At 35.9% G+C, this 287,678-nt stretch overlaps 27 protein-coding genes, 1 long non-coding RNA gene, 5 other non-coding genes and 1 pseudogene across 38 annotated transcripts in view; 19 read left to right on the top strand and 15 right to left on the bottom strand.

Annotated features, from left to right (window-relative positions):
- The window catches only part of LOC111792731 (presequence protease 1, chloroplastic/mitochondrial), an 18,516-nt gene extending 11,185 nt beyond the window's left edge, over positions 1–7,331 (top strand). The window contains exons 8-19 of the mRNA XM_023674296.2: positions 1–433; positions 531–695; positions 777–995; positions 1,089–1,216; positions 2,657–2,846; positions 3,042–3,125; positions 3,209–3,306; positions 3,444–3,708; positions 3,779–3,941; positions 4,021–4,201; positions 4,960–5,031; positions 6,851–7,331. The exon at positions 1–433 is cut by the window's left edge and continues 88 nt beyond it. Of these exons, the coding sequence (XP_023530064.2) occupies positions 1–433; positions 531–695; positions 777–995; positions 1,089–1,216; positions 2,657–2,846; positions 3,042–3,125; positions 3,209–3,306; positions 3,444–3,708; positions 3,779–3,941; positions 4,021–4,201; positions 4,960–5,031; positions 6,851–6,992 (2,140 nt within the window). The 3' untranslated portion in view covers positions 6,993–7,331. The remainder of the gene's footprint in view (positions 434–530; positions 696–776; positions 996–1,088; positions 1,217–2,656; positions 2,847–3,041; positions 3,126–3,208; positions 3,307–3,443; positions 3,709–3,778; positions 3,942–4,020; positions 4,202–4,959; positions 5,032–6,850) is intronic.
- Positions 7,332–9,596: 2,265 nt separating this feature from the next.
- On the top strand, positions 9,597–11,564 carry LOC111792780 (cyclin-dependent kinase inhibitor 7). Its single transcript, XM_023674365.2, has 4 exons — positions 9,597–10,237; positions 10,650–10,702; positions 10,830–11,009; positions 11,139–11,564. Exons 1-4 carry the CDS (start codon positions 9,917–9,919, stop codon positions 11,206–11,208), a joined length of 624 nt encoding a protein of 207 aa, XP_023530133.2. The 5' UTR covers positions 9,597–9,916; the 3' UTR covers positions 11,209–11,564.
- Positions 11,565–17,470: 5,906 nt separating this feature from the next.
- On the top strand, positions 17,471–25,778 carry LOC111792770 (B3 domain-containing protein At3g19184). The gene is made up of 7 exons (XM_023674352.2): positions 17,471–17,777; positions 17,877–17,978; positions 18,148–18,188; positions 18,277–18,439; positions 18,596–18,802; positions 25,011–25,227; positions 25,388–25,778. The coding sequence occupies exons 1-7, from the start codon at positions 17,646–17,648 to the stop codon at positions 25,396–25,398; spliced, it is 873 nt and encodes a 290-aa protein (XP_023530120.2). The 5' UTR covers positions 17,471–17,645; the 3' UTR covers positions 25,399–25,778.
- A 1,841-nt stretch (positions 25,779–27,619) lies between these two features.
- LOC111792740 (pentatricopeptide repeat-containing protein At2g15690, mitochondrial pseudogene) lies at positions 27,620–29,820 on the top strand (annotated as a pseudogene).
- Positions 29,821–31,787: 1,967 nt separating this feature from the next.
- CML30 (Calcium-binding EF-hand family protein) lies at positions 31,788–32,525 on the bottom strand. Its single transcript, XM_023674368.2, has one exon. The coding sequence runs from the start codon at positions 32,418–32,420 to the stop codon at positions 31,866–31,868; it is 555 nt and encodes a 184-aa protein (XP_023530136.1). The 5' UTR covers positions 32,421–32,525; the 3' UTR covers positions 31,788–31,865.
- Positions 32,526–41,086: 8,561 nt separating this feature from the next.
- Positions 41,087–42,104, bottom strand: LOC111792775 (ethylene-responsive transcription factor ERF109-like). Its single transcript, XM_023674358.2, has one exon. The coding sequence runs from the start codon at positions 42,036–42,038 to the stop codon at positions 41,241–41,243; it is 798 nt and encodes a 265-aa protein (XP_023530126.2). The 5' UTR covers positions 42,039–42,104; the 3' UTR covers positions 41,087–41,240.
- Positions 42,105–50,969: 8,865 nt separating this feature from the next.
- Positions 50,970–57,406, bottom strand: LOC111792771 (ceramide synthase LOH2). Of its 2 annotated transcripts, XR_002814846.2 has the most exons (7): positions 57,022–57,406; positions 55,056–55,264; positions 54,545–54,700; positions 52,708–52,893; positions 52,436–52,614; positions 51,971–52,045; positions 50,970–51,223 (listed from the first exon to the last, which is right to left on the bottom strand). XR_002814846.2 is itself a non-coding variant. In XM_023674353.2 (6 exons), exons 1-6 carry the CDS (start codon positions 57,136–57,138, stop codon positions 52,026–52,028), a joined length of 867 nt encoding a protein of 288 aa, XP_023530121.1. In that variant the 5' UTR covers positions 57,139–57,406; the 3' UTR covers positions 51,454–52,025. The 2 variants fall into 2 exon arrangements, 1 of the variants encoding a protein (XP_023530121.1); XM_023674353.2 differs by lacking the exon at positions 50,970–51,223 and having other exon boundaries at positions 51,454–52,045.
- Positions 57,407–60,629: 3,223 nt separating this feature from the next.
- Positions 60,630–60,701, bottom strand: TRNAP-UGG (transfer RNA proline (anticodon UGG)). Its single transcript has one exon. It is a non-coding gene; the product is annotated as a tRNA-Pro (tRNA).
- Positions 60,702–77,116: 16,415 nt separating this feature from the next.
- TRNAP-AGG (transfer RNA proline (anticodon AGG)) lies at positions 77,117–77,188 on the top strand. The gene has a single exon. It is a non-coding gene; the product is annotated as a tRNA-Pro (tRNA).
- Positions 77,189–80,807: 3,619 nt separating this feature from the next.
- On the bottom strand, positions 80,808–83,485 carry LOC111792754 (abscisic acid 8'-hydroxylase 4). Its single transcript, XM_023674330.2, has 9 exons — positions 83,145–83,485; positions 82,693–83,017; positions 82,456–82,605; positions 82,089–82,337; positions 81,918–82,007; positions 81,758–81,836; positions 81,548–81,654; positions 81,346–81,464; positions 80,808–81,189 (listed from the first exon to the last, which is right to left on the bottom strand). Exons 1-9 carry the CDS (start codon positions 83,345–83,347, stop codon positions 81,084–81,086), a joined length of 1,428 nt encoding a protein of 475 aa, XP_023530098.2. The 5' UTR covers positions 83,348–83,485; the 3' UTR covers positions 80,808–81,083.
- A 21,028-nt stretch (positions 83,486–104,513) lies between these two features.
- On the bottom strand, positions 104,514–106,063 carry CCOAOMT1 (S-adenosyl-L-methionine-dependent methyltransferases superfamily protein). Its single transcript, XM_023674359.2, has 5 exons — positions 105,880–106,063; positions 105,706–105,785; positions 105,469–105,613; positions 105,092–105,223; positions 104,514–104,890 (listed from the first exon to the last, which is right to left on the bottom strand). Exons 1-5 carry the CDS (start codon positions 105,976–105,978, stop codon positions 104,597–104,599), a joined length of 750 nt encoding a protein of 249 aa, XP_023530127.2. The 5' UTR covers positions 105,979–106,063; the 3' UTR covers positions 104,514–104,596.
- A 5,821-nt stretch (positions 106,064–111,884) lies between these two features.
- LOC147792799 (secreted RxLR effector protein 161-like) lies at positions 111,885–113,398 on the top strand. Its single transcript, XM_087123131.1, has 2 exons — positions 111,885–112,421; positions 113,390–113,398. The coding sequence occupies exons 1-2, from the start codon at positions 111,885–111,887 to the stop codon at positions 113,396–113,398; spliced, it is 546 nt and encodes a 181-aa protein (XP_086979257.1).
- Positions 113,399–117,650: 4,252 nt separating this feature from the next.
- On the top strand, positions 117,651–119,480 carry LOC111792112 (uncharacterized). Of its 2 annotated transcripts, XR_002814733.2 has the most exons (4): positions 117,651–117,857; positions 117,937–118,168; positions 118,254–118,332; positions 119,284–119,480. It is a non-coding gene; the product is annotated as an uncharacterized LOC111792112 (long non-coding RNA). The 2 variants fall into 2 exon arrangements; XR_015420818.1 differs by having other exon boundaries at positions 117,937–118,332.
- A 1,808-nt stretch (positions 119,481–121,288) lies between these two features.
- LOC111794160 (small nucleolar RNA R71) lies at positions 121,289–121,394 on the bottom strand. The gene has a single exon (XR_002815051.2). It is a non-coding gene; the product is annotated as a small nucleolar RNA R71 (small nucleolar RNA).
- A 10,138-nt stretch (positions 121,395–131,532) lies between these two features.
- On the top strand, positions 131,533–133,850 carry LOC111793866 (transcription factor bHLH95-like). The gene is made up of 3 exons (XM_023675930.2): positions 131,533–131,890; positions 132,570–133,052; positions 133,438–133,850. Exons 1-3 carry the CDS (start codon positions 131,591–131,593, stop codon positions 133,531–133,533), a joined length of 879 nt encoding a protein of 292 aa, XP_023531698.2. The 5' UTR covers positions 131,533–131,590; the 3' UTR covers positions 133,534–133,850.
- A 4,492-nt stretch (positions 133,851–138,342) lies between these two features.
- LOC111792349 (cold-regulated protein 27) lies at positions 138,343–142,826 on the bottom strand. Of its 2 annotated transcripts, none has more exons than XM_023673748.2 (5): positions 142,478–142,826; positions 141,536–141,694; positions 141,157–141,439; positions 139,149–139,258; positions 138,343–139,046 (listed from the first exon to the last, which is right to left on the bottom strand). In XM_023673748.2, the coding sequence occupies exons 1-5, from the start codon at positions 142,664–142,666 to the stop codon at positions 139,011–139,013; spliced, it is 777 nt and encodes a 258-aa protein (XP_023529516.2). In that variant the 5' UTR covers positions 142,667–142,826; the 3' UTR covers positions 138,343–139,010. The 2 variants fall into 2 exon arrangements, with proteins under 2 accessions (XP_023529516.2, XP_023529517.2); XM_023673749.2 differs by having other exon boundaries at positions 141,157–141,312; positions 141,505–141,694; positions 142,478–142,824.
- A 3,348-nt stretch (positions 142,827–146,174) lies between these two features.
- On the bottom strand, positions 146,175–148,901 carry LOC111793969 (thioredoxin M3, chloroplastic). The gene is made up of 2 exons (XM_023676062.2): positions 148,602–148,901; positions 146,175–146,922 (listed from the first exon to the last, which is right to left on the bottom strand). The coding sequence occupies exons 1-2, from the start codon at positions 148,777–148,779 to the stop codon at positions 146,603–146,605; spliced, it is 498 nt and encodes a 165-aa protein (XP_023531830.1). The 5' UTR covers positions 148,780–148,901; the 3' UTR covers positions 146,175–146,602.
- Positions 148,902–150,308: 1,407 nt separating this feature from the next.
- TRNAR-UCU (transfer RNA arginine (anticodon UCU)) lies at positions 150,309–150,381 on the bottom strand. Its single transcript has one exon. It is a non-coding gene; the product is annotated as a tRNA-Arg (tRNA).
- Positions 150,382–150,689: 308 nt separating this feature from the next.
- Positions 150,690–157,001, bottom strand: MCCB (3-methylcrotonyl-CoA carboxylase). Its single transcript, XM_023673603.2, has 10 exons — positions 156,694–157,001; positions 156,489–156,608; positions 155,924–156,358; positions 155,699–155,789; positions 155,171–155,412; positions 154,914–155,078; positions 153,697–153,771; positions 152,635–152,766; positions 151,123–151,179; positions 150,690–151,038 (listed from the first exon to the last, which is right to left on the bottom strand). The coding sequence occupies exons 1-10, from the start codon at positions 156,907–156,909 to the stop codon at positions 150,835–150,837; spliced, it is 1,737 nt and encodes a 578-aa protein (XP_023529371.2). The 5' UTR covers positions 156,910–157,001; the 3' UTR covers positions 150,690–150,834.
- A 109-nt stretch (positions 157,002–157,110) lies between these two features.
- DJ1C (Class I glutamine amidotransferase-like superfamily protein) lies at positions 157,111–161,740 on the top strand. Of its 2 annotated transcripts, XR_015420571.1 has the most exons (9): positions 157,111–157,410; positions 157,578–157,778; positions 159,081–159,230; positions 159,325–159,504; positions 159,765–159,842; positions 160,327–160,527; positions 160,888–161,025; positions 161,100–161,554; positions 161,623–161,740. XR_015420571.1 is itself a non-coding variant. In XM_023673604.2 (8 exons), the coding sequence occupies exons 1-8, from the start codon at positions 157,177–157,179 to the stop codon at positions 161,310–161,312; spliced, it is 1,395 nt and encodes a 464-aa protein (XP_023529372.2). In that variant the 5' UTR covers positions 157,111–157,176; the 3' UTR covers positions 161,313–161,740. The 2 variants fall into 2 exon arrangements, 1 of the variants encoding a protein (XP_023529372.2); XM_023673604.2 differs by having other exon boundaries at positions 161,100–161,740.
- A 216-nt stretch (positions 161,741–161,956) lies between these two features.
- Positions 161,957–165,342, bottom strand: LOC111792249 (ABSCISIC ACID-INSENSITIVE 5-like protein 6). Of its 2 annotated transcripts, XM_023673605.2 has the most exons (5): positions 165,185–165,342; positions 163,479–164,605; positions 162,458–162,529; positions 162,337–162,366; positions 161,957–162,262 (listed from the first exon to the last, which is right to left on the bottom strand). In XM_023673605.2, the coding sequence occupies exons 2-5, from the start codon at positions 164,502–164,504 to the stop codon at positions 162,188–162,190; spliced, it is 1,203 nt and encodes a 400-aa protein (XP_023529373.2). In that variant the 5' UTR covers positions 164,505–164,605; positions 165,185–165,342; the 3' UTR covers positions 161,957–162,187. The 2 variants fall into 2 exon arrangements, with proteins under 2 accessions (XP_023529373.2, XP_086979125.1); XM_087122999.1 differs by lacking the exon at positions 165,185–165,342 and having other exon boundaries at positions 163,479–165,169.
- A 5,192-nt stretch (positions 165,343–170,534) lies between these two features.
- On the bottom strand, positions 170,535–171,197 carry LOC111792123 (small ribosomal subunit protein uS9). Its single transcript, XM_023673458.2, has one exon. It carries the CDS (start codon positions 171,106–171,108, stop codon positions 170,674–170,676), a length of 435 nt encoding a protein of 144 aa, XP_023529226.2. The 5' UTR covers positions 171,109–171,197; the 3' UTR covers positions 170,535–170,673.
- Positions 171,198–176,911: 5,714 nt separating this feature from the next.
- Positions 176,912–179,895, top strand: LOC111794036 (wax ester synthase/diacylglycerol acyltransferase 5). Its single transcript, XM_023676148.2, has 6 exons — positions 176,912–177,904; positions 178,784–178,856; positions 178,971–179,038; positions 179,120–179,332; positions 179,429–179,566; positions 179,643–179,895. The coding sequence occupies exons 1-6, from the start codon at positions 177,143–177,145 to the stop codon at positions 179,796–179,798; spliced, it is 1,410 nt and encodes a 469-aa protein (XP_023531916.2). The 5' UTR covers positions 176,912–177,142; the 3' UTR covers positions 179,799–179,895.
- A 9,811-nt stretch (positions 179,896–189,706) lies between these two features.
- On the top strand, positions 189,707–195,096 carry CER9 (RING/U-box superfamily protein). The gene is made up of 9 exons (XM_023674825.2): positions 189,707–190,145; positions 190,899–191,588; positions 191,854–192,618; positions 192,703–192,914; positions 193,024–193,386; positions 193,668–193,828; positions 193,922–194,085; positions 194,195–194,341; positions 194,436–195,096. The coding sequence occupies exons 1-9, from the start codon at positions 189,849–189,851 to the stop codon at positions 194,910–194,912; spliced, it is 3,276 nt and encodes a 1,091-aa protein (XP_023530593.2). The 5' UTR covers positions 189,707–189,848; the 3' UTR covers positions 194,913–195,096.
- A 1,355-nt stretch (positions 195,097–196,451) lies between these two features.
- Positions 196,452–200,448, bottom strand: PAB2 (poly(A) binding protein 2). Its single transcript, XM_023674676.2, has 9 exons — positions 199,792–200,448; positions 199,121–199,239; positions 198,374–199,030; positions 198,213–198,290; positions 198,005–198,094; positions 197,720–197,860; positions 197,393–197,566; positions 197,091–197,294; positions 196,452–196,951 (listed from the first exon to the last, which is right to left on the bottom strand). Exons 1-9 carry the CDS (start codon positions 200,021–200,023, stop codon positions 196,709–196,711), a joined length of 1,938 nt encoding a protein of 645 aa, XP_023530444.2. The 5' UTR covers positions 200,024–200,448; the 3' UTR covers positions 196,452–196,708.
- Positions 200,449–202,029: 1,581 nt separating this feature from the next.
- On the top strand, positions 202,030–204,579 carry LEJ1 (Cystathionine beta-synthase (CBS) family protein). The gene is made up of 8 exons (XM_023675867.2): positions 202,030–202,221; positions 202,310–202,382; positions 203,308–203,372; positions 203,462–203,510; positions 203,607–203,659; positions 204,035–204,150; positions 204,222–204,279; positions 204,372–204,579. The coding sequence occupies exons 1-8, from the start codon at positions 202,045–202,047 to the stop codon at positions 204,438–204,440; spliced, it is 660 nt and encodes a 219-aa protein (XP_023531635.2). The 5' UTR covers positions 202,030–202,044; the 3' UTR covers positions 204,441–204,579.
- A 7,751-nt stretch (positions 204,580–212,330) lies between these two features.
- LOC111792610 (protein IRX15-LIKE) lies at positions 212,331–213,487 on the top strand. Its single transcript, XM_023674119.2, has one exon. It carries the CDS (start codon positions 212,391–212,393, stop codon positions 213,300–213,302), a length of 912 nt encoding a protein of 303 aa, XP_023529887.2. The 5' UTR covers positions 212,331–212,390; the 3' UTR covers positions 213,303–213,487.
- Positions 213,488–217,400: 3,913 nt separating this feature from the next.
- Positions 217,401–219,816, top strand: LOC111792803 (uncharacterized protein At4g06744-like). The gene is made up of 2 exons (XM_023674390.2): positions 217,401–218,133; positions 219,035–219,816. The coding sequence occupies exons 1-2, from the start codon at positions 217,409–217,411 to the stop codon at positions 219,627–219,629; spliced, it is 1,320 nt and encodes a 439-aa protein (XP_023530158.2). The 5' UTR covers positions 217,401–217,408; the 3' UTR covers positions 219,630–219,816.
- A 6,605-nt stretch (positions 219,817–226,421) lies between these two features.
- Positions 226,422–226,561, bottom strand: LOC147792798 (small nucleolar RNA Z247). The gene has a single exon (XR_015420939.1). It is a non-coding gene; the product is annotated as a small nucleolar RNA Z247 (small nucleolar RNA).
- Positions 226,562–228,790: 2,229 nt separating this feature from the next.
- Positions 228,791–229,198, top strand: LOC111794018 (uncharacterized). The gene has a single exon (XM_023676120.2). It carries the CDS (start codon positions 228,791–228,793, stop codon positions 229,196–229,198), a length of 408 nt encoding a protein of 135 aa, XP_023531888.2.
- A 1,592-nt stretch (positions 229,199–230,790) lies between these two features.
- LOC147792797 (protein RALF-like 4) lies at positions 230,791–231,159 on the top strand. Its single transcript, XM_087123129.1, has one exon. It carries the CDS (start codon positions 230,791–230,793, stop codon positions 231,157–231,159), a length of 369 nt encoding a protein of 122 aa, XP_086979255.1.
- A 7,717-nt stretch (positions 231,160–238,876) lies between these two features.
- On the top strand, positions 238,877–239,251 carry LOC111793966 (protein RALF-like 31). The gene has a single exon (XM_023676059.2). It carries the CDS (start codon positions 238,877–238,879, stop codon positions 239,249–239,251), a length of 375 nt encoding a protein of 124 aa, XP_023531827.2.
- A 7,983-nt stretch (positions 239,252–247,234) lies between these two features.
- LOC147792796 (protein RALF-like 31) lies at positions 247,235–247,609 on the top strand. Its single transcript, XM_087123128.1, has one exon. It carries the CDS (start codon positions 247,235–247,237, stop codon positions 247,607–247,609), a length of 375 nt encoding a protein of 124 aa, XP_086979254.1.
- Positions 247,610–255,603: 7,994 nt separating this feature from the next.
- LOC147792795 (protein RALF-like 31) lies at positions 255,604–255,978 on the top strand. The gene has a single exon (XM_087123126.1). The coding sequence runs from the start codon at positions 255,604–255,606 to the stop codon at positions 255,976–255,978; it is 375 nt and encodes a 124-aa protein (XP_086979252.1).
- The last annotated feature ends 31,700 nt before the right edge of the window (positions 255,979–287,678 follow it).

The following is a 287,678-nucleotide window of genomic DNA, read 5'->3' as shown; positions in this document are numbered from 1 at the left end:
TGAGAAGTATCCTTCTGGTGATGGAGGTGATTTGAAGAAAATGCATATGGTCTGCGTTAATTGGTTACTTTCCGAAAAGTCCTTGGACTTGGAAACTGAGCTTGCCCTTGGGTTTTTGGACCATCTTATGCTGGGAACTCCTGCTTCTCCCATGAGGAAAATCTTACTGGAGAGTGGTCTAGGAGATGCCATTGTTGGTGGTGGGATTGAAGATGAGCTCTTACAACCACAGTTTAGTCTTGGATTGAAGGGTGTTTTGGATGATGACATTCCAAAAGTAGAAGAATTAATTCTAAGTACCTTTAAGAAATTAGCAGAGGAAGGTTTCGACAATGATGCAGTAGAGGCTTCCATGAATACCATTGAGTTTTCCCTGCGGGAAAATAATACTGGATCTTTCCCTCGAGGCTTGTCACTTATGCTTCGATCCGTTGTAAGCTTATAACCATCTCTGTTTATTTCCTATTTTAATCATCAAATTCATTTTTGAAGTTTGTTGGTTTATAATTCTTTTAAACTAAAATTAACAGGGTAAATGGATATATGATATGGATCCGTTTGAACCATTGAAGTACGAAGAACCTCTGAAGGCCTTGAAAGCCAGAATAGCTGTGGAAGGACCCCAAGCGGTTTTTTCTCCGTTGATAGAGAAATTCATCTTGAACAATGCTCATCGAGTAACTATTGAGATGCAGGTAAAATCTACTCGATTTTTTCCCTCAGAATTTAATTCACTATATTGTTACATTTGATTTTATTAGTTTATTATTTGACAGCCTGATCCAGAGAAAACTTCTCGTGACGAAGCAGCTGAAAAAGAAATCTTGCAGAAAGTTAAAGAAAGCATGACTGAGGAAGATCTTGTTGAACTGGCACGTGCTACACAGGAATTACGGCTGAAGCAGGAAACACCGGATCCACCGGAAGCTTTAAAATGTGTTCCATGCCTTTGCCTTGAAGATATTCCTAAAGAACCTATTCGTGTTCCAACTGAGGTGACCACATCAATCCATATTTGAGTTCAGTGGATACTCTGCATTATGGTTTAGTTTCTAATCTCTCTGTCTTTAATATAATCTTACCTGTAGATTGGGAATGTCAATGGAGTAACCGTTTTACAACATGAACTCTTCACAAATGACGTTCTTTATTCTGAAGCTGTTTTTGATATGAGTTCACTGAAGCAGGAGCTTCTTCCTTTGGTACCTTTATTTTGGTAAGCGGTGGAACTTCATTAGTTTGTTTGTCATTGCTGATAGCTTAAATTTTCGAGCATGAGGAAAGTAATCAGTGTCTTATCTATTAAATTATGCTCGAATTGACCAATAACTTTTCATTTGCATTTCTAAATTTGAATCTCACAAAAGGTCAATGACTAAAGAGTTCGAGGGTGCATCCTCAAAGTTGCTATTATTAATTTATGAGATCACTTCAGGGAATTCAAAGGGCAGATGTGAGAAACATTATTTAGGCCTTTTTAGGGCATTTTGCTAGAAGATGCTGCACAAAGAGATCACCCAAAGTTTGTGTAGCAAGTATAAATGATCTTGCTCATCTTTCTTAATTTTCAAAGAGGTACAAATGCTTTTTATAATAAAGAAAGGCTAACTAAATCCCTAGGTATTAGGTAACAATATAGATATAATTAAGGCTAGGATTTACATAGATACAAGGTCATTCCTTCAACACTCCCCCCAAGCTGCGAAATAGATATCATCCATTCCCAACTTGGACTGGATAGGATTATGTGCAATATTGATCCCACGACTTCAACGTCGAGACACGACTTCAATGGTAGCTATGTAGGCTCTAAATAAATTTTGTTAAGGTGGAAGATCAGTAGTTATGAAGGCTCTGAATAAATTTTATTAAGGTGGAAGATCAGTAATGATGAAGGCTCTGAATAAATTTGGTCAAGGTGGAAGATCGGTAGCTACGAAGGCTACACCGATTAATCACACCTCCCAAAATAGAATGACTCTGATACTATGTTGTTAGTATAAATTATCTTGCTCACACTTTTTGATTTTTAGAGAGATACATGTGCCTTTTATAATAAAGAAAGACTAATTAAATCCCTAGATATTAGGTAACAATATAGATATAACCAAGTCTAGGTTTTACATAGATATCAACAATTTGAACTTCAAATCTTGTAAGCTAGTCCAACATAGGGAGGAGTTTTACAGGCAATGAAAGGTCATAAGAACCCAATGCAGAACCGTTGCAAGGATCAAAGGAAAATATAAGAGAACTTCAAATTTAGATACTGCAGGTTTCTCCTCAAAATAGAGCTTCATATAAATATTGCAATTGTAGCAAGAGGTTCAAAATCAAAGCCCAGGATAAAAGAATTTTCATCTTTGAGCTTATGACTTTGGGAAACACATTATATTTATATCAATAAGAGGGAAATAATTATTTAATTGCTGTCACGAAGAAATTATAAACAGAGCACTCTGTTTGTCCTCCATTAATGTTAAAATATATATAAATGTTTTAAACTAGCGCCTCGCTGCTTTCGGTTGTCAATTGTCTAATAGATGATATCAATCATTTAAGTATAGCTGGTCTTGAGCACTTGTTAGAATTTTGGAGTGGTTTAATCCGAATCACAACGTTCCTTTGTTTTTGACCTCCAAATGTTCTTTGTCAGTCAATCATTGTTAGAGATGGGCACAAAAGACTTGAGTTTTGTGCAACTTAATCAGTTAATTGGAAGAAAAACTGGTGGGATATCAGTTTATCCATTTACATCATCTATACGTGGCGAGGACAAGGCATGTACTCATATGATTGTCAGAGGCAAGGCTATGTCAGGGTGTGCTGAAGACTTATTCAACCTGGTATGTTAATATGACTTCAAAACATGTGTGGAATGGCATCTGCAAACAAATTTGTTCTTTTATTTTACATTTCAACAGTGTGCAGTTTTTTACTATGTTGGAGTTGAGCCATTTTTCTTTAGTATTGATTTTTAATTTACAATTCAAGGTGAGCTGCTTCCTGATATAATGAGTTCATTTCTTTCTATGCTGTAGATGAACTGCATTCTTCAAGAAGTACAGTTTACAGATCAGCAACGTTTTAAACAGTTTGTATCTCAGAGCAAATCTGAAATGGAGGTACATTAAATAAATGAATGATTAAAATGCCCATACCGACAATTGTGAAATGTAAAGTATAATGTATATATGATATCTATCAGAATCGGTTAAGAGGTAGCGGTCATGCAATTGCTGCTGCTAGGATGAATGCAAAATTGACCAGTGCAGGGTGGATCTCTGAACAAATGGCTGGTCTCAGGTTTGGATTTTTTTATATTTTCATGGGGGGGGTTTTTTTTTCGTCTTTTTTGGTGATATATGGTTGAAATGGCTGTCTCTCGTGCGTAAAGCTAAATGATTTCAACCTCCTGTTCTTGTTTTGTTCATTGTATATAGTTATCTGGAATTCCTACAAACTCTTGAAGAGAAAGTTGATCAAAACTGGGCTGAAATTTCTTCATCACTTGAGGAAATCCGCCAATCCTTACTTTCAAGGAAAAATTGCCTCGTCAACATTACTGCTGATGGAAAAAATCTCATGAAATCGGAGAAGTTCATTGGAAAATTTCTTGATTTGCTTCCTAACCAGCCTCTCATTCAAAGAAGCACTTGGAATGCCCGGCTTTCTTCAGATAATGAAGCCATTGTGGTACCGACTCAGGTTAGAGCACGCTTATATCAATTTTTGCACATTTTATTCCTCACTATTTCTTAATAGCTACCTCCTCCAGGTTAATTATGTTGGAAAAGCAGCTAACATATATGAAACGGGCTATGAACTTAATGGAAGTGCCTATGTTATAACAAAGTTCATTAGTAATACTTGGCTGTGGGATCGTGTTAGAGTAAGTGGAGGTGCTTATGGAGGGTTTTGTGATTTTGATACTCATTCAGGTACAGGATTGTGCTACCCTCTTTTGCCATTTCATTAAATACCAATTGATAATCTTCCCTATTTGAATTGCATTGGCAGGAGTGTTCTCCTTTTTATCTTATCGTGACCCGAATTTGTTAAAGACGCTTGATGTATATGATGGAACTGTCGATTTTCTACGTGAATTGGAATTGGATGGAGATACTCTAGCAAAAACCATAATTGGAACCATTGGAGATGTTGATTCATACCAGCTTCCTGATGCTAAAGGTTACAGTAGGTATGGTGCACCCCCTACCTATTTCTTCTCATTCTACAATCAGCCTGTTCTTTGCAATGCATCGTTTAGTTAATTCTAAATGTCCTTGGCTAAGTTTTCGCCTTCAAACCTCGCATCCAAGATTTTGTTATATTTAGATAACAAGAACTTATATTTTAAAAAAAATATCATAAGAGAAAAGATGGAACTTGCGAAAAATAGAAAGAAATGTTCCTTTTTGTCTCTCTCTCTGTAACGGCACTAGTAGATATTGTCCTCTTTGGGCTTTTCCTTTCGGGCTTCCCCTCAAGGTTTAAAACGCATCTGCTAGGGAAAGGTTTCCACACCCTTATAAAGGGTGTTTCGCTCTCCTCCCCAACCAAAGTGGGATATCACAATCCACCCCCCTTCAGGGGCCAGCTTCCTCGCTGGCACTCGTTCCTTTCTCCAATCAATGTGGGACCATCACAAAATCCACCCCCTTCGAGGCCCAACGTTTTTTACTGGCACACTGCCTCATGTCTACCCCCCTTCGAGGAACAGCCTCTTCGCTGGCACATCGCTTGGTGTTTGGCTTTGATACCATTTGTAACGGTCCAGGCCCACCACTAGCAAATATTGTCCTCTTTGGACTTTCCTTTTCGGGCTTCCCCTCAAGGCTTTAAAACGCGTCTACTAGGGAAAGGTTTTCACACTCTCTTTTATATGATCATTCTGTTCGAATTATATTTACCGTCTTTATTTTTTTTTTTCTTTTTTTCTTTTTTATTTCTCTTCAGCTTGTTGCGGCATTTATTGGGAATTACGGAAGAAGAAAGGCAAAGGAGAAGGGAAGAGATTTTATCAACCAGGTAAAAAATGACTCTACTGTCTAATGTTCATTTTAGGAAGTAAGGTGTTAAAGTCAGAAACACTGATTGGCTGTGCTGAAGTATGATGAGTTTGGCATTATTTTGACTTCGAAATTCTTTTAATTTGTCGTGCCAATGAAGATAGTCGATCTTTAGCCAAGCTGCGAGTTAGAGCTTTTTACAACTCTTGTTTGTCAACCGGAATTTGCGAGTCATAAATAGTCTAGGACTAAACGTTGAATACCTCTAGGACTAAACGTTTTCTCTTTTATATATTTATTAATGATCGTTTCTTTTTGGATCCATTTTTTTGAGGAATTTCTGTTAAATTATATTGTTAAAATTGAGTTTAGGACAGAAAATAGAATCCTTGTCGTTGGAATCAAATAAGGGGTGTGGAATTTTCCATCAAGTGCGTTAGTCCTCTAAAGTCTAAGCAAGTCTACTGCCCAAATATACTCATGTAGGTCACATTCTTCAAGGGGCGTTTGAGGAGCAAGTACGTCTTCTTAATTTCTAGGAATCTTAATATGAGATCTCACATCGGTTGGAGAGGGAAACGAAGCATTCTTTACAAGGTTGTGGAAACCTCTCCCTAGTAGACACGTTTTAAAAGCTTTGAGAAGCCCGAAAGAAAGCCTAAAAAAGACAATATCTGCTAGCGGTGGACTTGAGTTGTATTGAGGACTTATATAGCCTGAGTTTACTTTTAATCGGAGAGGATGCTAGTAGAAAAATTGTTGCTCACAAACTGAATCTGCCATTTAGTTTAGAAGAGTGTGTAAGGCTCCCTTGTTCAAAGGGGAGACCTTTCCAAGTTCTTTGAATTATCTTTCAATACTGTTTCTGGGTTTTATTATCTGATTATTTCTATTAAAAAATTAACGACAAGGGGTAGAATAGTCACATACAAACTAAGATCCAATGCAAATAAATTTGGTAACTAAAATGGAAGATTAAAGTCGATACATCTTATGTAACAGCCCAAGCCCACCACTAGCAGATACTGGACTCTTTGGGCTTTCCTTTTCGGGCTTCCCTTCAAGGTTTTTAAAATGCATCTGCTAGGGAGAGGTTTCCACACCCTTATAAAGAATGCTTCGTTTTCCTCCACAACCGATATGGGATCTTGCAATCCACCCCCCTTCGGAGCCTAGCGTCCTCACTGGTACTCGTTCCCTTCTCCGATCGATGTGGGACCTGCCTTCGAGGCCCAACGTCCTTGCTGGCACACTGCCCGTGTCCACCCCCCCTTCAGGGCTCAACCTCCTCGCTGGCACATCGCCCGATGTCTAGCTCTAATACCGTTTGTTACAGCTCAAGCCCACCGCTAGTAGATATTTTCCTCTTTGGATTTTCCCTTTCGGGCTTCCTCTCAAGGTTTTTAAAATGCGTCTGCTAGGGAGAGACTTCCACACCCTTATAAATAATGTTCCGTTCTCCTCCCTAACCATGAGATCTCACATCTTATCCATCGTAAGTCGGTCCATTGACAAGCATAGTAGAATAAGTATTAAAAAAAATGTAGACGGAAATACGACTTTGAACCAAATTTTACTATAACATAGAAGCTTTCAAATTGTAATACAAAGGATTCGTGCGTACACATTGTTTAACTTCATGTTTTTTGAAGTTACTAGATGGTTGCTTCATCCATTATTTACCATAAGAAAGATGGTCTTGAGAGCATAGTTAAATGACAGAATTAATGAATGCAATTACTTTGTATATGTCAGATATCTTGTATTCAATTACACGGACTGATTCTGTACTCTTTTGCAATACTCGTGACAATTTATGTCCATATCTCTTCTAACAGCTTGAAGGACTTCAAGAACTTTGCTGACGCGCTCGAGGCAGTCAGAAACAAAGGCGTGGTAGTTTCTGTTGCATCTCCCGAAGATGTCAAAGTTGCACGCGACGAACGCCCGAGCTTTTTCCAGGTGAAGAAAGCCCTCTAAGATACCCTCCAAGCTGCATTGCAGCAAAACCCCACTTCCAAAATCTACCAACAAAGAGGAGAAACAAAACAGATTCAGAGAAGGAGAGAAAAAAAAATAGGTACCCAGCCATATTGATATCATTTTTCCAATACTGGTTGGCATGAACAACAAAACTTTACACTATTTCAGTAAAAATTGAATAGGAGATAAAAAAGTTAATATTTGAGCAGCGGGAAGTAATTTTTGTGTACGGAAATGGGGATTTGATGGTTGAAAAGGGTTAATTTTTTGTAGTCTTAAATGTTGCGTTAGCAGAAGAAATGGTGATGTATTTAATTCTTGCGTCTTCTCCATTCACTTGCTCTCATTGTTTATCTGGTTTTCTCTGCTCTCATTTAAATCTTTTGAGTTTTTGTTCTCAAACAATTTAGCCATCGAGTAGTCCGAATCGTCGCTAAGTACTAGCGGAAGGTTGACGATTGTGTTTATTAAAAAAAAATATATTTTTTTTCGTTGTCTCCCTCGTCTTTCGTATCTTTCTTGTCGTTGCATTGTCCCCTCTTTTGGTAGACCACATCAACCGTCAGTAACGGGCGACAACAAACATGGCTTGCACACCCATGCATTATGAACTCATGACTTCGTAAACGAGAGGGGTGAAGGTGCTCGATTGTAAAGGAGGGGATACTGAAAACTTCCCTAGGTGCTGCTTTCGAATGTAGTTTGGGTGTATGACATAAGATAGTCAAGAACTAAAAAATGAGTTCAAGAGCCTGAATCTAAGAGTTTTTTTTTTTTTTTTTTTTGGGCAACGACACTCTTCCACTTGCCTAGGTAGGCACTGAAACTCGGATAAATTTAAATAGAATTGTTGTCTTGTGAACCCTTATCCGACAATAATAAGATTTGATGAAGCAACCATTATTCTACCCGACAATAATAAGATTTGATGAAGCAACCATTATTGAAGTGGATAAGTTATTTGTGATTACACTCCGTTTAACCACCATTAGGTTAGTTATGAAAATCATCTTTAGTTATGAAAATCATCTTAATGATTAATGATTTAGAAGTGAAGTTAAATATACTGTGACTTCCTAGATTCCTTCCTATGTTGTCATGTTGGAATTAAGGTTGTCATGTTGGAATTATTTTATTGGAATTAAGGTTGGGAATAGAAAATAAAATTGTAATTTAAATATATTTTAACTATTTGATTAAGGAGTGCTTTTTATATACATGCAATCATATGACATTTATGTGTGAGTTTTTACATTGTATGATGTTTATTTTTTTTTATTGTACTATTAATATCGAAGATTAATTTGATTAAGTGGTATCTTAAATAGAATTTATTTTCTTTAAAACAATATGTATATTGATTTAGATAGTTGTTTGTACATCTTTTTTAAGGATGTACCCTCGATCATGTTTATTACATTAATGAAGGAGCTGAGTTCTAAAAGCTTGAGAGAAATTCATTCAAATGCTAATGGTCATGACTTTTTTAATGACTTGGACATTCTAAAATCTGTCACTATACGTATGTTGCTTAGAACTCATCGACTTGTTTAACTCAATACCAAAATCTATATATGAGAAAGGAGTGAAAGGAGCACTGTCGATGGTGCGATCTAGATAAGGTGCGGACATGATAGATGATGTTGTGTTGACCTGTAATGAGATGATTAGAGAAGGAGCCGCTTTCCTCAAATCGCTAGAGTGTGGACGAATGATGTTGTTGTGCTTGTTGGAGGTCGTTGTCGTTGGTGCAATAGACGTCGGCCAAAGGGAGCTAAACATGAGGTGTGCACGAGGAGGGAGGTGAGTAGTAAGAGAGGAAAACATCGAGAGTGAGAGTCAATAAGAAGTGGGTACGACTAATGTATGAGAGTGAAGATGCGAAAATAGAATTTTGAGAGAGAGGGCAGAATAATTTATAATTTTAAAAGAATAAAGGAATAGATTGTATATTACAATATATTTAATATAAATTTTTTAGGAATTTTACCGTTAAATGTGGTCAACCATTATACCAATTTTATTGTAATTACATAAAGAATCAAAATTTCTGACATGAATAATTGTTACCGTATTCGTATCAAAGAGATGCAACAAACTGTCTGAATCAGGTGAACCTCTCCTCACCTTGTGGTCAAGATGAGGTAGATGCCTCCCAACCATTTCATTACAAGTCTTTCGACACGTACCAAGAAGCTTATCGAGGAATAGAAAAGAAGAACAGGTTAGTTCGAGGACCCAAATTCATAAGTCGTCACTCCAACCAATCATATCCTTAAAATAATCAAATACAAAATAATTTATTTACATTCACAAAATTTCTCTTTCGTTAACAAAGGTCTAAACGCATAAATCACTGTATTACAGGTCGATTAGTCTGATTATTCTGAATGACACTTCAACCACCCATAAAAGCAACTAATTATAAGATAATTAGATAAGACTTTTGATTTATTCTTGCCTTGTAAGCTAAAATTAACATTTATTATTATTTTTTTTACTTAAAAAACAAACCAAATGGATAGAAAATAATTTTTTTATTAAAATAATAATAATAATAAATAAATAAATAAAAGGGTTGAAATTGTTATGATTATGAAGAAGTTGGAGGATTCGTATTTCCAAAAGCTGCCCAAAATCTTCGCAACGACTTCGTTAGAAGCAATAAACAAACTAGAAATCGCGCTTCGACGATTGACGAATCTCAACCGTTCAAACAACATTGCCGTCTCTCCGTCACCGTCGCCGTCGCCGGTTACCTTCGTAAGCGGCAACTACCTTTTCCCTTCTTCCTCACGGATCACTCATCCATGAGACTTCTCTCGCTCTAGTTTTTTTTCTCTCTCTAGAGATGGTTTGGGAGCGGCAATGAAAGCAGAGTTTGAGGTGGAGGTGGAGGTGGAGGTGGAGGTGGAGAGGCGATGGGTGATTGTAAGCGAGTTATGGTGAGGACGGCGGCGAGTAATGCTGGTTGGATGTCTAAGAGGAGGAGAATTGCCGGTTCGCCGGAGAAGTTGAGGCCGTCGACGTCTCAGTCTGACTTAAGCGACGGTTGTTTGTGGTTGGAGAATGCGACGACGTCTGTCTCGCGCTTGGAGAAGAGGAATTCTGTTGGCGTTGTCGCCGGAGGTGAGATGAGTGATGGTTTTTCAGCGGATGAGTTTCCTGTTTCTTGTAGCCCCGGTAACGACTGCGGCAAGGCTACCGGCCTGAAGGACGCCGTGAAATTCGAAGATCTGGAGGTTAATTCCGAATTCTTGGTTGAGGAGTGTACTTCTCTCTTTGCTTTTAGTTGGTTCTTTGTTTTTTTAGTTTGGAATTTAATTTCGAGTTCCTCTGTTTTGGATTGCGAGAAAATGGAGTAGAACAAGAAAATGATTATTAGATTTAACCGGTTCATCAGTCTTGCATTCTAAAATTTCCGTTGAAAATGAATTCAGATGAATTTGTTCTTCATATAACCCTGACTCTTTCCTGCAATTTTTTTCCTGTAATGAACAGTTCGTGATTTTTTCGTTCCTTCGTTGTTCTATTCAATTCTATTTTACTCCTTTTAAACTAACGACTGTTTCTACGAAATGTCTGTTTAGATTTTGAATTTGTATGTATTTTGAATCGTATTTATTGACATTTATGTTCAATGCGCCATTGCAGCCGACCAAGAGCTTCGAAACCGTAGAGTCGACTCGCGTTAACGGCATTCAAAGGTTCATTGCACTTCTATCTTCCTTCAAATTCCCCTAACGAAACGGATTCCTAAACTCTTAGTCTTCTCTTTCGCTATTTCTCACTCTGTTTGATATTTAATGTCCGTTTTAATCTGAATCTCTTCAGAGAAAGCACTCCAACGAGCGATCTCCACGGAGAATCCGACGTAATGGACACACTAGCGAAGAGCTTCTTGACTGAGAAACAGAAGCGAACTGATCGTCCGATGAAGACGCCGCCGATTTTTGAGATTGAAGATTTCTTCGCCGAGGCGGAGAAGTACGAGCAGAAGCGCTTCTCAGAGAAGTGAGTACAATTTTTCCATGCGCATGATAACCATCTCTGATTCGGCGAATTAAGTCGAATCAAAACCTAATTGAACTTGTTCTTCTTCTTCTTTAATTGATTTTACCTTTTGGCCTTCATCTTGTGCAGGTACAACTTCGATATAGTGATGGATGTGCCATTGGAAGGACGATACCAGTGGATTCGTCTGAAGCCATGAAAAACCAGCTAACTTCATGCTAAGACACGCCGGGATCTGGATTATCTCGGATTTCATGGAACTCTATCCTTTTGGAAAACTCTGTTAGTTTCTTCTTTTTGTACAGCTTCCAACTCCACAAAAGAAGCTCCGGAACTAAATCTTTTCAGTAAATGCACACTGCACACACACACACACACACCCATAGAAAGGAAACCGCCGCCGCCGCCGCCGCCGCCGTCCTTTTATCATTTTCTTTCATGAACTCAAAGCTGTGTTGTGTCGTGCATCCATAATTGAGCACAGATTTCTGTAATTCTCACTTCGAATTCACGACAAATGTTGGCCATGTTAAATCACACTTCGTTCTTTTGTCACTTTTTGAGGTTGCGTTTTGTGTAAGAAAAGTGTTTTTTGTTTGAATGTTCATTTTTCTGTGAAGAAAAAAAAGGAAACGTGTAATCTCCTTTTGCATATTTCTGAATTTTGTGTTACGGAATGATGTGCTGTTAAGATCTGAGATCTGTTTGTGGAATATTCTTCAGAGTAAAAACAGGATATGATTCTCAGCGTGGAAGGGGAAAAAAAGATGAACATCAAGAACAAAAGGAACCAATTCCCGGGGACCATCAACACTTTCAACTATTCCAGACGGTTAATTTGGATTCACCCTTCAACAGAAATGTTCTAAGGTAAACAATTCTCTGTCCTTCCACAATTTTTCTATTTGAGGTTAGACAATTTCTGTTCTTTGGAACCAAAATTTTCACTGGAACCTCTTTTGTCACCTGTGATAATGTTCCATTTGTGGAGTTTTGTTACATTTAAGATTGATTACATGCATGATTTAATATGTTCTCATCATATATTATTCTCTGTCGTACTTTTTCCAAATTTCCAAGAATATCTGTTCACTAGTTTTCATATTTCATAATGACCCAAAAGTTCCTATGATTCATAATATTTGTTGTTAGTGTCCATTCTTTTTCATATCAAATGGGTAAAAAGAATATCATTTTTACCCATTGCATTAATTTTGTAGTGGCAAGGAAGGTGTATGCATGTGAGGTGTAAAAAGTGAATATTTTTAAGAAATGCCTTGCATTAACACCTTAGAGGTCAATGAAGGTTCAGAGTAGCGTAGCTAGAGCCCACCTACATGAAACCGTGAGTGAGTTCCCTTTTAACCTAACATGGGAGGTGGACACCTCTCCCTAGAAGTCCGATTTAAAAGCCTTGAGGGAAAATTCGAAAGAGAGATCTCAAAGAGAACAATATCTGCTAGCAATAGGCTTGGACCCTTACCGTTGGTATCAGAGTCAGACAATGGGTGATGTGCCAACGAGGAGGCTAATTTCTGAAGGGGGTGGATTGGAGGACCCATAGGTAGGTGGATTGTGAGATCCCACATCGATTTCGTTGGAGAGGAGAACGAATCATTCTTTGTAAGGGGGTGGATTGTGAGATCTCACATCGATTCGGTTGAAGAGGATTAATGAAAAAGAAAAAATAAAAAGATAAGGTCATTCCATTTCCACAAAAGACCCACACCCAAGTTCCATAGCTTTGGGTCCGCTATCCCGATCATGATTTTCCTACCCCCAGAGAGGGAAAAGTCCTTCCCTTTTTAGCCCGTTGTGAATGAGGAGGGATTTGAACCCCGACACCATGGTTTGTAGCCACATGCTCTAATCCCCTGAGTTACAGGTCCCACCCCGTCTCCACTGTGAGATCATTATATTCGGTTGGAGAGAAGTACGAATCATTGTATATTAGGGTGAGGAAACATCTCTCTAATGGACCATTTTTAAAATGAGGAGTTCGAAAGGAAAAGTCCAATGAGACAATATTTACTAGCGGTAAGCTTGGACTATTACATTATCTTATTAGAATTGATAATTTAGAAGATATTTGTGTGATAAACCTAAGATTTAAGAGGCTAAGTTTTTTGAATTTCCATTTAATTGTTGAGCAAAGGCACAGCTTAGCTTAGGTTACAGGGTGAGTGGATAATGAAATTGGCAGAATAGAATTGGGTTGAGGTGCTACAAATGTCAAAAATCATAAACAAACTAAGAAAACATTTGTTCACTTGTTTCTTTCATTGATTCAAGGTCAAAACTCTCTCTCTCTCTCTCTCTCTCTCTCTCTCTACTGTGAAATCAGATAATTTCTTTTACTTGTGTGAATGTGTCTTTATGGTCATTAAATATTACTGTTCTGTTGTATATATTAATTTCATTGCAGCAGCCATCATATGATCCTGTCTGATCCACAAATATTTTTGTTTAAACCTTACTTCAATTTCAGTAATTTATATAACTCATTCATCTATATACATACATGTTTTCTTTTTTTTAAACATCTCGTAATAAAATTATTTCTTCAAATAGCTCTCATATCTATATCTACCTATATACATATATATTCGTACGTATTTCTTTGTTGCATTTTTATAGCATAATTAAACATACGTAAGCAACATCTTATTGTATATTATTTTATTCCATTATTTTTTTTTTCTCATTTTAAAAATATTACAAAAGTCAAAAAAATATTTTTTTCAATTTAGTTAATTTTTAATTTCATCGATTTATATTGATTGATGTAAATTTAATTATTTTTGAAGTCATTAGAATGTTCCCAATTCTTTTAATTTATCCGAAAGACCAATTTCAAGAAAAAGAAATATTTATTTATTTATTTATTTTGCCTCCAAAATTTGTAAAAAAAAAACTTTAGGAAATAGTTTTAAAATTGGATAGAGAAGGGGAAGGGAATGATGCAGGGAAGAGGTCTGCACGTGGAGTGGTGGTCTTCCCGGCGTTCTTTGCTTTGGATCTGCGGCCACACCTTCCTTCTCCAATTATTATTCCTAAATTCTTTTAATTAAAAAAAAAAAATAAAAAGTTTTTTTCAAATAAATTCTTTTGAATTAATTTAATTAGATTGGTGACTAAACTAACCCAACAAAATTTACCGTTCAAAAGTCAATTCAATTTTTATTGTTTGAGTTGAATAAGCAAAATGGATTGGGTTCTCGATGGGATGAGTACTATTAGAAATCACAAAACTCTACATTAGTTGGTATGATATTGTTCAGCTCTTGAAGTTTGTTTTTCGTACCAATGAAAATGTATTCCTTATCTATAAATTCATAATTAAATCAACATTAGACCCTAATAAATACCCGTTTCAATTTTGTTTCAATTTTGAATTTAATGTCTATTCGGGCGCGATCACATTGGCCTTTTTCATGTTTCATCATTGTGATTCCAAGGCAGGTCATTGAAGGTTTATTCTGTTGAACACAATTTACAAAAAGAAACGGTTCCTTGGGATTTCTTGCTAAAATTTCTCGTTTTTCATCTAAATCATTTACTTAAATTTATTCTTAAAATTTCTAAATTATTTTTTTAAATCTATTCCTAAAATTCTAAATCATTTTCTTATAGTCCCTCATAAAAATGGTTGGACTTAACCTATTGGATTAATGATGATATTTTAACCTCTACTCCAGCCGTTGATGATAGCAAAATATGAACAAGCATTGAAGCATATCTGAAGCTTTTGAGTTTGAATTCTGTAGTTCACCGGAAGTTCAGTGGGTGCTGCTTCACCGGAGGAGATGAAGAAGAACAACTTTTTGAAAGCTATCCTGTTTAATTTGTTGCTTTGTGACGAAGGGAGTTCCTAAAAAAATTTCTACCTTTCTTTTTTCTCACTCTTTCACCAAACTTTAAATTACAACTCTCCACCAAACCCACTAACTATATCTCTTTTTTCTCACTCTCACTCCTAAAAAATTCCTACCCTCCAGACATAAGAATCGAGAGAGGTAGGAATTTTTTCGAATAAAATTGGAGGCATAGCATGAATCTACTAGGCAGGCTCGTATATGTAACTCTAGACATAAGAATTACCAACGGAAAGAAAGGAGTGCATATTGTATTGTAACGTACACATTTGTACGTTTATGCTTGTGACATACAGCATGTATGAGATCTTGCATCTTAATCATGGTACATGGCTCGTTATAAACCTTACACTTTGGTATATTATTTATACTCATTGTTAAGGATATTTAGTGCTAAATTATACTTTACGATTTAGAATGTTTGATTAATCCACCACACCTAAATGGTGGGAAAGTAGTTATATTATTTATAATCAAATAAATGAAAGGATATGGAAAGACTAAAAAATGGAAATAACAATAAATGTAAAAATACCCGTAAGAAAACAAATATCTATATTTGCCTTGTAATAAAATATCAAATATGATATATATGATAAACTATAATTTAGTACTAAATATCCTTACATTCATTGGGGTGTCTCACATGGCACTATATAATCATATTACCATAACAAACATGAATCAATAAATAGGAAGTATATGTATCCTCAAGGTCTATTAGCATATTGATGTGGGATTTTACAATCTAGTCCTTCGAGGCCCAGCATCCTCGTCTAGTTTCTCTCTCTTATCGTTATCGATGTGAGATCTCAGAGTTGATCTCTGATGTGAGATTTTCAAGTTGGAAATTAATTGGTGGGAGCGAGATACTTGGTTTTGGGTCAGAATTGATTACGGTAATATATTAATTTATTGCAGAATTGATAGGATTTTATGCACAGGTTGGTTGGCCTTTTTTCGGACATTTAGAACCTAATTTACTGAGGTGTGCAAGACCGTGACGAGAAGAGACTTTTAGTTGTCATGAGAGACTATCGTCGTGTTTTGATCATACTTCTATCCATTTATTTACTCTAAAATGTCATAGGCCTCTTCATTTATTTACAAACTCGAGATATTTGTTATTTGGATTTAAATTTATAGTTTTCGAAAATGATTTAAAAAGTACTCCCACAAAATTATTTATACTCTCTAATTTTTTTTAGTTTTTAGTTTGTTTTCACCTTACAAATTATTATATTAAAAAGTGAATCATTACATTTAAGTTTTAAACTTTAAATAAATTCAATTATGTTGTTTGAGTTTAAATTTTATTTATTAGTTATATCATTAATGTTATGGGTAGAATAATGATATGACATGCCTATTAAATAAATATTTTCAGATGAGTTGGCAATATAGTAAACCTATAATATTAATTTACTAATTAATTTTTATATCTTTTATTAAAATAAAGAATTGGGGTTTGTAACGATGTCACCCATTTTGTTGTCAACCAATGCTCTTGTCTCAACCCCTCCAAATTACTTGGTTTTATCGTATTATAATTCAAATTCAAATATATTAAAATACTATTGATTTCTCATGTTTTATTTTATTTGCTTTAAATTCAAAAACATTACCAAATAACATGTGAGAAAAGCATACAAATTCGATAAAAAAATTTGTTCGGTAAACCGGGACAGAACATTGATTTAATGGATTTTAAGTACGACATCAAGACATTAATGCTGTCATTTCCTTCTCTTGGATCATGCTTTTCGGTTTCATTGAGATTTTGACTCTCATATGCTATTGAGCATTCTGACTTGATCTCTCACACATCAAAGTAGTAGAAAATATTTCATTATCGATAGAATAGAATTATAGTCAAGAAGATTGACCACAGTTTGAGCAGGGTTGGGATCGTGAAACTATCACTCAAGAAGTAACTAAGTTAGTTCTTGTTTGGTCGATAATGGTTTTTATTAGATCTTGCATAACTAAGCAAAAACATTCATTTAAAACGACCTCATAAAACAATGTCATAGACTTACATGTTTGAGAAAAGGTCTTAAAACAGTACAAAAGAAATATTAAAATAAACACAGGTAAATATAAAAATAACAATGCTCTATACAAGTACCCTATACAAGTTCTATGTTCTTTAATTGCGATGCCGACATCATGAGTACAGAGGTGTCTTGTCTTTGCTTGAAACATAGGAGTAGCATATGCTTTGAGTATTTTAAAAAATATTCAATAAATGACTCCACTGTTGAGGTTAGGGAATGTAAACACATGCGATCATTATTAGAGACCTATCGTAACACATCTAATTCGAGTAAAGAGGCGATGACGGGTGCTAACCCGGTCACCGAACCTAGGTCGGGCCGAAATAAAATGAAGAATAAAATTTGGTCAACCATGAGCACCCCTCCAATTTCAGTTCGAACTATCAATCCCATGGGCTTTCCAAATTAGCCCAAAAGGCCTTGGATAGTAGATGGGCTTAGTGTAGCAATCTGCAGAGCCCATTGTGACCAGGTCCAGGCCCAATCCACTTCTTCATCTCCTCTGTTCATTGCTCATACAGCTGAGCCTGAACCAGAACAAGCTTGGTTTGAATTCGAATTAGCGCCAGAGCTTTCCATGTTGGCGCTCACCGGAGAATCGAAGGGAACAAACTTCAGTTCACTGAGGCATCTCTAGAACGGTCAGATTCTGGTTCTCTTTGCATTAAGGGATTGAAGGATTGTGCTGTTTGGATTCCAGGAAAATGGTGGAATCGAACCTGACTTACGAGGAATGCCGACGCCAGAGGTTGGAGGAGAATAAGAAGAGGATGGAAGAGCTTAATATCAACAAGCTTGCCGATGCTCTGAAATCTTCCAGCACTAAATCCTCTCCGGTAGGTTTCCGTTGTTCAAAATGCTTCATAATCCAATGTATATTCCAACATGATAATGAATTTGAAGCATGTTCTCTCTCTTTGTATGGATTCTGATAGACGAAACAGCTAAAGCGTCCTCGCCAACCACACGATATCTCGTCCTTCAGTGTTAGAAGGTCCAGCCGATTTGCGGATAAACCCCCTCCGAACTATAAGGAGGTAGACTTTGAGTTCTTCATTTTGAGTTTTACGCCCTTTCTGATTGAACAGTTCCTAATTTAAGCATTTAGATTCATTATTTTGGAATTACCTGTTTTGGATTATTCGTTTCTTTCTTGGTGGGCTTTCACAATGTAGCTTAATGTTCATATCTTATTGGCCTCTGCAGGTGCCCATTGAACCACTTCCAGGTAACAGAAGTTATAGAAGGTATGCAAGAAAATGTGGTTTCAAATTACTTTTACTTGGAACTTTTAGTTCTTTTAACTTAAGAAAGCGAAAATGATTGGCATAACAGGACATATCAACGGAGAGATTTGTTGAATCGGGTTTATGCTTCACATGAAGAAAGGCAATATGCTATTGACAGAGCACGAGACCTTCAATCTAGCCTGGATTCTAGATACCCAAGTTTTGTGAAGCCAATGCTTCAATCACATGTCACCGGGGGATTTTGGCTGGTCAGTTCATGATATTTCTGATCAAACTGCTTTGCTTTTTGTAGATCATTTTACTGAATTTTGTGAGCTTTGATTCATTTTTAAAGCTTATGATTTGACAAAGTATGTATATTAGGCACTTATTGCACTGATGTTGTCTTAAGAAGTTTCTTATAGGGTCTTCCAGTTCAATTTTGCAAGCAACACCTTCCCCGTGAGGATGAAATGGTTACTCTGCTGGACGAGGATGGAAATGAGTTCCAAACAAAATACCTTGCCGAGAAAACAGGTCTTAGTGGTGGTTGGAGAGGGTTTGCCATTGATCACCAGTTAGTAGATGGGGATGCTTTGGTGTTTCACTTAACTAAGCCAACTGAATTCAAGGTGATTGTCTAGAAAATTAATTCATTGCCTAGTTTCAAATATTCTGAATTGGCCAAGCATCTTTTCATATGACTGAGTTTTATGGGTCTATGCACATTTAATCTAGCACATTTAGTTTGAGGTTTACGGCATGGTTGGTTAGAAACCACGACCTCCACTATAGTATGATATTGTCCACTTTGAGCATAGACTCTCATGGTTTTGTTTTTGGTTTCCCCAAAAGGTCTCGTACCAATGGAGATAGTGTTCCTTATTTATAAACTCATGATCTTCTTCTTAATTAGCCAAAGTGGGACTACTCCTCAACAATCTTCCCCTCGAACAAAATACACCATAGAGCCTCTCCTTGAGGCTTCTTTCTCTAGAGCCCTTGAACAAAGTACACCTTTTATTCAACACTTGAGTCGCCTTTGACCATATTTTCAAGACTCACAACTTCTTTGTTTGACATTTGAGAATTCTATTGGCATGACTAAGCTAAGGGCATATCTTTGATACCATGTTAGAAACTATGAAGGCTTGTTGGTTATAAACTTGTTGGTTATAAACTTGTTTTTATTATTTATTTAGTTTTTGGTTAAAAATAGTTATTAGTATTTATTTTATTTTATTTTGTTGTTTATTTCTCTATAAAAAAAAGCTGAGGATATCGTTAAACGAAGGGTGTAAGTAGTGGAAGAGGGGAACTAATTTGTAGGGAGTGGAATTAACGAAGGGTGTAAGTAGTGGAAGAGGGGAACTAATTTGTAGGGAGTGGAATTAGGGGAAAGAGTGGTAGCTGATTTGTAGCGAGAAATGTGTTATTATTTTTTTTTTATTATATAAGAAAAATGGTGTCAAGTTAGTATAAAACCACAAAAAGAAGATAAAATTAATTTGTGTGTCTGCCCCTTCTTCCCTTCAGTTATTTTCTTTCATTTGCTATCAGAGCTACAAGCTTAAGGTCGGTTTTCAATCATGTCTCATCTAGAGATTGAGCGGTCAAGAAGGGAGAGAGAAAAAAAATGAGATAGGAATCGAGTGACAGGAGCCAAAGCATCGGTGCGATAGAAGATGATGCCTCAAACGAAGTGAGTGTACGGATTCAAGAAAAGGAGGGATCTGTCACACTCAAATACCCGATGTTGACAAAATGCAACTATACAGCTTGGTCGATTAAGATGGAGGTATTTATGATGGCACAAGGTGTTTGGGAGGCAATTGCATCACCCAAAATAGTAGATAGCCGCAAAGATAAGATGACTTTAGCAGCTATTTATCAAAGTATTGGAGAAGATACGTTACTACAGTTGAGTGCTAAGAAAACGGCCAAAGAAGCCTGGATCATGTTGAAAAATATGAATCTAGGTGCGGAAAGAGTGCAAGAAGTTAGAACGCAGATTCTCTGGCGGGAGTTTGAAGGGTTGAGGATGGGTGATTCAGAAAGTATTGATGAGTATTATGGAAAACTCACCATTATTGTTAACAAATTGAGAGACCTCGACAATGCTGTGGATGATATCCAAGTAGTTAAGAAACTTCTACGATCCACCTCTGCAAATTTTCTTCAAACACTTCAACAATTGAGGAGTTCAATGATCTCAAAACAAAATCCGTTGATGAGATTATTGGATCACTCAAGGCACATGAAGAAAGGTTGCAAAGGTTTGGAGAAAAAGATGAAACCGTTCTCCTTACTCGTGCAGAATGGAAGGGACGAGAGAATGCAAAATCCTCAAAGAAAGAAGGGAAGGATCAAGGCAGTTCTAGAGGAGGCAGGGGACGGGGTCGTGGAAGATGGAGAGGCTGTATGAGAAGTAACTGGCATCGAGGAGATGAAAGAGAGTCACAAACTCAGAAGAAGAAGTTCGACAGAAGTAAAATTAAATGTTACGGGTGTCAGCAGATGGGACACTTCGCATCAAAGTGTTCCACGAAAGATGAACAACTCAACTTGATAGAGATGCAAAAGGATGAAGAGTCTTCATTGCTGATGATAGAGGTGTGTGAAATTAAAACCACACGTGACAAAGAGCCTGATTTTGTGATGTTGAATGAAACTATAGTGCTGCCACCAGCCAATATTGGAGCTGAAAATTCCTGGTACCTAGATATTGGAGCAAGCAACCACATGTTAGGAGAAAGGAGGGTGTTTCGTGAGCTCGACAGATCTGTTGTTGGAAAGGTACGTTTCGGTGATAACTCTGTAATAGACATTTGCGGTCGAGGAATAGTGCTCTTCAAATGCAAAATTGATGAGCACTTGATCTTATCGCAAGTCTATTACATACCCAAACTCAAAAGCAATATAATAAGTTTGGGACAACTGGACGAGAGTGGAAATAAAATTGTCATAGAGGACAGTGTGATGAAGATATATGATAGGGTCAGGAGCTTGATTATTATGGTGACTAGAAAATCCAACAGATTGTATGTAGCAAAGCTAAAGCTTGTGGATCTGGTATGTAATGGCAAATATCAGTAACGATGGTTGGCTTTAGCACGCAAGGTATGGACACCTGAATTTTCACTCTTTAAAGCAATTTCATGACAAAAGAATGGTTGAAGGGTTGCCGAAAATCACCTAGGTCAATCAATTTTGTGATGGGTGTTTAATTGGAAAGCAGCATAGGACTTCTTTTCCGCAAACAACAACATATCGTGCGAAGGAGTCTCTGGATCTCGTCCATGGAGATCTATGTGGACCTATTTCGCCAATGACTTATGGAGGTAACAAATATTTTATGTTATTGGTGGATGATTTTTCACGATTTATGTGGGTGTTTTTGTTGAAACACTGGTGGTATTTAAGAAGTTCAAGATCAGTATGGAGGTAGAGAAATGCAAGAAGATTAAGGACGTTAGAACGGACTGTGGAGGAGAGTTTGTACCTACTGCTTTTAAAGACTATTGCGAGAAAGGAGGCATGAAGAGATTTCTTACTGCACCATTTTCATCACAGCAAAATAACGTAGTAGAAAGGCGTAATCGAACGGTTGTAGAGATGGTCAGATGTATGTTAAAAGAGCAAAGAGATGCTTGAAAATTTTTGGGGAGAAGCTGTCAAAACTGTCGTGTATATTCTGAACAGATTGCCAACAAAAGGAGTTGCAGATGGTACATCGTATCAAGCTTGGTTTGACAAGATATCGAAGGTTCATCACTTTAAAATCTTCGAGTGTCTTGCTCATGCCAAGAATATATATTCACACCTCCCCGAACTTGCTGATAGGAGTGTGAAGACAATTATGTTGGGATATGAAGATGGAACCAAAGCTTACCGACTATTTGATCCACAAAAGAACAGAATTATGGTGAGCAGGGATGTGTTGTTTGAAGAGGAGAAAAAGTGGTGTTGGGAAGAAATCGCAAACGGTGATGATGAACAAAAAGGAACTTTCACTGTTCAAATTTTAGAAAAATAGGGTAGGATAGAGGAGAGGAATATTGAACAAATCGAAGTTGATCCAGATGAAAGGCAAAGAGAAAATTTGTCCTCAACTTTATCAACACCAGATAATACCTCAAATGCATCATTATCAAGCTCGTCGACGCCGAAAAAGTTCAGGTCTCTAGAAGAAATTTATAGAGAACTGAATGAAGCAGAGGAGGAAGCAGTGGACCTTTGTTTTCTTTCTATAGAGGAGCCAACCTCATACGAGGAAACTGCTAAGAATGAAAACTGGAGGAATGCCATGAAGTTTGAAATTCTCTCCATTGAAAAGAACAGAACGTGGGAACTCACAGATTTGTCGAAGAATCATAAAGCAATCGGCATCAAATGGATTTTCAAATTAAAGAAAAATCCAAATGGAGAAATCATGAAACATAAAGCAAGACTCGTGGCAAAGGGATATGCACAGCAGTTTAGGATTACAGTGAAGTCGCACCAGTGGCCAGGTTAGAAACAGTGAGATTAATTCTTGCCTATGCAGCCATTAAGAACTGGGAAGTACATCACATGGATGTGAAGACAGCTTTTCTGAATGGCGAGTTAGAAGATGAGGTGTATGTTGTTCAACTAGAAGAGTTCGTTGACAAGGAAAATCCAAACATGGTATTAAAACAATGTAAAGCCTTGTAGGGATTAAAACAGGCTCCGAGGGCTTGGAACTTTAAACTTGATCAATGTTTGCAGTCACTTGAGATGTCCACAGGAATATGCTCTCTACAAGAAAATTAATGGAGTTGAAGCAATGATAATTGGCACATATGTGGATGACTTAATCATAGCCAGTTCAAACAAACAAGTTATAGCTCAGTTCAAGGAAGAGATGCACCAGAAATTTGAGATGAACGATCTTGTACTTTTGAGCTATTACTTGGGTATTGAGGTACGACAAAGCAGTGAATCAATCACTTTATGTCAGGCCGGATATGCAAGAAAAATCCTAAAGAAGCTAGGAATGGGAGAGTGCAATCCTTGTTCGATTCTCATGGAACTAAGAATGAAGATGAGCAAACATGGGAATGGAGAACCTGCGGTTGACAAAACACTTTACAGAAGTGTTATTGGAAGCTTACGCTATCTTGTTAATACCCAGCCCGACATAGCCTACTCAGTTGGTGTGATGAGTAGATACATGGAGGCACCAACAACTTCACATCTCACAGCAGTAAAACAAATATCGATGTATGTGAAAGGTACTCTAAGTTTTTGGTTGTGTTTATAAGAAGCTATCGAATGTGGAGCTCGTAGGATTTAGCGACAATGATATGGCTGGGGATATTGATGATAAGAAGAGTACAACTGGAGTGTTTTACTATTTGGGAGTAAATCCAATAACCTGAGTATTGCAGAAGCAGAAGGTGGTGGCTTTGTCGTCATGCGAGGTTGAGTATGTAGCCGTAATTGCTGGAACGTGTCAAGGAGTATGGTTGGACGGGATTTTGAGTAGCATCAGTCAACTGCAAGTAAAACCCAAGCTTTATGTTGACAACAAATCAGCTATAGCGTTGGCGAAAAATCATGTTTACCATGATCGAAGTAAGCCCATTGATACCAGATTCCATTTTATTCGCCAATGTGTGCAAACTGAAGCTATTGAACTGGAATATGTGAACACAGATGAACAATTGATGGATATTCTGACAAAGCCGTTAGCAAGACAACGGTTCCTGGAGTTAAGAGAGAAAATTGACTTGAAGAAAGTCTCATTCTAGTTAAACAAGTTTAGAGGAGGGATGGTTGGTTATAAACTTGTTTTTTATTATTTATTTATTTTGTTTAGTTTTTGGTTAAAAACAGCTGTTAATATTTATTTTATTGTGTTTTTATTTCTCCATAAAAAAAGTCCGGATATGTGAAAGGAAGGGTGGAAGTAGTGAAACTGATTTTTAAGGGTGGAATTAGTGAAAGGAGTGGTAGCTGATTTGCAGCAAGAAATGTTTTTTTTTTTTTTTTTTTTTTTTTTTTTTTTTTTATATTAATAACAAAAAAATGGTGTCAAGTTAGTATAACACCACAAAAAAGGAGATAAAATTAATTTGTGTGTCTGTCCCTTCTCCATTTCTTTCAAGGTTCTTGAGGCTTTATTTTTGGTTTCCTCAAAAGGCCTCGTAGCAAGAGAGACAATGTTCCTTACTTATAAATAAACCCATGATCTTTCTCTTAATTAGCCAATGTGAGACTACTCTCAATAATTCTCGACATGTATAAATACAAGAGGAACAGCTTCTTCAAAACATTCAAAACTCTCTGTTGCCATGAGCAGCGCCTAGTTACAAGAGGAAGTACATTTTGGTAGTGTGGGGGTGGCAGGATGGGATACTCAAGACGGTTCATGCAGATTCTTGAGTGTTGGATGATGAAAGTCTCACATCACATCGGCTAATTTAGGAAATGATGATCGGTTTATAATCAAAGAATAATCTCTCTAATGCTGTGAGGCCTTTTGGGGAAGCCCAAAGCAAAGCCACGAGAGCTTATGCTCAAAGTGGACAATATCATACCATTGTGGAGAGTCGTGTTCATCAATGTAACTCACTTTTTTCTTCCTCGTGATATCATTATGGAATTGACTTAGCATTGTAACTCACATTTCAAGATTTCACCATTCATTTTTCAAGCGCAGGCTTTAGGTTGAGATGAATCTTCAGTTCTCAATCTTGGAATCTCACATAAATGACACGAAAAATGTCTTCCCCTTTGAAGTTGTTAACATCACTGCTCGAATCCTGTCTGAAATTTGAGTAAATATTAGTAATGAGCTTAACCTTGCATTCATAGGTATATATCATCAGGGCGTACAATTTGGAAGACAAAGAAGATACCAATGAGGATTCCGATGATACCCAATCGGAAAAAAGTGGGCAAAGAAGTACCAGATCATCAGGGCACAAAATCATGGCAGACAATTCTGAAGATAAATCAGATAAATGCGAGGATTCCGAGGTCTCCCAACTCGAAAAGAGTGGCAAAAGAAGTACTAGATCAGCAAGTAAAGGTTTGGTTTTCGTATACGTTTTTTAGTGTTGCTGTTCACATGTTTTTGAATGGTAATGGATGCCTGAAAAGAGGGTCAAACAATTACTGAGTTTACAAGTAATCAGCAATCAATTTTGATGTCTCGTATTCACGGGTAATTTGTTCATTTTTTCTGGCAGGGAAGAAGTAACTCGGACATTGGCTTTGCCACATTGTTTATTAGAAGTATCCATGGCATTTTGACTAAGGAAAAACAAGGGAGCTTTCAGGTAATTGTCAGTCTTAGCTCTCTCTCTCTCTGGACTGTTGTAATTGTAATATCAGGGAAATGACCCTGTTTTTGATGATCTGGAGCAACACCTCTCTCGAGTTTCTGGAAATGAAATGATGCTGTTAGATACCTCTCTCCGTTCTAACCCATTGAGCTAATCGCTTTGATAAAATTGGCTCCTCCGCAATGATATACCACCGGTAGATTAAACCTTGTTCTGATACTATTTGATGGAGCAATTTGCTGAAATTGTCTAAGGAAAATCAGCTGGAACAAGAAAAAAAAAAAAAAAAACACAAGAGAGACGATATTTAAAATTTTGTGTTTAATACAGATGATCTGTTTCTCATTCAAGAGACTATTTAAGATTTTGTGCTGAATACTGATGATCTATTCCTCATTCAATTGGCATATTTAAATAACAATTATATATTAAAAATGGAGAGAAGTAGCAACTTCATTAAATCATTCCACTTAGAAAATAGAAATGATTTTAACATAAAAACAGGGATTTATTTAACAAGTCTGATGTATATCTATCTTATTATTTGAAGTTCGATCGATTTTAACATAAAAATAGGGATTTATCTAACAAGTAGTATGTATATCTACCTTATTATTTGAAGTTCGATCTTCAAGTGAAGTACTTCAAATTTCACCCGCGATAGAGATTTGGTGAAAATGTCTCCAAGCTATCCCTCTGTTCGGATGAAATCAATATTGAGCCCCCTATCTACATATTCATAAATGTAGTGGAATCTGATTTCTATGTGCTAGATCATCTACGTGCTAGATCCAGTAGTGCGAAATTGGATTTTTTATCTGTTTTGTTGTCCACGTCTATCATGTGTGGATCGTGTTCTCCATTGAAGTCATTCCTGTCTCCATACTTGAGACTTTTAACCTAAAAGTGGTGTAACAATCTCCTCCTAAAGTCGTAAGGTCGTGGGTTATCTATCTACCTTATTGTTTTTAGTCCGACAATTTCCTTACGGCAAATTGCTCAATTAGATGCTAGAAAATTGTAGGTTAGCAGGTTAGCCAAAGAAAAAGAAAATTCTTTTCGCCCCTATGGTTTTTAAGTGCTTACAAATAACTTTTAAATGTTAAAGACGGTTTGTTTTTACAAAAAATAAAATTCTTAAATTAATCAAAAAGACATATAAGAAATGAAATGAACTACCCTTAGCATTGGTTTGATGGTCTTCACACATCGTCTACGTCATTTGTATCGTGGTGTCTTGCATTTACTTGAAAGGTAAGAATAACAAATGGCTTGAGTATTTTTTAAATTACTCAATAAGTGATCTCACTATTGTCAACATGGTGGGACATATGATTTAAAACATTATTTCATTCTCTTAGGCGACTTTCCAGTTCGAGCTAAATTGAATGCATAGTATTCTCTATATACGACTCATACATGCGAACGTGGATCCAGTAGGCGGGCTCGCACACCCCATGTGCCTGCTGGTCGGGCTAGCACTAGCTAACGGATTGTTGCTGAACACTTGGAAGGAATATCGACTATCATATCACCATGACAAATATACTTGTCATACTTAGTCTCATAGTGTATGTGTCCATGTTCATCAAAATGGGCGAAATATCTTGATACACGTGAACACACAGTTATGCATGAAGTTCATATACTTTCCATCACGACATAATAAATTATGCAAGACAAACCTTATATCTGATAATTACTCGAAAACAAAGCACATTTAACCTTGGAGTTCATATGATTGAGCCACTGGAAAGGAAACGTGCACCTTATTGGTATAGGTAGTGACTTTCAATTATTTTAAACATTTTTAACCATCCTATCCTAAGAATGAGTCACATTCGAACGTAGTTTCGGTTCATTCATGTATCCCTTTTTGACTCGGGTGTCACATATACATGGTGAAATTTAACGGATTGAAAAGAACCAAACAACATTAAAAATTCATGAGAAGGAAAACAATGTAAAGTTACGATTTGGCTCAATTGGCACTAGCTTGATAATTAGTCCTTATAAAATGATAATTTGTCAAAATTAAACATATTGGGCCTCTTTTAAAATTGGGCCTTGATCTAAGCCCACATCTGAGCCCAATGCAAATTGAAAACTCTCCTCCTTAAGCTGGAAGTAATGGCTGAGGTTTCATTCAACCTTTTCTTAGGGTTTAGGCCATTTCCGATCAGAAATGGCGTCTCTCATGGCGGTCCGGCGTGCTCGAACCCCCATTCTTATCTCCTTCTTCTTCAAGGTACGGTCTTCTCTCCCTTCTCGTTTTACCTTTTCTTGCGGAAACCAGACAGAGACTCTAATCAAATCCCTATGCACCTCGGCAACCCCTAATGATTTCTCAAATTTCCCTCCACCGCCGCAACAACGTTCTTCATCCGATCCTCGATTTCTTCAGGGCCAATGGGGCTCACCGAACCAAGTTCATTCTCGGAGTGGGAATTTTAATAATCAGTCGTTCTCGGAGTTTCAGAATCGCGACTATGTTCCACAGGGAAGCTCTAATAATCAAATGAATTATCGGAGTGAGAACCAGAGCTCTCACCCGAATCCTGGATTTTCCCGGCAGGGTCAGGGCTATTCTCAAGCCGGTAACCCTAATTCGTGGAATCCTCCGAATCAGAGCTACCCGCAGTATCAAAATCCACCGCAGCCGAACGCTCAACATTTCAATTATCAGCAACAAAGAGGCCCCAACCAATGGAACAATCAAAATCAGGGATACCCACAATTTGGAAGGCCTGGGCAGGGGAACCCACAAGTAGAGAATTCTTATCAGTTGAATAATCAAGCTGGGGTTCAAGGGCATGGTTCTCAAAATCAAGCACTAATTCCGTCTGTATCTCCTACTGATGAACTACGGCGCTTTTGTGAAGAGGGAAAGATTAAAGAAGCTGTTGAGTTGTTGAAAGAGGGTGTTAAAGCTGATGCTGATTGTTTCCTTGTGTTGTTTGATCTGTGTGGGAAATCAAATTCATTCGACAATGCTAAAGTAGTTCATGATTACTTTTTACAGTCAACTTATAGAAGCGATTTGCAATTGAATAATAAAGTTCTTGAGATGTATGGGAAATGTGGAAGCATGAGTGATGCACGGAGGGTGTTCGACCATATGCCTGACAGGAATATTGACTCTTGGCATTTGATGATAAAAGGATATGCAGAGAATGGATTGGGTGATGAGGGTCTGGAGTTATTTGAGAGTATGAAGAAGCTGGGATTGCAACCCAATTCACAAACATTTCTTTATGTAATGCGAGCTTGTGCTAGTGCGAGTGCTATAGAAGAAGGATTTATGTACTTTGAGTCAATGAAAAGTGATTATCAAATCAACCCAGATCTGGATCATTATTTGGGGCTCTTGGGTGTCCTTGGAGAACCTGGGCACATGAACGAAGCTTTCGAGTACGTCGAAAAACTGCCCATGGAGCCGACGGTTGAGATATGGGAGACTTTGAAAAACTATGCTAGAATTCATGGAGATGTTGATCTTGAAGACTATGCAGAGGAGCTAATTGTGGATCTGGGCCCGACGAAAGCTGCCTCGAGTAAGAAGATACCTACACCACCTCCCAAAAGGCGGTCTGCAATTAGCATGCTTGATGGGAAGAACAGGATTAGTGAATTCAGAAATCCAACTCTCTACAAAGATGACGAGAAGTTGAAGGCTTTAAAGGCAATGAAAGAACAAGGGTATGTTCCTGATACTCGATACGTTCTTCACGATATCGATCAGGAGGCCAAAGAACAGGCATTGCTATATCATAGTGAACGATTGGCAATCGCATACGGGTTGATCAGTACTCCGGCACGAACACCTCTTAGGATTATTAAGAACTTAAGGATATGTGGTGACTGTCACAACGCCATCAAAATCATGTCTAGAATTGTTGGGAGAGAGTTAATTGTGAGGGACAACAAACGGTTCCATCATTTCAAGGATGGTAAATGTTCTTGTGGGGATTACTGGTAAACCCATCATCATTCTACAACACCCCACAACAGGTACCCGATGAGTTTATCATCCCAATAGCAGCAGCTCGATGTAAAGTGTTGAACCATCAAAATGATTATCCAAACCCAGGAACGAGGTACCGATCGGAGATGAGCTAGCCCGCCTCGCACGGTATGCTTATCCTCATGCCTAATCATTCGTCTTATCATCATGTTTTTTAATCTTCTTTTGCTACCGTTCCTTGTTGAACTGAATTAGAAAGGAGTTATGAAGTATTATAGCAAAAGGAAACATGGGAGTGGCATACCATACCTTGAATTCTTTGTTAAAGCTTTCCTGATTTCAAACATTTTAAGAGAGACATGGTTTGGAAGCATAGTAGTTTTATTGTTACTTCATTACAGTTCTAAACAGCATCAACAATACTCTCTTGTATGATGCAAATTTGATAGGATTGCAAAGGAAAATAACAGTATCAAATAGTTTAATTTTTTTTTATCAAAAGTTTAGGAGTTAAATTTGATATTTTTTCCTTTCAAATATATTAAATATGCTAAATTGATGTAATAATGCATTTATTGAAACTATTAGTAAATGAGTAATATATTAAATATCTTTAATTAATTCAAATAATTTAATATAAGAATTTAACTTTTTACAATTTTTATTCAATTAAAATTATACCAACTAATTTATGTCTCATAATTATATAAAAACAGTCTATAATTTCCACCAATCAGAAACCTTTAGGGACATTTTAGTCCATTTTATCACAAAACTATTATTATTATTTATTATTATTATTTAATTAAAAACCTAATCTCCAACTTCATGTAATTAGAAATTAACCTAAGATTTGGAGGAATTAATTGAGATTGTGTGAGGAACAGGAGTTTTTATTTATTTATTTATTTTTAATTTTAGGATTAAATAATTAAAATAATTCTCAAAATTAAGGACACAAAAATGTAATCTTTAAATTTATGAACAAAAATGTGATTTTATGAAAATGATATTAGAGCATGTAAGGAAGATACCCGATCATAAACGTTGACTTGTTTATAAAGTAGAGTTTTTTTTTTTTTTTTTTTTTTTTTTTTTTGTAGATTTTTTTAAAATTTAATAATATATAAGGATGAAGATTCGAACGTTTGACTTTTTAATTTATCTTAAACGTTTGAATAAAATTATTTAAAATGATTAACGTGTATATCAAAATCTTGATCTGATTGGAATTTGATTCTTTGAGGTATGGCTCAAACTTTTTAATTCTTTTTTAGAATATTATTAAGTGTAAAAAGGAATAATTGTATAATAATATTAGAGCATCTAATGACAATGCCAAATACTAAAATTTGACTTCAAACCCTAAACCCTTCAAAATTGTACCCAATATATTTATTTCTTTATTCATTATATACTTAAAATGCTAAATTAATAATAATAATAATAATAATAAAAAGTTCCCGAACTTTGTATTTTGTGTCAAAAATATTTTTGAGCTTTACAAATTTTCAACTTTCAAACCCTATTTGTCCACTTCTAATTTAGTTCGCAAGTTGATATTTTTTTGATCAGGTCAATTCGACCAATCCGAAAATAAGATTGCAACTCAATCCAACCCTCCAACCCTACCATACTTTTAAGATTAGTACGAAAATTAAAAATATTTCACTTTATAACCGATGTTAGTGATAACAAACCAACTACCCAACCTATTCCAATTGGGTTGAGTTGTGAAATGTATGTAGGTTGCTCACGTTATCATTTTTACCATGTTAAGAATCACGACTCTCTACAATGGTATGATATTGTCTACTTTAAGCATAAGCTCTCATGATTTTGTTTTGGGCTTCCCCAAAAGGTTTCGTACCAATGAAGATAGTATTCCTCACTTATAAACCCATGATGTTACAATAAATTAACCAATGTGGGACTCACTACCAATAATCCTCAACACTTACCAGCACCCGAGGTTTACTAACCAATGAACCCCTCAAACCTTCTTTCTTTTCTGATAAAATCAACCAAGCCTAACCGGTCACGACATGTTGTTGATATTGATTGAGTTGAACTTTCATTGACTAAATCCATCCATAAACCTAGACCCCGCCAACCTACGTAACCAAAAAGGTCATTTTTAGATTCTGAAGTCGGTGAGCAAGGAGGAGCACGTAGGAATGCCGACCACTACATAAATAAGTCGCTTGTGGCCGAGAGAAAGCTAGCCGCACCTTGTACTAGCTAGCCTTTTTATTAATTTAGCCCCCAAATATTTTAAATTAAAGTGGAAGTATAATTATGATGGAACGAAAGTAGCTGTAAATTCAAATTAAGACGAAATAAAATTTAAATTAAACACTTCCATAAAAGAAAAGAGTCGTTGAAGTTCAAAGTTCAAACACATCCCTTAAACATTAATTACATCACAGAGCGAGTCATCATAGTCATGAACTCATCAATGTCCACCATACCGTCGCCGTCGCTGTCCACCGCCCTCACCATCCGCCGGCAATCCTCAATGCTACACTTTTCCCCTAATCCCCTCAACACTCTCATAATTTCCTCTGCACTAATCTTCCGATCCCCATTCAAATCAAACGTCTTAAAAGCAAATTCCACATCTCTCGCCTGAACTCCGTCCCCACTCTGGTGAACCTCCATGAACTCCTTCAAGTTTATGTACCCATCGCCGTCGGTATCCACCGCCCTGAAAATCTTCTGCACCTCCTCCATCGAGTTCCCTCTCCCCAGCGCCTTAAGAACTCCCCTGTATTCGTGCTTTGAGATCAGCCCATCTCTGTTCGTGTCGAACTTGTTGAAGATCTGCTTGATCTCCTCCGTGCTCGGTTGCAGAGCCCGCCGGACGCCGGAGCTCTGCCGGTCCTTGAAGGAGAACAGTCGGGAGGGCTCCCGGAGGAACTTTTTCTTGGAGACTCTGTATTGCAGGTCGAGGAGATTTGGGTTCATCGGCATTTTTTGTTGGTGGGGTTGCTCTGTTTTTTGTGGTTGAAACAGAGGAAGATTGGGTTTGAAATTTTGAAGATGATCTGAGATGAATTTGATGGGTTTAAATACTGAAAAATGGGGTTTTTATTGGCTGAAAACTTGTGGTGATCGGCGAAGAAAAGTGGAAGCTTTGGAGTCTGTGCGTAAAGGAACAACAGAATACGTATAAAGTAAGAGACCTAAAAGAACAGAGTAGAACAAAGGAAAGAATATGATTCTCTTTTAAATATTTCTTTTCTATTTTAAAAATATATATTTTAATTATCCCCGATAGTTATATGCTGTAAGCCGTTGTTGTTGTCTTTTTGGTTGACATCTCTCAAATTTTGCTTTCAAAACTCTCTGCTCGTTTTCTAATCTTGAACCTAGGGCCAGCGACTTGAGCATACACCTCTGTAATTCTTCTTCAACCGTCTGATACGGCGGCCGATGGTAGTGGTGGTGGGAGGAGGGGTTGAATAGTAAGTTTGCTATCGATTGTGACAATGCTTAAATTGATCATCAAATTTAATTTTTCTTCGGTTTATGTCGTGAAATTAATATTCGTAATGATAAGGAATATTTGGAAGTATAGTTTTTTTTTTTTTTTAGTGAGGAGGGTTGGAGAATAAAAATATTTGTGTGGCTATCATTTGTGTTATGCACCAACAAGGAGGAATGTTTTTTTTCCTTTTCTTTTTCTTTTTGGACTTTGGTTAGATGGATGAATTTAATGAGAACAAATCGATCACTTCAGATGAAGATCGGGTACATGATTGAGATGCTTGAAATACACGAATGGAGCTTAAAGTTAAAGTTAGTAAATGCTTCGTTTTAAATGATATCGAATGTGTTCTTTTGGTTTAAAGAGAATAATAGTGGAATATATGTTTGTGGTTCATGAAATTTATAAAACAATTATATGATGTAACTTAATTATTTGTTTGGATTTATGTTCTAAAATCTCGTAATTCATTATTTAATTTTAATAATTATTTTGATTATTTTATTTATAATTTAATATTATGTATTGTATAAAAAATTTAAGGTTATTTATGTAATTTTAAACCGTACCTGAGTGGCATATAAGAGAATCATATTCAAGTAATAATCTACTGGATTTATACTGTATGTTTTAGGTTGGGTGTTTTATCATAATAACACGATTGATATGATCTGCTTTGTAATTGTTATCAAAATCATTTATGTAGAAAAAATGAGTGGGATATCATACATAATGAGTTTGCCTACTCAAACGCTGCCCACACTTCAATCGCTCCTCACATAACCCATCTGCAAGAAAAAAAATGGAGTGAGAACAGAGAGAGAGAGAGAGGTAAAGAGAAGACAAACGAGTTTTCCTTAGAATGCAACGTTGGCAACCTCGATCTCGTTTCCCTTACGATAACGGAGAACTCACTCACGCCACAGAAAGGATAAGCAACGAGTCTCAGTCTTTCGGTGGTAAGTACATCATGTATTTGGGACGCAATACCACTTAAGGTGTCGCCGGCGAGGATGGGTTTAAGAAAAGTCGTAATGTCGACTATCACATTTTTTTAGGTATATGAATGCATTATAACATCGTTGATGAAGAGAAAGCGACCAGAGGAGCAATGTATACCTCCGATCCAGAATGGCGACGACGAGAAGTCCACCGAGTTATGTTAATATAAATGGTTTAAGCTATTAAGAATCACTCTTCTCCACAATAGTATGATATTGTCCACTTTGAGCATAAGCTCTCGTGGCTTTGCTCTCGTGGCTTCTACTGGTTACTCATTATAAATTTTGTTGGACCACATTTATAATAATTAAATAAAAAAAAAAAAAAAAAAAGGAGAAAATATAAAATTACCAAACAAGGTTCTTGGATGTGAAACTATATTGCATCTTGTACTTTCTATAAATATCTTTTCTTAATAGCAAAATGAGCTGATAATATGATTCGCATTTGTGTTAGCATGAACGTGAATTAGATTCTATTTGTCTTTTTTATTCTTAAGAAAACTCCCCACCCGAACTATTCTTAAGATCACCAAATCCTCTCGAATGAGTTCGACTTGCAATAATTATTGCAGAATTTCTGTTTATTACGAACCCCTCTTATCTTTAAATTTCAATCTAAGCTCTCTATACATTTTACGACCTAATAATCAACAAAATTGAAGATCATTAGTTAAAACGGTATATAATAGAAGCATTTGTTCATGGAGCTAAACTTTAAGAACTCGAATCAATTTTCTTGCTCGAACTATGTGCCTCGCCTATGCCGTGCTCCGAGAGCTTTCGACTTCAGATTGTCACTTGGAGAATAGTTTGTAGTTATTAACTTGTGGTGCAAACTTAGGAAATAGGTAAAGTGATTTTTTTGTAAGAGATATGACAATGATAAAGAGCGGAAAGGAGGGGAGTGTAACACTCCGGTATCCGTTACTCACAAAAAGTAACTATGTAGCATGGTCAATAAAGATGTGAGTTAATTTAAAGGCACAGGGCATGTGGGACGCCATCAAACATGGTGATAATGTCGAGGAGCGTAAGGATAGGATGACTCTTCCTGTTATCTACTAAGTAGTCCAGGAGGATGTCTTTCTCATGTTGGCAGAGAAGGACTTAGCAAAGGTAGCGTGAGAGACGCTACAAACAATGTATATGGGTGCGGAATTGGTCAAGGAAGCAAAGATGCAGACTTGAAGTGTTAAGTTTGAGACTATCCACATGAAGGACGGTGAGTCGACAGATAAATTTGCCATGAAGTTGACAACTATCGTCACCAACATCCGTTTGTTAGGCGACAAGGTGGAAGAGATCTTTGTCGCTAAGAAGTTTCTTCGAGTCGTCCCCCGAGATTCATACAGATTATTACCTCTATCAAGCAGTTCGATGACCTCAAGAACATATCAGTTGAGGAGGTCACGGGTCGTTTCAAGGCCCATGAGATAACAGAGAGGAGAAAAAGCACCTCTTGGTCACACACAAGGAGCGACTCACACAGATTAAAAAAAATGCGGCTGATTCTTCTTTTTCAGGTAGAGAGGGACGTGACAGACACAACAAGAAAAGTAGAGGTCGAGGGCATGACCTCGATCGTGGTCGCAAATGTAGCGGTAGAGGAGGCCGCAACAATACCTCAAAAACCCATGGTGATGCCAACCCCCTAGAAGGATACGAGCATGATCAAGTGTTACTCTTGTGGTAACTATAGACATTATGTGGTAGAGTGTCGCAACAAGAAGTAAATTGAGAAGGCAAACCTCACATTCACTCATGACAAGGAGCCCACACTAATGTTGGCCAAGAAGATGTCCAACCTCTTGATGCTCAATAAAGAGAAGGTTATGAAAAACCTCCTTGTAAGTGAAGAAGACCGAGTGCAGATCAACATGTGATACTTCGACAAAGAAACGAGCAACCACATGACTAGGGATCGAGCAAAATTCAAGGAGTTTCATGAGAAGCTCATTGGATACGTGGTGTTTGGTGGTGGACCAATTGTATATATCAAGGAAAATGATCCATCTTTCTCCAATGCAAGAATGGTGATCAACGTCTACTTATCGAAGTATTTAACATCCCAATCTTAAAGAGTAATACTATAATTTTGATCAAATGATAGAAGAAGACATCAAAGTGGAGTTATTTAGCTCGTTGTTCAAGATGATCGTAATAACTCATCCAAACTGTGACTCGAGATTTTTAAGGAGGTTTCTACATCTCACTACTTCCAAAACTCAACTTCCGTTAAGGGCACTTGTGCCATTCACAATATAGTATCTCAACATTTATGGTGTTAACTCATAAAAAAAAAAATTGTCTGTACCGATATTTTAACTTCATATTTACATACTTCGTAGTGACGAAATTTTCTTTCGACACTACCACTTTTAATATCTATAGCAAACTATAAGACATTGTCGTCTATCAAGTTTTCTTAGTCATTTCATTTAAAACTACTCACTCGTTAGTATATGTTGGTACATTCCCTTCCATCTCTATGGTCATACACTACGTTTTTTTTTTTTTTTTTTAACTATGTTCAAGACTCATATCATGTGCTATATCATAGTAAACATAGAACTCAGTAGAAAAATAATACAGTCAATAGTTACAAATTCAATCATGAGCTACCTTCGATAATGATCAAGCAATAGTGGCATTTACCCAAATCTTTTTCTTATCTTATGCATGACATACATGACGGTGACGAAGCATCGACAGTGGGATTATAGAACATGTCAAGTCTACCTTGTAGGATAGTCTACATAATTTATAACCTAAAGCTCTGATAAACTTTAACAACCCTAGATTTTTAACTATCTTAAAGTTGCTGCCATTTTCATAACATCATCTCTTATGCGGAAGTAATCTTTTAAAACATCATCGTAAAACATTGCTATAAACTTACATGTTTCAAAAAGTCTTTAAAGAGACATACAAAATATTAAATAAAATAAATAAATCTTAAAATTGAAAAATATCCTATACTAACATGTGGTATAAGAATTAAAATAAAACTATCATATGCATGTGTTATGGTCTTTATTTACGATGTCATCGTCAGTTGTATAGGGGTGCCTTGCCTTTACCTAACAAAATAGAAGTAGCACAAGACTTCAGTATTTTAAGAAATGGTCAGTAAGTGACCCTATTATTGGGGTCAAGGGATGTAAACACATGCAACTCATGTTAAGGATCTATCGTTAAAATTGTCATAGAGGTGGCCTCCAGTTCGGACAAAATTGGATGTGTAGCACTTTCTTACACACGACCAACATATGCGAACGTGAGTCCTCAGGTGGTTTGCACCCCCTCCCACCCTAGACCCATCATAGTCGAGCTAGTTGTCCATAGTCGGACGTCTAGAGATCAACAAAGCCCTGAGTATCATGCAAGGTATGATGATGATTGTACGCATCCGTACTCATCATCATAAATGGTGAAATAACTCGATGTATATGAACACACAATATGCATAAGGTCTCTATAATTTTCACCTTTAAATCATTCTTATGACACAATCCTATACATCATTCATACATTACTATAGGTAACTTGCATACATTGGCCTTGATACGTTCATCGTCATTAACATCAATTAGGGTTGAATCTTAGAAAAACTCGTTGTCATAATGCATCATGACATTTAGTACATGCACATTATCTTAATATGGAATACCATCATATTAAGTCTAACATCATCACGTCATCATATAACATCACACCATCATATAACATCATCACATTATCATATCATCACATAACATAAAGCATAAATGACACGTGACGTTATACATAAGGCAAGTCTTCCGATCGAGCCAATAGTAAGATCACTTGGTTGGCCCTAGCCAAAGTTCTATCTAGCTCCAAATTTACTTACTTTCGTTCTTCGAATTCGTTCTCACTTAGGTCGAGACTTCACCTATTTTTAATATTCACTTAATTGTCTCAGTAAAAATCAAATTTCATGTTTTCATTGTTTCTAAAAAAAAAAAAAAAATTTGTAGTAAAACTTAAATTAAAAAAATATGTTAGTATTATTTCATGTTGGAGCAGTCAATTTAAAAAAAAGACAGTTTAACCATCTTCCGTTTTCCCTTTTCTTTCTCTATCTATTTACTTTTATCTTCTTTTTTCAACGACTGTCTAATCCTGACATGATTTCTTGAACTTATATAAAATTATTGACATTTAATTTATAACTCAAACCTAAATAATTGCAACTAAATTAAGGAAGATCTTAGATATAATTTATTGTGATTTCCAAAAATAAAGGTGTTTTTGGAGGAGGGTGTGAGACATTGGTGGAGAAATGGACTACCGATTATTAATATTCTTTTACCGTTATTACATAAACTATAATTTTATTAGATACGAGTTGTTTTGAATGGAGCTATACAAGTCACTTATCGTATGCTAAATGGATTCTTGTCTCATCTTTATCAAGCTACACCAAATTAATTGAGCTATGACTTACTTCTTTATGTCACTTATCGTATGACCCACTTGGTAGTCTCTAATCTCACTCGATCAATTTAGTCCACTCATTCTCATTCGTGAAGTTGCAATCCATCTCTATTTTGTCACGTTGTACTTAATAACTAAGTAGCACATGGTGCCACTTAGTTGAGTTACGGTTCACTAACACAATAACAAATTATTTTTATTTTTATTTTTATTTCGAGATCTATCCTTCTATCTTCCTTACTTTTAAAGTAAATAATTTTTCAAGAAGTGTTAGTATTTATCAACCAAACCCGAACCCAACTTGAAAATAAAGGGTTGAGTTGTGAAACATTTCGGGTTGAGTTGAGTTACCAATCCAATACACCCGAACTTTTAAGTTGGTCGAAAAAATTCTATCGATCAACTCAACTCAACCAACCCCTTACCCCCTACAAATAACTAACGTAAATAATTTTTAATTTTAAAAATGTCATAAATTGAAAAATATATAAAATTTACTAAAATTAGGATTAAAAGAATACCTAATAATTAGATTTTAATTTTAATTTTTTGTTTATTTAAAGTAGTTTGAAAGAATCAAGGCAGGGATTGTTGTTTGAAGAGTCCAAGGAATAAATGATGATACGACAGCTCACGTATCGAAGCCGAACCTCAAACAGCCTTTGTCCTTAGACCGGACCGCGTGGCGCGTACCGTCCATTGATTTTCAACGTCACCGTGTACGGTACACTTCCAAGAATCTTACTAATTTAATAATTTTATTCATTTTATTATAAATTATCATTTTAATTTATATGGTTCTCATTATTATTATTATTATTTTATAAATAATCGTAAAGCTATTTAAGAAGGTCTTATTAAATTATAGGAATAAATATTATATATAAACTAATTCTAACCTTTTAAATAATAAATACTAAATTCTAATTTTATATTAAATGTAAGAAAAAATTTTAAATTTCAATTTTATTAAATCCAATCCTAATGATAAAATTATTATATTTAGAAAAAATGGACAAATGAATAATCAGCACAAAATTGAGTGAGTAAATGCCAAAAATAACCCTAAATTGTAAAGAATGAAGTGAAATTTTCGGACTAAATGTGGAAACTAACTTTATCATAATTGTCCATAGCCTTTGTAACAATCATTGTGAAACGTCTAAGATTTTCTTTTCGTTACCTAAAAAAATATAGAAAAATGGTGAATATTTAAAAATACGTAGTAAGTGACATCACTATTGGAGCGGAAAATTGCAAACACAAACAACTATCTATAACTATCACAATTTGTGGGATCTAATTCCATGATTCATCTTGAGCTTCACATTCTTTTCTGAGTAAAATTGGACGTGCATTTACTTCACTACACAGGGCTCGTGTACATTCATATGGACCCACTAGATGAATTTCAATTTTTCATGAATCTGATTATGGGCATTTGTATGTTCATACATATCGGAACCGTAAAAAAGAAGATGCAAAATAAAGTGCTTAAACATAATACATGTTACACAACATGCCTAAGACCCCACAATATAAGAAAAAACATGGTTCAATGACCTCAATGATCTCATGCAATATAGTGTGAAATCATACATAATGATGATTGATATCCCATGTGACTGACATTTATACCATCTATCATTAATTCATTCATACTTGACGATATCTCATCAAACCTATGACTGATCATAACATGTAACTTGATCAGAGTGTTGTCCATTTTCGGTTTCATAAAACACAGGACTAATTACCATAGTAGCATATGTTATTCACATCTCATATAACATTTGGTCTCAGTAACTCACAACTACCATCATATTGACACATGTTATAACAGTCCAAACCTACCGCTAGAAGATATTGTCTTCTTGAGATTTTTCCTTTCGAACCTCTCCTAAAGGTTTTTATGACACATATGCTAGAAAGAAGTTTTCATACTATTATAAAGAATGTTTTGTTCCCCTCTTCAACCGAGAAGAAGTCTGAAAGAAAAAGCCCAAAAAGAACAATAATTGCTAGTGGTGTGCTCAATTCTACAGGATGACAAACGTCTTATCACCGACTCTTTTCCTTTCTGTAGCCACATCTTGTCTCACTGAGCCAACTTATATTCAAATTGATAAGCGCAGTCTCATATAATAAGGAATATGACTCATCTAATATCTATGGTTGATTCTATAGATATAAAAATAGAAATAGAAATATTGGTTTCATTTTATTGTCCCGTCAAAAAATTTTAAAAAGAAAAAAAAAGAAAAAAAAGAAGGATGATAAGTGGAGTGGCGTATCAAAGATTTGTGAGCTTGGAGCGCGTAACTGCCGAAGCAGTTCAACGGGACCGAGTATAAGAAGCCTCCCAGAAAATCCTCGTCACTTCCTTTATTTGACCAATAATTTCTAAATATAAAATCATTTTCTCTCTCTTATTTCACCATTCAGGTGCTTTCCGTTTTTAATTAAATCCCAAACCTCCTTTTAATATATATATATATATTCATTTAATTTAAGCACGAGATAAATATGGCTCAATTTTTTAATTATTAAAATTAAAAAATTAGAATTAAATTTTTTTTTTCTTCTCTCTCTCCTCAAGCAATCTCTCATAGTTTGAGGGATGATTTTTTTTAAAAAAAATTAAAACATTTTTTAATTGCAACTTTGTTTAATAATTAAAGAAAATATTATGAACCAAATGTAATTTTTATTTCTTTTATTCCATTTGGATTTGACTATTGTAGAATTTCTAAACAAATAATTTGACCAAAAAATGAATTCTTTCCCTAATTTAAAAAATAGTTGAAAGAATTTTCACAATATTTAAATTTAATTTTGATTTCAACGGCTCCGGGATTGACCGGCGAAATCCATAATCAAACTCTTAATGTCGTCGTCGTCTTCGAATATTTCAGCCAAAACGACGTTGTTTTGAATCTCCATCATTGATGACGGTGTCCTCGGTGCTACAGCTGCTTCATTTCGGTTGAAATTAGAAGTGGCGGCGGCGGCGGTGGCGGTGGCGGTGGTGGCAGGGGCGGCGGTGACTGTGGCGGAGGTGGAGGTAGTAGTGGAGGCTGCCGGGGGAGAATAATTGAATGTCATTAAGGAATTGTCAGAGGAGGGGAAGTTGAGTCTGGCACGTGGGCCTCGGAACTTAATGGCGGCTTCATCGTAGGCACGTGCGGCTTCCTCAGCAGTGTTGAAGGTGCCAAGCCAGACTCGGGCGGCGCGTTTCGGGTCACGGATTTCGGCGGCCCATTTGCCCCATGGACGTTGCCGGACACCTCTGTAATTCTTCTTCAATCGCCTGACACGGCGGCCGGAGTTGTTGTTTTTATCGGTGGTAGTGGTGGTGGGCTGGTGGGAGGAGGGGGTTGAGAAGAAGTTGCAACCCAAACAGCCGCTGATTCTACAGATGTGACACGTGTCAAAATCAGAAGAGGGCGGAAAGATAGTGGTGGTGGTGTTAGTGGAAGGTGGGTGAAGAAGGCGGAGGAAGTGGTCGTGTCGGAATTCGAGGCCGGCGGCTGCAGCGCCGGAGACGACTTGGGTGAGAGCGTCGACAATAACGAGGCCTTCCTGCTCGTCGGTGAGGCGGGGGAAGGCGGCGGAGTGGTGGTGGGAGGCCATAAGCATGCTGGACGGGCGGCAGTGGAAGAAGAGAGTGTTTTGGGAATTTTGTGATTTTAATTTTCAAGTGTTGAGAAATGGATTGGGAGGAGTGAGAAAGGGAAGAGGGGTATATAAGAGAGAGAGAGAGAGGGGCGGAATGACGTGGCAGACAGCTGGTCACACCGTTAAGACACGGACACAGAATTGTAAATTGTAAAGAGTACGGCCGTGAGATATGTGATGACGCGAGACGGAGGTTTGGAACTCTTCTAACTACGCTCGTCCTCTGACGCGATGCCACGTATTCTTTTTCTATTTTTCCTTTTTTTAATATTTATTATTTATTCCATTTATATATATATATATATATATTTTTTTTTTTTTCTTTTCTTGTAAAGGTATACTTTATACATTCCAATATTTCGTAAACGATGTCATAGACTTAAACATTTAAAATTTTTAAAAACAACATAACGAAAAATCAATAATGTGATGTTTAAACAAAACAAGGTAAAAATAAAATAATGTCCTAATTAATTCTAAGGGCTACCAATAACATGAATGCATCTACCCTAACTTAACTTCAGTTCTATGACCGCCACCGTGACATCTTCATCTTTGTACATTAGTAAGAATAGAAAGTGACTTGAGTATTTTAAGAAATACTTAGTAAGTAATCTCGTTGTTAAGGCTAGGATATGCAATCACACGCAATTATGTCTAGGACCTATCCTTTCATAAAAACATTTCATGACTTTAAATTCTACTTTCCAATCTGGGCTAAAATTGGATTTGTAGTACTTCTCTACTGATGACCGATTTATGAACTCACTAGGAGCGTATACGTACCCTCTGGGCCTACCCTTTAGCTAATGCATGCTTACACTGCTGGAGCCATGGAGGGAAATGAGCTGGCATAATATCATGGCGTACATAAATATTGTAATGTATGCGTTCGTACTCATCATAACAAGAAAGTATCACGATGCACATGACATATAAAAATGCATGAGGTCTCTATAGCTTAAAACATGGCATAAGTTTATGATGCAAGTCAAACCTTCATTCCTTAATAACATAATGGGCCTGTGAATCATGCATACATAATTCCTAAAAAATCTTTCGTACTTAACATAGGGGACATGACATGGTGAAATAGAGGTTTATGTATCATAAATTATCAATATCATAAATGTGGTTTCATAACATGAAATAATCACATTGCAGCAAAGCTTAAAAACTTGGCATAGCATAACATAACATAATATAACATCACATGACATAACATAGTATAGCATGACATAGAATAGCATAACAATCATAATTATGACACGTTCAAGGGTCATGAGACATGTGTCATCATACATCATACAATTCGTCCAACTTAGCTAACAATAAAGCCACTTAATTGTTGGCCTAAGGGCCACTAATTTAACCTTAATGCTAATCTGGATCTACCCCTTGATATCTTAACTCAACCGGTGGGTCTATGACATTCGGTTAGAAAATATTAATGAGGTTGACTCACCTAAAGATATTAAATAGTCAAATTTTCAGCTAAAAAATAATTTAAATTTAGCAAATATGGGTTATACTGATCTCAAATGTTTCCAAAAACGGTAGGAGAGGGTCTATAAATTTCAAATGGGGCTCAAAACAGGTAACCAAGCCAAGCTGACATTGGCGAGGGGTGCGGGTCACAATGTCAGGTCGGGTCAAGCGCATGGGTTCAGACACATATCACAGGGTTATGTGCGCGACTCAAATACTAGGTCTGGTTAGTAACGGGTTGGTTATTACTCTACATGCAGGTGTTGGGTCGAGTGTGGATGGGTCTGGCCGAGGGAAGTAGGCCGTTAGTGATAGAGAGTCACGAAGCACTACAAGTGGGCTACTGAAGACACGCGGGCTGCATCTGCTGAGAGTTGGTTGGGATTCCGAGCCTAACTAGGTTCAAGATCAACATTGTGCCTCGGGTGGGATGTTTGCCAAGCCTCAAGTTCGAATTTAGGCTCGAAACTCAAGCTTGAGGAACAAACTTTAACCGAATGGTTTAATCTAATCATAAAAAGATTCCATTGGTTTAAACTAGCTTAGGGTGCTTTAAACAAATTCAAAAAGTACTACAAACAAGAGTATGCCACGGACCTTGTGGGTTAGTGTTGGAAATGGTTCGAACTCATAGATTTGATCTTTATACGCTACGGGCAACATTATTTAGGTTCCAACGCGTTACGAGTCACAACCAAAATAATTCAATTTAACTAAAAAATTAAATAACAAATTATAATTTAACGTGACAAGCAACAAACATTATTTTAAAATAGGGCTGTTGCTAAACAAATCCTTTGATTATTTTAAAATTTTAATCGGTTCAATATTCCAAAGAGTTAAGACCATTTATATAATTGTATTATAACCAATAAATAAAATAATGAAATCAAATTAAGACTATTTTTTTAATAATTAAAAAAAACAACAATAAAAATGTGACGGCGGCAAGAGGGCAGGCGACTTCCGGCGAGGGCCCAACAGGTCCAATCGGAATGTCCAAAGAAGCGTGAAAAGAAAAATAGAATCTTTCCCATAGACATGGAATTTGACTTTTTTTATTTGACTCTTAAATTGGTCAACCTACATATTTTGTGTTTAATCCCACCATTACAATTTTGATAATTTTTTTTTAATAATTATCAATAAATTAAAATTTATATAGTGATAATTAATTCACAAATCAAACTTTATGTTTTAGAGTAATTATAATAATAAATTTATAAAAAGAAATTTGCTTCTATTTTGTTCTCACCTTCATAAATATAAGAAAAAAAAATAGTAATAAAACTAATGAATAATTTTTTTTTTTCAAAATAATTATACAAAAAGTGTTCTAATTAACTGCATAAATTATTCATTTATAAAATAATAGTTAAAAGAATAAATTAATAAAAAATAACCCAAATTTTGTACCTTCATTTAAAAAATACTTATAAAATTTTAAAAATTTCAAAATTTAAGTTTAAAAAAATATCCTTACTATTGCTACAACATTTCAAAAATATGGATGAACTTTCGAAAAATAATATTAAAAAGAAAAATAACCAATTAGTTGTCCGTAAATGATTTTCGTTCATATATTAATAATAAGAATTTTTTTCAAACTTTTTTTTTTGAAGGGGTGAATGCTACTCTTAGATTTTATGTTTAATTTTAAACATAATACAAACGTTAAGTGTAACAACCGGGAAAAATAAAATAAAATAGTAGTAATAATAATAATAAAATAATAAATAAATAGTTAATAAAAATATTTAAAAAATAAAAACATTTGGTAACCGATCCCTTCCTCCTTCCTTCAATCTCTCACCACTCCTTCTCTAAAAATAAATCTGTCAACAAATAAGGAATTCCTTCTCTCTAAAAACAACGTCAAATTTACCCATCAGAATTTCTTCCTTCCTACAAAAAACAAATAGAAAGAAAAAAAAAATAGTTGCAGGAGATATGTCATTTGAAGAGGTCAGTAGTTAGTATATTAAACCTTTCTTTTATTTTATTAAGTAATATTAATTTGGTTACAATTATTTAATTTTGAATTAGAGATTAAATGAAAAGATTTTTTTTATGAGTTTTAGGAAATCACAACCAATTATATTTTAGATCTCTTGAATTGTTGCAATGATTTAAGTTGTCAATAATTTTATATGAATTATACAAAAAGAATATAACAAAATGAATGGATTAAATTAAAGCTAAGAATATAATTGTTAACTAAATCAGAAATAAGACAAAGGAAATAAGGAAAAAAAAAACGAAATAGAGATGAAAATTCAGAATACACTTAAAAAGAAAGAAAAAAAAAACAAATAAAAGGAAGAAGAAAGATTTATTACCGAGGAAGAGGGAAGATTGAGGAAAAAAGAAATAAAAAGAAAAGAAAGATTAGGAAGTAAGAATAAATTAACAAAATTGGCCAATAATATCTCTAATTACAGAGGAAGAGGGAAGATTGAGGAAAGATTTGTTGAGCATAATTTAAAAAATAAAACAGGAAATATGAGAGGCAAGGAGCTCCATTAAATTTCGGTCTAACAGTAAATATCAGAATTTAAGAATAGCCCATGTAAATTAGAGAAATAATTTTATAGAGTTCAAACTTAAAACTGATGTTATGGGCTCACATAGGTTGACTTGGATTTTAATGAACTTTCATTAAGGATAACGACGAAACATCAGCCTAAGCTAATCATGTAAGTGACCTTACTATCGGCATGGTTATATTTAATGTTGACACGTGCCCCGTAGTTCTGCATGTGCATATATATTGATATGTGTGAATTGTCTGTGGATCGCTATGCTTCTTATATGTTATAACATGGACATGAAATTACGATAAATGACATGAAATATAACCCGTTAGAATTATGTATGATTTGAGAACTAAAGAATGAGAAACAATATGACATGAATGATGAACGATAACTAAAACGATATGAAAAATGATATGATATGTACATAATGCTATCGGGGGTGTATTAAAGGATAATGAAAATGGAAAAGTTTTGGGGCCTTATGCATTATGTGTGCTCATGCATTTGGGGGATACCCCTATCCCATCACGAGGGTATGGACGCGTACATCCAATGGCAGGACAACGATCATTATGCTTTGCATAGCGCTGCTGTGACGGTTACTAGTTCTAGCAGGTGTCCGGCCTAAGGGGCTCCCAGAGTATGCCCACCGAATAAGGAAAGTGGCCCAGCGGTGTGCGAACTAGCTGGTGAGCCCATACTCGCACGTATGGGCTATGTGTAGAGTATATGGTACACGTCCAAAATTACCCGTTAGGACAGCATCGTAGGAAAATCGGAATGAAAGATAGGTTCCATCATCTCATTGCATGTGATTGTTGCACTTAATCCCTAGTGGGTCACTTACGGAGTATTTCTTTAAATACTCAAGCCATGTGCTACTGCATTTTTTCAGGTTAAGGCAAGACATTCCTGTACGGCTGATGACGACATCGCAACTCGAGACCATGACACATGCATAGGATAGTGGTATTTACCTTGTTAGACTTAGACTAAAATAGGATGTTTTAAACTTAAACGTTTATTTATTTTATTTCAAGTCTTTTGGTTGTGTCGTTTTAAAGATGTTTTCGAAACACGTAAGTCCATGGCTGTGTTTTAAGATAAATTTTGAATCGTTACATTAAAAATATTTTTTAATTATTTTAAAAAGTTGGGTATTAATGAAATATTGTAGTTCAATTATATTTTTGAAACATTATTCAACAAAAACATTATTGAAGAATATTTAAAAAATAAAGTATTAACTATTTTCATTCTCAAATTAATTGTAAAATATATTTTTGAATTTTGTTTTAAAAGTTTAGTGTCTTTTAAAATAATATTATTTAAAATATTTTAGCTTTATTACCTTATATATTAGTAAAATATAAGTTCTATATTAGCATATAATAAATAAACCATTGATTTTTTTTTTATTTAAATTTTATGTAGGATATATTTGTTTAGATTTGTTTATACTTTTCTAAATTATCTAAAAATATATTTACTCTCCATTTATTAATAGTTAGTCTCGACCTCCAAAAAAAAAAAAACAAATGAAGCTCACAACTCTATTCTCGACATAGTGTTGTGGTCATTTCTGTCTATCTATTTAAAGTTGATTGTCATCGAGCCCATCTATATCGACCATAATATCAATATCATTTGATAAAAGTGACAAGGATATCGTCTACTGTCACTTTTCTTCACCTTTCTTCTCTTTCTCCTCCTTTCATCTCCCTTATACATGTTTCTAGAATCAGGCCAACCCCAAGTCTTGCCTCCCGACGTCAACTAGCCATCTCCCCTCGACGATATCACAATATCAATATGAATCAAATTTATCTATATCTTTTTTTTTTATTTTAAGTAAAAGAATTCCAAAGATTTAAACCAATCAATTTGATTTATAATATTTAATTATAAGATTAAGGGCCACGTGGGACATTGCATAAGTGAAAAAGGAGTGTGGAGTCCGTGTATGTTGTGAATTCTGATTGTGAAAACGACAAAATTGAAAATAGTTTTGAAAAAAAAAAAAAAAAAAAAAACTTTTTGCCCATTTACTTTTTAAATTTTAAAATATTATATTCTTATTTTCTTTTTTTACCTTTTAAATATTTCACCGTAAATATTTACTTTTTGTTTTTATCTTTCAGGATGATTTTTTGTTAATTAATTTAAATATTATGGTAGAATTTTGTAAAACTAATTTTAATAGCGGTAAAAAAAAAACTTTAAATATATAAAAAGTTTAAATATATAGATATAAAAATCTAAAATTTTGAAATTAAAAAATGAGAATTAAATAGAAATTTGAAAAATTAAAAGAGAAAATTGAGAGAGATTTTTTTAATAATGGACTCAGTCTCAAACTCATTTTAATGCGCTAGGTGGTGTACCACCTACCATTTGCTATGTTCACACCAAAAGCATACACCATTTTTAACATCATTTTCTTCTAATCAAATAATTAGAGATGTATACGGTAGTGGGACGCGGACGACCTTCCCGCTCCCATCCACGTCATGATATGAACTAAGAGACGTCAATTATACAATATACTTCAATGATGATGTGAAGAAAATATTGTTGAAATTATCAAAATATATTTCAATTCATGCCACATTAAAGAAAAACGAAGTTTCATGTTATAAATTTTGGGTAGATTAAAGTTTAGAGTTATTGTATTTCATTAATGTATTTTAAGACTTTTTATTTACTTTAGCTTACAATTACACAATGGTTAATTATGACCATTAAGTATGAATGTTACCATTCTTGGGATGCCTTTCATAGTTTCATTTTGAGGCTATATAAAGCCATGTATGTTTGTATTTGTGAGTAGACTTGAAAATGTAGTAAAAAAAGAGCATTTGTGCTTTCTTTAGCCAATGACTAAGTTTCTTTACAATTTTATGTAGTTTAGGTTGCATGTAGAATCATTCAAGCTCGACATGATCAATCTTGCTTGTGGAGTGATTCGGATCTCAAACAAGTGTTCTTGCGTTGAGATATTTGATCAACAAGAATCATTCAAGCTAGACATGATCGATCTTGCTTATGGAGTGATTCGAATCTCAAACAATATTCTTGCCTTGAGATATTTGATCAAGAAGGTAATTTGAATCTTACTCCCCTTGTAGTGATTCCTTATCATATCACGTCACCTATTTCATTTCTCATCCCCTCTCCTTCTTCTATATCTCTCTACTACAACCTCTCTATCTCCTAAACACTCCTTCTCCCTCACTTTTTGAGCACTTAAGTGTTGTTGCATGTTCTACCGCTCGTCGAACATGTGCCCCATCGTCGATAAGTCAGCTTTTTAGATCTTGTTTCTCTTTATTTCTCTAGGGATTTGTAATGTCCGGTCTCAACTGAATTAAAGAAGCTTAAGTTGCAATGATAAGACTTGTTGGATAAAGATCTTATACACCCTTTCATAGGAATATCTCTCTAACAAAACATACATGAGAAAACCAAGTTAAGATTAGAGTTCTAGAGCTAGAGTAGTTTTCACATTGACCTGTCAGTATGTTTCTAGTAGACCGAGTACTCTAGGATCATGAGTAGCGATTAGAGGTCAGACTTAAGTGCACCTCGATATTGGTTTAGTCTTGAGGAGTTAGTTTCGAAGGTCCTGGAAACACGAAATGAGATTTAAACTTTAGATGCCCCTAAGAATCTAGTAGAGATCTCCACGACGTCTAAGAATGACTAAGGTAGTTCATTATGTTGTTAGCAGTATGAACAATGTCACTAGAGTCTCCACCACCTTATCCCTACCAGTACCGACAACGTTATCAGCGACCTAAGTCAAATCCAATAGCACCCCTACCAAGTGGTGAGTCTCCAGGAGTGGTACCGTTGAGCTAGGCCTAGGCCAGATAGAGTCAGTGTGTCAAGCTGACAAAGTGTCCCAACTTTGTGGGAACGTTCAGGGGCCTCCTGAACCTCTTGAATAAGGTCTCACTAAATTATAAACCAGTCTTGAGAGGGGATTTGAGACCCGTATGTGTTGAAATTTATGCGATAAATTTTCGTAATTAATTATTTAATTTCTAATAATAATTTTGATGATTTATTTATAATTTAATATTTAATCTATGGTATAAAAATTCAAAATTATTAATGTAATATTATACCGTATGTGGTTGACATACAAGTGAATCATGTTTAAGTAATAACCTAGGGTTTCATATGCAAGAGTTCATAACTCACTCAGGATTAAGATCGAGTCATATATGTTCATCATATAAAATATTAATCTTCTCAATTAACGGATTTACAAAGAAAAATTAAATATTTACAATCTTATACAAACTCATTGTATAAGATACTCCAAATCACATGTCTCTACATAAATGATTTTCTTCGAATTATTTATAACGATGAAAATTAGGTCGTATCAATAGTGTTACTAAGATAAGACACTCAACCTTATCCACAGTACGAACCTTTTAAATTATTACTTGTGTTAACCACATACACTTCAAAATTATACTAATAACTTTAACTTTAAATATCCTCTTGAACATGATCCTCTTCAAGATGATGGTTTATGGCAATGCTTGAAAATCTATCAACCAGCTAGGCTAATGGTTTGATAAGTTCAGTTTAACAATTTATTAGCTAAGTTTAATGGATGATTTGATAAACTAAGCAGGGTGGCGAGTTTGGGATAAGAACTTTACTGGGAACCAAAGCACATAGTCTGGCATTTAATAAAATTAATTCTGGGCCAAGATCAGACGCATAATAGATGCTGCATGGAGAGAGCTGAGGAAAGAGATCATACATTTTTATATACATATATAAAAAGTAATTCTCCAAAGTGCAAAACACAAACTAGAAAATGGATAGTAGTTTTTGAAGGTAATGATATTGAATTGACATATATTCTCGACCAAAAAGTCAAAGGTTCAAATCTTACCCGTCAAACTAAAAAGGACCTACAAAAAAGGACAAATATTTTCACAATGAAAACTACAAGTAACAAACAAGAATTGTACTGTATGTTTATATGCATATATGTTCCATTCAAATATGGTGTGAACACCGTAAACTCCAAAGTCCAGGAAATGATATAAGGCACAGTTGCCTTATTACCTGACCGAGGCGAGAGGAAAGTGTGCCCTACATGAGATAGGAGAAGTCATATAGTAAGATAATAGACATCATTTTTGGTTCTCCAAAATAAAAATAGAAAACTACAAACGTGTCTATGTCAATAACAATGTTTCACTACATAGAGAGGCATGGAAGACCTAAAATAACCGCAACAAAATTAAGAATCTTCCAGCTCAAACATGCAAACAAGGAAACTCCAAATTGAGTAATAGTAATTGTTTGGCTTGAAGAACAAGTGGTTCAATGGGTAGTAGGCAAACAAGATTGTTATACATTCATTCAGTTTTCTCTTTTGTAGATTGTCCCAACACATTTGCAGTACAAACAAGATGTTCATTGTGAAGGCACTTTGTTTCACTGTTCAGAAGAATATTATATATTCAACACAAATTCTGGCCTAATATGATGATGCTTATTGCAAAACCTCAACAATCTCCTAAGAAATAGAAGAGCAAAAAGTGCTACATAATGCAACAGACTTTCTGTTTTCATTTTTGAATCTCATGTTTTTCTTCGCCTCTCAACTCTGGTAAACCCCCAGCCAACCCTCCTCTCCATCCCCACAGAAGATGAGGGTCCTTAACAAAGGATGCACCAATCCCCTATTTATAAACCAAATATATAGAGAAGTGATACTCTCAGTGGCCATACATTTGTATCCCTACCCACTAAAAATGGAGGCGAAGTGATAAAATGAAAGTAACTTCTCTAACCCGTTGGACCAATGTAGACGAGAAATACAAAAGTAATTACCCCACAGCTACCATCACTAATCAGTGCAAAAAGTACTCTTCAACAGATCTTTCATCTAATCGTCATCCTCCGAATCTGTAAAGAAAATACAAGAGAAAAATTTCAATATCAGTTACAACCATGACATTACCCATTTGAATAAAGAAAACCAGAAAATCGAAACTACGCAGTTATCCTGTACATTCAATGTACTTTTCTGAATCTAAAACTCATTGATATTTGCTTAAAGCTCGAGAGCCTGTTTGAAGGTGTTTTTAATGAGTTCTTTTTAGGCTAATATGAATCATGCAGATGAAACTCTTTTCGTTTATGAAAAATGAAATTAGATGCATAACACAAAAGGTACCAGTGACTTGTAGGAAATTATCATACATAAATCTAAAACAGACAGGACTTGTGGGAGGGCTCCCCTTTTCCTATTTGATCAACGAGAAACTTTTACTGTGGATGAGTAAAGTTACACACCAGATCTTATATCCTCTCCAACTTTTCCCCTATTTTTCAGCTGTCTATGGATCATGGAGCATATGAGCAACCACCAGTATATGTGGAACACAAGCAACATCAACAACATCGTGTTGAAAACATAGTATATCAATCTGGAATTCGCATCTGATAGCTTCAAGTACTCACAGAGATCATAGCTGAGAAGTATCAATCACAAAATCAGATGAGCAAAAGAATGTGGATACACACTCAAATCTTCAAAGATAAAAACAAACACCAGGAGCACAAACCTTGTTGATTTTATAACCCAGAATGGGAAGAATATAAGCCGCAATACGAGCCATGTAACGGCAAAAAATCCAAAGAAAACACTTGCTCCGAGTTCTTTCTCAGAATATTTAAAAACCTTGGCAGCTTCCATGAAGACATCACTTGCATCATGGAGTGCAAGAATAACCGATCCAATCTGGAAAAATCTGCAGAATTGAGTACAAAAATCCTGATTTAAAATTTCATCTATTATTTTAATCAGTCTAGACTTCCATCATAAGAAATGCTGAGAAACAAAGAATAGTCGAGCAATTTTTTGTGACATACTCAAAAAAAAAAAGAAAAAAAAAGAAAAAAAAAAGGAAGGTCCAGATGAGGCTTTAAAACAACAATTTGACCCATAAATAAACAAATATAAAGTTGCAAATATGTGAGTAACTTTCACACATGGTTACAGTGCAACATAATTAAATAAAAAAGAGGGTTACATCCTAAAGATCTCGCGGAGCCCCAAATTGAGGCTATAAGGTGAGTACATTATCCCAAAAAACATCTAAAGACTTCTGTTTGACTTTCTTTCAATCCAAGTAAGGTTTTTTTAAAAGAAAAACTAACTCTAGTAGGGAAACTTCAAATAGTTTCCATACTTCAATAACTCCCTAAATCATTCATGATACTAAATGGCACCATGATATTTATATTCCCGTAAATGGGTAATTATTAATTATCATCAGGTCTACAATCAAATCCAGAAAAAGGAACAACCATCCTTTTATCAAAATTTGAATGGAAATGCTTCAACTTTGTCTAGTTTTTAAGACAAAATGAAAAACTGTGTAAGATCCCAATAAAAAAAAAATTAAAACAAGACATTTAGACTCGGATAGACATATCTATGTTCTGATATCATGCTCTAATGTTATATTAAATGATATACAATAAGACTGTTGTCCTCCAAACTAGGTTAAACAACACAATTCAATCTCCTAATAACCGTATACGAACCCAACACATAATCAGCTAAGCAAGATGTAGAACTCAAAATATATTGCAAGGCAAAGATAACAAAACTACAAGATAACCAAGGATTCGAGAACTGAGGTACTTTGAACTTCCCTTTCTTGAGCATTCTCACTCAAGCGCTAAACCAAACTCACTGAATCTTTGCTCAACTTCCCCCTGTTCCACTCTCTCTATTTATAACCAAATACCATAGTTAACTCTCTGCCATTTACTAATATACCAGTATAATATCCCTAATTTCTTTCTAATGGGCATTCATATCACAAGACAATCATAAGAATGCAGGATTTTCAAAGAATCAACTTCAATCAAGAGGTTTCCATCATCTTATCAATGGATACTAGAATGATAAATGCCAAAATAAACGGTAGAAATGAAATACTAATTTGAACCAAATATATAAATCATCTGAAATGATTCCATTGAAAAATAAATACAGTGCTTCTAGAAGTACTCAAATCAACGGATCAGTATCATGTTGTACGAAAATTAATTTGAGAAAGTGAGAGAGAGAGAGAATAGGCCACAAAGTAACATTTGTTCTAATGCAATAATTCTAATAGACTTCAACAATCACAGCTTTGAATCTTTGACCTATTCTGTATCAAAAGTTACAAGGTCTTAAGACTGGTGGAAAACTTTCTCCAATGAAAAAGGAAAAAAAAAAAAAAAAAAGCCCAGCAGCAATATAAGTAACTACGCCCATGAAAGCACAAGTAGGAAACAGACTCTGGCATGACTTTCCCAATCAGTAGAACAGCAATCAACACATCTCTAGTTATAAGTAAATATTACTAGCTATGTTGAACTTGTATAAAGGAACTTTAAGAATACCTCGTCATATATGAATATCCGATCAAGATAACAGTAATTACATGATGAGACATCATGACAGAGAAGTCCTTTCTCCGAGTCTCCCATATAAGAAGAGCAGCAATGCTATATAAGTAGAACCCACATTGGCACATATAGAATAGTTTTAGAGGAAGCCTGCAGAAAGAAATGAAAGGGATCAGTTCATACAAAACAAAATTTTTTAATCCATTTGAATGTATACCTAAAGAGTACTAATACACTGAAGTTAGAAGTATAAATTTCAACTTCTTACTATTAAAGTTGCCGTACCAAGGAAGAAGAAGAATGGAGAAAAGAGCCCAAATGCACAAATGAAAAAAAAAGGAAAAAAAGCGTAAAAAATTATTGAGGAGTAATCTAGATAGAAGAGGACACCGATCCACTTCAAGCATTTCTATCAATATTATCAACACAGCAAGTTAGATCTGATCCTTGACGCAAAGATGAAGTTCATCAATAAAATTAACAACAAAGCATGTAAACTACTCACTGCAACTCCTGATTTGGCCAGCCTTTGAAGTATTGATTTGAATCTCTAAACCATGGTTCATTATATGCAATTTTTAAAATGCATATTTCAACAGTGCCATAGTATGCTAGTTTCCACATTGATTCCGAACATTTTACAACCTTTGACTGGGTAGCCTCATCAAGTTTCAGTGGAGCAGCTCCTTTGCTCAACAGCCAAATTGCGAACCTCTAAAAATAGAACAAGTTGAATAACATAATTAGCTCCCCTTTCTTAATAAGTAACAGAGAAATCTTATCGACAACACAAAAGAACCAAGTAGAAAAAGGGTTATAAGGATGCCCACGAAGTTCTGAAGATTACAAAAAAGAAAAAAAAAAAGTTTCTCCAATTGGCAGTGACAACAAAAACCGTAGCCACATTTTTCTAAGCGGAGCCTGGATACTTCATTTTATTAGTACAACCGAGAAAAAAATGATTTGGAAAAGGAGCTCCAAAGAGAAACTCTACAGTGTGCATTTGTTTTTCCAATTGCATTTTTACGTCTATAACAATGTGAATCCTCTTACACAGAAGACCAAAGGCAACAAAACAATCTACGGGACAAAGGGATAGGGCATCCCTTTTTCCAAAGGAAGGATTATCAAATGACCTTCCAATCTAAAATGATGGTGTCAATGGAGTAATTACAAAACAACCTATGCTGAGCACTCCAAGTTGAGGCAGTATACTGTCCTGAATCACAAAAAGAAGAAGAGACACTTAAGGACAAGATGCTGCCATCACAATCGCCAACTTGGGGATTACTCCGCAATTTTTTCCAGCCACTTTATCAGTTGGCCTTCACGAATTAGACATCTTCCTGGTCAAATACAATGATCTTTTTCCATAAGTTGAACAGCGAGAATACCTTAGAAGGTAGGAGAATCATCACTTTCCACACAATCTAGAGATCAACCCTCAACCATTTTTTCTTTAATATAGTTGTATTCTTTATAAGTAGACCACAAAGCATTGGAATAATTTATCTGGTGTTGCCCTTTTCAGCCAATACTTGGGCTAGATTGTAGTTCTATAGAGACGTGGCAGCAAATCCTAGTCAACTCCACTTGTTGTGGAAAATTTCACTGGCATGCAATTTTCCAGAAGTTTTAAAGTTGTTGCTTAAAAGGATTTGAATGATCTTTGAGGACAATTGTCATTGGTGGGAGGAGGTTTGGGGTTTGGAGCCTAACCCCTTCAATGTTTCCCTTTAGCTTCTTTTTTTTTTAATGCCTCTATTCCTGTTCTGCATTGCCCTAAATAAAAGCTACTAAAAAATCTTTTTCTATTACGTCCATTTTTAATGTTGGAATTGGATGCCATCTGAAATTTGGCTACCAGGACAAAGGTAGAATTTCTGACATTTCATCATGATGACCAACCGAACTACTTGCTTAATAAAGATGTTAACATCCACACGTCTTCATTGAAAATAATTGCAACAAATCCTGATACCTATCATTTAATAATGAATATTTCGTGTCTGGTTAAGTCAGCTGGGCAGTGCCACCAGGTGCTCTATAATATGACGACCAAACTAAGTAGATGTTGAAAACACCACCTATTAAGTTCAGTACAAAAAAAGTATTTGAAATTCACCAGAAAATCATAACCGAGAGAGAAAAGATCGAGTAGGGCGTTCTTAATGTGAAGAAAATAAATGCAAGTAGAACAAGTAGAGACATTAAAAATTTTCCATCTCATCTTCAATTTATCATATTTTCCGCCATCACAAAAAAGTTAGAAACAATTATTTAGGTGAATAACAGACAAGAAAATTTAAATTGCTACCTAAACGCACATATACGACGTTCTTATAACGAATTATCAGAATCCATACATAAATCACCCGCACACAGAAAAAAACAAAAGGCAAGTGAGAAACAAAATTGCACTACAGAAGAGTAAATGAAAAGTAGAAAACAAATGTAATTCGAAAACTCACACGAAAAATGAATCTGTCGAGTAGGAACCTCGCAGCGTAAAAGCCGAAGGCGAACTGGACGGCGATGACAAAATGCAAGGCGTCTGGCGCGCCAGTGTGGCTCCATATCGAGTCCATTGCAGGTATAATTCAGAGGAGAAGCATGAAAAACGAGGAGGAAGAAAGAAACGAAAACAATTCTGAAACAACCTAGAATCAGAGCACCGAAATCAGGTAGCAGAGCGTAGAAGAAGAATCCTCGGCAGAGATCTAAGTTTGCCCTAAAATTTGCAGAGGGGCGAAGGAGGAATGGGAGTGAAAAGCCAGAGAAAATTCAGAGAGGGAAGGAGGAATAGTTGGAAGAGAATAGTCGAGAAGTGGAGGTTGAGATCTCCTCCTCCTCCTTTCTCTTTTTCTTTTTATTAAATTAATAAAAATACTTTTTCCCTTTATATTTTATCTAAAAAATATTAAATAATATTAATATTTTTATTATTATTATTTTATTTTAAAAAATATCATTCAATTTTTAACGAATTTAAATAATACTAATGTTTATTATTTTTAAGTATTATTGAAGCTAATTTTTTTTTCGAAGATATTAATTATTTTTTTTAATTTTTTTAAATTAAGGGTACTTATTTTTAGGTATTATTCAAAGACTAAATTAGTAAAAAAAAAAAAAAAAAAAATACTTTTAAACTAAAAAAATTATAAAATTCACTTAAATTAGTTTTCAATGAAAATTAGTACCATAGAATTTTAAAAGTGATATCAACACGATTTACCTATATAAAAAAAAGTTAAAAGACTTCTTATCATTAATATATGGACGAAAACTGTCTATCAATACCATAGATTATCTACCTATGTTTTAATTTTACTTTATCATGAACATTTTTTAAACGTTTTTTTTTTTAAAAAAAGTTTTAAAAGTGTTTTTGAAGTTAAAAAAAAATTTAATGAATTCTATGAAAAATCGAGGTATTTTTCATTTTTTAAATTTAAAGTTACTTTTTAAACAAAATATTAACTATTTTTTGAATTTTTTTTTAAGTTTAAAAATATTTTTAAATATATATTTTTATTTTTTTATGTTTGAGGTATTATTTTTAATAGTTAAAAGTAATTTTTTTTTAGATAAAGTATAAAGCTGAAACGTATTTTTATTAATTTATTAAAAAAAAGTATCTGTTATTTTTTAAATATTTAAAAAACTTTTAATATTAGAACCATACTCGGCTCGGCTCCAATTAAAGCCGCTAAGATTGCGGCCAGCGGCTTTTGTTTAGATATTGGATTAAGTTTAATGATGTATTAATGGAAACCAATTAAGATTAAGAGGGTAATTAAGTCTTTTAGATAAGAAAATTCGGTCACTGTTATTAAATTATCATTTATTAACATATTAAAATGTATGTTAATACCCTAAATTGAAGGGTTTGGCAAAATTTAATGGATATTATATAAATACAATAATATGAACAATAACTTTTTTTTTTTTTAAATGGAAAATATCTTAATTATTAATTTCAATAATTTTTATATTTTTTTTTAGTAAAATATATTTTTGTCTCTAAAATCAACTTTTGGATGTTTAAAACTAACGCTTTTGATCGTTGAGAGTTAATTTTGTTTATAATTGAGGTTCGAAAAGTGATATGTTTAGTCCTCCGAGTTTAATATTCATTTTTAATTAGTCCATAAAGTTTTAACTTAGTTTCTAAATGACGTGTGTCTGCCTTTGCACATGTCAACCAAGTAAGTAGTTTTACTATTGAATTGGTTGGATGACTTGATTGTTGTACAAATGACGTGTCTGTCCTTGCACGAGTCATAATTTTATGATTGTTTGACTGACATTATACATGTTAGATATGATACAAAACGAGTTATGCTATGTTAGAAAATATGCAAAGAAATGAACCTAAGATGGAAAATAAGTAACCCACAATGTTATCGATGTTGGATGATGCATGAACTTCCATATCCATGCATGTATACTATGTAATACGTTTAACCTATGCCTTTGAGACATTCGAAAGTCATGTAAGTTAATCATGGAAGATATGACAAGTATTATGTTTGCACGTTTCAAAGGAATATTACGCCATGAAAAGAATTGAGGTATGACTTGCATCTTAAGTATATGTCATGATTTGATATTATAGGATATCATGCATTTTTATGTCACGTGCATCGGGATACTTCTCCTTTATGATGAGTATAGATGCATGAATTACGATATTTATGTTTTGCCATAATATTATGTGGGTTCCTTTCCCTTCGTGGCTCTAGTAGCGTGAGTGTGCACTAGCTGAAGGGCAGACCCAAGAGGAAGCTATATGCTCGCGTGGTGGGTCCATACAAAAATTTCAAGGTGAAAAGAGAGTTTCGATTAAGTTGAGGTTAGATCAACTCCGAGATTAAAGCAACAAGAACCAAAGATTGGTGAGAGAATACTATGGTTGAGTCAAAGTCATCCACAAGATTTGGAACACATCATATAGGATCCAATTGCTTCCATGGATGCGGACTTGCCATGTTATCTACATCAGTAATTTGAAGTGTTACTATTCGACCAAGAAGACATCAAGCACCAGGAGGTGGTACGACCTCAATCGAAGAAGAAAAATTTCCAAGTCAAGAAAGTAGGAGAGACACTGACAAATAAGATGCAAAAAGTCAATGAGCTAAGAAGTGGTTTTCACCAGTTCATAGTAGATTGGAAGAGAATCCTCAATACTGAGATCAGTTCGAAGCACGTCGAGAAACCTAAGGTCAACCTCATCGTACAACGCTAAATTCATGAAGAGTCGGTTGACAGAGACATCAACCAATTGAGTGGGGGAAGATATCATGGTCATGCTTGTCATGGTCGCATGTCAAATGTCTCAACCATGCTTATCCAGGACGTGTTGTCCATGACCGCATGCCCACTCCAATCCCATTTTACTTGCTTTCATGTTGGGTCTTTACCATTATTTTTGTGTCAATACGGGACCGGTCACCAAAATCATGTCTACACTCACCCGAGCTAAAATGCTCCAAAATATACTATAGGGGACGTGACTAGTTGTGGTTGTTGCTTGTTCGCTTTTAGCTTACAACATTTGTTTGCTTTCATGTTGGGTGACTAGTTGTGGTTGTTGCTTGTTCGCTTTTAGCTTACAACATTTGTTTGCTTTCATGTTGGGTCTTTACCATTATTTTTGTGTCAATACGGGACCGGTCACCAAAATCATGTCTACACCCGCCCGGGCTAAAATGCTCCAAAATATACTCTAGGGGATGTGACTAGTTGTGGTTGTTGTTGCTTGTTCGCTGTTTTTCTGTTTCATTGCTCACGTTTTCTAAAATATCTCGAGCATACCCCAATATTGTCCAAGTTCGCATGCTACATGCCAGAGTGGCGTGACTAGGAGTCTTGGGTCGAAGTGCATGTCACGGACACATATGGACTTTGGGCTAGTGGGTTTCAAATCTAAATACACACTCGACCTAAGACAAGGTTTTACCTACTCGAGGGCAAATACTTTGTGCAAGTTTTTTTTTTAAATTTATTTTAAAAACATACATTTGAAATCCCAACATAATTTACATGATTCAATTTGATATAGTGTTGTTGTGGGGCATTTCGAGAATCGAACTCGAGACCTCTCGCACCCGAAGCGAGAATCATACCACTAGACCAAATGCCCTTGTAGTAGATCTATCATTTTTAGTGATTCGTCCATGTATTTGCTGAATCTCAAGATTTAAAATTTATCCACAAGTTTTGGCTTTATAACTTATTATTGTCAAGTTAGTTTCATCTCACACCAGAATTTGTCGTTAAAATCACTTGGATCTACTTCAATTAATATTATTATGAAATATTGACATAAATAAAGTCTATACTATAATTAATATTTCATACCTCTCAATCACTCCAACATTTAAGAATGATCCAGCTCTAATTATTTTGGTTGAAGATGCATTACCATTAAGGCAGATGCATTCAATTGGAATATGTACGTTGATAAGTTAGATCGGTTTGATTATGACATTCTTCAATAAGCATAAGAGCAAAGATCAAAACATAGGGGCATTTCGAGAATTGAACCTCGCACCCTAAGCGAACCACTAGACCAAATGCCCTTCCTTCAACACCAATTATTTTTAGCTCCTCTCTCAATATGTTTTTTCTTCTCAAGTTCGAAATCTATCTTTTCTAAGGGTTGGGGGCTAAAAACGTTTTATTCAGCTTCACGAACGACAATGGTAGTAAATTTACTTTAGAGTCATTGTGTAAAAAAAAAAAAAAAAAAAAAAAAGTACTCTATCCAAATTAGAGTTTTTAGAGTGATTAAAGCATTTATTGAATGGAAAGGATAATTACAAAACTTCCAACCTTAAGAGGAGTACTCTATCCAAATTAGATACAAGAAGAAGTTTACACGATTTTTATCATCCATTTTGAATGTTCTAATATACTCACAAAGGGAACAATGCTAAGCTCATTTTGGCAATTTGTTTTCTAACGGTGGAATTTTACAATCCACTTCCCTCCTTTGGAGGCCTAGCGTCGAATGTTTCATTTCCCTTTCTAGTTGATGTGAGATTTTACGATCCACTCCCTTCTGGAGGCCCAATGTCTTTGCTGTCATATCGTTCGATGTCTAACTCTAATTTCATTTGTAATAGCCCAAGCCCACCGCTAACAAATATTGTCCGCTTTGGCCCATTATGTATTATTGCCAGCCTTATAGTTTTAAAACGCGTTTGTTAAGAGAGGTTTCCACACTCTTATAATAAATGTTTTGTTCTTCTCTCTAACTGATGTGATATCTCACATCAAACCAAATAATTGAGGTAAAAAAAATTAACCATTGAAGTAAAAAAAAACCTTTAAATATAATTGGTTTATATATATATAACAGAAACTAGGGATTAAATAAATATGATTCATACATGAAAACATTCAAGATGATTGATGTACTTGAATACTGAATACTTGGGAGAGCTTAAAACAAGAACTTCTCAATTCTTACTAAAGAAGGTCAAGATAATTGCAAGGAGAAAGTTAAGTGAGTTAAGGCATACTAAAAATAATGACGACTATGTTAAGTGATTTTATGGGCTTATGTAGATATTCGTGACATGTTCGAGAAAGACAAGGTCTTCAGTTTTGTTGAGGGGATGAAGCTGTGGGTGAATGCCAAACTTTATGAACAAAGAGTCCAAGACCTTTCAACAGCCTATGCTATAGCCGTACGACTAACCTTTGCAACGATCAATCCCAAGACGAAAGACAGAACCAAGCTTCCATATGTGGGAATAATAGAAATTACCGACCCAACTCCCCTAAGGGTGGGAGAGGTGACAAACTTGAAGACAAGTGAGGGGAAAGCTAGTCACGATCAAGGCTCCTTGTCCTGCTGTATATGCAAGGTGGCCATTGACTAAACCCTTCCAAGAAAAACTCAGAGTAAACTCAGAGATGTAGAATATAAACATTATAAGTTGAGAATATTGAAACCCTCGCATGGAGGCACTAAAATACTTGTTCACTCTTTAGAAGAGAGTGGAAGAGGTAAAGGAACCAGTGAACGCAATCTTATGTATGTCGAGGCTTGGGTAAATCACAGAGCGAAAAGGAACACCATTGTTGACTCTAGAGCCACCCACAACTTCATGATAAAGATGAAGCAAATGCTTGAACATCCTTTGGCATCATGACACAGGAAATACGAAGACCGTCAATTTGGAAGTTCTACCTGTCTTAGGAGTTGCAAAGAGAACTCCGATAAAAATGGGGACTTGAACTAGACAAACCGACTTTGTGATAGTCAAAATGGATGACTTCGACATCGTGTTAGGGATGGACTTCCTGCTAGAACACAAAGTCATTTCCATGCCTCTAGCAAGATTCTACTTTCTCAACCATAGTGTCGACATCATTTTCACACATCTTGGTTGACGGGTGTAAGAATCCCACATTGGTTGGGGAGGAGAACGAAAAACCCTTTATAAGAATGTGTAAACTTTTCCCTAGCAGATGCGTTTTAAAGCCTTGAGGGAAAGTCCGAAAGGGAAAGTCCAAAGAGGACAATATTTGCTAGCTATGGGCTTGGGCCCTTATAAAGGGTGTTTGCCTGAATGATTGTCGGGTTAGACCCCATTATTACCCTCGTTAAGGGGAGCTCGAGTGATCCAACCCAAATAGAAACCTCGTGATCACTATAAGAATACAACGACACAAAGGTTGAAACCCAAATAGAAACCTCGTGATCATTATAAGAACACAACGGCACAAAGGCAGAAGGTCAGATAATGGGTTTTGTTAGATAAAAGCTATGGTTTTATTCACATGTTTTCTTAAATTTCGTTAGTTGTTTTTTACTTTTGAATATCTGAATTAGCACTCCCGTTTCATGGAAGAGTGTATTTAGAAACCTCGTAATCACTATAAGAACACAACGACACAAAGGCAAAAGGTCAGATAATGGGTTTTGTTAGATAAAAGCTATGGTTTTATTCACGTGTTTTCTTAAATTTCATTAGTTGTTTTTTATTTTTTAATATCTGAATTAGCGCTCCCATTTCATGGAAGAGTGTATTTTTTGCTGGCCAAAGGCAGAAGGTCAGATAATGGGTTTTGTTAGATAAGAGCTATGGTTTTATTCACATGTTTCCTTAAATTTCGTTAGTTGTTTTTTACTTTTCAATATATGAATTAACGCTCCCGTTTAATGAAATATTCACATGTTTCCTTAAATTTCGTTGGTTGTTTTTTACTTTTGAATATCTGAATTAACGCTCCCGTTTAATGGAAGAGCGTATTTTTTGCTAGCCAAAGACAGAAGGTCAGATAATGGGTTTTGTTAGATAAAAGTTATGGTTTTATTCACATGTTTCCTTAAATTTCGTGAGTTGTTTTTTACTTTTGAATATATGAATTAACGCTCTGTTTAATGGAAGAACATATTTTTTGCTGGCCAACTTTGTCCACAAGTTTGTGCCACTATTGCTAAATTTAAGATAGGTTTGTTATTTGAATATATCCACATGTTTCCTTAAATTTCGTTAGTTGTTTTTTACTTTTGAATATATGAATTAATGCTCCCGTTTAATGGAAGAGCGTATTTTATGCTGGCCAACTTTGTCCGAAGTTTGTGCCACTACTGCTGAGAAAATATACACATCATGGGGTCCATCCTGAGCAGGCTTGCTCATTCCTCTAGCCGCAAAGACGGTAAGAAGCCATGGAAGTCTCGCGGGCCCACGAGCAGGAAAGGGGAAAGCGATGAGAACCAGACGTGGAGTCCAGAAGCAAGGAGTAGTATTCGTGCCGGAGAACGCAAGGCTGAAGGAGACCATATATGTCCGACAACCATCGGGCTTCCTGGACAACGACAACCCTAACAAGGTATTACGCCTACGCAAGTAGAATCTGTCCGAGTGTACTCGACGACCTCATAATCACTAGAGGCGACATGGAAGTCCTCAGGCCCACGCGCGGGAAAGAGATGAGAACCAGATGTGGAGTCTGGAGGGGTGACATCCATCACTGAGAAGTCAAGTTGTGAGACACAAGGCCCGTCTAGTGGCGAAGGGCTACGTCCAGAAGGAAGGAGTGGTATTCGTGCCGGTGGCAAGGCTGGAATATGTCCGCCTATTTGCTCGCAATCGCGACACATCATTCCTGGGAGGTCCACCACATGGACGTGAAATCCGCGTTCTTGAACGGAGGTATGAAGGAGACCGTATATGTCCGACAAGGTATTGCGCCTACACAAGTAGAATCTGTCCGAGTGTACATCGACGACCTCATAATCACTGGAGGCGACATGGAAGTCCTTGGGCCCACGCGCGGGAAAGAGATGAGAACCAGACGTGGAGTCAGGAGGGGTGACTTCCATCACTGAGAAGTCAAGTTGTGAAACACAAGGCCTGTCTAGTGGCGAAGGGCTACGTCCAGAAGCAAGGAGTGGTATTCGCGCTAGTGGCAAGGCTGGAATCTGTCTGCCTATTTGCTCGCAATCGCGACACATCATTGCTGGGAGGTCCACCACATGGACGTGAAATTCGCGTTCTTGAACGAAGAGCTGAAGGAGACCGTATATGTCCGACAACTACCTGGCTTTCTGGACAACGACAACCCTGACAAGGTATTGCGCCTACACAAGTGGAATCTGCCCGAGTGTATGTCGACGACCTCATAATCACTAGAGGCGACATGGAAGTCCTCGGAAGATTCAAGAGGAAGATATCAAAGAACTTCAAGATGAGCGATCTCAGCATCGAAGTGCAATAGAGTACTGGCACGGCCACGACGAGCAGCGACTGATCGTGGGAGTGTACGTTGACGACCTCATAATCACTGGAGGCGATATGGAAGTCCTCGAAAGATTCAATTCTTATTACCCCTCATCAGGAAAATGAAATCGGAGAAAGAAAGAAAAAGAAAGAGGCTTTCCCCATATTATATATTTGTTATGAATTATTATATGTTCTTGCAAGGAAAGCCGAGGTGTAGGAGTTCCATCTGGTTCAATAGTTCAGTCGTCTTCCTCTTTCGTTTCGTCTTTCCTCTCCTTTCTTTCATTCTGTAAAGGTTCTGGTTCCGGTTCAGGAGCCAAGCAACTTTACCTGGAAGATGTCAAAGAACTTCAAGATGAGCGATCTCGGCGTGCTCATCTACTACCTCGGCATCGAAGTGCAACAGAGTACTACCGGCATCACCATCTGCCAAAGTGCGTACGCAAAGAAGCTGCTGGACACAGCTGGACTTGTGGACAGTAACCTTACAAGGAGGCAAATGGAGGCTCGGCTCCAGCTAAGGAAGGCCAACACTACGACTGCATCACCATCTCTGCCAAAGTGCGTACGCAAAGAAGCTGCTAGACACAACTAGGCTTATGGATAGTAACCCTACAAGGACGCAAATGGAGGCCCGGCTCCAGCTAAGGAAGGCCGACACTACGACGGCAGTCGATACCACCCATTACCGCAGCATTGTCGGTTGCCTGCGCTATCTGGTAAACACATTCCCTGACCTTGCTTACTCAGTCGGATACATGAGTAGATTCATGGAAGCACCTAGGGAGGAGCATCTTGTGGCTGTCAAGCGAATCCTGCGTTATGTGGCTGGAACCAGAGGCTGGGGTGTGAGATACTGCGTAGGGAGAGGAAAGGAGAAACTTAGCTGGTCGGCTATAGTGATAGTGACATGGCCGGTGACGTTGATGATCGTAAGAGCACCAGCGGGATGATTTACTTCCTCTTAGGTGGCACGATCCACTGGCAATCAACAAAACAAAAGGTAGTTGCTTTGAAGTAGAATACATCGCCGCTTTGACAGCGACAACACAGAGGGGGTCTGGCTTGCACGACTGATGGAAGAACTCATCGGAAGAGAAAGCAATCTACCAATGTTATATGTGGACAACAAAGCTACGATCTCCCTGATAAAAAATCCAGTTTTGCAAGACCGAAGCAAGCACATAGAAATCAGATTCCACTACATCCGAGAATGTGCAAATCGAAGGCTCATCAAGATTGATTTCATCCGAACAGAGAAACAGGTTGGAGACATTTTCACCAAGTCCCTGGCGCGGGTAAAATTTGAAGAACTTCGCTAAAAAATCGAAGTTCAAATAATAAGGTAGATATACCACAACTTTTAGGAGGAGATTGTTATATAAAAGCTATAGTTTTATTCACACGTTTCCTTAAATTTAATTAGTTGTTTTTTACTTTTGAATATCTGAATTAACGCTCTCCTTTAATGAATAGCGTATTTTTTGCGGGACAGTTTGGCCAACTTTGCCAGAAATGTTTGTGCTACTGCTCTAAATTTAGGATAGGTTTGTTATTTAAATAGGTGAAACTGAATCAAATAACCATCCATCGGTCTTGAGCAAATATTTCTCACTCCTTTTCTTTTCCGTTATTTTTTTTTCTTGAAGAAGTTTTCTTCGGTTTTTACTCCATCAACATTTTCCTCTCAATTGGCAGAAGTCAATAGGTTTATCTCCACCAGCCGAGATAAATCCCAAATTTTTTTTATGTTGGACCGAGAGAGCCTGCCACACACGGATGTCATTCGATTCAACCTTAGCTAACTGAATTCTACAAACACTAAATTACTTATTGACAGTTAGATTTATTAGACCCATAAAGACTCTTGTTAGTGATCATTCAAATGTTGGGGAGAAGACACCAAGTCAACACCACCACTAGAGAAGGGAGATAGAAACAAACCTCTGAAGCAACACATGATTATGCAAAAATAAAACAAACCTCTAAAGCAACACATGTTTACACAGAAATATCATCCATGGATGAAAAGAAGGGCCAATTTAAAAGCGTTGACCACAAAAAGTTCAAGGTGAGAAGAGAGTTTCGATTAAGTTGAGGTCAAATCAACTTCGAGTTTAAAGCAACAAGAACCAAAGATTGAGGCGAAAATACTAAGGACTAGACAAAGTTATCCATATAGGATCCAATTGCCCCCATGGATGTAGACTAGCCCTGTTATCCACATCAGTAGCTTGAAACGTTACTATCCCGACCAAGAAGACATCAAGCACAAAGAGGTGGTATTACCTCATGCAAAGAAGAAGAATTTCCAACCAAGGAAGTAGGAGAGACATCGACAAAGAAGACGCAAATCAATTCAGAAGTGGTTTTCAGAAATTCCTAGTAGATTGAAAGAGACTCCTCAATACTGAGATCAGTTGGAAACGCGTCGAGAGACCTAAAGTCAACCTCATTCGAAAACGCTGAGTTCGTGAAGAGTCGGTTGATAGAGGCATCAACCAATTGAGAGGGAGAGGATGTCACATTCATGCTTGTCCAAGGCATGTTGCCAATGGTCGCATGTCAAATGTCTCAACCATGCTTATCTAAAATGTGTTGTCCATGACCGCATGCTTGTTCCAAACCCATTTTACTTCCTTTCATGTTAGATGGGCTTTTACCATTATTGTGTGTCAATATAGGGTGTATGAACGATCACCAAAATCATGTCTACACCCGCCAGGGTTACAATAAACCAAAATATACTATAGGGGGATGTGACTAGTTGTGAATTTTTCCTACCCGGGTTATATGCTATCAAAGTCGTTGTTGCTTCTTCGCTTTTAGCTTATAACATTGCTTTCTTTAAAATTGTTTTCAATGTATATTCTTACTCGCGTTTTCTAAAATATTTCTCTCGAACATGACCCGAGCCTAGAGCATACACCGCACATTTTACATGGCTAACTTGTTGGCTAGGTTAAAACAATTGCAAGGCTACACATGGGAGTTTTCTCATATCCACGGAGTGATTTCTTGGTACAAGGTTTTAAAAATAACACATTTGGTATATTAAAATGCTGCAATTTAATATAGTTGCAAGGGCATTTCAAGAATTGAACTCAAGACCTCTCACACCCACCCCACCACAAGACTCAAACCACTAGACCAAATGCTCTTGACATAGATCTTGTATAAGAGATTATTAAAACATAGGGGGCATTTCGAGAATTAAACTCAGGACCTCTCGCAACCTAAGCGAGAATCATACCACTAGACCAAATGCCCTTCCATCAACTCCTATCATTTTTAGCTCCTACTCGATATATTTTTTTCCTCTCAGAAAAGGTTGGGGACTAAAAATGTTATATTCAAAATAAAAATTTGAACCTAACACAAAAAAAACAAAGGAAACAATGCTAGGCTCATTTAGCACCTTGTTTTCTAAGGGTGGCTAGTAATATGATACTTCCAAGTTTCATGAAAGGGGCATTCCTAGAATCAAACTCGAAACCTTTTGTACCCAAAGCAAGAATCATACCACTAGACCAAATGCCCTGGTTGTGGACTATATATTCAGTTATTCATTGAATGTATCATTATTATTTCATTTATTTTCTTTGGGCTTCATAGAAATTGTTAATATCATCCAATGTACTTATTGAGCATTAATCATTAAAGAAATAAGACGTCAATGAAATCCATGTGAAAGGAAGAGATTAAAAGTGTGTTTATCTTTGGGTAAAAACATGTAAGGATGGGTGAAAATGTTCCTTTTATCTTCACTTTGCATTGTTTTGCAACATGTTTTAAAAAGAAATTCAACCAAATCTATGTTTTTTCATGCACAAAGGTGTTTGTGAGAACAACATTAGTGATAATCCAAGGCGTGTTCGTTTTCTAAAGTTTGTGAGGTGAACAATGTTATACAAGAACTTACAACTTAAAGAACTTGCTTTCTAATGGGTGTTACCTAAACCAGAGTACTTTCTTTTATGTATTTAATGTTTGTAGGAAATTAATTTTTTATTAAAAAACAAGCTTCAAAGCTACATTCAAATATGAGGCAAAGCCAAGCCGGTAAGAAGTATATTGATTAAGAACTAAAACTTCTTTTAAGACGAGAGAAACTTTATTTAAGGAACTGAAACTTTAAATTATTAGACGAGAGAAACTCGTGTTATCGATAACAAATGGCCTTTAGAGCGTCTTTCTCATACCCCACCAAATTGCTCCTTATTAAAAGTTTTTGGGTGTGCTTGTTTGCCTCATCTTTACCCTTATAAGAAACAAAATATCTCTTTTCGATCTAAGGAATCTATCTTTCTAGGCTAGAGTTCTTTACATAAAGGGTATAAGGACCGATTCTGGTCGTGTCTATATTTCTAGAGACGTCATATTTGATGAGAATCTTTTTCCGTTCAAGAGAGCTCTACCCAATTCTTCCCCAACCTTGCAGCCAACACAAAATGCCCCCCTAATCTGTGCACCTTGCATTTGGGTAACAACAAAAGTAATTTGGAGAATAATCATATACATATATATGTGCTTACTAACTCTTTGGATGCAGAAAATCTGGTGCCCACATCAGCTTCGGGATTTCAGCCGCAATCCTCTGCGTTGCTACCGTGCAAATCGGTATCGGTTGTTTCTCCAATGATTGGGGTCTTAGATCCTCCGCCTGCAGATGATATTGCGCAATGCCTGGTCGGATCCTCGGCCACTGGTCGACCTACTACTGTAACACTGGTTGCTCCCCTCACAACGGCTGGTACGACTATCCCCTCAGTTGTGGATTCTCAACATCCTGGTTATCTTTGCAAGCTAGATAAGTCGCTGTATGGTCTCAAACAAGCTCCGTGTATCTGGTTTTCTCGCCTTAGCTCGAAACTATTACAGCTGGATTTTACACTTTCAGAGGCTAATGTCTCTCTTTTCATTTTTAAGAAGACAGGCATTCGGATGTATATCCTCGTCTATGTCGATGACATTATTATCATCAACTCATCTTCTACGGCTATTGAGAAACTTCATACACAATTTCAAGATGATTTTACTATCAAGGATCTTGACACTTTGAGTTATTTTCTTGGGGTTGAGGTCCGCCATACTTCCACCAGACTTGTTCTGACACAACATAAATACATTCAGAATTTATTGTCCAGAACCAATATACTCACCTCCAAAGGTGTGCCCACACCTATGCTTCCTAGTGAGAAGTTGTTATTGGATGGTGGTGAAAAGCTCTCGCCTAAGGATACTACTCACTTTTGGAGTATCATTGGTGCTCTCCAATATTTGTCTCTGACACATTCTGATATATCATTCTGTGTCAACAGAGTGTGCCAGTTCATGTCCTCCCCGACTTCTGTACATTGGGCGGCGGTCAAACAAATTTTCCATTATCTATATGACACTATTGATATCAGCTTGTGTCTTACAAAGTCCAGCATTGATTTGATTAGTGCCTTCTCGGATGCTGATTGGGCCGGAAATCCTAATGACCGTCGAAGCACTAAAGGCTATGCAATCTTCTTTGGTGGCAACCTTATCTCCTGGAGTTCAAGGAAACAATCGACAGTTTCTCGTTCTAGTACGCAGGCCGAATACAAGGCGGTTGCTGATGCCACTGCTGACTTAATCTGGATCCAAGTCCTTTTGCCTGAACTCGGGATCTCGCAAGCGTGAGCACCTAGCCTGTGGTGTGACAAAATTAGTGTCACCTATTTGTCCACCAACCCAATCTTTCATCGACAGACGAAGCATGTTGAGGTTGATTATCACTTTTTTCGTGAACAAGTATCGACTCGTCAGCTTGATGTGCGGCTCATATCTTCCAAGGATCAACTCGTCGATATCATGACAAAGTCACTGCCAGCTCCTTCTTTTAGCATTTTTCGGCACAATCTGAACTTAGTTGTACATGTCTAGATTGGGGGGTGTTAAACCTAGAATAGATCATATCTATACACAGTAGGATAATCTATTGATTTCGTGGTTTGTTACCATCCCGGAATCCAGTGATTTACTGGTTTTTTACCATGGATCAAGGCCCACCACCTAATCTCATTTATTTTAGAACTATTTTGATTAATATTTTAAATTATTTTGGTTATTAACTCTCACTTAGTTCATAACTCTTTTTGATTAATATTCTCGTTTATTTGGTTCATGTATGAGAATTAGTATTGTTATTCTAGCATTGTTCTAGAGATGTGGAGTTATCATTGTTATTTTGTATTTGCCTAGAGACAATTGGAGGAACTTTTGTTGAGACTTTGTAGTGTGAGAGTGTGAGATACACTTTGTAAACACTTTGGTTATAGTGATTGGCTACCACCCGTGGATGTATGGAAATTTCTTCTCTCCGAACTACGTAAATCTTTGTGTCTCTTTGTTTAATTTATGTTTCTAGGTGTGTGAATGTAATCAATCTTGCTTTTGCTTCAGCTATAACAATTGGGTATCATAACACTTTTTGTTGTGGCATTCGGGTACAATAATTGCTATCATAGTATTTAGGTTGTGGCATTCGGGTACCATAATTGCTATCATAGTATTTAGGTTGTGGCATTACGGCACAACAAGTGGTATTAGAGTGCCAAGTTTGAGGTATTCGAGGTATTCTGAATACTTAACATCATTGACCACAAAACGTGCTCACACTCACCATCAATTATTGAAAATAAGTTTCTCATTGCAAACTTCCTTATTTGTTCTTGGAAATCATATTTTCAAGATTTGTGATAATTTCCATCCATTCGAATTTTGTTGGCTTTGGTTGCTTGCACAACTTGGTATGAAAAACTGTTTTCGTGTTTGGAGATTTGGAAGAAGAAATATATATAACACAGCCAGTTGGTTTTCAAGTAGTTGGATAACAACATTTGATACGTAGATTGAAGAAATCTTTGTATGATGTAGGTATGTCCTTAACTAAGTTTTCTTAATTTGATTTTCCTTGGTGTTTTGGATGCAAATCGTTATCGTATCACTTTGGAAGGAGGGAATTTGAAAGTAGCTCGTGGAGCTTTGGTGGTAATTAGACGGTCTAGAAGAGGTAGCATATACTACTTCAATGGAACCATGATAATGGGGCATGCTGCTGTGGTAAGTTCGAAAGAACAAGATATATCGAAACTATGACACATGTGACTCGGGGATGCTGGTGATTTGGGTAATTGCCGATCCACTACTGGTTATCTGACCCAATAACTGGTGAACAAGATTCGTTTTATGTCGTAGCCGAGTTCACCTGCCCCAAATGGATGTCATACGACTCAACCTTAGCTAGTTGTATTCTACTAACAACTAAATTACTTGTTGACAGTTGGGTTTATTAGACCCACAAAGATTCTTTTCAATGATCAGCCAAATGTTAGGAGAGACAAAGACAAACCTCTAAAGCAACACATGTTCACGTAGAAATATCATCGAGACGGATTTAGAGAAGAGCTGGTTGGAAGCGTCAGCCACAAAAGTTTTAAGATGAAGAGAAACATTCGATTAAGTTGAGGTCAGATCAACTTCGAGTTTAAAGCAACAAGAACCAAAGATTGGTGGGAAAATACCATGGTCCAATTAAAGTTATCCACAAGGTTGGGAAGACATCATATAGGATCCAAATGCTCCCCTGGATTCGGCCTAGCCCTGTTATCCACCTCAGTAACTTGAAATGTTACTATCCCAACCAAGAAGACATCACAAGGAGGTGGTATGACCTCATGCAAAGAAGAAAAAATTCCAAGTCAAGAAAGTAGAAGAGACACCTACATTGAAGATGCAAAAATTTAATGAACTGAGAAGTTATATTAGACGTTCCTAATAGATTGGAAGAGACTTCTCAATATTGAGATCAGGTTGAAGAGCATCGAGAGACTTGAAATCAACTTCATCCTACAACCCTGAGTTCATGAAGAGTCTGCTGACAGAGACATCAACCAATTGAGTGAGGGAGTATGTCACGGTCATGCTTGTCCATGACTTGTTGCCTATGGTCGCATGTCAGGTGTCTCAACCATGTTTATCTAGGACATGTTGTCTATGGCCACATGCCCGCTCCATACCCATTTTACTTGCTTTCATGTTAGATGGGCCTTTACCATTATTGTTGTGTCAAGTGTATGACTTGTCACCAAAATCAAGTCTATACTCGTCAAGGCTAAAATGCCCTAAAATACACTATAGGGAATGCGACTAGTTTTGAATTCTTCATACTCACGTTATATGCTAACAAAGTCGTTGTCGTCGTTGCTTATTTGCTTTTAGCTTATAACATTGCTCTCTTTAAACTTTTTTCAATGTATTTCCTTTCTCATGTTTTCTCAAATACTTCTCTCCAATGCAGTCCCCGAGGCTCGAGCATTGATGGTGTTAATATAACACATGCGGAAGCAATTTGGATCTTAGGCACTTTTAGAACATCAATTATAGTAAATAACTAGCATGTTCATAAGTATTAAAACTTAATGAGTTTAGATACTAACCTTTTGTAGTTCAAACTCTTTTTCCTCAGGAACCGGTTTCGAACCATCACTAGTGTCTTCTCCACTATCCTCCGGCCTTAGAACGGGATTGTGGAATCCGGTGAGTGACTAAACTTGGGATGAATTTTGTACATGTTAAGAGAGTGTTTGTGAGAGGTTTTTTCTCAAGGTTTTTCACCAAGAAGAAGAAGCCCTTCCATGTACCATGATCACTCTATTTAAAGAGTCATGTTTGCATGTTCATGCAAATTTGAGATCACCAAATTTTGACACTTAAAATTCCACTCAAATGTTTGGGATTATGTGGAAAGCATGCATGTTTGAGTTAACCAAGTTTTGACACTCAAAATTCCACTCAAACTTGTGGGGTTTATTTGGCAAGCATGCAAGTTTGGTTCAACCAAATTTTGACACCTCAAAATTCCTCTAACATGGAATTTTCCATTAAATGAAGTCAACATTTTGACTTTCTTCATCTTAATTCAACAATTAAGTTGAATAATGAATTTCAAATTAAAGTAACATTAAATGATTAATTAAACTATTTAATTAATATTTAATATTAATTTAAATGCCAATCCCAATCAATTCCGACACATAATTGATTAAGATATTTAAATCTTATTTAAATATCTCAGATTCTCTCTTTTTGTTTAATTCGTAAATAAAACAAAAATGTGGTTAAATATATCGTATATATGTAGCGCATATTCTCTAATTTGAATTCGAACACTTCGAACTCACTCGTCACACTGTTCTATGGTTTAGTTCGATATGAGCTAGCAGAGGGACCTAATGGACCTATAAATCATAGGCTCCAACAATCCAAGATTAACCGGTTAAACTCATTAACCTTGTTAACCAACATTCGTTAACTACTAGGACACTCCACTATAGCCTAGTAGTTGCACTCCCCTCACTATAGATATATTTCTGTCCATTTGATATAACCATGATTAGTAAGTCGGTCCTTCACAGGTTGTTCGTAACTAGAGCTGGGTCAATTTACCGTTTTACCCCTAAAGTTACTTCTTGTTCCTTATGTCTCACTGATCCTCTAATGAACAATTGGTTTGTGATCCAACCAGTAAACATAATCCCAAGCTAATGAGAGGGTGGGGCCCCTTGTTCAAGACCTGGAGTCAGTGCTTAAGGGAACTACCTCTCTACTATCCCTAAAAGTGGGTAGGAGTGAGTTCCATCTTGCACCCCACGTCCCCAGCCATTCACCCAGTCTTACCCTTGAAATGGGAGGCCTATTGAGTCGGCGAACTAGAGCCACTCTCACTCATGCAAATCTAAGGATAATTCCGAATAAACAGGAGTTCATGGTTAGCTCAGGATTAAAACCAAGTTACCTAGGTTATCGAATGAAAAGAAAATCAGTCTCAACAATAAACGACATTATAAAGTGAGAGTGGTTTTCTTCATGGTCCGATCTTATGCAATACTCATTGCATAGGACGCTCCCACTCACATGTACTTGAACTTGATCCACTCTTATGTCTCTACATATAGTTCAAGTAATCATACTATAGCCAGAGTGTTTCTACATATAGTTCAAGTATGACTCTTATGTCTCTACATATAGTTCAAGTAATCATACTATAGCCAGAGTGTTTCTACATATAGTTCAAGTAATCATACTATAGCCAGAGTGTTCTGACATATAGTTCAAGTAATCATACTATAGCCAGAGTGTTCTGACATATAGTTCAAGTAATCAAAATATAGCCAGAGTGTTTCTACATATAGTTCAAGTAATCATACTATAGCCAGAGTGTTCTGACATATAGTTCAAGTAATCATACTATAGCCAGAGTGTTCTTAGTTTATTGGATTTAGATTAATGATCGTAAAGTTCACTAAGAGTTTTAGGCATGAAACCCAACAAAACGAATAACATTGGGAGAGAAGACACCCATATATGAAATTCATTGGGAGAGAAGACACCCATATATGAAATTCTATGATCTTGCAGCTTCATTGATATAGTTGTGTGTGTGGTGGGGGGGGGGGGGGGGGGCATTTCGAGAATCAAACTCGAGACCTCTCGCACCCGAAGCAAGAATCATATCACTAGACCAAATGCCCTTGTAGTAGAATTAGGATTGTGACCTATGTAAAACTAGGATTGCAAACTGCAAAGATGATAGAGATGACAAGGCTTTACCTACTCGACACAATCCCATGTAAAACTAGGATTGCAAATTCTAATATCTTGCAGCTTCATTGATATAGTTGGGGGGGCATTTCGAGAATCGAACTCGAGACCTCTCGCACCCGAAGCGAGAATCATACCACTAGACCGAATGCCCTTGTAGTAGAACTAGGATTGTGTTCCTTACCTGACTTGCATCCTCCCACATGGGATTGTGACCTATGTAAAACTAGGATTGCAAACTGCAAAGATGATAGAGATGACAAGGCTTTACCTACTCGACTGTCATCTGTATATGAAATTCTAATATCTTGCAGCTTCATTGATATAGTTGGGGGGGGGGGGGGGGATTTCGAGAATCGAACTCGAGACCTCTCGCACCCGAAGCGAGAATCATACCACTAGACCAAATGCCCTCATAGTATACCTATCATTTTTAGTGGCTAGTCCATGTATTTTCTGAGTCTTAAGATTTGAACCTACTATTATGATTTTCAATGTATAAGATACATTTTCAGCACATCTGACACTCTTCAGTTAGAGATTATTAAAACATAGGGGCATTTCAGAAATTGAACTCGAGATCTCTCGCACCTGAAGCAAGAATCATACTACTAGACCCAATGCCCTTACAAAAATTTCTTCATTCAATGAATAACTAAATATACAATCCACAACCAGGGTATTAGTCTTGAGTTTCAAGAATGCCCCTTTTATGAAACTTGGAAGTAACATGTTACTAGCCACCATTAGAAAACAAGGTGCCAAATGAGCCTAGCATTGTTTCGTTTGTGTTAGGTTCAAATTTTTATTTTTAATTTTGAATATTTTGTAACACAATGCCTCCCAAGGAAATAAATTTTCCATTATCCTTCAAATTAGTTCATGATCTAAAAGCTGAATAAAGTGTTTTTAGCCGCCGGAAAAAAATATATCGAGTAGGAGCTAAAAATGATAAGGGTTGATGCAAGGGCATTGGGTTTAGTGATATGATTCTTGCTTCAGGTGCGAGAGGTTTCGCGTTCAATTCTCGGAGTGCCCCTATGTTTTAATAATCTCTGACTGAAGAGTGTCAGATGTGCTCAAAATATATCTTACACGTTGAAAATCATAATAGTAGGTTCAAATCTTAAGACTCAGAAAATATATGGACTAGCCACTAAAAATGATAAGTATACTACAAGGGTATTTGGTCTAGTGGTATGATTCTTGCTTAGGGTGCAAGAGGTCCCGAGTTCAATTCTCGGAATGCCCCTGTGTTTTAATAATCTCAAGAGTGTTAGATGTGCTTAAAATGTATCTTACACATTGAAAATCATAATAGTATGTTCAAATCTTAAGGCGGTATAAAATACATGGACTAGCCACTACTAAAAATGATAGTTCTACGACAAGGGCATTTGGTCTAGTGGTATGATTCTCGCTTCGGCTGCGAGAGGTCTCGAGTTTGATTCTCAAAATGCTCCTCCACAACTATATCATTGAAGCTACAAGATTTTAGAATTTCATATACTGGTGTCATCTCTGTTATTGCACTTTGCAATCCTAGTTTTACATAGGTCACAATCCTATCTATGTGGGAAGATGCAAGTCAGGTAAGGTAAGGAACCCACGTGTTCAATTTTGGGTTGAGTGTGAACTTAGATTCAAGACCCAGCCCAAAGTCCATTTGTGGTCAAGAAACCTTTCATGGCGCAAACTGACGCAAGCCATGGCCCGTTATTCCTAGCCACACCACTCCCACGTGCTGCCCGCGTGTCAGGAGCTACAATCGCACTATTGCGGTTACGGGACAACGATTGTGCAACATTTGTTCTAAACTAGCGAACAAGTCAGCCGAGCAAAATTTCGATTGTGTGGACAATAGCAGCGTATGCTCGAGCCTCGGATCACACTGGAGAGAAGTATTTTAGAAAACATGAGAAAGGAAATACATTGAAAAAAAGTTAAAGCAATGTTATAAGCGAATAAGCAACGACTTTGATAGCATATGACTAGGGTAGGAAGAATTCACAACTAGTCACATCCCCTATAGAATATTTTGTAGCATTTTAGCCTTTTTCGATTGTGTGGACAATAGCAACGTATGCTCGAGCCTCGGATCGCATTGGAGAGAAGTATTTTAGAAAACATGAGAAAGGAAATACATTGAAAAAAAAAAGTTTAAAGAAAGCAATGTTATAAGCTAAAAGCGAATAAGCAACAACGACTTTGATAGCATATGACCAGGGTAGGAAGAATTCACAACTAGTCACATCCGAGCATTTTAGCCCTAGCGGGTGTAGACTTGATTTTGGTGACCAGTCATACACCCTCGTACTGACACAACAATATTGGTAAAGGCTCATCTAACATGAATGCAAGTAAAATGGGTTTGGAGCGGGCATGGGGCCATAGACAACACGTCCTAGATAAGCATGGTTGAGACACTTGACATGCAACCATAGGCAACACGCCTTGGACAAGCATGACCGTGACATCCTCCGCCACTCAATTGGTTGATGTCTCTACAACCGACTCTTCACAAACTCAACATTGTCTTTCAGCGTTGTATGAATGAAATGATTTTGTAAGATTTTACGTATGCATATCACCGAGAATGATATGTGAGAAAGGAATGGGGGTTGCCTTGCATGATTTAATTACAATGAAAAATTTTGGGACCTCATGCATAATTGTATGTTCACATGCATCAAGATATTTCCCATTTATGATGAGTATGGATGCGTACATTATGAAATGGAAATGATCATCATGTATGTCGTGATACTAAGCCGGTCGTTATTCCCTCCGAGTGTCCGGCAACAGCACCAGAGATGCTAGCCCGACCAGTAGGCCTAGAGGGTGTGCGAGTCCACCTAGTAGGCCCATGCTCGCACGTGTGGGTCGTGTGTAGATAAGTAAATACACATTAAATTTCCCGAATTAGAAAGCCGCCTAAGAGAAGACGATTTTAAATGATAAGTCTCTTTCACGTTACATGTGTTTGCTTTCACCGACCCCAATAGTGGGGTCACTTCTTAAAATACTCAAGTCTTGTGCTATTCTTATATTTCAGGTAAAGGCAAGACACGTATGGTTGACAACGGCATCGTGTTGAAGACTATGGAACATGTGTTAGGGTAGTTGCATTTTATTTTCGTAGATCTTATTAGGATAGGGTACCGTTTTCAATCTTTTCTTTGATTTATTTATATTTCACATTGGTTATATTTAGTTGTTTTGTTTTACAACTTTTAACGTAAATGTATAAGTCCATGACATCATTTCGTAAATTATTTTAAATGAATGTTTCCACATAAAAAAGTCACGTCATGCATATAGTAGCAGCTCTATTTCAATATGAAATTAGGATCGTTGCAGGTTTAATAAAAAAATCCTATTAAATGTTTTCATAGCATGGTATATAAGCTATATATTTATACTCTATTATAATGATTTCACACGTGTCTTTTAAGTAATCGATATTTATGAAATCGAGATAGAACATGGTATTACTAGACAATCACACGAGAGCTAATCAAAATCAAACCAAGAAGTTGTGTAACCCAATTAGAAGTCGGCCCAAACATGATTCTCGAGCAAAAATAGAGAAGACGGGCTTTATATGAATCAATAAAATGACTCTCGAGCTAAGAGAGACACGCTCATGAGTTATGGGTGAAACATGATAGCCAAACGAATACAAACTAGCTCAATAGGTCCAATAGGACATAAGACTAGCTAGATCACATTAGTCAATCATCCATTAATCGACTTATGTCAATACGTGAACTTGACAACAAATGCGACAATGCTAGATTTGTCTAGCGAAACTAGACATCCGTTAATCTATTTGAACTAGTTAGTTTATAGAGGACCTACACCGATAATATCTAGACTTGAAAGTACATTTTATGTCTAGAAACCATATCCTAACACATTAAAACTCTCATACTTCTTGACATAATACATATATTGTGTATGATACATCTAGAAATCGCATATTTTAGCCGCAAGGACCTACCTAAAACGGGAAGAGGATTCTCGATTTAGATGGAAAATGAGGGAGAGAATGGGGAACATTTCTCCGTTAGATAAATGGGGTCGGGGATGAGATTATATTACCGGTCCTATTCCTCGCCCGGTTTAAATTGATATATTTTTATAAAAAAACTAAATTAGTTAATAGGTGACAGGGATGAAAAATAAAATAGGTGACACGGATGGACACAAAGAAGCCTTCTTCATCACGTTCCGCCCCATAGACATCTCTAGATACATCGAGACCAAAGTAGTTAATAATTTTGTGTATGATAAACTAAGTTAGCCCAAACGCGTAAACTTTTATAAAAATAAGGGAAGTAAATTATCAAATAGTGTACTTCCACGTGGCAGTTTTAGGACCATAAGCAGTGGACCCCATGCGAAGATATCCACAGACAGCGATCCACGTCAGAAAAGGATGTTCTTTATTTTGCCTAAATGGAAATGGGTGGTAAGTCGGCTTTTAGTGTCCATTTCCCAATAATTTATTTCGAAAAATATCTCTTTAAAGAATGAAATAATTTTAATTTATATACCAAAATACTCGAAATAATATTGTTTCGATTCAAACCTTAAAATGATGTTACATATTATGCGTCTATGCTCGTATTCCCAGCAATCTTCTCCTCGAAGGAAAGATCACTAAATCTCCCTTAAAATAGCCATCCGTTCGTGTTTACTTTTGAGCAATTACTTTTAACCAGACCAATACTATCGGTCCGATTAGCTCAACCATAGATCACTGTGACTGTCTTCAAAGCAAACAAACCGTGAAATTGAAACCCTAATCGAATCATAATTGAAGTAGTTGAATTATGTTCATATGGATTTACGAGGAAATAGAAAAATTATTTTTTAGGAAGAGAAATAAAATTCATTATTCGAGATTCATTGTCTCGTTCGATGCATCTTACATTCATAATAATACAATCATACCATTCTTAAGAACAGGAGACAACAAATACGAACCGCTTCTTTTTCAATACTCGAAATAAAATTAATACGAGCATTGATCGAAGAAGAGGATAAATTTCATAATCTAAAAATATATATTGGAAGATTAAAAAAAAAAAAAAAAAAAAAAAAAAAAAAAAAAAAAAGTATATTGAGAGAGAAATGAGAGGCTATTGGTTGGTTGTCGCTTGTTTGAAAAATCTAGCCGGTAGCCCGTTGACAGGCACTGGGAATGGCCCATATTGAACCCCGCTTTGTGATCCCACAGCTTCCCACCTGCAAAAGTAACAAACCCTTTTATTTTCTCATTTATTAAATATTTCGACTCATAATTATCAATTTGAACATAGCTCAATTGATTTAAACTAAAGAAAAGATATGATTAACTTTTTTTATTTCTTTTTATTATCGTAAAACAACGGCGGGATTTACCTAAATTTGGTAATGAGGTGATGAAGTAAGACGAGGATCTCGAGCTTGGCAAGTTCATTTCCCGGGCAAGAGTGTACTCCATTGCCAAATGGCATGAATGTATTGGGTCTTGGAGCCACCTGGATAATCCACAATAAAAATGCTTTAATATTATTTTTTTGAATTAAAATAAAAGAGAAAAATATGAATATTCAAAGCATACCTCAAATCTAGAGGGATCAAAGATTTGAGGGTTTGGGAAGTAGTCAGGACTGTGATGAATATTCCTGAACAAAGGCATCACCTTCCAACCCTTTGGTATTAAGAACCCTAAATTATTTAATATTTAATATTTATTAGTTATTTATTTTAATTCAATTTTTAAAATAAAAATAAAAATTATGTGAATGACCAAAAAGCCCTTGGAATATACCTTTATATTCCACATCCACCACTGCCTCCCTAAAAGTGAAGGATATGATACTAGCCATCCTCAAGCTTTCTAATACGACCTGAAAATAAACCACGTGCATGAGATCGAAAGTTCAAATCTTCGGAAAAATTGAACCGGGATGGCTTGAAAACAAACATACCCTATGAGTTAAGGGCATATCCTTAATCTGTGCCCAAGACAGAGGCATCTTCCCATCATCATTTCTTCTATAAATCTCCATCTGCTCTGCCTATTGAAAAACGACGACGTTTTGCTTCAAAATTCCAATTAAATGGATAATTGAGTAACTAATATTTGTATAATTCCTTACCCGGACAGCCTCAAAGAGCTTCAAATTATCATGGAGGTATTTAAGGATCCACGTCAGCACACTGGCGGTGGTGTCCTGCGCCGCAAACAGAACTCCGATGATGTTGTCGGCGATCTGATCCTCACTTAAAATTCCACCATTTTCATCTCTGAAGCTCAAGAGATGACCCACCAAATCTCTCTCTGTTACCCTTTTTTCTCTCCGCTCCATTATTATCTCTCCCAGAATCTCTCTCAGTTTCTTCCTTGCCTGTAAAATTCAATGAAATATGTCAAAAGAACATTCTGGGTATCTCCGAAATTTATAAAGTTCGTGTCTTTTTTGAAAAAGATTGGATTTTTTTTAACTTTTTTTTCATTGTTCTTACTGATAATGCTTTGGAATATGCTGTTCCTGGTAATCTGGTTGGAAAAGAGTTGTAGCCTTTGTCTAATATGCAATAGTTTTCTTTGAGTTTCTCACTGTAATCACTTTCTAGCTTCCCAAACACTGCTAGAATTCCCACATCGAAAGAAAACTGTTTTAACAGAAAAAAAAAAAAAAAAAACAGAGATTAGATAAAATTATGAATAATTACGTGTTTATTTTGAGAAATGTTACGGACCTTTTTCATTTCAAGGAAGGTGTTGATGACGTGGCCGGCGGCAGCCCATGATTCGGCGGCGGAAATGGCGGCGGTTTCAATATGAGGAACAAGGTTTCTGAGGCTTCCGAGACAGAGGGAATTTTGAACAAGTTTCCGAATGTTAGAATGGTAATTTCCCTGGTGGAAGAAAAGCGCCGCCGGACCGATCATTGTCTCTTTGCTTTTGGGGTAAGTTGGCCGGAATAAATGAGCATTAGTTACCAAAACGAACCGGGCTGCGGCGGCGCTGGCCAACATAACACAAGGACATCCCAAAATGTTGGTTTTAAAAATTTCTCCATATCTGCCACAAAAAAAAAAAAAAAAAAAAAACATCAAAAGAAACAAAACCCAATTAAAATCTCGAGTTTTTTCACTTATTTGGTCGTTAAAATTCATAAAAAGAACTTTTTTTTTTTTTTTTTTTTTACCTTCTCTGTTTTTCGGAGAAAAATATGTTGGGATCTTGAGAATAAAGCTGCAAAGTTTCTCCAATCCATGGCAATCCCATGGAACCAGGAGGAAGCCTAAGAGATTTTCTGGGTTTTGGGGTTTCATTTCTCTTGAAATAAAGCAAAAAAGCAGAAGAAATGAGGAATATTATTAAATACAGAGTGAAAGAGAGAATCTCCATTAACAAAAATGAAGCAATCTCTCTGTGTTTCCCCCTTGCAATTGAGGGTTTTTTCTTGGAACAAAGGGAAGAAACGAAAGATTGAGAGAGAAGTGATGGTTTTATGTTGCAAAGTTGAGAGCTTTTTTTGTGAGGGAAATTAGTTTGAGGGCTAAGGGTTTATATAGAACAAAATAAGTGTGTGGAAGAAGAAGAAGGATATGGGAATTAGAAAAAGACAATTTTTTAAAATTTTTTTGTTTTTTTAAAGACAAAATCTGCCCAAATGCCTCCGTGCATCTTGCACGATCATTAAGTCAACTCAGTGTCGAAGGTATTTGAATATTATGAGTATATAAGTAAGAGACACTAAAATTTCGAGCGTTTATGTAACTATAGAAGAATATGTGACACGTGATTGGAGAAGGGTCTATTTTTTTTATATTTTAATAATGGATTGATTTAAGAGGGAAGAAAATAGTTCCGACATTAAATGATATCTAGAAAAATCAAGAAAAATAATAGGTTGAAGTTTTGAAAAAGGTTGAACAAAAGGAGATATTTTTTCGAGAAAATTCTGTAAAATATAAAGTGGGTCCAAGTTAAATAAAATAATAAATATGAGAATACTAAAATATAAAGAATATATTGTGTAGTAAATAAGAGCACTTATATATATATATATATATATATATATATATAATAATAATAATAATAAAAGACAAAAATGGATGAATGTAGATGATCCAAGAGAAACATGAATGGTGTCCAACCATTGAGAATCCAATTCCCAAATTAAAAGGGGATGTCCACAGCACTTTTCCCAAGGGATTTGGGTGTTTCCTCCCCCATCAGCCATAATCCTTACCAATCACATTTTTACCATTTTATTTTATTTTATTTTAGTGAAGTTTCCAACCATCGACACGTTCATAATCAAAACCTCTTATTCAGATCTTTCTTTTAGCTTTTCGTACTCTATCTAAATGGAAAGGATTTGATTTTGATTCTTGGGATGAGTGTACACGATAAGCAGCTTCCTAGGCTTAGTTGAGGTCAAGATGATTTGGGGTTCAAGCGCATTGAGCGAACTCAAATGCTTTCTCTTGGTGAGACATGGATCTCGATCTGCCTCCATGAGAAGAAGTAGAACTTCTTGTTGATTTAGGAAGCTTTTGGACTCGATGTGGATGTGAAGGGGAAACGGATCCAGTCAGCATTAGGGCGAAGGGTCGCTCAAAAAGTGTTAGGACGGAGGAGGAAGTCCTTGAAGAACAAGTCCAGGCTGAAATCCTCCGTCGGAAAAAATTCATTAAATATAATAATTTGTGATGGTTAAATCGAAAATAAAGTCAATTTGAACATAACTCAACAAATCGAAACATATATCATCGAGTAACATATAACTATTACTTTTCATGACGTTGAAGGGTTGATCTTCACCTGACATTTGGTAACGATAACTTAATTTCTTGATAGCCTACTCGGTTATAAATTTCAAAAATATCAGGGTTACCTGAAATTTAAGAAGAGGATAAATGACATTAAGGGGTATTGGAATATATTTTATATAGCCGTAATCTGTTAGGATTTTATCTTCAGAATGTATTCTATTTAAACGTTACCTTCGTTTAAGAGAATATTTTTGGTATAGAAAGTCTCAAATTCAGGATCTTCCGCTGCACGGATTTCTTGAGAAACGAAGTCATAGGCACGTAGGTTCAGGGCCAGACCAACTACTCCAAGAGCATTCATCCATAAACTAGTTACGGGTACAAATAACATAAAGAAATGTAACCAACGTTTATTGGAAAAAGCAACCCCAAAGATTTGGGACCAAAAGCGGTTAGCAGTGACCATTGAATAAGTTTCTTCAGCTTGAGTTGGGTTAAAAGCACGGAATGTATTTGCACCATCACCATCTTCAAATAAGGTATTTTCTACAGTAGCATCATGAATAGCCCATAGCAGAGAAGCGTCCAATACACCCGCAACTCCCATCATATGAAATGGGTTCAATGTCCAATTATGAAATGGAACATTAATGAAAATTGGACTTTTGATCCCACCTATATTTCTCGGACTTTCGATCCCACTTTTGTTTCTCATTCCTAACATGACATCAGAGCATCATTCTTAGTATTGTATCATACATTCATCTCTATAATAATTAAAGTATACTAAACTAAGATAGATTAATTAAAATTTTATTCAATTTAAGTTGAAAATTATTATTTCATAAAATATTCTAAGAATAAAAAAACGTGGTAAACACGCTAGAACACAAATTTATAGAAAAGTTGATTTTAAAAGCAACTATCTACGTGATTTTGCACCTAAGAATAAATTAAAAAGTAATTTTATATAAATGAACAAATCATCTGTTTTATCCCATAATCATCAACTGATGACACCCGAGTAAAGAAAACGTATATGAATGAATCGAAACTACATCTAAATGAGAGCGATCGTGAGAATAAGATAACTAAAAAATGTTTAAAGAAAATGAAAATTACTACCTATACCAACAAGGTGCACCTTTATTTTCGGTGGCTCAATCATGAACATGTGAATGAGGAAAAAGTATCTTGGGCGGACTCATGTTGGTTTATAAGGATAGTGTTCAAGAAACGAAGAGTAAGTAACGTGACCATGTCGTAGGCGAATGCCAGGATTATCAAGTGCTGGATCATGATCCAAATCTTGAAAATGGATTGTTACATTTGTCGAAGGGTCACCTTCTTACCCAAAATCGACCCTAATTAAGGGCTTGTTTGATAATATTTATGTAAAAAACGTGAACTTTTTTCTTTTGTTCTTTCTTATTTGTTAGGGAGAAGAGACAATTATTCCTATGTCTTACATAATATATTTTGAAAGGTTTGCGAATTGATCCTAAAATAATTTTTTCACTTTAAATTTTTACGATATTAATAATATCTACTAAAGATTACAAATTCAAATCTCGACACAGAAGAAGAAGGACGCAAAATATTCATAATTTCTTATAGAAATTAGATATAGATTTTACCTGATAAAAAAAGTACAATTTTTTTATCTCAATAGTTATTAGTTACATGAAAGTGACAATGGAGAGATGGTAAATTTAACCGATATGAGAGTGGCGGAAAAATAGATAAAATGAAAGCTCATAACGTTGCGAAGTCTCTCGAACATTTGTCAGGTATAAGAGTAAGATAGCTTTGTATCAGATATAGAAATGTTATCTAGCGGATGTCGAGAGTGGTCGGGAGAGAGAAAAGAGAGTAATATGCACATGGAGAAATGAAAAAGAATGGATGAGCAAAATGGGACCTTTTTCATGTCCTTTGCCCAAAGGAGGGAGGAAATGGAATATAAGAAGACAACCTATAGCATACCCTCCTTGCATTTATTGCTCAAAAGCTTAGGTTGGTTGCTACATCATTTTCTTCTTTTAACCTAAATGTTATTGTGTTTCCTCATCATTTTTACGGTTTCTTTATTTGGATAACTTCGTTTTCTTTCGTAAATTCTAGAACGACCTAATTTTTATCGAGAAAAATCACACATCTAAATTAGAGTTAATATGGAGTATATATATAAAGTTAACTGTTCCCTTACGTGTTCTTGTTCCACCTTAAAGTTTAACTCGAGCTTTAGTGCTATCTAACTCACTACTAATACGTTTGTTTTAGTTTTCACTTTCTTGAGACATTTTTATTGATTTTATGATAATCTCTTCTACAAAGATCAAAATCGATTCGTTAAGAACTTCACGAGTTTGATGGTAGTTGGAAGCCACTTCTCTGAGTTCGTGTAAAGTCATGTTCCTAGTATTGTAGGCTGACTAGTCTACAATTGAGAAGTAACCATTTTTTTCTAATTATTCTCTATCCTTCTCTAGAGATGATTGGAAGTTCTATGTAGTTTTTCAACAGCTTCATAACTTTAGATGTTGTCACAAATAAAACAATTGTGGAATCAAGCTTCTCGGGTATAATTGTTCGCTTTTTGCTTGATTCTCCGTGGCTTAACTCCCAAATATGGTCGTGTTCTCACATGGAGGTTCATGCTCTAGTCGGCCTCTGCTCCCTAGATTTTTGTGTCTAGTGTATTCTTTAGATATCCTTAGTAAATCAAGACTTTGATCTCAATTAATGAAAGTTTGTAGTTGTATGGTCGTGGCTTCTATGAAAGAGACAATACTTGTTCTTGTCATTTTTATATTTATTTTTTGAGGAGTCGGAATGGTAAGGATTACAATGTTCTACATGTTTCAACTGGATCTATTATATGATCCAAGACCAAGAAATTTCAAAAAAACATTCATTCTTCGTCTATTAACTTGGATAAACTCAATTTAGCCTCCATTTCATGTGTTACAAATTGGCTCGGGTGAGTAAGGATCATTTGAAACTTTAGAAGTCAACATTTACAAGGCTGAAGTGGAGCACCAGTAGGCAATAAATAGCACTTGATTGATAATTTCTTTGAAAACTTTATTTATTATTTTAATTTCATAACTTATTGAACAGGGAATTTGAAGGGTAGTGGAGAGTTTGGTGGGGGAGTTTCTTGCAAATCATGGGATAACATCTTGTAGTGGACATTTGAAAGGTAGTGGAAAATTATCAAACGTGTCAATCATGGTCGTAACTTCTCTTAAAACATGTCAATCATGATCATAACTTCTTTTCGTGGGCATTTAAAGGACGGGAGGTTTCGTTTGTAGGGAGACTATAAATACTCATAAAATTGATATGGAATTTGGAGATTTCATTTGACATTTCTAAGATTTAAGCAATTTTTGTGGTAGATTGCATAAGTCTTGATCAAGTTTAACTGTGGAGTGATTCCATTTAGAAAAATGTTCCAAATCTTGCTCGTAGATATTTGATTTTAAGAAATAATCTAATTCTAGCATTCACTTTGAGTTCATCTGAATTTTGTATAAGAATGTGTTAATTTCTTCTTTTCTCGACCATCCTTCCCCTCAGCTTTCCTTATTTGTTTAAGGTTGCCACTTCTTTTGATCTCAACAACGGTTCAATACTAATGTATTTTCGTGTCCTATCAATAAGTTCAATGTTAGAGGTTGATTCTTTGAAATGGAGTCTCTTATCCTACCGTCTAACTAGTATTGCGATCAAGATATGTAGAACTTCTTTGTTGGAATGTAAAACATATTCTAGAAACGTTTCTTTTGGCCTCTATTTGATTATCAACATATGAAGGTGAGGTTCCGATTAGACTTTTCCTTTTAAGAGCTGAATCAAAAAGGCACGTGCTAGTTCTTTGAAACAATTAATCGACCTTCGTTCTATCTCTCTAAAACCATTTTCCGAATGAAACCATCAATGGATAAATGAATGCTCTATTTTGAACTGCATCTGAAACTTTATGGAGTTCCATCCACGATTTGTAGGTGTTTAGGTGTGCCACTAGATCCATCTTCGGATCATAAGGCTTGATATTTGGAACTCTTGAGAACTTTCATGACCTAACTTATCCAATCCTTCAACATCACTAGTCGGCTTGATTAGGTTGGTTTTCTACGGAGGGCTTCTTACCTAATCCCACTCATCGGCCTTGGCTTGTCGCTTCCACTTTTTCAGTATCAAATTTTGTAAGTCTGATCTGATCGCTTTGTCTTTTCGAGACATTGTCATTGCAACGTCAGCCTCGACTAGAACTGCTTAGCACTATTTATAAGACATAATGACTTTGTCGATTCTGGAGCGAGTGGTTCCACCTCTTGGATTTCCAATAGAGTGACTTGATAGGATGAGAAATGGAATAATTTATTAATAAATGTATTAAACAAACCTACAAAATTGGTGGAAAAGATTAGTTGGTAATTTAGTGGGAGGGGCAATGCGTCACGTGGAATGGGACCCAAAAATAAAACGGCGGTGCATTAGGGCTCACAAGGTTGTCATCATGGACGTCCCGTTGTGATCTCCTGATATTACAGATCCCATGGTGAAGCCAACGTCACCCCTCTATTGTGGGTCCAGTCGGTGCCCCAACTTACGGAGAAACCACCACGTGGAATCCCTTACAAGCTGGCACCCAATTTCGTTTACTTTTTAGATTTTTATCGTTCGTGCCTGGTTCTGCCACGTGTCAATATCTGGATGGTTGGCGAAGGGGCTGGTACTCTGTGGGTCCGCACCAGTAAACCCATCCAACCGTCACCATCTGATAAACATTTTGTGGGGCCCATCCCATATTGTGTATAAAATAAAACAAAATAAGTTAATTAATTAATTAACTAAAAAAAAGAAAAAAAAAAAAACAGATTTTCCATCAGCTTAAAAGTATTTAAAAACATCCATTAATGATCTCGCCGTTGAGATTAGACATGCATGCATACATAAATGATATGGAGCAAAATCAAGGAATTAGTTTCTTTTTTAAAACGAGGCCAACCGTTCATGACTTAACATGGATTAAGATCATCTGGCTTGACTCTGACGAGCGTATAAAGACACTACCTACTCAACCCATAAAAGTGTAACCAGTTATAAGAAACCCATGAACAATTTGTTATGGTTTAAAATAATGGTTTGATTTTATGTGCCGACCAAGTACTAGTTCACATGTGTGTCCCTCGCCTCCTCCTAGGATGTGTTTACAATCCAAAACTTCTATTTAGGGGACCCATGGCCATTTCCACAAGGTGATGACACCTAGTCACCTCGACGCATTGCCATAACTCGGTCTAAACCTATTGGATTCAACCTAGGTAACTGGATAATGCCATTGGGGTACCGTAGAGAATCTGATGATACCATTCACACTACTAACACCCTATAGAGCTACCCTAGGCATTCATGAGTGTCGTGGAGGTCTACTAAGTTCTTAAGGTATTTAGGCGGCTTAAAACGTTAACTTTCTACTCGATAACTCTCTATACTAACTCCTTGAGTTTTCTTGGTCTTGGAGCATTAGGGTCTAGGCCGCTGATCATCTTGGAGCATTGGAGCACTAGTGTCTAAACCCTTGATCGTGGCTCATGAACCTAAGGTGCTCGATCTACTAGAGGCATCCTGATTTAGGTTATAGTTTAACTAGCCGAACTCTAGCATTGTAATCTTAACACAATGCATAAAACCATGCTCTACATGGAGAATACTAAATCCATCACCTGAAGCTATCCTACATTTTTATGCATATTTGGTTAAAGAGATAATCGTATCAATCCCCTAAAATACAGAATACATGATATCTTCCTTCTAGCACAAGAGACAACATTAAAATATCATGCATCATGTAAGTCACACCCTAAGGGCATTATCATAATTTCACATAACGTACAGAACACTCTCATCCAAAATTACTCCCTAGGTTCCTAATCATATATAAGGCAAGTTATGCTTGCATGCCAGTATATACTAGTGATTCTTACAAATATTACTTGATAAAGTCCAAATAGCTACTTATATGGGTGAAGCATGTCTGACTGAGCTTGATTTATCGCTTGTTAGGAGTTCTGAATTTTTTGAAAAATTCTTTGGTAGGTCCTAATTCAACTGAAATCAAGGTTGGAGCGCAAGCTGTCGAACATAAGTCAAACAGGTAAAAAAAAAAAAAAAAAAAAATAGTATTCACGATCTTCACATGTGCCTACATGCCCTATAAGTGCCCTCACACAGGCTCATGTTCACATGTAACACTCTCTACAAATTGGTAGTCGAGCAAGCAAGTCGATTTTGGGTCGGGTTGGTGGCTTCGGGGCAGGTCTTCGGGTTGACTATATCCAATACTCCTTCGAACTTGGGATGACGCGACATGACTCGAATTATCTTCTATTTTCTACCACCGACGTGTGGCCCAACCAATGCCAAACATTTGTCATTTGGGTCGGCTATACCCAATACTCATTCGAGTCTTTGTTGCATCGCTTGCATACATAGGGTAACCCATACTTTTTTAAATAGAGAGAGGGAGGGGCAAAAAAGACTTTGCCCATCCATGTTGACTTTGACCATTTTTTCTATTCTTTTTAATAATATTTATTTTCTCTTCCACCCCTCTCAAAATTAAGTTGCATGTTTATTAAAAGATGTTTAAAAAATAAATTAAAATAGACCTTAGTAAAATAATACTGAAATACTCTATACTAACTTATAGGCTACAAAATTAAATACAACTACTCTATGCATGTGTCATGTTATTTTAAGCTTGAAAAATAAGAGTAGCATGTGACTTGAGTATTTTAAAAAATACTCAGCAAGTGACCCCACTATTGAGGTTAGACAAATACAATCATGAGCGAGACCTATCATTTAAATTCATATTCTCTTAGCGACTATCCTAAGCGAGTAATTGGATGTATATTTACTATTCTACACACGGTCCTATTGCCAAACAGCTGGTAGGAATAGTGATCGTCACAATATTATGATCATCATAATGATCGTTTTCATGTTTCATAATGTACACGTTCTTACCATCGTAAAAGGAAAAATTCCCCGATGCATGTAACATACAATCATGCATGAGTTCCCAACATTTTCATTCATCCATGTAAAACAACCCCTTCCATCTTCCGTCGTATCATATCATTTTATCATAGCTTTCAATACATGTATTAAAGTTGTGCATCATGTCGAAACATCTTATTGTATGACATTTATATCATACTTCATGCCACATTATATCATATTATACACGTGTCATATTATAAAACATATCATGTCACAACATATATCATATCCCAAAACATATCATATCATTTCATAAACGTATCATATCATATCATAAATGTATCATATTATAGGCATAACACAATATAATCACATCACATAATAGACATATGACACGTGCGTAGCCATTGGGTACATGTCATCATACATAACACAACTTCTAACCACATCGATAGTAATAACACTTACTTGGTTGATCTTAACCAAAGTTCTATTTAGCTCCAAATTTGCTTACTTTTGTCTTTCGAATTTGTTCTCACGTTTTCGTTGTTTTTAAATTCGGTTTAGTAACGAAAGTTAAATTAAAAATTATTTGAATATTATTTCATGCAATGATCGAGAGGACAAAGCGTGGAAAGGCAAGTTGGGGAAGTGTGGAAACGCTGCAGATTCTAAGAACCCAAACAAATACAAATACACAAATACATACATTCATTTTTTGTGGCTTTGTGAGCTTAATCTGCCTTGAAAACGGCGTCGCATACAAACAACCACCCCCCTTCCTCTTTTTCATTATTTCTTCTTAAATTAATCAAATTATTCCTAAATTCTATACTTTTTATCTCAAAATAAATAAATAATAATAAAAAAAAATCTTTAAACCTTTTTAAAAGTTTAAAAAATATTAATTTTTTAATAATATTTACAAAATACCCTTAAATTTTAAAACCTTCATTAATATCTTTTTAACATTTTTTAAAAATATTAAAAAATATTTATAAAATTTTAAAAGTAGCATTAATACCCTTAACTTTTATTAAAAAAAAATATTTTACCAGAAAACTGTCTATGCATACATTATTCATAAAAAAAAGAATATTTTTTAAACATATTTTCATGGTAAATTTATTTTTAATTTATTTTAAAAAAAGTTAGATATTTTTATTTTTATTAATTTCGTAATTATTTTTTAAAGGAAACTTGCAATTTTTAAAATTTAAATTATATTTTCTTAAATCAGACTTTAATTAAGTTCTTGGAAGTACCACCTACTTCATATTTTGAATATATACCGATTTAAAATTTAAAATTTTAAAGTGAAAATTTATAATCAACATTTAAAAATAATATATATATATATATATATATATATATATATATATATATATATATATATATATATATATATATATATATATATATATATATATATATATATATATATATATATATATATATATAAGATGAAAATTTAATAATAGGATATAATGTAAAAAAAGAAAAAGAAAAAGAAAAAAAAAAAAGGTGTTGAAATGGTAAAATAGAGATAGAAAACCCAGAAAGGTCGGCGTGAGCCCATTCCCTAAAGAAGAAAGAGAAGTAAGGTTGTTAGGGCAGTCTGCCCATCATTGGAGGGTTGAACAATCTTTACTTTTTTAATGCCCAACTCACACATCACTCCAATAACTTTCAACATTTCCTTTCATTCTACATATCTTTCTACATTATTATGCCCTTTTCTTATGCTAATATACTTCTTTCTTTCAAATTTGCTAATATACTCGACCGATATGGTATATGAATGAATCCCGACCGCCTCAAAAAAATAATGAATAAGATGTACCTTCCTTTTTGGTAGATCAATCATAGAAATTTTATAGTTAAAACATGTTTTGTTTGGAACAATTCTATGTTAGTTGGGTGACTTCTGGGTAAGTTTTCTAACATGCATGTGAGTGAGACAAAATATGTTGGAAGAACTCGTTTTGTTGGTTTATGGAGATAGTTTTCACTCTTAGAAACGAGGAGTAAGTAACGTTACTATGTCATAGGGTCTGTAGGGTAAATTTTGAATTTTGATATGAATCTTGGGCATGAATCGCTACAATTACTGTTGACTATGAACAAGGTGGACTCCACTCGAATATGACAAGATTTTGATGTCGGTAGAGAGTGAAAATAGGAGCTATTGCAATTCTCGTTCTCTTTTCTATTCAAGATAGCAATGAGGGCAAAAACGCAAAAAGTAGCTGTAGAGGAGCGGCTATAAAACGACGATTACCTCCTCTCGGCCAACGAAAAGTGAAAAAAAAAAAAAAAAAGGAAAGTCAAAAATTTATCATGAACAAGTGTGACTAAAATCGAGGGACAATATTTTTTAGATGAGACATGAAATCTAGCCAAATAAAACACTTAGAAATTATGAGCTTTTGTGTAGAAAATCCACTTAGAAAAGTCTTTTGGAGTTTCTATGGCATTCTTTGGCTTTCTCTTTCGAGCTTCCTCTCAAGGCTTTAAAATGCATCTGCTAGGAGAAGGTTTCCACACCCTTATAAATGTGTTTTGTTCTCCTTCCCAACCAACGTGAGACATCACAATCCACCCCCCTTCGGGGCCCAGCGTCCTCGCTGGTACTCGTTCCTTTCTCCAATCAATGTGAGTCTGCCACCAAATCCACCCCCCTTTTGGGCCAGCGTTCTTACTAGCACACCGCCTCGTGTCTGCCCCCATTTAGGGAACAACGAGAAGACTAGCATATCGTCCAGTGTCTGACTCTGAGACACGTTTTAAAGCCTTGAGGGGAAGCCCGAAAGAGAAAGCCCAAAAAGAACAATATCTACTAGCGGTGGACCTAGGTCGTTACATTCTATGATTAAACCATCGAAAAGAAACGTGTCTCTCGTTGGTATAAGTAGCGATTTTCAATTCTTTTAAGTCTTCATAGCTATTTTATTCTTAAGAACGCTCTTATTGAGATGTAATTTCACATCTTTTTACAAGAGTCATACAATCTCGACTTCAAAAAAGAATAGAAAATGAAATCCATTCAAACAATCATTAGTGCATAGATGAATAAGACGTTGAGTTGATCCCCACATTCTATATTTGAGGACAATAGATTCTAATGTTGTTAGCTTTTAAAGTAATATTCCATTTGAAGTTTGTGTGTTAGATACTCTTGTGATCTTCAAAATCCCTTTAGAAAATTACAAGTGATACGATAGTGCCTCATTCTTTATCTCCAAAACCCTATTTTTTAAATTTTATGCATATCCTCTTCTCATCATTATTATTATTATTCCATTGTTCTAAGTGGGCATTGAACATGTTTGAAAGCAACATGTTTGTTTTGAAGGAAGGGGAAAAGAGAAAACCAATTTGCTTTCAACTTTGATTTTGTTTCATGGGAAATGGATATTCTTATTTCATGCACTTATTAAAACTTGTTCCTTTACAATCTTACCCTAAATTTGTGTTTGCCACAACGTGGCTAAAGAATAGAGTGATATAATAAGACAAACCAAACAAAAAGGGTTCTTATTCTCCATTATAATCATTAGCTAATCTATAATAATGACCTAATCTAGGGGAGGATGTTTCCCTTTTCTTTTTTTTTTCTTTTTTTTTTTTTTTAATTAGTTCAAACGAAATAAATGACACGAATCCTTTTTGTATGCACAAAGAATGATATGATGGAAGAAAAATAGCGTAATTGTCAAAATTTAGATAGATAACACACCTAACTTTCATACAGACTCTGATGTTTAACGAGTCTGATCGACCTCATCCAATAAGTGTTGTCTTGTAGTTGAAGGAATAATGGAGGAGCTTGGCCGACCCTAACTATTGGTACCAATAGGTGTTGTCTTGTAGGTACCAATAACAAGTACTTTTAGTTGGAGCGTACCAATAAGTGTTGTCTTGCAACCAATAAGTAATGATCTCAATCGTTCTCGTGGAGAGTGTTCTTCTAGTTGGAGTTTTCTTGTAGCTATAATGAGCCTGGTCGACCTCAATCAGTAGGTATTGGTCGACCTCGTTTTGTTTTTTGACGTTTGCTCTTTTGTTCAAATTGTTTTGGTTTAGATTATGATCGTTAATTTCAAGATTTTTACTTATCTTTGAATATCATCTATATGCTTCACAAGCAAACTTTTTCTTCCTCACAAACGACATGAATTATTTGTAATAACCTAAAAACACGGTTTTTATTTTTATTTTTATATCCCACTTGAACTGTTCAAAACTAGTAGAAAATACTTTTTTTTGAAAACTCTAGGCCAACATTTTGGCTGATCCGACTTGGGTTTGATACGCTCGAGTTCTTTCCTACTAGTTTCAACTTTTCAGAAGAGTTGTTAGTATGACTATTTCTTAGTTAGTTTAAATTATTTTATGCAAAATTAGGCTTAACTAGTTTAAATTATCAGGATAAGTTTAAATTATTATATGCAAGACTAGGTGAGCCAATTTTCATAGTAGAATTCTAATTATGATGATGAACTTCTTAGGCAGAATTAAATTTCATGGTAGCCTTAAGCTAGCATCAAAGGGTCGCAGTAGTTGAATGATGACGCGTGCTCGTGGCTTCGTACGTGTTGTATACTCGTACATGCAAACTGTTATGAAATGATGTGTATGAGATGATACGTGAATATGATGCTGTATTTGATGAATTGATGTGTTTATCATATGATATGTTTGAAGACATGCTCGGATTATGTTATGTGACTGTTATGATATATGATATGTACATGATATGAATTGATACGTTTGAAGACATCATAAGTTTATGATATGACATATGTGCATTATGAATGATATATGATATGATTGACAAGCAAATGACCAATTGGCATAGTGTACAGTCCCGATATACGCATGGAAAACTAAGATAAAAGTGTTATGATTTGAAGGAAAATGCTAGAAGGGTTGTAATACATGATAATGAAAAAGAAAAAATGTTGGGATCTCCTACATTATTGTGTGCTCATGCATCAAGGATACCCCTTCTCCTTTTATGATAGTACAGACCCATATGCTACAAGGCAAGGAAACGATCATTATGTTCACAATAATGTTGCTATGACGGCCGCTATTCCTGACGGGTGTCCGACATCAACAGCTACTAGAGAATGCTCGTCTGACCAGAAAGGGGCACATGAGGTGTGCGAACCAACTGGTGGATCTATACTCACACGTGTAGACCGTGTGTAGAAAAGTAAATATACATCCAATTGCCCGCTTAAGATAGCCGCCGTAGGAAAATAGACTGATATGATAGATCTCACTCATGATTTGTATGTGCTTGCATTTAACTCCGATAGGAGGTTGCTTATTGAGTATTTCTTAAAATACTCAAGACATGTGTTACTCTTATTTTAACCCAAGACACCCCTGTATTGCTGACGGTGGCATCACAACCTAGGAGACGGTATGTTTTCGAGCACGTAAGTCCATGACAGTGTTTTAAGATAAAGTTTATGTTTTAAGATGGAAGTTTAAATACACAAAAATGATTATGTAATGACGACTGTATCGACTTTAGGTAAGTAGAAATCTAAGGCCGTTACATTATTGTTATCAAAACCTATAGAAAGTAGTGTCTATTATTTCAATATTTACTATTTTTGATTGTTCGGGTTAGTTTGGATTGTAAATTTCATTTCGGTTACTCTTCAATTGGACTTCGGGGTCGTGAGTTTAGGTATCAACCGTAATTCGACAAAAAGTTTCTTTTTTACCTCAATATATGTTTTATAATTAAAACTATATTAAAAATATATATCATTTTAGTTCGTATACTTTCAGCTTCATTCTATTTTAGTCGTTATACTTTCATATACCTAAATTTAATCTTTGTACTATCCATAATACTTAAATTTGGTCCTCATCATTAATTTATTATTAACTTTTCTAGAACAAACTTATGTTGTATTGCATGGTTTCTTGATAAACATTAACATTATGAATCAACTTAGAAAGCACATCAACCAAAATGAAATTTTAAACATATAATAACTATAATCTAAGACAAAGTTAAAACGATTCCTACTCATTATTACAAGAACACTCTCTTCGACACGTATAGTACGAGTAATTTGTTGAAAAGAATCAAAACGATTTCTACTCATTATTACAAGAACGCTCTCCTCGACACGTATAGTAGAGTAATTTGTTGAAAAGAATTAAAACAATTTCTGCTGAGTATTTCAAAAATGCTGTCCTCGACACGTATAGTACGAGTAATTTGTCGAAAAGGAAGCAACAGGCACAGAATGGTTGGACATGAATGATTGGTAGAAACATTGTGAAAAAGAAAGAAGTATGAGTATGAACAAGCAAATCGATATCCACCAAAATGGAATCAGATAGAAGAAGAGATAGCAAATTTTGGTATCTGAGTAGGAGGATGTGACTAAAGAGTGGAGCAAATGAAAGAAAAAAGTGGGTGCGGGAATCAAAATCCATACCCACCCACCAAATCCCCAGCCTGGAATTTTCCCACTTGGAATTTTCCCAGGAAACAAACACAAACAAAATCATGAATGAATTTGTTTGCCATTTTTGGAATATACGGCGCTAAACACAGTTATTCAAACCCAATGAGTTGAGTTGCTTCATGTTATCCAAACAACTTCTATCCTTTTCTCTTTGTCAATGGACTTGTTTTCAAAGTACATTTGGGAGAGGGAGATTTGAATACGGAATGAGATCTTTTAGATAAAGATGAAGTGATGGCATTGTAATGTTTGTTTAGAATCTTGTCGATGAGCTTGTTTTAGTAGTTAAAGATTGTTCGGGTTTGATTCAAAATTTGATCTTTTATAGTTTGAATTGATCATATATGTTCGACATTATTGATCATATACGTTCGACATTTTTCAAGTTGAATTACAAAGTTAGTCTGTAACAGTCTAAACTTACCGCTAGCACATATTGTTTTCTTTAGCTTATCCTTTTTAGACTTTTCCCAAGGTTTTTAAAACACGTTTTTTAACGAGAGGCTTCCACACCATTATAAAAAAAAGTTTCGTACTCCTTTCCAATCAACGTGAGATCTCACAATTCACCTTTTTCAAGGCTCAATGTTTTCTATGACACTTGTTCCTCTCTCTCATTGAGGTGAGATCTCACAATTCACTCCTCGTTGGGTCTCAATGTCTTAGCTGGCACACTGTCCAGTGTCCACTCCATTTGGAGCTCAGCGTCCTAGCTGGCACACCACCCAGTGTCTCCTTTTCGAGACTTAGCGTTTTCACTGACACACCATCCCATGTTTAGCTCTGATATCTAATTTGTAATATCTGGCATCTGATTGTTACATAGTCTTTATGTTGCTCCATATGATTTGAATAATCTTGAAAAACTATGTAGGAGAGTTTTTTCAAATCATAAAAACTATTCGTTTATTCAACTATAAGACTTCGAAATTCTTGTAGAGACTAATTTCCTACCTCATAAAACTAAATTTGTATCCAATCACTACACATAATCAATTTTCTATGCCACACCATATTGTCAAGAATGATGCTCTGATACCATGTTAAAAATGAGAAACAAAAATGAAATTGAAAGTCCAATCACAAAGTTTAAATAAGATACAAACTATCCATTAAATTTAAAAATAAGAAAAAATATACTAATAACCAAATTTTGAAAATGCCTTCAAATATCATACAATGTTCATTAATGTTTAATATGCATGTTTGAATAACATCAACATACGTAATCAATTTTCTACACCATACCCTCTATAAACACCAACCCAAAACCTACTGAACACTCGAATCAGGAAAAAGTCGTTGAAGACAAAACCCAAATAACTCGGACCTGTAAACGTAGTGGTTCGAGCCAGTTGAGAGTACGGTATTAAAATACCTTTTTCAATCTCATTGAAAATAATTCAAAACTTAAAATCTAAAAATGCATTTTTCTTTAAAATTTAAATTTATTTTAAAAATATAATACTTTCTAAATTTATTTTTAAAATATTTGTAATTTTAAATAGACAAAAACAATGTGGTCGACATTATCACGTGTAATGATGCAAAAAAATGTTTCTTTTAAACAAAGGAACATAATTTTGGTTGGCACAATGGCTAACACCTAAAGAGACTATTAATATTTATGGACAAAATTTTTATGTAAATATCTATAACGACTCGACTCTAGATTTCTGTCAATCTAAAGTTGCTATTATCATCATAACATACTCTCTTCTGTGAAAATAAGCATTTAAAATATCTTCGTAAAACACTACCATGGACTTTCATGTTCGACAACATTTTTAAAACAATGTAATAAAATACTAAATAAAAAAATAAACATTAAAAGTAAAACACCCTGTACTAGCCTAAAGTCTAAGAAATGAAATACCACTATCCTATACATGTGTCATGGTCTTTATTTGCGATGTCGTCGTTAGCGGGGTCTTGCCTTTACCTGAAATAGAAATAGCACACGACTTAGTATTTCAGAAATACTCCGTAAGTGACCCCACTATTGGGGTTAGGGAATGCAAACACGGGCACTTATGATTAGGGACCTATCGTTAAAACCATCATAGGGGTAGCCTCTAATCCAGATAAAATTGGATGTGTAGTACTTCCATATACACACAACCCACACATGTGAGCGTGAGCCCTCAGACGGTTCGCACCCCCTAGACCTATCATAATTTTGCAAGAGTAGAAAAAAGTAAAATAATTAAACTCAATAACCACTCCCGCAAATTTTCAAATACATAAAGAATCTCAATATAGTTTAATAATTACTTTATCGACTCAGGTGAATCCAAAAAATTTTCTTACGAACTCGAAATTCGAACCAAACTTATTCAGATCTAAAAAATTAACCTAACCCAACCCAGTCCTTTTAATTTAAGTTGAGTAGATTCAAACTATCGAATTGAGTCTACACCCTAAAAATCTCTCCCCACTCTCAAACTTTCCACTTCAAAGGTCCTTAAGGACCCTCGACCCCTAGGATAAATAGACCTATTGAGTAGATGATAAGTATCTCCCAACCAAACTTCCAACATTGCAGAACTCAATAACAAAATGCCCAACTTATCTGCTCTCTCTTTGATCCATCATAAGGCCCATATTACCATTTTTTTTTTTTTTTTTTTACTTCGAGTCCAACAACATCTATTGGGATTTGGACTCGTGATTGAAAGTACACGTTATTTATCAATTTATCATTGAGCTAAGTTCACATTCGTAGCAACAAAAATAGATATTTGGTGTACAAATTATGAAGTTAGTTTATATTTATAATTCAGATTGAATGTGTTATATTTTCATAGATATACTTGCTTATATTCATTTTCTTAAATAGATTAATGTCCAAAATAAATATCCAATAACCACATACAACAATACCTTAGTTTGTTCAAAAAAAAAAAAAAAAAAAAAAAAAAAAGAGTTAGTTGGACCCATAGGTATTAATCACTCATCAAGCACACAGACCTAAAACGATCTAGGACCATTCAAATTATAAAAAGAACACCTTGATTGTCGATTTTAGTGGATAGTTAAACACAATTTTTTGTGGGAAGCACTCGCATTTTTTATTAACACCAATCGAGAAGAAATTACCAACTGAGAAGAGATTACAAGATACTTTGTGGAAACTACTGCTTCACTTTGTGCTTTGTATTTATTAGGATGAAAATCTGAGAAGGGTGGTAACGGAACCGGAAAAAAAAAAAAAGGTCGTCGGCAGAGCCGAAAACTCGCTCGCACACGACCCACAAAGGGCGGCCGAGGGCTGGGATGCCACAGATCTCGTCCCCGACCTTCAGCCACCCTCAAATGACCTGCAAAGAACGAAAACAGTGAAAAACGAGAAGGAACAGAAAACCCGACGTAACTCCGGCAAAGCCGAACCATACGAATCGACGTCAAAACCTCCATTTTACACCACAAAAGTAATCCCAGAACCCTTTACACACATCAGGAGTAGGTTTTAGACGAATCCTTTACGCTGAACACCGTCGGCAAGGAAGAAGATCCACAGGCCAATAAACGATCATTCAAGAAAATCAACAAAGCAGTGACCAATCATCCAAGAAGACCAACAAGTCGAGGGTTGTTCTTGCAAGAAGATTACCAAGTTAATGGACAATCTAAATAGATCAACAAGCCAAGGAATGATCCAACATGTAATAGCCCAAAAATAAATAAACAAATGAAAAAAAACTATATAAAAAAATAGTTAAAATAATAATAATAAATAAATAAATTTAAATTTAAATAAATAAATAAATAAAAAATAAAAAAAAAAATCCCCACTTCTCTCCACTAACATAAGCTTAAGCTAACCAGGTAAGTGACTTTACTACCGGCATGGTTATATTTGATGTCGACACGTGCCCTATGGTTCTGCACGTGTCATATATATTGATATGTGTGAATTGTCTGTGGATCGATATGCTTCCTATATGTTATGTTATGTTATAATATGTGGTTTGTATGATAATAATTATGGTACGATGTGCTCAAGGATATGTTTGAGATAGGATACAAGAAGGATGCACAAAACGAAATGTAACGATAGGAGTAAGATACGCTCATGAAACGTTAAGGTTAGGTTACATACCGGAGTGCTATGGATAGGAGAGATTGATGAAAGAATACGGTTAGGTTATGGGTAGAAAGGGATAGGTTTGTGATAGATTGATAGAACGATAGTGTTAGGGTACGTTCTTGTGACGATATGACTAAGGTACGTTACGTAATGATATGTCTGTGATAGGTATAAGAACGTTAAGGCTATGGTAAGTTAGAGAACGGTATGACTATGAAGTGTTTACGTTATGACTTGTTTATGATATGATACATTGTATGCTAGATTATTGTGCTTAAGTACGTAGTCATGTGAACGTGAATGTATGATATGTATGCTGTTTAGTCTGATGTGATGTGTAATGCATGTAACGATATGTTGTTCTTGAATGGTTATGACATGATTGTATGGAATGTTTGAATGTAAACAACATGAATTGTATGACACGGTAAACTGTCTGTAATCATAACCCCGATAGGAATATGTATGAAATGTAAATTGAAAATAAGAAGGACATGAAGCATGGAACGTGACAGGGGGTTATGTTCATTAATGATAAATGTAGAAGTAGTGGGGACCTCATGCATTATGTGTGTTCATACATCTGGGGGATACCCCTATCCCATCACGAGGGTACAGACGCGTACATCCAATGGCAGGACAACGATCGTTATGCTTTGCATAGCGCTGCCGTGACGGTTCTAGTTTTAACGGGTCCCGACATAAGGGGCTCCTAGAGTATGCCCACCGGATAAGGATAGTGGCCCAGCGGTGTGCGAACTAGCTGGTGAGCCCATACTCGTACGTATGGGCTGTGTGTAGAGTATATGGTACATGTCCACAATTACCCGTTAGAACAGAGCCGTAGGGAAAACGAAATGAAACGAAAGATAGGTCCCATCATTTCATTGAATGTGATTGTTGCATTTAACCCCAATAGTGGGGTCACTTACTGAGTATTTCTTTAAATACTCAAGCCATGTGCTACTACATTTTTCAGGTTAAGACAAGGCATTCCTGTACGGCTGACGACGGCATCGCAACTCGAGATCATGACACATGCATAGTATAGTTGTATTTATTTTCTTAGACTTAAGCTAGAATAGAATGTTTTAAACTTAAACGTTTATTTATTTTATTTCGGGTCTTTTGTTGTGTCGTTTTAAAAATGTTTTCGAAACACGTAAGTCCATGGCTGTGTTTTAAGTTAAAGGTTATGTTTTATGGAATTTAAATAAAGTCTTCTGCATTCAATGTGTATGGTACGTATACAATCGCGACCTTAAATTAAGTAGAAAATTTTGGGTTGTTACACAACAAGATCAACAAAGCCAAAAGCTTATTCAAGCATATCAAGACAGTCTAAGGTCGATTCAAGTAAATCAACAAGCAAATAACCAATCCAAGTAGGTCAACAAGCCCTCAGATTTATCTAAGAATATCAACAAACCCAACTCGAATTATAAGGGTTGGGTTGGGTTGGGTTACTTTTAGAGTAATCAATTATCAAGAAGGGTCGGTATTTAGTTGTATTTAGTTCTATATCAATTCTCAAGAAAAGTCGGTATTTAGTTGTATTTAGTTATATAGTAATGTTGAATTATGTTAAGATGTTACAATATTTCTTGCTATTGTTGATGATTTTTTTAATGATTATAGATTGATTTGTGTTTGTTTGTGAACTTTTAATATTTTTTATCTAAAATTCTATGGAATAACTATGAATGGTGGATAAATAAAACTTTTTAAGTTTTTCTTAAAGTTGACAACCCGACAACCCAACCCGAAAATAGATGTTGGGTTGGGTTACCAATCCAACCAACCCGAATTTTTGGGTTGGGTAAAAAAAATTCCTCACCCAACCCAACCAACTCAGAACATGTACATCCTACTAAATATTTTAAGTAATAAGGAGGTTAATCATAAGAAGATTAAGATTAAATAAAATTTAAATTTAAATTTCATGCACTAAAAAATCTATTTTACCTAAACTTTTTATAAATGAAAGACCATAAATTAATATGTTTGGTGTTTATAAATTTCGAATGGTAAACTCTGAAAGGTAATATTATTCATTAAAAATTTTCATAGGAATTACATACCATGGAAAATTGAGAATAAAAAAAAAAAAAAAGAGAATATCAAATAGATATTAAAAAAAAAAAAAAAAAAAAAAAAAAAAAAAAAAAAAAAAAACGAGCAAATTCAATTAAGACATTCATTTCCAGCAACCAAAGTACTGTTTTAGATGTTTTAGATGGTAATACAAGAAATGTTAAAATGTTCAGTTGATCCGACGGCAAATAGTAATTCCATCACCAACCGGAAGCATACAGATCTGAATCCTAGGGTCAGCAGCAAGAGCCTTATTGAGCTCCAGCACGAAGTCCCTATAATACCTAACGTACTTGCGCATTGGTGCATCAGGTGGGGCCACAACAGACCCGTTCCATAGAGTGTTGTCGTACCCAATTACTCCTCCAACTTTAACCAAATCGATCAACCTCTTATGGTAATTGATGTAGTTATCCTTATCAGCGTCCACAAAAATGAAGTCGTAACTTCCATGATTCTTCTTCTGTGAATTAATGCACACAATCACACCCCAAACCATATTATTTTTTGCTTTAAATTTTTAAATATTATATTTCAATAACAAATCCTATGTTAACTCAACAATATCTTTACAAATATATAGAGATAGTTTAATATCCAAATAAATTCAATTATATAACTAGAAAATAAAAAAATTAACCAAAAAAAAAAAAAAAGTTCTTACATCCGCTACCATCTCGTCAAGAACAGGGAGAGCAGGGCCTTCCTTAAACTCGATCTTGTGAGCAACGCCCGCTTTCTCAATCACCGGCAAACCGAGCTCATAATTTTCTTTGTTAATATCCATAGCCAGAATCTACGACCATCATTTTTGTTATACAGTAAATTACAAGGAAATATAAGAGCAATAAATAGATATCAACAAAAGAGCGAGCAATAAATGAATATAAGATATTTACCTCTGTAATAAAAAAAAAAAAACAAATATGATAGATATGGTAAACGCTAACAAATGGATACATATCTAAATATTTGCTTATAATAAAAGATCCATATATTATAAATTATAATTCATGACTAAATATCTTTGACCTTACGAACCTGTCCATCTTCAGGAAGAGCTAGAGCTGTAGCTAGAAGAGAATAGCCGGTGTAAACTCCAATCTCCATCGTCTTCTTTGCATTGATTAGCTTCAAAAGCATGTTTAAGAACTGTCCTTCGTCGGCCGATGTCGTCATGATGTTCCTATTTCCGAATCGATTTCCATTTCGGATCAATTTCAATAGCAAATCGAAAAAACAGAAAAATTAAATCGAGATCGTATCTGAAGAACTAACCATGGATGTTTGGCAGTCAATTCTCTTAATTCCTTCATCGGTTCTGGCTCTCTCGGATAAACGCTCGTCTCGAGAATGTACTGCGAGGATCGGAGAGGAGAAGTTTCCAGTGATGAGAAGAATTGAAATAGGAATTTAAATTTGTGAGAATTTGATGGCGAGGGAGACGGTTACCTGATACAGAGCATCGCTCTGTAAGAGGCTCTTGTGGCCGACTTCCTGGTGCCTTCCGGCTTGGTTCTGATCTTCTTGTGCGACGGTAGTGGAAGCCATTGCCGGAGATTATCGAACTTTCTTCTGGTTTTTTCCCCCCTTTTTTTTCTTTTGAAATTCCGATGAGCTCCGGTGAGAAGTGGGGGAAATGGAGGGTTGTTATATACAGGGATGACGGCCCGGTTTGAACCGGAACGGGTCGGGGATTGGTGGAAGGCTGAACCTATTGCTATTGGTGAGAACGTGGACCCCACCTTGGAACCTTTTTTTTTCTTTTTTGGTCATTGGTTGAATTAATAATACTGCAAAATAATAATAATAATAATAATAATAAACTTTTATTTCTTATGAATTATTAATATTTTTAGCATATACAAATTAATCTGGAAGTATAGCTCACCTTGAAATTTAGCTCGAGAATATAGCTCACCTTGAAATTTAGCTCGAGAAGTATGATTTTGTATTAAGTGAGGTGGTCCTTGAGATTAGGTAAGTTACACTTGTTTGAATTTGCTTATGAGGTGATTCAAGGACTATTCGAGTTCGTTTGGTTTAAATCGGATAAGGTTGGCCACACAAATCCTAAATTGGGCTTTGCAAAATGTTAAGTCTGTTTGGTTCAAAATGCTTGACTTAGATCTGCTCAGCTCGACCTACTTGACTCAATTTGGCGACTTAGTGATGTCTTACTCCTATTTGACTTGCTTATATTAGTCTGTTTACCTTGACTTGTTAAGCTTAGTGATGTCTTAGTTTTATTATGATTTCTTTTCTCATGAATGTGTTCGAGTTAAGTTGTTGCTTCTAAGTTTCTTCTGTGACTAGCTACACTCGATGAAGGCTTAAGCATGCCAAACAACTCTTTTATCAAAAGTCCCTTCAATCGTTCTAATGTATCAAGTTGAGCTCAACTCTTGTCTCATGCTCATATGTGCACTAATTATGTAGTCGACTTATATGTGCACTAATTATGTATTTGTTGAAAGCATAAAATGATTGTATGATGTCATGTTGCCTTTATGGTAAGAGTGTATGATGCACGTTTGGCCTATATTAATGTTATAGTGTGTGATTGGGTTTGGTATGGGCGTTTGAGTAGCGTTGGACCTATGGCATGGTTGGACATGATCATGGCCAAATCAACCATGGCTTAGAGGGTTGAGAGTTGATTGGCTAAGATGGCCTAAAATTATGGCCTCAATTTTAAATGCCACCACGACAAATGCTAGTGACACTATTTGCTCGGGCACCTACTCTCGTGGTGCCTTTCTTTTGGAACGGTAGTGGGTGGGGTTGCAATTAGTTTGGGCTCCTCTACCCTTACCTACAACGTACTATGTTGTCTTTAGTGTGGGTGCTATAATCTATCACGAGTCGACAAATTTAGATTACTCAATCGACATAAAATTATCTCATAACTTATCAAAGTAATACAAGGCGTGCATCTTTTATGTTTCCTTAAGTTAGGGGAGTTGGATAGAAAACTCTTTGACTCACTATATAAAAAAGTCAACAAAACTTATCAACATGCAAACAAATAAATATTTGACTATCTAATATTTAAAAAATAAGAATTAAAATTAAAGCAATTAATTAAAAAGGGTTGAATAATTTAAAGTGATGATAAATACTATAGAAGTAGGTTAGAAGGGTCGGTGAGATGGGGATGCCAAATAATTTTCTTTAAGTCCAAGCAATACACAACACCCAACAACAACCAAACAATAACATATATATATATATATCCATCAAAGTCCACCAACAAGAGTACATTAAAAAAGGGAGTAAACCAACAAGAAAGTGTCTTGTCTCGAACTCGAGCTCAAGTAATAGGCTATAACCAGCTATCGGGGTATCTAATTCCATCATGCTTCTAGCTTTCGTCTTTTACTATCTGTGTTGGCCCAATATAGTATTTCCATTATTTGAGACACTTACCCGATGATTATTTATTGGTCTTTATTGAATTGGAAGTGAATTACGAATAGCTTGTTAAAAGAATTTGGGTAGCATATCATTGGTTGTAAAAGTGTTTAGAGGAATGGAGAAATTAGGCAAGAATTATGAAGGATCGCGATCGACTTTGAAAAATCAAATGAGAATCATGTTATAGGAAGCACATATTTTATCCACAATCAAAATAGTGTGGACCATCTACCATCTTTCTCATTGAAACAATATTTTACCTAAAATTTCCCATATGACTTTCTATTCTATAAGGAAGATGGTAATCTATTCTATAAAGAAGCACGTAGGCTCGGTGAAATATACATGTTTGTGAAGATGCGGACTACTGTTGCAATGAAAATGTAATCTTTGATGATCACATCAACATCTACCGGTATGTTTTAAATATTCATTCATTGGTCATAAATAAATTTCTAAATTATTTAATAAATAAAATGAAGCATTTCAGATAGTTATGACATTAATAGGTTATATTTTAAGCTCATTGTGCATATAGGACTCCTAGTGTAACGATTCTAAATTTCTACTTATTTAGAGTCGCTACTAACTTCTCATGCACAGCTAATATGCAGAATATAACTCTTAAAGAAATATCATTTCTAGCATAAATGTCGAAAACATTTATACAATTTCATCTCTAGAAAACATTATCATGGTTTTATGTGATTCATACGAAATACTGAAATATAAAATAAAAACAAATACAAAATAATTTAAAACAATGAAATGCAAGACAACAATTTTAACCTAAGACTAGGAATTTAAATATGCATTTACCCTATGCACTGTGTCATGGTCTCTGCTCGCGATGTCGACGTCATTCGTACATAGGCGTCTTGCCTTTACCTAAAAAATGATGTGGCACACGGTCTGAGTATTTCGAAGAATACTCAGTAATGACCCCACTCTAGCGGTCATGCTAATGCAACACCTGCAATCATACTGTAGGGATCTATCGCTATCTTTTTCTCATACTAGGGGTGGCCTCCAGTCTGGACTATTATGCATGTGTAGTACTTTCCTACACACGACCCACACGTGCGAGTGTGAATCCCTAGGCGGTTCGCACATCCCCTGGACCCTTTCTGGTCAAGCTAGCTGTCTGTAGCAACGTTCGAAGGTCAACAGACACCTGGTGTCATGCTCGCCATGATCACCCTCATCATCATATTGTGTACGTCTACAGTCATCGTCTCAAAGGGAAATATCCGTATGTTTATATACACACAACATGCATGAGATCTCTCTAATTCTCATCTTAACATCTCTTCTAACACAACCCTAGTCTCATCTCTCTGTTACGCTAAGTAACACATGCTCGTTAGATATTTATATTAATATCGTTTTTCATGCTCTTAGGTTGTGTCCTAGGTCAATCTTTCTACACGATACAATATGGCAATCATCCTCATACAATATGCAAAATATCGGAAGACATCATCATATTAAGGTACATATCTTGCAAACATCATAATCATCATACTGGCATTAAATGCATCAAGTACGTCATACATCATCATAAAATCTGCATACATCATCATGCACCATAGCTCATACAACAGAGCTCATACATCATCATATAACTAGCATACGACATTATACAATACAACTCATACATCATAAATCATAAATATCACATGCATCATCGTACGTCATCGCGAACAATCATATATTATAGCTCATACAATTTCTAGCCTATCCTATAGTAAGGCCACTCACTTAGTTGGTCTTAGCCGGCGTACTCCCTAATTATAACATTATCTCCTGCTCTTCGAGAGCTGCTCCAAATATCATCGAGGTTCGCTCTATCATGTCGTTTGGCACCTTTCATTAGTATTTCACAATTTAATTAATAATCCAACTAATAAATGTGAAATACGACTCTAAAATGACCTCAATTACCTTAATCGGGGCCAAAAATAGGTTCGAGAGGGTCGAATGTAGAAACAAATTTAAAACTCGAGCCAAGTAAGCCAAAGAGTCGTTAGAAAGACGAGCTGAGCCGTCTAAGCCGACCAAGCCAAAGGGCTGCTTGCGTCGCGGGTGGACACATGGCAGGCCAGGAGCCGGCCACATCATGTGCAGGCGTCTCAGGTCGAGGCGCGGTTTGGGTTAGCTTACAGATCACGTCAGGTATTGGGCTTCAGACTGGGTTTCAGTTCGTAGGCTGGGCCTCAGGTTACTGATCTGGGTCCAACCTGGATCCATCGGATCCTTGCTTCTTTGTTTGACTCGTAGCGCAATTTTTTGGTGAACTTTCTCTCTCTTTCTTGTGACATTTTTTACGCCGATTTTCGTCCTTTTTCTTCCTTTTCCTCTCTGTTTGCCTCTTCTCTTCTCTTCCTCGAAGTTTTGTGCTTTGAAAATACCTAAAACCACAGATCCATAAGCGTTTAAGAAAGCCAAAACCCAACTCCGTTTACTGATGAAAACTCGGATGAAAAGGGCATGAAACGTTCCTTAAGTGAATGTACAGTCGTCGTGAATCCTTCTTGTGGCGAGGTTGGGTGGTTTTGAATCTGCCCGTTTAGGGTGTTAGATAAAAGAATAGCTTATTTTTAGCTGGGCAATCTTTAGGCACAAGATTTGTTGGTCGGGTCATTTTTAGAATTTAGTTTGTTTTAAATAGCCTAATTAGTTCAGAAACATTTGCACCTAGTTTTTGAGCAAAGACAAATCTCAAGCTTTCGTTCTCTTTTATTTTCTTACGCTTTTTGTTTTCATTTCTTCCAACAAATCAATTCACGGTGGAGTACCTCATCACCGAGCTGGGAGAAGGAGGAGCATAGCATCGGGCACTATCATCGCCACCAGCAGCTGCACCAGGCACGCCTACACCAACACCTATCACAACTCCTGCTACGCCCCCTGAACCAGTGGAGTTCGCAACACCACATACTACAAACTCAACGCTGGATGCCGATCACGATGATGGTCTGGCGGCCAGATACCGGAGGATTGAAGACCTACTGGGAGGAGGTGAACCATTGGGACTGGTGGTGTGCAAGCTCGAAGAAGAAGTGGCTGAACTACATGCCATTAGCGGGATGAACTGAACTCTTCGCCGAAGCAAAAAGGAACCAATGCTGACTGAAGGCAATGCAGAAAAAGATGGCGTCCATCATTGAGAACAAGACGTGGAGTCTGGAGGATATGTCATCAGGACACCAAGTCATAGGGCTCAAATGGGTATTCAAACTAAAGTGGAACGAAGAGGGAGAAGTTGTGAAGCACAAGGCCCGTCTGGTGGCGAAGGGCTTCGTCCAGAAGCAAGGAGTGGACTTCGAAGAGGTATTCGCGCCGGTGGCAAGGTTGGAATCCGTCCGCCTGTTGTTGGCAATCGCAGCACATTTCTCTTGGGAGATCCACCACATGGACGTGAAGTCTGCTTTACTCAACGGAGAGCTAAAGAAGACCGTCTACGTCCAATAACCAACTGGTTTCCTAGACAACGATAACCCCATCAAGGTACTATGCCTGCACAAGGCACTCTACGAGCTTCGACAAGCACCACGACCCTGGAACGCGAAGCTCAACAGTACCCTGCTGTCGGTGAAGTTCAAGCGTTGTGCCTCTGATCATGGCATGTACACGCATGGCCACGACGAGTAGCGGCTAATCGTGGGAGTGTATGTCGACGACCATATAATCACTAGAGGAAACATGGAAGTTCTTGGAAGATTCAAGAGGGAGATGTCAAAGAACTTCAAGATGAGCGATCTCGACGTGTCCAGCTACTATCTCGGCATTGAAGTGCAACAGAGTACTGCCGGCATCACGATCTGCCAAAGTGCGTATGCGAAGAAGCTACTGGACACAGTTGGGCTAGCAAACAGTAACCCTATAAGGACGCCAATGGAGGCCTAACTCCAGCTAAGGAAGCCGGCACTACGACGGCAGTCGACGCCACCAGTTACCGCAGCATTGTCAGGAGCCTGCGTTATCTGGTAAACACACACCCTGACCTCGCTTATTCCATTGGATACGTGAGTAGGTTTATGGAAGCACTTAAGGAGGAGCATCTTGTAGCTGTCAAGCGCATCCTGCGCTATGTGGTTGGAACCAGAGGCTGGGGTGTGAAATACTTTGCAGGGAGAGGAAAGGAAAAGCTTGAGTTGGTCAGCTACAATGATAGTGACATAGCCGGTGATGTTGATGGTCGTAAGAGCACCAGCGGGATGATTTACTTCCTCTCAGGCGGCGCGATCTACTGGCAATCAACTAAACAAAAGGAAGTTGTTTTGTCTTCTTACGAAGTAGAGTACATCGTCGCTTCGACAACAAAAACACAGGGAATCTGGCTTGTGCGGTTAATGAAAGAACTCATTGGAAGAGAAGGCGATCCACCAATGCTTTACGTGGACAACAAAGTTACGATCTCCCTGATCAAAAATCCAGTTTTGCACGATTGGAACAAGCACATAGAGATCAGGTTCCATTACATCCGAGAGTGTGCACATCAAGGGATTGTCAAGATTGACTTCATCCGAACAGAGGAACAACATGGAGACATCTTCACCAAGTCTCTAGCGCGGGTAAAATTTGAGAAACATTCGTACGGTGTTTTTCAACAAAGTCAAATCCCAAGCTTTCGTTCACTCTGTTATTTTCTTAAACTTTCTGTTTTCATTCTTCTTCCAACAAATTTTCTTCAATTGTTTTTCCTCCGTCAACGATTTTCTATCACTAACGTTGATTTCCTCAGTCAAAAGACATCATGTAGGTGAACATTTACCTAGTGGTATTTTTGTTGAAAATTTGTTTGAGTTTTATCTACACTATTGTGTAAGATGTGAAACTTTACAAATGCTAGAGCAGTACTCCAAACTTAAAGTTCTCGACTTTTGTTGGAGTTCTAGATATGAAAGAAAAGATTGTAATGACATTGATTTGAATGTGTTGGAAGGGCTTCAACCACACAAAAACTTTGAAGCCTTGAGAATCGAAAACATTGTAGGTGACCTTCTACCTAGTGGTTTTTTTTTGTTGAAAACTTGTTTGAGTTTTATCTACACTATTATGGAAGATGTGAAAATTTACCAATGCTGGGACAGTTCTCCAAACTAAAGGTTCTTGACATTTGTTGCCTCTGATGTCTGTTCTAAATGGAGTTCTAAATCTAAAATAAAAGATTATAATGACAATAATGTGAATGTGTTGTAAGGACTTTAACAACACAAATTTTCGAGCCTTAACGATTGAAAAATTTTGGTTGACAACTTGTTTGATTTTATCTACACTATTGTGGAAGATATGAAACTTTACCAATGCCTGGATAGTTCTTCAAACTAAAGGTTCTTGAAATTTGTTGCCTCTGATGTATGTTTTAAATGGAATTGTAGATCTAAAAGAAAAGATTGTAATGACAATAATTTGAATGTATTGTTGGGACTTTAACAACACAAATTTTCGAGCCTTAACAATTGAAATCTTTGTATGTGAACTTCTACATAGTGATATTTTTGTTGACCACTTGTTTGAGTTTTTATCTACAATATTGCAGATGATGTGAAACTTTACAAATGGTGGACAATTATCCAAACTAAATGTTCTCGACATTTGTTGTCTCTGATGAATGTTTTCAAGGAGTTTTAGATATGAAAGAAAAGATTGGAATGACAATAATTTGAATGTGTCGGAAGGCTTCAACCACACAAAAACTTTCGAGCCTTAAGGATCGAAAGCTTTATAGGTGAACTTATACCTAGTAGTATATTTGTTGAGTTTTATCTACATTATTGTGGAAGTTGTGCAAGTATACCAATGCTGGGACAGATCTCCAAACCCAAGGTTCTTGACATTTCTTGCCTCTGATGCATGTTTTCATTAGAGTTCGTGATATGAAAGAAAATATTGTAATGTTGAACACAACTCTTTATTGGAAATACTCGCACTTTTTGTTAACATCCTCTATAGAATACTACTACACTTTGCTCTACTTGAGAGAGAATTTCATGAGATGAAAACCTTCGTAGGATGGAGGGTTGTTAATAGGCGTGACTAGACAATATATTACTCGAATACCTAAATAATTTTACTAAAATATCTAGGTAACATTATTTCTAAAATACCTAAACCATTTTTCTAAACATCTAAATATATTTATTCCTAAAATATCTAAATCATTTTCCTAAAATATATAAACAAATGAGCTCATACAATTATTGAGTTTGACTCTATGCGCTAATGATGATATTTTAACACTTCTCCCATCACTCTCTTTTAACTTCATCTTCTATACTAGCTGTATTGACATACTTTGGATTTTGACTTTTGGATTCTTTCTGATAGGTTGTTGATGTGTCATTTCATTTTCACCGAGTTCTCTTGATTGAGTCATTTCTTGCTCACCAACATTAATGTCGCTTGGATCTTCAAACACATCAACACCTAACCAAATGTATTTAGTTTGCTTCTTTGTATTATGTGGTAGAATTTCTTTAATATTGTTGTCTGGTAATACTTCGTTCTCCAAGGGCCACCCTACGTCCATTGCACCACTTTGATCATCAAACATGTGGTTTGAGTATCTTGAATCAATGATCCATTTATCCTCATAATCAATATGCTCTCTCATCATCACCATGAGCGCTAGCTCATCTTCTTCTATGGCACATATTACCTCTGCATCCCATTCATCCTCTATCTCTTTTTTGGAGGTTGCCACATTGCTTTCAATAGACTTTTTCCTCGACCAATAATACCTGGACGTGTGACCCTTCTTCCCGCAATTGTAGCAAATACCTTCAAATCTCTTCCCTTGAGAACTCTTGTGGTTGTTCTTCTAAGCTTTCCAAGGTTGTGCAGTTTCTGAGTGGTTTCTTCCTTTGTCACCATTTTTTGTATTCATGTGGCTTGTTGTTGCTCCCACTTTTAGTTGAGTAGAGTGTTTCTTCTTCAATCTTCAACGTGATGCCTTCCATTTGCTTAGCCATGACTTCTTGGCTGCCTAAACAATTTTCAAACTCTACAAGTGATGGTTGAGCAGACTATCCTTGTACAGCAATAACGAAGCATCTATACTCTAGTCACAATCCGTGGATATTTATCCTCTTCATTCGAGCTTCTCCAATGATGAACTTCAGGTCTAGTTCAGCAATCTCCAAACATATCGACTTGACCCTATGGAAGTACTAAACAATCATCATGTCACGTTGTGAAATTGATAATAGCTCGTTCTCAGAAGTTGTAATCTCGTATCATTCTTTTTTGAGAAAAACATCACGAACGTGTCTCATGCTTCTTTTGATGTCTTGTCATCCCAAATGTGTTCTAAGATCTCTTCTTCGATTGTGGTTTTCAAGATAAATATTGTTTTGCCTACTTTGATTCTCCCTTTGCGCAAGGCGCCATTAGAATCCTCCTCTGACGACGTAGTTTCACTCTTGCCAACGACTTCCCAAAGGTCATGTTCTTATAAATAAGACATCATGCATGTTGCCCCCGTGTTGTAGTTTTTGAGTTTCTTGATTCCTCCAACGATTTTGAAATCACTCATCGTTTTAGTTATACCTCAGTAATACCAAACGAGCTTTTTTCAACATAAAACTTACAGAGTCACGAACTACTCATGACACAAAGAAACTCAAACACTAATAATCTCAAGAAATTGTGTTCGATGTAGAAGATTAGACATAACTGCAACCACAGAGCATACTAAAAATTCTAAGAGATCAGACAACCCACACAAACCTCGCTCTCATACTAGATTGATGAACATAACTCTTTGTGGGAAACATTCACACTATTTATTAACACCAATCAAGAAGATATTACAAGACACTCTTGAGAAAAGATTAACAAGATATTCTATAGAATACTACTTCACTTGGCTCTACTTGAGACTGCCTGTGATTTTTTGGGATGAAAACCTTGGTCGGGTGGAGGGGTGTTTATAGAAGAGGCTAGATAATTTATTCCTAAAATATCTAATTATTTATTTCTAAAATACATAAATCATTTTCCTAAAATGAGTAGACAATGGACTTATACAATAATTGAGTTTGATCTTATCGAGCTAGTCATGATATTTTAACATGTAATGACAATGATTTGCATGTGTTGTAAGGGCTTAAACTACACAAAAAATTTCAAGCTTTGAGGATCAAAAACTTTATAGTTGAACTTCTACTTAGTGGTTTGTTGAAAACTTGTTTCAGTTTTATCTGGGCTAGTGGAAGATGTGAAACTTTACCAATGCTTGGACAATTCTGTTGGCTTTTTGGCCCTTGATCTCACTTTAAATAATTTCAATCAATTAATTGATTGATGTTTTGATGATAACAAACCTACTTTTAATTATTAACTATTTTCAGTATTTTGAACTGTCCACAGTATAAGGTCGGGAATAACGATTACAACGACTTTTCAATTACTCAAATCAGAGCTAAAACGAAGAATTAGAGTCGAGGCAACATACCCGACGTGATGATGTGGCAGCAAAATCAAAATGATGGACAAATCAAAATATATCAAAGTATGACATTTATAATGTTGGAAGAGTAACCAACGATGGAGTTTTTCTTATTATTATATTTCTAAATAAAATTATTTTTACAAAATATAAATTTGAATCTAACCTTACTCCCATCGATTTTTATTATTACTATATTATATTATTATATTATTATATTTTAAAATTTTGGTAGTTACTCACATAGTTTTTATTATTATTATATTATTATATTTATAATAAATTTTAAATTTTCGTTTGACCGTTACTCACATAAATTTTTATTATTATTATATTAAAAAATTTTAATAAATGAATTTGGAAAATTTTCTTATTTATTTACTTTTGATCTCCACCTTCCATTATTCTTAACACAATCCAATGGTCAATATTAATTCGTACATTTTGCCACTTTTCTCCTCTATATAAACTCATCTTCCCCCACATTTTAAAATACACAACTTACATACATTCTCCAATCCTCATTTGTTCAAAGTCTCTATTGTTTGTTGCTCTCTCCAAACTTACAAGTTTATTTCTCTTCATCTTATTCTTGAGAGGGATTATTATTGTATCGTGAGAAAATAGTTGTGAGTGTCCCAAATTGTAAATCTACTCTTTGAGAGAGTTGTGGTGTGTTATTATCAAACTCAAATACTTGTATCGGTTTGATCCTGCGCCGTGGAAAGGATTGAGTTTGCTCTTGAACTCGTAAAAAGAGCGGTGTAGCGGTTTGGCTCTGATCCGTGGAAAGAGTCGAGAAAGTTCTTTATTCAAATTTCCAAGAGACGCTTAGGGAGTGGAGTAGGTCGAGTTTGACCGAACCACTATAAAACTACGGTGTCATTTTCTCTAACTCTTTCCTATTTGATTTCAAAATTATTATTGTGATTTATTGCATGTTCTACTTGATTATTGTTTTAACTTGAATTATTTTGTTCTAGTAATTATCATCTTCTACTTATTTGTAAAAAGTTTTATCATTAGAAAAATTAATCACGTTTAAACACTTTTGTCGTTAAAACCCTATTCACCCCCCCTCTAGGGTTGCCATACCGATCCAACAAATTCTCCAAACTTAAGGTTCTTGACATTTGTTGCCTAAATAATGTAAAAATTACTAGGGACGAAATTTATGAAAATTACTGTGATAAGAGCACTTTATTCCCTAAATGGAAAACATTTCTTATATTGGGCACGTGGAGTTTAGAACTGTAGCACCCGAGGAAAAAAAAAAGTTAAAGTCACCAGAGGGGCAAATAGGTAATTTTGCCCCTCTAGCCACTAAAGGGGTCCAAATGGAACCCTAGCAATTGTGTGACAAAAGAGGAAAAGAGAGGAAAAGAGTTTTGAGAGAAAACCTAGAGAGAAGAAAGAAAGAACCATCCGAAAACTCGTCGGACCATCGCTGAAAGTTGCCGCCAGCCACGATCTAATGACAGGGACTTCTTAGAAGGAAGAAGAAGATGTTGGTATTCGGAGTCCCGTTTTCCATCACGAGATCGAGAAAATTGGCAAGGTAAGATCTTGATCATTTTTCTCAAATCTAGAACTCTCTGTTGTGAATCAAGGTCTGAAATTTTGATATGCTCATCTAGAGGGAATTCTCCACAAGATAAATGAAGGAAACTAGCCGAAATTCTGGTCTGAAGGTGAAGATCCGAGCCGATTTCCAAGAACAGAGGAGAGAGAAAAATTTTTGACAAGTCACGTGTCAAACCGGCCCAGTGAAGTACGATTGCAGAATCCAACCCGCGCGCGACACCCACGACTAGACTTCGTTTGGGTTCATGGTGGCGCGTGAGGATGCGTGGCAGCACGTGGGAGCGCGTGAGTTTCTGTTTTCCGTCCGCCAAACTTTTATTTGCCCGATTCTGCCCTGATTCTAATTCTAACGATGTTTTTATGCGAATAGGGACCTAATTGGGGAAAATCAGTATTTTTAGACACTTTACAGGCATGGAAACGCTAGCGAAGGGGCACACATCAAGCAAGTAAGTCACCACCCGTTATTTAGGAAGAAATACTAGTAGGATTCGCTTGGAATTCATGCATGCTAGTACATTTGCATTAGATTAGTTTTCCATGAATGAGATTAGGCAGATTAATTTTTTTATGAGCGTATTGGGTGAATTATCTGGGTGTTCCTTGTCTGCTTTAATCTTCCGTTATATGTATGCTTATGTTTAATTCATGTTGAAATAGTGAACTCAGCGTCTCGGGCACTTGAGGGATAACCTCGCCCCGTTGAGCGCAAACTCCGCTTTCCGGGTGTATGATGGAGGCCATCACCCCATGGAGTATACATATCTAATTTGCATGAATTATGTACGATAATATTAGACGACGGTTGCATGCACACTCTGTAATTTTCCATAACCCATTACTATGATAAGCCTAGGGAATTGTAGTTAGGAGTGACAAGTCACTCAGTCTAGATACAACCTTCCTCTAGGAACCTAACAGATTACCACGGCGAAGAAGTACCTTATGAGTGTTCTTAGACTGCTAGTTGTCTGAACGGTGTCGGTAGTTTAGTGGGAGGACTAGAGGTCCTAATCAGTTCTTACTGCTCCTAGCCATTTCGCATGGGAAATGTGTCCCCACGTAGTATAGCTCATTAGCTGCATGAGAACGGATTGGGTTGCGCCCCCCAGGGGGACTATTACAGGCTTAGGAGGTATTCAGCAAACCCCTAGGCAAGATATCATGTAGTCTCAATTAGCCATGTAAAGGTAGCGCCTCGTAGAGAGATACCGGTTAGTCCAACTTAGCATAAGGAACTCTTAGGTATCAAATGAAAGGACATAGAACCAGTGAAGCTCCAAAGAGCAAGTCCCAAGGGGCGAGCCCCAAATGAACTAAGACTAGAACTAGACGTCAAGTAGGTGGCTTACTTAGTATAATTTTTATACTCATCCCATTTTTCCTTTTTTTTTTTTCAGGTGTTCGTAGACTGTCGGTCGAGGTAAAGGAGCATTCGAGAGCCAGACAACCACAGAGGGGGTTGTTCCGGAGGGTCAGTCTCTTTTCGATTTTTTTTAGTCTTTTGTAAATTACCCTCTATATTTGTATTTTCTCTTATTTTGTAAATTTGAATCCTCTTTTCAAACATTTGAAACTTACACTTCTCCTTCTTCTATTTTGATTTTATTAGATTAATCTTTTACTCTTCTTTTCTCTTTCTTTTTGTTTGTTTTTTGATTTTGTCTTTTGGGTCCTGGTCCGAGTTTCGAAGCTTGGAAAATCGGGTCGTGACGAGAACCATGGACAAAATTGCTACTCTATCAAATTGTAAAACGTTTCCTCATTTCAAAAGCTTAACCTTCCTTTTTGTTGGAAACTACCGAATATTCTAAACCTTTTTTCCCCCAAAGCTTCGATCTCCTACATAAAAACCCTACAACAAACTCACCACAAATTTCACAAGCAAAAGCACGAAAACCTCGAAAAGCTCCAAAACAACAATCTAGCTGTGAGCTACAAGGTTGTTCATTATGATCCTCAACAATAGCAACAACAATCTAGTTCAACCACCACAACCCGTGAGGCTTTCTTGGCCAACCAAGCTTCATCCTCCAACGACATGTCCTCCACTCTTCTTCCTCCAACCTCGTATTAAAGGTCTGTGGCGGCAACACCCATTTCTGCATCTGCTCCGGCAAGAAGCCTGGTTTGTTCACCATCGTTTGTTATGTTCTTGATTGAGGTTGTTTCGGCTCATGTCTCCTCGGATTTCCATCGCATGTTCTTTATGATTCAAGCCCATGTAAGTGGACCTCTCTATGTATCTTTATTTTTCATTTTTTTCCTTTACAACGTTTGAATTTTAGTGTAAGATCTCATGCTTGTTGGAGAGGAGAACGAAACATTCCTTATAAGTGTATGAAAATCTCTTCCTATTAGATGCATTTTAAAACCTTGAGGGGAAGCCCGAAAGGAAAAACCAACATTCTTTCTTGATTTGATCAAAGATTTTATTCTTCGAATATTTTGTATATTTTTGTATTCTTTAACAAAAATGGAAAACTTAAAGAACAAAAACAAGAAATGAGAAACGAAAACAAACTCTAATGAAATCTTATCGAGTTAATTTTTTAGAGTTGTTATTTAAATGAGTTCTTTTGACGATGCATGCGTATAGAAGTTGTGATGGATTCGGGGCGCAATGGTGGCAGAAGAAATGTTCAAGCAAGTTGCGTGGGAGATCATCTTCTGGTTGCCTTCTTGATCGGAGACTCCAACATTCTCTCCACCCTGAAATCTTTTCCATGAACTTTACTGCTGCAGAATTTTCTACGGTTCAACTTACTGCTGCAGAATTCTGTGCATGAACCCACCTATGGGTTTGAAATTAATTTTGGATCCGAAAATAAAGAGAACCTTTAGACGAAGGTTGAGGGAGAAAAAGAAAATGACATAACAAAATATATAGCAAATAGAACTTTGAGCATATGATGGCTAATCAAGAGAGAATTACTGCTAATGTCATTCATTTAGCAGATGATTGAGAAAGAGCAATTCGAGGATATGCACACCCAGCTGTGGAAGAGCTAAATTTGTGCATTAAAAGACCCAAAATGCAAGCAACCACTTTTGAGATAAAGCCCATGATGTTTCAAATGTTGCAAACCATTGAGCAATTCCCTTATTCTTTGAGGGATGGTGGTAAATCATGGTTGAATATTTTAGCACCGAGAACAATTGATTCTTGGAATAGTCTAACAAAAACAAATTTGCTCAAGTATTTTCCACCTACTAGAAACGCAACCACTTTTGAGATAAAGCCCGTGATGTTTCAAATGTTGCAAACCATTGAGCAATTCTCTTATTCTTCGAGGGACGGTGCTAAATCATGGTTGAATATTTTAGCAACGAGAACAATTGATTCTTGGAATAGTCTAACAGAAAAAAAATTGCTCAAGTATTTTTCACCCACTAGAAACGCACGGTTTAGAAATGAGATTGTTGCTTTTCAACAGTTTGAAGATGAGACATTAAGTGAATCTTGGTAAATATTTAAGCAGATGCTTAGAAAGTGTCCTCAGCATGAATTACATACAAATGGAGACTTTCTACAATGGATTAAATATTGTCACTAAACAAGTAGTTGATGTTTCCGCCCATGGAATTATTTTGTCAAAGACATACAAGGAAGCATATGAGATTTTAAAGAGAATAGCATCTAACAATTGTCAATGGGCCGATGTGAGAAGTAATTCAGGAAAGAAGACCCAAGGAGTACTTGAAGTTGATGTTTTGTCCTCTATCAACGCTCAACTAGCTTCGGTGCCTAATATTTTACAAAATCTAGGGTTCGGACAAGGCTCAATGACAAAGCACCAGTCCATACAACTGCTGCAATGACCCAGTCAACAGCTGAATTTTGTGTATATTGTGGGGAGGAACACACTTTTCATCAATGTCCAAGCAATCCGACCTCAATTTTTTATGTGGGGAATCAAGCTAGTCAAGGCAACCAAAAAAATAATCCCTTCTCGAATACTTATAATCCAGGGTGGAGAAATCATCCAAACTTCTCATGGAAGGGACAAGGCTCATACAATCAACAAATGCCACCTAAAAAGATTTATCCTCTAGGTCTTGGATTACAAAATCAATTGACATATAGTTCTCAACAAGTCAACACCCAAGGGAAAGGAACTAGTCAAGCTCAACACATACCGGGAACATTGCTTGAGAGCCTAATAAAGGAATATATGGCTAAAAATGATGTGATACAAAGTCAGCAAGCATCCTTGAGAAATTTGGAAGTTCAAGTAGGTCAATTAGCAAATGAGTTACAAAATAGACATCTTGGTAAGCTGTCAACAGACACTGAAACGCCAAAAAGAGAGGGCATGGAGCAATGTCAAGCAATAGAATTAAGAAGTAGGAAAGAAGTACCCGGCAGGGGAGAAAAACTTAAAGAACACAGTGATAGTCACTCTCAAGAAGTTACTGATACATAGCAGAAAAAGGAGGAAGTTGTTGTGTAGGAAGAGCACATCAAAAATTATGCCGAAGCTGTTGTACATATAAGACACAACAAAAATTATGCAGAAACTATGAAGCCTCCTAAAACGCAAATAGCAGTCAGCAGTAAACAAGAAAGCAGAACATACACCTTCTTTTTCACAAAGAATAAAAAGTAACAATGAAGAAGTCCACTTTGAGAAGTTCATGGATATATTTAAAGAAATTCATAGGTAGTACCATTGAATGAAGAGTGTAGTGCAGTACGGAAAAACAAGATTCCGGCTCATTTACAATTCCAATATCAATAGGAGGGAAGAAGCTAAGTCGAGCATTATGTGATTTGGGATCAAACATTAATCTAATGTTGCTATCTATTCACAAAAGGTTGGGTATGGGTTAAGCTACACCAACTACAGTCACCCTCCAACTAGCAGACCGATCTTTCACTTATCCAATAGGTAAAATTATAGGTATCCTAATTCAAGTGGACAAGTTAATTTTTCAGTAGATTTTATCATTTTGGATTATGAAGCGGGCCATGATGTATCAATTATCTTGGGGAGACCATTTTTGAAAACAAAAAAAACATGGGTAGACGTCCCCAAGGGAACTATAATGTTGAGAATGAATGATCAACAAATAGAATTTAATATCAATGACAACATGAAATATCCAGCAGTAGTAAATGAATGCTCAAACAATTTATAAATTGACAGAGAATCCAGCAGCTGATAGTTGAAACAGCAAGAAGAAGAAAACAACAACTACAATAATTGCACTACACAGCAAGCAGAATTGGAGAAATCGTAAGAGTTCTTGAATCACTAGAATTAGAGGAAAGAATAAATTCATCACTGAAGTTATCTATTGATGACACACCCTTGAACTACATCTTAGAAGAATAACTATTTGATATATGGGAGATAGACTTCACAAAATTATTCCCACCCACTGAAGGATTGAGAGATTCGAAGGGGCATCATTTATTAGACCATAGATAGCTAAAAAAAGTAAAAAGAGAAAGAGGGAGTTAGTCACAATTTGCAAACAAATATATGAATATCTAAGTAAACCAAGTTAGTTTTTCTTCCCTATTTATTTATGCACTTACATAGTTATCTTCACTTTCCTTATAACAATAGTTTTTTAGATTTTTTTTCTTTTTCTTTTTCTTGAATGACTTGCATGCCCCAAGAAGTTAGCCAATTTTTGTACATGAATTAGGGAGATTTAGATGTGGTTAGGAATGTTAATTTAAGCGTATTCAGGAGACTAATTACACTTAGTGCATGCTAGGATGTGATTGATGAGAAATATTATTCTCTTGTAGTGCACGTGGCCACATAGTTGTCTTGTTCATTTTTATTTGCATGTGATTTTATTTTATTTAAATGTTGCACTTTCTCATCCAACTACATGTCAAGGTGACACCATCGAAGAAATTGTTTAAGACATCCTAAAAGATTTTCTAATCCCTTTGAGGAAAGAAATTCGTATGGAAAAGAGAAATAAAAAGAAAATAATCCTTATGCTTCTCGGGTAAGCTTAAAATGGTAAGAAAAGGGTTGCTAAACATCATAATTCACATGTTGCAGCAGACTTGAAGCAGCAGCACCAACAGCTAGATTGATATCAGATTTACAATAACAGTATTTTCAAGTTGCCACAAAAATATTTCATGATGCCTAAAGACAAAGGGAATTCTCTGAACACACCCTTTACAATCTTATTATCTTATTTAGAACCATGCATCCATATTTTGTTGTTTGTTTTTGTTTTGTTGATTGCATATAATTTTGAATGATGTCCATGCATGTACCCTAGAAACATGAGTTTTATTAGACAGGGTAATATATCATGCATTTCCGAATATCGAGTAGAGTTGTTTTATACAAAACTAGAGATCCATTGTAAAATGTTTCAATAGGATAATAAAACATAGGTGAGGGATGTGTTTCTCTAAAAAAAATCATAATTCGGGAGGGTTAAGAAAATTAAAGCTCAAATCGAAAGGAGTATTCATTAAAGTTAAGGTGAGGATTCAATCTATTATAATTCGTCTTAATCAGCAAGAATTTCCATAATTCACCAAATCTTAGACCATTTTCCCAACAAAAACAATAAACAAGAGCTCTTTCACACGTCAATCTACTTCTAAGAATGATTTCACACCCACACTAATGCTCGTTGAGGACAATGACTAGTTTAAGTTTGGGGTATTAAAGAAATTCTACAAAAAAAAAAAAAAAAATTGTCTTAATTGCTTGTTGTCAGGCAATCTGCATCACCAATTGAGATGTCTAAATCGAATGTAAAAAAAAAAAAAAAAAATTATCCTTATTGTGTTGGTAAGTTGCATCACAAATGTGGTCATACTGAAAATTTCAGGATGCTAGCAAGAGAGTCGAGCTAAGGGAGAATGAGTGTTAGTCTATATAGTCATATAGTTATCTCTTGAAGACTTAGGTAATTTGCAGCACAAGTGAAGACACATAGAGAATAGGGGATGACTTAAAGGATTCATGTGACAAAAAAAAATTATGATAACAGAAAATTAATGAACTAAATTATGAAGTCAAGTCACAAAAGCAAAGTTAAAAGAAATGGTAATCATTCCACAAAAGTATTTTGGAGAATACGGTAGAAGTTAGGAATGTGTTATTTTTCTTGTAAGATTTGGTTATAAGTGTATGGTGAATTGGGGAGAAAAACTTGGGGAGGAATATAAGTAATATGATCTAAATCATGCTTATTTGAATACTCTACAAACATAAATATATATAGAAAAAAATTGTTAATGAGAAAAAAATGAAGAGGGGAGAGAATGATTGCTGGAGGGTAGCAATCTCTAAGTTTGGGGTGTAATAACTCTAAAAAAAAAAAGTAAGTTATACTCACCATTTTCTCATTAATTGCTCCATTTATTCTAATTAGTATACATGAGATAGTCAATTGTTGGTTAATATGAAAAGAATATCAATTTGCATAAATTGAGCTTAATTATATAATTAATTAAGTTATTTGGTAAAATTCCAAAACATTTATGTTGAACTATGATACGGTAGGAAATCTGTAAATAACATTTCTTGCAAATCTGGAAATAAATTGTTGACCCTGATGCTGAAGCAATTCGGAAACAAATTTTCAAGGATGACATGAAAATTTTAATCCACATCAGCAATCCTAATTCCGCTTAGATACCTAAAAAGGAAACTGTTGTGAGAAGAATTAAACATTATAAAAAGAAAATGATACCTAAAAAGGAGGAGAGCTACATTTTGGAAAGAAAATCGGATTAGATAACAGAGTCTCTACTACTGTGAACTACTGTGAAACTAGAGAAGAATAAAAACCCTAATTCGGCAATTGTTGATAGCAAAAGGAAAAGAAAACTAAGAAGGATAGATTAGGGCAAAGAGGTGGACGTGAGAACTCAAAGAACGGGAACTTCTATTGAAAAATAGCAACAAAACTGGATAAATCTCTTATTCCATACTCTATTTTCTTATTCTATCAATTTAATATGATTAAGATGTGGGTTCCTCGGTTTAATTCAGCTTGTATGGAGAGCTAACTTTATAGGGGAGGCAAGAGAGTTTTTTTATAGTTTAAGTATGTTGATAGTATGATTTTAGTTTATTAAAGAGTTGTTAATGATTTACATGTGTGTTTAATTAGTTAATTTACATACATAGTTGTTCTGTTATTCGGGAGAAGAGAGAGAGTAATGAAATCCTCTTTAATACTCTGGTTCCATTGCAAGGATACTTGAAGGTAATAGAACGGTTAGGAATAATTCTTCTCCTAGATCCTTGTTAATAGAAAAAAAAAAAGGATTGTGGAAGTAATCGCTATGCATGACACTCCGAAGTAGGCTTGAGAATCTATTAAAATGAACTAAAATCTACCATAAAATTCAAACTTATTTATTTAATCTCTCTTAGCTGAACTCTCATTATAGTTGATTTTCTATCATTTTCTATTGTTCGACAGCAGTGGCACTCTGCATTAGTTTTGTTTAACTAGTTAAAATCACCAACACTCATTTGAATGTTACCCAAAAACTCACTTAATTTCCAGCGATAAAATTAACCAAAAAGATAGGTTCGATGTGGAATCGATAATTTACTTATTACTTGTTACTTATGATAGTGTATACTTGCACTGATTCTTGTGAATTTTATATCATTTTATTATATACATCCACAAGGGATCAAGCTGATAGTGAAAGCTCTCATGTTTGCCAATACAACCCTTTTGTAAATAAGTTTGTCACTTGGTCATCTGTCTTGATATGTTGCATCTCGATTTCTTTCTTTAGAACTTTCTCTAATGAAATGGTAGTGCACCTCCACATGCTTTGTTCTAGCATGAAACACCAAATTTTCTACTAGGCGAGTCACAGATTTGTCACAATGAAGTGGTATTGGATAGTCAATTTTATGGTGTCAGTCTTCCATCAAGGGTTTTAGACGTGTACTTTCCTGAGCTACTCCAGCTGCTGCTTTGTACTCTGCTTCTCTAATTGACAATGATACTGTTGATTGTCTTTTGCTACACCCAAAAAGTATTCTCGAACCAAGTTTGAACACATACCCAGTGCTTGATCTTCAGGTATCGTGATATCATGCATAGTCAGCATCAAGGTATCTAACTAGCTTGTAGTCTTTGCGTCTTTTGTACAAACGATCATAATTGATTGTACCTTTGACATATCTCAAGTTCCATCGAGCCGCATTCAAATGAGGCTTCTTCGAATTTTGCATATACTGACTAATGACTCCAACTTCATTTTTGAATTTCTTCAGTTAGTCCATGTAGAACTCTCTATTTAACTCTCCGTTCAGGAAATCATTCTTCGTATCCATCTGTCATAATTTCCAATCTTTATTTACCATAAGTATTGGAGGAACTTGTACGATAGTGATCTTCACCACTGGACTAAACGTTTCGTCATAGTTTAGTCTATATTGTTGAGAGAACCCTAGATCTACAGTTTGAGTTTTGTATCTCACGATTGATCCGTTCGGGGTACACTTTATTTTGTAAATCCACTTGCAAAAGATAGATTTAACATCTTCTAATATTGGCACTAGTTCCAAAGTCTGATTTTGCTCCAAGGCTATAATTTCTTCCTCCATTGCTTGTTGCCAAGCCGTATTTTGTGATGTTTCTTCATACGTCTCTAGCCCTTTAACTTCATCTTTTATAATAACTGTATTGACATTCTTTGAATTTAGCTTTTGGATTCTTTCTGATCATCTGAGTTGTTGAGGTGTCCTTTGTTTTTTATTACGATTACTTGGTTGAGTCACTTCTTGCTTACCGACACTAGTGTCACTTGGATCTTCGGGTACATCAACACTTAAACAAATGTGTACAGTTTGCTCCCCCATTTTTTGTGGTAGAATTTCTTCAATGTTGTCCAAGTTTGATAATACTTCTTTCACCAAGGTCCACCCTTCTTCTATTGCGTCACTCTGATCGTCAGTCATGTGGTTTGAGCATCTTGAATCAATGATCCAGTCATCCTCGTAATCGATAAGTTCTCCCATCATCACCATGAGCGGTAGCTCGTCTTCTTCTATGGCACATAGTGCTTCTGCATTCCACTCCTCCTCCATCTCCATTATAGAGGATGCCACGTTGCTTTCAACAGAATTTTCTTGGACCAACAATCCCTGGACATGTGGCGCTTCTTTCCGCAATTGTAGCAAATACCTCCAAATCTCTTAACTAGAGATTTATTGTTGTCGTTCTTCTAAGCTCTTCCTGGTTGTGCATTTCCTTGATGGTTTTTTCTTTTGTCACCATTTTTGTATCCACGTTTGGTAGACGACTTATTGTTGCTCCGACTTTCACTTGTGTAGAGTGCTTCTTCTTCACCTTGTAATGTGATTCCTCCCATTTGTTTAGCCATGGCTTCTTGACTCGCTAACAAATTTTCAAATTGTACAAGTGATGGTTGAGCGAGCCATCCTTGTACGGCAATAATGAAGCTTCTATATTCTAGTCGCAATTCGTGGATAATGATTCTCTTCAATCGATCTTCTCCAATTGCATACTTCGGGTCTAGTTCAGTAATCCCTCGGCAGATCGAATTGACTTTGTGGAAGTACTGAGCAATCGTCGTGTCACATTGTAAAATTGATAATAGCTCGTTCTCCAGAGTTGCAGCCTCGTATCGTTCTTCTTTGAAAACAGCATCATGAACGTGTCCCATGCTTTTTTCGGTGTCTTGTCATCCCAAATATGCTCTAACATCTCTTCTCTAATTGTGGTCTTCAATGAAAACATTGTTTTGCCTGCTTTAATTCTCCATTTGTCGCGGTTAGAATCCTCCTCTGGCGACGTAGTTTCACACCTGCCAACGACCTCCCAAAGGTCTTGTCCTTGTAAATAGGACATCATGCATGTTGCCCACATGTTGTAGTTGTTGTTGAGTTTCTTGATTCCTCCTACGATTTGGAAGTCACCCATCGTGTTGGCAATACCTTAGTAATACCAAACAAGCCCTTTCGACACAAAACTTGCAGTGTCACGGACTACTCACAACACAAATAAACTCACTTGTTAATAATCTCAAGAAATCATTTCTGATGTGGAAGATCAGGCAGCGCTGTAGTCACAGAGCATACTAAGAATTTCAAGAGATGAGACAACCTACACTAACCTTGCTCTCATACCAGATTGTTGAACACAACTCTCTATAGGAAACACTCGCACTCTTTATTAAGACTAATCGAGAAGAGATTAAAAGACACTCTATAACATACTACTACACTTTGTGCTTTGTATTTGTTCATATGATAACCTTGATAAGATGGAGGGGTATTTATAATAAAGACCACACAATTTATTCATCAAATTTCTCAACAGGTGAATCATTTTCCTAAATTTAGTCCCAAAAGCCCTAAATCATTTTCCTAAATTTATTCCTAAAAATCCCTAAATCATTTTACTAACATGAATATACAATCACTCACACAATTGTTGGGTTTAACATTTTAACATGCTCTAGACATTGTTCAAGACACAGTTTTTACAAGAGCACATCTATAAAAATTTCCTATTGAGCAAAATCTTAAACTTTATTTAACAGAAGGAGAGAAGTATCCAAGCAAATAAAGACCGTTGATTGGTAGATTAATATATTTAACTGTTACGAGGCTTGACACAGTATATTCAGTTCCTATGCTTTTAGTCAATTTATGCATGAACCAAGAAAACCATATTGGGAGACAGCAATTCGAGTTCTGAGATACATCAAATGTACTCCTAATCAAGGACTTCTAATACCATCTAAAAACAATTTAAGATCACAAGCATATTGTGATCTTGATTGGGGTGGTTGTTGAACTACCACGTCTATTTCTGGGTTCTACATCTTCCTTCGAAATTCAACTATTTCTTGAAAGTCTATAAAGCAAACCAATGTGTTCAGATCATCAACAGAAGTCGAGTATCGAGCTATGACAAATACTTGTTTAGAGTTAACTTGGTTGAGATACATTCTTCAATATTTGAAAGTTTCGCTGCCGAACCAACATTGTTGTATTGTGATAATCAAGAAACATTGCATATAGCAGTCAATCCAGTTTTTCATGAACATACGAAGCACATTGAAATATATTGTCATATACGGGAAAAGATACAAGTTGGAATCATCAAACCGTATGTTTCGACTAAAATGCAATTGCAGATGTTTTCACTAAAGTTTTAGGAAGGCAGCAATTTAATCTTATAAGTTAGGTGTGATTGACATACACTCTCCAACTTGAGGGAGAGTATTATGAAATTTGAATTAAAATATAAAGGTATTTGTGAAATATATTTTGTCCAATAACTATAATTAGTTTTAGAATGTATCTTAAATATCTGTAATTAGTTAATATTATTAATATATCTTAGATATTGGTAATAGCTCAAGCTCATCGCAACCAGATATTATCCACTTTGGCCTGTTACGTATCGCGTCAGCCTCACGATTTTAAAAGGCGTCTTCTAGGGAGAGATTTCCACTCTTATAAAAATACTTCATTCCCCTCTCCGATCAAAGTAGGATTTCAAATACTTGAACCCAACAATCTAAACTAATGAAATTATATTTTTTTGTTCATCATGAACCCTCGATAAACTAGGCTCGAATTAGCTAAAAGAAAATATAATACATTAAAAGAAAAAACAAAAATTAAAAAGAAAAAAAACATTTTAAAAAGTTGAAAAGATTAAGGAGGTTTGTTACTTAGTAACGTTCCCCTAAGTTAAGAATCTCACAACCACAAAGCAACAAACCTCACTTTTGTTTATAATTTAAAATTTTAGCCATTCACCATCCTTTTGTGTTAGGTAAAACGTCCCTACTTTTTACTTACTTCTTGGGATTTCCAACCCCTTCTTTCTACTTTATCAATGGATAATTATCATTAAATTACTAACTTTTTTGCTCTAATTATGAACCATCATTTGCATTTCTTTATCATATATCATACCAAACAAGCTAATATTAATTTATTAAGCATATTTAATTATTTAACTACGAGCCTTAATCACATTTCAGTACGCTTAATTTATCTCTAAATCAGTGTATCATTATCCTGCTTAATTTTAATTATCTATTTATTTATATAATTTAATTATAACAAAAGTTTCAATATTTCTCGCAACGACGGTTACATGCAACTCCGGAAATTAGGTATGTCGGGACAAAATTATTGTTGTGAGTGTTTTTTCCTCTCCTTACCATAATTAATCGGTACCCACAGATTGAGTTTTATTAATAATTATATTAATTTAAACTTTATAGAGGTAGCTATGTAGTTTAGGTAAATTCATACATGAACAAAGTTTCAAGCTTTTATTGATATAACCTTGAGTCGAGTCGAATTTATTTATAGAATAATAGATTTGGTTCATTAATAAAAAGGGAATCCATTATTTTGTTTCATTAAATGTGTAATAATGTAAATGAATCCAAATAAACTAAGAAAATTACATTGTTTTGAGTCAGTAAAATTTGAAAATTACCTAAGAAGTAAGAGACAAGGGAAGAAAGCAAAGGCAGGGACAGTGGAAGGTGGGTCCCGAGGTCGAGGATATTAAGGAGGCATCCGTTTTTGTTTTGTAGCGCCGTAACGCCCACCATCTGATCATTGTTATGCTCTGTCTCCTAACTACTCTCTCCATTTTCCACCACCTTTCTTATATAAACTCCCTCCCCCTTCCCTCCTTGTTCCTCACTTTCCACCACCACCACCGCCGCCGCCGCCCTCCATGTCTGCCCCTCACAATATTTGGGCCTTCCTCAACTCCGCCAGTGATGTCGACATCGACATCGACCTCGACGATGATAATGACAACGACAATAGCAACGACAAATCCCCTGCCAACACTGACCTCTTACCTCCCCTGCCTTTGTCGGGAAGGAAGAGGGAGGCGGCGGAGGGGAGACCCGGTGGAGGTGGAGAGTCGACCGAACATGAAATTCATATTTGGACGGAGAGGGAGAGGAGGAAGAGGATGAGGAATATGTTCTCTAATCTTCATGCTTTGATTCCTCACCTTCCTCCTAAGGTAATTTTTTTTTTTTTTTTTTTTTTTTTTTTTTTTTTTTTTGTTCATCTCATTCATTGAACAAAACTCTTGTTTTTGTAAATTTTGGATTTTTATATATTTTTTAATTGTTTAATTGTGATATTATATGTCAAAATAAGCTTGGTTGAACCATAATTAACATATATTTTTAATTAAAAAGTCAATGGTTTAAGGAGTTTTGTTAATTAAAAAAATATATTTTTTTTTTTGGGTCCATAGGGAGTGATGTAACCTAACAAACTGCCATGTATACACAAGTTGGGGTTGAACAAAGTTTTTGGACTGATTCAAAATTTTGGATTGGTTGGATTAGTGATCCAAGCACGGTGCATAGAGTTCACAAACCAACCGCTCTGTTAAAATGGGTTGTCGGGTTGTTTTTTTTAATTATTTTAAAAAAAAATTCTACTTACTTACACGATACATTAATAATTAAAATCTCAAAAAAAAAATTCAAGTATCAAATATTCAGAAATTATAATGAATCATGAATGATGCAAACTTCAGATATTTTTAATGTTTATAATATCTGTAGAATAGGATAAGGTTGAGTTTTAACCGGATTGAAATTTTTTTTTTTAAATTTTAAATTTATGTTATGTATATGATATTTGTTTTGTGAAATAATAATTCAATAAGGGAACAAATGAAATGGCAGGCGGACAAATCAACTATAGTGGACGAAGCAGTAAACTACATAAAAACCGTACAACAAACCCTTCAAACACTCTACAACCAAAAGCTCGAAAAGCTCCAAAACAACAATCCAGTTGTGAGCTACAAGGCTACTCATTATCATCCTCAGCAACAACAACAATCCAACTCAACCACCACAACCCATCAAGCTTTCTTGGCCGACCAAGCTTCTTCCTCCAACGGCATGTCCTCCACTCTTCTTCCACCACCACTGTCGCCACTGCCGCCTCCCTTTTCTGATACTACTACGACGTTTCAAACTTGGACTTCCTCCAACCTCGTATTAAGTATTTGCGGCGGCGAAGCCCATTTCTGCATCTGCTCCGTCAAGAAGTCTGGCTTGTTCGCCGCCGTTTGTTATATTCTTGATAAGCATCAGATCGAGGTCGTTTCGGCTCATGTCTCTTCGGATTTCCATCGCACGTTCTTTATGATTCAAGGCCATGTAAGTGCGACCTCTATGCATCTTTGTTTTTCATTTTTTTTCTTTACAAGGTTTGAATTTTAGTAAGTGGAAACCTCTCACTAGTATATGCATTTTAAAAACCTGGAGGAAAAGCCCAAAAAGAAAAGTACAAATAAGACAATATCTACTCGAGGTGGGCTTGGACTCTTACATTTAGAAATCTCACTCCATTTTGAACAAAGATTTTGTTGATTGTTTTTTTTTTTTTTTTCCTAATTGTAAAATTGTAATGAATGGTGCAAATTATAATGGAATATTTTTTATAGAAAGGGGTAAAAGAGAATCGAAATCGAACTCTAATAAATTCTTATCGAGTTAATTTCTGAGAGTTGTTATTTGAAATGAGTTCTTTTGATGAGAGCAGGTGAATGGAAGTTGGGACGAATTCGGGGCGGCGATGGTGGCAGAAGAAATGTTCAAGCAAGCTGCGGGGGAGATCAACTTCTGGTTGTCTTCTTGATCGGAGTGTCGGATGTTCTCTCTGCCATGAAAGCTGTTGCATGAAGTTTGAGAGAGCTTAGATCATCATCAACATGGATCAATATGGCTACTCTATGTTGAAACTCTTCACTTCTGGGCCTAAATAAAAAAAAAATATATATATATATATATATGGAGTTGTTCATGTTGTCATGGTTCTATCTGCAAATAGGATCCACTCCATAAACCCTAGACATAGTTTTGTCCAATTTTGGGCATAAAATAATGGACTTGTATATGGTTCATAGTATAATGAAGCTTAAATTATTATTCGCTAATGAAATTTCTCCACAATATAGTATAATCTCGAATTTCGGCAAGTCGTCGAAAGTCACGCAATCTTAACCACCAACGTTTAATCCATTTCAATCAATTTTAAATTTGAACCCATTTTCGAGCATATTTGCTAGAAGAAGATTTAGATCGTCAATTGTTAGTTCATCAAATTATCGGTCGTCCTACCGATTTTTTCCTCTCGTTAGTTGTTTGTTGGTTGTTTATGGCTTGGAATTATGATGTACATTATATGTGTTTGCATTTCTCGATCCAAACATTAAAGTCACGTATTGAATATTTTTAAACGCTCATTCTTTTCTTAACATTTTTTTAGTTAAAAGCAAGGAACAACGGGTAGGATGACAACTTTCGCTGTGAAGGCTATGGAACGACATATGCTTCTAGATCATTTTTTTCACGTTGAATAATGGTTTCTGTTAACTTGGAAAGCACGTTAATTGATCTGATTTTCGTGTTTAAGCATAGTTTGAATTTCAATTTTCGCCGATGGAAGTATAAATATTAAGTTTACAGCTTTTGAGTTGTATGTAATGTTAATGTTGACTGGTATAGTATTACTATTGATTGTTCAAATGTAATGTTGAGAATCAATAGACTTAGTCGTGTTTACTTGAATACTAGATCACGTCACCTCGAAGAGGTGAGGTAATGAAGTTAGCCCGCTATGGGGACAGAGGAATTGGGGAGCACAATGACCTCCTCAGGATACTTCGATAGGTCAGATGAACCACTAGTAGCACCACTAGTAGCGCAACCAAAGCCCACAGTTATGACCCTAATGTTGGAGATGTTTGAAACAGTGCAGACAGGGGTGGATAATCAGGGTCGTAACTGTGGATAAACCTCCAACATTAGGGGTGCAACCATGGAGGCGAGATACCTTAGGGACTTTAGAACGTACGACTCTCATGTCTTCGATGAATCTCCAGGAGATCCCATGGTAGAAAAATTATGGTAATCATCTATAGAGACAATATGTAGGATGACACTAATCGACTGAGTTGACAATCACCCCAAGGAGATACCAGTTACGTGATTTCAGTTCAAGGAGACCCTTCTGATTTAATGATTACCCTATAGTCGTCAACAACTCAAGTTCATGAACCTACAATAGAATGGGCAATCGGTGGACAAGTATGAAAGGAAATTCAAGAGGCATTAAACTTTTTAGATTTGATCTAAAAACCCTGTTGAAGAACAAGATTTTTAGATCTAAATTATCTAAAAACCCAAGTAACGATTAAGAATCAACCCAAGTGAAGGTTACATTGATGATCAAGATCAAGAGTAACAAAAACTAATTTCTAAACTCGTGAACTCCACGAAATAGCTAGATCAAAACTACTTGAATGACTAGCATGCAAATCTAAACACAAGAATGTTAAACGAACACGACTCTCCACAATAGTATGATATTGTCCACTTTGAGCCTAAGCTCTCATGGCTTTGCTTTGGGTTTCCCTAAAAGGCCTCAAGCCAATGGAGAGAGTATTACTTGATTATAAACCCATGATCATTCCCTAAATTAGCCGACGTGGGACTTTTATCATCCAACAAAGAAATGCAAAAGAACAAGCTCATGACTTAAAGGAGCATAATATGCAACTTCCATTTTAATATCCATGATATTCATACTAAAACAACTAAAACGACTATTTATAACCTTGAAAATAGATTTTAGAGTAACCTATGTTCAATTGAAAGGTTGTAACACTCATGCCTAACTTAAAACCTGAAAATAATACTCTAAAATTGAAAAATATAAATGAAACTCTCTAAATTCAAATATGTATGGTACAATCTTATCATCCAACATGAAATATTTGTGACATGATTAAAACACCTTACCTGGCGAAGCTTGTTGATATGAAGGCCAAAACCGCAATCATGAAAGTGCCTGAGGTGTTGTATCAGCCTTGGCACCAACTTTTTTCGCCACAACCTTCAGAGCAATCATGGTGATGGGAGAAGACAAGGCCGAGAAACTTCAAATACTAATAAACTCAGGAACTACTTTGATGGTGTTGCAATGTCAACAAAGACCAACCAGAAGGGGAAGGCTTATGCCTTCACTAGCAGGGAGATTAGTAACTTCAAGGCAACAGTGACAGACACTCAATTCTTTTATCTATGCATCATTTGTAAGTCGAGCGGGATTAGAGTTAAAACTCTAAATTATACTTTGTCTATTGGTACCCAAGTGCTCGTGTTAGATTAAGCATGGTAGATTTTGATATATTCTAACAATTGACTGGTTAGACAAGAATTTTGCTAATTGATTGTTATTGTAAATGAACTAGCTTCAAACTTGGCGGCACCAGACTGTCCCAAAGGAAGTGTCAACATTGAAGGTTAAGCATGAAGTTAATCAGTGTAAAGAAAATGATGTCTACCGTATTAGCACGGGGAGAATTTCCAAACGTAGGGGTACCTCCTGTTTGGGCAGTAGATTTTTGTATTGAGCTTGAACTAGGTGCAAATCCTACTTTGAAAGCTCTTATTGTATAGCACAGACGAAACTAAAAGAACTTTAAGGGGGAGATGCAAGATCTATGACAAAGGCTTTATCTATCTCTAGTGTTTCACCTAAAGATGCGTCAATCTTATTTGTAAAGAAAAAAGATTGATGTGGTTATGTATGACTATCGAGAGTTAAACAAGGTAACTATGAAGAAAAGAGATGCTCTCCCTCCCATTGACTAATTGTTAGGCCACCATTAGGTAAGGATAAGGATGTAGAAGGAAGACTTTTGAAAGACGCGTTCAGATCAAGGTATGACTATTATGAGTTCTTGGTCATATCGTTTGGTCTAACGAACATGCATGAAGTATTCATGGAGTTAATAAATCAAATATCTAAGTAATGCCTCAACATATTTGTGATTGCGTTTACAGGTAACATCCCAATCTACTCCAAGATAGATGTAGAGCATGAAACACACACCTCAAGAGAGTTTTAACAATCTTGAGGGAGAAAAAGTAATGCATCAAAGTTCTTAAAATTGAACTTTTGGCCACAAAAAGTCTTTCTTATAGCATGTAATGTTAAAAGATGAGGTAACCATAAACCCAGCTAAAGTAGAAATTGTTACCAAGTGGACACGTTCCACTACAATTACTGTAGTACACGGCTTTTCTAAATTAGCCATGCCATTGACTCAATTGGCTTGGAATAGAACTCATTTGTGTGGGATAGGCATGTAAGACGAGTTTCCAAGATCTCAAACACATACTAGTATTGGTACCATTACTCACAGTGCTACTCCAAGGAGGCGGTCTATAGGATACCTCCAAGAAAGAATTGAGATGTGTTAATACAAGAAGAGAAATTCATTGTGTATGTCTCTCGCCAAGTAAAGAATTATGAACATAATTATCCGACACATGATTTGGAAGAGTTGTTGCTTAGATGGCTCAACTAACAGTTCAATCGGCTTTGAGACAACATATCATAGATTCCCAACAGGGAGATCAGTCTTGCAAAAATTTTAAACCAGCTCACGCTAGGATCAATAGAGGGAAGATTTCGATCTATGAATGTGGACTTCTCTATCAAGGATGCTTATGCATACTAGTAGGTGATGGGCTTAGGCACAAGATATTAACAGAGGCCTACACTTCACCACTTTTCATGCATTCAGACAGTACTAAAATATACCAAAACTTGAAGATCATACAAGTGACCGCAATATGAAGAAGAACATTATAGAATTCATGAGTAAATGGTTGGTTTCTAAAAGCATTAAGACAGAAAACAACGAAGCTATTGCAACCTCTAAGTGTCCAAGAGTGGAAGTGGGCGAACATAGAGATGGATTTTATCGTGGAATTGCCAAGAACATGAAAAGTTATACGGTGATATGAGTGATCATTCATAGATTCACCAAGTTACCATAATTCTTGCATAGAAAGGCTACCTATACTACGGACAATTGAGCACAAATGTAAATAAAAGAGGTAGTCAGATTACACATGGTGCCAGTGTTGATAGTGTCAGATCTGACCTTTGCTTCACATCTAGTTTCTAACGTAGTCTCCAAAAAAGTGTTGGGTACATAATTGGACTTCTGCTTTTCACCCACAAACAGATAATTAGACATTGAACCAAACTTTGGGGGATGCACACCTACATATTTGATTTCACAGACAATTTGGACTCCAAGCTATACCTAATAAAGTTTTCTTATAACAGTTATCAAGAAAGCATCAGTATGTCCCCATTCAAGGCCCTACTACCAAAAACGCTAATGGTTCCAGTTTGTTAGAACAAGGTGGGTGAATACAAATGATTAGGACCAGAGGGTATATTTATTAACACCAGGTATACAAATTATATATGAAACAATTAGTAATAGGTGTAGAATACATAGCTCAATACAAATTGAATAACATATATAAATCTAGTATATACTTTGGTATTTAATATTATCACTTATATTATCTATGTACGGAAGAGGGAAAAAAAACCTAGTTATTGTAGTTCAAATGAGCAAAACAAACAAAAAGAAGTAAATAGTATATATGAGGTATATATGGTGTTATACATGAGTGTCAAAATGAAATATGAAATAATAATAATAAACAAGTTGTGTAACATAACGTATATAGGGTGTTGTATGAACATGTATGAAAATTTCAGTTGAAAGACTCCTAATAATAATTTACACTTGAGATTCCTAACAGAGGTTCAAAACGAGAGTATTTGAAACAAACTAAAAAAGTGTGTATCTATCTCACTATCAGGGTGTCTTAGCTTCTGTATAACTAATACCTATATTCAATAACCTACACCCTATTAGAATTTCCATTTTTTCAACCTCTAAGAAAAAGGAAAACAGGAGAAAAGAAAGGGTTAACATATATTTAACTCAATATTTGAACTAGGAAAAAGTTTAGTTTGTACCATATACAAACATATTTTCTCCTTCTTGCTGCACATCTTCTGGTCAAGAATTATGGCCGCCATTTCCCTTGTTTTCTTTACAATGCTCTTTCGAATCGGAAACAAAACCATGTCGTATTTGGCTAGCGAGCTTGAACAGACCATTTTTCACATGTTGGAATGAAATGTTGTCAGCTCCATCTCATAAAGTAACACAAATCTGAATTTGGAGGCATCAAGTTTTGAGGATGTTCTGAAGACAGTGTGGCGTCTGGCTTTTATCTTTCTAATGATGGTCTTTTATATGGTACTACCTGCAGGATCAAATAGTAGCAAATTTGGTCTTTGATACACCTCGTACAATGCAATTATAAGTTTTCCAAAGAGAAAAAATCGAAGGCAATCCCGAGTTGTACCTGGTCATTGGCCGAAGAATCAGAAGAAGCTTTCTTTAATCTTTTTGCAGTAGGCATGCCACCAGACACCTCTCCTGGATGATTATCCACAAAGTTTTGATCGGAAACTTCTGCATAGAAGACAATGACAAAAGAGCACCAAGTTAGCTTGACAACAGTTAGTGAACATCCTCTAAAAACGAAGTTATATTTCAAATAATATTCAAAAGCGCCCTGGAGGGTATTCATAGCCTTGCAATAAAATAACCAAAGAACTAATTAAATCCAAAATACTAAACTGGACTGATTATCTAACATCTCATCCTACATCACCCCAAAAAAACTTAGAAAATTCATAAGGTCCATAGGAATTATGAATCTTATTAAGTTGATGTGTTAAATTCCAAGCAGGCGATGTCGAGGAGACTTCTTTAACAGAGAGTACGGCATCATGCACTTGAGATGGGACAGGAAGAATTCAACCTAGCCAAGGGATTGATCCTTGAATTAAACAAGCGGGATTGTGCCCTTAAGAAACATTTATTTGTTATTTCCTGCTTAATTATGAATGCATGAGTCATTCAGCTTTGTCAAAGGTAAGCTTTAAATCTCCTTATGCTCAAAGATTCAAATAATTTTGTCGATCATTTTACCCATAACAGGGAAACTATTCTTCAGCAGTTCTTCTACTCTACAGGAAAATTGAGACCCATTAGAGTGTCACCAAGACTGCTCTTTTCTCTTCCTTCAACTCCAATATTGAATGTCGGAATCCTTTTCATTCATGAAAGAAGGCTAATTCCTTATGCCTCATGGCTCCTCTAATTCAACTAAAGTGTTATTATCCCAAGAATTGTCTGCTTATTCATTCTGAAACAGCAACTGACTACTGTCCTAGAATTAGCACCATCACTCTGGCTTCATCTTGCAGTTCATCAATATCCAGAATGCAGTCCATCATAATAACATCTACTTGGTTTTATTCGTTTTTTCCACTAATGCATTGTACAACAATGCTCATCTAACTTTAAATAAAATACTTCCTACTTTTTCACTTATAAATATACATCAAGCAACTTCAAATAGAAAAGATATGCAATCACATCCATGAATTATAAATTGTGAAATTGCATGAAGAATTGTGACCCTAAATCTTGTGTTCCTAGCATAAACACTAAAGATCTTGCAATGGGAAGAAAGTATCACGACACTGTAAATCATGTCAAAACTGTCCCATTAATACCATTACTAAGAAGATAACAATGCTAAAACTATCCCATTAATATATTAGAATATAAAGAATTTCCATTGCTAAGAAGATAACCATATTAAATCTATCCCACTAACATATTTGAATATAAAGAATTTCCATTGCTAAGAAGATCACCATGTTAAAACTATCCCATTAATATATTAGAATATAGATAATTTTCATTGCTAAGAAGATAACACAATATCCTAAGCTTAATGTACCAATTTGACAACTCACATGCTGTAAGTCATATCTTTAACTCCAGAAACCCTCTCATATTCTTCTTACCTCCGGAGGAAATACATTTGTGAACACAAAATTCAACAAACACGTAATAAGATTGGACAGAAAATTTGCAGGACTTCATGTGGTGCAAGCAAAGTGGCAAACTAGTGGGAACACCACGAAGAAATCGTCATATTGGTACATCAATAACAAAACTAACTCAGAAAAATGAGTGCACCTGAAGGGTGCCAAAGATGGTGAGTACTAGAACAATTATTGCAAAAACCTTCACCATTACAAAATATGATTTCAAGGAACAACAGTAAAACATGAAGTATATAGTCAAATCACTATCACTATGTACATGCATAGTGCGGATATAGGCTACAGATTTTGATGTATAAATTAGAAGGTAGAATCAATGATCGATGAGTTCAGGTGTGTGTCACTGCCAGAGGCTGGGAAGGCATATAATGTACTTAGACAACAGAAAATAGTATTTAAGAATTAACATAACAGAGTATATAAAACTTATGACATCAATGAAAATACCTGTAATTATTGTATAAGACTCACGACAGCATGGAGGGACCTGCTGTGAACTTCTGGCAGCTCGATAGGAGTTTTTCGTGTTTCTTAAGTGTCTCCTATCACTAAAACTTCCAGATTCTTCAAGGAGATCAGGAGTCTCCGGAGTACACTGCTTTCCTGCAGAAGGAAAACGATTTATCCAAACATCGTCTAAAATAGCAGGATAATCGGCTATCCTTTCCAATAAAGGATCATTCCTCCCAATGTTAGCCTTCTGCCAGGAGGCATCTTGAAGGACCATCAACTAAAAAATATATATAACAAGAGCAAATCATTAAGGAAGTAGAGGAATGAGATAGGGGAACTCACTCCCACTCTTGCTGTGGATGTATTGCCTCACCTCTGAAGAAGATATATGAGGCATGCTCGGCCTGCAACGCATTTTCTGTTTTGAGGACAAAGCTTGCAAGCATCTATATTGATGCAACTCTTGAACAAAAGATGCTTCTAAAGAACCAAGATATGATCTGTGTTTCTCATCTGTCCAATGTGTTTGCACCTGTTCATAAATTTTCAATTAAGAACCCCATTTCCGCCTTTCCATTCAATTGTGAAAATTTGCACCTCAAAGAAAAATGTCCCTAAAGTTGGATCAAAAGTTTTTTTTAACTAAAATTAGGAGGACATGACTCTGATCGACAATTAATGAAACCATTCCCCATTTTTTTCACATGAAATTTTCAAATTGTTCCCTAATATAGAGTTTAATCCTTAGGCTTAGATATTCAAAATGAATCCTGTATAAACAGAACTGCTAAAACTTGAGAAATTCAAAGAATCAAAGCTCATTTAAAAAAAATGAATCTAAAAGACTTGACTCAAAATTCATCCATGATTTAATTTGAAGAAGCCCGAACACTAAAACTGATACTCCACAGAAAAAAAAAATTAGAGTAATAACAAAACCGAGCATTGCAAAAGAATTTCTCCTCCATGGCCATTGAAGCACAAAGGGAAAAACGGTGAACACAAGGCATTGAAACTGCAATAATATACAAGTACAACCACCCCTGTATTGCAGGTTTAAAATAAACCCAAATGGGAGGTACACCAAGACCACTTCAGCTTAAAAATATCTAAAGAAACAACAAAAATCTCTCATAATCAGACATATTAGTTTCCAGTACACAAAAAATAGGTCACACACCACACGATCTCCAAGTGCTACGTTGAAAGGGAAAACAAAGTACAATCAACACACAACTCGTTCATACCGAGGAAAACCCACATCATACTTCCAAGAAACAGCAAAAAAGAAAAGGCAAAAGAGTCGGAAACTTACCGCATCCAGTTGCAGACAGCGATGAGAAGGAAAATCCTTGAAGCGATCAACAGTAAGGGAAGAAGAGTAGGATTGGGAGTTCAAACAAGTCAAGTCGCTGGCAGAGGACGGGGAGGGTGGTTGTCGATCTACAACCGGCGGCGACATGGACGACGGCGTATGAGGAAGATGTAGAAGATGGTCGCCCATTACGAATGGATCAAAGATGGAAGAAAAGCAAATAATGGAATGAAATCAAAGAACAAGGAATCGTGAGAGAAAATTTAGGTCCGAAACCCTCTCGGGATTCAGGGTCGTGCAGAAACGGAGAGAGAGAGAGAGAGAGAGAGAGAGAGAGAGAGAGGCGCAACCCAAATAAAAGGCTCCACATGGGCTACGCTTTTACACGTGTAAAACCCGTCAGCATAATGCCACGTCATCCGGATATAAATATCTTGGCCCAATGTCAGCCAGATATTTTTATCCGCACACATTAAGATGTGCATTGGAGATAGAATTATAAATTAGAAACGACTCCCTCACCGCCGTTTCTCCACGCGCTAAACCGATATTTTTTCGCGCGTGAGCTTCACATCATCTCACTTTCTTCTTCATTAAGAAAAGATTTAAAATAAAAATTATAAAAAAAAAAGTCAAAATGACTATTTAACCCTTTGAAAACTTGTTTCTATTAATTTTTTGAATATTTTTTTGAAAATATCTTCCTTCTTTTTAAAATTATATTAATTATAAATTCTTTTCCTTTTCTATTACAAAATTTTAAGTGTTTTTTTAAAGGTCTCACAAGTGTTTCTTCAAAAAAAAAAATAATAATAATAAATAATAATAATAATAATAACTATTTTTATGTCTAATAAATCTTTAAATTTTTAATTTTTATATTTTATGTCAACATGTATATTAGTACAAATTTTAATATTTTTTTAACATAAAATTCATTTTATTGGAAGAATTGATTAGAATAAAATTGAAATAAATAATAAAAAAAATTAGTTATTATTTATTTTAGTTTAGTTTGTTTATTAATTATGACGTCAGCATGACGTAGGGAATTTGTGAGACACGCTCCATGCGAGAGCGTAGTTTTGTATTTGTGGAGGCGGCTCATTCCGTCTCCATTTTGATTTCTTTAAGAATTTAAAATTTTATATTTTGTCACTTCCATTATTTTAATTAAGTTTAAAAATTATTTTATTTTAATATCCATATCCTAATTCCACTTTATAATTGATTGATCTACCTCTTTAACAAGATATCAATTTTTTCTTTATAATTTAATTTTTTATTTTATTTTAACGAACGCATATATTAATCACCGAATAACTTTACCAAAACTCATCTTAACACTATCCTTTTCTACTGATTCAATCTAGGTCAAAATGAGAAAAGAGAGACCAACTCGTGAACACTAGAAAGATTTCGATGATTCTAATTATATTGTTAAAGTCTTTTTCAAAATAGTTTTTCGAGCCAGTCTCGGATGACACTCCAGAAAATGCAAACACCTATTTACCTCGTTCAATGGTTGGGAATTGACTGAATAGGAGGAATCCGAACTTGGAGCTTGAGAAATGGAATAGATAGGGCCCCACAAGTTGAAAATCCATGGTTTCAATCCGTCCCCAAACAAAGGAGAGGGTAATCTAAGCTAAGGGAAAGGTGATAAACAAAAAAAAAAAAAAAAGTGTTTGGCTGAATGGTCTCAATAAATATTGTTTCGGCTGTAACATTTAACTTAAACTCATGAACCTGTTCTGTAACACGATAAAAAAATGGAGTGTTTTTTGTAACAATTTTTTTTTTAATAAAATCTTATTAAGGAGTAAAATTGACGTTAATATTACGAACACTAAGTCTAGTGATAAAAAATCAAACATCTCATTATTCCATTTTCTTTAAATAATTGAATGATATATATTTTACAAACTCGACTAATGTTGTTATTAGTTAGTTATCTTCATCTTTTAAATCTTCATTATCTCATTTCATCTCCCTTCTACGTCTAGTTTCAGTATTGATTTATGGCAACATGTTCATAAGCCGGTTTTCATTTGTTAGAAAGAATTTGTTGCTATTTTACTCGAGCAGCTTAAAAATAGAGAATTGAGACTTCGTTATTGCACACTTTTTAGCTCTTTTTTGCTCTCGTTCTTACCATTGCTTAAAAAAAATTTAGTTAAAGGGTTTTCGCACATAGCTACAAATTGATGTCACATCCAAATCATATAACTTTAAGCACTAGTTTATGGCATTCTAATTTTACAACAAAAGCTATGATTATAAAAAGCATATGACTAGAGAATAATATTAAAAAAAATAATAATAAATACTATAATAGAACAAGATAAAGCAAATTTAGAATAAAGTATTAATAATGCATTATCATGACATTTTTGTTCCAAATAAAATATCTAAATGCACTTTTTTTAGTTTGTTTCTTAAAAAAGTAAACATAATATCATGGAAATGTCATAACCAATAATGATTTTTTATAATTCAATGACATAAGTTCATTTGATGGCAAAAGGACATATTTACAAGGTGACGTGCATAATGAGATCAGAATTTAGGATAATTTTTTAGCTTTATTTTGAAAGGTTTGAAATAATATAATTTTAAGATTATTCTTGATATGATTAAAAAATTTGCTTGAATCTACTTAGGTTCATTTATTTAATAATTAATTGTATTATTGTGAGATCCCATATTGGTTAGGGACGAAGCATTCTTTGTAAGGGTATGAAAACATCTCCATGCTAGACGCGTTTTAAAAACCTTGAAGGAAAACCTAGAAGAAAAAGCCCAATGAGGACAATATCTGCTGGCGGTTGGGTCGTTACAAATGATATCAGAGTCGAGCACCAAGCGATGTGCCAACGAGGAGGATAAGCCTCAAAGGAGGTGGATACGAGGCGGTGTGCCACCAAGGATGCTAGGCTCTGAAGATGAGTGGATTGAGGTGTCCCACATCTCTTGAAGAAGGGAACGAATGCCAGCGAGAACACTCGGCCCCGAAAGGGGGTGGATTGTGAGATCCCACATCGATTGGTGAGAAGAACGGAGCCGGGGTGGATACGAGGCGGTGTGCCACCAAGGACATTGGGCTCTAAAGAGGAGTGGATTGAGGTATCCCACATCTCTTAGAGAAGGGAACGAGTGCCAGCAAGGACACTGTGCTCCGAAGGGAGGTGGATTGTGAGATCCCATTGCGAGATCCCAGAGTGATAGGGTTTTAAAACATACAACTGCTCGACTTGGACAGTTGTTTTTTTAGCTGAGTATGTTTTTTAGCGATTAATAATATTTAGCATTGTTTGATAATTAAGTGATATTGGCTCAAATTAGACCACCCTATTACCTTCAATGATATTGTCATAGTCTATTTATATGAGGATTGACTTTGGTTTTCTTTCCATTCTTCTTAATAGGATTAGATGAAGGTTGAATCGAGTGTCTTTGCCTTTTATTGGGTTGTGGGCATTGGAGGTGGATGCTTACATGATCTCATCTCTCCCCACCCCGGCTCGAGGTGGGCTTTTGGGCTTTTGGGCCTTTGGGCTACTAACTTCATCTAGGCTCAATCTAGTTTCGGGTCAGGTATAAAGAGACATTCTTAAGCATAAAAAGTATAATAAAAAATAAAACTTCCTGAAGTTATCCATATCAGAATCATCCATCAAATGTCTAGAAACAATACTTAAATGCTTCAATCCTATTTAATCAAATGATGGTATCCAACGTATCATCAGAAAAGTGAAACTACAAATACCCGACCAAAAGGTTAGAGATTTCAATCCCGTCACCAATGTTATCGAAATAATAAAGAAAAACCGAAAAATGCAAGCAATTTTTAAGTAAGAAAATGGCTCAGAACTCCCAAGTAGTTTCACCTAAAGACCATAACAGTGAAGTGTGGATTTGCCATGTAGCCATCATCATAGGTTAATGAGGGCTATGCGATCAACTACAGTAAGAAACTTAACAGTGAAGTATACTCTTATATACAGCTCAAGAACTAGTAGCCTAGTGTAAAGCTTTACGACAAAATATCCGACCAGCTCGAACAATCAAGGGGGTCAGGTCAACCTTGCAAAGGATGTCCCATTTGATTTCCATGCATCCATCCTACTGCTTGAGGACCCTTTCGATGGCAGCAATATAGAAATCTTTTGGCATGGTACCAATGACACTTTCACACTTCTCCCCATTCTTGAACAACATAACCACAGGAACAGCCTTAATTTCATAGTCTTCGGCTATTTGCAAATCTTTGTCAGTATTGAGTACAAAGCATTTGAGCTTCCCCTCATAATCAGCAGCTAGCTCATCGATGACTCGATGCACCATTCTACATGGTCCACACCAACTAGCATAAAATTCAACTAGGACAGGGATTCCACTCTCTAGAATCATTTTGTTCCATGACTCTTTAGTAACCACCTCAGCTGTGTATGCCAATATAAGATTATTCAGAGAGGCATTCTTGAGATGGAAATCCAAATAGTTACACCAATTTTATCAATTAAAAACTGGACAAAAATGAGCATCAAAAGTATTAATACTAAAGTTCTTGCAAGAGAGTAACTACTAATCATACCATATGTGAACACCCTTAATCAACTAGCAATTTACATAGTATACAGTAAGGTTCGACCATTATTAGAGACCAATGGATTAGAAAGAATAGTTTATAGGATAAAGAAGCCCTTGAACAAGGGAGAAAGGATGACTTTCAATGATGCAAAAACATAAGACCATCATCATAGTATATTCATACAAGATACTGACTCCACAGGTAAAAATTTTAGAAAACAAAAAAATAACCCAGTATACTGCATACATACTTGAAACAAGAAAAGAGATGAAGTAGTAATATCACCAGATAACAACATTCAGAAACAAATGTTAAATTGGGTAAGTCTATGTGTAAAATGATGGGGAACATACAACAAGACCTTATATTTATATATATTCTTTATAAAAGTAAGAAACACAATGAATGAAGACTGAGCAAAAATAATCATACTACCGTTTCATCAAGATGTAGTCCAGAGAGTCAGAAAAGACATTCTAACTTTGTCAGAACAAAGAACAAAGATTTACTCTCTATACTTGGAATGCTAAGTGTCTTCAGTAACTATGAAAAAGAAGAACAAACTCAGATAAAAAAAGTTCTAAACGTTGCATTAAAAACTAGTAATTCAAGCTGATAACAGGAGTGATCATGCATGACAAGCTCAACAAAAATCATATGCAAGTGTAGTTTACTAAGCAGGTACAAAAAAACATTAACGTGTATCTAAGTGCAGTTCGTTCTATGTCAAAACAAGTAGGGTTTCCACAAGTAAATGGACATCAGATAGCTATGAAACATATTCATCCATGCGCTGTTTCTATTCAAATCTTCAAGCAGGGCATGATTGAAAACCCTAATAATGCATTAGTTACTCCCTTCCTTTCCCGTAGTTACCAAAAAAAGTTACCATGAAGTAGCAATTTCGGAATTGCTCTCGTTAAAAGCATCATAATACACCAGGTAAAAAAAAAAAAAAAAAAAAAAAAAGGCAAAACGTTTAGATATTGAAACACTACACAGAGGAGACAATCAAATTTTTCCTAAGATTTGTACGCGTGTTGCGCAATTCATTGAACAGATCTTGAAATCTTTTTATTTCAGGAATTTGCGACAATTCCAGCTTTCCTTCACACCGCAAATTTAAGATTGGATCTCGAAATAATACGAACATTACCAACATTACTTTAACTGTCCGTAAACTAAGCATAATTAGAGGAAAAGGCAAAACATATGATCGGAATCAGAGATTAAATTGAAAACCATCTCATATGTAATCAAAGTCAATCTCCTTGTAGCTCAGTCATTTAAATCCTCATCAACAATCACATTTATTGTACTAAATCTAAAATAAGAAAATCACAATAATCAAGATCTCATCCGCCGCACACAAAGACAGAAAGAGTGAGATCAACATCTAGAACGTAGTAAAACCTACAATAACTCATTGATTTCAGCAGAAAATTAGAGAAACGTACCAAACGGGCGAGTACAGCATACAAACAAAACAACACAAAACGTAAAGCGAAAACAATGAGAAAAACCAAAAACCTTTAGGTTGACTGACGCATTGAACGTTGAGGGTGAGAGAAGCATTCCGAGCCCTAATCCGGCGATGGAGACGCAGATTGGAAGGAGGCGAGAAAAAGCAAAGTGAATTGAGGTTAGAATGGGAGGAAATGCAATTGGGAAGGGTTTGAGGAACGGAGAAAGGCAAGGAGGAGGCCATGGACAAGAGAGAAGGAGGAGGAGCAGAGAAGCAAAGGAGATCGGAAATCAAACGGCATGCGAAGTGGAAACAATCAGTGGGCAGAGCCGCAGAAAGAGAGACGGAAGGGAAGTGGAGATTTGACGCGTCTTTTCTTTTATTATTATTTTTTTCATTAATTTTTTAATTTACATTTTCTGATACGTAAGTTCGCTGAAAGAGATGAGTGCCCTTACGACTGTAACGTGTGGTTATTATAATATTTTTATTTTTATTTTTCATTTTTTATTTTTTTTAGACATCAAAATTTTAAAGACAGTTCGATAGGGTTGTTAATATGATACGATAATTCTACTCAATTTTAAATTTTTAAAAAATAAAAAATTATTTTTAGTTAAAAACCCGACCAACCTACAAATTGGATTATAATCCAATCTCATATTTAAAAAAATAATTAAAAATATTTAATATTTATAACTGAAGTTATCAATACGTTTTCGTTTATAAATGTTTAACATTAATACTATTCATAAAAATTCATCTAATTTCTGACGATTATGGCAAATATCTAAGATGATAAAGAACTAAATTCTAAATTTAATTTAATTTTTAAATATTTTTTTTAAAGATTATTCCAATATTAAGTCAATGATGAGAATCTTTTTAACGATTATTTGAACGTTGGTCTAATTAGATGAAATTAAAAATTTAAGTATCACTATTTTCGCTAGACGACCTTTGACAATAGCTAGATCTATCTTAACAACCATGCTTTCGACTAATCTAATCAATTGAAGAGTTCTAATAGTTTTATATTTTTCTTAAAACTTTATTTGATATATATATATATATATTTTGTCTAGTGATTGTAAAACAAAAAATACAAATCTAGGCACGATTTGATAACTACTCGATTTTTGTTGTTTTTTGAAAAGTCATTAAAATTTTTAATTAAATTTCAAAAATCAAATAGTTATTAAACGAGTCCAGATCTTTATTATTTTATTTGGATCTAGATATACACTTTTTCTCGCATCCGACACCTAAAGCTGAGATATATTAGTCTAAAAAATGAAATATGTGTTAAAATTTTGAACATTTGACTTTATAAAAGGACTAAGTACTATATGTTTAAAATTGAAATATGTTCGTGAAATATTCGTCTAAAAAAAAGTTAAAATACTATTCCGTCCTTATAATTTGAATCTCTTGTCTATCTACATCTCCGTGCTTGGAGTAAATCTTTAAACTAGTCCCTACAATAATAAAATTTTCAAACAATATTTAATTTCTAATTATTATTATTTAACTAAGTTTAGTAAAGGTGAGTAGATTTATTTAGAGTAGAGTTATTAAAATGAAATGAAACAAAAAATAAAATAATAAAAAATGAAATGAAACAAAAAATAAAATAATAAAAAATGAAATGAAACAAAAAATAAAATAATAAAAAATGAAATGAAACAAAAAATAATAAATAATAAATTAAACAAAGAATAAAATGAAAAAATAAATAATAAATGAAACAAAAAATAATGAAAAAATCAAAGCACGCCCAGTGGGATTCGAACCCACAATCGCCTGATTAGAAGTCAGACGCCTTATCCATTAGGCCATGGGCGCTTTGTTTTTACATTTACTATTAATTATATATAATCTATTTCCTTAACATGATCGGATTCTTTATTCTAAAAGGTACAAAATTATAATTTAAATAATTAAAATGCGTCCTAATCTTAACGACGCTTTTCATTTGGTTGAAAATATTTAATGGATTTTTTTTAATGGAATGAAATTTAAAAATTTTAAATGATCAAATAAATAATTTAAAAATTGCCTAAAAAATTAGAGACCGTTGATTTAATGAAATCCGATCATGAGCCGATGAACAAGTATACAAGATTAAGTAATAGTAAAAAGAAGATGGGAAGGAGCATCCAATTTCCATAGCAGAAGAGCTTTTATTCTTTGATTATTTTGAATGTTTCACAGCACATTGAAACAGATGAGCAGCAATCATCCGTGTTGCTAACAACAACTACTATAACAGAGACATATCTGTTGCATACTGCAATTTTACATTCTAAATACACCAAACTTTGTATCTTCGGGGGCACGGTTCTGGGAAGCCGAGATGCACAGCCCGATAACCTTTCTTGTGTCGGCTGGGTCGATGATTCCATCGTCCCACAGCCGAGCTGTGGAATAATAAGAACTTCCTTCTCGCTCGTATGCGTCGACTACCTTTGCCTTGAATCTTTCCTCCTCTTCTTTCTCCCACTGCCCAAACAAAGGTTATAGAAACTAGAACTTGGTGATCTTAGGAAAGAGTACTCATGTTCATCAGATTGAACTAAGCATTACCTGAATTCCTTGCTTCTTCTTATTGCTCTTTTCTATCTGACTCAGAACCCCAGCAGCCTTTATATTGCAAATGTAACATTTTCTCAAGAAATTAGTGAAAGTCTTAATATGAGTATGCTAAGGTTGTTAACAAAATACACCTCTTCCAAACAAGACAAATAATAAGACAGACACATGATTAAGGAACAAGTGAACAAGTAAAAGTTAGTAGTGCAACATAAAACTTTCGGTAACAGCCCATGCCCACCGCTAGCAAATATTGTCCTCTTTAGACTTTTCCTTGAAATATTGTCCTCTTTAGACTTTTCCTTGAGGGCTTCCCCCTCAAGGTTTTTAAAACGCATATGCTAGGAAGAGGTTTCCATACCCTTATAAATAATGCTTTGTTCCTCTCTCCACACCCTTTGGGGCCGAGCGTCCTCGCTGGCACTCATTCCTCCTCCAATCGATGTGGGATCTCACAATCCACCCTTATTTGGGGTTCAGCATCCTCGCTAGCACACCGCCTGGTGTCTGGCTCTGATACCATTTGTAATAGTTCAAGCGCACTGCTAGCAGATATTGTTCTCTTTCGGCTTTCTCTTTCAAGCTTCCCCTTAAGGTTTTTAAAATGCGTCTACTAGGGAGAGGTTTCCACACCCTTTATAAAGAATGCTTCGTTCCCCTCTGCAACCGATGTGGGATCTCACAATCCACCCCCTTTTGGGACCCAACATCCTCGCTAGCATTCATTCTTCTCTCTAATCGATTTGGGATCTCACAATCCACCCCCCTTCGGAGCCTAGCGTCCTCGCTGGGACTCATTCCTCTCTTCAATCGATGTGGGATCTTACAATCCACCCTCCTTCGGGGCTCAGCGTCCTCGCCAGCACACCACCCGATGTCTGGCTCAATACCATTTTTAACAACCTAAGCCCACCTCTAGTAGATATTGTCCTCTTTGGGCTTTTCCTTTCGGGCTTCCCTTCAAGATTTTAAAACGCATCTGCTAGGGAGAAATTTCCACACCCTTATAAAGAATACTTCGTTTCCCTCTCCAACCGACGTGGGATCTCACAATCCACCCCCTTTTGGGACCCAACATCCTCGCTAGCACTCGCTTCCCTCTCTAACCGATATGCGATTTCACAATCCACTCCCCTTCGGAGCCCAGCATTTTTGTTGGCGCTCGTTCCCTTCTCTAATCGAGGTGAGATCTTTCACTTTCATACACAAGTAAGAGAAATTTTGTCTACTAATATGGGATTACTTAGCATACATAATGCCATATCTTATGTTATAAACATAATAACGAGACATACAGTATTTTACGAGATAAACCCCCCTGGAATGCACCACACATTGACAACCTTATCTATCCCTTTACATCTATAAGAATATCATAATCAGAAAGCTGAGATTTAGAGAAAAAAAAATGCCAGAAAGAAATTGAAACTTCTTATATACGATGGTTCCCAGCATAGTAAAGGAGAAATATAGAGCAGAGATTGGAAATATCAGCACAAAATCTACCTGAGCACCACCCATCACAGAGATTCGCGCATTTGGCCATAAGAACAAAAAGTTGGGACTGTATGCACGACCACACATTGCATAATTTCCAGCACCAAAGCTTCCACCGACGATGATAGTAACTTTAGGGACCTAATTTCGTCAAATTCAATTAGTGAGAAGATATATCAGGGAGAAACCATTTCAATAGCTAGTTTGTTCTTTCTTTTTTAGTACCAAATCACAGGGAAAATTCAACCAAATGAGTAGCTAAAGACATTTATCTGAAATGTTATACGGTGGCTTTTTAGCTGACATAGAATTATTTTGATACCACTAGTTTTAACGTCCAAGCATCAACGGTCGAATGTTCTAAATTGTTTATACTTAAAACACAAAACAGTATTTAATCATGACCATAAGATATCCAATATAACAGAGTTGGACAAGACCAAGTATCTCCAGCCAGGGAACATCTAGTAGTAGTGCAGTAATATGCAAGACAACAAAGGCATCTGTTTCAACCTCTATCTAGTGATTAGGAAGATTACCAATAAAAAGCCTCCCCTACTAGTAGAAATAGCATATCTAGAATTAGATAGTTGAAGGGGCCATATATTCAATCAAACAAAGTTACAAGAGCACAAACAATTGAATAATGAAAAGAATAACCATCAAATTTACACTTGTCTTTCCTCAGCCGCGAGTGAGGAGGTCGGACTAACAAGCGAGAAACGTCGACTTTGATGCGCTAGCTTACTAATAATAATGGGCTTTTTCAGATTGACAAAAATCTATTCCATTATTCAATAACATATGTGCTACTTAGTAGTCGAAACTCAGAGAGACATCAAGATGAGTGATTTATTTGACTCTCAGCTTATTGATTCATTTCGGGTATATCAAATACCAACAAGATCGCAAGAACACAGTAACCTCATCTCAGACCACTTCCTAGGTACCAGTCACCGGTCATCACATAAATATGTAGCCTATTTTCAGGGGTTCTAGCATAATGGATGTGTAGATATCAGTCGCACCATTCAAATAATTTTTGATAATAAGAAAAGGTTGGAGACTGACCTTTGCACAAGAAACTGCCATGACCATTTTGGCCCCTGATTTTGCAATACCATTTGCTTCAGATCTTGAGCCAACCTGCCAAACTAATAACATCACCTACCAGCTTCCACCAATCTCGACAACTTCTCTTTAATAAGAAATACAATTGAAACTAGAAGTAAATCCACACAAAACGATAACAAGAACAATTTACCATTCTATCTAGAAAAGACAAACATATAGTTTAATTTATTTACACACATGGGCAAAATGAACAATTCTCAAAACTTCAAAGATGAGCAAACAGAGAAAAAAAACAGTACAAATTTTAAATAAATGAAAATGGCGCCTAAGCTACCTTTTTCTTGGATAATAAACATAGAGATATGTTCACATAAAGCCAAAAGAACAACCTAAGGACAAGGGGTAGAGATAACCCTTCCCCAAAGCTCAACTAAAGGAAGACCTTCTAGTTGTTAATAATCTTGGGAAAGCTATAATAATAAAAGAAACTTGTGTGATTTGTGCACCACCAAGAGGCACTATGCTGCACATACATACAAAAGCGTCTGAAAATGTCTGATACTTTAAGCCTTCTATCCATGTTACATATGCTAGAAGGAGAATCTGAGAATTTGTAACAGCCCAAGTCCATCGCTAGCAGATATTGTCCTCTTTGGGTTTTCCCTTTCGGGATTTCCCCTCAAGAGTGTTAAAACGCGTCTGCTAGGGAGAGGTTTCTACACCCTTATAGAGAATGCTTCGTTCTCCTCCCCAACCGATGTGGGATCTCACAGAAATAGAATAAGGCATTAAGGCGGTGCTAATTGTAAGGATTGAATTGTCTTTTGTGCAAAAACTGTTAGAGGTTATAGGCCCAACAGAATATATAGGAAGGAGGTTTAATGTGATAATATATTTGTGTTAAGTAGGAATGATCCTAGACTGTAACAATAGAATATTAGCCCTCTTGAAGAGTTTGGGAGTGCATTTTTTTTTGCTGTTTTAAATATGATCGTATATTTTGTGTTCGGCACCTATCCAATCCACTTTCCAAATATTATGCATCTATCTGTAGAAAACAAACAAACCATTCTTGGGCCAGATGTAAAACATGACCCTAAGGTCTTAGAGTCTGAAGTATGAGTAAAACTTTACAGATTGAAGATCAAAACGTCATAACTTAAGAACAAGTCATCTGAGAATTCTAACATGGTAAGTAAACGGATGTCACATACCATAAATCCAGTGATATTCTGAAGAAAGACCAAAGGAATTTTCCGCTGTGTGCATAGCTCGATGAAATGAGCCCCCTTTAAAGCAGATTCGTTAAATAATATACCATTATTTCCAATAATTCCTACAGGCTGACCAAAAATTCTGGCAAAGCCTGTAACAAGAGTCTGCAATCCATACAATTTAGATTATGAGCTTTAGAAAGATCAAGAAAGAACAAGTAAAAAGTAAGCAATTTAAGTTTTATGAATGCACTCACTGTTCCATATAGTTTTTTGAACTCATCAAATTCACTTCCATCAACAATTCGAGCTATGACAGAGCGAATATCAAAAGACTGTTTATGATCAGTAGGGGCAATGGACCGAAGTTCCCTGACATCATATAATGGCTCCTTGAAGTCTTCGTTTACGTTTTGCACTTCATTTATCAAACCTTCTTTCCCAGCCATGTGTAGATTCTTAACTATGTTTCTCCCAAGAGCCAGAGCATGCATTTCATCTGCATAAAGTTGTAAATTACATGAACAAGGAGAGATTTTTGTGCACTTTTTTTTCTAATCTAACCCAATTTTTACATGAATTTGCGTGGGAAGCACAAAAATGATTCCACTTCACATGAAAGGGTCCATTTAGGTAATACAATATGATATACAATATTGTTACGACTCTAGTAAACAGCACATACATATTAAGAAATGTATAACTTGACGAGGAACGAGAAACGAAACTATAATAACTTTAAAAGTTATGAACTTGATGCTCAAAGCACAAATGTTCTAAATTACCTTGCGCAAAATAGTCAGAAACTCCAGATGTTTTGCAATGTACACTAGCACCCCCTAAGTCCTCTGCAGAGACTTCCTCACCTGTAGCAGCCTATTTTAACATCTTATCCAGAAGAAATAGAATTAGAGACAAAGCCACCACAATAGTTCAATGTCCTTTAAATTTAACAAGCATTCACAGAGATAAATGCAAGCTAATAGAAACACTCCATGAGAGAAACTGACCTTCACCAATGGCGGTCCTGCAAGAAATATAGTTCCGTTTCCTTTGACCATCACGCTCTCATCAGCCATGGCAGGAATATAAGCACCCCCGGCCGTGCAAGAACCCAATACAAGAGCTATTTGAGGAAGACCTTCGGCAGACATAACAGCTTGGTTATAGAATATTCTGCCAAAATTATCCCTATCAGGAAACACCTCGGCTTGCTTTGGAAGGAAAGCACCTCCACTATCAACCAGATAAATGCAGGGTAAATTGCATCTAGCAGCAATCTCCTGAGCCCTTAGATGTTTCTTGACTGTGATGGGATAGTAAGTCCCCCCCTTAACGGTGGGGTCATTGGCTACAAACATACAAAGTCGTCCATGAACAGGCCCTATCCCAGTGATTATCCCAGCAGATGGCAAGGGCTCATCATACAGTTCATGGCCTGCAAGCTACCCCATATTTTAAATTGAATGAAGGCATGCTTTTAAGAATAGTTCGTAGAAGTTCATCAAAGAAAGAAAATACTAAGGTAATTGGTGACAAACAACGGAGAAATTAACTGGATTGGCAGCAAAAAACCTGAGAAAGCTCAAGAAAGGAAGAGCCAGGATCAAGAAGGCGATCAATCCGTTCTCTGGGAAGTAGTTTATTTCGACTTTCATTTCTCTTCACAGCTTCCGGCCCGCCCCCAGCTAGAACCTGCAAGGCACATAATCACCCAAAGATCAACCGAAATCCCAATAGAAAGCACAAACAACCCATTTCCAAAGGAGTAGTGGTAGACCTTGTTGATATGGGAACGAAGCTCGGTAATGAATCCACCCATGGCCTCAGAGTTTCGAGCGAAGGCGTCGGAGCTCCGATCAACGCCATCGGGAAGGACGCCCAAGCAGAATTCCCTCCTCCGAGGAGGAAGAATCTGGCCGGAAATCGATACCCATGAATTGGAGGTGAAAAAGGATGAAGAAGAAGCTGCTCTTCTCGAAAATGTTCTCAACATCTTCTCTCCGAGTTAGCTCCGATCAAAGATCAGTCCGATCGTTTTATCCCGCTCTCATCCTACCTGTAAGTTCTATCCGATTCGTTCTTTTTCTTAACAAATAAATAAAAATAATAAAATTGCCGTATTTAATTTGATCTCATTTTAATGATCACTCAACTTAGAATTTGAAAATTACTATAAAAAAGTCAAAAAAGAATATTTTTAGGGTATTGGGCTTTTGGATACGATTTGAAGGGGATGAGATATTGAGAGCGTGGTGTTTCAATGGCGACTTACTCGATACCAACTGCTCTGCTCAAGCTCTCTCCCATGGCGGTACCTGCCACCATCACTGTTTCATCTCCATCGTTTACTCTAACGGCATCCGAACAGCGGAAAACAATTGCCACGAAACTCTCGGCGACAGCCACGAGAACCCACTCTCCGACTTCTCCTTCAACGCTATCGAGTTCCGGTACGATGGCTGCGAGTTCATCTCCATCTATGCCTCTCAAGAAGGTCCTTCTACGATATCCATTTTGGCATTTCTTCTTAACCTTATAAAATCATTGTGGGTTTTCCATTTCTTGATGAATCAACGAGTAACTAATCTTGTATGATCGATTTTCTTAAGACTGTTTAGAAGAGGGAAAATAATACTGAACTCCTCATGTGTATGTGGGCAGGTTCTGGTTCCTGTCGGATTTGGAACTGAGGAAATGGAAGCTGTTATTATAGTTGATGTTTTGCGTCTAGCAGGGGCCGCCGTGACTGTGGCGTCGGTGGAACCAGAGCTTGAAATCGAAGCTTCTGGGGGTATGAAATTGGTTGCTGATACCTTAATCAGTGCATGTTCCAATGAAGTTTTCGACCTTGTAGCTTTGCCTGTAAGTACTTTCACTTATAAGTAGAATTGCCGCCAAGTTCTAGACTGCTTCGTAATTGAGAATCCTTCGAGGAAAATTAAGAAGTGAGACAACAGATGCTAGAGGCATAAAATGGCTGGAAAGCTGCCGTATTAATACATTGGTTTAAATCTTACTTTAGTCATTAAACTTTCATATTAGTCTATTTCGATTCGATTCATGAACTTTCAAACCTAACGAAACCATTTTTGTCAGCGTTTTTATTATTGTTATTATGTGTACAACACATTAGTAGGCTCAATATCAAATTAGAAACAGGTTTTGTGTTTTTTTCAACACGATGAATAAACTGGCTCTGAGGTCCCACATCGGATGGAGAGGGGAATGATGCATTTTTTATAAGGGTGTGGAAACCTCCCTAGTAGACGTGTTTAAAACCTTGAGGGGAAGCCCAGAAGGGAAAACCCAAAAAGGACAATATCTGCTAATAGTAGGCTTGGGTTGTTACAAATGGTATCAGAGCCAGACACCGGGCGATGTGCCAGTGAGGAGGTTGAGTCCCAAAGGGGGGTGGACACAAGGTGGTGTGCCAGTAAGGATGTTGGGCCTCGAAGGGGGTGGATTGAGGGATCCCACATTGATTGGAAAGGGGAACGAGTGCCAGCGAGGACGCTGGCCTCAAAAGGGGGTAGATTGTGAGATCCCACTTTGATTGGAGAGGGGAACGAAACATTCTTTCTAAGGGTGTGAAAACCTCTCCCTAGTAGGCACGTTTTAAAACCTTGAGGGGAAGCCCGTAGGGAAAGCTCAAAAAAGACAATATCTGCTAGTGGTGGGTTTGGACTATTACACTGGCTAAGACTAAAATAGTTTTCTATTCAGGTTTAGCAACTAAAACTAATTATTTGAAAAGATGAGGTTGTAAAATAGAACTATTGAAGCCAAAATGTGCATGGTAATTGACAAGTACCATCAACCAAGAGGCCAAATATGAATCTCTCTACCCCTAAAAGTTATTACAAAGAACAATTGAAAGTTTATGAACCAACATGAAATAAGTATATGAGAACTCATAGGTAAAACCAGGATTTGCACCCTCTTGAAAGTTTTTCTTTCTGAAACATATTGTTCAGTGGTTTTGTGGGGCATGACAGTGATATATTTCTTAATAGAACTGGCATAACTCAGCTACATTTGGGTCTGTAACAATTTTTGGACTTGAGTTTTGATTTTCATTTGGCACCATAAGCATCTCAGTGCTGTAAATGACATGTCAAAGATTATTGTCACATAAGATTATGATAATTATGTGTTCATTGTTAGGGAGGGATGCCTGGCTCTGTAAGATTAAGAGATTGTGAAATACTGCGGAAAATTACCAGCAGACAAGCTGAAGAAAAGAGACTGTATGGAGCTATATGTGCTGCTCCAGCAGTCACCCTTCTGCCTTGGGGACTTATAAGAAGAAAACAGGTAGCTCAGTGGAGTCAAATTTGATTTCATCTAGTTCATTAGAAACTATGACTTTATGCAGGCTTGCTAATTATGGTGTAGTTTGTTATTCAAGACAACATGTCACCCTGCATTCAATGACAAGCTCCCACAATTTTGGGCTGTTAAATCAAATATTCATGTGTCGGGAGAGCTCACAACAAGCCGTGGCCCTGGAACTACTTTCGGATTTTCTTTAGCTTTAGTTGAGCAGCTCTATGGAGAATCAGTTGCTAAGGAGCTTGGAGAATCTCTGGTGAGGTTTATTGTTGATCTTCTATATAATATTTTCTTGGTTATTTTTGGCTGTCGTTGTGAAACTCGAACAATCCCATTAGGTTACTTATTATTTCACTTGTAATCTTCATAGTCGCGCTGAGCATTCAATTTACCTGGACGTTTTTTTTTCCAATGCTATTATTCTCCCTCACATGAAACCTTCCTTTCAGAAATTATCAAACTCGCACGTTCTGTAACTAAATTGCTTGAGTTCGCTTTCTTATGATTGTATTTCAGCTAATGGATTCTGAGAATGATTGCCCTCGAAAGGAAGAATTCAACAAAGTTGACTGGTCTGTTGATCATATTCCTCGTGTAAGTCGCCCTAAACTGTGTTTGATTCGTAAGTCTTGAAACTAAGTTACTCCGAATGATAAATTTTTCTTTAGATGGTAGTAATCAATCGACAATTTCGTACGTTAAAAGTGAGATTGTAACCATCCCATGGCTATTTGTCCTGATTATAATCGTTGTTCATTGCCTTTTTCTAGATAAATTAGACTTTGTTATAAACGTTTTTGACTATTTTCGGAAATGGAAAAACCGAAAATGTGTTTGGACAAACGTTTATGTTCTAAAAGGAAGTTCTCGAGTCAGATATCAAATTCAAATTCGAACTTTATGCCTTGCAAAACATTCCTCAAGTTTCTTTTTGACAGGAAAACAATATACCATTCCAATATTTAATAAGAGGACATGATTCTTCCCGAAATCAATGCTCCAATTTGCTTGAATCACATAAGAGAATATTATGTGCATAGATTTTGCAACCTTAAATGTTCTTTGTTTTCTTGCGCAGGTTCTTATCCCAATTGCAAATGGCTCTCAAGGGATTGAATTAGTAACCATTGCTGATATTTTGCGACGGGCTAAGGTGGATGTCGTGATTGCTTCAGTTGAAAAGTCACGTCAGATTTTAGCTTCGACGGGAACAAAAGTAGTTGCTGACAAGTTGATTAAAGAAGCTGCAGAATCAATATATGATCTAATTATTCTTCCGGTAATGCCATTGAAATTTCTGAAAAACTTGATTGACTTTGATTACTCAATTCCAGACAGCTTGTTGCTTCACGAAGTGTTGTCTGGTCATTGGAACTGTTTGCCTGTTTGCTGTATTCTCATAACCATTGTTGTGTTCTCTTCACATAATTAGTAAATTCGTCTCGTTTTCTTAATATAATTTATTGATGTTGCAACTTTATGAATGCCTTGCTACCGTAATCTGTCCATCGGCAACAGAAGTTTCTTGCTTCGTTGTCGATTTAATAAGTTTTCGTAATCTTGTAGCTGTTTGTCCTTCATGTTTCTAGATATTCTTTCCTTTCGACTCAACGTCACAATTCCTGCCATAAAATTTCAGGGGGGAGCTGCAGCAGATGAGCGGTTTAGCAAATCCCGGATCCTTAAGAGAATGCTCAAAGAACAAGACGCCGCCAAAAGGATATACGGTGCAGTCTGCTCTTCACCTGCAGTCCTGTTCAAACAGGGTCTACTGAAGGTAATATGGAAGCCCTATACCATCCTTCTGTTCCTACATGATTGCAAAGCTCAAATATTTCTATTGCCAAACAGGACAAAAGAGCAATTGCTCATCCATCTCTGGAAACCGAGTCGACCCATGAAGTAAATGCTGCAAAAGTAATTATTGATGGTAAACTGATAACGAGCAAGGGGTTTTACAATGTAATAGATTTTGCATTGGCTATTGTAAGCAAGCTTTTTGGCCATGCGAGAGCGAGAAGTGTAGCAGAAGGTTTGGTTTTTGAATATCCTAGAGCTGGATGATGTACCTGTCCTAAGTCCTTATAATGGCAAGCGATCTTCCGATCTTCGAGTAACGGATAGTGTTCATACAGTTAACACTAACTTCACCTCCACTCTTGCTATCGAATCAAGGAAACTATCCGAGAGAGTATCATATTCAACCGTCTTATTGCCTCGAGACTGCCTTTGAAAAATAGTCAGTGATCACTGTAATTGTGAGCTGCGAGCATCGTGCAGGTTGATAACGTGTTGGCTGGGAGAAGGTATAAACGTCAAAATACGACTACGTTAACCGAGTCTTTTGTGTAAATCTGTAAATCTACAACTGCAGGAAATTCGGTTTGGAGCTGATTCACACAGCTGCTTTGTCTGAGAAGATGGGACATATTCGCTCTAAGTGAATTGTGACAAAGTTTCATTATGAAAGCATGAACACAAAATTTCTCTCATTTTTTTTCTTTGAAGTTGCATCTGCACATTATTCTAGGAATCTACCAGGGTTTCCACCCATCTTGAATTACCCAGCAATTATTTATGTTGTAGCGAGTGTGTATGGGTTGGGTTGAAACTTTTTTTGGACCAACCCAAAATTTCGAGTTAGTTGCGTTAGTGACCTGATAGTTGGATTCTGATAGTTGGATACTCAAGGGAAACGATCGAAGAGGTAGAAAGTCCAAGCATACAACCATTAGAATACTATAAGTTCATTTATACATAATAGAGCTCATCTCTGCTTTTTGATCTATGTTATCTACGCTCGAACTTTGTTATTTACAGCTACGAACCTACCTATAAGCTTGAAATCATATCAGAAACACACAATCTAAGCTTGTTCACACTGGTTTTGTATTTGTTACAGAAACTAGGACTAAATTTGGCTGTTCATCTTGGTACCTCTACCAAGGGCCTGTCAATGTTCTTCTTAAGCAGAGTCTTTTGTCACCCCACTGACATTTCATCTTCTCCAGAACCTGTCAAACGAAGGGTTGTTGTTAAAATGAAAGCTTGTGTGTTGAAACATAACTGAATAGGGCGAAACATGTACCTTATCTTTCTGGGTTTCCATTATCTCTCTCTGCAGACAATAAGATGCCAAAAAATGGAGGTCAAGACCATTGCTTAAGCCAAATGTACCAAATAAAGTCGTGTTCTTATATGTATTGTACCTGTGTGTTCTGCAACTCTTGGTTCACTTCTTTGAGTTTTGCAATTTCTGCTTCAAGCTCCATGGTGTAAGCCTGAGATATCAAGGTATTAAACATGAACAACCTAAAACTTGCTCAATATTTGTAATTCGAGTTTCAAAAACTTTTATGTGATTAGCTAGACATGTTGGCCGGATCAAAGAATGCTTTTAGACCATTGCTACCACTAGTAGATATTGTCCTCTTTGGGTTGTCCTCTTTGGGTTTTCCCTTCTGGATTTTCCCTTAAAACGCGTCTACTAGGGAGAGGTTTTCACACCCTTATAAACAAGGTTTTAACACCCTTATAAACAGGTTTTCACACCCTTATAAAGAATGTTTCGCTCCTCTCTCCAACCGATGTGGGATCTAACAATCTACTCCCCTTCAAGGTCCAGCGTCTTCACTGGCACACAGTCTGGTGTCCACCTCCCTTTGAGGCTCAGCGTTCTTGCTAGCACACCGTCCAGTATTTGGCTCTAATACCATTTGTAACAGCCCAAGCCCACCACTATCAAATATTGTTCTCTTTGGGTTTTCCCTCCCGGGTTTCTTCTCAAGGTTTTAAAATGCATCTACTAAGGAGATGTTTTCACACCTTTACGAAGAATGTTTTGTTTCCCTCTCCAACCGATATGGGATCTCACAAGCTACTAAGTTACCACTTCCTATCATTTGGATGTCGTACATATGTCTTACAAACATGGTTTTAACATTCTTGTGACATCTACAAATTGCTTTAAACCATTTATAAAACAAAAGTACAGGATTCATAAATTTTGTAAATCACAGAGGAATAAGTTGTCCCTACAAGAGAAACAGTAGACTTGAAGGTCACTGTGTTTTCCTTAATTTTGTAGCACTGCTTTTAGAACATCTGCAGCCTGTTTCTCCTGTCATATTTGGACTAGAAGCTTTTTGAGTGCCTCACTACCTTAATGTTACTTTGAAAAACCAAACCAAATAGGAAACAGCGTTCTATGGTTAAAAATTGTATCAGTACCTGTTTACGAGCTCGTGATCTCGCAGCCGACTCTCGGTTCTTTATCATTCGTCGTTGCCTCCTCTCGACAACTTTCTCCAGAGCTCCATTGCTTCGTCGTCCCCGGCCAAACGAATACGGAACTGGAACCGGCGAATATGAAGATGTCCTTATGCTGTTTTTTGTAATCACATCAGATGATATTGTACTCGTAGGAGATCTTGAAGCAACCGTTACCCCTCTCGAGCCTAAACCAATCGCACCGACCCCGCTGCCCTGTATCAAAGGTTCATGTAAAGGAGGCTTGGAAGCCAAAACCATGTTATTAGTAAGCTGGGGATTGTTCACTGAATTCATTGAAGAAGCAAAGGTCACTGTAGCTGGTTTGGGGAAAAGTGGCTGCTGCTGCTGCTGCTGCTGCTGAGAAGGCCTTACCACTCCTGTCCCTAAAAGAACAGCATTTTGATTATGAACAGAAACCATGTTTTTGTTCTCAGACATCTGATTTTCCATGAGCATCCCAACAGCCAAACCAGCATTTTGGTTATAAAATCCACAGTTTAATGGTTCTTCTCTTACCACTCCTGCTCTAACCAAAAACTCCTCCAAAGTCACCTCCCCTAACGTCGGTTCTCGCCGAGGCATTGCCTCGATTCCACTGCCATCTTCAACACTAACGTTCTCTTTACTCAAGCCTTTCCAAACTTCATCGACCGTCTTTTGACTAATCGTTCGGGGTAAAGTCAACGATCCTTGCCTCTGCAAGTTCCCACCAAACGCGCTTCCACCTCCACCACCACCAGCAGCAGCAGCAACACCACCACCACCAGATGTCATTGCTTGAGACTCTTCAGCAGTCCAAATGTTCTTCAGAAGTTCATCCATATTCATCGAACCGACCTCCTTTCCGAGTCCACTCCATGTGTTCTGAATCTCATCAAAAGTTAAAGAGTATATAGAAGACTGTCTAGCCAATGTGAAATTTCCTTGTGTCTTAGCCACCGTGCCTTCTCCTGGTGGCATATCCTCAAAGTTCCTGAAATTCATTTCACAGCTCGATCTGCGTCGACACGAAAACTTCCTAGAACAGCTGTCTTCCTGGTCGAATTGTTACCTTTTTAGCTCGACCTGTCTTAGTTCTCTTAGAACTGAATGAATGAAAACAAGATTCAACTTCAACAAGTTTTGCAGAAGGCTTAGTAAAGCAATAAGAAGCTGATACTACAAACTCATACCATATCAAGAACAAGCACCATTTATAGTTAAACACTTTGATACCAATTCGTAAAGCGATTAATACTAAATCCATAACATTTGGATCATCCATTCCAACCTCAATATACCCAAAACAGCCAGTGAATATCAAGAAACTATCCTATTTCTCTACAAATCTAAGCATCAGAAAAGATCAAACAAGTTCAAATCAAACCCCAAAACAAAATCAATCAAAAATTCAAAGTAAATTCAGAACAAATCCTTAAAAAACAGCCCTACAGCACACAAAATCATCCAAATTCACAGACCCATTATAACTCCAAAAACCCACAAAAAAAAAACAGAACCCCATTTCGATCAAAGAACAAAAAGACGAAAAACCTAGTCGCCATTTTGGATCAGTGACAAAAGAACACACAAAAACGAAGAACTGGGAGTTGAATAAAATGGGATTTTCTTTTCCCTTTTTCCTGTTGAAAAATGGTTGGATATTTTCGGGAAAATAGGCTGACCTGAACTGAGAGACCCTTGTGTGTGTTATGCAGGTGGAGGCGACAAGTGTCTCTAGCAGAGATCTGAGGTTATATGGAAGAATTGCGAGCTTACTTTTCTGGGTTTTTTTCTTTTTTTTTAATAAAGATTTGGACTTTATTAATTTTTTAGTTTTTATGGGTGAAAATATAAAATTAATAAGCAAACCGATCCATCTAGATTTCGCAACGTGGACCAATGGTTGAAGGTGTGAAAGCTGAGTGTGACAGCAGAGACAAGGCAGAGCATCAAAGTGGAGGAATCTGGACCGTTGAAATTTAGCTTTCCGACATGGAGGACACGATCGTAAATAAACGACATTATTTGCTGCTTTTGCCCAATCAGAAGTTGCCAAATTGCCATATACGACATGACGTTTAGACTAAGAAACTGTTTTGGTTCTCTCTTCTTTTTATTATTATTATTATTATTATTATTTTTGTAAAAATAAAATGAATTTGGATAATTATGAACATTTGGTTCTAAATTTGACATTTTTACTCTTCAATTTTTTTTTAAAAAATAAATATTAAGATTTAACAAAATATATTTATAATCCAAAATTAATGTGAATAAATAATATAATTTTAAAACTATGGGATTTTATAATATAATTTTAACTTTTAAAAATATAAATTTTAATCTCTTAAATAACCAAAATTAATAGATAAAAGGTAAAATTATTTTTTAAAATATGTTCTTAAGAATTTTATTTAAAATGTCTTTTTAACAAATAATCTTTTTAAAATAATTTTTTTAACGGTTGTTAATTTTCATTAAAGTAAATTAGGAGTGAAAAATAATAATAAAGAAAAAGGGAAAAGTGTTGATTGGATGGAGAATCATGTTCTTCATGAATAGATATTATCTTTAAGAATTTTACCTTTTTAACCTTTTTAGGATAACTTATCACAAAATGGTTAAATAAAAATTTTATGTTGGATTAATTAATTAGTTAATATGAACGACTTTATATGAGCTTCATACGTTCAAATCGACTCAAATTGGGTCGAGCTTGACTTTCAAGCCTCTTGGCCAAGAGTAAGTTGACACGTGCTCGCAAAGAAAAGAAGGCAGGATGTCACAGTCGCATAACGATGGTGCAAGACTTGTTTGAACCTAGCGAACAAGTCAATCGTGTGAAAATCAAGTCTCGAGTCACATTTGACAAAAAATGTTTCATACTACATGAGCGAGGAAATGTATTGAAATTGTTTTGAAAGAAAACAATGTTATAGGCTAAAAGCGAATAAGTAACAATCACATCATTGATAGCATATAACCCAAGTAGGTATAATTGAGAACTAGTCGGCCTATAGTACATTTTGGGATATTTTAGCCCTAGTGAGTGTAGACATGATTTTGGTGAACGGTCGTACACCCCCGTATTGACATGATTGGGAGAGAAAAAACCTAACTATACATGAAAGCAAGTAAAATGGGTTTGAAAAACATACGACCACAACACGTCTTGGACAAGTATGACCAGGACATTCGACACACGGCCACAGACAATATGTTTTGGATAAGTATGACCGTGACATCCTCCCCCACTTGATTGGTTGATGTCTTTGTCAAATAACTCTTCACAAACTCGATGATATTCGACGAGGCTAACTTTCGATCTCTTGACGTTCTTCCAGCGGATCTCGACATTGTGGAGTCTCTTTCAATCTCCTAGGAACTCTTGAAAATCACTTCTCGATTCGTTGACTCTTCACACCTTCTCAGTTAAAGTCTCTCCTACTTTTTTCGTGATGGAATTCTTCTTCGTGACATGAAGTTGTACCACCTCGTTGTGTCAAGTGTCTTCTTGGTCAGGATAGTAATGTTTCAAGTTATTGACATGAACAATAGGGCTAGTTCACATCTACGGAAGTAATTGGATCCTATACGATGTCTTCCCAACCTTCTGTATGACTTTTGACTGGTTCATAGTATTTTCACACCAGTCAATGGTCGTTGTTGCTTTGAAATCGAAGTAAATCTGACCTTAGCTTGATCAAAACTCTTTCTCAATTTTGGAATTGTTGTGGCTAACGCTTCCAACAGGCCCTTCTCTTCATCTATTTGGACGGTCTTCCCAAATGCATTGTCATTAATTCGCTTCATCACTTGAAATAGATCATCTTCTTTTGGTTAAGTAATTTTCGTTAAAGCAAATGAGAACGAGGAGAAAAAAAAAAAAAAAGGACGAGGATTTAGTTACTTTCATTGAAGATGTCGATGCAACTTCCTTAAAATCTGTTCTCGTGGGATCATCGTTGGAGTTGTTCTTAAATCCGTTAGTTTGCTGACCAAGATGAGGTGACCTCGATTAATCCTTCTCTTTCTTTTTGGATTATTGGTATAATTTATCATTGGCTCTTCATCTATTACGAGACCAATTTGAATCACCTGAATTCTTCGGTACATGTGTTCTTGATTCCTTGGTAATAAATTTCACATATGATATTGAGTCTTTCTTTTCTAGAGGTTATATAGATCTTCAATGTTTGAGTTAATCGGCAACAACCACCAAAGTTGTACCATCATTGTAGTCATCTGCTTGTAAAATCTCACTACTAAAACGAGTTATATATTCTTAATGAGTCTCTTCGAGATTTATTTTAATCTTTCATAATCAATATGTTGTTGCACCAATCGAGATAAAAGATAAAACCCTACATTTTATTGCATAATGTACTCCACTGAGTTTCATCCATGATCGATATGTGTCTAGATATTCTATTAGAACTTTAGTGGGAGTTTCACAGTCAAAATGGTGTTAGATGAAGAATTCACTTACTCCAACCGAGAATCAAGGCTTGCTACTTGTTTTTCTTGATTGAACCAATATGACGCTCTCTTGAAATACGCATCACATTCTAATTCCTTAGGTCGGCTCTCTCGAGGCTGAGACTAAGGTGGGTTTTTTCTAATAGCAAATTCACTATCACTTGAGAAATAATATTTTCCTTTGTCCTTCTGTTCTTCATCAAAATTATCTTCGTCAAAGGCATAATGCAGATCCGTCACCTTCACTCATCCTCAACGTTGATGAGAAAGTTTCTTGGTCGAATACTCTCAACCTCGACAGACAACATCAACTGTTGATGCAAAAAAACACTATAATAGGATGACACATGTGTTGCCTATATTCAATTGAAAATGATTTTTTTTTAAATAAAAATAAATACTCCCTGAAATAATCTTTTTTTTTTTTTTTTAATTTTAAAATAAATCATATCAATATTAGTTATTTTTGTTATCCAAAATTAAAAATAAATAAATAATTTTAATTTGAGGGTGATATAATGCAAAATGGTGGTGACTTGAATGCTTATCTACATAAAGGTTGAAAAAACGATATTCAAACACTTCCACTTTTTGACCCATATTGTTTGGAAATTTTTTTATACGTAAAGTAATTTTGAAACATTTATAAAATGTTAATGGTAACGTTTATAACTTTTTAAAAAAATCCAAGATTCAGATCAAAATCTCATAATTCAAATTCATGTTCACGTTATCCATTCCTTCGTTCTGAAAGAGTGAAGATTGTCTCATAAAAATTCTTAGGATGTCAACCAATATAGAATTGTTTTATGTAAAACACGTTTAACTATAAAGTTTTTATAGTTGAGCCACCAAAAAGGAAAGTGCATCCATCATGTTAGTGTAGATAGTAACAACTATCTAATCTAACGAGGACGATAGCAAAATTTTCCACTAGTGCCCTTTTATTTGACAAGTTAGGCCGTGTTACTTTCATTAGTCTCACACGTGGCGAGCTCTAATCACTGCTGGTTCTGGTGGGCACACACCTTGTAGGCTTAATCAAAGCTTATATTAATGGCAACATGGATATCATTTTCTCATCCTCATTTTTTAGACTCCTTCGTTTACCCATCTCTTTAATCATTGGGATATTCTTTGATTTCCTTTTCTTTTTTTTAAGTAAATAAATCAATTTCTCTCAATTGTGAAGTTCTCCATCAAACCCTCCAAAAAAAAAAAAAAAAAAACCACACAGAAACACTCTTGAAAAAAACAGAGACATTCAAGAGAAAATTTTAAAACAAAAATTATGAACCAGAGAATTAAGATCTAGAGAGGAACTTGAACACATGGTGATGACACATATTAGGACCGATACAAATCAATCATTCAAATGTGGAAGAAAACAAGTGGATAGTTGATTCATAAACCCTAAACCCTGAACCCTAAACAAGTAATTGAGTGGAATCATAGGGCAGACAAGGTAATTGAGTGGAATCATAGGGCAGCGATTCCTGTCGGGATGAGAAGGGTTGAACCAAAATGAAATGGGTATGAATTCGAGTTCAGTCACTCGAGATCGGTCTACTAACTTCCTCCTCTATTTCTTAACCCAAATTCAATACACTATCGATCCAAAATTTTCAATTTTCAAAAGATTCAACCCAACCCAAAAAACCAAATTCAACATTACCCGTTATCCAGAGAAAATAGGTGGAAGTGCAAGGCAGAATTACACAAGTTCAAAAGCAGCATTTCAGAGTACAAAGACAAAAATAGAAGACCATAAAAGTTCTAGGAATAAAATAAGACATAATCATATGTATATAGATCTAAATAAGTAGACTAGATTTCATTCAATTGAATCTTCTTTCCTTGATCCTAAAAATGTTACTGATAAACTAAAAACAGGTCTTCAGTCTATTGTCATGGACTGCCAACCGGATAACTTAGCATACCACTCTTCTTCATCCAAGCACAAAGCTAAATAGAAAATGTATTCAGTGCTTATGCAGTGTGAACCATCTTCAAACTAATTCTATTCAGTGTTGCCTAATGACTAATATATTACTAGCAAGCAGGTTATCCAAACAAGAACAAATACTAACGAATTATTTAGCTACAACATGGCAGAAAGAGATGTCTAAATGTCTCATAATATAAAAACTGAGCATAACTTAGTTGCTGCCAAGTTTTAACAATTATCAAAATCAATCCTAGCCCAGAGAGGTGGAAATGATAGCCAAATTTCACATAAAAAGGGATCACTCATGATTCAACGATGTCAGGAATAAGGGTTGAATAATCAATAAACATAAATCACAAGCAATTTCAAGAAAAAGAAGATGGCCCAAGTGGTGAAATGGAACAAAAACGCATCATAAAGCGAAACAACCAGAAGGTGTTTTCCAATCAAAACCAACAGCTGAGCCCACGAACTAACACAGAGTGACAGAACTTCGAAAGAAGAGTAATGCCATTCATTCAGACAGCTTTTCTAATCCATGTTTCCAATTAACTAAGAGCATTCTGATACCCAATAATATTATAGAAAAAAGAGTAAAAAAACAATTACGATAAAACATCTAATTTTATCACAAAACAGATAAAGAGTTGCAACACAAAAAACTCATGTAAATTCAAAGGCTTAAAAAAGAACCGAAACAAAAAAACCACCACAACGAAGCCTTTTCCATAATGCATATTTGATTCAACGGTAAGATTTCTGGAACCTCGCACGAGCTCCACGACCACCAAACTTCTTGGGCTCACAGCGTCGAGGATCAGCGACGAGCAAAGTCCTGTCGTACCTGACAAGAATGTCCTTGATTTCCTTCTTGCTCTGCTCGTCCACGTATTTCTGATAGAACGCGACCAAAGCCTTAGCGATACTCTGACGAATGGCATAAATCTGCGAAGTGTGACCTCCACCCTTCACTCTGATACGCATGTCGACTCCCGAGAACCTGTGTCGTCCAAGGAGGAGGATTGGCTCGTAAGCCTTGAAACGCAGGATCTCCGGCTCGACAAGTTCGATTGGGCAGCCATTGATCTTAATCAAACCCCTACCGCGCTTGCAGTAGGTCACTGCCACCGCCGTCTTTTTACGGCCGAAACACTGAACCGACTCGATCGGAGCAGCCATTTTATCCGAGTTCTGGTACTTTACCTGGTTCGCCTCCTGCTAGAGAAACCCTAGAGCTCTGAGAGAGAGAGTCCTGAGAGTAGGCAAAGAAAAATCGAAGCGAACTATTTATACGGGAAGACAGATTAGGGCTTTGGGACGCTACACTATTGGGCCGAAAACGCACCGTTTTGCTCTTGCTCTAGTGGGCTTGGTTTTAAAATTGGGCTCAAACTCTAATAGTAATATATTGGGCCGAACTTTTGATTGCTGGGCCCGATATATCAACGGTCCAAAACCACCAGCCTCATAGTCTCCTCATCCAATGATTTGTCCACCTCAGCCCATTTTTAAAGAAACTTCCATGTTTTATTAACCCAAAAAATTCATTGGTTTAGTTTTTTATTTGCTTTAATTCGTGACACGTGTCAATCACTAAACACGACACGTGTCAAGGTCACACGGCGTTCATACTTCAAACAATTCATCCAACTAAGTCAATAGTAAAACTACTTACAATGTTGGCCTAGGCTGGAGCAACTAATTATTCTTGGCACTAGCCTGAATCTAGTCCTCAAAATTCAATTCAACCTCAAATCCATCGTCTTGATGATATCAGTTAAAGCAAGAGGACTCCAAGGATGAGCCACCTTGTAGTCCAATTATTGAAGATAAAGAAATATCTAAACATATTTACTCTATTTTCTTCATCCAAATCAAGTCTCGCTAATTTGCAAATTGGCTTAATAGAAGAGTAAGAAGGTAAAGATGAAATATCAACAACTGTTATCGAAATGTACCTTCTATTTCGAAGGAGTTCAAGTATATGCTCCCAAACTGAAAGTCGAGTCTCACTAGAATAGAATGAAATTGAGGACACGAACGAAGAGGATATGCTATCTTAAACAATTTCTTCCCGTATAAGTTCTATTTATATACTATAAATCCAATATGTGAGATCTCACATCTGTTGGAGAGGGAAACGAAGTATTTTTTATAAGAGTGTGGAAACTTTAAAATTTTTTAGGGGAAGCCAGAAAGGAAAAGCCCAAAAAGGATAATATCTTCTAGCGGTGAGCTTGGGCTGATACAAATGATATCAGAGCCAGACACCAGGTGATATGCCAGTGAGGAGGTTGAACCTCGAAGGAGGGTAGACACAAGGCGGAATGTTAGCAAGGATGTTGGGCTTCGAATGTGGGTGGATTGGAGGTCCCACATAGTTTACGGAAAGGAATGAGTGTCAGTAAGGATGCTGGCCCAAAAGGGGTGGATTGTGAGATCCCACGTCGTTTTAAAAACCTCTCCCAAACAGACACGTTTTAAAAATCTTGAACAAAAGCCCGGAAGTATGGAAAGAGAAATAAACGCAGCAGTCAATCATCCAAAAGATTCGAAGTTTTGCTAAACATGTTCATCAATTGAAATACAAAACTGAAAAGAAATTTTCATAATGAAATGCAATGTAACGATCCCAATCCACCGTTAGCGTCTTCTTTGAGCTTTCCCTTTCAGACTTCCCCTCAAGGCTTTAAAACGCGTCTGCTAAGGGAAGATTTCCACACCCTTATAAAGGGTGGTTTGTTCTCCTCCCCAACCAATGTGGGACATCACAATCCACCCCCTTTCGGAGCCAGTGTCCTCGCTGACACTCTTTCCTTCCTCCAATCGACGTGGAACCGCCCCCAAATCCACCCTCTTTGGGGCCAGCGTCCTTACTGGCACAATGCCTCGTGTCTACCCCCTTCGGGGAACAGCGAGAAGACTGGCATATCGTCCGGTGTCTAGCTCTGATACCATTTGTAACGACCCAGATCCACCGCCAGCAGATATTAAAGCCTTGAGGGAAAACCAGAAAGGGAAAGCCCGAAAAAGACAATATCTTCTAACTATGGATCTACTTTCCATTTAGTTTTAAAAAATGTGGTCGAGCATCAACTTTGGTGGCCAACCGAAAACCATAAATATGTGCATTAAATTATGATTCAATCAAATTTTTTTCTAAAAGTAATGAATTTATTGAAGTTGGATTCCATCTAGTTAGATGAAAGTCCCACGTCCCCTAATTTAAGAAATGATCATGGATGAAAGCGTCACGTACTACAAAATATTAAATAAATTTATTTTTTATTAAAATGAAAATGAATAAGTAATATGATAGTGACGGGTAAATAGTGGTTAATGACGTTTTGTTCTTATCCTTTCAAAAGTCTCTAACCCCGAACTTTTAAAATATTGAATCAAACAACCTTGTTTGCAAAGTATCAAAATAACATGAAAATATAATGTGGCAATTAATTGTAAAATAAATATGTTCATGAGAGAAATATGTTGTTGAGATAAGAATTCTCGAAGATTGTAGTCGGTTTAAAAGAAATGTAATGCGTTGATCTAACTTAAGGGCTATAACATATAATGTAGATGTGACTACCTGACTTTACATGGCCTCTATAACGATGTTGTCATTCGTACATGGATGTCTTATCTTTAAATAAAAAAGAAGTAGCACATGACTTGAGAATTAAAAAATACTCGGTAGTAGTCCCACTATTGGGGTTGGGAAATGCAATCACAAGTAATCATGTGCGATCTATCTTACCATAAAAATTTTCATTAGTCTTACTTTTTAGTCCGAGGAGGGTTAGATGTGTAGTACTTCTTTATACACTGTCCACGTATGAGCACATGGACCCACTAGGGAGGCTTGTATACGTATCCCCTAGGTCTTACTATGTGTTACTACACACTCACGCTGCTAGAAGTCACAGACGGAAAGGTGCACGTATAATATCATGATGTACGAGTCTGCACTAATCATAACATAAAACCACTTCATTTATACATCATACAAGTCATAGGGTACGTGTCATTTATACATCATACAAGTCATCCAACCAAATCCGTGGGCATCCAACAGTAAAACCACTTATTTGGTTGGTTTAAGCTAAAGTTAATATACTTCCTTAACGTTAGCTTGAATCTGTTCTTTGAAGTCCAGTTTCACATTAGGGGTTCCACGATAGTGTGTTAAGACATATTAGTTGACCTAACTCGCCTAAAAACAACCATTAATTTAACTCTTCGGGGGAAGTAACCCAATGTAAATGAACATAACATCATTCACATATTGCTTATATATACATGCATAAGCATTCATACATTCATCATCAATAACATCATCTAGGAGTTGTATAGTATAAAAAATTCATCATCATAATGCAACGTGACATCTCATGTGCTCACATCATCATAACATGATATATTATTATATTATGCGCATCATCGTCATACATCTTATGTCATCATGTCATAATGCATCATCATCATATCGTCATATCATACCATCATCATATCATAAAAAGCCACATCATCATCATATTATATAAGTTTACATGACACGTACAAGGGGCACTGGACATGTGTTATCATACATATATTAAGTCTTTCGATCGAGCCGATAATAAAGTCACTTACTTAGTTGACCTTAGTTGGCGTTCTATCTTATTTCTAAGATTTACTTGACTTGTCCATCGAAATCCGTATCAACCTATGTGGAGGTATTCCACCATATTAGAAATATCCACCTAATAGTTCTACTTCTTACGTAACTACTCATTTATATGAGTACCAACCACTTAATACTTTTATGAACATATAAGACACTTTTTAATGTTCATTAATCTACCCGACACAAATTTGATAATTTAGAAACCGAATATATAATTTAATTTTAGTTTATTTTTCGTACTAATTTAATGACATTCATTTTTAGTTCAACAATTAAGGATTCGGTCAATTATATACATCTTATTGTGCTATGATCGGGTTGATATTAATTTAATTTATTTAATCAAACCATTTAAAGAAAATAGGTGTGGGCGCCGATTTTTGTGGCGAGTTCTTTTTTCTTTTCGGGCAAGATTTTGGATAATTTTGTTGTAATAATAATAATAATAATAATAATAATAATAAAAAGTGGAACGAGGTCCTCCACTTCATTTTATTATCCCAATTTAACGGTTCAAGCCAGATGGAGAGTACACTTGCTAATGGCTCTTTCAATTCTTTGAAAGTATTTAAGGTTAGTATGTGTAGCGACCCTTTAACCTAAGGTCGTTTGTATATATACTCATGACCATTGAATGTGGAAACTTTCTTCTTAAAACACAGTCATAGACTTACGTGTTTGAAAAATATATTTAGACTAAATAAAATAAATGAAGGTGTGCGAACCTGAACCAAACTTTTATCTTAAAACATTAAATGAACAGTAGGAGGTGTGCCTAAATAAAATAAATGATGGTGAAGAGTTATGGTTCGAACCAAACTTTCATCTTAAAACACTAAATGAACAATAGGAGGTGTGCAATAAATGAAAGTGTTGGAACCAAACTTTCATTTTAAAACACAGTCATGGACTTACATCTTTGAAAAACATCTTTAAAACGACATAACAAAAAACTAAATAAAATAAATGAACAATAGGAGGTGTGCGAAACGAAAGACTAAATAAAATAAATGAACAATAAGGGGTGTACGAACCAACTGGTTGGTCCATACTTGCACGTGTGGACTGTGTGTAGAACAGTAAATACACGTCCAATTAGCCCGCTTAGTATAGTCGCCTAAGGAATATAGACTTATATGGTATCTCATTCATGAAATTGTATGTGTTTGCATTTAACTCCAATAGTAGGATCACTCACTATTTCTTAAAATACTCAAGCCAGCCACATGTTACTTTTAAGTTAAAGACAAGACATTTTTGTACGGCTGATGACGACATCACAACTCGAGACCATGACACATGCATAAGGTAATCGCATTTATTTTCCTAGACACATGTTACTTTTAAGTTAAAGACAAGATATCCTTGTGCGGCTGATGACAACATGTGTAGGGTAATCGCATTTATTTTCCTAGACTTAGGCTAAAATATGATGTTTTTAATTTAAACGTTTATTTATTTTATTTAGTCTTTTGTTGTGTCATTTTAAAGATGTTTTTGAACACGTACATCCATGACTGTGTTTTAAGATAAAAGTTATGTTTTATGAAGAAGCTAAATAAAATATTTCCACATTCAATATTCATGATATGTATACAGTAACAACGTTAGATTAGGTAGAAAATTTAGGGTCATTACATTTGTGATATAATTTATTAACTTCTTTTAGTAGAAGAGTTCTTAGTTCGATATTTAAGACATACGCTATTTTGTTATGCTTTCGTGGTCTATTTAAAGGTTTGATGTACCTAAATGACATTGACCTAGATCAGATATTAGATTAAATGAATCAAGACAAACAAAAAGTTATTGTTATTAGCATACGATCCTAAGTAACAATTCTTGGACGCACATGACAAGACGTAATGAACTATCTTCACAATCGTATTCGACTCTTTGATTATTTTTTTTTTATTTTTTTTATTTTTTTTATTTTTGTTCTTTTTTAGATGACAACACAATTAGCTCCTACCGAACTTGTGGATGAGAATCGTTCTCAATGGTACTTATCATAGTGATTTGAATTCTCAACATTATTTGGCACGAGAAATATAATGTTTGTGTAATGACTCAAGCCCACTACCAGCAGATATTGTCCTCTTTGATCTTTTCCTTCAAGCTTATGCATCAGGTTTCCACATATTTATAATAACTGCTTAGTTCCCCGCTCCAAGAGACGTGGGATCTCAGAATTCACCCCTTCTATGCTACAGCGTCCTCGTTGACACTGATTCTCCTTCCAATCGATTAAAGGAACGTCCCTAGACCGGAAGTAGTATTGATTAAATTTATAATTTAATGTGTAAAAAAAAAATAATAATAATAATTAAAAGAAAGATGAGAAATAAAAGAGGTCCACGGGTCCTCTCTGGAGCATCGTCGCCTTAACGTCCCTCCTCTGACGTTGACCTCTGAAACGCCATTTTCATGGAACGTCCACCTTCAACAAGCTCTTCTCTCTATCTGATAAACTTGATTTTCCACTAAACTTGATTCAAATCGCCTCTTCCAATTCCGTTTCGATTTCGATTTGATTTTCCCCCAAAAATGACGAGTTCCTCCAAGCTCGAAAGCGACCAGCCACTCACGCCGGCCGGCCGCCTCTTTCTCCGTCCTGAAATCAATCAGATTATCCACTGCGTCATCGGACTTCAGAACTCAATCGACGTCGATTCCATCAAATCTCAAATCGCCGATTCCGTAATGATCCAGCACCCTAGGTTTTCGAGCCTCCTAGTTCGCGATCCGAACGGCGTCGAATACTGGCGGAGGACTTCAATAGACGTCGACCGTCACGTCATCGTCGTTGCCGATCCTGTATCGGACGACGGAACAGGCAACGAGAACGCGGTCAACGATTATTTGGCTGATTTATCGACTTCTTCGACGATGGATATGAATAAGCCTCTTTGGGAGATTCATTTACTTTTGGCGCACAATTGCTTTATTTTCCGAATCCATCACGCGCTCGGCGATGGAATCTCGTTGATGTCGCTGTTTTTGACATGTTGCCGGCGAGCCGACGATCCGAACGCGCTACCGACGATCGTTTCGGATTCGAAGACGGCGAGGAAATCGAGGCGGCAGAGTTGGGCAGAGGAATTACCGAAGATGCTTCTGGAGTTGTTGATGACGGTGTGGTTTAGCTTCTTGTTTGTGGGAGAGTTTATATTGAGAGCGCTTTGGGTTTCTGACCGGAAAACGCCGATCTCCGGTGGCGATGGGGTGGAGCTCTGGCCGAGGAAAGTGGCGACGGCCAAGTTCGCGGTGGAGGATATGAAAGCGGTTAAGAACGCTGTTTCTAACGCTGTAAGTCAAAATTAATTGAAGTTTGGCATTAAGCGTTTATTTATTTATTTATTTTTAATTTCTGTTTGTTATTTTCTGTTTCAAAGAATTTTAACCATTTATTCTCGAGTGGTTTAAATTAAATCTTTTTTTTTTTTTTTAAATATTTATAGCGATAATAAGTTATTTATTTTTTATTTTTTTTTGTTCCTTTTTTGGTATTTGATTTTATGGTATGTTGACTACAACTTTTTTATTTCCGTTTAAAAAATAGTGTTTTTTTAAGGAAAAAAAATTGTATTTCATCTAATTTTTATGATTAATTTAATAAAATTCTTAAAAAAAAATATTGTTACTATTAATTTTAATTATAAAAAATGTTTATTGTTTTCAGAAAATGCAGGAATATTTTTTTAGGAATATATTAATTATAAATGTAATTTTAAACTTTTTAAAAATACATATTTATTTTAGTTTAGTAAATATTTTGATTATTTATAAGTAGGTATATATCAATGTCCTTTACTTTTTAATAATAATGGAAATAAAATTGACATAAAAGAAAATATGTATTTATTTTTCTCCCAAAAATGGAAAATAATAATTATAATAAAAGGAGGAAATCATTTTTGTGTGTATTTATTTATTTATTTTTCTTTTATGACAATTTATTCTTACTTGTTTGAGGTAATATGATATTAATTATAAATGAAAGTGATAGCCAACCAACTCAATAGATTTTTTTTTTTCTGGAATAATATTTATAACTAAAATAATTTTCTTAAAAAAAATAAAATATATATTCTAAAAAGTTCGAGAAAATAAATTGAAATAAATTTAAGATTTATTATTAAATTTTGCAAAACTAGCCCTTTATTAATATTAAAGTTGTGGTTGCAGACGATAAATGACGTTCTTTTTAGCGTGATAGGGGCAGGCTTATCTCGGTACTTGGAGCATAGGCAACCCAACAGTAATTTCTTTGTCTCTCCTCCAAAAACTCTAAATCTATCCTAAACTATCGAGATAGTTCTTGTTTTCTTAAAGTATGATTAATTGTCGAACATGTTGTACCTTGTATGTGTAGGTTTGAAAGAAGGACTTCGGTTAACGGGAGTATCCATGATTAATCTTAGAGAACAACCAGGGTTGCAGGTTATGTTGGTTATTCCTTTGAACTTGTTCGATGAGTTTTTCGTTCATGTTCGTTAACTTTTCATGATGTAAATGGTGTAGGATTTAGCTGATATGATGAAGGGAAATAACGGATCTCGATGGGGAAACAAGTTAGGGATCCTTCTCCTTCCTGTATACTATCATAAGAAAACGTCTAACCCTCTTCAATATCTGAAGAGAACAAAGAAGATGATTGACCGTAAGAAACGTAGCTTTGAATCATATTTTTCGTATGGAATTGGTAAGTTTGTAATGTCGTGGTTGGGAGCAAAGGTAAGGATTTCATGTTCGAAAGACTAAACCAACACTCATTTTGTTTCAAAACATTAGTTTCCTTTGATTAATGTTTCCAACACATTTTGATTGCAGGTAGCTTGCATCCTTAATTATAGGATTATGTGCAACACAAGTTTCACAATCTCAAACGTAATTGGTCCAAAAGAAGAGATTAGTGTTGGAGGCAATCCCATTACATATATTAGAGCCACTTCAACAAGCTTGCCCCATGTACTTCCTCCTCCACATGTTCTTGTAAGTTTATTTATCATAATTAACGACGACGATTAATAACGGTTTGATGCAGGCAATAACGATGCATATGATGAGCTACGCTGGAAGAGCTGATATGCAAATTCTTGTGGCTAAAGATATCATTCCTGACCCTGAATTTCTTGCTGAGTGCTTTGAGAATGCTTTATTTGAAATGAAAACGGCTGCCACGACGCTTAATGTAAAATAGCATCAAATGTTATCTTTACTTGTTCTTACGGGGAAAAAACTAGACATGCCAAAATTTTTTCATATATAAAAATGGGACGGATTATACCAATTTTCAATCTTATGGCCATATTTCATAAACTTCAGATTTATCTCTTTTATTCTCGTAAACATTTTTTTTATAAGGGTGTAGAAATCTCTCCCTAATAGACGCATTTTAAAACCATGAAGTTGATGACGATACATAACAGGTCAAAATTAACAATATCTGGTAGCGATGGGTTTGGACCGTTATAAATGGTATCAGAGCCAGACACCGAGGTGTGTCAACGAGGATGCTGGTCTCCCAAGGAGGTGGATTGTGAGAACCCATATCGATTAGAGAGAGGAACGGACATTCCTTATAAAGGTTGGGGAAACTTTTCCATAATAGATGCGTGTTAAAACCGTGAGGCTGAAAGCGGTACGTGACGGATTAAAGCGGACAATATCTACCAACTTGAATTGATCAATATCTTGCACGTTCCGACTTCAAGATCTTCATAACTTCAAAGATATTCTAATATTTGTAATATTTGAAAGCTTGACCTAAGTATCATATGGCCAATTTGACCAAACTATCAAATAATTGAACACATGTGACCTTATAATTAAGTATTTAAAAATTAAATTTAGAATGCCAATTTAATAAGCAATTTGGATTCAATTTTATATTTTCTGATTCACTACGTTCTAAGTGTTTTTTTTTTAAAAAAAAAAATTCTAAATTCTGAAAAAAATAAATAACATTTTTATGTTTTATTGTATCATATTGTTAATTTGAAATTTCAAATACAAAATTATTTAAAATATTAAAAAGATGTAATAAATATAATATTGTACTATATTTGTTTTAATTTTAACAAAAATAAAATGAGTGTAGTATGTTTATTAGTGTAATTTTTCGCTTTAAACTTTTCGATTTATAATCAACATATACTAAAAATACAAAAACTGTAACGGCCCAGATCCACCGCTAGCAGATATTGTCCTCTTTAGGCTTTCACTTTTGGGCTTCCCCTCAAGGCTTTAAAAGGCGTATGCTAGGGGGGAAGGTTTCCACACCCTTATAAATGGTGGTTTGTTCTCCTCCCCAACCAACGTGGGACATCACAGGTTTAGTCTCATGGCTGTCACCGTGACGTTGTCATTCGTGCAAAAGTGGCTTACCTTTACCTGAAAAATAAGAGTAGCACGTGGGTTGAGTATTTTAAAAAATACTCTATAAGTAATCCGAGGAAATATAATCACATGCGATCATGTTTGTGACATATCATTTCGGAAAACATAATAATATGGTCTGATCTCTACTTTATGTCCGAACATAATTAGATATGTAGTATTTCTCTACATATGGCTTACATATGCGCACATGGACCCCCACGAGAGCTCGTATATGTAGCATTGGACTTGGCCTTCAACTAGCGTACACTAACGCTACCGGTATATTATGAAGGGAAGGGAGCACGCATAGTATTGTGGTGTATACAATACTGTATTATAACATGTTAGTTTCACGTCATAATTAACCATAGTAGAGAAGTATCCCAATACACGTGAATATATAATATGCACGAGGTTCTGGACACGTGTCAACAAACGATTGGATCAACGCGTCATTTTGCCATTGGAGTCGAATCATCTAGACCTGACATGATCTAAGTTCGAACTGCCAACTACACACGATCCGCGATCAAACCCGACGGATCGCATTTGACCCCAAAGACATCTCACCACTCTGCACGTGCTTCAAAGGGTAAGTTGCATCTGCTAGGGCTCGAAGTACGAACATGCTCGCACTAATCGCATGTGCGAGGTGCGCGCATGTCAACTATGCGTGCAAGTGCATGAGATATCTACTATACGTTCGTTCAATGCCCGTTTGTCAGTTTTCTTGAATTAGGACCTACTAGAAAAATTGCAAGAATTTTGGAGCTCCGAGAAAGGTGGTTCAAGAAGACACATGTCATCCAAGTAAATAACCACACGTACTTTAGGCAAGTAATACTTGTAGGGATTGCTAAGACATACTAGCATTCGAGCATTTCTTATCTCATGTGATTAGAAAATGCATGTTAAGGACTTCATAAGGGTGTTTTTGGATCATTATCTATCGTATATATGTTATGGTAAAATTACCATTATGTCCCTAGGTTCAGATTTCCTAGAATATACATGACTAGAATACGAGTTGGGCAATAAGGACGAGTGTGGTATTGCTTGATGTAAGAAATTAAAAAAAGAAATGCCCTTATATCAGATTTGTGATGAATGATGTTTTATATGCTTTCTGTCGTGTTAGAAAAGAGGATGGACTATTGTGATCTACGCTTTGGTGACTAGTAGATGTTATCTCTCCGTTGAGCTTGTTTGTTTGTATGTGTGCGTGATACAGCATGTGTTAGCTTCAGGTGTTTGATTGTGTGTTCTTTCTATAGGGCATGTTTATCTGCATAAAGCTAGAGCATTAGAGTTGAGCATTAGATTGAGCACCTTATGATTGTAAACGACGGTTAGAGAGTCTAGACCCTAGTGCTTCCAAACTAAAAAAGACTCAAGGAGTCAAAATAGAGCAGCTTGGAGTCGGAAGTCCGTGTGTAACACCTCTAGTTTTCTTAATCTAATTAGTGACGTCAACCCATACATGCTTAAATCACATATCTCGAAATTTATAACAAATATCTTTTGAATTTAAGCCATGGACTTACCTAACATGTTAAATCAACCTAACATAGTTTTCAACTAATTGAAATATAATGCGACCTATCAACGACTAATTGAAATCAACTTTTTCTTTTATGAATGATATTAATTTGTGTAATTATTTAGATATGAATTAGAAACTATTATTAGATGAGAGTATTACAATTATTTAGATCTAAATTAAAAATTATTAGATGAACAAAAGGTTCCAATTAAAATCGGCCATAGACCAGAGAAAGAGAGTCTTACAACATAGAGAGAAGTTAAATAGAAATTTGAGAAATTAATATAATTTGTACCTAGCGAATATAATATTATAACAAACAATGTTTTGATAGAATGATCTAAGATATTGACATATTTTTAATTTAAGTTTTATTATCCAACACAATTTAGAAACAATCAAAACATGAAATTCGATTTTTACTGAGACCGTTTTAGAGCCGTATTTCACATTGTTAGTTGGATTATTAATTAAAATATGAAATACTAACAAAAGGTAATGAACAGTGCGATAGGAAGCGAACCCTGGTAACCCTTGGATAATCTCTCGATGAACGGGAGCTTATGTTAATTAAATTAGGGAGTACTCCGGCTAAGGTCAACCAAGTAAGTGGCATTACTATAGGATAGACTAAAAATTGTATGAGTTATGATGATGTATGAACTGTGTCGTATGATGCCGTATGTTAATATGTGATGATATATGAGTTATGATGATGTATAAATTGTGTTGTACGATGCCATATGTTAGTATATGATGATGTATGAGTTGTGTCGTATGATGTCATATACTAGTATATGATGATGTATGAGTTATGATAATGTGTGAGTTATAATGCTTGATGATGTGCATCATATATATATACTTCGACGAATGATGTACTTGATATGCTTGATGCACTTTATGGCAATATGATGAGTATAATGATTACGTGACGTTTACCAAAATATAATGATGTTTTCCACATTCAGCATGCTATATGATGATGAGTGTCATATTGCATCATGTCATATTGCATCATGTCGTTAAATCGACATAAGATACAAGCCTAAGAGCATGAAAATGATATTAATATAAATATCCACGAGTATGTGTTAGCTAGAGTAACAAAGAGATGAGACTAGAGAGTTGTGTCAGAAGAGACATTATGATGGATTTAGAGGGACCTCATACATATTGTATGTTCATAAGCATAGAGTTACTTCCCCTAGAGACGATGAGTGCGGGCGCGCACAGTATGATAATGAGTGCGAATGCGGACAGATGATGGTGTTCATGAGGCGCATGACACTATGGGGTTCTGCTGACCTCTGGTCGTCGGTACAGATTAGCTTGACGAGAGGGTCCAGTGGGTGTGCGAGCGCCCTGGGGATTCACACTCGCACGTGTGAGTCGTGCGTACTACACATCCAATTTGTCCGAGACTAGAGGCCACCCTTATGATGTTAGAGATAGGTCCCTAAATCATGATTGCATGTGTTTGCATTTGCATGACCCCCTATAGTGGTGCCACTTACGGAGTATTTTTCAAAATACTCCAACCGTATGCCATATCATTTTTCAGGTAAAGGAAAGGCGCACTTGTAAGGAGGATGGCGGCATCGTGAGTAGAGACTGTGGTACGTGCATAGGGTATATTTATATTTAAATTTCTAGGTTTAGGTTAAAATAAGTTGTTATGCATTCCATTTTTTTTAAATTATTTTGTATTATCTAAATTTTAGTATTTTGTATTTAAACATGTAAGACCATGACTGTGTTTTTCAGAGAAGTTGTTTTAAGCATTTTTTGAAGTTTACGTTATAAATGATGTTCATGTAAGAGTTATATTTCCGTATTATAGATGAGTACGAGACGTTAGTAACGACTCTGAGTATGTGAAAATTTAGGGTCGTCTCACTTTACCTTTACCTGAAAATTTAAAAGAGTACACGTGGCTTGAGTATTTTACGAAATACTCAGTAAGTTACCCCACTGTTGGGGTTAGATATGTAATCACATACAATACATGAATGAGACCGCTCTTCTGAGTTTGAGGCAAGGTTGGGTGTATGATACTTCTCCACACACAGCCCAAATACGTGCACATGGACCCACCGGGTGGGCTAGTATATGTACTCCCTGGGTCTGACTTGGTTAGACCAACCTATTATACATCATCGGACGCCGCAGAAAAGGAAAGACCTGCATGATATCATGTAAATATCGAACGTACATATCTGTACTAACATAACATAATGGGGAAGTATCTCGATGCACATGACATACATATATGCATGAGGTCCCATGTTTTTCATTCCTAACCTAACATTTATTTTATTTCCTCTCTCTTTTCTACATGTACACATGGTAAACAAAGTAAATCCATCACTTAACTTTACTTATAGGACATTACATTCCATACATGAAATTTCAGTTCATAATATAGTGTAATGGATTTAACCTGTATACATCACATATATCACGTGACCATACAAATAACATATAAGCAACACATAATATAAGTATTACACTTTTAATATGGTATATGTAAGAACCACAGGTATGCACCTTCACATATCAATTAATTAACTATCTCCGATCGTAAGGTCACTTGCTTGTTTGACCTTGGCCGAATTCACTAACAATTTGGTAGTCGTCTCGAAACTATATTCCAACATCTAATTCTCACCTATAACAATTCATATGACATATTTCGGGCCTAATAATAACTTAACCTAGCTAAACATGATGATTAATTCCAATATAGCCCTAAAGCTAATTAAGCTCGGGTAAATAAGAGTTTTACTGACCTCAAATGTCAAAAATGGTTATATTGAGCCGTCTAAGCCAAGAAGCCGAGCCGGAGCAAGCTGTCGCGCGAGCTGAATGCTAGCTGCTTACGAATCATGGCTGAGTTAGGGCACGCGTTGGTCATGTGGTGAGTAGAGAGAGTGCGCGGGTCAGAACCGGGTCGGGCGTGGGTGTCGGATTGTGGCACGGGTCAACCTTCCCACGTGTGTTTGGGCTTGGGCTGCGAGTGACGATGTTAAGGCGATGGCATGGGCTACGGACCATCTGGGTAATTGAAAAGGGTTGGGCCATTGGGCCGAGACATCTGGATTGGAGATTGCAAGCGGGTCGGATCTGAACCCAGATCCGAGACGTTCCTTCTTCCTCACCCGAAATCGCAGAGCGAAACCCTAGATTATTCTCGTTTGATTCCGACGAGATCTCTGGTGATTCCAATGTCGTTTCTTCACATTTCCACTGCAGTTCGTCCTCTGGAGGTTTGTACAACAATTTGGGTACTACAACTAGTGCAATTTACGTGTTGACCCAGGTCAGTACGTTTCCAGTAGACCTTGCAATTCAAAATCGTTAGCGATCTCAAAATCGTTAGCGATCAAAGGTTTAGACCTGTGTACACCTAGAGATTGGTTTTCCCTGAAAAGCTAACCTTGAACATCTTGAAAACGAGAGATGAAATTTAAACCGCCTCGAAGCCCTAGAGACTTAGAAACCCACTAGATCAATTCTGGAGAAAAATAAAGGTCGGTACTGTGTTTGTAGAGCTTCCACCTCCCTTTCTGCTGTGGTATGGTATCGTCGAGCTAGGTGTGAGGCCAGTTAGGGACGTGTGACTTGACAGAGAGTTTGGTTAGATTACCTTGCGCGGTGGATCCGTCCTGTGAGACGACGTTGATCATGCGGATCATCAACAGAGCTAGCATAGACAGAGGTAGTGTCCCCGACCTTGGGCGACTACATGGACTGTGGGATGGGTTCGCTACATGCCTCCCATGGATGACAAGAAGAAAATTCAAATAAAAGAAGCAATTGCCATCGTAGAAAGATTAGTCTCAACTAAATCATAATTTAAAGACTCTTTTTGTCGGGACTTTTTGTTTGTTTGGCGAAAGGAGTTTTCATGACAAAGAAGTATAAGAAGAAAGAGGAGAAAAATCAAGCAATGGCATTGAAGCTAATTTACCGAGTTTACTATTCAAGTTCGAGAATAAATAGGTGGAGTAAGAAGAGTAAATAACTTTTAACCTAGTTGTAAAAACTAATATTTTTTTTTTATCATAAACAATAACTACTTTAATATATAAATATGTACAAATGACCCCGGCTTGAATTTGAAGTTTCCGTAGGGTTGGTACGGCAAGATGGTGTAACGACCCAAAATTTTCTACTTAATTTAAAGTCGTTACTGTATCCATATCATAAATATTAAATGTGAAAATACTTCATTTAAATTTTCATAAAACATAACCTGAAAATAATACGACTTCATAAAACATAACACTTCAGCTTAAAACACTACAATGGACTTACGCGTTTGAAAACACTTTTAAAAATCACACAATAAAAGACTAAATAATAAAAATAAACGTTTAAATAAAAAAGATCTTATTCTAGCCTAAGTCTAAGAAAAAAATACAACTACCCTATGCATGTGTCATGGTCTCAAGCTGTGATGTCGTTGTCAGTACAGGAATGTCTTGCCTTAACCTGAAATAGAGGTAGCACGTGGCTTGAATATTTTAAGAAATACTCAGTAAGTGACCCACTATTGGGAGTTAAATGTAATAACATGTGAATGCAATGATGGACCTATTATATAAGTATATTTTTCCTATGGCAGGCACATTGGATGTGTACCATATACTCTACACACAGCCCATACATGCGGCTACGGGCTCACAAGACAATTCGCACACCACTGGCCCCTTTTCTTGTCAGACGAGCCTTCTCTAGTAGCTCTCCTTCTCCTGACACCCATTAGAATTAGTAACCGTCACGGCAGCATTATGTAAAACATAATGATACTTCGCCGCCTAGTGGATGTACGCGTCCGTACCCTCGTGATGGAATAGAGGTATCCTCCAATGCATGAGCACACATAATGCATGAGGTCCCAACATTTTTCTGTTTTCATTATCATTTAATACAACTCCGCTAGCATTACATGTCATATTGTTTTTCATATCGTGTTCAGATATCATTCATCATTCATATCGTATCGTTTCTCATTCTTCAATTTTCATATCATACATAATTCTAATGAGGTTATATTTCATGTCATTTATCGTGATTTCATGTCATTCATATCATGTTGTATACATACAATTTAAAAGACATAACATAACGTCCTATGCTTTTAACATAACATTTCATCATATACATATCATATCATAACATATTGCATCACAATGTATCATATCATAAACATGTCAACCATAACATATTTCATATCATATGACTAACACACACACATATATATATCCGTCATTCACATGTCGTATCATAATCATATCATTTCGTAAACACTTCAGGGTCATATCGTTCCCTAACTTATCATAGCCTTAACGTTCTTATACCTATCACAGTCATATCGTTACATGAACGTACTTTAGTCATATCCTCATAGGGACGTATCCTAACACTATCGTTTCTATCAATCTATCACAAACCTATCCCTTTCTACCCATAACCTAACCGTATTCTTTTATCAATCTCTCATATCCATAGCACTTCAGTATGTAACCTAACTTTAACGTTTCATGAACGTATCTTACTCCTATCGTTACATTTCGTTTTGTGCATCCTTCTCGTATCCTATCTCAACATATCATTGAACACATCGTACCGTAATTATTATCATATAATTCACATATTATAACATATACATAACATATCATAAGCATATCGATCCACAAAACAATTCACACATATCAATATATATATGACACGTACATAAACACGGGGCACATGTCAACATCAAATATAACCATGTCGATAAAGGCCACCTACCTGGCTAGCTTAAGTTGTTGTCACGAATATATCCTTAATGAAAGTTCAATTCTGTCTTTTGAAATCCAAGCCAACCTATGTGAGCCCATGACATAAGTTTCAAGTTTGAACTCTATAAAATTATTTCTCTAATTTACATGGGTACATTGTTAAAAGTCTTGAAATGTTATATGTTTTTATTAAAAATCTTATTTTCCATGTACTGTTGTCTTGATAAACTTGTTTTAAGTCATTCTGTCTATATTTAGTTTAAGTTTTTAATTCTTCAATCTTTTTTTTTTTTTTTTTTTGTAGTTACTCTTTTTGTCTGTTTATTGAGGTATATTCCAAATTTCTAGTCTATCAATATTTCTTTGTTCCTTTTCTTCCTTAAAACTTGAATTTCTTTTTCAATTTTTTTTTTCATTTAATTTTTTAATATTACTGATCTCAGTCATTTACTAAATTCATATATGATTGATATTTAGTTTTTAACTTAAATCTAAACAATTATAATGATTTAAGGGGATCTAACTATAATTGTATGTGATTTCTAAAAAAATAGAATAAAAGAAAATTAAAGATTTAATATATACGTTATCTCCACTTAAACTCTTTAGGTGAATCTCAACTGTCAAGGTTATTCTCATTTTTTTCCTCCAATTAAATCTAACCATTATTGTTTTTCTGTTTCTTCTTACAAACTGTGATTTTTTTTTGCCGAGAGATGAGAAATTGTTGTTTCTCTGTTTTATTTATTTATTGTTATTTTTGTTAATGTAATTTTTTTTTATAATTATTTTTATTCATTTATTTATTTTTATTTTTGGGTTGTTATAAACGGGTCACCCTAGCCTAATGAATACTCTACCTCGAGCCATCAACATCATACTCTTTGTTAAAATAGATTTCACCGAAAACCAACTATATCCATTATATATATATATATATAATGGATATAGGCATACGTTAACCCATTTAATAATATCAGCACAATTTATCACAACCCATTTTAGTATATAACCGACCCAATTTTTGAAGACCTAAAACCGTGTGAATAACGGTAACACAAAATAATTTTTGTTCAATCCGACCAAAATTTGACTCGAGTTTCGAGTAAAATAAATAGAAAACCTAACGTAAAAAAAACTATTATAATCATAGATGGTATTTGATTTTATCTCTTAGGTCGAACAATTTATAGTTATGGAGCGAGTTGAATTGACTTTCTTTGGTGACTGCTGACAGCGACGTCGTTTAGGAAGGAAAAATAAAGGAAGGCATGGCGTGGTTTGACAAACCGACCTTACCTGAAATTAAATAAGACCATGAGGGGTAAAATGGTAATAAAAGTCTTCGTTACGAGGGGCAAGATTGGAATAAAGCGACATTTACCTCTTCCAGGATCTTCTTCTCCTCCTCCCGTTCTGAGGTCTCTCTGGGGATTACGGGGAAGAAGTACGTCATCGGCTCCAACGACATTTCAGCTGCTTGACTTCGGCGACTCGCGGTGGACATTCGGGTCCTGGTTTACACGGTTACGTAGCAATGGAGATTGCGCCGGCGGCCGCGCCTTCGATCGATGGAGATGCTGCTCATGATGCGGCCTCTGTTGATGCAGTTCAAGCATCGGTGTCAGGGAACGAAGCGAACTTGTCCACGGCTTTTCCTGGACCCAAGTATGACGACGATGAAGAGGAAGAGGACGTCTGCCGGATCTGTAGGAACCCTAAAGATGCGGATAACCCGCTAAGTTATCCCTGCGCTTGCAGCGGCAGTATCAAGTTTGTTCACCAGGACTGTCTCCTTCAATGGCTAAGTCACAGCAACGCCCGTCAGTGCGAGGTTCATTTTCTTTTCTTGCCTATTTAGTTCTTTAATTAAGCAGCGTTTCTTGGGCGAGGTTTAGGGTCCTTTTTGTATTGTATTTGTGGAGAAACTATTGGAATTTCTTGGTTAGATAGGGGCATTGGAGATGCACTAGCAATTAACCGAACCAACATGGAAATGATTTAGGCCCATGAAAATTCTTGTCTAGGAAGGGGCATTGGAGATGCACTAGCAATTAACCAAACCTACATGGATATGATTTAGGCCCCTGGAAATCTTACTCGAGTCCCTAAAGAAAGTTATTTCATTGTGGGTGTAAGAGATTTCTGAACTGGTGCAATTTTATGACAGTTCGTTGAAATGTTTAGAAAGGAATTCCTTTCTGTGTCTGGATGGATATATATTTTTTAGTTCTCCCAAAAGATTAAAAAATTTGTGCCCTTTTTATAGTTCATTTTCCGGGGAAATATGTTCGTAATATTCTCTTCACTTGGAGTTATGAAAAGAAGACATTTGGAACTTTGGTTGTTAATGTCTTGTGATGGTGTGGTGTGTAGAACTGCTAGGGTACATGAGATGTACGATTCCGTAAGTACTCATGTTCCTTAAGGGGTCAGCTGACTTTTAAGTCAAAATCATTTGTTGTTTGCATCTTTAGTATTAACATCAAGAATCATATCAATTGTTGTTCTTGGTTTATATATTCCAAGAAGAAATTTGATAATTGCCTTTGTCATGCCAATTTACATATGTTTTCACGTGTGGCAGGTTTGCAAACATGCATTTTCCTTCTCCCCTGTTTATGCCGAGAATGCTCCATCAAGGCTTCCTTTTCAGGAATTTATTTTTGGAATAGCAATGAAAGCTTGCCATGTCCTGCAATTCTTTTTACGCCTCAGTTTTGTGCTCTCTGTTTGGCTCCTCATCATACCTTTCATTACATTTTGGATATGGCGGTTGGCTTTCGTGAGGAGTTTTGGGGAAGCCCAGAGATTATTCTTGAGTCATTTGTCTGCTACCGTTGTTCTTACTGATTGTCTTCATGGCTTCCTGCTTTCAGCTAGCATTGTATTTATATTTCTTGGAGCTACCTCCTTGAGAGATTACTTCAGGCATTTACGGGAGCTTGGAGGTCAGGATGGTGAGCGAGAAGATGATGCTGATAGAAATGGTGCTCGTGCTTTCAGAAGACCTCCTGGACAAGCTAATAGAAATTTTGCTGGTGATGCAATTGGTGAAGATGCTGGTGGAGCCCCGGTACTTGGTGGGGCAGGTCAAATGATTAGGAGGAATGCAGAAAATGTTGCTGCTCGGTTGGAAATGCAGGCTGCTCGTCTTGAGGCTCATGTTGAACAGATGTTTGATGTGGAAGATGCTGATGGTGCGGAAGATGTTCCCTTTGATGAGCTGGTTGGCATGCAGGGGCCTGTGTTTCATTTAGTTGAAAATGCATTCACAGTTGAGTGTGCTGCACATCTTTTTTTAGATAATTGCTCCAATGAAAGTTTACGGTTTAAATATTGTTTCATGTGTATATTTGTTCTTGAGTCATGTAAACTGCATGCATATAAATTGGCTTTTTGGGATGATATCTTGGCCTCCTTCATTCACCATGTTGTTGCTGGTATAACTTAAAATATCATTCAATTCTCATATTTTTCCATCGAATAAAGAATTAAGCATTACCTTGTAGTAATGTCTAATTGGTTCCAATGTTTTGCAGGTTTTGGCCAGCAATATGATATTTCTTGGTGTTGTTATCTTCGTGCCCTTTACGCTCGGTCGGATCATACTTCATTACGTATCATGGATTTTCTCTTCAGCCAGTGGTCCAGTTTTCTCGACAATGATGCCACTTACAGAGTCAGCTCTCTCCTTGGCCAATATTACATTGAAAAATGCATTGACAGCTGTTGCAAATTTGACATCAGATGGTAAAGAAAGTGGTCTACTCGATCAGGTTGCAGAAATGTTTAAAGTCAACTCCAGTACACTAAACAATGGCACAAACAACATAACTGCTCCACTGTCGGTGGATGTTTTGAAAGGGTTAGCTACTGCATCGAGGCTTTCTGATGTTACAACTCTTGCTGTAGGCTACATATTTATATTTTCTTTAGTTTTCTTCTATCTTGGCACTGTTGCTTTGATTCGATACACACGGGGTGAGCCTTTGACAATGGGGAGGTTGTATGGCATTACATCTGTAGCCGAGGCCATCCCTTCTCTCCTTAGGCAGTTCATGGCTGCGATGAGGCATTTGATGACAATGGTTAAGGTTGCTTTCCTTCTGGTCATAGAACTTGGGGTATTCCCCTTGATGTGTGGCTGGTGGCTTGACGTTTGTACTGTAAAGATGTTTGGCAAGTCAATGGCTCAGCGTGTTCAGTTCTTTTCCGTTTCTCCTCTAGCAAGCTCATTGGTTCACTGGGCTGTTGGCATTGTGTATATGCTACAAATAAGTATATTTGTCAGCCTTCTTCGTGGGGTAGATATCCTGACTAATTTTGGTTAAATTTGTTTATCAATGATAGCTATGCCAGTTACTCATGTGTTGTCAACAATTTTATAGGTTTTGCGCAGTGGAGTTTTGTACTTCCTTCGTGATCCTGCAGATCCGAACTATAATCCTTTCCGAGATCTAATTGACGATCCTATGCACAAGCATGCTCGCCGTGTTCTACTATCTGTTGCAGTGTATGGAAGTTTAATTGTAATGCTGGTATTTTTACCTGTCAAACTTGCTATGAGGATGGTGCCCTCCATTTTTCCTCTTGATATATCGTAAGATTTCATAATACTCGAGCAGCGCTTATTTGTGATTGCTGCAGCCTAACTTTGAACTTGGAATTTTTTGGCAATGTTTTTATTTTCTTGACCATTTTTGTGGCAGGGTATCGGACCCCTTCACAGAGATTCCAGCTGACATGCTTCTCTTTCAAATCTGCATTCCTTTTGCTATAGAACATTTTAAATTGAGAACAACAATCAAATCCCTTCTCCGCTGCTGGTTTACTGTAGTTGGTTGGGCCCTTGGATTGACAGATTATTTACTTCCCAGAACTGAAGAAAATGTTGGCCAGGAAAATGGGAATGGAGAGCCTGGGTTGCAAGATCTGCAAGTGATACATCATCTAGGTGGTCCGGATCAGGCTCTGGTGGCTCATGCTGCAGCTAACGAGCCGAACCAAGTCGGTCCTGCATCTGGGAACTTGACTAACGAGGAGTACGATAATGAAGAGCAGTCTGATTCAGAGTAAGTTCCAATTCTTTCCTCCAAGCATGAACATCATTATTGTAGGAGAGTTGGGCACTGCAACTGCAGTCTTTTTCCTCTTTCTCATTTGTTTGGCATGAACTTCTCTTTTCTACTTAAAAACCTCGGTGAAGCCATTGTCAATTTTTAATTTACATCTTTTGAATAATTTCTATGGGGTTGGGTTTTGTATGCTGTTTTGCCTATTTAGTATATTATCTCATCATATGGGCTAATTCAGGCATGCTTAAACTTCTAATCTGTATTTACTTCAATTTTAGGAGGTATAGCTTTGCTCTCCGCATTGTCCTTTTGTTGGTTGTGGCATGGATGACTCTTCTTCTCTTCAACTCCGCACTGATAGTGGTACCAACTTCACTTGGACGGGCGCTCTTCAATGCTATTCCGCTTCTTCCCATCACACATGGTATCAAGTGTAATGGTGCGACTACTACAGAAATCACTTTCCACTATGTTTTTTTCTTGAACTCTTTCGGCAAATGCTAATTTGTTGTATATTTATTCTTTCCCACAGATATGTATGCTTTTGTCATCGGGAGCTACGTTATCTGGACAGTCATCGCTGGTGCTAGATACACCATTGAATATGTCAGAGCAAGGAGAGTGACAGTTTTGTTGAGCCAGATATGGAAATGGTTTGCCATTGTCGTCAAGAGTTCTGCACTACTATCAATATGGGTAAGAATGGCTGTAAAAAATGGACCTGAAAAAGAGGGAAACCTTACTTTCATATCAGTTTTGGGGGATTTCTTGATTCCATGATCTGACATATAGTTTTGGTTTCCAGATCTTTCTCATTCCAGTTCTGATTGGCTTGTTATTTGAGCTTCTGGTCATTGTGCCTATGCGAGTTCCAGTGGATGAAAACCCAGTTTTCCTCTTGTACCAGGACTGGGCATTGGGCTTAATTTTTCTTAAGATCTGGACTAGACTGGTGAGCGGGAATCAAAATATGTAACCTACAATTCCACTTTCCTTTTGTGTTTGATATCAAAACTTGTTATAAAGATCTACCTTCATTTGAGCAGGTAATGTTAGATCATATGATACCACTGGTGGATGACAGTTGGAGAGTAAAGTTCGAACGAGTAAGAGAAGATGGCTTCTCCAGGCTTCAAGGACTCTGGGTTTTGCGGGAAATAGTCGTGCCAATTATAATGAAGCTACTGACAGCACTATGCGTACCTTACGTTCTAGCTAGAGGAGTATTTCCCGTGTTCGGGTACCCGCTGATCGTCAACTCGGCTGTTTATCGATTTGCTTGGATTGGATGCCTTTGTGTTAGCATGTTGTATTTCTGTGCTAAGAGGTTTCATGTTTGGTTCTCCAACCTTCATAACTCCATTCGCGACGATCGTTATCTCATTGGTCGTCGACTCCATAACTTCGGTGAAGAAACTAGAGAAAAGCCGAGCGATGCAGCAGGGACTTCATCATCTAAGACGCAAAATGCTGGCCTTGCAGTGGGCGGTGAAGGATTGCGGCTGAGACGAGTTGGTAACTGAAATGATATGTATATTTATTTCAATGATTGGCTGTGTTAGATGGTTTTGAGGCCCCGAAGTGGGGTATAGTCAGTTTTTTGATAATGTGCATATGCTGTCTGTTTAACATCGTAGCTAGAAGGTGAATGAATGGAAATGTATGGATCTTATGTCTATAAAGTTTCAAATACAGGGCACTTCTGAAGCTCGTGTAAGCAGTCTATAGATATATATATATATATATATATATTGCAGGTTGAGACTAAATGAGAAAAGGGAGATAAGCGGTCTCTTTCTATCCATTTTCCTATTCATTAGAAAGATTGGCGGTGATTGGTGAAACCAAAAACTAAGTTTTTTTTTTTTTTTTTTACTAAGTTGGGAAGTGAGGGCCACTTAAAAAGGGAGGTTTCTCATTATTTTGGCTAATTCGACTTGGTCCAATACACTTTTTTTTTTTTTGCTAGTTAAATAAAAGCAGATTTGTGATTATGCCCATTCTCTCTCTAGCATTCTCTCTAGCAAGAAGTGAGTTAAGTCAATTTATTCTTGCGTCTCCTACGGTCAAGCGACTATGCTTGAGTCTCTTGGCCTCGGTTCAAGAAGAAAGTTTTAGAAATTGGGGACAAAAAGATTTCGAAATTTGTGTTACATGTGATGCAAGCAAAAAAAGAACAATGGCTTAAGCATATAACTATGAAGTAGGGAGGGAATCTAAATTATTTATGCATAATTGATTTTACTTAGTTTGGGAGTAAATTTTTATAAGTAGTTAAACTTAGCTAATTTAAATTATTAGGAGTGGTAGTACTAATTTCTGGTGGTTACCATTAGTCTATATTAAAATTAAGTGAGTGTCAACTCCCATGGTATAGTGTGATGTCCCACATTGGTTGGAGAGGAGAACAAATCGCCATTTATAGGAGTGTGGAAACCTCACCTAGTAGACGCGTTTTAAAACCTTGAGGGGAAGCCAGAAACGAAAAGCCCAAAGAGGACAATATCTGCTAGCGGTGGGCCTGGGTCGTTACAAATGATATCAAAGCCAAACATCGGACGATGTGCTAGCTTTCTCGCTGTTCCCCGAAGGGGGGTAGACACGAAGCGGTGTGCCAGTAAGGACGCTGGCCCCAAAGGGGGTAGATTTAAGAGCGGTCCCACATCGATTTGGAGAAAGGAAATAGTGCCAGCGAGGACGCTGGCCCCGAAGGGGGGTGGATTGTGATGTCCCACATTGGTTGGGGAGGAGAACAAATCACATTTATAAGGGTGTGGATGAACAAATCACATTTACTATATGTACGCCTGGATCGTTACATATAGTAACTCTAATTCTAACTCCCATAATTACTACTATAAATTTGAGCTCCCATGGGACAGTAGTTCTAATTCAAACCATCAAACAGCATCAAAGAGTTGTAGTAGCTCCAACCTAAGTCGATCGACATTAATAGTAAAGAAATTATTCAACAAATCATTTGTTGTTTTTTTAAAATATGAAGACTAAATTATTGAAAAATTTTAAACATATATTACCTATTTTTAAAAACATTGCAATCATAAAGAGAGAATTTAGACATTCAATAGAATTCATAAAAGGTAAACTTTCAAGACGCATTTTTAGTGTTAATGATAGCAAAATGCATCATAACAAAACTTAGAATAGGTTCCCACAAACATCGCCAGAAGTAGAAATCACTCGGTTCGAACCAAAGTAGTTGATAAACTTTTAAGGTACCAAACAAAATAGAAGCATCAAGTAAAAAGGATCATGAAAAGCAGGCGGGGGGGCAAAGCAGCAGCAGGCAGCATTCAGATTAGGCATCAAGGTTGTCACTCAGGGACAGTGAAGCCAATTGATCAGCTGCTGCATTGCCTGTCTGCTGACCCACAGTTCTCAAAACCTCCATAGCCTCCGCCACCTTGGCTTTCAGAGCCTCCGGCGACTCGAGCAAGTGCAGAACCTCAGTTTGGTCCATTTCCAGTAGCATTCCGGTCACCTTTGCTGCATTATCAACCTCTAGCTGTTCCACGAGTGGATACAGATTTTCCCCCAGCATCTGAAACAACCATACAAGTTATATGAATATCAGCAGGCTTGGAATCATTTCCTAGTTTCTATGTTCATGCATTTTGCAGTGTGAGTAAACGCAAACCCAAATAACCACACGGATAAATTAGTAGCATCGTAAACTCTACCGTTCGTTGATGGTCTGGAGCTGCGTTTGCGAGGGCAGAAGCCAAAGCACCAACAGGAATTGGTTGAGGGTGAACAGTATCCCGTGGAGGCATACCACCCATCTCGTATGGAACAGAGAACATACCTCCAGCAACTCCAGGCATGGGAAGATCAGGCATTCCACGTCCAGGAGGATAACGGTACACACGTCCTCGTGGGAGCATCTTTCGGGTAAACAAACATATACCATTAGTGTGTCAACTAGAAATATCAATCATAGTCATGGGTAAACAAACAAGAAGGCAGAAAAAACAATAGAAACCTGCTGCTGCATCATTGGACCGGGCTGCTGGGTTTGCTGAATGGCACCAGCACGTCTGCCACCAGATCTTTGCCCTTGCTGGCCCGGCTGAACCATTGGTACAAAGAAATTTGGCATGGGACCTCCACCAGGCCTCATTCCAGGCATGAGTTGCTGCTGATAACCAAAGCCAGGCTGCAAGAATTCATAATATGGTTTAAATGCAGTCACAATTTACAACCCCTTCCGTGAAGAACAAGAGATGTCGAAAAGAAAAGAAAATCATTTTATATGCAAACCACAACGATCCAGGTTACCTTTTCCGAAGAGAAAAAAGAAAGAAGTTACCTGTGAGGAAATAATAGCAGGCGGAGCTTGTCCATAGAATATTTGTTGTCCGATACCCGGAGCACCTGGAGGATACATTGGCATGCCACGAGGTGCAACTGAAGATGCCATTGCCATTGGCTGCAATTGGGAAAACTGTGCCTGAGATGCACATATACAAAGTACAGTCAATGTCAAACAAAAAAGGAAGTGGATAAACAAATATTAGCAGACATTTTAATATTGGAAAACGAGAAACAACAGTAGCATCCACGCTTCAAAACATAATAATTAGTACAAACATACCTGCAACCTCGCTCTTCTATCTTCCTTCCTCTGCGCAAGTGCAACATAGAGAGGTTTGCTCACAATTATTCTTCCATTCATCTCTCCAAGCTATCAGGTGACAGAAATAGATAATAAAAATCTTGTAGCTAATTAACCGTAATACGACAGTCAGCCGAATAACAAGCATCATCTAAACAATATTCTTGTGCACAATAATGTAACTCACAGCTCTAGCAGCTTCTTCAGGAGTTGAGAATGCAACAAATCCAGAACCTCTGCTCATTCCGTTAGGGTCTCGCATAACCTACAGGCATGTAAAGTGTTAAATCATCTGTTAATAATCAACTGGAGAGTGTAAGATTACAAAACATATATAGTCCTTCCAACCTTGTATGAGGTAATGGTTCCAAACGCAGAGAATAACTCCTTCAGTTTATCATCGTCAATGCTATCATCTAAATTCTTAACATATAGGTTTGTACCTTGATACTTGTCAGCAGCTTCTTTTACACTCTGCTCAAACCGATTTTTCAATTCAACTTCCCTTTCAGATTTCTTCTGGGCTTTTCCAACATACCACTCTTTCCCATCAACCTTCTTTCCATTAAGTGCTTCAACAGACCTCGCAGCATCGTCTGCATTCTCAAAGTTTACAAAGCCAAAGCATTTGGATTTTCCATCCCCATCCCTCATCACCACAACACTGGTTATTGGTCCAAACTCCTCAAACATATTCTGTAAATCTTCATCAGATGTAGTTTCCGACAGATTCTTAACAAAAACATTATTAAACTTTGTTTTCTCACTGACACTTTCTCGTTCTTGCTTGCGAACGAAAGGTCCCACAAACACCTGCTTGTCATTTAGCAGCATTCCATTCAACTTCTCTATGGCTTTTAAGGCAGCCTCCTCCTTATCAAATTGCACAAAGCCAAAGCCTTTAGACTGCCCGGATGCATCCGTAGCAACCTTGCAGGATAAAATGCTTCCAAATGCAGAAAATGTATCATGCAACGCTTTGTGATCAATTGTCTTGTCCAAATTCTACCGTTTAAGAGCAGCATTAAGTCAAAACATCCAGCAATAAAGCCAAAGAGACAAGGAAAACAAAGCTCTAGCTACAAAAGCACTTACCTTGATAAAAATATTTCCAGACCCACTTTTCCGCATGCTAGGGTCACGATGAGAAAACATAACCCTTATAGGATTTCCATTCAAAGGGGTGAAGTTTAGCGCATCTAATGCCCTTGTTGCTGTCATGAAGTCCGGGAAAAAGATATAATCAAACATAATTCTTCAGACGATAGATAACAAAATCAAGCAAAATTTGATGGCATGATAGCATTGATCAAACCACAAACAGGTAAACTTATATTCCTTCTGCAACCAGCATTCCCATCAACATATCACGATAACTTAAGAACGGCTCAAATTATAATCCGCAGAGAGGTGAAGAAAACAAAATGATCAGCCATCGCATTTCTTAATAACTACAAGAATCCTACAGCATCAAGAATATAAAATGAAAAATCACCACCAACAGACACAATATTTTGGAGCTGATTCCTCATATGTGAATGAAATTAAGACATCAACCAAGCCAACAAAAACAAATATGCATAGTTTTTCCAAAAATGAAGCAATAAGATGTCCTAATTCATAGCATGTGAAGGGGCCTGCACAAAAAAACTCAATGATAACAGAAAAAACTCCAGCAAAGACCTAATATAGCGACATATATATTTGGAGGACCTAAAATGAACAAAAATTAAGCCCTAAAGATTAAAAGGCAGGCATAGACTAACCATCCACAGGGCTGCTGTAATTGACATAGCCATAACCAAGCGATCGGCGGGTCGTCAAATCCCTGCAAACCCTAACAGAAACAACCTGCCCCACCTGATTAAAAAGATCATAGAGCTGCGAATCGGTGACATTGACGTCAAGATCTCCAACATACAACGACGTCGTGACATGCTGTCCATTGGCCGCTGGATCGGCACCGGGAACTTGAGGTGGAGATGGAACCTGAGCCATTGTGAGAAAACTCGGTGTCGTTTGGATGCTTTTCTTTTCTGTTTTCAAGTTTTTTAAATTTTTTTGATCTTTGACTCGCTTCCCTCTCCTCTATTATTCAGAATCGGAAAATATAAGGACGGCGGAGGATAATCCTACAGGACGACGAAATGAAATGGATAGTAAGAACGACGACAACGACGAAGAACAAGAATGGTGTGTGTGTTTTTTTTTTCTTTTACGAATTTGGGTAGAAAACCTAACAACAAAAGTTTAGTTTTTTTTTGGGGATTTGTTGTGCAGGCGAAATAATAGTGGAGGAGAGGGAAGGATAAAGAAGGGATAGATGGTCGGAGTCCGAGATCCGACGGCGGAGATGAAGACGGAGATTGTTTCAGAGGGATGAATTGGAGGGCAGCTGAAACTGCACTGAAGAAAGAAAAAAAGGGTTTTCCATGGTTGTGGGACTTATATATGTCGGTTGGATTTTGGTAAAAACCCTAAATCGGACATCAGATTCCACCGTGGATAATCACGTTTTTTTTTTTTTTTTTTTTTTTTTTTTTTAAATTTTAATTTTATTTTCAATGGATGAGAGGCTTTAAATGTAAATTCCTTTTTTGATAAGGTACTTCCTTCGATCGTCTTTTTTTTTCTTTTTCTTTTTTATTTTAGGTGGGTTCTCGTAAATTCATATTAAGGATATACCTGAATTAGATTGAGTTGGGTTAGAGATTTTTATTTGATATTAAATTAATAATTGAATAGATATGAGAGTTGTAGATACATGTTTAAAATTATTTACTACTAAAACGAATTTTTTATTAAATTTAAAGGAATCTGCCCATATCCAAGCCTGAGGTTCGAAATCCGAGCCAGCCTAAGTCTCAATGGACTGCAAACCCGAACCTTTGACCCATGTCCGACCCAAGTAGGTTTGGAACCGACTGGTGAGCAACCCAGATCCAACTCTAGTCGGCCCACGGATGTCGCAGCCTAGCCATCTTCGTCGCGGGTTGATCCAGCAAGTGTCTGGCCCACTAGCGCGTCCTTTGGCCCAGTAGGCGCCCAACCCAGCAGCCTCACAACCCGCGTGCTGGACCCGACGGTAGCCCGACCCAGACATGACCCGCGCGCATGTCCTGACCGCATGATACGTGTGTGTACCCGCATGCCCGTGGTATTTGACAGCTTGTTGACAAATGCTACCTCGACGAGCCAGGCCCAAGAGGTATGCAAGCCCTCCTTGCTGGTCCATATGCATGTGCATGGGGACGAGGATAGAGAGCTAGGAATTATGAGGGTGACTTCATCTTCATCTTAATTTGAGTGAATTATGAACTCCTATTTACGAGCGTTTGTCATTAATTCAACCTGGCTACCATTTTGAGAACGTGAGCAAACAGGAGGCTTGGAATATAATCTTACCATATGAAATTAGTTTGAGTTTGGATAAATACAGATACCCATTTAAACCATTAAGTTAGGGAACTACGAAAAATGAGACGGGAGTAGGGAGAGATCTCTTTCCATTAGCGGATCTTTATCATGGTCTCTACCCTACCCTACCTTATATATATAGGCTATACAAGTTTAGCTTGAAAAAATCGACTCGACCCTACATATATATAGGGAGAGATGAAATTCCAAACATTAAAATATATATCATCAACTAAAATATATATATATATATATATATATATATATATATACTATTCTTTTTTTTAAAAAAAATATTATCTAAATTATTTTTAAAAATTATGAAATATATTTTGTTTGGAAGAATTTAATTAGTTGGAATGATTTTTCTTCTCATAAAAAACAAGGGAGAGAAGCGTGTGGGCCAAAACTCCGTAACGCGCGCGTGAGAAGTCAAACAACAACTGCTACAGATGAAAACGTGGCATAATCCAGATCGTTGATTTTAAGCTCATAAGAAAGCAAATTAGTATCAGAATTCCATCCCCAAACGGTCCCCACCATTTCCCCCCCTCCTCTGTTCTCTATAAATCCACAAATTCATTCCAAAATTGAATTAAAAGATGGCCTCCTCCATTTCTACGCCCTCCTCTGTTCTTCCCAATTCACGATCAATGCAGCACAAGCAATCCCGGCCGGCCTTCACCGGCGGCGGATATATTTCATCGCCGTCGAGACGGTTTGGGCCTCCGACGGTGGGCATGGCAGTATCTAGCCGCGATGTGGGCAGTTCTGCGGCGGTATGACTGAATTGATGCTGTCTGGTTTTAGGCGTTTGAATTAATAAACAGCGAATTGAATTAGTATGTTTTGTGTATGATTTTTCAGTATAGGGTTGGGGATTTTATGACCAAGAAGGGGAATCTGCAAGTCCTGAAGCCTTCTACCACTGTTCATCAAGGTATTTTAATTATTATAATTCGGGTTAAATTATAGTTATGTCTTTCTTCTACCCAATTTGTAAGTCCCCCGATCCGAGTTGTAGGTAAGCTTCCGACCCTTAAGTTTTTAGCTATATGTTTATATGTTTCTGTTTATTTTATTTCGACCCATTCTTAATATTTAAAATTCGAAATATTTAAGGGCTAAATTTGTAATTTAAACTAAAATTTAAATTTATTTTAATAAAGATAAATTTGTAATTTAAACTAAGATTTAAATTTATTTTAATATAGATAATGGATGAAATATTGAATATTTATTTTTAAAATGATATTTGGTTAAATTTATAAAATATTTTATGTATTTGAGTAGATTTTTAAAATCTTTTACAATAGAAATTGTTAATATTTTATTTAAAAAATATTTTTAGTATTAGTATTTTTTTTTAAGTTTATAAATGAATTTTTTTAAAAAAAAATTATCTACAAAATTTTTAATTTTATTCTTGAACGTTCCTGAATAATTTTAAAGTTTAAAAGTGTTTTTAAAATTTTAAAAAATAGATATTTTGTAATTTAAAAATGAAATTAAGAGTATTAATGAAACACTCTAAAATTAAAGGGCATTTTTGAAAATTCACGGAATTTCCTAGACAAAATGTAAAATTAATTTAGCCAATAACATTCAGTATGTAATATTCGATGGAAATGAAATGACGTGTAAATGTAAAAGATTTCATATATATTTTTAACTAGTTGAACTATGCTATATTAATCGTGTGCGAAAAGAAATCATGCAAGCTATCCGATAACACGACCCTCCAAAAAAAGAAAAAAAGAAAAAAAAAGCTAGAATTTAGTGAATAATTTGGTGTATAATTTATTGTATTTGTATTTGTATTTGAATGTGGGCATGAGTTGTAAAATAAAGTGTGTTTGAAACAGCCTTGGAGGTTCTAGTGGAGAAGAGTCTATCTGGATTTCTTGTAATTGACGACGACTGGAAACTGGTGAACTTCATTTTACATAAAAAAAATTAAGTTATAACGTAATGAACGAAGAATAATCTTAGTATATGTTCTTAAAAATTCCATTACAGGTCGGTGTTGTCTCAGATTACGACTTACTAGCTCTATACGTAATTTCAGGTTGGTGTTTAATTTCATACCAATTCTTTTTCTATATTGTTCTAAACGGTATGATATTGTCCACTTCAAACCTAAACTCTCGTGACTTTCCAAAAGGAGTGCGCGTTGAGGAGATGAATATATTCCCAGACGTGAACAGTAGTTGGAAAGTAAGCTCACAAAATCTTCCTTCATTCTCCTTTCACTCATGTAAATTGTCATAAGATCCTACTGATTAGTCCTATTCTTTGGGACTTTAATTTCTTTCTGTTGATATTTTTACGTTCAATCATGATTGTAAAGGCTATATAATGTCATGCTTAGAATTAATAGAAAAGCACTTCAGATCCAATTGTACACCGTGTATTTCTTGAGTGACATATTGGTGAGAGTCTTTGTAGTGTGATAGTGAGGAACTTCTTCTCTCCGAACTACGTAAATATCTTGGTGTCTCTTTGTGTAATTCCGTTTATTGGTGTTGTGAATACATTTGTTCTGCTTTCGACCCACAACAAAAAAAAACCTTCATATATATATATGGGCAGAGGTTCAAGGAGATGCAGAAGTTGTTGAGCAAGACCAATGGGGAAGTTGTAGCAGATTTGATGACGCCCGCTCCATTGGTTGTTCGTGAAGCTACGAACTTGGAAAGTGCTGCCAGGTGCGTGTTCCTAACATAATATATTCATTCTAGTGTACGCGTCTGTACTCATCATCATCGTAAATTTGTAGGGTGTTGCTCGAAACAAAGCTCCATCGTTTGCCCGTGGTAGACTGCGATGGGAAGCTGGTAAGGCCAATATGTTTGCCTCTTACACTTACTTGCTGTTCTTCATCCTTGAACGCTTGCCAAATAATGTTGTTTGTGTTGGTTTTTGGAAGGTGGGGGTTATCACAAGAGAAGACATAGTTAGAGCTGGGCTGCACATCAAGCGCACTCACCAGAGTTAATATGGCTGCAGCTTTTGTTAGAGATTATGCATTATTTTGCTATGTTTTTTTTGTGCCTATACCAATTTTGACTCTCATTCATTTACCCCATTTTCACACAATTTCGTTGAATATGATTTTGAGATCGTTTCGTGGTCTAGAGTTGTTCTATCTAGAGTTGTTCTATCTAGAGATGTTCATGGAGCACGGAATTGAGCGGAGACGAAAAATATAATAACTTCTTTAGTCCCATTTATTTAATGAGATCCTTACTCCGTCTCCATTCTCCGTATAAACTGGAAATCCCTTTCCATTTAGGATGGGTTCTCGCGGGACAAGTAAAATGGTCATCTCTAGTATCCTTGCGTAATAATAGAGATAATCGTGAGATTCTCAATTTATGGTGTTACCATAGTGTGATATCCCACATTGGTTGGGAAGAAGAACGAAACACCCTTTACAATTGTGTGGAAACCTTTCTCTAGTGGACGCATTTTAAAGCCTTGAGGGAAAGTTTCAAAAGGAAAGCTCAAAGAGGATAATATCTGCTTTTTTCGAGCACAAGCGTTTTAAAGCCTTGAGGGGAAGCCTGAAAGGAAAAGCTCAAAGAGGACAATATCTGTTAGCAGTGAGTTTGGGCCGTTACACATAGTCTGGTTAGTATGAATGTCATTATCACTCGCCTTGTATGATTAGAGTTACTGACATTTGACCTCAAAAAATGACTGATACAACTGAAAAGAAAAAATGACTGATACAACTGAAGAGATGAGAAAATTCTTAGGCTCTAATAATTGTTCCCATAACTCACAACACTACAAAAACTATGCTTGTGAGATCCCACGTCGGTTGGGACGCGTTTTAAAAACTTTGAGAGAAAACTTGAAAGGAAAAGTTCAAACAAGACAATATCTACTAGCGGTGGGTTTAAGTCATTACAGTGCCATTAGAGCAATTTCTCCGAGAACAAAGCTATTCACTAGGAAGCTCCATGCTGTACTAATTAGAGAGCAGGAATCTCATTTTACCACGGTAGCAAGAACTCGACTTGTGATAAGAAATTAACTACTTAGTGATAACAATTAATAAAATCATGGCAATAATCAAATTGATTTAGACTAATGTATTCGAACAAAGTGAAAGATTAACTTATTCCCACAATTGTATAATCCTAACATCATACCTCGTGAAAAGTGACATGAGTACCAACGATGTGGATACCAATCTTTGTTACTCTCTAGTAATGCTAAGCCTCCTTTCACAAAAATTATGTCACTACAGTGGGACTGAATCATAAGACTCAGCGTCACTAAAGATTCGAGTGTCAATAAAAGAAAAAGTTTTTGCATCACCAATCACATTCTATATTTCATTTCAACCTTTTCAATTCCTCGAACAAGGTGAGCTGAATCTTTACCAGACTAAATGCGAAACAAATCTAACCGAATTGTGACACGGGTATGCATATGTCTATGTAATGCTCCTAAAAAAGCAATTAATAGTTTGGGGAAAATCCAAATGCAATGTAAATGGTCGAAATTAAAAGATGATTTAGATGTATTTTGACATTTTTTTTGTTTCTTTTCCCCTTGATTGCCTCTTTGAAATTTGTATCTCATTTTCAAACCCCATTTTGTTGTCTTTTGTGTCCATTTTGAGTGTTAATTGCGGATTTAGTGGAAACTTTTGAATTTCAATTTATTGAAATGAGTTTCAATCCATCTTCCCTTCTTTTTAACAATGTCTTAAGCTATTAATTTTTTAAGATATGACATGATATGTCTCTTTCACTATACATTTCCTATTATATTCTTATATAGATGTTTAATATATAACAATGTTGTGTATACTATGAAATTGTTCGAGGGTTTTGCTTATTAATGTGTGGGTCAATGTATAGTGAAGCCAAATCACCATAGAGGAGTCAGTTGAAGCTTTGTTTAAAGTCGGGGGATAATTTTCATTTTAATAATCCATCAACTTTAGTAGCAAAATCGTGGTTATGTGCTCTTTAACTTTCCTCAAGGATTCTAATTGAAATTCGGCAAAAATACGTATGAATTAAGAGAGAAAATCGGGTCTAGAAGATGTAAATAACCGAAGAGGAGAGAGAAGGTCCCTCCCTCTTGTGTAACTTTGGTGTTGTGAGGCTATTAGGACCCGACCGTACCCTATTAGTTATCTATAGCAGTAAACAGACTCCACAATGCATGATAGTAAACTAAAGTTAGGATTGAAATGACATACATCATAGTTAAACACAACCTTATTAGTTGTCTCCAAGTAAGCAACGTTATTGTCTTAGCCTTGAACTCACGAGTTAGTAAGTTTGAGACAGTTTAGAAGACCCAAGTGTTAGCTTAAGCAAGTCTTAAAGCGAGATTGTAAATGCCCAAAAATAAATAAAGAAATAAACAAAAAAAAAAAAAAAAAATTAACATTTGGTGACGATCCCTCCTCCTTCCTTCAATCTCTCACTACTTCTTTCCTAAAAATAAATCTGTCAACAAATCAGGAATTTCTTTTCTATAAAAACAACGACAGATTTACCCAGAATTCTTCCTTCCTACAAAAACAAATAGAAAAAAATAAAAGGTTTAAGCAGATTTAGTTCTGCCAGAGGAGATATGTAATTTGAAGAGGTGAGTAGGTTAAATCTTCCTTTTATTTTATTAAATAATATTAATTTTAAATTAGAGATTAAATGAAAAGAATTTTGTATGAGTTTAGGAAATCAAAACCAATTATATTTTAGATCTATTGAATTGTTGCAATGATTTAGATCTACTGAATTGTTTCAAATGATTTAGGTTGTAATTTTATATGAATTATAGGAAAAGAATATAACCAAATGAATGATTAAATTAAAAGCTAAGAATATAATTATTAACTACGTTAGAAGGAAGACAAATGAAATAAGAAAAAATGAAATAGAGATAGAAATCGAGAACATTGTTAACTGAAAAGAAAAATAATAATAAAAATAAAGAGGGAAGATTTGGAAGTAGGAATAGATTAACAAAATTGAATAATACCTTCTTAAAAATAATTACAGAAGAAGAGGGAAGATTGAGGAAAGATTTGTTGAACACAATTTAAAAATAAAACAGGAAATATTAGAGGGCATGGAACTTCCTTAAATTTTGTCTAACGGTAAATATTAGAATTTTAACCATGTAAATGAGAGAAATAATTTTATAGAGTTCAAACTTGAAACCGGTGTCATGGGCTCACGTAGGTTGACTTGGATTTCAAAGGACAGAATCGAACTTCATTAAGGATATATTCGTGACAACGACTTAAGCTAATCAGGTAAGTGACCTTACTATCGGCATGGTTATATTTGATGTTGACACGTGCCCTGTGGTTCTGCATGTGTCATATATGTTGATATGTGAATTGTCTGTGGATCGATATGCTTCCTATATGTTATGCTATGTTATTATATGTGGTTTATATGATAATAATTATGGTACGATGTGCTCAATGATATGTTTGAGATAGGATACGAGAAGGATGCACAAAACAAAATGTAACGATAGAAGTAAGATACGTTCATGAAACGTTAAGGTTAGGTTACATACCAGAGTGCTATGGATAGGAGAGATTAATGAAAGAATACGGTTAAGTTATGGGTAGAAAGGGATAGGTTTGTGTTAGATTGATAGAACGATAGCGTTAGGGTACGTTCTTGTGACGATATGACTAAGGTACGTTACGTAATGATACGACTGTGATAGGTATAAGAACGTTAAGGCTATGGTAAGTTAGAGAACGATATGACTATGAAGTGTTTACGTTATGACTTGTTTATGATATGATGCATTGTATGCTAGATTATTGTGCTTAAGTACGTAGTTATGTGAACGTGAATGTATGCTTTTAGTCTGATGTGATGTGTAATGCATGTAACGATGTGTGGTCCTTGAACGATTATGGCTTGTTTGTATGAATATTTGAATGTAACTGCATGAATTGTATGACATGAAATACGGTAAATTGCATGAAACATAACCCCGTAAGGAATATGTATGATATGTAAAGAAATGAGAATGAGAATGACATGTAAGCATGAAAACGTGACAGGGGGTTATGTTCATTAATGATAAGACTAGTGGGACTTCATGCATATTGTGTGTTCATGCATTTGGGGGATACCCCTATCCCATCACGAGGGTACAGACGCGTACATCCAATGGCAGGACAACGATCGTTAAGCTTTGCATAGCGCTGTCGTGACGGTTCTAGTTTTAACGGGTCCCGGTATAAGGGTTCCCAGAGCATGCCCACCGGCTAGGGACAGTGGCCCAGCGGTGTGTGAACTAGCTGGTGAGCCCATACTCGCACGTATGGGCTGCGTGTAGAGTATATGGCACACGTCCACGATTACCTGTTAGGATTACACCGTAGGGAAAATGAAACGAAACTAAAGATAGGTCCCATCATTTCATAGCATGTGATTGTTGCATAACCCCGATAGGGGGTCACTTACTGAGTATTTTAGAAATACTCAAGCCTCGTGCTACTTTACTTTTTCAGGTTAAGGCAAGACACTCCTATACGGTTGACGACGGCATCGCAACTCGAGACCATGGCGAATGCATAGGGTAGTGGTATTTATTTTCTTAGTCTTAGGCTAGAATAAGATGTTTTTTTTTAAACTTAAACTCTTATTCATTTTATTTAGTCTTTTGTTGTGTCGTTTTAAAGATGTTTTCGAAACACATAAGTCCATGGCTGTATTTTAAGTTAAAGGTTATATTTTATGGAATTTAAATGAAGTCTTCCGCATTCAATGTTTATGGTATGTATACAGTAGCGACCTTAAATTAAGTAGAAAATTTTGGGTCGTTACAGAGATTCAAATTCTTGAGTTCAAGAAAAGTTAGAACAGTAGACAAATATATTTTAAGCTACAAGTACAGTTTAAGACCTTACAAGCGTGCTATTTACTGAGTATTTTTATACTCGTGCTTGCTACCTTTATTTTTCAGATGATAACAAAGTTGCATGACTATAGTGATACTAAACTCGAGCTATGGGGCTTTAGAGTTGTTTAGATAGATCCATGTACAGTTTTAAAGTACGTTGTAAATAGAAGTACTTTTTATGATGTAGTTTTGAGAACGTTTTTGTTTGCGTGTTTATTTTCAAATACGTATAGTTTTGTAAGTATATTGTAATAAAAACGTGTTTTGTTTTGTAACTCTTGTTTTTTATTTTAAAACTTCCAATTTGCATGGTGATTCGTGGCTAATGATCTCAATTGGTGGATCGTTGCATACAAAAACTAAGTAAATTTGTCTAATGAATCCCATACAAATTCCCATCCTAAATTCATCGAATCACAATCGCACTTTCGAAGGCAGCAGACTAGCGATTGTGCGGCACTCACTTTCCAACGACAAGTGAGCTAAGCCAATTTGTTCTTGCGTCGCCTACGGCTTGGACGTATGATCGAGCCTCTAGCCTCGGTTTTAAAAGAAGGTTTTAGAAAACGAGAAGAGAGAGATTTTAGAAAGAGAGATTTTGGAAAGAGACGTTATATAAGCAAGCAAGAGAAAAATAACAACCGGGTTAGCATATATAACCTTGCATAGGGAGAAGTTGTTAGACGGATAATAAACCCTAATTTTTCGATAGTTTGGTAAATAAAATATAAAATTTTAGGCGATAAAAAAAAAAAATTATATTTTAAAAAAATATGTGATGAGAGAGAGGGTAGGTGGGAAGTTCCCCACACCATTTAAGAGTGAAATGATAAAAGACTGAATGGAGCCCTAAAAAGGCCCACTACAATACTATAAATAAATATTATTAAATTTTTAAAAAATGTATTTCTTAATTACTAATTAAAACGCTTTTCTCATTTATTTTATTTACGGGTTTTTTTAATGTGTCGGTCTCCTTTTCTTTTTCTTTTTCTTTTTTTGATTTAAATATAATTTTAGAGTTAAACTTTCTATAATATTCCTAATAAGTTTCAATAATATTTTAAAAGTTAAAAAAAAATTAATAATTTGTTTCAAAAATATTCATAAAATTTTAAAAATAGTATTAACATCCTTTAATTTTATAAAAAAAAAATTTACCGTCACTATATGGGTAAAAATCCGATACTTCATAAATCATCTACAAACGTTTTAATTTTGAACATGGTAATAAACGTAAAAGTATTTTTGAATTTTTTTAAAAAAATTTATAGTTATTTTTAAAGTTTTTTTTTAAAAGAGATTAATAGATTAATGAAACTTTTAAAAATTCAACCATATTTTTTTTAAATACTTTTAATATTTTTTAAACAATTTTAAAAATCGAAATTTATTTTTAAAACAAAATATTAGTAGTCTCCGTATTTTTTATTTTTTTTATAAAAAATTAAGAATATTACCCGAACTTTTAAAAGTTTATGAAGGTTTTTTTTAAGATAATTTTATTTTTTCACTTTTATCATTTTTTAATTTATCTTCAAATAGTACAATATTTTGTTCTAATTCTACCACTTTAAGTAATACGAAGTCCGAGCTCTTTAGATGAAGTTGTCTTGTTTTTAGTGAAACACGAGCTATATGTAAGTTCATTAAATGCTAATAAGCTCCAACTCTCCGTACTACTCTTGAGCTTGTCATAAATAAAACTAAGGTCCATTCAATGCACCTCAATTTCGTTATTATCCTTCGAGGTATAATCTCAACATTTATCCAATAGCTTTTGTGGTAAAATATTTAATTAATTACTATGAATTAATAAAAATACTATAAATTAATAAGATTAAATTTATATATAAAATACTACAATCGTTTGATTACCGTTCGTTGCTATGAGGAGGTTGGCAATAGACAATAAATTATCGGTTGTCGCTAATATATGATCGAAGTTGTTGCTGAAATGGTTGACGACAATCAATAATGTCACTAATAAGAGGCGGTGTGATAATAAAGTATAAGGATATTTTAGTCATTTTACATAATTAAATACCTAAAATTTAAATCTTGAATGATTAAGAATTTGTTAATGAAAGGTTTTTATAAATTTAAATTTTGAAGGAGGGAATAAAAATAAAAGGTAATTCAAATTATAACTTTCTATAATGGGGAAATTAAAATAAAGGTCAAACCTTACCTGAAAGTCAAAAGTAATAATTTCAAGTCAATTTACGATAATACCCTCTCTCCCAAAACTCCTTCCCTTGATTCCCGTATACTCGTTTGACTTTTACCATAATTTCATGCTTATGTTACGCTTTTTGTCCTTTTTTTTCAAAACAAATTTGATTTTTAAATAATTATAATTTTAAAAAAATAAATTTGAATGGATAACGTCGGTTATTACTCTAATATGATCCTCACATACGTTCAATATCCTTAAAATTTTCATATAATTAATAATGTTATATTATAAATAAAATTAATTTAGGCGAAATTAATATTTTTATTAGGATATTTAGGCCAATTTTTTTTTTTTTTTTTTTTGGGTTTGATTATGTGTTAGGTGAATTAATGCATTCTTTGAGTGAATTAGTTATATTAGTTTAGTTTATTAGGGAAGGACGGTTGGTCTCATTTTTTTTTTAATAAACATATTGTTTTATTTATATGCAATTTTATTTTATGCATATATTGAATATTATTCGTTCGCCATATGTAAAATCAACAAATTTTATTATTAAATTATTTAAAAAATTAAAATTGACATTTAATCATATTATACATTCAATAAACAACATAAAATATAAGTATAATAAATATTATTTACTTTTCTTAGTCAATTTTAATATTCAAATTTTATAAATTGTTTTAATAATGAAACGTAAATATTTTGCGTTTTAAAATAAAAAAAAATATTTATTTATTTATTCGCACGTTCTCTCCATTGGCTTTAAATTCGGCACCCCTCAGCCTCACGCGCCATTCCAGTGAGTGTCTTGAGTGATTCCTCCACCGTCGTCTTCTCCGTCCAATCCTCGCCGCCATGAAATCCACCGCCAACGCTAAGCTCATTCTCCTCCACGCTCCTACCGCCGGCAACGCCCTCACACCCCGCCGCTGGCTCTTCTCCTTAATCACTTTCTTCACACTCGCCTTCACTCTCACCCTCATCAACTCCACCTTCTCCTCCTCCTCCGCCGCCGCCCGTCGAAACAGCGATGGAATCTCCGGCACCAGCGTCCTCCCCCACTCTGTTTCTACTGCCCTCCTCCACTACGCGGCCGTGGACACAAACACCACAAAACCCCACATGTCCACCGCCGAGCTCTCCTCCATCGCCACCGCGATCTCCTCTTGCTCCCCGGGGTGTAATTTCTTAATCTTCGGTCTGACCCACGAATCCCTCCTCTGGCACGCCCTAAACCACGGCGGCACCACCGTGTTCCTGGACGAGAACGAGTACCAGGTCTCGAAATTCGAGCAATCGAACCCCGGAACAGAGGCGTACGACATCCAATTCACGACCAAAGTAACCCAGATGAAGGAGCTTCTAATTCTTGCAAAATTACAGGCCGATAAAGAGTGCAAACCCATCCAGAATCTCCTCTTCTCCGAATGCAAATTGGGCATCAACGATATGCCGAATCACATTTACCAAGTCCCATGGGACGTGATCCTGGTGGACGGACCCCGTGGCTACAGCCCCTCATCGCCGGGAAGAATGTCGGCGATCTTCACCGCCGGAGTGTTAGCGAGAAGCAAATTTGGGGAAGCGAATTCCAAAACCCATGTCTTCGTTCACGAGATGGGTCGGGAAATTGAGCGGATTTACAGCGACGAGTTTCTTTGCCCGGAAAATTTGGTGGAATCGGTGGATTCATTGGGGCATTTTGTGGTGGAGAACCCAATTCAGGGGAATGCCCCAACATTCTGTAAGAGTTCTTCCTCTCTTTGATGTAATTTCTTTTTATAATTATTGTGATTATATTTTTGTAAAGTTTTTTTATTTTCTTTTTAGTGTGTTTATCTTAGGACATCCAAATATGATGTCGTATCATGTGTTCCGTTTATGAGAAAGATCAAGAAAATATAGAGATATAGAACGATATAGTTTAATTAATTGAACTATATTTAAGTTGAGAGTATTTTTTCTTAAATTTTTAGATTTTTTTTTAATTTACCATATTTTTCATTAGGATTTTTTTAATGTATTTCACACTTTTCTTAAAAATGAAGTTGAAGGGCAAAATGGTAATTTAGTGGACTTAGGAAGATGGGGGGCTTTGCTAAAATACCGGATCGGTAACCGTCGGTGATGGAGAGGGGGGTAGTTCAGGGATAAGACGCCATTTTTAAAAAATTCCGAACCTCGAGAAGAAAATACTTTACAGTATTCTCACGCGATCTGATTTTTTTGGTATGAAACGCGTTGGCTTATTAGTTTGACGTACACGTGGAATGGAATGATTGGTTGTTGGGGGTTCACGTGGTTGTTTAGACGTGGGAATTGGAATTGAATAAATAGTACGGTAAACGGTGTCGGTGAGATAACTAAAAAGTCCTTAACGGAATATTGAATGAATTCTCAAAATTATCTAATTTAATTTATTAATATAGAAAAAAAAAAAAAAAAAAAACCACATATTTATTGTAATTTCTTTTTAATCCAAACAATACTAATTAAATAATTAACCTAATCCAAACCAAATCCAACCATAAATTATTTTTAGAGTAGGTAATTTTGAGTTATTTTTTTTATTATTTTTAAATAAAAGTAAAACAATTACCTTTATAAATAATTGAGGAGAATAAATAATAAAAAGTTATGAAATTAAATAAAAATAAAATAAGTGTATTTATAAATAATTGTATCAAGGTTAATTGATTCTATATGCAATTTAATTTTACAATCCAACTTAAATAAATTTATAATACAATTAAAACGGTATATATATATATATTTATATGAACTTTTTCTTTATCTATTTCATTATTTTTTAGATTAAAAAAATGAAAAAAAAAAGGAAAGAAAAAGCTTTAGAAGCTCACTTTATTCGTTTCCTTCTCACTTAGAAAAATTATTTTTAAAAATGATTTATTTTTGAAAAGTAGCACCTAACATTCCATGAATTATTCTTCATCACTTCATATAATCTTTTAATGATTAAACTAAAAAGATTTGAACTCTCAAAACACTTTTATATTTGTTTAATTTTGATTCATACACTTTTTTTTAAACTATGTTTTAATTTTTAAACTTTATATAAAGTTGACAATTCCATTCAATTTTATATTTTCAATATAACCAATCATCAATTACTATTCTAAAATGGTTTATATCTTAAATAGATAAATAAATAATAAAATTAAAGAGATGGTTATTGTTCAAATCTCGAGAAATATAACCTATAAAATTTATAAATTCTTAGTATGTTGTAAGATCATGTATGATTGAAGCTAGAAAAAAAATAATAATAAAAACGTTGATGGATTGAGTTGGGTCGGTTTATGAGTTTCTTTAAAATTTATTTGGATTGCACCAAATCAATATAATTTTTTTTTTTTTTTTTTTTTTTTTTTTTTTTTTTTTTTTTAATCCTGGTGGATCCATGTGCATGTTTATAGGTCGTATGTGAAGAATTATGACACATCCAACCGTGTCCACTTTGAACATAAGATTTCATGACTCTAATTTGGGCTTCTCCAAAACGTCTCATACAAATGAAGATGTATTACTTACCTATAAATCCATGATCATTTCCTAAATTAGCCAGACTCCTTCTCGACAATTCTCAACAAGACATGCATGTAGTGACATAAATATCCATCTTTTCATTCATTGTTTTAAGTAGTTAAAATTAATTAATTGTACCGTTTGAAGCATTTAAAGGTAGCCATTAATCATAAATGCTTTTTTAATTTTAAAGGACAATAACTATTCCATTTTTTTTTTTGACGTAATCTCGATAGAGGTCACAATCCAACTCAACCCAGACCTCAATTGAGTTTGGTTGGGTTGTCGGATTTGAACGGTAGGTAAATATTTTCATTACACATAGTTCATTTATTGCTCTTTCATATATTACTATTTCTATATCTTTGTAATTTATTTGATTATAAACAGAGAACTTTTCACACGAAAGTGCGGTGATTTTAGCAAATATTATGACACAATTTACAACACATTATTAATATTGGTTACAAACATAAAATATTCTTAATCTTTATAATTATCTTAAAAGTAGGGCAGAATGGGACTATTTTTGGGTTGGTCGGGTTGACCCGACAAAAAAATATCAACCATAAATTGACTAAATTTTTTATTTTCCAAAAATTTAACCCAACCAAAATTGAAAAAAAATCTAACTCAACCTCAATTTTATGGTTTGGATTGGATAAATTCGGGTGGATCAAGTTCTGAGGTCGTATGAACACTCTTAAACATTAACATTAATTTTTTTAACTTTCTTAAATTGAGATAATGAAAAAAAAAAAAAAAAAAAAACTTACAGAAATGAGTATATAGTTGAGGTACATTATTGTATTTGTTATTGACGAAGAGGTCAAAAGTTTAAATTTTCGTATTTCAAATAGTGTTGAATTAAACAAATAATTAAATTTATAATAATATGCTCCTAGGTTCTATTATAGTTTTCGATAAAATTATAGTCATTAATATTCCAGTCTCACGAACGAGCTTGAAGCCTAAAGATCAACTCCAATTCATACATACTACAAGTTCAACCAAAAGTTAAAGTTTGTTCAATCCAGCTCGATCCAATTCATTTCATTCATTAGATTAGATACACATCAATATTTTAAAGAGAGCAACCCGTTTAGGTCATATTTAAAACAGTTCATCAAGTTGATCTAACAAGTCATAGAACTTAAATACGTACAGATAACAGCTAAAAGAATATAATAAATATCTTGTTATTTAAAACCCTATTCATACCTTTATGAAAAAAATAGATTATCATGGACCTATTTGTAACGACCCGAAATTTTCTACCTAATTTAAGGTCGCTACTATATACGTATCATAAACATTGAATGCGGAAGACTTCATTCAAATTCCATAAAATATAACCTTTATCTTAAAACACATATATGAGCTTATGTGTTTCGAAAACATTTTTAAAACGACACAACAAAACAATAAATAAAATAAATAAGCGTTTAAGTTAAAAACATCATATTCTAGCTAAGTCTAAAAAAATAAATACCACTATTATATACATGTGCCATGGTATTGAGTTGCAATGCCATTGCCAGCGGAATACCTTGCCTTAACTTGAAAAATGTAGTAGCACATGACTTGAGTATTTAAAGAAATACTCCGTGAGTGACCCCACTATTGGAGAATAAATGCAAGAACATGCGAATGCAATGACAAGACCTATCCTTTCAATCTATTTACCTATGATACTGTCCTAACATATCGGTTTACCTACAATACTGTCCTAACAATGAGTTTTTAAGAATTTCAAAAATACCCTCATTAAGGAACAGTAATAACGTCCAAATTTATTTAAAAATTTTAAGATATTTGTTAAGGATATTTAGTAATAAATTATAGTTTACCATATATATTATATTTGATATTTTATTATAAGGCAAATATCTAATATTTGTCTTATTACCATAGATATCTTTCCATTTATTACTATTTCCATATTCTTGTAATTTATTTGATTATAATAACTTTCACACCATTTAGATGGGATTGATTAATCAAGCATTCTTAATATTAATTTACTTTCAAAAATTTATAAGTATTTTTATATTTTTAAATTTTTTAAAAAAATTATTAATAAAGGATATTTTTGAAACATTTAAAAGTAAAAGTATATATATATATATATATATATATAGATATTACTAAAATTTTAAAAAATTTAATAGTATTTTTTTTAAAGATAAATAGGGAAAATACAATAATTTTATTAATTTAATCTTAAATTTATTATTAATAAATTTGATTTTTCAACATATTGTTTGTTTCTTTTTCTATATAATTTGAATGTCATCTTGTTGTGGTGATCGGAAGTAAGGAATAACATGGCCACTCCCTCTCCTCTTCTCTTTCTCTCTCCTCTCATTTTCTTCTCTCTCTTCTCCACGCCGGCGACGCTCCGAGCCGACCCCCAACTCAAACACACCCACACTTTCTTTTCCTACTATTCTCATACCCCTCCACCACCCCCTCCACTTGTCTGCCCCACCCCATCACCGCCACCACCACCGCCGCCATTTAGAAGCCCAAGGATCAAAATTGCATACAATGCTATTAAAAACTTGAGACCCAGAATCGAGGATGACCCAAATAAGATCACGAAGACATGGGAAGGGAGAGACGTTTGCAGCTACAAAGGATTCATCTGTGATAAAGTTCCCGATTTCAATACCGACGCGGTGGCCGGAGTGAGCTTCAATAACTTCGGCTTTGGTGGTTCTAATCTCACTCTCAATGGCTTCATTGATCAATTGCCCGACATCACTTTCTTCCATGCTAATTCTAATAACTTCACTGGTAGAGTCCCTGATCTCAGCTACAACCTTAGATTCTTCTACGAGCTCGATCTCAGCAACAATAAATTCGTCGGCGGGTTTCCCGACCAAGTCCTCGGCGCTACCAATCTCACGTTCTTCGACATCCGGTTCAACGAATTTTACGGTCCCGTGCCCGCGAAGCTATTTGATATGGATATTATCACCGCTATCTTTCTCAACAATAACAAGTTTAATGGCGACATTCCGGCTAACCTCGGCAACACCCCTGCTAAGTATTTCGCCTCCATTTTTTTTTTGTCCATACAATTTTTGTTTGTAATTGATTTTTATAACTAAATGGTTGAGAATGGTTGGAAGGGAGTCCTACGTCGTGAGACGTTTTGAAAAAGCTCAAAGAAAAGTCATGAGAGTTTATGCTCAAAGTGAACAATATCATACCATTGTGGAGAGTCGTGATTTGTAATATGGTATCAGAGTCATGCCCTTAACTTAGCTATGTCAATAAAATTCTCAAATGTCGAACAAAGAAGTTGTGAGCCTCGAAGGTGTAGTCAAAAGTGACTAAAGTATCGAATAAAGGGTGTACTTTATTCGAGAACTCCAGAGAATGAGTCGAGCCTCAATTAAGGGGAGACTGTTCGAGGGCTCCATAGGCCTCAGGAGAGGCTCTATAGTGTTCGAGAGCTCCATAGGCCTCAAGAGAGGCTCTATAAAACATGAAAATATGAACTAAAGTCGTGATTCCTAATAAAGCATGAAGAGTCGTGATTTGTAATGTCACACAAGATTTCTAATATACTATTATGGAGAGTCGTGATTCTTAATAAAACATGAAAATATGAACTAAAGTCGTGATCTTTTTTTCCAAAAGGTACCTCATCTTCACAAACAACGAGGTCACGGGCACAATCCCAAAAAGCCTCGATTAAGGGGAGACTGTTCGACGGCTCCATAGGCCTCAGGAGAGGCTCTATAGTGTTCGAGAGCTCTATAGGCCTCTGGAGAGGCTCTATAAAGCATGAAAATATGAACTAAAGTCGTGATTCTTAATAAAGCATGAAGAGTCGTGATTTGTAATCTCACACAAAATTCCTAATATACCATTATAGAGAGTCGTGATTCCTAATAAAACATGAAATATGAATTAAAGTCGTGATCTTTTTTTTCCAAAAGGTACCTAACCTTCACGAACAACGAGTTCACCGGCACAATCCCAAAAAGCCTCGGGATCGGAAAAACAAGCAACACCCTAATCGAAGTCCTATTCTCGAACAACAAGCTCACCGGCTGCATACCAATGGAGATCGGACATTTACGAAACACCATGCTATTCGACGCAAGCAAGAACTCCATCACCGGCCCAATCCCTTACTCCTTCGGCTGCTTAGCCAAAATGGAGCTTCTCAACTTCGCCGACAACCACCTGTACGGCGCCGTTCCAGAGGTCATCTGCAAATTACCAAAGCTCCAAAGCCTCACCCTCCGCAACAACTTCTTCACCCAACTCGGCCCCGTCTGCCGGAGCTTGATCTGGAAGAAGGCTCTAGACGTTTCTGGAAACTGCATTATGGGTCTGCCGGAGCAGAGATCGGAGGAGGAATGCACCCATTTCTTCACCAATGTTCAGAGCTGTCACGATGAGAAGTCGATGAAGTACATCCCTTGTATGGGGAATTGGTACTTGAATGAAGATCCGGCAGCCGTACTCCGTCGGCCGGCGAGAAAGACGACGGAGATGAGAACGTATGCGGCTCTTGTTCCCCATTAAATCTGCATTTATTTTTATTTTATGTGTACTCTATTAGTGTGTATGGTACCCAATAATTGGTCTTATTACCCATTATTATGTGTCGTGTAGGGTTAGATGTTTGAATTCTCGACTCTTATATTGGCATTTGTGTAACAATCAGACGTCTTTACGGAGAGGAATGACTTTTACTTAAGAAAATGAAAACGAATTAGATTCGATAGAAATCGGAAAAAAATCAGAAAGAGAGTAGCACGAGTGGGTGTATAAATAGCCCATCATCTATTGGAAGCGGGCAAGATGGTGATGAATTGCGATTGGTCCAAACCTTCGACCAGGGACTTATTGCGACCCGCCCAGAATGGCCATACATCCTAAGACCTTATTCACACAGCTAAGAGTGGTCAATGTAGGTTTCTCAGGCCATGTTGTCAACTGAAAGAGAGTAGCACGAGTGGGTGTATAAATATACTGAATAAGTAGTTTGCTTAAACCTAAATATACTGCATGACCTAAGAAAAGTTTCAGAAAAAACGTTTAGAAATCGATTTCAAGAAAGCAATATTAATGACTAACAAGCAAATAAGCAACAACAACGACTGGAATAGCGTATAACTCGAGTAGGAAGAATTGAAAACTAGTCACATACTCCTGTAGTACATTTTGAGACATTTTAGCCTTAGCTAGTGTAAACATAATTTTGGCAAACAATCACACCCTCGAACGACATAAAAGAACCTAGCTAGCCTGAAAACAAGTAAAATGAGATTGGAACAGACAACACGCTTTGGACTAACATGAACGGCAAAAAACGACACTTTGTAGACAAACATAACCGTGACATTTAAGTTTATAAGTCTTCCACTTGTACGTGAATAGTGAGCATATTCATTATCTTAACTAGCCAACCACATTCTTATGAACATTAAGTATTTTGGAGGAATATAATTTCAATTATCCCAAATATATATGAACTTAAAAGTTTAGTATTGATCATTCATTAGGGTTTGTGCTAATTTCAAGGCTGGTAGTAGGTAGCTGAACATAAATGTAAGCAATGTTTAACAAACAAATGTAACAGTAGGCACCATGATATAATGAATGTGGAAGATGTAACCAAACGTAGCTTGTTAGATTGGTTGAAATTAATATCAACAGCTTTGTATGGTTCGATATTATTGCTAAATGACTACAAAACCATGCCATGTTACCTAGTACTTCAAACACGCGTAACCCATGCCCAAGCTCCAAGGATTGGTTAGTGATTTCGACTTAAGCTACCTAAGTAAGTGTTTTTACTACTATTTGGGTTGGATGGATTGTTTGAAGTATGAACGAAGCATGTTCCATGGCCCTTGTACGTGTCGTACCTGGCGATTGTTATGTTATGATGAGAATGTCATTGTAACAACTCTAGATTTCTATTAATCTAAAGTCGTTACTGTCATAGTAATATACTCTCTTATTCAGAAATAAACATTTAAAAGTTCATCATAAACATTGTCATTGACTTACATGTTCAAAAACATTTTTAAAATAATATAATGCAATATTAAATAAAACAAGTACAATATTTAAAGTAAAAATGCCTTATACTAACTTAAAGTCTAAGAAATGAAATACCACTGTCTTATGCACGTGCCATGGTCTTTAATTGCGATTTCGTCGCCAGCCGTACATGGGTGTCTTGCCTTTACCTGAAATAGAAGTAGCACATGACTGGAGTATTTTAAGGAATATTGAGTGAGTGACCCCACTATTGAGGTTAGAGAATGCAAACACATGCAACTCATGATTAGGGACTATCGTTAAAACCATCATAGGGGTGGCCTCTAGTGCTGACAAAATTAGATGCGTAGTATTTTCCTACACACGACCTACACATGCGAGCGTGAATCCCCAAACGGTTCGCACCCCCTAGACCCATCATAGTCGGGCTAGCTATCTATAGCCAAATGTCCAGAGGTTAGTAAACTCCTGAGTGTCATGTGAGGCATGATGATGATGATGATCATTATCATCATCGTAGTACACGTGTCCGTACTCATCATCATAAATGGAGAAGTAACTCGATGTATATGAACACACAAAATGCATAAAGTCCCTGTAGTTTTCATCTTTAAATCATCTTTATGACACAACATTATTCATCATTCACACATCACTCTAGGTAGTGTGCATGTGTTGGTCCTATACGTTCCTCGTCATTAACATCATTTAGGTATGTGCCTTAGAAAATTCGTCGTCATAATATATCATGACATTTAATTCACACACTTAATATGAAATAACATCATATTAAGTCATCTCATCATCATGTTATCATACATCATCAACATCATGTCATCATCATATTACGTCATCGTATAACATCATATAACATAGTCACATCATCATATAACATAGTCTTATCACCATACAACATAGTCACATTATCATATAATATAAAGCATAAATGACACCTGCAAGGGTCACTAGACACGTGTCGTCATACACGAGGCAAGTCTTTCGACCGAACCGATAGTAAGGCCACTTACTTGGTTGGTTTTAGTCAACTTTCTCCTAAACTCGAGTATGTTTGAATTATGTCCCTCAAAGTTGCTCTAAGTATCACTGAGAGTTGTTTCCTATTATAGAACGTTCATCTCGTGTCGTTAACAATTCACATTTCTAACTTAATTCAACTTGAAGTTGGGAAATAGGACGTTATATTGACCTCAATTACCTTAACTAAGGTCAAATTCAGCTACATAAAGGTAAAACAATGTAAGGAATGGTGTGAAATTGTGCAACCCGAGCCGAGTAGCTGCTTTGCAGCCATTAAAGCCGCGCGAGCCGGGCCGAGCCGATCGGGTTGAAGGAGTCGGCGTTTGCATGCACGACACGTGCTACTGGGTTGCATGTGAGGGTTGGGGCTTGGGCCGTGTCTTAGCTGTTGGGTCGTGGCTACGGTGTTACTGGACTTTGGATGTGAGCCGAGGCTTAGTGGCTTGTTAGTCTTTGGGGTGTTAGATTGAATGGCACGATGACCTATATGGGTCACGACCTCATGTATTTATAGATGCGTATAATGAAGATTACATTCCAAATCTATGATTTGGTAACAAACCATAAAATCATAGATTTGGTAACAAACCCTTCAAATCATAAACTAGTAAATCTTAGACTATTTTAGTATATACAGTTATGATCTATTTTAGGTTTAACACCCCCCCTCAATCTGGACGATGTACTACTAAGTTCAGATTGCGCCTAAAATAGCTAAAAGAAGGAGCTGGCAGTGGCTTTGTCATGATATCGGCGAGCTGATCCTTGGAAGATATGAGTCGAACATCAAGCTGACGAGTCGATACTCGTTCACGAACGAAGTGATAATCAACCTCAACATGCTTCGTCCGTCGATGAAAGATTGGATTGGCGGATAGGTAGGTGGCACCAATGTTGTCACACCATAGGCTAGGCGCTCGCGCTTGCGAGATCCCGAGCTCACGCAAGAGAACTTGGATCCAAATTAATTCGGCAGTGGCATCAGCAACCGCCTTATATTCGGCTTCCGTACTAGAACGAGAAACTGTCGATTGTTTCCTCGAACTCCAAGAGATAAGATTGCCACCAAAGAAGATCACATAGCCTCCAGTGCTTCGACGATCATCAGGATTCCCAGCCCAATCAGCATCTGAAAAGGCACTCAACAAATCAGTGCTGGACTTTGTAAGACACAAACCCATATCAATAGTGTCATGTAGATAACGGAGAATTCGTTTGACTGCCGCCCAATGTATAGAAGTCGGAGAGGACATGAACTGACACACTCTGTTGACACAGAAGGATATATCAGGACGTGTCAGAGACAAATATTGGAGAGCACCAACGACACTTCGATAGCGAGTAGTATCCTCAGGTGAGAGCTTTTCACCACCATTCAATAACAACTTCTCACTGGGAAGCATAGGTGTGGGCACACCTTTGGAGGTGAGCATATTGGTTCTGGCTAATAAATCTCGAATGTATTTATGTTGTGTCAGAATAAGTCCACTAGAAGTATGGCGGACCTCAATCCCAAGAAAATAACTCAAAATACCAAGATCCTTGACGGCAAAATCATCCTGAAGCTGTGTAAGAAGTTTCTCAGTAGCCGTAGAAGATGAGCTGATGATAATAATATCATCAACGTAGATGAGAATATACATCTGAATGCCCGTTTTGTTAAAAATAAAAAGAGAGACATCAGCCTTTGAAGGTGTAAAATCCAGCTGTAATAGTTTGGAGCTAAGGCGAGAAAACCAGGCACGCGGAGCTTGTTTAAGGCCATAAAGCGACTTATCCAGCTTGCAGAGATAACCAGGGTGTTGAGAATCCACAAATCCAGGGGGCTGCTTCATATAAACATCTTCATTAAGAAGGCCATGAAGAAAAGCATTTTGAATATCAATCTGCCGAATAGCCCAACCACGAGAAATAGCAAGAGATAATAAGAGCCGAATGGTAGTGGGCTTAACAACTGGACTAAAGGTATCATCATAATCGACGCCATACTGCTGTTTAAAACCTTTAGCAACCAGGCGTGCTTTGTAGCGATCAATAGAGCCATCTGGCTTTTGTTTGAGTTTGAAAACCCATTTGCAATCAATAACGTTAAGACCAGCACGAGGAGGAACTAAGTGCCATGTCTTATTTTTTTGAAGTGCCTGAAATTCATCATTCATTGCCTGACGCCAGAGGGGATGCTCCATAGCAGTAATATGTGAAGTAGGTTCAGAGGCAGAAGACCGAGCTACAAGATATGTTACTGTTCCATCTGTACGCACCTTGGGTTTTTTGATATTGTGCTTCAATCGAGTACCATACGGATGAGTAGTAGGTGCAGGATCCACATTTGAGGGGACGGCCGTATCAGCCGTTGCGAGGGGAGCAACCGATGCTACAGCAGTTGGTTGACCAACGGCCGAGGATTCGACCGGGCATTGCGCAATATCATCTGCTGGCGGAGAAGCCGATGCCTCAATCATTGGCGGAACAACCAACGCCGATTCGAATGGCAGCGACGCGGAGGATTGTTGCGGCAATTCCGAAGCTGATGTAGACACCAAATTTTCTGCATCCAAAGAGTTAGTAGGCCCAGACATATGCATGTGATCATTCTCCAAATTAGTACTGCTATTACCCAAATGCAAGGTGCACAAATCAGGGGCATTATGCGTCGACTGCATGATTGGGGAAGAATTAGGTGAGGCTCTCTTGAATGGAAAAACATTTTCATCAAATATGACATCTCTAGACATATAGACACGACCAGAATCGGTGTCAAGACACTTATACCCTTTATGTGAAGAACTGTAGCCTAGAAAGACACATTCCTTTGATCGAAAAGAGAGCTTTTGTTTGTTATAAGGACGAAGATGAGGCCAACAGGCACACCCAAAAATTTTTAATAAGGAGTAATTTGGTGGGGTATGAAAAAGAAGCTCTAAGGGGCATTTTTTATCGATGACACGAGTAGGAAGACGATTGATGAGATATGTGGCTGTAAGAAACGCGTCGTCCCAAAATTTAATAGGTACATGAGCATGAGCTAAAAGGGCTAGGCCAGTTTCAACAATATGACGATGCTTGCGTTCAGCAGACCCATTTTGTTGATGTGTGTGAGGGCACGAAACACGATGACCAATTCCAAGGGAACGAAAAAATGTGTTATGAATTTTCTGATATTCCCCACCCCAATCAGATTGAACCCACTTGATTTTAGTATCTAGGAGGCGCTCAACATGAGCTTGGAATTGCAAAAATATACGAGGAGCTTCTGTACGATCATGCATCAAATAGATCCACGAAAATTTACTGAAATCATCAATGAAACTAATATAATATTTAAAACCCCCAACAGATGGAGGTGCAGGGCCCCAAACATCCGAAAAAATAAGTTCCAAAGGTGACGAAGACCTATGGGAAAAACTAGTATATGGTAATCGATGACTCTTTGCTAACTGACACGCATTACAAACTGACAAAGATGACTCACTAGCACACGAAATATTATTTAGACGCAAAATGGATTTTATTACTTGAGATGAAGGATGTCCAAGACGAGCATGCCATTGGGCGTGAGTAGTAGATCTGCTCACCAAGGCGTGCTTGAGATTATCGACATCGGATGGCTTAATAGGATAAAGACCAGATTCACACCTCCCATTTAGGAGACTTTTCCTCGACTGTCGATCCTTTATAGAAAAATGCCAAGGATGGAATTCAAAAAATACGTCATTATCACGAGAAAATTTATGAACAGAAAGAAGATGTTTGGAAATTTCAGGCACATGCAAAATATTACGCAACGCAAGAGGACGAGTAGCAGTATTAATTAGAGAATGACCAGTATGCAAAACACGCAAACCTGCTCCATTGCCGACTTGAACTTGTTCACCTCCATGATAACGTTCACGCACAGCGAGACGATCCAGGTCACTGGTGATATGGTCCGTAGCGCCTGTGTCGCTGTACCAATTTGGGTCAATCTTGTAAGAGGAAGTAGCCGCCAGTGCCGTAGGAGGAGCAGAAGAAGGTTCATCTTGATAGGACTCATCCATCCTATGCCAGCAGCGGATAGCAGTATGCCCCACTTTGCCGCAGATCTGGCAGGAAGGACGAGCAGAAGGGCCACGACGATCACCAGCAGGACGAGAGGGTGCATAACCTTGAGAACGACCACGACCGCGATCCCTACGCCCACGATTCTTCTGCTGACCACCACGACTAGCATAATTGGCAGAAGATCCAAGATTTAACTGAAGTTCAGCCTGGTGTTGTAGTTGGCGAGCTTCATACGTCATTAGATGTGCAAACACATCATCAAGGGTGAGGGCTTCACTCTTGGTAGTCATTGAGGTGACGAAGGGATCATAGTCAGGGCCAAGACCAGCGAGAAGATACGCGATCACATCATCATCCTGCAAGGCAGAGCCGGCGGCGGCCAGCTCGGTGGCTAGCCCTTTGATCTTGCAAAAATAATTTGCAGCAGATTGATCTCGTTTCTTGGACGTGGCAAGCTCAACACGAATCTGAGTAGTGCGAGCACGAGTTGACGATGAAAACATCCGCTGCAGGGTATCCCACGCCTCCTTGGACGTAGTAGCGGCAACCACATCATGAAGAATCTCCTCAGACATGGAGGAGAGAAGGCCGCTAAGGACTTGTTGATCCTGATCATACCACTGATTATAGGCCGGATTAGAGACCAGCTCAGCACCAGCAGCAGTTGAGGAAGGGATCAGCTTGGCAGGTGCAACATTGGTGCCATCGAGGTAGCCCATAAGCTTCGTACTCCGTAGGTAGGGGAGGAGCTGGGCACGCCATATGATGAAGTTGTTTTTGGTTAGACGAATTGTGACAACATGGTGTAGAGGGATTGGATATTGTTTAAGGCCAAAAGTCGCCATGGTAGTTGAGACGGTGTTGGAGATGGTGGATGGAGAGGAGGAAGAAGACATGGCGAGGAGTTTAAAAAATAAACCTTGGCTCTGATACCATGTTAGATTGAATGGCACGATGACCTATATGGGTCACGACCTCATGTATTTATAGATGCGTATAATGAAGATTACATTCCAAATCTATGATTTGGTAACAAACCATAAAATCATAGATTTGGTAACAAACCCTTCAAATCATAAACTAGTAAATCTTAGACTATTTTAGTATATACAGTTATGATCTATTTTAGGTTTAACATGGGGTTGGCTGATGGATCGGTGCAAACGATTATTCGACCTAGATACGGATCCATGAATCTCGTCTTCCTTGCCCGAATCATATTAAATCTGATGATATTTTTTCTCTCCTCTCGAACGTCTCTGACGTTGTTCCATCCTCGTCTCTGTTGTTCCTCAGCCTAGATCTAATCTCTTTCACTTTGCACCGACCTGCCCTCTTATTCCTATGGCATTAGAGGCATTTTATTAAAGTTTAGGATTAAACCAAGCCCATTTGACTGATTCAATGCATGATGGACCATTAAGGTGCTCCATTTTTACAAAATTAATAAAACAAACTCTAAATTGGATGAAAGGGAAAGCATGCCTAGATATCCATATTTAGGTACGAAAAAAATGTTCTTACCATGTATAATGTTATGATACAGAGAAGATTAAGGGTTCGTCGAATAACTCCTAATTGTGAACTCGACACGGTCGCTGAGAGTCTGGATAACATTTTAGAAATGGCTATGTTTTATGCCTACTCTGTGCTGTGCACAAGTTTGTTGGTTAATTCTCTTTTTGTGAGTTGCTAGACTTAGGATTGTCTTCTTTGGGCTTTCCCTTTCGGATTTCCCCTTAAGGCTTTAAAACACGTCTGTTAGAAGAAGGTTTCTACACCCTTATAAAGGGTGTTTTGTTCTCCTCCCCAACCAATGTGGGACATCACAATCCACCCCCCTTCTGGACTCAATGTCCTCGCTGACACTCGTTCCTTTCTCCCATTGATGTGGGACTCCCACCGAATCTACCCCTTTGAGGCCAACGTCCTTATTGATTTATCAAAGGGAATGAAGAATAAATACGTACAAAAGGAGAGGGAAGGGAATGGGGAATAAGTACGTACAGAGGGAGATGGAAGAGAATGGGGAAGAAGTATGTAGAGGGATATGGAAGGAAATGGGGAATAAGTACGTATAGACGGAGATAAAAGGGAATGGGAATGGGGAATAAGTACGTACCGAGGGAAATGGAAAGGAATGAGAATGGGGAATAAGTATGTACCGAGGGAGATGGAAGGGAATGGAAATGGGAAATAAGTACGTACCGAGGGAGATGGAAGGGAATGGGAATAAGTAGGTACACGAAGATGGAAAAAAATAAAGAATAATTACGTAAGAAGGAGATAGAAGAGAATAGGACGTTAGTAGCAACTCTGAATAGGTTAATGTGAATCTACTTAAATTTTAAATAATTTTAATATTTAATTTATGAACTAATCCTCTTAAATTTATGCAATAAAATAAATTAATCTAATTTTCATTTGAAGTTAAAAAAAAAAAAAAAAAAAAAAAAAAATTAATTGGGAATGACGTTGTCAACTATTATAATGGTGATTAGTTAGTTTTGGTGTATATTTAGAGAGTTAATGGTGAATAAATAGAAGAGGAAAAATAGAAAGGAAAGCAAGAGCTTCCTCTCACGCATTCAAATATGGGAACAATGAAGCAAGAGCTTCCTCTCACTCATTCAAATATGGGAACAATGAAGCTCTGCATCTTTCTCCTCCTCCTCTTTGTCGTTGTTGTTCCATTCTCCTTTGCCTTCCATGAAACCTCCCACAGTTCATCCCTCCTCGACGATAATTCTCAATATAGCTTCTTTGGCGGAGACTCCTCTGACACCATGACTGAAGATAGTCGGCGACAACTTTTCCAATATGGATTTGTTTATAATAGTGAAGCTCGTAAGAGGGTTTTGAGCTACTATGCACTTAGTAAGAATAATATCCCTTGTGGCCGTCGTGGTACCTCCTACTATGATTGCAAGAAGCGTAGAAGGATCAATCCTTATCGTCGTGGTTGTGCTGCCATCACTGGATGTGCTCGATTCACCGATTAAATGAAGTTATGTTGTCTCGTTGAATTGGATTGTCTTTACTTTTATCATCATATATCTTTCATCATCCTCATGTATTGATCTGGTTGGTCTCCTTTAATTTTATATCTTATATTACTTTTATCATAATGGATTGATCTAATTGGTCTCCTTTTAAATTTATTTTGGTTATTTTTTTTTATTTTTTAAATCCTCCTATGGTCTCAATCCTTATTATCGTGGTTGTGCCGTTATCACTCGATTTTTCAATGTAATTTGGATAAAAAAAATTCAGTTGTAATTTTGAGTAATTTTGAGTGTGAAAATATTATTCAACACTGTATAAGGATGTGAAAGTGAAAGGGAGTGCAAATAGATATAAGTTGTGTTTGAAAGATTATGAATCAATTGATAAGTCCAATACCAATATCTTGATTTCTTATGCCAATGCATTGCGAGCCCATATATATATCATCCGCTAATACACGACCAATTAATGTTTGGATAAAAATTCTTTCCAAAATCATCTTATTTTCGGGATTCACTGAAATCCCTTGGATGGTTCCACAAACGGTTTTAAACAATGACTTGAACGACTTCAACAAGTCTACTAAACAATGACTTGAACGACTTCAACAAGTCTACGTGTAAGATATCCAGCATCCAATTGTTGAATGACTTCAACAAGTGAAGTTTGCGCGTACGATATCCAACATCCGATTGTTGAACAACTTCAACAAGTGAAGTCTGCGTGTAAGATATCCAGCATCCGACTGTTGAATGACTTCAACAAGTGAAGTCTGCATGTAGAATATCCAGCATCCAACAAATCTGCGACCGCATCCGACTGTTGAATGACTTCAACAAGTGAAGTCTGCATGTAGAATATCCAGCATCCAACAAATCTGCGACCAGCATCCAATTGCGTGTAGGATATCCAGCATCCGACAAATCTACGACCAGCATCCAATTGTTGAACGACCTCAACCAGTCTGCATGTAAGATAGTCAGCATCCAACAAATCTGCGACCAACATATGATTGTTGGACTTCAACAAGTGAAGTCTGCAAGTAAGATATCCGTCATCGAACAAATGTGATAGCCCCTCAAGTAAATTGCTTTTCTTTGCTGTTTTAAAAATTAAAAAATTGAAAATATTATTATATTAATAAATGTTGTTGTGAGCTAAAAAGAATGAATACAAATTTTAGTTGTCATTTTTTGTGAATTAAAAAGAATAAATACAAAACCACTCCAAATTTAATTTTTGCTACATTTAAAATATACATCAATTTTCCTAATTAATAAATTATTTATGACAAATATTGTTTAAAATAGAGGACATAAATTACAATATTGAAATGAAAATATATAAATTTTTTCGATAAAAAATTCTATCATTAAATGAAAATCTTCCAATAAAATTATTTAATTTATAGAATAATCTCTTCTCTAAAAAAAGGTTAAATCTTTATTTAGACTATTTATAAATAACTTTAGATTTTGTTTATATATAGAAGTCTTTATTTAAACCGTTTATAAATAACGGTTCATTCCATCGATAAAAGGAGGGGAAAATAGAAACCAAAGCATCTCATCCATTTTCACAAACGAACATGGAAACAACCAAGCTCTGTCTCTTTCTCCTCTTCGTCTTGGCCGTCGTTGCTCCTTCACTCTCCTTTGCCTACCATGAAACCTCCGATGATTCAACAAACGTCGACGATCTTTCTAAATACAGCTTCTTTGGTGGAGACTCCTCAGACGCCATGACTGAAGATAGTCGGCGACAACTTTTCCAATATGGATTTGTTTATAATAGCGAAGCTCGTAAGAGGTTTTTGACCTACTATGCACTTAGTAAGAATAATATCCCTTGTGGCCGTCGTGGTACCTCCTACTATGATTGCAAGAAGCGTAGAAGGATCAATCCTTATCGTCGTGGTTGTGCTGCCATCACTGGATGTGCTCGATTCACCGATTAAACAAAGTTTTGTTGCCTCATTGAACTGGATTGTCTTTGCTTTTATCATCCAGTATTGATCTGATTGGTCTTCTTTCATTTTATTTTGGTGTCTTGCTTTTATCATAATGGATTGATCTAATGGGTTGATCTAATGGGTCTTTTAAATTTGTTTCGGTGATTTTTTTTTTTTGATTTTTTTTTTGTTTTTTAAATCCTCATCGTGGTTTGTCACCCTTACCAAATGAGCTCGACTTAATGATTAAGCTTGATTCTCCATGATTAAGCTTGATTCTCGACTTCATGGTTTTCTTAATTAATAAATTATTCATGTCACATATGGTTTAAAATAAATAACATAAATTACACACATGTAACGATCTTGAATTTTCTACAAGGTCGTTACTGCATACATGTCTTGAATGCGGATGCGAAAATACATGTCTTGAATGCGGATGAAAATAACATATCTTGAATGCAAAAATACTTCATTTAATTTAAAACCTTCCAAGTGTAAAACATATCTTGAATGCAAAAATACTTCATTTAATTTAAAACCTTCCAAGTGTAAAACACCACACAACAAAAATACTTCATTTAATTTGAAATATGAATTAAAGTAGGAGGGGCTTTTGAAACGGGTAAAGTAGGAGTGGGTAAAACTGTAAAACAGTACTCATTGGAATTGAATTGATCAATAATATTGCCCTACTCACGAAGGAAATGATCTTTACTTGGAAATAAAAGAATCCAGAGTAATTAATGAAGAAAATATTTCAGAATCAAAAGTGGCTCTAGTCTACTGTTAGATGAATGAACGGCCGTGAGCTCGTATGAGAGTTGGTTTAACGGCCCTAACTATGGCGGAATATTTTCGAGATGTAAATGAACAAGACATGCTTCTATTTATCGACAATATCTTTCGTTTTGTTCAAGCGGCGAGCATACTCTTGGAGCTTCATAGGCCAGACATCCATTAGAACTAGTAACCGTCGTCACGATAACATTAGGTTAAACATATTGATTGTTCTCCTGCTTGACCGAGCTTAATAATTGTTCTCCTTCTCCTTGCAGCATTATGATAACCATAATGATCGTTTTCCTACCTCGTAACATACGTTTGTACTACATGACCACAAAATAATGCATGACATCCCAACATTTTTTTCATTTTTATTATCATTTAATACAACCCTAGTAGCCTTTCGTACATAATTTTCATATCATTTCACATTTTGTTTATCATATCATTTATCTTATATTTCATGTATACGGCGGGGTTGTATTCATGCTAGTTCTTCGTTTTGCATGTCAATCACATCGTATCATTCAAATTACATAACTATGTCATATCATAACATTTCATGCTTCTAGACATAACAATTTTCATCATATACATGTCATACCATCATATCATGTCATAAACACTTCGGGGTCATATCGTGTAATAGCCCAAAAAAATAATAAAAAAATAAAAAAATAAAAAAAATTAAAAAAAATAGTTAAAAAAAAAATAAATAAAAATAATTAAAAAAAAATAGTTTAAAAAAAAAAATAATAAACAAGAAACTTTTCCCCACTTCTTTCCACTAACCTCTCATCTCTTCCCACAATTATCTCTCCTCGACTCATCTTACACTAGAAAGTTATTGCAAAAAAGAAAAAAAAAACAAAAAAAAAAAAAAACAATAATTGTCAGATTTACTTAGAAAAAGAGAATGACATTTACCCAATTGAGATTCACAGGAGATTTACATGGAGATAGATCTGATCATTAAATCTTCATTTTTTTTTAGAAATCACAACCAATTATAATTAGATCTTCATTGAATTATTACGATGGTCTAGCTTTGAGTTAGAAACGTCAATCATTTATATGATTCTAGTCAATCACATCAGATTAGTAATATTAGATTAAATAAATCACTATTAGTAATATTAGATTAAATTTTTATCTGTAGCCAAAAGAATAGATTAAAAATAGAATGACAAGAAAACTTGAAACCCTCTAAGATAAGGAAAGATTTGGAAACAGGGATCCACTAGAAATTTGGAATACATGATATCAGAATTAAGAGACAACAGATAAAAAAAAAAGAATATTAGAGAACTAAAAACCCTCTGAGATAAGGAAAGATTTGGAAACAGGGATCCACTAGAAATAACCACAAACTAAATATGGAGGGAAAGGTAAATCCAGAGAGTAGTAAAGCCCAGAATAACTAAATATAGAGGGAGGGAAAGGTAAATACAGAGAGTAGTAAAGCCCAGAATAACTTGAAATATCTGTATCTACTTTCTTATACAACAGTAACCATCAAAAATAAGATTTTTAATAAAAATATAATTATAGATATATAACATTTCAAGACTTTTAATAATGGACCAATGTAAATTAGAGAAATAATGTTGTAGAATTCAAACCTGAAACTAATATCATGTGCGCATATAGGTTGACTCGGATTTCAAAGGACGAAATCGAACTTTCATTAAGGATATATTCGTGACAACGACTTAAGCTAGCCAGGTAAGTGACCTTACTATCAGCATGGTTATATTTGATGTTGACACGTGCCCCATGGTTCTGCACGTGCCATATATATTGATATGTGTGAATTGTCTGTGGATCGATATGCTTCTTATATGTTATGTATACGTGGATCGATATGCTTCTTATATGTTATGTATATGTTATAATATGTGAATTGTATGATAATAATTACGGTATGATGTGTTCAAGGATATGTTTGAGATAGGATACGAGAAGGATGCACAAAAATAATATATAGCGATAGGAGTAAAATATGTTCATGAAACGTTAAGGTTTGGTTACATACCAGAGTGATATGGATAAGAGATATTGATGGAAGAATACAGTTAGGTTACGGGTAGAAAGGGATAGGTCTGTGGTAGATTGATAGAACGATAGCGTTAGGATTGATAGAACGATAGCATTAAGATATGTTCTTGTGATGATATGACTAAGGTACGTTCACGTAATGATATGTCTGTGATAGATATAAGAACGTTAAGGCTATGATAAGTTAGAGAACGATATGACTACGAAGTGTTTACGTTATGACTTGTTTATGATATGATACATTGTGATGCAATATGTCATGGTATGATGTGCATACGATGAAATGTTATGTTAAAAGCACAGAACGTTATGTTAGGTCTCTTAAATTGTGTGTATACAGCATGATATGAATGACATGAAATCACGATAAATGACATGAAATATAACCCCGTTAGAATTATGTAAGATTTGAGATGATTTGAGAACTGCAGAATGAGAAACGATATGATATGAATGATGAACGATATCTGAAACGATATGAAAAATGATATGATATGTACATAATGTTAGTGGGGTTGTATTAAAGGATAATGAAAATGGAAAAGTTTTGCGACCTCATGCATTATGTGTGCTCATGCATTTGGGGAGATACCCCTATCCCATCACGAGGGTACGGACGCGTACATCCAATGGCAGGACAACGATCGTTATGCTTTGCATAGCGCTGTCGTGACGGTTACTAGTTCTAGCAGGTGTCCGGCCTAAGGGGCTCCCAGAGTATGTCCACCGGATAAGGAAAGTGACCCAGCGGTGTGCGAATTAGCTGGGGAGCTCATACTCGCACGTATGGGCTGTGTGTAGAGTATATGATACACGTCCAAAACTACCCGTTAGGACAGCACCGTAGGGAAAACAGAATGAAAGATAGGTTCCATCATCTCATTGCATGTGATTATTGCATTTAACCCCAATAGTGGGGTCACTTACTGAGTATTTCTTTAAATACTCAAGCGATGTGCTATTACATTTTTAAGGTTAAGGCTCGACATTCCTGTACGGTTGACGACGACATCGCAATTCGAGACCATGACACATGCGTAGGATAGTGGTATTTATTTTCTTAGACATATCTAAAATATGATGTTTTTAACTTAAACTCTTATTCATTTTATTTAGTCTTTTGTTATGTCATTTTAAAAATGTTTTCGAAACAGGTAAGTCCATAGCTGTGTTTTAAGATAAAGGTTATGTTTTATGAAATTTAAATGAACTCTTTTGCATTCAATGTTTAGGGTACGTATACACATGTAATAGCCCAAAAAATAAATAAAAAAATAAACAAATAAAAAAAAGTTAAAATAATAATAATAATTTAATTAATTAATTAATTAAAATTTAAAAAAATATATATATATATATATATATATATATATATATATATATATATATATATATATATATATATATAACCTCTCATTTCTTCCCACAATTATCTCCTCAACTCATTTTAGGCCAACTGCAAAAATAAAAATAAAAAAATAAAAAATAAAAATAAAAAATCTTATCTCAGATTTCCTTTTCATTTGGTTATAAGAAATTAATTTAGCTATGGTTATAAGAAATTAATTTAGGATCAAATCTTCTTTCCTATCCTACGGTAATAATCAAATCCCATATACAATTATTAGATTTTTGTTAGCATTTTAGTTATACGAAATAAGGTTATAAGGTTAGATTCAATAAAATTTTAAGTGACACATCTATAAACTAAAAGATCGTAGCCTGTATTTAAAATTGGCTAGTAATATCTGTTTACACAATTGAACAACCTATTTACAGAATAAAAAAAATGAGAGAGAGAGATTGAGGAAAGATTTGTTAAACAGCATTTAACAATAAAAGGAAATATTAGAGGGCAGTGAGCTACTTTAGCTCCTTTCAATTTTGTCTAACAGAAAACATCATAATTTTTATCAGAGGACAGTGAGCTTCTTTAAATTTTGTTAACATAAAATATCACAATTTTAAGATGTCCAATGTAAATTAGGGAAATAATTTTATAGAGTTCAAACTTGAAACTAATGTCATGAGCTCATATAGGTTGACTCGGATTTCAAAGGACGGAATCGAACTTTCATTAAAGATATATTTGTGACAATGACTTAAGCGAGCCAGGTAAGTGACCTTACTATCGGCATGGTTATTTTTTATGTTGACACGTGCCCTGTGGTTCTGCACGTGTCATATATATTGATATGTGTGAATTGTCTGTGGATCGATATGCTTCCTATATGTTATGTTATGTTATAATATGTGGATTGTATGATAGTAATTATGGTACGATGTGCTCTAGGAGATGTTTGAGATAGGATATGAGAAGGATGCACAAAACGAAATGTAACGATAGGAGTAAGATACGTTCATGAAACGTTAAGGTTAGGTTACATACCGGAGTGTTATGGATAGGAGAGATTAATGAAAGAATACGGTTAGGTTATGGGTAGAAAGAGATAGGTTTGTGATAGATAGATAGAACGATGGCGTTAGGATACGTTCTGGTGACGATATGACTAAGGTACGTTACGTAATGATATGTCTGTGATAGGTATAAGAACGTTAAGGCTATGGTAAGTTAGAGAACGATATGACTATGAAGTGTTTACGTTATGACTCGTTTATGATATGATGCATTGTTTGCTAGATTATTGTGCTTAAGTACGTAGTTATGTGAACGTGAATGTATGCTTTTAGTTTGATGTGATGTGTAATGCATGTAACGATGTGTGGTCCTTGAACGATTATGGCTTGTTTGTATGAATATTTGAATGTAACTGCATGAATTGTATGACAAATACGGTAAATTGCATGAAACATAACCCCGTTAGGAATATGTATGATATGTAAAGAAATGAGAATGAGAATGACATGTAAGCATGAAAACGTGAAAGGGTGTTATGTTCATTAATGATAACTGTAGGACTAGTGGGACCTCATGCATATTGTGTGCTCATGCATTTGGGGGATACCCCTATCCCATCACGAGGGTACGGACGCGTACATCCTATGGCAGGACAATGATCCTTATGCTTTGCATAGTGCTGCCGTAACGGTTCTAGTTTTAACGGGTCCTGGTATAAGGGCACCCATAGCATGCCCACCGGCTAGGGACAGTGGTCCAGTGGTGTGCGAACTAGCTGGTGAGCCCATACTCGCACGTATGGGCTGGGTGTAGAGTATATGGTACACGTCCACGATTACCTGTTAGGATTACACCGTAGGGAAAACGAAACGAAACGAAAGATAGGTCCCATCATTTCATTGCATGTGATTGTTGCATTTAACCCCAATAGTGGGGTCACTTACTGAGTATTTCTTTAAATACTCAAGCCATGTGCTACTACATTTTTCAGGTTAAGGCAAGACATTCCTGTACGGCTGACGACGACATCGCAACTCGAGATCATGGCACATGCATAGGATAGTGATATTTATTTTCTTAGACTGAGGATAGAATATGATATTTTAAACTTAAACGCTTATTTATTTTATGTCGCGTCTTTTGTTGTGTCGTTTTAAAGATGTTTTCGAAACACGTAAGTCCATAGCTATGTTTTAAGTTAAAGGCTATGTTTTATGGAATTTAAATGAAGTCTTCCGCATTCAATGTTTATGGTATGTATATAGTAGCGACCTTAAATTAAGTAGAAAATTTTGGGTCGTTACAGTAGCGACCTTAAATTAAGTGGAAAATCTCGGGTCGTTACAGTTGGTATCAGAGCCAGACACCGGACAATGTGTCCGCCTTCTCACTGTTCCCCGAAGGGGGGGGGAGGGACGCTGGGCCCCAAAGGGGGGTGGATTTGGGGGCTGTCCCACATCGATTGGAGGAAGGAAAGAGTGCTAGCGAGGACGCTGGGCCCCGAAGGGGGGTGGATTGTGATGTCTCACATTGGTTGGGGAGGAGAACATATCACTATTTATAAGGGTGTGGAAACCTTCCCTAGCAGACGCGTTTTAAAAGCCTTGAGGGGAAGCTCGAAAGGGAAAGCCCAAAGAGGACAATATCTGCTAGCGGTGGATCTGGGCCGTTATTCCTTAACTTGTCATATCCTTAACATTCTTATATCTATTACAGTCATAGCGTTACATGAACGTATTTAGTCATATCATTACAGGAACGTATCCTAACGCTATCGTTCTATCAATCTATCGTAATCCTATCTCTTTCTACCCATAACCTAACCATATTCTTTTATCAATCTCTCGTATCCATAGCACTTCGATACCTAACCTAACCTTAACGTTTCATGAATGTATTTTACTCTTATCACTACATTACGTTTACATCCTTCTCGTATCCTATCTTGAACAGATCATTGAACACATACAAAATTATAAATAGTTGTGATTTCCTAAAACTCATACAAAATTATTTTTTATTTCATCTCTGATTCAAAACTAAATAACTGTAACTAAATTAATATTATTTAACAAAATAAAGAGAAGATGTAACATACTACTATCCACCTCCTCCAATGACTATCTTTTCTATGAAACTAAATCTGCTTAAACCTTTTGTTTTTTTTTAATTTTATTTATTTATTATTATTATTATTTTTTTTTTGGTAGGAAATAAGGATTGGTAATCTGCTGTTGTTTTTACCGAAAAAAAATACTCATCTGTTGACAAATTTATTTTTAGGAGAGGAGTGGTGAGGAGATTTATTTTTAAAGTTTTAATTGATGGGCTATTCGTAGATATTATTGAAATTAGTAATTTTATTAATAATTTAGTTCCGTGATAATTTAGTTCCGTGTATATATAGAGGGTCTTTATTTAAACCGGCTATAAATAACCCTTCCTTCCCTCAATAAAAGAAAGGCAAAAAAAAAAATAGAAACTAAAACTAAGAGTTTCATCTCACCCATTTTCACAAACATGGAAACAACGAAGCTATGCCTCTTTCTCCTTCTCGTCTTTGCCACCGTTCCTCCTCCACTCTCCTTTGCCTTCCATGAAACTTCCGATGGTTCATCTCCTTCCCCTTTCGACGATAGTTCTCAATACAGCTTTTTTGGTGGAGACTCTTCAGAAGCGATGACTGAAGATAGTCGGCGACAACTTTTCCAATATGGATTTGTTTATAATAGCGAAGCTCGTAAGAGGTTTTTGACCTACGAGGCACTTAGTAAGAATAATATCCCTTGTGGCCGTCGTGGTACCTCCTACTATGATTGCAAGAAGCGTAGAAGGATCAATCCTTATCGTCGTGGTTGCGCCGCCATCACTGGATGTGCTCGATTCACAGATTAAATCAAGTTTTGTTGTCTCATTGAATTGGATTGTCTTTGCTTTTTCATCATGTATTGATCTCATTGATTTTCTTTCATTTTATTTGGGTGTCTTGCTTTTATTATAATGAGTTGATATAATTTGTCTCCTTTTAAATTTATTTGGGTGCTTTTTTTTTTGTTTTTTAAATCCTTATCGTGGTTTGTCACCATTACCAAATGAGCTCGACTTAATGATTAAGCTTGGTTCTCCATGATTAAGCTTGATTCTCAACTTAATTGTTTTCTTAATTAATAAATTATTCATGTCACATATGGTTATGTCACATATGGTTTAAAATAAATGACATAAATCTTGAATTTTCTACAAGGTCGTTACAGTATACATGTCTTGAATGCGGATGCGAAAATACATGTCTTGAATGCGGATGCGAAAATACATGTCTTGAATGCGGATGCAAAAATACTTCATTTCATTTAAAACCTTCTAAGTGTAAAACACCACAGAACAAAAGACTAAATAAAATAAATAAATGTTTAAATTAAAAACATCTTATAATAAATACGACTACCCTATACATGTGGTCAAGTTTTGATGTCGTGTTAGCCATACGAGACCTTAGCCATACGAGACCTAATCAACGTAATTTGGGTCCTCTAGAGACCTAATCAACGTAACCTCTAGATACTATAACATCTCAAGGGCATTTTTGAAACATGAATTAAAGTAGGAGGGGCTTTTGGGGTAAAGTAGGAGTGGGTAAAACTGTAAAACAGTACTCATTATGGAATTTAATTGATCAATAATATTGCCCTACTCACGAAGGAAATGATCTTTACTTGGAAATAAAAGAATCCAGAGTAATTAATGAAGAAAATATTTCAGAATCAAAAGTGGCTCTAGTCTACTGTTAGATGAATGAACGGCCGTGAGCTCGTATGAGAGTTGGTTTAACGACCCTAACTATGGCGGAATATTTTCGAGATGTTAATGAACAAGACATGCTTCTATTTATCGACAATATCTTTCGTTTTGTTCAAGCGGCGAGCATACTCTTGGAGCTTCATAAGCCAGACACCCATTAGAACTAGTAACCGTCGTCACGATAACATTAGGTTAAACATATTGATTGTTCTCCTGCTTGACCGAGCTTAATAATTGTTCTCCTTCTCCTTGCAGTATTATGATAACCATAATGATGGTTTTCCTACCTCGTAACATACGTTTGTACTACATGACCACAAAATAATGCATGACATCCCAACATTTTTTCCATTTTCATTATCATTTAATACAACCCTAGTAGCCTTTCGTACATAATTTTCATATCATTTCACATTTTGTTTATCATATCATTTATCTTATATTTCATGTATACGTCGGGGTTGTATTCATGCTAGTTCTTCGTTTTGCATGTCAATCACATCGTATCATTCAAATTACATAACTATGTCATATCATAACATTTCATGCTTCTAGACATAACAATTTTCATCATATACATGTCATACCATAACATATCGCATTATAATGTATCATATCATAAACATGTCACTTATCACATGTCTCGTAGCGTAACATTGTTCATATCATTTTCATATCATATCACAATAAATAAATAAATAAATAAATAAATATATATATATATATATATATATATATTCCGTCATTCACATATTGTATCATAATCATATCATGTCATAAACACTTCGGGGTCATATCGTGTAATAGCCCAAAAAAATAATAAAAAAATAAAAAAATAATGAAATAAAAAAATAAAAATAATTAAAAAAAATAGTTTAAAAAAAAATAAATAAAAATAATTAAAAAAAAATAGTTTAAAAAAAATAATAATAAACAAGAAACTTTTCCCCACTTCTTTCCACTAACCTCTCATCTCTTCCCACAATTATCTCTCCTCGACTCATCTTACACTAGAAAGTAACCGTTATTGCAAAAAAGAAAAAAAAAACAAAAAAAAAAAAACAATAATTGTCAGATTTACTTAGAAAAAGAGAATGACCTTTACCCAATTGAGATTCACAGGAGATTTACATGGAGATAGATCTGATCATTAAATCTTCATTTTTTTTTTAGAAATCACAACCAATTATAATTAGATCTTCATTGAATTATTACGATGGTCTAGCTTTGAGTTAGAAACGTCAATCGTTTATACGATTCTAGTCAATCACATCAGATTAGTAATATTAGATTAAATAAATCACGATTAGTAATATTAGATTAAATTTTTATCTGTAGCCAAAAGAATAGATTAAAAATAGAATGACAAGAAAACTTGAAACCCTATAAGATAAGGAAAGATTTGGAAACAGGGATCCACTAGAAATTTGGAATACATGATATCAGAATTTAGAGAATTAAAAACCCTCTGAGATAAGGAAAGATTTGGAAACAGGGAACCACTAGAAATAACCACAAACTAAATATGGAGGGAAAGGTAAATACAGAGAGTAGTAAAGCCCAGAATAACTAAATATAGAGGGAGGGAAAGGTAAATACAGAGAGTAGTAAAGCCCAGAATAACTTGAAATATCTGTATCTACTTTCTTATACAACAGTAACCATCAAAAATAAGATTTTTAATAAAAATATAATTATAGATATATAACATTTCAAGACTTTTAATAATGGACCAATGTAAATTAGAGAAATAATGTTGTAGAATTCAAACCTGAAACTAATATCATGGGCGCATATAGGTTGACTTGGATTTCAAAGGACGAAATCGAACTTTCATTAAGGATATATTCGTGACAACGACTTAAGCTAGCCAGGTAAGTGACCTTACTATCAGCATGGTTATATTTGATGTTGACACGTGCCCCATGGTTCTGCACGTGCCATATATATTGATATGTGTGAATTGTCTGTGGATCGATATGCTTCTTATATGTTATGTATACGTGGATCGATATGCTTCTTATATGTTATGTATATGTTATAATATGTGAATTGTATGATAATAATTACGGTATGATGTGTTCAAGGATATGTTTGAGATAGGATACGAGAAGGATGCACAAAACGAAATATAGCGATAGGAGTAAAATATGTTCATGAAACGTTAAGGTTTGGTTACATACTAGAGTGATATGGATAAGAGATATTGATGGAAGAATACAGTTAGGTTACGGGTAGAAAGGGATAGGTCTGTGGTAGATTGATAGAACGATAGCGTTAGGATTGATAGAACGATAGCATTAAGATATGTTCTTGTGATGATATGACTAAGGTACGTTCACGTAATGATATGTCTGTGATAGGTATAAGAACGTTAAGGCTATGATAAGTTAGAGAACGATATGACTACGAAATGTTTACGTTATGACTTGTTTATGATATGATACATTGTGATGCAATATGTCAGTGTATGATGTGCATACGATGAAATGTTATGTTAAAAGCACAGAACGTTATGTTAGGTCTCTTAAATTGTGTGTATACAGCATGATATGAATGACATGAAATCACGATAAATGACATGAAATATAACCCCGTTAGAATTATGTATGATTTGAGATGATTTGAGAACTGCAGAATGAGAAACGATATGATATGAATGATGAACGATATCTGAAACGATATGAAAAATGATATGATATGTACATAATGTTAGTGGGGTTGTATTAAAGGATAATGAAAATGGAAAAGTTTTGGGACCTCATGCATTATGTGTGCTCATGCATTTTGGGAGATACCCCTATCCCATCACGAGGGTACGGACGCGTACATCCAATGGCAGGACAACGATCGTTATGCTTTGCATAGCGCTGCCGTGACGGTTACTAGTTCTAGCGGGTGTCCGACCTAAGGGACTCCCAGAGTATGTCCATCGGATAAGGAAAGTGACCCAGCGGTGTGCGAATTAGCTGGGGAGCTCATACTCGCACGTATGGGCTGTGTGTAGAGTATATGATACACGTCCAAAACTACCCGTTAGGACAGCACCGTAGGAAAAACAGAATGAAAGATAGGTTCCATCATCTCATTGCATGAGATTATTGCATTTAACCCGAATAGTGGGGTCACTTACTGAGTATTTCTTTAAATACTCAAGCGATGTGCTATTACATTTTTAAGGTTAAGGCTAGACATTCCTGTACGGTTGACGACGGCATCGCAATTCGAGACCATGACACATGCGTAGGATAGTGGTATTTATTTTCTTAGACATATCTAAAATATGATGTTTTTAACTTAAACTCTTATTCATTTTATTTAGTCTTTTGTTATGTCATTTTAAAAATGTTTTCGAAACAGGTAAGTCTATGGCTGTGTTTTAAGATAAAGGTTATGTTTTATGAAATTTAAATGAACTCTTTTGCATTCAATGTTTATGGTACGTATGCACATGTAATAAACCAAAAAATAAATAAAAAAATAAACAAATAAAAAAAAGTTAAAATAATAATAATAATTTAATTAATTAATTAATTAAAATTAAAAAAAAATATATATATATATATATATTTCCCCCTCTCTCCATTAACCTCTCATCTCTCCCCACAATTATCTCTCCTCAACTGATCTTACGCCAACTGTAAAAAATAAAAAAATAAAATTAAAAAAAAAAAAAAAATAATCTTATCTCAGATTTCCTTTTCATTCATAGTTATAGTTATAAGAAATTAATTTAGCTATAGTTATAAGAAATTAATTTAGGATCAAATCTTCTTTCCTATCCTACGGTAATAATCAAATCCCATATACAATTATTAGATTTTTGTTAGCATTTTAGTTATACGAAATAAGGTTATAAGGTTAGATTCAATAAAATTTTAAGTGACACATCTATAAACTAAAAGATGTACTTAAAATTGGCTAGTAATATCTGTTTACACAATTGAACAACCTATTTACAGAATAAAAAAAAATGAGAGAGAGAGAGAGATTGAGGAAAGATTTGTTAAACAGCATTTAACAATAAAAGGAAATATTAGAGGGCAGTGAGCTACTTTAGCTCCTTCCAATTTTGTCTAATAGAAAACATCATAATTTTTATCAGAGGACAGTGAGCTTCTTTAAATTTTGTTAACATAAAATATCACAATTTTAAGATGACCAATGTAAATTAGGGAAATAATTTTATAGAGTTCAAACTTGAAACTAATGTCATGAGCTCATATAGGTTGACTCGGATTTCAAAGGACGGAATCGAACCTTTCATTAAAGATATATTTGTGACAATGACTTAAGCGAGCCAGGTAAGTGACCTTACTATCGGCATGGTTATTTTTTATGTTGACACGTGCCCTATGGTTCTGCACGTGTCATATATATTGATATGTGTGAATTGTCTGTGGATCGATATGCTTCCTATATGTTATGTTATGTTATAATATGTGGATTGTATGATAGTAATTATGGTACGATGTGCTCTAGGAGATGTTTGAGATAGGATATGAGAAGGATGCACAAAACGAAATGTAACGATAGGAGTAAGATACGTTCATGAAACGTTAAGGTTAGGTTACATACCGGAGTGTTATGGATAGGAGAGATTAATGAAAGAATACGGTTAGGTTATGGGTAGAAAGAGATAGGTTTGTGATAGATTTATAGAACGATGGCGTTAGGATACGTTCTGGTGACGATATGACTAAGGTACGTTACGTAATGATATGTCTGTGATAGGTATAAGAACGTTAAGGCTATGGTAAGTTAGAGAACGATATGACTATGAAGTGTTTACGTTATGACTCGTTTATGATATGATGCATTGTATGCTAGATTATTGTGCTTAAGTACGTAGTTATGTGAACGTGAATGTATGCTTTTAGTCTGATGTGATGTGTAATGCATGTAACGATGTGTGGTCCTTGAACGATTATGGCTTGTTTGTATGAATATTTGAATGTAACTGCATGAATTGTATGACATGAAATACGGTAAATTGCATGAAACATACCCCGTTAGGAATATGTATGATATGTAAAGAAATGAGAATGAGAATGACATGTAAGCATGAAAACGTGACAGGGTGTTATGTTCATTAATGATAACTGTAGGACTAGTGGGACCTCATGCATATTGTGTGCTCATGCATTTAGGGGGATACCCCTATCCCATCACGAGGGTACGGACGCGTACATCCTATGGCAGGACAACGATCCTTATGCTTTGCATAGCGCTGCCTAATGGTTCTAGTTTTAACGGGTCCCGGTATAAGGGCACCCATAGCATGCCCACCGGCTAGGGACAGTGGTCCAGTGGTGTGCGAACTAGCTGGTGAGCCCATACTCGCACGTATGGGCTGAGTGTAGAGTATATGGTACACGTCCACGATTACCTGTTAGGATTACACCGTAGGGAAAACGAAACGAAACGAAACGAAACGAAAGATAGGTCCCATCATTTCATTGCATGTGATTGTTGCATTTAACCCCAATAGTGGGGTCACTTACTGAGTATTTCTTTAAATACTCAAGCCATGTGCTACTACATTTTTCAGGTTAAGGCAAGACATTCCTGTACGGCTGACGACGACATCGCAACTCGAGATCATGGCACATGCATAGGATAGTGATATTTATTTTCTTAGACTGAGGATAGAATATGATATTTTAAACTTAAACGCTTATTTATTTTATGTCGCGTCTTTTGTTGTGTCGTTTTAAAGATGTTTTCGAAACACGTAAGTCCATAGCTATGTTTTAAGTTAAAGGCTATGTTTTATGGAATTTAAATGAAGTCTTCCGCATTCAATGTTTATGGTATGTATATAGTAGCGACCTTAAATTAAGTAGAAAATTTTGGGTCGTTACAGTAGCGACCTTAAATTAAGTGGAAAATCTCGGGTCGTTACAGTTGGTATCAGAGCCAGACACCGGACAATGTGTCCGCCTTCTCACTGTTCCCCGAAGGGGGGGGGAGGGACGCTGGGCCCCAAAGGGGGGTGGATTTGGGGGCTGTCCCACATCGATTGGAGGAAGGAAAGAGTGCTAGCGAGGACGCTGGGCCCCGAAGGGGGGTGGATTGTGATGTCTCACATTGGTTGGGGAGGAGAACATATCACTATTTATAAGGGTGTGGAAACCTTCCCTAGCAGACGCGTTTTAAAAGCCTTGAGGGGAAGCTCGAAAGGGAAAGCCCAAAGAGGACAATATCTGCTAGCGGTGGATCTGGGCCGTTATTCCTTAACTTGTCATATCCTTAACATTCTTATATCTATTACAGTCATAGCGTTACATGAACGTATTTAGTCATATCATTACAGGAACGTATCCTAACGCTATCGTTCTATCAATCTATCGTAATCCTATCTCTTTCTACCCATAACCTAACCATATTCTTTTATCAATCTCTCGTATCCATAGCACTTCGATACCTAACCTAACCTTAACGTTTCATGAATGTATTTTACTCTTATCACTACATTACGTTTACATCCTTCTCGTATCCTATCTTGAACAGATCATTGAACACATACAAAATTATAAATAGTTGTGATTTCCTAAAACTCATACAAAATTATTTTTTATTTCATCTCTGATTCAAAACTAAATAACTGTAACTAAATTAATATTATTTAACAAAATAAAGAGAAGATGTAACATACTACTATCCACCTCCTCCAATGACTATCTTTTCTATGAAACTAAATCTGCTTAAACCTTTTGTTTTTTTTTAATTTTATTTATTTATTATTATTATTATTTTTTTTTTGGTAGGAAATAAGGATTGGTAATCTGCTGTTGTTTTTACCGAAAAAAAATACTCATCTGTTGACAAATTTATTTTTAGGAGAGGAGTGGTGAGGAGATTTATTTTTAAAGTTTTAATTGATGGGCTATTCGTAGATATTATTGAAATTAGTAATTTTATTAATAATTTAGTTCCGTGATAATTTAGTTCCGTGTATATATAGAGGGTCTTTATTTAAACCGGCTATAAATAACCCTTCCTTCCCTCAATAAAAGAAAGGCAAAAAAAAAAATAGAAACTAAAACTAAGAGTTTCATCTCACCCATTTTCACAAACATGGAAACAACGAAGCTATGCCTCTTTCTCCTTCTCGTCTTTGCCACCGTTCCTCCTCCACTCTCCTTTGCCTTCCATGAAACTTCCGATGGTTCATCTCCTTCCCCTTTCGACGATAGTTCTCAATACAGCTTTTTTGGTGGAGACTCTTCAGAAGCGATGACTGAAGATAGTCGGCGACAACTTTTCCAATATGGATTTGTTTATAATAGCGAAGCTCGTAAGAGGTTTTTGACCTACGAGGCACTTAGTAAGAATAATATCCCTTGTGGCCGTCGTGGTACCTCCTACTATGATTGCAAGAAGCGTAGAAGGATCAATCCTTATCGTCGTGGTTGCGCCGCCATCACTGGATGTGCTCGATTCACAGATTAAATCAAGTTTTGTTGTCTCATTGAATTGGATTGTCTTTGCTTTTTCATCATGTATTGATCTCATTGATTTTCTTTCATTTTATTTGGGTGTCTTGCTTTTATTATAATGAGTTGATATAATTTGTCTCCTTTTAAATTTATTTGGGTGCTTTTTTTTTTGTTTTTTAAATCCTTATCGTGGTTTGTCACCATTACCAAATGAGCTCGACTTAATGATTAAGCTTGGTTCTCCATGATTAAGCTTGATTCTCAACTTAATTGTTTTCTTAATTAATAAATTATTCATGTCACATATGGTTATGTCACATATGGTTTAAAATAAATGACATAAATCTTGAATTTTCTACAAGGTCGTTACAGTATACATGTCTTGAATGCGGATGCGAAAATACATGTCTTGAATGCGGATGCGAAAATACATGTCTTGAATGCGGATGCGAAAATACTTCATTTCATTTAAAACCTTCTAAGTGTAAAACACCACAGAACAAAAGACTAAATAAAATAAATAAATGTTTAAATTAAAAACATCTTATAATAAATACGACTACCCTATACATGTGGTCAAGTTTTGATGTCGTGTTAGCCATACGAGACCTTAGCCATACGAGACCTAATCAACGTAATTTGGGTCCTCTAGAGACCTAATCAACGTAACCTCTAGATACTATAACATCTCAAGGGCATTTTTGAAACATGAATTAAAGTAGGAGGGGCTTTTGGGGTAAAGTAGGAGTGGGTAAAACTGTAAAACAGTACTCATTATGGAATTTAATTGATCAATAATATTGCCCTACTCACGAAGGAAATGATCTTTACTTGGAAATAAAAGAATCCAGAGTAATTAATGAAGAAAATATTTCAGAATCAAAAGTGGCTCTAGTCTACTGTTAGATGAATGAACGGCCGTGAGCTCGTATGAGAGTTGGTTTAACGACCCTAACTATGGCGGAATATTTTCGAGATGTTAATGAACAAGACATGCTTCTATTTATCGACAATATCTTTCGTTTTGTTCAAGCGGCGAGCATACTCTTGGAGCTTCATAAGCCAGACACCCATTAGAACTAGTAACCGTCGTCACGATAACATTAGGTTAAACATATTGATTGTTCTCCTGCTTGACCGAGCTTAATAATTGTTCTCCTTCTCCTTGCAGTATTATGATAACCATAATGATGGTTTTCCTACCTCGTAACATACGTTTGTACTACATGACCACAAAATAATGCATGACATCCCAACATTTTTTCCATTTTCATTATCATTTAATACAACCCTAGTAGCCTTTCGTACATAATTTTCATATCATTTCACATTTTGTTTATCATATCATTTATCTTATATTTCATGTATACGTCGGGGTTGTATTCATGCTAGTTCTTCGTTTTGCATGTCAATCACATCGTATCATTCAAATTACATAACTATGTCATATCATAACATTTCATGCTTCTAGACATAACAATTTTCATCATATACATGTCATACCATAACATATCGCATTATAATGTATCATATCATAAACATGTCACTTATCACATGTCTCGTAGCGTAACATTGTTCATATCATTTTCATATCATATCACAATAAATAAATAAATAAATAAATAAATATATATATATATATATATATATATATATATTCCGTCATTCACATATTGTATCATAATCATATCATGTCATAAACACTTCGGGGTCATATCGTGTAATAGCCCAAAAAAATAATAAAAAAATAAAAAAATAATGAAATAAAAAAATAAAAATAATTAAAAAAAATAGTTTAAAAAAAAATAAATAAAAATAATTAAAAAAAAATAGTTTAAAAAAAATAATAATAAACAAGAAACTTTTCCCCACTTCTTTCCACTAACCTCTCATCTCTTCCCACAATTATCTCTCCTCGACTCATCTTACACTAGAAAGTAACCGTTATTGCAAAAAAGAAAAAAAAACAAAAAAAAAAAAAACAATAATTGTCAGATTTACTTAGAAAAAGAGAATGACCTTTACCCAATTGAGATTCACAGGAGATTTACATGGAGATAGATCTGATCATTAAATCTTCATTTTTTTTTTAGAAATCACAACCAATTATAATTAGATCTTCATTGAATTATTACGATGGTCTAGCTTTGAGTTAGAAACGTCAATCGTTTATACGATTCTAGTCAATCACATCAGATTAGTAATATTAGATTAAATAAATCACGATTAGTAATATTAGATTAAATTTTTATCTGTAGCCAAAAGAATAGATTAAAAATAGAATGACAAGAAAACTTGAAACCCTATAAGATAAGGAAAGATTTGGAAACAGGGATCCACTAGAAATTTGGAATACATGATATCAGAATTTAGAGAATTAAAAACCCTCTGAGATAAGGAAAGATTTGGAAACAGGGAACCACTAGAAATAACCACAAACTAAATATGGAGGGAAAGGTAAATACAGAGAGTAGTAAAGCCCAGAATAACTAAATATAGAGGGAGGGAAAGGTAAATACAGAGAGTAGTAAAGCCCAGAATAACTTGAAATATCTGTATCTACTTTCTTATACAACAGTAACCATCAAAAATAAGATTTTTAATAAAAATATAATTATAGATATATAACATTTCAAGACTTTTAATAATGGACCAATGTAAATTAGAGAAATAATGTTGTAGAATTCAAACCTGAAACTAATATCATGGGCGCATATAGGTTGACTTGGATTTCAAAGGACGAAATCGAACTTTCATTAAGGATATATTCGTGACAACGACTTAAGCTAGCCAGGTAAGTGACCTTACTATCAGCATGGTTATATTTGATGTTGACACGTGCCCCATGGTTCTGCACGTGCCATATATATTGATATGTGTGAATTGTCTGTGGATCGATATGCTTCTTATATGTTATGTATACGTGGATCGATATGCTTCTTATATGTTATGTATATGTTATAATATGTGAATTGTATGATAATAATTACGGTATGATGTGTTCAAGGATATGTTTGAGATAGGATACGAGAAGGATGCACAAAACGAAATATAGCGATAGGAGTAAAATATGTTCATGAAACGTTAAGGTTTGGTTACATACTAGAGTGATATGGATAAGAGATATTGATGGAAGAATACAGTTAGGTTACGGGTAGAAAGGGATAGGTCTGTGGTAGATTGATAGAACGATAGCGTTAGGATTGATAGAACGATAGCATTAAGATATGTTCTTGTGATGATATGACTAAGGTACGTTCACGTAATGATATGTCTGTGATAGGTATAAGAACGTTAAGGCTATGATAAGTTAGAGAACGATATGACTACGAAATGTTTACGTTATGACTTGTTTATGATATGATACATTGTGATGCAATATGTCAGTGTATGATGTGCATACGATGAAATGTTATGTTAAAAGCACAGAACGTTATGTTAGGTCTCTTAAATTGTGTGTATACAGCATGATATGAATGACATGAAATCACGATAAATGACATGAAATATAACCCCGTTAGAATTATGTATGATTTGAGATGATTTGAGAACTGCAGAATGAGAAACGATATGATATGAATGATGAACGATATCTGAAACGATATGAAAAATGATATGATATGTACATAATGTTAGTGGGGTTGTATTAAAGGATAATGAAAATGGAAAAGTTTTGGGACCTCATGCATTATGTGTGCTCATGCATTTTGGGAGATACCCCTATCCCATCACGAGGGTACGGACGCGTACATCCAATGGCAGGACAACGATCGTTATGCTTTGCATAGCGCTGTCGTGACGGTTACTAGTTCTAGCGGGTGTCCGACCTAAGGGACTCCCAGAGTATGTCCATCGGATAAGGAAAGTGACCCAGCGGTGTGCGAATTAGCTGGGGAGCTCATACTCGCACGTATGGGCTGTGTGTAGAGTATATGATACACGTCCAAAACTACCCGTTAGGACAGCACCGTAGGAAAAACAGAATGAAAGATAGGTTCCATCATCTCATTGCATGAGATTATTGCATTTAACCCGAATAGTGGGGTCACTTACTGAGTATTTCTTTAAATACTCAAGCGATGTGCTATTACATTTTTAAGGTTAAGGCTAGACATTCCTGTACGGTTGACGACGGCATCGCAATTCGAGACCATGACACATGCGTAGGATAGTGGTATTTATTTTCTTAGACATATCTAAAATATGATGTTTTTAACTTAAACTCTTATTCATTTTATTTAGTCTTTTGTTATGTCATTTTAAAAATGTTTTCGAAACAGGTAAGTCTATGGCTGTGTTTTAAGATAAAGGTTATGTTTTATGAAATTTAAATGAACTCTTTTGCATTCAATGTTTATGGTACGTATGCACATGTAATAAACCAAAAAATAAATAAAAAAATAAACAAATAAAAAAAAGTTAAAATAATAATAATAATTTAATTAATTAATTAATTAAAATTAAAAAAAAATATATATATATATATATATTTCCCCCTCTCTCCACTAACCTCTCATCTCTCCCCACAATTATCTCTCCTCAACTGATCTTACGCCAACTGTAAAAAATAAAAAAATAAAATTAAAAAAAAAAAAAAATAATCTTATCTCAGATTTCCTTTTCATTCATAGTTATAGTTATAAGAAATTAATTTAGCTATAGTTATAAGAAATTAATTTAGGATCAAATCTTCTTTCCTATCCTACGGTAATAATCAAATCCCATATACAATTATTAGATTTTTGTTAGCATTTTAGTTATACGAAATAAGGTTATAAGGTTAGATTCAATAAAATTTTAAGTGACACATCTATAAACTAAAAGATGTACTTAAAATTGGCTAGTAATATCTGTTTACACAATTGAACAACCTATTTACAGAATAAAAAAAAATGAGAGAGAGAGAGATTGAGGAAAGATTTGTTAAACAGCATTTAACAATAAAAGGAAATATTAGAGGGCAGTGAGCTACTTTAGCTCCTTCCAATTTTGTCTAATAGAAAACATCATAATTTTTATCAGAGGACAGTGAGCTTCTTTAAATTTTGTTAACATAAAATATCACAATTTTAAGATGACCAATGTAAATTAGGGAAATAATTTTATAGAGTTCAAACTTGAAACTAATGTCATGAGCTCATATAGGTTGACTCGGATTTCAAAGGACGGAATCGAACCTTTCATTAAAGATATATTTGTGACAATGACTTAAGCGAGCCAGGTAAGTGACCTTACTATCGGCATGGTTATTTTTTATGTTGACACGTGCCCTATGGTTCTGCACGTGTCATATATATTGATATGTGTGAATTGTCTGTGGATCGATATGCTTCCTATATGTTATGTTATGTTATAATATGTGGATTGTATGATAGTAATTATGGTACGATGTGCTCTAGGAGATGTTTGAGATAGGATATGAGAAGGATGCACAAAACGAAATGTAACGATAGGAGTAAGATACGTTCATGAAACGTTAAGGTTAGGTTACATACCGGAGTGTTATGGATAGGAGAGATTAATGAAAGAATACGGTTAGGTTATGGGTAGAAAGAGATAGGTTTGTGATAGATTTATAGAACGATGGCGTTAGGATACGTTCTGGTGACGATATGACTAAGGTACGTTACGTAATGATATGTCTGTGATAGGTATAAGAACGTTAAGGCTATGGTAAGTTAGAGAACGATATGACTATGAAGTGTTTACGTTATGACTCGTTTATGATATGATGCATTGTATGCTAGATTATTGTGCTTAAGTACGTAGTTATGTGAACGTGAATGTATGCTTTTAGTCTGATGTGATGTGTAATGCATGTAACGATGTGTGGTCCTTGAACGATTATGGCTTGTTTGTATGAATATTTGAATGTAACTGCATGAATTGTATGACATGAAATACGGTAAATTGCATGAAACATACCCCGTTAGGAATATGTATGATATGTAAAGAAATGAGAATGAGAATGACATGTAAGCATGAAAACGTGACAGGGTGTTATGTTCATTAATGATAACTGTAGGACTAGTGGGACCTCATGCATATTGTGTGCTCATGCATTTAGGGGGATACCCCTATCCCATCACGAGGGTACGGACGCGTACATCCTATGGCAGGACAACGATCCTTATGCTTTGCATAGCGCTGCCTAATGGTTCTAGTTTTAACGGGTCCCGGTATAAGGGCACCCATAGCATGCCCACCGGCTAGGGACAGTGGTCCAGTGGTGTGCGAACTAGCTGGTGAGCCCATACTCGCACGTATGGGCTGAGTGTAGAGTATATGGTACACGTCCACGATTACCTGTTAGGATTACACCGTAGGGAAAACGAAACGAAACGAAACGAAACGAAAGATAGGTCCCATCATTTCATTGCATGTGATTGTTGCATTTAACCCCAATAGTGGGGTCACTTACTGAGTATTTCTTTAAATACTCAAGCCATGTGCTACTACATTTTTCAGGTTAAGGCAAGACATTCCTGTACGGCTGACGACGACATCGCAACTCGAGATCATGGCACATGCATAGGATAGTGATATTTATTTTCTTAGACTGAGGATAGAATATGATATTTTAAACTTAAACGCTTATTTATTTTATGTCGCGTCTTTTGTTGTGTCGTTTTAAAGATGTTTTCGAAACACGTAAGTCCATAGCTATGTTTTAAGTTAAAGGCTATGTTTTATGGAATTTAAATGAAGTCTTCCGCATTCAATGTTTATGGTATGTATATAGTAGCGACCTTAAATTAAGTAGAAAATTTTGGGTCGTTACAGTAGCGACCTTAAATTAAGTGGAAAATCTCGGGTCGTTACAGTTGGTATCAGAGCCAGACACCGGACAATGTGTCCGCCTTCTCACTGTTCCCCGAAGGGGGGGGGAGGGACGCTGGGCCCCAAAGGGGGGTGGATTTGGGGGCTGTCCCACATCGATTGGAGGAAGGAAAGAGTGCTAGCGAGGACGCTGGGCCCCGAAGGGGGGTGGATTGTGATGTCTCACATTGGTTGGGGAGGAGAACATATCACTATTTATAAGGGTGTGGAAACCTTCCCTAGCAGACGCGTTTTAAAAGCCTTGAGGGGAAGCTCGAAAGGGAAAGCCCAAAGAGGACAATATCTGCTAGCGGTGGATCTGGGCCGTTATTCCTTAACTTGTCATATCCTTAACATTCTTATATCTATTACAGTCATAGCGTTACATGAACGTATTTAGTCATATCATTACAGGAACGTATCCTAACGCTATCGTTCTATCAATCTATCGTAATCCTATCTCTTTCTACCCATAACCTAACCATATTCTTTTATCAATCTCTCGTATCCATAGCACTTCGATACCTAACCTAACCTTAACGTTTCATGAATGTATTTTACTCTTATCACTACATTACGTTTACATCCTTCTCGTATCCTATCTTGAACAGATCATTGAACACATACAAAATTATAAATAGTTGTGATTTCTTAAAACTCATACAAAATTATTTTTTATTTCATCTCTGATTCAAAACTAAATAACTGTAACTAAATTAATATTATTTAACAAAATAAAGAGAAGATGTAACATACTACTATCCACCTCCTCCAATGACTATCTTTTCTATGAAACTAAATCTGCTTAAACCTTTTGTTTTTTTTTAATTTTATTTATTTATTATTATTATTATTATTATTTTTTTTTTTTTTGGTAGGAAATAAGGATTGGTAATCTGCTGTTGTTTTTACCGAAAAAAAATACTCATCTGTTGACAAATTTATTTTTAGGAGAGGAGTGGTGAGGAGATTTATTTTTAAAGTTTTAATTGATGGGCTATTCGTAGATATTATTGAAATTAGTAATTTTATTAATAATTTAGTTCCGTGATAATTTAGTTCGGTGTATATATAGAGGGTCTTTATTTAAACCGGCTATAAATAACCCTTCCTTCCCTCAATAAAAGAAAGGCAAAAAAAAAAATAGAAACTAAAACTAAGAGTTTCATCTCACCCATTTTCACAAACATGGAAACAACGAAGCTATGCCTCTTTCTCCTTCTCGTCTTTGCCACCGTTCCTCCTCCACTCTCCTTTGCCTTCCATGAAACTTCCGATGGTTCATCTCCTTCCCCTTTCGACGATAGTTCTCAATACAGCTTTTTTGGTGGAGACTCTTCAGAAGCGATGACTGAAGATAGTCGGCGACAACTTTTCCAATATGGATTTGTTTATAATAGCGAAGCTCGTAAGAGGTTTTTGACCTACGAGGCACTTAGTAAGAATAATATCCCTTGTGGCCGTCGTGGTACCTCCTACTATGATTGCAAGAAGCGTAGAAGGATCAATCCTTATCGTCGTGGTTGCGCCGCCATCACTGGATGTGCTCGATTCACAGATTAAATCAAGTTTTGTTGTCTCATTGAATTGGATTGTCTTTGCTTTTTCATCATGTATTGATCTCATTGATTTTCTTTCATTTTATTTGGGTGTCTTGCTTTTATTATAATGAGTTGATATAATTTGTCTCCTTTTAAATTTATTTGGGTGCTTTTTTTTTTGTTTTTTAAATCCTTATCGTGGTTTGTCACCATTACCAAATGAGCTCGACTTAATGATTAAGCTTGGTTCTCCATGATTAAGCTTGATTCTCAACTTAATTGTTTTCTTAATTAATAAATTATTCATGTCACATATGGTTATGTCACATATGGTTTAAAATAAATGACATAAATCTTGAATTTTCTACAAGGTCGTTACAGTATACATGTCTTGAATGCGGATGCGAAAATACATGTCTTGAATGCGGATGCGAAAATACATGTCTTGAATGCGGATGCGAAAATACATGTCTTGAATGCGGATGCGAAAATACATGTCTTGAATGCGGATGCGAAAATACATGTCTTGAATGCGGATGCGAAAATACATGTCTTGAATGCGGATGCGAAAATACATGTCTTGAATGCGGATGCGAAAATACATGTCTTGAATGCAAAAATACTTCATTTCATTTAAAACCTTCTAAGTGTAAAACACCACAGAACAAAAGACTAAATAAAATAAATAAGTGTTTAAATTAAAAACATCTTATAATAAATACGACTACCCTATACATGTGGTCAAGTTTTGATGTCGTGTTAGCCATACGAGACCTTAGCCATACGAGACCTAATCAACGTAATTTGGGTCCTCTAGAGACCTAATCAACGTAACCTCTAGATACTATAACATCTCAAGGGCATTTTTGAAACATGAATTAAAGTAGGAGGGGCTTTTGGGGTAAAGTAGGAGTGGGTAAAACTGTAAAACAGTACTCATTATGGAATTTAATTGATCAATAATATTGCCCTACTCACGAAGGAAATGATCTTTACTTGGAAATAAAAGAATCCAGAGTAATTAATGAAGAAAATATTTCAGAATCAAAAGTGGCTCTAGTCTACTGTTAGATGAATGAACGGCCGTGAGCTCGTAAGAGAGTTGGTTTAACGACCCTAACTATGGCGGAATATTTTCGAGATGTTAATGAACAAGACATGCTTCTATTTATCGACAATATCTTTCGTTTTGTTCAAGCGGCGAGCATACTCTTGGAGCTTCATAAGCCAGACACCCATTAGAACTAGTAACCGTCGTCACGATAACATTAGGTTAAACATATTGATTGTTCTCCTGCTTGACCGAGCTTAATAATTGTTCTCCTTCTCCTTGCAGCATTATGATAACCATAATGATCGTTTTCCTACCTCGTAACATACGTTTGTACTACATGACCACACAATAATGCATGACATCCCAACATTTTTTCATTTTCATTATCATTTAATACAACCCTAGTAGCCTTTCGTACATAATTTTCATATCATTTCACATTTTGTTTATCATATCATTTATCTTATATTTCATGTATACGTCGGGGTTGTATTCATGCTAGTTCTTCGTTTTGCATGTCAATCACATCGTATCATTCAAATTACATAACTATGTCATATCATAATATTTCATGCTTCTAGACATAACAATTTTCATCATATACATGTCATACCATAACATATCGCATTATAATGTATCATATCATAAACATGTCACTTATCACATGTCTCGTAGCGTAACATTGTTCATATCATTTTCATATCATATCACAATAAATAAATAAATAAATAAATAAATAAATATATATATATATATATTCCGTCATTCACATATTGTATCATAATCATATCATGTCATAAACACTTCGGGGTCATATCGTGTAATAGCCCAAAAAAATAATAAAAAAATAAAAAAATAATGAAATAAAAAAATAAAAATAATTAAAAAAAATAGTTTAAAAAAAATAAATAAATAAAATTAAAAAAAATAAAAATAATAAACAAGAAACTTTTCCCCACTTCTTTCCACTAACCTCTCATCTCTTCCCACAATTATTTGTCCTCGACTCATCTTACACTAGAAAGTAACCGTTATTGCAAAAAAGAAAAAAAAAACAAAAAAAAAAAAAAAAACAATAATCGTTAGATTTACTTAGAAAAAGAGAATGACCTTTACCCAATTGAGATTCACAGGAGATTTACATGGAGATAGATCTGATCATTAAATCTTCATTTTTTTTTAGAAATCACAACCAATTATAATTAGATCTTCATTGAATTATTACGATGGTCTAGCTTCGAGTTAGAAACGTCAATCATTTATACGATTCTAGTCAATCACATCAGATTAGTAATATTAGATTAAATAAATCACGATTAGTAATATTAGATTAAATTTTTATCTGTAGCCAAAAGAATAGATTAAAAATAGATTGACAAGAAAACTTGAAACCCTCTAAGATAAGGAAAGATTTGGAAACAGGGATCCACTAGAAATTTGGAATACATGATATCAGAATTAAGAGACAACAGATAAAAAAAAAAGAATATTAGAGAATTAAAAACCCTCTGAGATAAGGAAAGATTTGGAAACAGGGATCCACTAGAAATTTGGAATACATGAGATCAGAATTAAGAGACAACAGATAAAAAAAGAAAATAAGGAAAGATTTGGAAACAGGGATCCACTAGAAATTTGGAATACATGAGATCAGAATTAAGAGACAACAGATAAAAAAAAGAAAACCACAGACTAAAAATGGAGGGAAAGGTAAATACAGAGAGTAGTAAAGCCCAGAATAACTAAATATAGAGGGAGGGAAAGGTAAATACAGAGAGTAGTAAAGCCCAGAATAACTTGAAATATCTGTATCTACTTTCTTATACAACAGTAACCATGAAAAATAAGATTTTTAATTAAAATATAATTATAGATATATAACATTTCAAGACTTTTAATAATGGACCAATGTAAATTAGAGAAATAATGTTGTAGAATTCAAACCTGAAACTAATATCATGGGCGCATATAGGTTGACTCGGATTTCAAAGGACGAAATCGAACTTTCATTAAGGATATATTCGTGACAACGACTTAAGCTAACCAGGTAAGTGTAAGGATTCAAATTTTTGTTTTATTTATTTTACATTTTATGCTAAGATTTTATTTTTGCTGCCAAATCGAAAAGATATTATGCTGCATTTATTGTCGCTGGAAAATGTATGATTTCTAGCAAGGAAATTACTGGCTTAATGGAAAAGTCATAAAGACCTTTTATATTCTCATATACAACTCTCCTCCTTCATTGAAAACAACTTTTGCTCTCCAAACGTTTAGGGTTTTCGAGGGTGTCTGAGAGTACGGAAAAAATCGAGAGGGTTAGCCAGGAAAAACGTGTGAGGTGGTTCGCTGGATTTTCTTCGGTGAGTGGCCGGAGGGAGAAGCGACCGAGGCTATCGGTGTTGAATATCGTTGTGCGTCGGTCGGAATAGGCAAGGGGTGTCGTCGCGTCGTCGGAATCGGGGTTGTGACGACGTCGTTGGCGGCGCAGCGACGATTAGGGTTTTTGCGAGATTTCGGGTAAGGAAGACGAAGGAAAACGGGTTGGGTTCACGTTTGGCCTCTGGATCAGCCCACGGAACGAACGTGGGCCCTATGCGTTTCGGCCCAACGCGGACGCGCGCTGCAGCCTTGGTCTCGGCTCCGCACGCGTGCTCTCGGCTCGGCTTGACGTGTACGGCGGCTCGGCTCCGTCAAAACCCGCAGCTCGGCTCCGTCAAATCCCGCAGCTCAGCTTGGCGGCTTAATTGGTCGGCTCGGCAGCTCGGCTTGGTGAATCGGTATCACTATAATCTATCGATTCCAAGGTTTTTGGTCCTTCCGAAGCCGTTTCTGCCCTTAGTTTTACCATCCGAGGTCAGTATGGCTCCTAAACGTTAAAGACAGATTAGGTCGAGGGTTTATTTTGATAAATAGCATGAGGTTTAGCTAGGGTACCTTATGAAAGGTTCTAAATTTTTATGTGGTTATCATAGGACATATTTAACCGCTAGGATTAGCTCGTTGTGAGTGACTTCAACCAAGACCATCGAGGTAAGTGACCTTACTGTTGGAGTTAGCTTTCTACGTGTTGTATGATGGTGCGTGCCCTGTGGCCCCTGCATGCACCATATTTTATGTGATATGATTATGTGATGTATAGATTGTGTTGACCGTAGATTGTGTATGTTATGTGACGTATGAACTTGTGTTGACTGTTGACTGTTTATGTTATGTCATGAATGAGATGTTAGTATTGTATGCCATGAATATGTTGATTGATGCCATAGATACACGTAGAATTATTGAGTCATGTCATGAGATGTTTATGCAACTGGAATGTTTATGTAATATGCCATGTAATATAAGTCATGTGAGATGCCATGTGATGTAAGAAACGTAAATGCGATGTTAGCACTGCTTATGTAATGCCATGTTAAATATGTTAAGGGACCTCATGCATATATGTATGTCACGTGCATCGGGATTCTTCCCCTTTATGATACGAAAGAATGAAATACGATATTTATGTTCGCCATGATATCATGCGGGCCCTTTTCTGTTCTGTGGTGTCCGGCTAAGTGTAACACGTTGTGCCCGACCAAGTCAGGCCCAGGGGGTACGTCTAAGAGCCCGCCTGGTGGGTTCATGTACACGTACATGGGCCATGTGTGAAGGAGTACCACACATCCAACCCTACCCGGAATAGAAAAGCGCCCAAGGCTATGAAAAGTTTATGAAAAGTTAGGTCCCGCTCATATGTTGCATGTGTTTGCGTTCCTAACCCCAACAGTGGGATGACTTACTGAGTATTTCATAAAATACTCAAGCCACGTGCTACCTACATTTTTCAGGTAAAGGCAAGGCGCCAATGTACGGTTGACGGCGGAGCTGAGGCCACCATGGAAGTTGGAGACGGGATATTTTTAGGAGTTTACTTTTATTAGACTGTTTTAAGTTATAGGATTGAGTATCGTTTTATTTGGATTTATTTTGAATTCAGTATTGAAGGTTTATTTTCGGAGTTTAGGTTTTGTTTTGGATTCATGAATTTTTATGAAAGACTATTTCAAGGTTATTTATGATGAGCTTCCCCCTAATGAGATAAGTATGCATGGGTGACGTCACTAATTAGGTTAAAGAAAATTAGGGGCGTTACAGTAAGTGACCTTACTATCGGCATGGTTATATTTGATGTTGACACGTGCCCCATGGTTCTGCACGTGCCATATATATTGATATGTGTGAATTGTCTGTGGATCGATATGCTTCTTATATGTTATGTATATGTTATGTATATGTTATAATATGTGAATTGTATGATAATAATTACGGTATGATGTGTTCAAGGATATGTTTGAGATAGGATACAAGAAGGATGCACAAAACGAAATATAGCGATAGGAGTAAAATATGTTCATGAAACGTTAAGGTTTGGTTACATACCAGAGTGATATGGATAAGAGATATTGATGGAAGAATACAGTTAGGTTACGGGTAGAAAGGGATAGGTCTGTGGTAGATTGACAGAACGATAGCGTTAGGATTGATAGAACGATAGCATTAAGATATGTTCTTGTGATGATATGACTAAGGTACGTTCACGTAATGATATGTCTGTGATAGGTATAAGAACGTTAAGGCTATGATAAGTTAGAGAACGATATGACTACGAAGTGTTTACGTTATAACTTGTTTATGATATGATACATTGTGATGCAATATGTCATGGTATGATGTGCATACGATGAAATGTTATGTTAAAAGCACAGAACGTTATGTTAGGTCTCTTAAATTGTGTGTATACAGCATGATATGAATGACATGAAATATAACCCCGTTAGAATTATGTAAGATTTGAGATGATTTGAGAACTGCAGAATGAGAAACGATATGATATGAATGATGAACGATATCTGAAACGATATGAAAAATGATATGATATGTACATAATGTTAGTGGGGTTGTAATAAAGGATAATGAAAATGGAAAAGTTTTGGGACCTCATGCATTATGTGTGCTCATGCATTTGGGGAGATACCCCTATCCCATCACGAGGGTACGGACGCGTACATCCAATGGCAGGACAACGATCGTTATGCTTTGCATAGCGCTGCCGTGACGGTTACTAGTTCTAGCGGGTGTCCGGCCTAAGGGGCTCCCAGAGTATGTCCACCGGATAAGGAAAGTGACCCAGCGGTGTGCGAATTAGCTGGGGAGCTCATACTCGCACGTATGGGCTGTGTGTAGAGTATATGATACACGTCCAAAACTACCCGTTAGGACAGCACCGTAGGGAAAACAGAATGAAAGATAGGTTCCATCATGTCATTGCATGTGATTATTGCATTTAACCCCAATAGTGGGGTCACTTACTGAGTATTTCTTTAAATACTCAAGCGATGTGCTATTACATTTTTAAGGTTAAGGCTCGACATTCCTGTACGGTTGACGACGGCATCGCAATTCGAGACCATGACACATGCGTAAGATAGTGGTATTTATTTTCTTAGACATATCTAAAATATGATGTTTTTAACTTAAACTCTTATTCATTTTATTTAGTCTTTTGTTATGTCATTTTAAAAATGTTTTCGAAACAGGTAAGTCCATGGCTGTGTTTTAAGATAAAGGTTATGTTTTATGAAATTTAAATGAACTCTTTTGCATTCAATGTTTATGGTACGTATACACATGTAATAGCCCAAAAAATAAATAAAAAAATAAACAAATAAAAAAAAGTTAAAATAATAATAATAATTTAATTAATTAATTAATTAAAATTAAAAAATATATATATATATATATATATATATATATATATATATTTCCCCCTCTCTCCACCAACCTCTCATCTCTTCCCACAATTATCTCTCCTCAACTCCTCTTAGGCCAACTGCAAAAAATAAAAATAAAAAATAAAAAATCTTATCTCAGATTTCCTTTTCATTCATAGTTATTGTTATAAAAAATTAATTTAGTTATGGTTATAAGAAATTAATTTAGGATCAAATCTCAGATTTCCTTTTCATTCATAGTTATGGTTATAAGAAATTAATTTAGCTATGGTTATAAGAAATTAATTTAGGATCAAATCTTCTTTCCTATCCTACCGTAATAATCAAATCCCATATACAATTATTAGATTTTTGTTAGCATTTTAGTTATACGAAATAAGGTTATAAGGTTAGATTCAATAAAATTTTAAGTGACACATCTATAAACTAAAAGATCGTAGCCTGTATTTAAAATTGGCTAGTAATATCTGTTTACACAATTGAACAACCTATTTACAGAATAAAAAAAATGAGAGAGAGAGATTGAGGAAAGATTTGTTAAACAGCATTTAACAATAAAAGGAAATATTAGAGGGCAGTGAGCTACTTTAGCTCCTTTCAATTTTGTCTAACAGAAAACATCATAATTTTTATCAGAGGACAGTGAGCTTCTTTAAATTTTGTTAACATAAAATATCACAATTTTAAGATGGCCAATGTAAATTAGGGAAATAATTTTATAGAGTTCAAACTTGAAACTAATGTCATGAGCTCATATAGGTTGACTCGGATTTCAAAGGACGGAATCGAACTTTCATTAAAGATATATTTGTGACAATGACTTAAGCGAGCCAGGTAAGTGACCTTACTATCGGCATGGTTATTTTTTATGTTGACACGTGCCCTGTGGTTCTGCACGTGTCATATATATTGATATGTGTGAATTGTCTGTGGATCGATATGCTTCCTATATGTTATGTTATGTTATAATATGTGGATTGTATGATAGTAATTATGGTACGATGTGCTCTAGGAGATGTTTGAGATAGGATATGAGAAGGATGCACAAAACGAAATGTAACGATAGGAGTAAGATACGTTCATGAAACGTTAAGGTTAGGTTACATACCGGAGTGTTATGGATAGGAGAGATTAATGAAAGAATACGGTTAGGTTATGGGTAGAAAGAGATAGGTTTGTGATAGATTTATAGAACGATGGCGTTAGGATACGTTCTGGTGACGATATGACTAAGGTACGTTACGTAATGATATGTCTGTGATAGGTATAAGAACGTTAAGGCTATGGTAAGTTAGAGAACGATATGACTATGAAGTGTTTACGTTATGACTCGTTTATGATATGATGCATTGTATGCTAGATTATTGTGCTTAAGTACGTAGTTATGTGAACGTGAATGTATGCTTTTAGTCTGATGTGATGTGTAATGCATGTAACGATGTGTGGTCCTTGAACGATTATGGCTTGTTTGTATGAATATTTGAATGTAACTGCATGAATTGTATGACATGAAATACGATAAATTGCATGAAACATAACCCCGTTAGGAATATGTATGATATGTAAAGAAATGAGAATGAGAATGACATGTAAGCATGAAAACGTGACAGGGTGTTATGTTCATTAATGATAACTGTAGGACTAGTGGGACCTCATGCATATTGTGTGCTCATGCATTTGGGGGGATACCCCTATCCCATCACGAGGGTACGGACGCGTACATCCTATGGCAGGACAACGATCCTTATGCTTTGCATAGCGCTGCCGTAACGGTTCTAGTTTTAACGAGTCCCGGTATAAGGGCACCCATAGCATGCCCACCGGCTAGGGACAGTGGTCCAGTGGTGTGCGAACTAGCTGGTGAGCCCATACTCGCACGTATGGGCTGGGTGTAGAGTATATGGTACACGTCCACGATTACCTGTTAGGATTACACCGTAGGGAAAACGAAACGAAACGAAACGAAACGAAAGATAGGTCCCATCATTTCATTGCATGTGATTGTTGCATTTAACCCCAATAGTGGGGTCACTTACTGAGTATTTCTTTAAATACTCAAGCCATGTGCTACTACATTTTTCAGGTTAAGGCAAGACATTCCTGTACGGCTGACGACGACATCGCAACTCGAGATCATGGCACATGCATAGGATAGTGATATTTATTTTCTTAGACTGAGGATAGAATAGGATGTTTTAAACTTAAACGCTTATTTATTTTATGTCGCGTCTTTTGTTGTGTCGTTTTAAAGATGTTTTCGAAACACGTAAGTCCATAGCTATGTTTTAAGTTAAAGGCTATGTTTTATGGAATTTAAATGAAGTCTTCCGCATTCAATGTTTATGGTATGTATATAGTAGCGACCTTAAATTAAGTAGAAAATTTTGGGTCGTTACAGTAGCGACCTTAAATTAAGTGGAAAATCTCGGGTCGTTACAGTTGGTATCAGAGCCAGACACCGGACAATGTGTCCGCCTTCTCACTGTTCCCCGAAGGGGGGGGGGGACGCTGGGCCCGAAAGGGGGGTGGATTTGGGGGCTGTCCCACATCGATTGGAGGAAGGAAAGAGTGCTAGCGAGGACGCTGGGCCCCGAAGGGGGGTGGATTGTGATGTCTCACATTGGTTGGGGAGGAGAACAAATCACCATTTATAAGGGTGTGGAAACCTTCCCTAGCAGACGCGTTTTAAAAGCCTTGAGGGGAAGCTCGAAAGGGAAAGCCCAAAGAGGACAATATCTGCTAGCGGTGGATCTGGGCCGTTATTCCTTAACTTGTCATATCCTTAACATTCTTATATCTATTACAGTCATAGCGTTACATGAACGTATTTAGTCATATCATTACAGGAACGTATCCTAACGCTATCGTTCTATCAATCTATCGTAATCCTATCTCTTTCTACCCATAACCTAACCATATTCTTTTATCAATCTCTCGTATCCATAGCACTTCGATACCTAACCTAACCTTAACGTTTCATGAATGTATTTTACTCTTATCACTACATTACGTTTACATCCTTCTCGTATCCTATCTTGAACAGATCATTGAACACATACAAAATTATAAATAGTTGTGATTTCCTAAAACTCATACAAAATTATTTTTTATTTCATCTCTGATTCAAAACTAAATAACTGTAACTAAATTAATATTATTTAACAAAATAAAGAGAAGATGTAACATACTACTATCCACCTCCTCCAATGACTATCTTTTCTATGAAACTAAATCTGCTTAAACCTTTTGTTTTTTTTTAATTTTATTTATTTATTATTATTATTATTTTTTTTTTGGTAGGAAATAAGGATTGGTAATCTGCTGTTGTTTTTACCGAAAAAAAATACTCATCTGTTGACAAATTTATTTTTAGGAGAGGAGTGGTGAGGAGATTTATTTTTAAAGTTTTAATTGATGGGCTATTCGTAGATATTATTGAAATTAGTAATTTTATTAATAATTTAGTTCCGTGATAATTTAGTTCCGTGTATATATAGAGGGTCTTTATTTAAACCGGCTATAAATAACCCTTCCTTCCCTCAATAAAAGAAAGGCAAAAAAAAAAATAGAAACTAAAACTAAGAGTTTCATCTCACCCATTTTCACAAACATGGAAACAACGAAGCTATGCCTCTTTCTCCTTCTCGTCTTTGCCACCGTTCCTCCTCCACTCTCCTTTGCCTTCCATGAAACTTCCGATGGTTCATCTCCTTCCCCTTTCGACGATAGTTCTCAATACAGCTTTTTTGGTGGAGACTCTTCAGAAGCGATGACTGAAGATAGTCGGCGACAACTTTTCCAATATGGATTTGTTTATAATAGCGAAGCTCGTAAGAGGTTTTTGACCTACTATGCACTTAGTAAGAATAATATCCCTTGTGGCCGTCGTGGTACCTCCTACTATGATTGCAAGAAGCGTAGAAGGATCAATCCTTATCGTCGTGGTTGCGCCGCCATCACTGGATGTGCTCGATTCACAGATTAAGTCAAGTTTTGTTATCTCATTGAATTGAATTGTCTTTGCTTTTATCATCATGTATTGATCTCATTGGTTTTCTTTCATTTTATTTCGGTGTCTTGCTTTTATTATAATGAGGATATAATTTGTCTCCTTTTAAATTTATTTGGTTTTTTTTTTTTTTTCTTTGTATTTTAAATTCTCATCGTGTTGATAATGGGTTGATATAATTGGTCTTTTTTTTTTATTATTTTAAATGAAATGATGATTAAGCGCGATTCATCTGTACATGGTTTTGTTGTCATAGTTAAATTATATTTCATTTTTTTTTTTTTTAAATCCTCGTGTTTGAATTGAAAAAAATTATGTTTTTTTTTTTTTAATGCAGTTAAATAATTAATATGCTTTTTTTTACTAAAAAGATACAAAATCATTCGAAATTTAATTTTTGCTAATTTTAAAATAGATATTATTGATGGTTCAAAATGGTTTTCTTAATTAATAAATTCTTAATTATTAAATTATTCATGGAAAATATGTTTTCAATTAAAGACATAAATTACATATATTCTATACATAAAGCCATGGACTTAGGTGCAAAACACACCGCAACAAAAATAAATAAACGTTTAAATTAAAAACATCATAGTCTAGGTTTAAGAAAATAAATACGACTATCTTATACATGTATCATGGTCTCGAGGTCGTCGTCAACCATACCGGAATACCTTGCCTTAATTTGAAAAATGTAGTAAGTGACTCTACTATTGAGGTTAAATGTAAGAACATGCGAATGCAATGACGAGACCTATCGTGCAAGCATACTCTAGGAGCTTTTTAGGCCGGACACCCGTTAGAATTAGTAACCGTCACAGCATCATTATGATAATCATTGATAAGAACAAAAAAGTCAAGATTAATTCAAATTAATCCCTTTGACGGATTGTTTTTACTATATTACAAGTAAAAAGGCGTAAAAAGGTAGTAGGGTAGGAACTAGAACTAGAATGAACCGTGCAGTAACAATAAATGCGAGAATATTTTCTTCCATAATCTCATCATTTCATTTTCTATTCAACTCGAGATTTAATCCCATAGAGATGATAAATATTCCGCTTGTAAATTCAATGGGCTGCATTGCATCTCGATGATAGTATTAAAATATCATGAATAATAATATCGGAGCTATTCGATTCATCGTTGAGAATTGAATAGTATAACATAAGAAGATCTTTTATCCATATCGAATTCAAACAAAATGGGATTCTTGATGCAATCAAGAATTTCTATATGTGAAGGGTAGGGGTTTTCTATATGTGAAGGGTAGGGGTATCCTAGAGCACACAATAATACATGAGTTCCCAACATTTTTTTCCATTTTCATTATCTTTTAATACAACCCCCGGTTATATCATATCGTTTTTCATATCATTACGCATTTTGTTTATCATATCATTTATCTTATATTTCATGCATACGTCATGGTTGTATTTCATGCTGGTTCTTCGTTTTGCATGTCAATCACATCATATCATTCAAATTACAAAACTATGTCATATCATAATATTTCATACTTCGAGACATAACAATTTTCATCATATAAATATCATACTATAACATATCACATCACAATGTATATATATATATATACACGTCATTCACATGTTGTATCATAATCATATCATATCATAAACATTGTGTGGTTATATCGTTCTCTAACTTGTCATAGCCTTAACATTTTTATATCTATTACAGTCATAATGTTACATGAACGTACTTAGTCATATCATTACAGGAACGTATCCTAACGCTATCGTTTTATCAATCTATCATAATCCTATCTCTTTCTACTCATAACCTAACCATATTCTTTTATCAATCTCTCTCGTATCCATAGCACTTTGATACGTTACCTAACTTTAACGTTTCATAAACGTATCTTACTCTTATCATTACATTACGTTTAGTGCATCATTCTCAAACATATCATTGAACACATCGTACCATAAGTAATTATCATACAATTCACGTATTATAACATACACATCATATTATAAGCATATTGATCCATAAATAATTCACACATACCAATATATATGACACGTGTAGAGCCACAGAGCATATTTCAACATCAAATATAATCATGTCAATAGTAAAGCTACTTACATGATTAGCTTACACTGGTGTCACCAATTTATCCTTAAGAAAATTTAATTTTGTCATTTGTATTTAAGTTAATCTATATGAACCCTGACATCAATTTCAATTCTCTAAATTATGTTCCATTGTTATTAATTTTAATTAGGTTCATCATTTACTCTATTAAATTACATTTTAATTATGTAAATTTGCGTTTTTCTTTTAATCAATTCTTACTTCCACATCTTTCCTTTTTATTTTTTTTTATTTTCTTAGTGTATTTAAGAGCGGGGCTTAACAGTACCTCTTTCTTACAGTATTTCTTTTTTTTTTTCTTTTCTTTTTCGATATTCCTTTTCTATTTTGTTAACAGTATTCTGGATTTACATCTATATTTAGTTTTAACAGTATATGTATTTCATTTTTCTTTCCTTAGGTATTTCCTTTTATCTTTCTTTTAATTCGGTTAACAATTATATTCTTTGTTTTTATTCCATTAACAATTATATTCTTGATTTTTAATTTAATATTCATTTGACTATTTTTTTACTATAATTCATATAAAATTATTGACAGCTTAAGTAATTGCAAACAATTTAGATGATTGGTTGTGATTTTCTAAAACTCATACAAAAGTATTTTCCTAATTCAAAACTAAATAATTATAACCAAATTAATATTATTTAATAAAATAAGAGGGAGATGTAACATACTACTACTGATACTGATCTATTCCAATGACATATCTCTAGTGAAACTAAATCTGCTTAAACTTTTTTTTTTTTTTTTTTTTTTTTTTTTTTTAAAGAAATGAGGAATTCTAATATTGGTAATATGGTGTTTTTACAGAAAAGGAAAAAGAAATTACTAATTTGTTGGCAGATTTATTTTTGGAAGAGAGGAGGAGGGATAGGTTACCATTTTTTTTTTTTAATTTTTTTATTATTTATTTATTATTATTATTACTACTATTATTATTTTTTTTTTTTATGTTACAACACATGTCCAACTAATATTGAAATGAAATCTACCAATAAAATTATTTAATTTATGAATTTATTTATGGGGTAATCCTCCTAAATTTGTGCAATTTTTTATATTATTCAAATTAGTAATTTTTTTTAATAATTTAGTTGGGTGATAAAATTTTACGAGTAAAAAAAAAAAAAAATTGAATCTTTATTTAGACAGTTTATAAATAACAAACAGGTATAGAGAGTCTTTATTTAAACGGTTTATAAATAAACATTCCTTCCCTCAATAAAAGGAAGGGAAAAATAGGAACGAAAACCAAGAATTTCTATCTCAAACATTTTCACAATCATGGAAACAATGAAGATCTGCCTCGTTCTCCTTCTCGTCTTCGCTGTCGTTGCTCCACTCTCCTTTGCCTTCTATGAAACCTCCCACAGTTCATCCCTCCTCGACGATAATTCTCAATATAGTTTTTTTGGTGGAGACTCCTCTGAAGCTATGACTGAAGATAGTCGACGACAACTTTTCCAATATGGATTCGTCTATAATAGGGAAGCTCGCAAGAGGGTTTTGAGCTACTATGCACTTAGTAAGAATAATATCCCTTGCGGCCGTCGTGGTACCTCCTACTATGATTGCAAGAAGCGTAGAAGGATTAATCCTTATCGTCGCGGTTGCGCTGCCATCACTGGATGTGCTCGATTCACCGATTAAACAAACTTCTGATGCTTGTTGAATTGGTTGGTCTTGCTTTTATCATAACGAATTGATCTGATTGGTCCCCTTGAATTTTATATTGGTTATTTTTTTTTTCTTTTATATTGTCTCGTGAAATTGGATTGTCTTCTTTTTTTTTTTTTTCTTTTATATTGTCTCGTGAAATTGGATTGTCTTCTTTTATTATAATGGATTGATCTGATTCGTCTTTTCGAATTTTATTTCAATTATTATTATTATTATTTTTTTTTTTTGTTATTTTCAATTTTTAAAAAAAAAAATCTTCTAATTGTTCTATCAATGGGAAAGAGAGATAATGATATAATCTAGTTTTTTTTATCCTATAGAATGTAATTTTTTTTTTCCTTTTAAAAACTAAATTTAATGAAAAACCATTGGTTCATATATTTTAAAAAAAAATATTAGCTTTTTCAATGTAACATATTGTGTATGTAACGTGTTCTACAAAATCATCAAACGACAAGGGCGGCCAACAAATGCAGTTATGAAAATTGGCATAATATCTACCGGTATTAATGCCATATTTCAAGTTAAACCTGAAAGACTGGATGAGCATAACCTAAAGACTCAAAGAAATAATGTCTTCACCATGTAAAAGGTACCCCAAGTTGTGTCAACCAAGCTCAAAGTTGTGCCGACAAATAATCGAGCATAATGTCTTCACCACCGCATTTCATATTGCATTTTTTTAGAATAATAATAATAAAATAATTAAAGTGGAAAATTGCAAAAATGCTATTGAAGAAAACCTACCATTTTGAATATGTTCTTTCGATGTGAATTGAGCTGAAATTTGCAATTATTCGTATCTTTATATCGTTGCAATCATTCGTATCTTTATATCGTTGCAATCATTCGTATCTTTATATTGTTGATATTGTTGATTGAGCTGAAATTTGAATATGTGAATATCAAAACCAACTTCAAAACCAATATCAAAACCAACTTCAAAACCAAAATCGTATTGGCATATGTTCAAGACTTCAAAACCAATATCAGCACTTGAAGTAGATATTGATGATGATTCTAAAATTGAGTTTGAAGCTTTTAGGTTATGGGATTTTTTTCTTCTTAATTCAAGGCTATAGTTAATCATTTTCCTTCCTACCAACTTCTACCCCTTTTATTTCTAACAAGTTTAGTGAATAAATAAGGCTAGGTTAATCATTTTCCTTCCTACCAATTTCTCTACCTTTTATTTCCAACAAATTTAGTGAATAAATAAGGTTCTGAACATCTCTAGGAGCGATTGCCAAACAAAACATTCTAAGAACTTTGGAAAGTTAGAACAGACCAAAGGTCACAACCATGAGGTCACGAAAACATTTCTAGGAACTTTGGAAAGTTATAACTCGAACAGACCAAAGGTCACAACCATGAGGTCACGAAAATGCCCAAAATCGCGAAGTCGGAGGTCACGAAAATTTCAACGGTCACTGGAATTTTTGGATATATCGCGACTACAACCATGAGGAATGCCCAAACGTTCCCTCTCGACCTCCAGCCTTCAACCTTGATCTCTAGAGCAGAGAAGCAAATGAGAAGAGCGAGAGAAAGTAACCACCTTTTTCACCCGAGAACGGAACCCACGAAAGAAAACACCCATAACCGACGTGAAACGCTTTGTTGCCATCACGGGAAGGATTTTCGACGACTGTAGAGCAACCCAAGGTAAGTTTCGTGCCCTTTTCATTCGCATCGTCTCTGAAAAAAAAACAAGGTTGAAATTCAGATTTCCTAAACGTGCAGAGATCTGTGATTTTAGGTATTGTTAGGCCACGAAACTTTGAGGAATGAAAGACAACGACGAACAGATTTCCTAAACGTGCAGAGATCTGTGATTTTAGGTATTGTTAGGCCACGAAACTTTGAGGAATGAAAGACAACGACGAACAGAGAGGAAAAGGAACAAAGAAGACCGAAATCGGCATCAAAAATGTCATGGGAAGGAGAGAGAAAATGCACAAAAAAATCGCATAGAAGTAGGGTAAGGAAGATGAAATCCACCGGATTTGGGTCAACTCGTATCCAAAACTCGAGAGTCAGCCCGACTCCTTTCCCCTCAACCTCCGTCTTCGACTCAGCCCAACTACAGCGTCCCAAACCTCATTCCAGCCCAATAGCCCACGGTTCAGCTGAACCAACCCGAGACCAGACCCACAATTCAACCGAACTAGCCTGCAGCCAAAGTATCTTCGGCCCAGCCTAGTAAGCCAAGGTCCAAAAGTTTATTCCAGCCTAGTAGCCATCTGCAACCAACAACCCGCGGGCAGACTCGAACCAGCCTCGACCCGATGCCACCTGCACTACATGGCACGTCCGACTGCTGCCACGTGGTGTCTAGTGGCACAAGCACTCCTTCAGCTCAGCTAAGCGCAAACGACTCAGCGACCTCTGGTAGCTCCCAGCAGTTATTCGACTCGGCTTCTCGTTTTTCAACCCGGTCTCCATCGTTTCGACTCTCTTAGATTCATTTTCGGCCCCAGTTAAGGTAATCAAGGCCATTTTAGAGTTGTATTTCACATATTGAATTATTATCAATTTAATTGTGAAATACTAACGGAAGGTGGCTAACGGTGTGATAGGAACAAACTCTGGCAACGTAGGAAGCAACTCTAAAGGAATGAGAGCTGGCGTTTAGCTAATCAGGGAGTACTTCGACCAAGGCCAACCAAGTAAGTGGCCTTACTATAGGATAGGCTAGAATTATTTGCGTTACAGTCTTATTTACGGGTATGATGATGTATGATGAATATGTTGATGTATGATGTCTATGAGGATGTATGAGTATGACGTTTGAGCTGTGATGCATGTTATATGTACGTGACTTGTGTTTCGATGCATGACGTACTTATTATATTTGATTCTGTATGGCTTATAGATGAGTATGACGTCTTATGATGTTTTCCATATTGAGTATGTGATGATGATTGTCATACTGCATCATATCGTTAGATCGACCTAGGACACAACTCTAAGAGCATGAAAATGATATTAATATAAATATCCACGAGTATGTATTACCTAGAGTAACAAAGAAGATGAGACTAGAGGGTTGTGTCAGAAAAGACATTCTGATGGATTTAAAAGGACCTCATGCATATTGTATGTTCATAAGCATATGGCTACTTCCCTTAGAGATGATGAGTACAGACGCGCACAGTATGATGATGAGTGTGAATGCGCATGAGTGCGTATGCGCACAGATGAGGGTGTTCATGCGACTCATGACAGTATGGGATTCCGATGACCTTCGGACTTCGCTACAGATTAGCTTGATCAGAGGGTCCAGGGGGTGTGCGAGCGCCCTGGGGATTCACACTCGCACATGTGAGTCGTGTGTAGGGAAATGCTACATATCCAATTTGTCTAGACTAGAGGCCACCTTTATGATGTTTAGAGATAGGTCCCTGAATCATGATTGCATGTGTTTCCATTAGCATGGCCTCTGTAGTGGGGTCACTTGCTGAGTATTTAATACTCAGCAAGTGTGCCATATTTTTTTTCAAGTAAAAGCAAGGCGCCCATGTACGGTTGACGGCGGCATCAAAATTCAGAGACTGTGGTGCGTGCATAGGGTAGTAATTTCGATGCGTCGAAATTTTAGGGTGTGACTAACTTGGTATCAGAGCAGTCGGGTTATTGGTTCTGTAGACACATTTAGTTAGAGAGTCGTGTATCCTCTGTGACTTAGCCCGCCGACACGCCCTACCACGACAAGGTAAATTCATGAGACTAAACTCTGTGGAAATTGTGAGAATTAAACTTCCTTCTTGTCTATTTGTGATGTATTGACAACATTATGATCTTGTCTGGAGAAAATGGTGTCATTTTGTCCACTGCCATGAGGACCTCTTCCCGTTTTCCCTGATCTATGTCAGATAATGCCATCCAGAGAACAAGGGATCAAAGCCACGCGCGGACGGGGAAGGGGTAGACCCCGTAGGGACGCTGTTGTTCCGCCACCCGAGGTCGAACAAGTCCCACCTCCAGTACAACATCCACCCCTAGATAGCAGAAGTGATGCCACCACTGCCTCCCAGGCCGAGGCGAAGAAGGACCGTGGTCAGGGACCCTCCTGAGGAAGTTCCTCGGGAAACTGAATCACTTGTGGTGTCGACACGAATTTTCTATATGGATATCATGTAGTCATTTATGAGGACTACTATGGAGATGCAGGCACAGACCACTCTCATCCTACAGGCTCTGTTGGCAAATTAGAATGAACAGAATCGGACCATAGCCCCAGACGTAATAAGAGTGACAATTGAGTCCCATATCTGAGGTACTTCGAGAAACTTAACCTGCCATCTTTCGAGGGTGGTAAGATAGACCCTATTGCAGTGGAGACTTGGCTGGAAGCAGTAGAGACAGCCTTTCGATATATGAACTGCCCGACTGAATATCAGGTGCACTATGCTACGTTTATGCTGATTGGAGAGGCACATTTCTGGTGGAAGACAACCCATAAGACACTCAGTACTGATGAGGGTCTTGTTTTATGGGAGCGATTCAGAGAGGCTTTCCTTCTGAAATATTATCCAATCGTTTTCGGTATCCAGAACTCTACAACATTCCTCTAGTTGAAACAGGGAGATAGATCAGTGGAGGATTATGATATAGAATTAAACAAGCTGGCACGATTTGCTTCTGAATATGTGAGTACTGAGAAAATGCGAATCAATCGTTTTATTGTGGGCCTCAGGGATGAGATCCAAGAGTTCGTTGTGGCTCATGATCCACTAGATTATGCTTCTGCTTTAAAATTTGCTATACTAATGGATATGGATCGACTAAAAGGCAAGTCAAGCGCTACAGCCTCATCTGTCCCCACTACTATGGCCATAGAACTGACAGACGAACTCGTGGACGTCTTGATAATTGCGGACAGACCATGGATCAGAATAAGGCATCGTGCCCCAAATGCAACAGGTTTCATGAAGGAGAGTGTTATGCCCTTCGTGGATGTTATATGTGTGACTAGCCAGGCCACCAAGTTGTTGACTGTCCCCACAGAAATCCACCTAAGGTGAACCTACCAGTTGCTCAGCATCAGGGAGGTCGAGGGGGTCAACAACAGCAACAGGGGCGAGCAGTAGCCCATGCCACCATAGCCAGAATGGCTGAAGAACTCGCCAATGTGGTAACCTTTATATTTTGGCTCTTGTGGCATTTAGCATTCACTCTATTTGATTCTGGCTCTGCACACTCTTTTATTTCTATTGCATTTGCTGAGCAAGCATTGTTAGGATTAGAACATTTAGAGAATACTCTTTTGGTATCCATACCATCAGAGAAATTACTTGAGGTCACTCACAGAGTTAGGGCTGGAAGGGTAACAGTATCTTACTGGGAGTTTGAGGCTGACTTGATTGTGTTAGCCATGGTAGATTTCGATATTATTTTGGGTATGGACTGGTTGAGTGTGAACCGAGCCGTGATTGATTGTGAGTCTCGAATGGTAATCTCAAGACATCCATAAGAGGAGGGCCTGGTTTTCAGAGGGTCGTCGACTAGGGAGACCCGAGGGGTGATCTCGGCACTGAGAGCAAGAAAGATGATCCATCATGGGGTGTGGGCATTTATAGCCAATGTGATTGTTGATGGGGGAGTTAAGCCCACAGTCTCATCAATTCCACTGGTCAGTGAGTTCGAAGACGTTTTTCCTAAGGATCTACATGGGTTGCCTCTTAATAGAGAGGTCGATTTTAGAATCGACTTGGAACCTGGAACAGCACCAATATCTAAGGCACCGTACAGAATAGCACTAGCTGAACTTAAGGAATTGAAAGAGCAAATACAAGAGCTCTTGGACAAGGGGTTCATTAACCCTAGTGTTTCTCTCTGGGGAGCCCTTGTGCTTTTCGTGAAAAAGAAAGATGAGACTCTGCGCCAGTGCATAGACTATCGAGAGTTGAACAAGGTCACTATAAAAAACAAGTATCCTCTCCCGAGGATAGATGACTTGTTTGATCAGCTGCAAGGGGCATCTGTGTTCTCTAAGATAGATCTGAGGTCGGGGTACCATCAATTGAGGATTAGAGAAGAGGACATCCCTAAGACAGCCTTCCGAAGTCGCTATGGACATTATGAGTTCACAGTTATGTCTTTTGGCCTCACTAATGCCCCCGCGGTTTTTATGGAGCTTATGAATAGAGTGTTTAAGGATTACCTCGATTCCTTTGTGATAGTATTCATCGACGATATATTGGTATACTCTAAGATCGAAGCAGAGCATGAATATTACCTGTGAATGGTCTTGACTGTGTTGAGAAAGCAGCAATTGTATTCTAAGTTTTCTAAGTGTGAGTTCTGGCTTTGGGAAGTACCATTTTTGGGACAAGTGGTCTCAGGGAGGGGGAATTATTGTGGATCCAACTAAGGTTGAAGTTGTCATGAAGTGGCCAAGGCCGACAACTACAACAGAGGTAAGAAGCTTTTTGGGCTTGGCTGGCTACTACAGGAGATTTGTCCAAGACTTCTCGAAAATATCTACAGCAATGACTCAGTTGACCAAAAAGGGGAAACCGTTTGTGTGGACTTCAGCTTGTGAGTAGAGTTTCCAAGAGTTGAAAAGGAGGTTGGTGACTGCACCAGTTCTCACAGTGCCTGATGGTACAGGCAACCTCATTGTGTATAGTGGCGCCTCAGCAAAGGGCTTAGGTTGTGTGCTTATGCATAATGGAAAAGTAATTGCTTACGCTTCTAGACAATTGAAGGATTATGAGCGGAATTGTCCTACCCATGACTTGGAGCTAGCTGCCATGGTGTTCGCACTGAAGACATGGCGGCATTATCTTTATGGTGAGAGAATCCAAGTGTACACATACCACAAGAGCCTTAAATATTTGTTCACCCAAAAGAAGTTGAATATGAGACAAAGGAGGTGGTTCGAGCTAGTGAAAGACTACGATGTAGAGATCTCATATCATCCTGGCAAGGCAAACGTGGTACCTGATGCCTTAAGTAGGAAGTCAGCTCACACTTTTGCGTTGGTCACCCAGTAGAGCAAACTTCAAGATGAGATCTTATATCATTGATGCACAACCTACAGATGCACAACTCCGCAAGGTTTGTGACACCCAAGAGGATGAGAGAGCTGAAGGGTACTCAATTTCGTTTGAAGGCGGGCTCTTGTGGCAAGGACGCTTGTGTGTACCCAGAGATAAGGTAATCCTTATGGAGATCATGTCTGAAGCACATGACACATCCTACACATTCCACCCTGGTAGTACGAAAATGTATCAGGACTTGAAGAATAGTTATTGGTGGCCAGGAATGAAAAAGGACATTGTAGACTTTGTGGGACGTTTGTCTAATATGTCAGCAGGTGAAAGCCCCGAGACAATGCCCAGCAGGGTTGCTGCAACCTTTAAACATACCCCAGTGGAAGTGGGAGGAAGTGAGTATGAATTTCATATCAGGATTGCCTAAGACTCACGAGATTTTGATGTGATCTGGGTCATTGTTGATAGACTCACAAAAACAGCTCACTTCATCCTAGGTAAGAGCACATTTCGAGTGGATCGATGGGCTCAGTTGTACGTTCGATTGCCATTGTGTCTGATCGATGCTAGGTTTACCTCTCATTTTTGGAAGGGTTTACAAAAAGCCTTGGGCACCCAACTTCATTTTAGTACGGCCTTCCATCCTCAGACTAATGGACAGACAGAGAGGTTGAATCAAGTATAAGAGAACATGCTCCGGGCATGAGTAATGAATTTCACTAGTTGTTGGGATGAACACCTACCGCTCATGGAGTTTTCCTATAATAACAATTATAAATCAACGATTCAGATGGTTCCGTTTGAGGCCTTATATGGCAGGAGGTGTTTTGGGAAGAGGTTGGAACCCAACACCTTATGGGATCAGAATTGGTTCAGGTCACCAACGCGACAGTCCAGAAAATCAAATCAAGGATACTTACTGCACAAAGCTGGCAAAAGAGTTACGCCGACACTCAAAGAAAGGACATCGAGTTTGTGGTGGGCGAACATGTTTTCCTAAGGTAGCACCCATGAGAGGGGCGTTAAAGTTCGGGAAAAAGGGTAAACTTAGCCCCAGGTTCATAGGTCCCTTTGAAATCCTTGAGAGGATTGGTGTTGTAGCGTACAGGTTGGCGTTGCCACCCACTCTTGCCGCTGTGCACAACGTTTTTCATGTATCCATGTTGAGAAAATACACGTCGGACCCCACACACATCATTGAGCATGAAACACTTCCACTTCGTGAGGATCTATCTTACGAGGACGCCCCATTTGACCATCTGTTTAACGGTGGAAGGCAATGTTGAAATCGAGGAGAGTACCCACTTTCTAAAGTTTGCACCAAAATGCTGAATTAAAGCGTGAGTCCTGATCTGACACTATTGACACTGGAACCCCCTGCAACCTCACAATTTCCTTCACATCCACTATATATGTTGCTTTGCCCGATAGGAAGTGATACGATAAGGAATCACTATAAGGGGAGTAAGATTCGGATTACCTTGTTGATCAAATATCTCAAGGCAAGAACATTGTTTGAGATTCGAATGACTCCACAAGCAAGATCGATCATGTCTAGCTTGAATGATTCTTGTTGATCAAATATCTCAACGCAAGAACACTTATTTGAGATTCGAATCACTCCACAAACAAGATCGATCATGTCAAGCTTGAATGATTCTACATGCAACCTAAACTACATAGAATTGCAAAGAAACTTAGCCATTGGTTAAAGAGAGCATAAATGCTTCTTTTACCATATTTTCCAAGTCTACTTACAAATACAACATATATAGCCTCAAAATGAAACTATTAAAGGTCCAAGAATTGTAACATTCATACTTTATGGTCATAATTAACCATTATGTAAATGTAACCTAAAGTAAATAAAAAGCTTTAAAATATATGAATGAAAACAATAACTCTACATTACTCTAAAATGTAATCCACAAAAAAATTTATAACAATGAAACTTCGGTATGTAACTTAACCTTAACGTTTCATGAACGTATTTTACTCCTATCGTTACATTTCGTTTTGTGCATCTTTCTCATACCCTATCTCAAACATATTCTTGAACACATCGTGCCATAATTATTATCATACAATCCACATATTATAACATAACATAAACATAATCCAAGCATACCGATTCATAGATAATTCACACATATCAGTATATATGACACGTGCAGAACCACAAGCACGTGTCAACATCAAATATAGCCATGCCGATAGTAAGGCCACTTACCTGGTTAGCTTAAGTCGTCGTCATGAATATATCTTTAATGAAAGTCTGATTCCGTCCTTTGAAATCCGAGTCAACCTATGTGAGCCCATGACATTAGTTTCAAGTTTGAACTCTATAACATTATCTCTAATCTACCTTGGTCCATTATTAAAAGTTTTGAAATGTTATATATATAAAATGCTATTTTCACTAAATATCTTATTTTCTATTATTACTGTTGTAAGGAATATATTGTTATTGGACAAAATTTGATGGAGTTTCTTGTCCTCTCTATTTTATTTTTAAATTTGGTTCACCAAATCTTTCCCAATCTTCCCTCCTCACTTCTGATTTATAAACAGATTTTTGTTCTCTAAACAAACATTCCTCCTACTCATATTTATTTTTTAAACCCAAATTTTAATCAATTGTTTGTCCAATCTTACATATTTGTATAATTGCCAACAAAAATCTAATTAATTGGATACAAGAAAATGAGATTTGATTATTACAAGATCAGGTAAAATATGGGATAAAGAAAAGAAGATCTAATCCTAAATTAATTTCTTAGGACCATAACTATAAATGAAAAGGAAATCTGAGATAGGATTTTACCGTAATAACCACAAAAATCTCTAAATCTGCAATCTGAGTTTGTCTGACACTTTTCTGTTTATTTTTTTATGAACTATGATATTGTGTCGTGGGTTGAGGAGAGAGGATGGGATTGAGACGAGAGGGTCTCTAGAGAGAGGTGGGTAAATTTTATTTTATTTTATTTTATTATTTTTAAGTAATCCTTTTTCAGTTATTTATTTATGAATTATTATTATAACTATTATTTGGTCGTATATATTTTTTTTATTTGTTTATATATTTTATATTTTATATATATATATATATATATATATATATATATATATATATATATTGGGCTATTACATCATATACCTCTAAAATAAACTTTCGTCCCCAAAAGTGTTTTAATCTTGAAATAACTCGGGTCCTTATTCTTAGAGTTTTTTGTTAAGTCTTCAAGTACCAATAAGTAAAAATTCTTAACAAGTATACCCTAATCCATGTGAGTCATAAACATTTATTTCCATGTATAAAACTTTCGTAAGCCTATCACTTGGTATTCATAAAAAAATTTATTCCTTATAACGTGTCTTGACAGATAGTTACGTATTTTAAATTTTAATTCATACTACAATATTTTTATAATTCCCTAAAATCTTTCATACTTAGTCTTCTAGGATCTTGAAAATGTCATAAAATTTTCATAAGGGTCTTTTGGTCATTTACCCCCCAAATCTTGGTTTAATTCTTCAACATATTCCAATGGCCTGGTAACTTTGTGTAATCCCTTTACACCATGACATAAGACTCCTCATCAAATTTCATGTCATTTAGAGGTCAGTTTGGTCATAAACTAGTGGTACATAATTATAGGGGCATTTTAGTCATTTTACACCTATACTTGGTTTAACCCGTTATCATAACCTAATAGTCACCAAATTTCATACATAACATTATCATTATCATGTCATATTGAGCCTTCTTCTAAAATTTCATAGGCAACATAATTCATCTAAGGTTTGTGGGTCAGCCGCTTCATTGAAATAAATGTTGATGTGTACATAAGGTTGGCAAACTTACTCAATCCGAATAGATCCTCACTTTTTTTTTTTTTTTTTCCCACTAAGATTCCATCTATTGGATCAATAGTTTTACTAGTTTATGCTTTACATGGTTCTTCGGATCAAATTCTAAATTTAGCTAAAGGTTCACTAATTGACCTTTTTTGTCCTTACATTCTCAAAATCTCATTTTAAAATACAGGATTTCTGTCTACACAAGGAAATTGTGGATAAAACTCCAAAATAACATTTTCTTTTGATCCAAATTTTTATTTCTCTCTCCTTATCATTAAAGTAAGACAAAGAAAAATTTCGGGGTAGAAACATTCTCGAGAATTCCTCTTAAGATTCGAACCCATAGTTGATGATAGAACTAGAATAGATATTTTTTGTTCCTACTCACACGCGCTCATCTTTGTTTTTCGATCAATCTCTAATTCTAATCTTCCTCCCCAAGCAGATATTATGGTGCCGGTATAGACCAAAATTTCGTTATAGTCCAATTCTGACCGAGAATAGACATCGGGGCTTTGCAATATTTGACTGATCACAATTCTGTATAGTCTATTTACTATAGAAGTTCCCACGGAATTCATTAGAGGAATGTTTCCAATTAAAATTGTTCGTTCTCTATATTTTTAATAATTAAAAAGAAAAAAAAATTATTTTCCTTTCCTCATTATTGTTTGTAACTGTCCACTTGATTTGGTTCATCGTTAATGTCTCATCTTTCTAGATGAATTCCATATACAAATTTACCTATTTTCTCATACAAAATCAAGAAATTTATAATACTTCTTCTCTTTCGGCTACCTACCCCAATTCTAATACATTTTTTGAGTCAAAATCATGACATAAAAGTGGTTAAAAGCTCCACCCTAACTCAATGCAAATCGAATGCACTATTAAATCATAAGGATCTATGTGAGCCCATGACATTAGTTTCAAGTTTGAACTCTATAACATTATCTCTAATCTACTTGGTCCATTGTTAAAAGTTTTGAAATGTTAAATATCTTATTTTCTATTATTACTGTTGTAGGGAATATATTGTTATTGGACAAAATTTAATGGAGTTTCTTGTCCTCAGATATTTCCGATTTTATTTTTAAACTGTTCACCAAATCTTTTCCCAGTCTTCCCTCCTCACTTCTAATTGTATAAATAGATTTTCATACTCTAAATAAATAGACATTCCTACTGTTCAGTATTTATTTTCTAAAAAGATATTATTGGCCAATTTTCATCTATTGTTCCCCAATAATACATATTTATATAATTTTACTTTTTTTCTCCAATCTAACATTTTTTCTGTTTATTTTTTTACTAAATGTGAGATTGTGCCGTGGGTTGAGGAGAGAGGATAGAGGATAGAGGATGGTTGAAAGCCATTTTACTTTTTTTCTCCAATCTAACATTTTTCTGTTTATTTTTGGACGAATTGTGATATTGTGCCATGGGTTGAGGAGAGAGGATGAGATTGAGATGAGAGGTTAGTGGTGAGAGGTAGGTAAGTTTTATTTTATTATTTTTAAGTAATCCTTCTTCAGTTATTTATTTATGAATTATTATTATAACTATTATTTTGACGTATATTTTTTTTTATCTGTTTATATTTTTTTATATTATATTATATTATATATATATATAGAAAGATGGATGAATCTATCGAGACCCTTTCGATTTTGATATCTAAAAAAGAATCGATTTCATTCAACGGTTGATTCTCCCCCCCCCCCCCCCCCGCTCATGAAATGGCTCTGCTGCAATGGATGGCAGAGGGTCCGTAGTACCCAAAGCACTAGAGTCATCCTGTAGCTGGGAAGGAGCCTAGAAGTGCTTACTACTACACTTGGCTCTACCATTTACAAAGCTAACCCATGTCCCGTCCCTGTCAGAGCTAAAGAAGGGGGCTTCAATCCTTATTCCTTATCCCCTTTTTATATATATATATATATATATATATATATATTGGGCTATTACAAATTGTGTGTTTAGATTGTACGATTTAATACGTAAAAATATGTAATGTGAACGTATGTTGTTTTGTAACGACTCAATGTGCGATATAATGTAACATGTATTATGCTTAGAATGTTTATGTGATCGTTGAGATAATTTATGTATGAATCGCATGTCATTGTATGTTATGATGAAGCATGAAATGTGATGTTATGTTTCTTAAATTGTATGTATACTACATAATATGTATGACATGAAATCACAATGAATAACATGAAACATAACCCCATTAGGTTTATGCATGATAGGAGGATTGAATAATGAGAAGTACTATGATACGAATGAAAATGATGGCGGGTTATATTTAATAATGTTAAAAATAGAAATTGTTGGTGTTAATATAACACATGCGGAAGCAATTTGGATCTTAGGCACTTTTAGAACATCAATTACTGTAAATAACTAGCATGTTCATAAGTATTAAAACTTAATGAGTTTAAATACTAACCTTTTGTAGTTCAAACTCCTTTTGCCTCATGAACCGGTTTCGAACCACCACTAGTGTCTTCTCCACTATCCTCCGGCCTTAGAACGGGATTGTGGAATTCGGTGAGTGACTAAACTTGATAGGGATTTTGTATATGTGAAAGAGAGTGTTTGTGAGAGGTTTTTCTCAAGGTTTTTTCCTCAAGATGAAGAATCCCTTCCAAGTATCATGATTACTCTATTTAAAGAGTCAAGTTTGCATGTTCATGCAAACTTGAAATCACCAAATTTTGACACTTAAAATTCCACTCAAATGTTTTGGATTATGTGGCAAGCATGCATGTTTGAGTTAACCAAATTTTGACACTCAAAATTCCACTCAAACTTGTGGGGTTTATTTGGCAAACATGCAAGTTTGGTTAAACCAAATTTTGACACCTCAAAATTCCACTAACATGGATTTTTCCATTAGATGAAAGTCAACATTTTGACTTTCTTCATTTTAATTCAACAATTAATTTGAATAATGAATTTCTAATTAAAGTAACATTAAATGATTAATTAAACTATTTAATTAATATTTAATATTAATTCAAATGCCAATCCCAATCAATTCCGACACATAATTGATTAAGATATTTAAATCTTATTTAAATATCTCAGATTCTCTCTTTTCGTTTAATTCGTAAATAAAACAAAATTGCGGTTAAATATATCGTATATATGTAACGCATATTCCCTAATTTGAATTCGAACACTTCGAACTCACTCGTCACACTGTTCTATGGTTTAGTCCGATATGAGCTAGCAGAGGGACCTAATGGACCTATAGATCATGGGCTCCAACGATCCAAGATTAACCGATTAAACTCATTAACCTGGTTAACCAACATTCGTTAACTACTAGGACACTCCACTATAGCCTAGTAGTTGCACTCCCCTCACTATAGATATATTTCTGTCCATCTGATATAACCATGATTAGTAAGTCGATCCTTCACAGGTTGTTCGTAACTAGAGCTGGGTCAATTTACCGTTTTACCCCTGAAGTTACTTCTTGTTCCTTATGTCTCACTAATCCTCTAATGAACAATTGGTTTGTGATCCAACCAGTAAACCGAATCCCTCTCAGGCCAATGAGAGGGTGGGGCCCCTTGTTCAAGACCTGGAGTCAGTGCTTAAGGGAACTACCTTTCTTCTATCCCTAAAAGTGGGTAGGAGTGAATTCCGTCTTGCACCCCACGTCCCCAGCCATTCACCCAGTCTTACCCCTGAAATGGGAGGCCTGTTGAGTCGGCGAACTAGAGCCACTCTCACCCATGCAAATCTAAGGATAATTCCAAATAAACAGGAGTTCATGGTTAGCTCAGGATTAAAACCGAGTTACCTAGGTTATCGAATGAAAAGAAAATCAGTCTCAACAGTAAACGACTTTATAAAGTGAGAGTGGTTTTCTTCATGGTCCGATCTTATGCAATACTCATTGCATAGGACGCCCCCACTCACATGTCTCCACATGTACAATTTAGTGATCACATTGTTTATATCAAATACAAAAGTGGGTCGCATCCATAGTGTCCCCAGAATAAGGTACTCAGCCTTATCCTTATACTATAGATCATTTTGACTATATACTTGAACTTGATCCACTCTTATGTCTCTACATATAGTTCAAGTAATCATACTATAGCCAGAGTGTTCTTAGTTTATTGGATTTAGATTAATGATCGTAAAGTTCACTTTATTCAATAACAATTTTTTACTGAATAAACATCAATAATAACTTTATTGAAAATAGAATATATCTTTGTTTACAAACTATGAGTTTTAGGACATAAAACCCAACAGAAATATTGGGGACCTCATGCATTATGTGCGCTCATGCATTTGGGGATACCTCTATTCCATCACGAGGGTACGGACGCATACACCCAAGGGCAGGAAATGATCGTTATGTTTTACATAACACTGTCGTGACGGTTACTAGTTCTAACGAGTGTCCAGCCTAAGGAGCTCCCAAAGTATGCTCGCCCGGCAAGAAAAGTGGCTCCGTTGTGTGCGAACTGACTGGTGAGTCCATACTCGCACGTATGAGCTGTGTGTAGAGTATATAGTACACATCCAAGTTACCCGTTAAGATAGTGTCGTAGGAAAATAGATTGAATGATAGGTCCCGGACGCATGTGTTTGCTGCATAACTCCAATAGGGGGTCGATTACTGAGTATTCTTAAAATACTCAAGCCTCCTGCTACTACATTTTCAGATAAAGACAAGACACCCATGTGAGACCAACGGAAGCATCGCAAATCTCGTGACCGTGGCACATGCATAGAATATATTTGATTTCCAATTTAATAGTTTAGGTTAGTATAGGTTGAGTTGTACTTTCATTCAAGTATAGGTTAGTGTAGGTTGAATTGCATTTGCATTAATAGTATACGTTAGTATAGGTTGAATTGCATTTGCATTACTAGTCCAGGTTTGTACAAGTTAATTGCATTTGCATTAATAAACTATAGGTCAGTATTGGGTATTTAATTAAGCATTGTTTTCCTTTTTCAACTATAGGTCAGTATCGGGTATTTAATTAAGCATTGTTTTCCTTTTTCTTTCCCTTGTATTTATTTATTCACGAGGTAATTAATGAGGAATGAATTAATGTTGCATTTACAATACGAGCTTAAACTAATTTTGCATTAAATGTACGGTTAGAAATACATTAATGACCTTAAATTAAATTGACCTTAAATAAATAGGAAAATCTAAGGTTGTTACATGCTTGTACTTCTAACATAGGGCATCTTCGACCACATTTGTCTTTCCAGGTTGGTACTAGATGTCTATATCGTAATCCTTCACCAACTCTAATCAACTTTGTTGCCTCATGTTCAATTTGTTCTAGGTGAAAAAGTATTTTAGACTCTTGTGGTCCATGTAAATTTGGGTCATTTCTCCATACATATAGTAACACCAAATCTTTAATCTGAACATTAATGCAGTCAATTCTAGGTCATGTGTGGGATAGTTCTTCTCATACTCTTTCAACTGACATGACGCATACGCAACAACTTTAACGTGTTGCATGCGTCAATGCACATCCTAGCCCTTTCTTGGAGGTAGCATCTTGGTGTCGAACGTGTCTGGTTGGCTACAGGTGAGATTACATAATTTGACCCGCGAATCCCTTCTTCCTTGCCCGACAACTAGTGAATTTTCTGTCTATTTTCTCTCTCTTCTCATAATCGTCTCCCAACATTTCTCCTCCCGTTTCCGATGGTCGTTTAGGTTAAGTCTTTCCTTCCCCTACTACTAGATACGGCTGCCGAAAATCTATTGTGATTGATAAAATAAATACATATTTAAAAAGGCTGATTTATTGCCAATAATATTTATAAATTAAAAAAAAATTACTAATTCAATAAATTTAACTTAAAAAAAAATTAAAGTACATAATTAAGTATTCAATGAATATAATAATTAGGCTAATTCCACCAAAAGTTTGGGTACATTCTCCTCTTTGCTTTAATTAGATCGAGAGTGACAAAAAAAAAAAAAAAAAAAAAAAAAAAAAAAAAAAAAAAAAAAAATTATTCTTTTAAAAAATATTACAATTAAAATTAGAATGTTTATCCAACATTTAGAGATAAGTCCAACTAAAAAGTAGAGGAAGAATCGATTATTTTAGTACAGTGTTTCACCCACAAACAGACAAATAGATTAAATGTCTAAATCAAATGTTAGAAAGCATGCTACGTATCTTTGTAATGGACTATTGG

Source organism: Cucurbita pepo, chromosome 4 (assembly GCF_057944985.1).
Source record: "Cucurbita pepo subsp. pepo isolate OVF chromosome 4, ASM5794498v1, whole genome shotgun sequence".
NCBI classification, from domain to species: Eukaryota; Viridiplantae; Streptophyta; class Magnoliopsida; order Cucurbitales; family Cucurbitaceae; genus Cucurbita; species Cucurbita pepo.
The sequence above is the reverse complement of the archived record's forward strand: the minus strand, read 5'-3'. Positions and strand labels throughout refer to the sequence as shown.

Excerpts from the sequence above, each read along its gene's own strand:
- LOC111792123 (XM_023673458.2), bottom strand. The coding sequence starts at position 171,108 with ATGGCTGCTCCGATCGAGTCGGTTCAGTGTTTCGGCCGTAAAAAGACG.
- MCCB (XM_023673603.2), bottom strand. The coding sequence starts at position 156,909 with ATGTTGAGAACATTTTCGAGAAGAGCAGCTTCTTCTTCATCCTTTTTC. Across the intron at positions 155,413-155,698 it reads TTCTGACTATTTTGCGCAAG|ATGAAATGCATGCTCTGGCT; the intron begins GTAATTTAGAAC and ends AACTTTATGCAG. Across the intron at positions 153,772-154,913 it reads AGAATATCACTGGATTTATG|GTTGGCTCAAGATCTGAAGC; the intron begins GTATGTGACATC and ends TTAGTTTGGCAG.
- CML30 (XM_023674368.2), bottom strand. The coding sequence starts at position 32,420 with ATGCCGATGAACCCAAATCTCCTCGACCTGCAATACAGAGTCTCCAAG.
- LOC111793966 (XM_023676059.2), top strand. The coding sequence starts at position 238,877 with ATGGAAACAACGAAGCTATGCCTCTTTCTCCTTCTCGTCTTTGCCACC.
- PAB2 (XM_023674676.2), bottom strand. The coding sequence starts at position 200,023 with ATGGCTCAGGTTCCATCTCCACCTCAAGTTCCCGGTGCCGATCCAGCG. Across the intron at positions 198,095-198,212 it reads CTGAAGAAGCTGCTAGAGCT|CTTGGAGAGATGAATGGAAG; the intron begins GTGAGTTACATT and ends GTCACCTGATAG. Across the intron at positions 196,952-197,090 it reads CTCCAGACCATCAACGAACG|ATGCTGGGGGAAAATCTGTA; the intron begins GTAGAGTTTACG and ends TGGTTGTTTCAG.
- LOC111792754 (XM_023674330.2), bottom strand. The coding sequence starts at position 83,347 with ATGGAGATTCTCTCTTTCACTCTGTATTTAATAATATTCCTCATTTCT. Across the intron at positions 83,018-83,144 it reads TTCTCCGAAAAACAGAGAAG|ATATGGAGAAATTTTTAAAA; the intron begins GTAAAAAAAAAA and ends TTTTTGTGGCAG. Across the intron at positions 81,190-81,345 it reads CACCTCATTACCAAATTTAG|GTGGGAAGCTGTGGGATCAC; the intron begins GTAAATCCCGCC and ends TTACTTTTGCAG.
- LOC111794036 (XM_023676148.2), top strand. The coding sequence starts at position 177,143 with ATGACGAGTTCCTCCAAGCTCGAAAGCGACCAGCCACTCACGCCGGCC. Across the intron at positions 177,905-178,783 it reads AGAACGCTGTTTCTAACGCT|ACGATAAATGACGTTCTTTT; the intron begins GTAAGTCAAAAT and ends TTGTGGTTGCAG. Across the intron at positions 179,567-179,642 it reads CTTCAACAAGCTTGCCCCAT|GCAATAACGATGCATATGAT; the intron begins GTACTTCCTCCT and ends GGTTTGATGCAG.
- DJ1C (XM_023673604.2), top strand. The coding sequence starts at position 157,177 with ATGGCGACTTACTCGATACCAACTGCTCTGCTCAAGCTCTCTCCCATG. Across the intron at positions 157,411-157,577 it reads CATCTATGCCTCTCAAGAAG|GTTCTGGTTCCTGTCGGATT; the intron begins GTCCTTCTACGA and ends GTATGTGGGCAG. Across the intron at positions 161,026-161,099 it reads TCAAACAGGGTCTACTGAAG|GACAAAAGAGCAATTGCTCA; the intron begins GTAATATGGAAG and ends ATTGCCAAACAG.
- LOC111792770 (XM_023674352.2), top strand. The coding sequence starts at position 17,646 with ATGGTGGAATCGAACCTGACTTACGAGGAATGCCGACGCCAGAGGTTG. Across the intron at positions 17,778-17,876 it reads CCAGCACTAAATCCTCTCCG|ACGAAACAGCTAAAGCGTCC; the intron begins GTAGGTTTCCGT and ends GGATTCTGATAG. Across the intron at positions 17,979-18,147 it reads CCCCTCCGAACTATAAGGAG|GTGCCCATTGAACCACTTCC; the intron begins GTAGACTTTGAG and ends TGGCCTCTGCAG.
- LOC111792780 (XM_023674365.2), top strand. The coding sequence starts at position 9,917 with ATGGGTGATTGTAAGCGAGTTATGGTGAGGACGGCGGCGAGTAATGCT. Across the intron at positions 10,238-10,649 it reads TGAAATTCGAAGATCTGGAG|CCGACCAAGAGCTTCGAAAC; the intron begins GTTAATTCCGAA and ends GCGCCATTGCAG. Across the intron at positions 10,703-10,829 it reads CGCGTTAACGGCATTCAAAG|AGAAAGCACTCCAACGAGCG; the intron begins GTTCATTGCACT and ends GAATCTCTTCAG.
- LOC147792796 (XM_087123128.1), top strand. The coding sequence starts at position 247,235 with ATGGAAACAACGAAGCTATGCCTCTTTCTCCTTCTCGTCTTTGCCACC.
- LOC111792771 (XM_023674353.2), bottom strand. The coding sequence starts at position 57,138 with ATGGACTCGATATGGAGCCACACTGGCGCGCCAGACGCCTTGCATTTT. Across the intron at positions 52,894-54,544 it reads GGATATTCATATATGACGAG|ATTTTTCCAGATTGGATCGG; the intron begins GTATTCTTAAAG and ends TCAATTCTGCAG. Across the intron at positions 52,046-52,435 it reads TGGAGAGGATATAAGATCTG|ATTCGGAGGATGACGATTAG; the intron begins GTGTGTAACTTT and ends TTTTCTTTACAG.
- CER9 (XM_023674825.2), top strand. The coding sequence starts at position 189,849 with ATGGAGATTGCGCCGGCGGCCGCGCCTTCGATCGATGGAGATGCTGCT. Across the intron at positions 191,589-191,853 it reads TAGTTGAAAATGCATTCACA|GTTTTGGCCAGCAATATGAT; the intron begins GTTGAGTGTGCT and ends AATGTTTTGCAG. Across the intron at positions 193,829-193,921 it reads ACATGGTATCAAGTGTAATG|ATATGTATGCTTTTGTCATC; the intron begins GTGCGACTACTA and ends TCTTTCCCACAG.
- LOC147792799 (XM_087123131.1), top strand. The coding sequence starts at position 111,885 with ATGGAAGCACTTAAGGAGGAGCATCTTGTAGCTGTCAAGCGCATCCTG.
- LOC111792349 (XM_023673748.2), bottom strand. The coding sequence starts at position 142,666 with ATGGGCGACCATCTTCTACATCTTCCTCATACGCCGTCGTCCATGTCG. Across the intron at positions 141,440-141,535 it reads CTCATATATCTTCTTCAGAG|TTGATGGTCCTTCAAGATGC; the intron begins GTGAGGCAATAC and ends TATATTTTTTAG. Across the intron at positions 139,259-141,156 it reads GTCTTATACAATAATTACAG|AAGTTTCCGATCAAAACTTT; the intron begins GTATTTTCATTG and ends TCTTCTATGCAG.
- LOC147792797 (XM_087123129.1), top strand. The coding sequence starts at position 230,791 with ATGGAAACAACCAAGCTCTGTCTCTTTCTCCTCTTCGTCTTGGCCGTC.
- LOC111794018 (XM_023676120.2), top strand. The coding sequence starts at position 228,791 with ATGGGAACAATGAAGCAAGAGCTTCCTCTCACTCATTCAAATATGGGA.
- LEJ1 (XM_023675867.2), top strand. The coding sequence starts at position 202,045 with ATGGCCTCCTCCATTTCTACGCCCTCCTCTGTTCTTCCCAATTCACGA. Across the intron at positions 202,222-202,309 it reads ATGTGGGCAGTTCTGCGGCG|TATAGGGTTGGGGATTTTAT; the intron begins GTATGACTGAAT and ends ATGATTTTTCAG. Across the intron at positions 204,151-204,221 it reads AACTTGGAAAGTGCTGCCAG|GGTGTTGCTCGAAACAAAGC; the intron begins GTGCGTGTTCCT and ends GTAAATTTGTAG.
- LOC111792249 (XM_023673605.2), bottom strand. The coding sequence starts at position 164,504 with ATGAATTTCAGGAACTTTGAGGATATGCCACCAGGAGAAGGCACGGTG. Across the intron at positions 162,367-162,457 it reads AAGAGTTGCAGAACACACAG|AGAGAGATAATGGAAACCCA; the intron begins GTACAATACATA and ends TATTGTCTGCAG. Across the intron at positions 162,263-162,336 it reads TGGAAACCCAGAAAGATAAG|GTTCTGGAGAAGATGAAATG; the intron begins GTACATGTTTCG and ends TTCGTTTGACAG.
- LOC111792803 (XM_023674390.2), top strand. The coding sequence starts at position 217,409 with ATGGCCACTCCCTCTCCTCTTCTCTTTCTCTCTCCTCTCATTTTCTTC. Across the intron at positions 218,134-219,034 it reads CTCGGCAACACCCCTGCTAA|GTACCTAACCTTCACGAACA; the intron begins GTATTTCGCCTC and ends TTTTTCCAAAAG.
- LOC147792795 (XM_087123126.1), top strand. The coding sequence starts at position 255,604 with ATGGAAACAACGAAGCTATGCCTCTTTCTCCTTCTCGTCTTTGCCACC.
- LOC111792610 (XM_023674119.2), top strand. The coding sequence starts at position 212,391 with ATGAAATCCACCGCCAACGCTAAGCTCATTCTCCTCCACGCTCCTACC.
- LOC111793969 (XM_023676062.2), bottom strand. The coding sequence starts at position 148,779 with ATGGCCTCCTCCTTGCCTTTCTCCGTTCCTCAAACCCTTCCCAATTGC. Across the intron at positions 146,923-148,601 it reads ATGCGTCAGTCAACCTAAAG|CTGAGGTGGTTACTAAAGAG; the intron begins GTTTTTGGTTTT and ends TGGCATACACAG.
- LOC111793866 (XM_023675930.2), top strand. The coding sequence starts at position 131,591 with ATGTCTGCCCCTCACAATATTTGGGCCTTCCTCAACTCCGCCAGTGAT. Across the intron at positions 131,891-132,569 it reads TTCCTCACCTTCCTCCTAAG|GCGGACAAATCAACTATAGT; the intron begins GTAATTTTTTTT and ends ATGAAATGGCAG. Across the intron at positions 133,053-133,437 it reads TCTTTATGATTCAAGGCCAT|GTGAATGGAAGTTGGGACGA; the intron begins GTAAGTGCGACC and ends TGATGAGAGCAG.
- CCOAOMT1 (XM_023674359.2), bottom strand. The coding sequence starts at position 105,978 with ATGGCTTCCACTACCGTCGCACAAGAAGATCAGAACCAAGCCGGAAGG. Across the intron at positions 105,614-105,705 it reads TTGACTGCCAAACATCCATG|GAACATCATGACGACATCGG; the intron begins GTTAGTTCTTCA and ends ATTCGGAAATAG. Across the intron at positions 105,224-105,468 it reads CTCTTCCTGAAGATGGACAG|ATTCTGGCTATGGATATTAA; the intron begins GTTCGTAAGGTC and ends TGATGGTCGTAG.
- LOC111792775 (XM_023674358.2), bottom strand. The coding sequence starts at position 42,038 with ATGCTTATGGCCTCCCACCACCACTCCGCCGCCTTCCCCCGCCTCACC.